General features: G+C 44.2%; 6 protein-coding genes across 10 annotated transcripts in view; 3 read left to right on the top strand and 3 right to left on the bottom strand.

Moving 5' to 3' along the window:
- Positions 1 to 5,676: 5,676 nt before the first annotated feature.
- Positions 5,677 to 66,899, top strand: TAF1 (TATA-box binding protein associated factor 1). Of its 2 annotated transcripts, none has more exons than XM_083159219.1 (40): positions 5,677 to 5,894; positions 17,372 to 17,489; positions 18,534 to 18,650; positions 18,754 to 18,873; positions 19,742 to 19,983; positions 21,920 to 22,135; positions 22,261 to 22,470; positions 26,699 to 26,903; positions 26,991 to 27,107; positions 27,329 to 27,496; positions 28,665 to 28,792; positions 34,030 to 34,137; positions 34,322 to 34,495; positions 35,534 to 35,707; positions 35,792 to 35,896; positions 35,992 to 36,192; positions 36,302 to 36,443; positions 37,284 to 37,414; positions 37,499 to 37,579; positions 37,658 to 37,807; positions 39,301 to 39,423; positions 39,846 to 40,021; positions 41,300 to 41,535; positions 42,283 to 42,496; positions 42,616 to 42,781; positions 42,985 to 43,196; positions 43,354 to 43,462; positions 44,013 to 44,111; positions 45,576 to 45,753; positions 45,848 to 45,915; positions 47,595 to 47,717; positions 48,579 to 48,671; positions 48,778 to 48,862; positions 61,021 to 61,088; positions 61,186 to 61,302; positions 62,392 to 62,514; positions 63,640 to 63,747; positions 63,831 to 63,981; positions 64,215 to 64,383; positions 66,162 to 66,899. In XM_083159219.1, the coding sequence occupies exons 1-40, from the start codon at positions 5,787 to 5,789 to the stop codon at positions 66,376 to 66,378; spliced, it is 5,850 nt and encodes a 1,949-aa protein (XP_083015345.1). In that variant the 5' UTR covers positions 5,677 to 5,786; the 3' UTR covers positions 66,379 to 66,899. The 2 variants fall into 2 exon arrangements, with proteins under 2 accessions (XP_083015345.1, XP_083015346.1); XM_083159220.1 differs by having other exon boundaries at positions 42,289 to 42,496.
- A 10,764-nt stretch (positions 66,900 to 77,663) lies between these two features.
- OGT (O-linked N-acetylglucosamine (GlcNAc) transferase) lies at positions 77,664 to 153,275 on the top strand. Of its 4 annotated transcripts, none has more exons than XM_083159222.1 (22): positions 77,664 to 77,815; positions 91,091 to 91,241; positions 91,983 to 92,226; positions 93,338 to 93,406; positions 95,971 to 96,087; positions 100,387 to 100,466; positions 101,768 to 101,963; positions 109,077 to 109,217; positions 109,300 to 109,400; positions 109,484 to 109,637; positions 109,750 to 109,851; positions 115,146 to 115,325; positions 124,472 to 124,630; positions 124,916 to 125,005; positions 135,304 to 135,429; positions 137,184 to 137,354; positions 140,915 to 141,031; positions 142,539 to 142,706; positions 143,472 to 143,624; positions 147,338 to 147,641; positions 149,814 to 149,937; positions 152,129 to 153,275. In XM_083159222.1, the coding sequence occupies exons 1-22, from the start codon at positions 77,779 to 77,781 to the stop codon at positions 152,301 to 152,303; spliced, it is 3,159 nt and encodes a 1,052-aa protein (XP_083015348.1). In that variant the 5' UTR covers positions 77,664 to 77,778; the 3' UTR covers positions 152,304 to 153,275. The 4 variants fall into 4 exon arrangements, with proteins under 4 accessions (XP_083015348.1, XP_083015349.1, XP_083015347.1 ...); XM_083159223.1 differs by having other exon boundaries at positions 77,668 to 77,815; positions 91,061 to 91,241; positions 147,338 to 147,590; XM_083159221.1 differs by having other exon boundaries at positions 77,669 to 77,815; positions 91,061 to 91,241.
- Positions 153,276 to 165,535: 12,260 nt separating this feature from the next.
- GCNA (germ cell nuclear acidic peptidase) lies at positions 165,536 to 209,411 on the top strand. Its single transcript, XM_083159225.1, has 12 exons — positions 165,536 to 165,736; positions 165,817 to 165,961; positions 167,839 to 167,893; positions 168,554 to 168,600; positions 168,749 to 168,800; positions 169,364 to 169,443; positions 169,532 to 169,936; positions 186,002 to 186,152; positions 188,492 to 188,630; positions 196,445 to 196,583; positions 199,527 to 199,731; positions 208,587 to 209,411. Exons 1-12 carry the CDS (start codon positions 165,674 to 165,676, stop codon positions 208,831 to 208,833), a joined length of 1,728 nt encoding a protein of 575 aa, XP_083015351.1. The 5' UTR covers positions 165,536 to 165,673; the 3' UTR covers positions 208,834 to 209,411.
- A 9,428-nt stretch (positions 209,412 to 218,839) lies between these two features.
- On the bottom strand, positions 218,840 to 223,053 carry LOC146036614 (putative alpha-ketoglutarate-dependent hypophosphite dioxygenase). Its single transcript, XM_083160560.1, has 6 exons — positions 222,901 to 223,053; positions 221,384 to 221,600; positions 221,190 to 221,281; positions 220,878 to 221,017; positions 220,262 to 220,366; positions 218,840 to 219,016 (listed from the first exon to the last, which is right to left on the bottom strand). The coding sequence occupies exons 1-6, from the start codon at positions 223,025 to 223,027 to the stop codon at positions 218,909 to 218,911; spliced, it is 789 nt and encodes a 262-aa protein (XP_083016686.1). The 5' UTR covers positions 223,028 to 223,053; the 3' UTR covers positions 218,840 to 218,908.
- A 28,693-nt stretch (positions 223,054 to 251,746) lies between these two features.
- On the bottom strand, positions 251,747 to 256,429 carry LOC146036615 (putative alpha-ketoglutarate-dependent hypophosphite dioxygenase). The gene is made up of 6 exons (XM_083160561.1): positions 256,313 to 256,429; positions 255,070 to 255,286; positions 254,876 to 254,967; positions 254,564 to 254,703; positions 253,956 to 254,060; positions 251,747 to 252,032 (listed from the first exon to the last, which is right to left on the bottom strand). The coding sequence occupies exons 1-6, from the start codon at positions 256,419 to 256,421 to the stop codon at positions 251,925 to 251,927; spliced, it is 771 nt and encodes a 256-aa protein (XP_083016687.1). The 5' UTR covers positions 256,422 to 256,429; the 3' UTR covers positions 251,747 to 251,924.
- Positions 256,430 to 282,413: 25,984 nt separating this feature from the next.
- Positions 282,414 to 288,358, bottom strand: part of LOC146036616 (putative alpha-ketoglutarate-dependent hypophosphite dioxygenase) — a 7,112-nt gene continuing 1,167 nt past the window's right edge. The window contains exons 2-6 of the mRNA XM_083160562.1: positions 288,299 to 288,358; positions 288,105 to 288,196; positions 286,044 to 286,183; positions 284,416 to 284,520; positions 282,414 to 282,933 (exon numbers count right to left, since the gene is read on the bottom strand). The exon at positions 288,299 to 288,358 is cut by the window's right edge and continues 157 nt beyond it. Of these exons, the coding sequence (XP_083016688.1) occupies positions 282,826 to 282,933; positions 284,416 to 284,520; positions 286,044 to 286,183; positions 288,105 to 288,196; positions 288,299 to 288,358 (505 nt within the window). The 3' untranslated portion in view covers positions 282,414 to 282,825. The remainder of the gene's footprint in view (positions 282,934 to 284,415; positions 284,521 to 286,043; positions 286,184 to 288,104; positions 288,197 to 288,298) is intronic.

A 288,358-nucleotide genomic window follows, 5' to 3' on the forward strand; every position in this document is an offset into this window, starting at 1 on the left:
CTTTGGCTTTTTCATTAGAATTTCTGTCCAGTCCAGTGGATCATCTTCTTCCCAGATTTCCTCTAAAAAAATCTGTCTCCTATTCGTAATTTTCGTTATCAGTTTAAAAAATGTTCTCTTTCCCATTGTTATGTTTTTTTTCAGTTCTATAATCTGTATTAGTTGTTCATTGTTGTGAAGCAAACCAAACCTGCAGTGAAATTTGAAGCAAATCAAACAAAAATAGAATATCCCATAAGAGAACATCTGACGTGTCAATCCGATGGAGTATTATATCTCCTCGAATGCCCATGTGGGCAATACATTGGACCATGGGTCTTCAAACTGTGGCCATCCAGATGTTGTGAAACTACATGTTCCAACATGCATTGCCACATTTTTTCCTATAAAAGCATGCCAAAACTGTCAGGGCATGCTGGGACATGTAGTTCTACAACATCTGGAGGGCCACCGTTTGAAGACCCATGCATTGGACAGACCAAAAGAAAACTGAAAATAAGGATAAGAGAACATATATAAATTATTAAAAATTGACTTATGACACACAGGGGGAAATTTACTAAAGGAAATTTGTAAAAAAAATAGGTGTATTTGTATCCAGAAATACACTTATTTTTTACATTTACTATCCCGAAAATATGGCAATTCGTATTCGTATTGATAGCACATCAATACGAATACGAATTGCCGTATTTTCGGTATAGTAAACGTAAAAAATAAGTGTATTTCTGGATACAAATACACCTATTTTTTTGCAAATTTCCTTTAGTAAATTTCCCCCACAGTGTGTCCAATCATTTTGCTGAATACCACAATAAAGATTTTTCACACCTACAATTCATAGCTATCCAAAAATTTTAAAAACTTTGGAGAGGAGGAGACTTGATAAAGAACCTCTGGTACTTGTTTCCTAGCACGGCGCCAAATATTTTGATCATAGTACATCTTATACAATCGCATTGCATGCCATATAGTGGCATGCAATGCGATTTTTAATTGTACAAGCACCCTGATGGGTGCTTTCAATGTTAAATGCACCCCCATTTGCAATGCCACCCCCACTATCAATGCCAACCCGAAGCGTGGCGAGCACAGCGAGCCCGCGAGGGGCTGCAGTACATGTCCTCCGACCTTTTCATACCCCCACTATCCACGTCGGTGTGGAGTTGATACTAGATAGTGTGGCGAGCCCCTCGAGGGGACATGGATTACTTTACATGTATTCCGCTTCGTGCTCGCCACATTATCTAAAGTCAACTCCACGCCGACGTGGATAGTGGGGGTATGAAAAGGTCAGAGGACGCGTACCGTCACCGCTCGCCACGCTTCGGGTTGGCGTTGATAGTGGGGGTGGCGATGACAATGGGGGTGCATTTAACATTGTATGCACCCATCAGGGTGCTTGTACAATTAGAAATCGCATTGCATCGCATGCCATTTGCTGGAAACAAGTACCGAACCTCTTGCAAAATTAAACAAAATGGAATTATCATATGAAGACACTATGTCCCTCAGGATTAAATAAAGACATAGATTTAAAAGTTTTTTGGTACTTGTGTAGTTTCATGGAGCCCAATATATCGGATATGATATCGGCCGATATATCGATGCGATCCTATGCGATTTTTGACCTGTTCATAACCCCACTATCCACTACGTATGGAGTTGATGTTATATCGCTCGCCACACTTGAACAGGTCAAAAATCGCATAGGATCACATCAATATATCGGCCGATATTGCATCTGATATATCGGGCGCCGTGAAACTACAAAAGTACCAGTTTTTTAATAGTAAATTATTTTAAACCTGTAATTGTAATTTGACATCTTAAAAAAAGAAAAGTACATGCACATACATTTCCCTTTTGTAATTTTTATAATTTTTTTTATTTTATGCAATACCAATCAAAGCACATGGTTGCTGCCAAAAAAGGACCCTATTTCCGGGTAGCTGGTTCCGTTTTTAAAGAAATGTAAATAAAGTTTAATGAAAACTTTTCATAAAAGAAATACCCTGTAACCAGTATCCCACATCCACGATTAACCCCTTCACTGGTACTCCCGAGAATTTTTCAGGTTATGCTCCAGTGCGCAAACTGGCAAACCCGGAAAATTCTCGGCAGTACCACTGCCTGCGCTCCCTCCTGCTGGGCAGCGCCGCTGCCTGGCCAAGTCTCCTTCCCCTGGCTGTGTGCGGCATGACCTTGCTAACGTCACGCCGCACACAGCCGGGTTGCCGGGGACAGGGAGTGCTCCCAAAAAAAAAGCTTGCCCAGTGGGGAGCGCTCCCTAAAATAAAATCCCTCCACTGAAGGAGTTAAGGGCTTAGGCTCGTAATGCGTTGGAGGAAGCAGATGGAGACCGGAAGTAAAGGGTCTGGATTACCAGAAGTCGCAGACGTGCCAAACCGTATTAGGGGAGGGTGTGTGTGACGTTAGCTCCAGGCCGGATATGCCTGTCTTCATTGCAGTGGCCGAGTAATGCTGGCCACACATCAGACCAACTTTCCTCCAACCATCCAACTAGTTGCCTGGATGGAATAAAATATGGTACTGGATGGGAGCAAAGGACAATCAGAAATGTGCTCACAAACCCAGGAAAATGGACAAAAACATTCAGTGTAATTGTTTAAATTAAACAGGTTCAACTACAGTACATTGTGGGTTATTTTGGTTCACTCCTTCTGGCAAATTCCTTCTTAGATGGACAAAACCATGTGCACTGCTGGTGGGGTAGATGTTACTTGTGCAGAAAGAATTAGATTTGGGTGGGGTTTTTCTTCAAAGTGAGATCTATATTGCAGTGTAAAAATAAAGCAGTCAGTATTTACCCTACACAGAAACAAAATAACTCACCCAAATCTAATACTTTCTGCACATTTTACATCTGCCCCCCTGTAGTGCAGATGGTTTTGTCCATCTAAGAAGGAATTTTCCAGAGGGAGTGAACCAAAATAACCCCATTGTCTGAGCAACAGTTTTTGTCCTTTTCCAGATTTTGGGAGCAAATTTCTGAAGTAAATATTACATTTGCTCCCATTCAGTACCATATTTTTATTCCATCCAAGCAACTAGTTGGATGTTTGGAGGAAATTTGGTCTGATGTGTGGCCAGCATAAGTCTCTAAGTACTCTCAATATGCGATGATTGGTGACCAGTGTAAAAATCACTATATGGTGTGCGGCTTATGAATGGTTTTGGACATATTTGCATGGGTGCATATAGATGTGCAACCATGCACATCCATTAGCACAGTGAGCACATTCATTTGAAAGGTAAGATTTCACTTTGATTGGGGGGGGGGGGGGGGGGGGGGTGTTTGTCAGGTCTGAACTACCACCATTTTGTGCAGGCATAACACTTCCGGTTTTGCGAGATAAAGCAGCAGGACAGCACATCAACAAGATGTATTCAAATCTTTTCTGCCAAAGCGGTGAGTGTAAATTTCCCCCTCAAACGATCCTCGCTAGAGTGCACAGCTTAGTGCTGATTCTATTTGACCTTTCCCCTGGCCGGATTCAGCATGCGTGAGATCTCCCTAATATTGCAAGATCTCTTTATGTTCCCTGTGTGATAACTGTACTGTCTCTATTTGTATTGTTGCCTGCCTGGCTGTTGCGGCGACCAATGTCGCCACTGATGGCTGCCTAGGTGCTGTGCAGCTCGGCAAGCATAGGTTCCCTGTGTGATAACTGTACGGTCTCTATTTGCATTGTTGCCTGCCTGGCTGTAGCGGTGGCCAGTGGTGCTGCTGATGGCTACTTAGGTGCTGTGCAGCTTGGCGAGAATATGTTCCCTGTGTGATAACGGTACTGTCTCTATTTCTATTGTTGCCTGCCTGGCTGTTGCGGCGACCAATGTCGCCGCTGATGGCTGCCTAGGTGCTGTGCAGCTCGGCGTGTATATGTTCCCTTGGTGAATAACTGTACTGTCTCTGCTTGTACTGTTGCCTGCCTTGCTGTTGTGGCAACCAGTGGCGCCGCTGATAGCTGCCTAGGCGCTGTGCTGCCAGCAAATAACATGTTCCCTGCAACTACAATCCCCAGGGCACATCTAGCATATACGGGTATGTATATCTGTACTATCACTGTTGAACTGTTACCTAACCGGCTGTTGCACAGCAATCCAAATCCAACTCCTAGTATGCGCAAGTATACATGGCCAATAAAGCTGATTCTGATCTCCCATGCAGCATAAATCTGGCAGCTGCCACAGCCAGGGACAGTGCTGCCCTGCTGCGGTGTATGGGCAACCTACAGCTGTCAAAATTGATAGTATAGTGCTCCTATCACTGAACACACTTATCTTTATCACTTATTCTCCTTCATACATGTAGAAGCGGAATCAGCACACATAATAACAGCCATTTGTACATCAGACATGTTTTATGTGTGTGTCCTCCCAGCGCCAAAGATTCTTCTTGTATTTCAAATTAAATATTTTCCCACTGTCCTCAAAGTTGTGGATTATTAGATAGACCAGGGCTGGGCAACACCGGCCCTCCAGATGTTAATGAACTACACATACAAGGATGCTTTGCATTAGTTTTGCTATGTGGCCATGCTGAAACTGATGCAAGGCATGCTGGAAATGTGTAGTTCATTAACATCTGGAGGGCCGCTGTTGCCCAGCCCTGAGATAGACAGTGTCCAGGTCATCAATAAGTCAACACCAAAAGGTTGACATGAAAAAAGGTTGACACATGAAAAGGTCGATTTTTTTTTTAGATTCAATGGCGAGACCTGTTGACATGGACCCGCAGTTAGTGTAACGCATAGCCTTGCATCGCTCAACATTCTTCAGGCCTAGTGCCAAGCGAACCGTTTCCAATTTACGTGGATGGTAAAGTATGAAAAACTCCTGTCAACCTTTTCAGGTATCAACCTTTTTTCATGTTGACCTATTGACTGCGTATATAGGAACTGTAGATCTATGAACCAGAACCAGTCCCCAAAGCTGAATACACCTTTTCTCAACAAACCATGCATATCAGATATATGTGGGCAGTACGGATGGTGTAATGGTTAGCATTACTGCCTCACAGCGCTGAGGTCATGGGTTTGATACCCACCATGGCCCTAACTTTGCAGAGTTTGTATATTCTCCCCGTGTTTGTGGGGGTTTACTCTGGTTTCCTCCCACAATCCAAAAATATGCTGGTAGTAGGCTAATTGGCTCCCAATAAAATTAACCCTAGAATGTCTGTGTGTGCATGTACATGTGGTAGGGAATATAGATTGTAAACTCCACTGGGGCAGGGACTGATGGGAATGTTCAACTATACTCTGTAAAGTGGAATAGGTGTGCGCTATATAAGAAAATGTTAATAAATATATATTTTCGTAAAGTGTCCGATTAAATCTCATAAACAAACATAATGTATTGGTAAATAATTGTTGCAGTGTGCAATACATGACATACATATTGCCCTAGCTGTGTTCTATTAATACAATAATGGTACCGTAACGTGCTGCTAAAATATCGTTATCTGGTGGAAAGGATCATGTTGGGAGAATTTCAGAAGAGCTACTATGCAATGTATCTTTGATCAATATGACCACAACACTATTAACGAAACAATAGAAAGAAATACTGTATTGGAGTAGTTTGCGGAATGATGCAGTAGCTACAAATGGTTCCCACACAAATAGACGACAACGAGACTCATCACGCCAACCGGATGCAGAAGTTGCTGCGTTCCACTGTGGTTGTGTCGGAGGCCTGTGTACAGTGGGTTACTGTAGATTCCACGTCCGGTTTACCGGGGATTATTTCCGGAATCAACAATGTCGGACTCAGAGAGCGATGAAGAGCGGCCGTTCTCATTAACCGGCTTCCTGTTCGGGAACATTAATGAAGATGGCCAGCTGGAGGATGACTCGGTGCTGGATAAGGTCGGTATGCTGCTGTGCAATGGGAGTGCGGTTCAGGGCTCTGTACGTACCGCTGCAGTGGCTGGACCTGTCTTTGCAATACTCTGCTGAACATTGTTTTGTTTGCAAAGGTTTATTTACTTTGGAATCTTGCAACAATTGTGATTTTCCTGTGCAGGATGTCTGCTGTGTGTGTGTGTGTGTGTGTGTGTGTGTGTGTGTGTGTGTGTGTGTGTGTGTGTGTGTGTGTGTGTGTGTGTGTGTGTGTGTGTGTGTGTGTGTGTGTGTGTGTGTTGTGTGTGTGTGTGGTTTTAAGTGTATAAATGTATTGCATGGTATGTGAGTTTGGGTGAGATGCATCAGAATTAAGGTGCATACACACATATAGATTTGGGCAACGATTCAATGTCTTTAACAATTTCTCCTGAACTCTTTCACAAATTATTTGGTGTCAAATGATGACCGATTGAGCAAACGATTACACACGAATAATTGATCTTTAACGATGGTAGAGGGAGTCATCAGCCTTAGCAAATCTTTCATCGTGCATATGCATGAAACGATTGGTACACATTGCTAATGATTGGTCGCTGATCTTTCTGCATGCAGGAAAGATCAGCAAACTCTACCAACGACCGGCGGGTACGCGCATCGTTCATACACACAGAGCGATTGGTCATTTCATTACGATCTTTTGCCAAATCTTTCTGTGCGTACGCACCATTAGATTGCAACACACCTGCCTGCATATTGGTATGTTTATTACCGGTATGCAGTATCACATAACAGTTGTGACAACTCTTCCTGGCTTATAGAACTGTCCCACTGATGGGATCTTCCTATGAAATGCAAGTTATTGCATGCGACCCTCGCTCCCCAGCTGCGGGGTCGTAGCAATACAGGGGTGCTGAGCCGGGGGTCAGTCGGTCAGCAGGGAGACGTCAAACACCTACGATATGGGCTGATTTATCAGGATCGGGTGAAATCGGCCCAAATCATACTAGTATATGGGCACCTCATAGGTGCCCACACACTAGAAAGATGTATGATCTCAAGATTTCACTTGAACTCCCCATCAGTCCTGGACAAAATATTTCATGCAAACAGTACATTTTGATAAAGATTTAATTTAAGATATCAGAAAAATGTGAACCCCTTTGGTACGGCAGAAACTTTCTGGTCTGAGCTGCGCTGCTGACACTGACATATAGGTATATGCTGCCTTCGCTCACTGCATCGACCGCATGCTGCAAACCCGCCCCCATCGATCGCATAGAAGACCAAATACAGAAGTGCACCAATACTGGAGTGCTGGAGTGTGTCCGAACAGCAGAGTGAGCCTGAACAGCTGAGCGTCCGGACACCAATCGCCCGAATACATAAGCGTATCAAGCACCTAAGCATGCAATTGCAACCAAAAACCCCAGAGCACCCGAACTCCCACATACTCGACTGCGTGAATGTGCCCTAGCAACCAAACTCTACTGCGCATGCAATGCAACAAATTGTGAAGTATGTTCACACAGGGATTTTGATTCACACCCGTGACTATAAAAATTTCCATAAAAATCCAATGTAATCGGCATACAAGATAAAAAAAGAAAAGATAAAACAATAAGGGTATCACTGGACCGCCAAAACAATGGGTGCGGCTGATGGGGGGGAAAAAAGAGGTCTGCAACCTGGAGAGATATCCGGAATGTTCTTTCCAGGGAGTCTGACCAATGCCCATACACTCAGTTGGTAGTTCAGTATGTTCCTCCTCTACTCACAACACATTTCAATCCCCAACTGAGATCTTCACGGTGTAGAGAGGAGTGTTCAACCTGGGTTTTTATACCCTAGGGACAGGAAGTATGTCTACTGTCTACCTGTTTTTGCTCCATTCAATCATATAATGCATATATAAACCTTTAAAAATACACATACAAGCCCATTTTTCTAAAGTGTGGATCAATCTCTATGACATAAGTCCGGGAAGAAATCATCCGGGAGTGCATAACGATGCATCAAAACACAACGCCGGGCCGATCACTGTGACCGGAAGTACGGTGTGCATTTCACCGTGTCAGCTGGCTAACTAGATGGAGCGGTTCCCACGCGTCAATAAAGACGCGCGTCATCGCACAAGGTAATGATGCGACAGCTGGATGGTCCAGGAACTGTTCCTCCCATATAATGGAGGTGCGTTCCACCGGACTTCTTCTATATGCGTGCCAAACCTCGGGACTCAAAAAATTATCCACACTATACATTAAGGATGTGCACATATACAATACAGATATGCATGTGTACAGAATATATGAATCAATACAATGCACAGCTGTGTTGTCCAGGAACTGACCCTTTTATGCAATACAGGTGCGTTTCACCGGACTTCCTGTGTGTGCGTTCCACACATAAAACACAAAATTCATAATCAATTTTTTTAAAATGTATATTGCAAATGGGCCCGTCTATAAATGACGGACATATGTGCAAATCAAATATGATACATAACAGAACAATTTAAAATTCATGACAATATGGTTTAAAAATTCTGTAGACATACTTCCTGTTCCTAGGGTATATAAACCCAGGTTGAACACTCCTCTGTAGATCTTGATGAAGATCCCAGTTGGGGATTAAAATGCATTGTGAGCAGAGGAGGAACATACTGGACTACCAACTGAGTGTTTGAGGCATTGGTCAGACTCCCTGGAAAGGACATTTCGGATATCTCTCCAGGTTGTAGACCTCTTTTTTTTTCCCCATCAGCCTCACCCATTGTTTAGGCGGTCCAGTGATACCCTCATTGTTTTATCTTTTCTATTTTTATCTTGTATGTCGATTAAATTGGATTTTTATGGAAGCCTTTTTAAAGCTGTTTCTGTAATCTTATAACCACATGGTCCTAAAATAAACCTTTTTATGGGAACATCTAAACATAATTTCCAGTGAGTTGGGGTACGCTACTGCACTTTATTGAGGTTTAACCACTTGGGTGGCTCCAAAAGATACCTTTATGTGAAATTACCACACCTGCACACTATGAGTTGGGGTACGGAGTGTTCTCCATTTAATAAAAGATACCTAGATATGCTTCAATAAACCCAATGTTTATGTGAGTTGGGTACGCCATCTTTTTTTGCTGAACATATCTAGTGGGAGGAACCACTTCATATTCTCCATCTAGAGTCACGGGTGTGAATCAAAATCCCTGTGTGAACATACTTCACGATTTGTTGCATTTTGTGTTCTTTTTACATGGACGTTTAAACATGACCTCCTGTCCATGAGAAAATATTGGCATGCTGACTCACAAGTAATCTGAACATTACATGTGATAAGGGAAGTACTGTGTATATTTAAGCGCTGGAATATCTCCACTTGAATTGGGTATTTGTATTCGGTTGTTGGGGGAGTGGTTTCTTTCCATTAAGTGTTGTTTAGATATCGTCAGCAGCTGCGCCCAAGGGTGATCCACTTAAATTTCTTCTACTGAGCATGCGAATGCGCCTGAACACCCGAATCCATGAACACTCAAGCATGTGAACACGTCTGAACAACCGAATCCCTGAGCACCCAAATACGCAACTACGCGATACGTCCAAGTGCCTGAATATTCGAACATCACTTGCCCAAATCTAACCGCCACCTCACGCAGCCTATCCCTTAATGACCCCTCCCCCCCTTAGTTGTGTAACTAGAAATTTTACTGGCCCTGCCCAAAAAAGGTTTGACGCCCCCTTTCATAAATTATTTGTTAGTAACTGTCTCTCCCCTCCCTTTGGACACCTTGCCTTTCCTCTTCCTAACTTTAAACGTGTCGTCCCCCCTCACAGTGCCGAACTCTAACCTTCCCTTTTTCACTGAATCCCATGATAATGTCTATAACTGACATACCCTCAGTGTGCTGAATCTTCCACCTGATGAAGAGGTGGGTCATAATGTTGTGACACTATGGGCCGTATTCAGTGAGAATATTCATGGCGTGCAGCGAGTTTAGGATTCGCTGCTCAGTCGCCACTGCCCACCGTGTTCCGGAGCCTCGCTGTCCCCCCTATTCAACGTCGCAGGGGCTCGCTGCCCCTGCCGGCAAGTGTGAACCCCTGTGACGGACGCCGCAGGGAGCCTGAGGACGGTGGCAGGCAGGGAGATGTAAGTCTCCCTGCCTGCCCCAGAACGTATGTGGGGGGGGGGGAGGTGGGCTCCCTGGGAGCCAGGCAGCACAGGCTGCCCCCCGGGAGAGCCAGCAGGGGACCAGGTACTCACTGCATCCGATCGTGCATATGTAATGATCGGGTGCAGTGAATATATGAATATCTAATGAGCGGTTCTTGGCTCCCGGCCCCGTGCTGGCTGCTCTGTGTAAAAAAAAATTATATATTTTTTAAAATTAAATATATATTCATGTGCTATAAGCACATGAATAAAAATAGCATGCCCCTTCACAGAATAAAATTCCTGATTTTTTTTACACCAAATGTAAAACAACAACAACTTTATTTTAAAAGTTCACTTTCCACTTCACCATGAAAAGATGGCGATTTGCTACACGGCGACACATGGCGAAAATCACTTAGAAAGACGGCGAGAAGTGCACGTTGAATAAGGTGATTCTCTTTCCGACCCCAAAAAATCACCTTCCAACGCGAAAATAGCATAAATTCGCAGTGAAACAGGGAGAATTATCCTCATTGAATACTGCCCTATAAGAGGTCCTTTAGTCCACTTGGCTCTAGCATCTAACCTAGTTGCTTGGCCATAGGCCTGTACAAGCTGCATGGGACGGGTTGAGAGGGTCTGTTGGTTGTGCAGTTTTTATTTTTTTTGTGTGTGTGAAGAAGCCCATAGCCTCTTTATATTCGGTTCAAGTTTTGAAAAGTGATGCTTTTGTGAGCTTACTGCATATAGGCCCATATAATTCCGTGGAATTATAAGGCTCAGCATGCCCTGTTACAGTGTTCCTATTAGGGAATTCTAAAACTGTGTCATGGCATGCTGGGGTGTGTAGTTCCAAAACAGCTGAATGAACCACTAGGTGGTCAGGCCTGCTCTCTGAGCTATCTCCTTGTATGTGTTGATTTGGATGAATTCCACAGGTTCCCCAGTGTATAGGCCCAAGCAGACTTGACAATTCTCTCCATGAGCGATATCCTCAAGTACAGCCAACCCTAGTCCTCGAGAGCTACCAACAGTGCATGTTTTGCAGGTCTCCTCACAGAATCACAAGTGAGCTAATTAGCTCCATCTATGTATCTTTTAAAATGTGTCAGTGATTAATGAGTGCAGCAGCTAGGTTGTCTGGAAAATGTGAACTGTTGGTAGCTCTCGAGGGCTAGGGTTGGCTACCATTGCTCAAGTATATAACCTTGTACTGCCAGCGAGCATTATTGAACGTACACACTAATGCTGGGTACACCCCAAAACGATTTGGGCACAATCCCATCAATCTGGATCCAATTCAGACCGATTGAATGCAGATTGGGTCAAAATCGTTTGGTTGGATCCGATTCCGATCCTACCTGCTGCAGGTAGGATCTGTATGAGATCCATTCATCTGAATACAGATGGGATCAGATTGGGATCGGATCGTATGCAAATTGGATGCAAATCGGATCGTATGATTTGCATCCAATCCAAATTGTTTTGGTGTGTACCCAGCATTAGGCATAAACTATACTGTTCAGTGGCGTCAACGGTCCCTGCTCTGTACATGCAGGCGATTAATATATTCAAAATGGAACTGTATGTACAGATAACTTGATAAGGGGGGGGTGTTTATTGTTAACGACCCTGCAGGAGTGTGCGTCATACATTGCTTACACATTGAGTAATATTATGAATGATGTCGCTCATAATGTGTGATAGCGTTCGATAAATCACCCAGTGTAATGTGTACGAATATTAAGACAATTTCACTCACCACCACTTTGAGGGCCATCGTTTTGTCACTACTGCATATGGAGAACTGACTTTTTCTCAGAAATATGCCATACATATACAGGTGTTGTATTTAATTATAAATCTTTGGCTGAGGTATCTTTTCATATATTTCATGTATTAACCCCCCCAATCTTCCTGACTAAGAAGTGTTAACTTAAAACATTTACATTTTTATGAGTTGATAACTACACTTATAATAATGTAGTTTTAGTAAAATTAGTGTGATTAGATGTAGTAGTATTACTGTAATGTATATTTGGACACTTTTCCATCATAGCCAGCATGAGCTTGTCCACCATCACATAACTGACCCCAATAGGAGAATTCAGTTGGGTGCAAGGTTCAGACTACCAAATAACTCCCTGACCTCACATGCAATTTTGGATTACCTCAGGTAATTGTGCTTCCAATATCTGCTGTATTCAATAGATACATGCTGTGTATTCAGCTCTACAAAAAACCTTCTGGTGGTTACCTTGGCTCAAAGTGGTCTTCCTTCCATCCTTACACTGGAGAGGGGGGCTGCTGCCTGTAGGAGGGGTGCTCTCTCTCTCTCTCTCAACACTTTGTATCAAAGGAATAGGGCGCATCCTTAATTATATGAAAAGTCTGTGCTGCTGTCTCATGTGTAATGAACTAGGTGAGAATGTTCTCAATGCATGCCCTGACTCCACTCCAAGAGTCAGTATTCACAAATGTGGATCCGTTAATTTGACCTTTCCTGTAACTTAGTAGAGGGAGCTGAGTTGTATTCCTTGGGAGTATAAAAGGTCCCCGGCATTTAGCACTGTGCGATGTAATGGGCAGACCTCCGGCTTCCACAAGTGGTGAAGGGGGCTGGCTTGCTTATCCTGGGCGTCACACAGGCAGCGTTCCATGGGTCATAAGGGGGTGCATGTTCGTAAGCTAAAAAGAACATCAGTGTAATGGTGCCCATACTCTTATGCGATCAGATGCAATGCCCATGCCATGTCTTTTGTGGTGCCCAGTGTTTTTTTTCCAGCACCTGATGTCGCATGCCATCTGCAATGAGACATCGGGTGCTGGAAGAGGGGTGGCGGTGGATCGGGCACCTGAGCGTTGGCGGCTGTGAAGCGGGGAGACCGGAGCGGTGGAGCCATAAAGACCTGTGAACGAGCACTTTCAGGGCAGCGCTCCAGTCTCCACTCCGTCCCCGCCCCCCAAACCCACCGCTGATTGCAATCGAGCAATTGCATGTGGTTAAAAACCACATGCGATTGCTCATGCAATTCAATAAATATTATGTGCAGTCTTGATATCTATCGACGTAACATTCAACGTTGTGCCCTTAAAAATGCATACAGTCATTCGATTTATCGGCCAGATGTGGCCGAAATTAAATGATTGCATGCAATATCTAACATGTTTATGGGCAGCATGACCATTAGACCATTTTATTCCTTTTACAATCAAATTGTATACATTTAAAATAATGGTTTGCTTCCTGGTGACTATATTGTCTGTGTGAGAAGTGACAGACAACTTAAATTCTTTTGGGAGATAGTTTTCTGACTTGTTGTATTCTCTCAAGAGGGTTGAGGCTGGACTCCTGCTCTGTGTACCTCAGATATGTAGAGGATTCTACTTCAGTATAGTAGTCCAAGGACCACATTAGAAGATCAAACACATTAAAATAGGTAGAAACTAGTGGAAAAGGCCTCTTGATATTTTTAGGCATGTGCGCAACTGCCAGGGGCATGGCTATCCCATGTAGCAACCACTTCCCATTGTAGCAACACATTTCCTAAGCTCTGCAGCAACACTTCCTCCTACACTGCCATAACACATGTGACTCACACTGCTGTAGGGTCATTAATGGTACCACCCAGTAGATGCAGTCCGGAGATCCTATGCTAATAATTGTACTCCTTGCATCAACCGTTTTGGTTCATGAACTGATTATTATATTTCAGCTTGCAGCCCAACGTCAATGGACCCAATTTCACTGCAAGCCCTACTATCACCCAGATTCTTTTGAACAATAGCCGTATTGGTGACGGTGTCACCTTTTAAAAGCAAGTTAGTTGGCAGGTAAACTTTTTAAATGAGGTTTGACTCTGAAATAATAGTTACCAGGTTCTTAAAAATCTGGGTGATAGAGTAGAACTTGCAGTGAAACTTTGGGCTTGTGATATAAGCATTAAAACCCCCAGGAATATATTTGTGGTTGCTATATTGAGAGCTTTTGGTAATAGCCAGATAAGGGTTCATGGGGTGTGAATGGGAGAGGGACGGAAGGTCTCCATACACAAGACCCATTTGAGGTCATTAGGACTTCAGCCTGAGAGCATTCTACTTTGTGCCGAAGAGGCTGATGAAAGCTGTGTCAGGTCTTGGCTCAGGGTCTCTACATGGGGCAGTAGGCCTGTTATGAGACACTGATTTACTTACTGTAAGTACCGTGCCTATGCCTGTGTTATTATTGCTAATTTTATTGTCTGCAGATGTCTTCCATAATGCAGTGTGCAGCCACCTATGAAGTGGTCCATAGATAGCTGCTCCTATGGGTGGGATTTTTAAATATGTTCTATTCATCATAATGTATTATATTACACAAGTGTCAGTTTTTATAATATCTATCTATGTATTGTACAGCGAAGGTGGCACTCCCAAAATAAAACCAGTAATGCAGGGTGAGGTTTTGGGGGTTTTATTCACACCCCGTCATCAAGAATCGGTATCCTGATGACGGGGTGGGAATAAAACCCGGAAATGATGCAACCTTGTATTGCGTTACTGGTTTTATTTTGGGAGTGCCGCCTTCGCTGTACACTATTGTTGGACTCTGCATAGAGGACCCAGGAAGGCACCAACACCGTTTTACCTCCACTGGGAGTGCTACCCTACACTGGACCCCCTATGGCAGCCATCATGTATTTCCCCCCTGGCAATGAGCAATTACTATCTTATGGCAGCAAGCATGTATTCCCCCCTGGCAATGAGCATTTAATCCCATATGGCAACAGGCATTTATTCCCCCTACCCGCCCCTGGCAACGAGCATGGAACCCCCTATGGAAAAAGCATGTAATCCCCCCCCCCCCTCCCTGGCAACAAGCATGGAACCCTCTATGATAAAAAAAAATATATACACACCCACACCCCCTTGGGTCTTTGTGTTTCTTTTCTCCCAAAGTGTATTCTTTGTAGAGCGCCCAACATGTCTGCCTCAACTGATATGCTTGTGGATCAGATGAAAGATTCATGAATTTGATGGTTATGCGAGTACTCTAATACAAGCCTTTTGCCACGGCAGCCACCCCATTCTATGTCATCTGTTCTAGGCGAGACCTATTCCACCAATGTTAATCCTAGGTAGTTCTTCCAAAATGGCTGCCTCACCTGGTACCCTTTCTGGATGACTCCAGTCACATATTAACAACCGACAGTGGGAATTTCCACACCCCTTTTAGGAATGCTGAAATTAGTCATGGACCCTTGCGGGAAAACTGACTTTCTCCTTATACCATTCCAATAGACAGACTGAAAAAGGAATTTTAGGGCCGGATGTAATAGCGTCCAAGTTCAGTGGCTGTGCGGGTTTTTTTTAATTTATTTTTATTAAATGGGGCAATAAGTTACAAGGCATGACTTTGTCTTCAGCGTTCGGTCGGAAACACACACGGCTGCTGAGCTCTGATGCTATTACTTCCAACCCTAAATCTCTGTTTAGCGGTTTTACTGTCTACAGCAATTGAAGCTTGGTGTAGTGTAATGGGATGCGGTCGTTAGGTGGGCACAAGAAAGGTCAACACTCCTTCGGTCAACACTCCTTCGGTCAACACTGGAAGGTTGACAGGCAGTTCCTTAGGTCGACTGTCGGAAGGTTGGCAATGCAGAAGGTCGACACTACTTTTTTGATTTTGTTTTCCTCACTGTGGTTCCAGAATAGGCGGTAGTTCTTGCCCTACCATGCACTAGGGCATGGTAGGGCATGAACTCACTATGCTTGCATGCATTGCGAGCATTGCTAGCGATGCGTGGGGCTACGGTACACTTATACAGTGTCCAGAACTAGACGCCTAGATCTAGTCGCCTAAAAAAAAATGTGTTGACCTAAGGACCCTGTCAACATTCAGTCCCTGTCGACCTAAGGATTGTCAACCTTTCTTGGGTCGACCGAATGATCCATACCCAGTGTAACTTGCTTTGTAAGAACTAGCTCATTGTTTCAGATATAGCAAAGGAAGTATATTACCATACCTCCCAACGTGACCCATTCCAGGAGGGACACAATGCTCTGTTCCTGGACTTCCCCCTGAATGTATGATTGCCATCACCTGTGTTGAACTTGGTTAATTGATAAGACAGGTGCGTCACCACAGGTGAGGGTAATCATAAATTAAGAGGGAAGTCTTCTGTCTATCCTGGAGATGGTCATGTTGGGAGGTATGTATTACTAAAGGTGCCCATAGATGGTCCGTTCCCAGACCGTCCGTTCTGTACTATGAGATGCGCGCTCCCGCGCATCTCATCGTACGGTACAAAAAGTATGTGCTGCACATACTTTTTGTACTAGCTACACATCGCATCGGATGGCATTGCATGCACAAGGCATGCAATGCGATGCGATGTGTGCTAATTAAGTGCCGAACGGATCCGTTAAACGGACCGTCTATGGGCACCTTTAGTTGTTCATGTTCTACATGCGTTTGTGTGAGTATCTTTCAGGGTACTCTGGTTTCCTCCTCAAATTCCCCCAAAAAGCTGGCTGGTAAATAGGATTAATAAAATATATCAAGTGTATATGGGTTCTGGCAAAAAATAGTTTGTGTATCTAATGCGTGTGTTAGCGAATATAGGGGGTTATTTTGGTTGACTCTTTCTGACAAAATCCTTCTTAGATGGACAAAACTATGTGCACTGCTGGTGGGGCAGATGTAACTTGTGCAGAGAGAATTCGATTTGGGTGGGGTTTTACTTCAAAGTGAGATCTATATTGAAGTGTAAAAATGAAGCAGCCAGTATTTACCCTGCACAGAAATAAAAAAACTCACCCAAATCGAATTCTCTCTGCACATTTTATATCTGCCCCCCTGCAGTGCACATGGTTTTGTCCATCTAAGAAGGATTTTGTCAGAAAGAGTGAACTAGAATAAGGCCAATAGTTTGTAAGTTGCACTGGGGTGGGGACTGATGTATATGACTATTCTCTGTAAAAGTGCTGCAGATTGTTTGTACTGAATAAGTACATATTGGGCCACTGGCCAGATACTGCCGTATATTTTGAACAAAAATAAGAGAGTTGCCTTAATCTCACTGAAAATGTTTGGCTCACTACCATATATCTTGGTGAATGCTGATAATAGATGATTGTCTCTCTGTGTGCGGAAAAGATCATTCTAACTACTGTAATGTCAGAGAAATAGGTTTCCTTGCTGCGTGGCCAGCATTATTGAGGTCTTTTATATGTTTGTCATTTATAATTGTGTCTTATGTAATATTTCTCAAAGGTAATTGTTTGGGGTTTCAAAACACTGATGTCATCCACTAAAATATTGTATTTTAAAGACAAATCTGATAATGTGACTGGTTCTGGTTCTCTTTTAGGAGTCAAAGAAACACCTGGCAGGGCTTGGAGCTCTGGGACTTGGAAATCTTATTACAGAAATCACATCCAGTGTGGATGAGGCACAAGAGACAGATGGAGTCAACCTGGACGAGGATGGTAATGGCATGGATACAATATATACTGTAAAGATAAATGTGTGCCGGGATATTTAAATAAAAAGTTGGCCAAATCTATAATCTAAATGTATAATAATGGAAAAGAGTTGGGGTACACCTTGGGGAGGTGTCACTCCGCGCTCGCGTTTAACTAGAATGTTAGTATCTATATGTGACTACAGTAAAAAAAATGCAGATGTTTGAAAATATAATGCTTTTATTAATCAATGCATATGATATAAATTGATAATTGTCAATAAAATTGGTATAAAAGATATATAAATACAAACACAACTGTTTGTAGGTTGATCTATCTATCAATTAATCAATGATGAATCAATACCATGAATATCAATAAAAGAGGGTTACGAGTAAATCCGCATACTTCTCAAGACTAAATTACTAGTACCGGTACACACAGACAATATGGTGGGTGGGAAACATAAAAACAAACATGATGTGTGTATGTGTTAAACCGGTTTGGTATTTGTTGCTGGAGAATATGGTTCTTTGATACAGACAAATGTCAGTCTGTGACAGCATGCAGATAAATGCTGGTTAGTTATGTGGCTCTTATGAGCAAAGTACCTTGCCTCAAACCTGGAGGTGAAGTGTCTGCTGGCAGACTCCCGTTTGGCGTTGCTGGTGTGCATTGCAGCGCTTAATGGGTCCAGTAACTCCCATCAACTAGTTTCACCATATGCTGGCTTCTTCAGGATGTAGGGTACCCTACATCCTGAAGAAGCCAGCATATGGTGAAACTAGTTGATGGGAGATTTTGATTTGAGATGTGCCAAGAGATTTAAAGTTGAGATAGGGTGAAACTAGCTCTCCTCACTAAATTTCAATTTAAAACCTAAGCTGTATTGTTTGTATGTTAAAAACATACATAAATCATTTCCACCCTTTAACGTTGCAACATGGTTTGTCCTGGGGCAAATGTGTTAATATTTTTACTTTGCTCCCAACTCCTACATAAGCCTTTTTATTTTAGGTCTCTAGATAGATGTTTGTATCTCAGTATGTCTCTCTATGTATTCCTTAGGCTGGGTTAAGAGTACCGATGATGCCATTGATTACTCTGATATCACTGAAGTGGCTGAAGATGAGTCTCGCAGATATAGGCAGGCTATGGGGAGTCTTCATCTCTCTCGAAGAGCAGGTAATATTGTGCTAAATAGAAAAATAATACAATCTGAAGGTTTAAAACCACATGATCTATCCCCTATGAGGTCTTCATGTTAATCACTCATTTCTCTGCTTAGATGACGATGATGATGACTATGATGCCGACTGTGAAGACATTGATTCAAAGCTGATGCCACCTCCTCCACCACCTCCGGTGTCATGCAAAAAGGAGGAAGAGAGGGGCTCGGTGCCAACATGTAAGTAGCTGGGAACATGCATGGTAGAGTGCATTCTTACCTTTTGATCAATCCTTTTTAGTCCTTGACAAAATCATTGCATTTAAACACAAACCTACAAAAGGGTTGGAACTTTGATTATTTGATCATTGTACATACCCATTGTCCGCTCTATACTGACACCAAGCTCAACCCTTCGTTGCATGATTTATTTTTTATTAAAACATTTTAATATATTCATGCTTCTTGTGTAATGTACTGACAAGGAAAAATTAGAAGAATCACAGGCAAAAAAGATTTATGTTTGAATAAACGCTCTAGCAAATTTTGATACATCATGTAATGGTATACCTAATATACCTTATGTATATGGGTATGTAGCAAATTTGCAACCGTATGCAACGAAGGGTTACTATTTTTTGAAGGACATTCCTGCTTCCCTTTACTTTGTATCTTTGGCGGTACTGGTTAACCACACATCCGCATTTTCTGTCCAACCAGGGAGCTCTCTTCTTTTTCTGTAAGACCATTACTATATGTGAATATCACCTGACTATACCGACATTGCTGTTTGGATGTAGTCAATACCAATAATAATAATATTGTTACCACAATGGTAACAGTCATGATATCGACATTGGGGTGGTAGGGTTAGGCACTAGAAGGAGATTTAGGGTTAGGAATAGCGGGAAAGGATTACTGTAACATGCATAAGATGTCTACATTTTGCACCTTACCCATGTAGTACTGGGAAACGGAAGTTTGAACAGATAAAAGGCCACAAACAGACAAATTTAAGATTCACCTTTGGAACCAAATAAATTGAAGCCTTTTCTACCCATCGTTGTGCATATAAGCCCTAAAGGAGAGTTCTGCTTCTTTTATACAGCCTCTGAAGATGGAGATGGAATAATTCTCCCCTCCATTATTGCTCCATCCTCTGCTTCTGCGGAAAAGGTGGATTTCAGCAGTTCCTCTGATTCTGAATCGGAAATAGGCCCTCAGGAGCGAGGACAAAGTGAGGGGAAGGAGCGAAAGTTAACACTACCTCTTGCTGGAATAATGCAGAAAGATGCCACCAAAACACTTCCTAATGTTACCGAGCTTTTTCCAGAATTCAGACCTGGCAAGGTATTCTACATTATCTCTTCTATTATTCTCTTGTGTATTTGCCACATTAACCTTCTGTTATGGTTACCATTGTTTACACACTGTATTCCCAAAGTTGCTGTTTTTTAATCTGTAATTCTATAATGCAGTTTAGTGTATGCGATCCTTAGCAATGCAAATGCAGGAGGAGGTGCATACTATTTCCTGCTTGCATTTACCCAAAAACTGTGATCACGTTGCTTTTCTAGAAGAACATCACATCTATCAGTTCCAATGCTTCTCTGTGACGGCCTGCCTGGGAAAGTCCTGACCTTACTCGGGCTACTTGTCACAGGACAGCTTATGAGGCCAAAGATACTGTGTGGCCACCCCTGTCCATCCCACCAGATGCCTCTATCATACAGGCAGAGGAGTTCGCTATTCTGCACATGCTGCAGGGCAGGGGGGATGGGGAGAAATGGTGGGGATTTAATCTGCGTTCACAGTGATTTGGGGGGCGGGGTATGATTGGTTAATTGTACGCATGACGATAATTTTACAAACTCATGACTTTGTGCAAGTGGAGTTAAATATTGATTTGATTTAGAGGTCTCTTCTGTTCATTCACTTTGCATTATCAATTGATATAAATTAGGGATGCCAATCCCGGGGCATTTTTTCAATCCCGGGATTCGGGATTGAAAAATGCTCAATCCCGGGATTGGCCTCCCTAATAAAAAAAAAAACATGATCCGCCCCCAAATGTCACTAAATGCCACAGCCACCCCCCAATCTTGCCCATCCCCCCTGCCCTGCACTGTCACTTACAGAGGTAGTGGTGACAGGCAGCAGCAGGACCGACCATCCATCTACGGCGGGGCGGGCGATAGCAGCACAGCGGGTATGTGTCTGGGCGTCCGGATCCGACCATCCATCTCCAGCGGCGGTGCGGGCGATGGCAACACAGCGGGCATGTGGCTGGGCGTCCGGATCCCTGGCAGTGTGCTGCACTGACCGGAATGGCGGTGGACGGGCTGCATGGCGTGATGTCAGGGGTCACGCTGCGCAGCCTGGGCGCCGTCATGCCTGTCATCAAAGCACACTGCCAGTGAACACAGAACCAGCCGTCCACCGGGGGTCAGCAGCAGTCAGCCGGGCAGCATCTGAGCCATTAGGTGCTCAGCGCTGCCCGGCTTTAGGCACTGGGGTACTAATCCCGAAATCTCGGGATTGAAAACTTCAATCCCGGGATTGAAATCCCGACGATTTTAGGCCAAAATCCCGGGATCCCGCCGATCCCGGGATTGGCCTCCCTAATATAAATAAACTATTAACACTTCTTTTTTATGAAAACATGGCTGGGTGGAGAGGTGGCACTTCTTGCGGGGGAGGTGACACTGCTGCCTTCTCCATAGGAGTGAATGGGACCAGGGTTTCCCCTTCAGACTGCTTATTGCCGGGTTGCTTGACCCGGGATATACAACAAGATCGCTCTTTTGGACCAATAGCAAATACTTTATTTAATATGCAACTGATCCCATGCTGCCCCATTGGTGTTTATAGAGAATATTAATTTTATTATGTGGTCAATAGCAGACTATAAGTGACTGAACCTAACAAGTGGTAACACCACCAATTAAGATCACTGTATTTACTTTGGCTTAATACTTAAATTCTCTTTACTTTGCAATGTGATGTTGCTGACTTTATTGGCTTCTAGGTCTGCCTGGGATTTGGTTAATATCTCAGCAGTCTGGGTGGCGGCAGTCAGATTACAGATACTGGAATTCTGACTCGCGCCAGAAGACCGGCTTCGGAATCCCAGCGTGGATGGAGATGCCGACACCGGAGTCCCAACTGCTGCCTCCCTGATTCCTTTTAATGTGCATGCACAAATAACATAATGGTACTAACTCTGTAATAAGTGCTGTGGCTTGGGGATTTCTCGTGTATAACAACGGTCATTGTACTTCTACAGGTCTTGAGATTCCTTCGACTTTTTGGCCCTGGTAAGAATGTTCTGTCTGTTTGGCGTAGTGCTCGCCGGAAGCGTAGAAAAAAGCATCGGGAATCTAGTCAGGATGTACAAACAAAAGAGGGGGAAGAAGCAGAGGTAGTAACAGAGAAGAAATCCTGCTGGGAGTATGAATATGCTCCAGCCCCTCCACCTGAACAGTGCCTGTCTGATGATGAGGTGAGGATGTAGTACTACAACGGGTCCTATTTAGTTACCCCTTATATTTAGAATGTATTTTTTTTACATAATACTTTTCAGTTGTATGTCAGTAAAAATAACCACATATACTGTATATACTGCAGATAACCATGATGGCTCCAGTGGAATCCAAATTCTCGCAGTCAACAGGGGATACAGATAAAGTGGCGGATACAAAACCCAGAGTAGCGGAATGGCGGTATGGGCCTGCTCAGCTGTGGTACGATATGCTTGGCGTCCCAGAAGATGGCAGTGGTTTTGACTATGGGTTTAAGCTGAAGGAGCAAAATGACGAAGAGGAAATTAAAGAGAAGGTATGTCGCTAAGTTATGTACTTGTATCTTGACAAAGGATTATGTTACGTTTCTCATGCAGTAAGGAAATAAAGCAGATTGTCCCTTTATATGCAACAACAATAGTGTTCATTCTAGCACCCGCCATCTTTGAAACCCCTTGCAGTTCCTCTTCCCTGCCTGGGGTGTCGCTGTCTGCTGTAGTGTTTCTAGCACAGTGTGGTCTGTATATCAGCACTGATATGCAAACAAGAACTGTGCTAGAAACACCACAGCAGACAGCGACACCCCATGCAGGGAACAGGAACTGTATGCGTTTTCAAAGATGGCGGGTGCTAGAATGAACACTAAACAACAATTGACTCTGCCTCCCTATAGTTGAGTGATTATACTCTATTCTTTTACCTGTGATGTACATAAGAGGTGGTGAGCACAAGACTTTTTTTTTTTTTAACTTTAATAAAAAAGAAAAATAAATTGGTACTTGTTTCCTAGCACGGAGGCCATCACATAACATACATAACATACTTAGTGGTGTGCGATGCGATATGCATGTTAAATTAACACGAGTGCTTGTACAATGAAATATCGCATAGCATTGCATGCCAGCAAATGGCATGCGATGCAATGCGATTTTTTTTTTTAATTGTACAAGCACCCTGATGGGTGCTTACAATGTTAAATGCACCCCCATTGTCAATGCCACCCCCACTATCAACGCCAACCCGAAGCGTGGCGAGCGCAGTGGTACGTGTCCTCCGACCTTTTCATACCCCCCACTATCCACGTTGGCGTGGAGTTGATTTTTAGATGTTTAGTGTGGTGAGCGGACGCGGAATCCGAGCCCAAAGCGTGGCGAGCGGACGCGGAATACATGCAAAGTAATCCATGTCCCCTCGCGGGGCTCGCTGCGCTCGCGACGCTTCGAGCTCGCTGCGCTCGACACACTATCTAAAATCAACTCCACGCCGAAGTGGATAGTGGGGGGTATGAAAAGGTTGGAGGACACGTACCACCGCCCCTTGGTGGCTCGCTATGCTCGCCACGCTATATTGCATGCGATGAGATGCGTCTGTATAAGATGTACTACGATCAAAATTGTGGGTGCCGTGCTAGGAAACAAGTACCAAGAAATTATACAATTACACTGTACTTTTCAAACCTCCATATTGCTTAATACACGCGCGTGCGCACATACCTTGTATATTTGCATCTGCTGGTTCAGTCCAGTTTAGTGTGTAGTGTTCTGCCGTTGGCTATCTACAAGAGTGTTATGTCTACAGATGGCATTTCCATTCAGAAGAGCAGTTTTCTTCAGTGCCTCTCATCTACTGTACATAGAGGGGCCCTTGTGCATGGACTGATGTTGTTGTGCAGGCATTGAAGGTGTGTTCAACAAAGGACCAGGCTATGTCAACTGTTGCGTGCCCCGTTACTCGATGTATGGTCCCCAGTCACCTGCTCCTTGTAACTCCCCTATCCATGTCTTATCCACCCAGGCTATCTACCATGGACTATACTGCATCAGGGTTTTGAGGATCCTAAACCAGTGGTTTCGAAACTGTGTGCCTAGGCTCCCTGGGGTGCCTCAGGACACTTGCAGGGGTGCCTTGGGCTGGTGGACCAGGATCAATTCATATTATTAATGGTCAATTTAACAGGCAAAACCAGTGCTTGTGGCTGCCAATCATAATGTATATGGACAAACAGAAGCAAATCCTGTCCCTCACCACATAACTGTGACCTATACACACAATGCACTTCATTTAATATTTTTTATTCTAAATTTCTCAATAAGAAGCATTTGGCCTAGGGGTGCCTTGAAAACCTTTTGATGCTCTAGGGTGCCATGATTAAAAAAAGTTTGGGAACCACTGTCCTAAACTGTGAAAGGCTTATAAAAATCTTCCTCCTTCCAGTTAGAAGATATGGAGGTGGTGGGGGCTGAACTTGTAGAGAATGTTGTTCCTGAGGGTAAGGGATTAGATTCTTTCTCAAGTCACCGCATGAAAGATCTCATTGCTGCTGTGTGGCACTACCTGGACTGCTTAGATATAGATCCCCAGGTGGAGGTTTTGGGTCTGTCAAAGTGCGGGAATGTCGTTATTTTTCCTGTTTCTTCGGAGTCCTGTGGAAGGCGCCGTTTAAGAAGTTTTCCATTCCGGCGCTCGGCACACTATTATAATCTAACTCTATACCAGAGCTACCAACAGTTCACGTTTTCCAGACATCCTAGCTGCTGCACAGGTGCACTCATTACTCACTAACACATTTTAAAAGATCCACAGGTGGAGCTAATTACTTCTCTTGTGATTCTGTGAGGAGATCTGGAAAACATTAACTGTTGGTAGCTCTCGAGGACTGGAGTTGGCTACCCCAGCTCTATGCCTATGTGGATGGTAAAGTATGAATAGGTCGGTTTACTACAAAAAAAAGATCATGAAAAACTCACGTCGCCCTAGACACTGTAGATCTACTGACTGGATACCCCCTTAAGCATTGTCTGGCTGCAGAATTGGAAAGTTGTCTCAAGCCCATTTGCATATCTTCCGGGACCAGTCTCTGTCCACAAATATCCTTGGCATGGGGTGGCTTGAGCTGTTGAGACTTTGGCCAACAATCTCATTGCAGGGTTTTACAGGAGTAGTCATGGGACTCCCAAAGGCAGGCATGTCCAAACTATGGCCCTCCAGCTGTTGTGAAACTACACATCCCAGCATGCCTTGCCATAGTTTTAGCGTTCCCTAATAGCAAAACTGTGGCAAGGCATGATGGGGCTTGTAGGTTTGCAAAAGCTGGAGTGCTATAGTTTGGACGTGAATGCCCTACGGCACAGGCCTTCAACCTGTGGCCCTCCAGATGTTGTGAAACTACATGTCCCAGCATGCCCTGACAGTTTTGGCATGCTCTTATAGGAAAAAATGTGGCAATGCATGTTGGAACATGTAGTTTCACAACATCTGGAGGGCCACAGGTTGAAGACCCATGCCCTACGGGATTTTGTGGAACATCTTTGCAGTACAGCTGCATCTGTGTGAGGCCTTGCAAGGTTTTTGGCTATGCCTAGTTTAAAGCTTTGTTCTTTGTAAGTACAGATTATAGCTTTATCCATTTTTTTTCCAGCAGCAGTTTGAATTTTTCCCTTTTTTTAATACAGGTGTGTGGCATACTCGACCACTAGTGCCATTTATTCTTTATCTAGTCATATTGGCTCCCCATTCAATCCCTTAGATTTAGCTGATTCATTCTTTGGGAGCTGGTCTTCCTTATGGCTATTGCCTCCATTCAGCATGATGACAAGCCGACTTCCGCCGAGGCTCAGTTTATATGCTTGTTCTTTATGACAGGCCTACATGTTGTTGGCCAGCTACAAAACAGTACATTATAAGGTTGGGTTTGTTTAGTCATATCTCAAGCCTATTGTAAATGGGGGCAACCAGTACCAGACCTGGTGTCTGCATATTCCACTAGGGCAGCGCGACATGAGGCTTTGGTGGAACAAGCCTTTTGTGCTACTACCTGTTTCTTTGTTCTCACATCTGGACTTTTCTATTGTATTAATGTTTTTTTGCCTCCAGTGATGCCCACTTCGGGCGTACAGTTCTCTGGACAAGCAGCCTGAGCATTCTCTCCCATGAAGCAGATTGAATGTCGCATGCTGCGGTCTTCAACCTTTTATTATGAAGAAGCGGCACCAGCTGGCCATTTGGGTGGGAGGGGCAGCTGAGGCTGCTTCCTCATACTAATAGGTTAGAAGTATTTTCTTTTTACCGTTTTAGGATTTAAATCTGCTTCTGGAGGCTTAATTTATGCTTTTTTGTGCCCCATTTCGTTATGTTAATTCAGTTTTCCCATCAGAGAGGTAGTAATTTCTTGTTTTGGCTAGGTTGGTATGTGAACTGGCAACTTTCTCTAAAAGTCTAGGGTCTCCTTAGAGCTTTCACATCAGCCTTTCTTGCAGTGATGGTTCTGATGTACAAGGCGCCGCAGAGTTGCTCTGTTCTGCTAGTGTCATTTTTTTTTTTTTTATTTATTATCTTTATTCTAACAACTTTTTTTTTTTCTGATAATGTTTTCTTGTTGGGCTACTTTGTGATTTGAGGAGAATTAATTATTTATTTTACATTTATACCACTTCTCTGGGTACACATAACTTATCCCCCATTCCCCCTATAGCTTCAGAGAGCCATATTTTAAACCAGATGTACAAAATCCAGTTTTAAATAATGCAGATTTTGCAATTCTCTAGAAAACGGAGGCCACAGAAGAAACCACTGACGGTATGTTTCAAGACGAACACTTCTTGATGGTGACACAACTTCAGTGGGAGGACGATGTGATCTGGAATGGGGAGGACGTGAAGCACAAAGTAACTAAGACACAAAGAGCGAGTTTAGCTGGCTGGCTTCCTTCCAGTATGACCAGAAATGCCACCGCCTACAATGCTCAGCAAGGTATGTAAATAGTCATGGCTGCAATTCTATTATAAGATGAGGGTCACATTTTATGAATATTAACTGATCAAGGAGACTTTCACACAGGACTAACTCGAAGTGGATCACTGTTAAATCTACCAACACCTCTTGTGCAAAAGCCAAGCATGCCAGGTTCACTGATCTCTTCCAAAGGGAAAGAAAAACACCCTCCGGAACAGCAAGGTAAATGCCGGTCAAAGCTTGAGCATAATAATTATAAGCAATGGGGAAACATTTGATCCATTGTTTTGTGAAACGGTGGACACCACCTAAGCAAAATGATAAAGACCTTTTAAGTCCAGATGTTTGTTGCTTCCTGCGTCACTAGTGGTGTTTGTAATCATTTTAATGTATTGTGATGTTAAGGCACTGCTGCCACTTTACTCTTTTCCTTCATTTTGCAGCATCTGTAGAGGATGACCGTCCATGGTTTTCCATTTTTCCAATTGACAATGAAGAACTGGTGTATGGGCGATGGGAAGATAATATCATTTGGGATGATCAAGCCATGGACCGGATACTTGATCCGCCTGTGATGATGTTGGATCCCAATGATGAAAACATTATACTTGGTTGGTAACATTTAATATGCTTTGTATTTATATCTAAGTGTTCAGCTGAAATAAAGTCTAGCTTAAAACTAATTAACCTCTTCTTCTTTTTTTTTTTTTTGTGATCGCTTAATATATGATTATATGGTATGGCATATTATATTTATCGAATTGATTAGCTTCAAATGAGTTCATGAACAATCTCAGCCAAACTTGAACCGCTTATTTAATTAATATGCTTTTTAACGTTGGAACCATTATAGGGCCTACACACATGACGATTTATAAAGGCATTTTCTACGCGACTTTGGCAAAGAAGCTTAGATAACGCGCCTGCGATTGGTGTGTGTGTGTGGGCTATAGCGACAGCAATACCCCACATGTCGCTGGCCAAGATAGATGGGCAGTGTCCATCAATCTCACTGGTTGCCACTGTCAGCTAGCTCAGCACACAGAGCTGACAGCTCACTGTGTGTGTGGGCTGTCAGCACTGTGTGCTGAGCTACAGCGGTGCAGCACTGCCAGACCTAGCATAGCTTGGAAGCCCTTCCCCCCCTCACTATGTGTGTAGGGCCCATTACAGTTCTCTCACTGGATAGTTTCCTATTTTTGTCCTTTTTTTTGTTTGTTTCTTTAGATATCAGATTTAGAAACGCTTAGCAATTATATATTTAAATGTTATTTTAGTAAATATTGACAGACCACACTCATGTTTATACAGTACACTAAAGATATCCTGAGATCAATCTAAAGGTGCCCATACACGTTACAATTGTTGTATACAATATTGTATACAATATCGCATCTCATCGCATCTCGGGTTTGCGATGAGATCTAGTACAAAAAGTATGTGCTCCACATACTTTTTGTACGAGATCTCATCTCATCGCAAAACTGAGATGCGATATTGTATACAATATTGTATACAATAATTGTAACGTGTATGGGCACCTTAGGAGTGTCCCAACAAAAGAGTCGTCTTTTCTACTTCTAAATTCTATCTGTTCTCTGACTCTGGGAGCACCACCAACCACTATACATGTAAAGAAGTGACATTTCACACACCTATTCATTTTTTCCTCGTAAAGTTGGTTTCAAAACTTAATCTTTACCCCCAAAACCTATACTATACTACCATTTAGGGTGATCAACCCTGTGTGGACCAAAACTGTCTTATATTTATCAACAGAAATCCCAGATGAAAAGGAAGAAACTACATCAAATTCTCCCTCTAAGGAAAGCAAAAAGGAGTCGTCTTTAAAGAAAAGTAGAATATTATTAGGAAAAACTGGTGTCATCAAGGAGGAGCCTCAGCAGGTGAGATATATAAGTTATGCTTTAGGTTAGAGTTACACATGTCTTAAAAGCAACATATTTTTGTATAAAAATCTGCTTCATATATACTATTCTGTTTGCAAAGAGCTAATATCAGATAGATCCTAAAATAAAGCATATCTGATTTTTACTGACCCACCATATATAGCTTATGAAATCTAGGAGTGAGACAAGCTTTGTCTATTAGAATCTGTAGAACAGAATCCATGTCGAGTCATATAGCAGGCTGTCTGACAGTATTGGAAATGTACTACAGTTATACAATCATAGGGTATTGCAGCTATCTGCGTGTCTTACTTCAGGAGCGAAGCACTACAGTATTGTCACAGTTTTGTGCAGTAAAATGGCTGCAGTCTGCACATTCGCAGTAGCACATCTGGTCGGTGGTTGCACCTCCCTGCAGGCTCTGTGTCAGACAGAGGCTGTGTAGTGCTCCTGTTCTTCAACATATTTGTTGCAGGTCTGGAAATGACACTTCTGCACAGTGTATGAAGCATATTCCTATCTGTCACAGTTGAATGCTGGGGTGTTTCCCTGGACTGCTCAAACCAGCTTGCATTGCAGCAAAGACTGTTAACATGGATCAGTAAGGCAATTGAGTGGTGGTTAAAGTGACTGCTAGAGGGTTTGCAATTGAGTAGACCTAGGGGCTAATTCAGCATGGCTTGCTAAATAGAGAATTCACAAATCAATTGATTATCAAATAACTGCGCATGCGTACTGTACGCATCAATTGCATAGATGGCAAATACTCTTCGATGGTTTGAAAATTGCATATTAATTAGCGATTAGTGATCCATTCACAATTCTCTTGAAATCCACTGCAAATTCTCATATAAGCAATCCATGCTGAATTAGCCCGCTATATTGGGTTTCCTAACTTTGTAAAAGTCAGTCTAATTCCACCTCCAGTGAGTGGTATGAGAAGAATATTTTTGTATCGAATGATCATTTCAGCTAACGATTCCTAACTCTTCCTCTGATTTGGTACATCTACTGGTTTTCCTGTTGTCTTGTTGTTTTTTTTTTTTTTTTTTTCATTAGGGTTTAGAAACGATATGACTTGGCTCTTGTTTAGGTTCAGGGTTTAACTCGCTTTGTTTTTTATATTTCTCCATAACTAACTTTTTCATAAAGACAGGGCTTTTCATTGGACTAACCATTCTTTCAGCCTAGAGCAATCTCCCTTTTCCACTTAAATAACACATTGTGACATATGACCATGTTAAATCTTTAGAAATGAAATTCCTTTCTGCATGTTGTAAGCGTTTTGGGAACCATTTCTTTGCTTTTTTGGTGCATCATTTGTTGGGACAGCTTGGACATGGATTCTCCAAACAAGGCTGCAGGGCCTTTGAAGAGGAAGAAAAAGAGTGGTTACGTTCTCCTTCTTTAGGTCTTACTGATTTAAATAAGTAGTCCCAGATAAAAATTACTGTACCCCAAAACTTTGCATCTTTTTGCTGCCAGTAGATCACTTGCTGAAGGGGGGTTAGTCTTCTAAGGTTAATTCTCTGGTGACTTGTTTGGCCAAGACTACTGCTGGTTTTGTCCCGTGTCTAATCATGTAGGGCCTCAAAATGAAGAAATGTACATGGTCCATTCGGCCCATGCAGGCTAAAGCATGGGTGGCTAGTTTAAGCAGCTACTTGCCATGGTTGATTGGACCAGCTGCTTGCTGGCATTCTGACTGATCCTTCGAAGGCAGATATGCTGGCTTTAGCAGAATAAATGTTAATTGCTGCTTATTATAAAGTGGCACAGGTGGCTTTCAGGGTCTCGATGACTGATATTTCTGTCCAGTGATTGTACGTGGTAAGAGTACTTTCTCCCCTGGGTCTGTGCCGAAGCCACGATTTAGTTATTTTCATACATCCTTTTGGGGTAGGGCAGCAGCTACAGCTGAACCTTCCTGAGGTAGGCCTTTCTGGAGCTCAGTGTTACGAGAGAGTCCCGTGGTTAAATAGGTGCTCAAAGCTTAAGGTGCCTCAGAAGTCTAATGTATTGCAGATTGGAAGGTCTCTTGCTCCATTTCAAGGACAAGTGGATGAGGTTCCCCATGAACCACTGTTTGTTGGGGGTCATACCATGGGGCTATGTCAGACAGATGAGAGACCCTTGCTTTGCAATATGCCTTTGCTTCTCTCCTGTTAGGTGGTGTGATTGTTACAGTTGCGGGAGATAAGTGAACCAGAATGGAATTCTTGCATTAAGTTTATCTCCTGCATGAAGGCCAACACATTTCTAAATGTTTCCCTCCACATCTCCATTTGGGAGGGGCATCGTGCACTCCACAGATTTACTGTGGGGTATGCAAACTAGCTGTTTTTTGGGCTTTGCCCATGACTCCTCCATAAGGTTTTTCAGTAAAAGCATAGCAATGTTGATATCAAAAACTGAGGACACACCACAGCGCTAGACTTTTTCTGGCTTTCTCTGATAACTATCAAAAAAATCCACACACTAGAATTTTTGGAACACTGTCTTTTCACACATAAGATTCCAGAATAGTCCGTGAAAAAAAAGTACAACATTTTTATTTAATTCACAATAAAAAGCAAGACAAAATCTTTTTAAAAATAATGTGAAAAATTTCCAGACCAAGAAGAAAATTTCCAATAAAAAAACCATACAGTCACAAAAAATACTTCCTTATATCCACAGTTTTGTTCTGAAAAAGGAGAACCACCAGACCTTTTTAAGGCAATTGATTTGCACTGCCGAATAATCGCATATGCTGATGTTATTCCCGGGTAAAGATACTCGACTACTGTGCATTCAAAAGACCATTCAAAGCTTCCGTGGCAGATAAGCGGATAGTCAAAATAAAGAGATCATTACAGTCTCGACCACCCTTTTCGATTTTTCTAACCGCAGGACCGTATATCGGGGTATGGATTAGGAGTTACCGTGCTGCCACCACGGTTTCTCAACTCACACAAATGTGGTATGATCTTCTTTACAGCAGGGCTGTACTGCCACTCCAGCCCTCTGAATCTCTCCTTCCCCCTACTTCTGCTTCAAACTTCCACAGCCGTTGTCAGTGCGGCGTAGTGGACTCCTGCCTTTCAGCGTCCACTATCCCTGCACCTCCACGAGACTGTCCCCCGGGGTCACAGTGATACAATATTCAGGGAGTTCAATTTGGAGCACAGTCCGAGACAAATGGACCGGCTCCCTCCGTCTCACCTGATTGTCTGTGTGGGGCGGCTAGTTGTTCCCGCTGCGCCGAAATATCACAGCTCTTTGCTGTAAGCTGCACCCGCCTTCGCTCCCACTCGCAGTTATGAGGTAGTGTCCACCCAGGTTTCCACTTGGTCAGCCCGGTCAGCTCTCCTCTTTACTATCCCCTTTCTCCTGCTCCTACTGTGGTTAGTTCTGGCGACGTGCTTCAGCTGCTCCTACGCGTTTCAACCTTCTCAGGTCTTTGTCAAGGTACAGCTGTAGCACGTAGCCTTCAATTACTTATACCGCCAAAAGGTCCGGTATTCTCTCTCCAGGGTTCACCTATTATGCATGTTACACGGTTCTATTAAAGGTATATACCCTCTTTCTTTCCACAAGTTTACATAACCTCTAAAATACATATTACTGTTTCACCATAAAATCAAAAAATAATGGCTCATATCTACAATCAAGTTATATACCAATATTTTACAGGAACCACTTCATCTCAAATTCTCTGTTTAAACCATTACGCTGTAATGTGTCTAATTCGTTAATCCAGCGCATTTCTGCTTGTGCCAAATCACCACTTTTATCCATTCTCCTCCAATTACCTTTTGTGGGGTCTATTATTTCAAAACTTTTAATACCATTGGCAGAGCATTGATGTTCTTTTTTGAAATGCGCTGACCTGCAGTGGGTTTCCACCCCCTTTTTTATATTGTTTAAGTGCTCTCCCATCCTTATTTTGAATTGTCGGCTAGTTCTGCCGACATATTGTTTATTACATCCACATTGGATCAAGTATATTACATTTTGGCTCCCACATGTAACAAAATGCTCTATCTTCTATTCCTTATTTGTAACGCTAGATGTGAATGTTTCTATCTTGTGTCCTTCTGTATTTTTACACTGTTTACAACCTGCACACATTCCACAACGGAAAAATCCTTTACTTTTTATCCTCATGAGCGTATTTGGCTTAGGGGCCGCAGCACTTTTTACCACCCAATTTTTTTATATTGGGTGCTCTCTTATAGATTATTTCAGGTTTATTCGGGATATATTCTTTTAAAATAGGATCTGCTTCCAGTAACCCCCGGTGGGTTTTTGTTTTTTTTTAACCCTTTTTCTATTTTCTTATGATAAAATGTTAGTTAGCATGAAGGATGCAGAACATCGCTACTTCTGAGCTTACCCTACAGTAAAAAAGAAAAAATTCTTCAGTGGTGAGATGTTGTGCATGTTCTACTTGTAAAAGCTTTGAAAGCCATTCTAACTAGTGGGAAAACCTTATCATTTGGTTACTGTTCTCTAGGACTAGGGGTGCCAGCATATACCAGCAGGCTGTGGCGGCATGGTAGTGGAGGATTTAGAGGGGTATTCAATCTGAGGGTCACGGCGGTCGAGCTTGCTCGACCGCCATGACCCAGTCCCGTTCTCGGACAGCTCGACCGAGAACATGCAGGTGGGATTCAATGTACTGCCGGGGAGCGAGAAGGGGGCGTGGCCGCGAGTTGCGGCCGGGAAGAGGCGAGCTGCAGCCGGGAACTCATCACTTCTCGGCAGATCAAGCCCGACAGCTTGTGATGTCGGGCTCATTCTGCCGAGATACCCTGCTCAATGCTGTCGGAGAAGACAGCATTGAATAGGGCCCAGCGAGCATCTCCCCTACAGGAGATGCTCGCCAGGGATTGAATATCCCCCTTAAGCTGCCCATACACGCTGCAATCCCGGCGTGCGTTGTGGGCTTAAATAGCATTCCATCGCATAGCACCCCATCGCATAGCATCGCACCGCCGGGATCGCAGCGTGTATGGGCGGCATTAGACTTTGTTCTAAATTTACACTAGCTGAGCCTTTCTAATTCTTAGTTTTTGCAGTGGTTCCAAAATTCTACATAGTAAAAATGTTTTATTGTAATTATAAAAATCCCAATATTTCCTAGTGACATTGATAAAGATGCACATTCACCAATTTATTGCTGAAGGCTAACTTTTCTAAAGATATGATGTTGGAAGGTTTATTTGAAGATCTTAACATTTCCTTCACAGAACATGTCCCAGCCGGAAGTGAAGGATCCATGGAATTTGTCCAATGATGAGTTTTACTATCCCAAACAGCAAGGCTTACGAGGAACATTTGGTGGAAACATTATCCAGGTAATTATTATTGCTATGAGACCATCTATTCCTAGGTGCTCAATTAATTAAATAACAGAAATAAAAAGTGAACATGATTGGCATTTTTTGATAGCCTTGCTGGAAAGTAGCTGTGCTTGACATTGTGGTTTAAGAGTCTGTTATCTCTTTGATTCATGATCTGTTTTCTTCTTCCACTTGGCAGCACTCTATCCCGGCAGTGGAGCTCAGACAGCCGTTCTTTCCCACACACATGGGTCCAATGAAGCTCAGGCAATTTCACCGGCCTCCTTTAAAGAAGTATTCATTTGGGGCTCTGTCCCAGCCAGGAGCTCATTCTGTTCAGCCTCTGCTAAAATGCATCAAGAAGAAGGCAAAGGTAAAATTATTGTAGGCAATAAGATGTCCAGGCGTTTATAAAAAGGCAAAACATTTCAGAAAACTTAAGCGACCATCGAGATAGACAGATATACCTCAAAAAGGTGTGTGTGTGTGTGTGTGTGTATATATATATATATATATATATATATATATATATATATATATATATATATATATATATATATATATATATATATATATATGTATATGTGTGTGTGTGTGTGTACATAGAGATATAGATATATATATATATATATATATATATATATATATATATATATATATATAGATATAGATATGGACACAGAGAACTGTGAAGACAGAGATTGGAGGTAGGCCTTTAACTAATAACTTGATAATAGTAATCAATGTATTCTATTTTTAGTTTATATAGCAAAATATTTATTATGCAGAAAATAGGGAGAGGTTTAAAAAGTTCCTAAATTCAGTTTGAAAATGGTTTCCATAATGAGACCGTTAGAGATGATGTGCTGCTTGTTTTGAATGGGACATAAATTCTACGACTTAACCTGTAGCTCTCTGGTTACAGTGCATCAAGCACACATCCTGCCCCCCTGCATGAAGGCTTTTTAGTTTTCTTAGAAATGTGAAAATGTTCTGTTTGTGCTCAATTAAAGCAAAAAATAGATAAATGCAACCAGCTGGAAGCCCCTGTTGCCTATTTCTGGAACCTCAGACCTGTGAAGGTATCTATTTCATGCAGGAAATACAGATAAGCCTAGGAAATGGCGAGACCTGGACCAGTAGTAAATACTTCAGTTCATCTGTGTCCGAGACTCTACTGCCTTTTACTCTGACCGCTACAGAATTGGGAGTCCCAGACAACTCCTTATTTTAGAGTGTTGTACATTTTTAAACAAAAACCTTGACTTAAACTCCAGAGTCCTATAAATCTCCTGCTCACTGCCCAAAACACACAACATATATTTTATAGTCACTTTAGTTTCTTCTAGTACAGTTTGTATGGGATTTATCTTGTTAACGTCATCTTTACTCTTCTGTATATGTGCATCAGATGAGAGAGCAGGAACGGCAAGCCTCTGGAGGGGGAGAGATGTTTTTTATGCGTACCTCACAAGACCTCACTGGTAAAGATGGTGACCTCATTCTGGCTGAGTACAGTGAAGAAAATCCACCATTATCGATGCAAGTTGGCATGGCCACCAAAATAAAAAATTATTACAAAAGGGTAAAAAATGTTTTTATTATTTTAATGATTAGTGAAATGCAATAGCCAATTCGTGTCCTATAAGCTGATTTATTGTACACCTAGAAACCAGGAAAGGACCCTGGAGCACCGGACTGCAAATATGGAGAGACTGTGTATTGTCACACTTCGCCGTTCCTCGGCTCTCTGCACCCAGGACAGCTGCTACAGGTAAGAGAAGACCACAGTAAAGGTTTCAGGTTCTCTTTTTCCGAGCTTGCAATGGGCAGTTTTATTTTTCCTCTCTTTTTTATGTTTATTCTTAGGCTTTTGAAAATAATTTGTTCAGATCGCCGATCTACCTGCACAAGATGCCAGATACAGATTTCCTGATTATTCGTACTCGTCAAGCATATTACATTCGTGATTTGGTTGATATTTTTGTGGTCGGCCAGCAGTGTCCACTTTTTGAAGTTCCTGGTCCCAACTCTAAACGTGCAAACACCCATATCCGTGACTTCCTGCAGGTGTGTATGGTCTATATCTAAAAAAGCTTTGATTTTACACCGTGTCTGTACTACATTTTATTTGCACAACTAAGCAGAGATTACAGCTTTTCTAATAATCTGACTGCAGGTATTCATATACCGTCTGTTCTGGAAAAGCAAGGACAAGCCGCGTCGAATTCGTATGGAGGACATTAAAAAGGCTTTTCCTTCCCATTCAGAAAGCAGCATCCGAAAAAGATTAAAGCTCTGTGCTGATTTTAAAAGAACAGGTAAATAAAACCTCTTTAAACCTATTTATTACTAACAAGCTTAGTGATGTTGAGTATCAGCTCATGGCAACTAGTCCCAAACGATGCAGATCCACAGGGTTTCTATTGGAATGGGTCCACCAATATAAGGTCAACATATGAAATATGTCAACATGGCTAAGGTAGGCAATAGCTATGTCAACAGTCAAAAGGTCGACATGGTTTTTTTTTTTTTTTTCGCTTCTTTTTCTTTGGGGGGGGGGGCCTGAATGTCAACATGGTATAGGCACCAAATGTATTGCGTCCCCGGGTATGGTTCGCTGCGCTCGCCATGCTTCGGGCACACTATTTTATTCGGGTGTGGTACAGGGTTCCAATAGTTATTAGCCCGACGTCGGGATCCCGACTGGCCGGGCTCAGACAGCGTGGCAAGCACAACAAAGCCCCTTGCGGGCTCGCCACGCTGCGTGCACGGTGGCTCGCTACGTTCGCCACCTATTCTATTCTCCCTCTATGGGGGTCGTGGACCCCCACAAGGGAGAATAGCCGGTGGTCGTCAGGAACCCGTGTGTCGGTATTTTAACAGTCGTGATCCCAACGTCAGGTAAATTACTGTCGGGATCCCGTCTGGCACCCATTTTATTCTCCCTCCACACCCTAGTGGATGGTAGAGCATGATATACCACCTGTCGCCTGAAAAAATAGGTGAAAAACCCCATGTCGATCTTTTGACTGTCGACCTTCCAACCATGTCGACCTTAGCCATGTCAACCTATTTAATTTGTTGACCTCAGCCATGCCGACCTTATATAGGTCGACCTAATTTTATATTGAAAATAAAGAATAATCTCTTCATCCTAGGAATGGACTCTAATTGGTGGGTGTTAAAGCCAGATTTTCGTTTACCGACGGAAGAAGAGATTCGTGCGATGGTGTCTCCCGAGCAGTGCTGTGCATATTACAGTATGATTTCAGCAGAACAACGGCTAAAGGTCAATATTCTATCAAAAGTTTTAAAACTCTGTTTTTGGAGGGTAGTAGCAAAAGGCATTACAATGACCCAACGTTTCTTACAGGATGCTGGCTATGGCGAAAAATCTTTTTTTGCCCCTGATGAAGAGAACGAGGAAGACTTTCAGATGAAGATAGATGATGAGGTAAAACATGGAAGTCAGGAGGTTCTATTTTTGCTTTGATGGAGTCTTGATATGATACGTTATGCTAAATTCACACAGGTGAGGACTGCCCCTTGGAATACTACAAGAGCATTTATTGCAGCAATGAAAGGGAAGTGTCTGCTGGAGGTGACTGGTGTTGCCGACCCCACTGGATGCGGAGAAGGTTTCTCTTATGTCAAGATTCCGAACAAGCCAACACAGCAAAAGGTTAGTGAGTGCCTTTAACAGCCGACTGTATAATAGTCATTTATTAAACACTGAATAGTCCAATGTACATCCTATGTGCCTGTCTGTCCATTCTACCTATACACAGTGTTGTACCTGATGCTGATTTTCAGTGCTGCGGCATGAAATTCTTTAGAGGTTCATTCAGTTATGTGCTAAACACGCTATGGAATGTTTTTCTGTAGTACAGGTTTTCATCTGCCCCTATAGACGTGCACTCACAAGGATTTTACTCCAGTGCTACGGGTACAGTATATAGCAAATCTACCTGCATCACCAGCATCTTGCAATTGCATTTGCATTTGCATTGACCTCTATGTTTGACTTTCTCCAAGATGAAATATCCTCTGCAGCAGGGTTCCTAACTCTGGTCCTTAAGGCACACAGTCCAGGTCTTAAGGAGGCACAGATTTTTATCCGTTATTTTGATTTAAAAATCTGTACTCAAGCATGGGTCATTAAACCTGGACTGTTGTGGGTGTACAATCAAATGTGAAAATTCAAGATATAATTAAATAAACCCCCCTCAGTGTGCATTCAACCAGTGTAACTACCTCTTCGTACAATCTTTTGTGCCACCATCGTTCTGTTGTGGGTGTACACAAGTTTCGATTTTGACACATTTTCTTCTAGAAGCAAAATCGAATCAAATTTGAATCTAAATTGAACAGTGTTCAGCTGAATTCGATACAGATTCAAACCTGATGTGTGGCATCAGAAGCAGAAAGATTGTGCTTTGTCTCTAGATCGAATGCTGCTCAATGCAGCATCCCCCCTCCCTCCCCCCACGCGCCGTCCTTCCCTCCCATCTGTTCGATCCCGTCGATATTGAATCTGTACCAACGGCCACTGCATCAACACGTGTGTACACCCCTTTAGAGGATCAACTTTGGTAAACACTGATCTACAGTGTGATATTGTCACAACAAAGTCTACCCTAATATTACTTCATGAATGTTCTCCTTTCCTTTATTGCTTCTAAAATACTGTTTGTATTGTACTGTACCATATATTTGATTGATTTTTTTTTTTTATTCAGTGGTAGTAGTGTGTCTAGAAAAGACCAATTTTAAGATATATTCCACATTTTTACCGCTTATGATTCATCCTTTTTGTAACATTCACTAAAATATATATGTATAGGTTGATGTAGAAATCTTTTTACATTCATAAAGCCACCAATACAAATCAGTAGCAGATTTTAATTTTGAATCTAGAATTTTTTTTTTACAAATGCTTTTTACTTGTCCAAATACTTTTATAATTCAATACAAACTTTTAATCGATACTGTACCACCTGTATTTTATTTTGCCAGCTAATACATGTATTGGTATTAACCATTTACTTATATTACAGCATAATTAGCGTAGACTTTCCACAAGTTCCAGAAGTGTACAGTGATCTGAAATGAATGCCTAGAGTATTTGCTAATAAGCTGGGCTTTGCTAGTTATGTAATGTTTTTCCCCCTTCAGCAAGATGATAAAGAGCCCCAGCCGGTGAAGAAGACTGTGACTGGAACTGATGCCGATTTGCGCAGACTTTCCTTAAAGAATGCCAAACAGCTTCTGCGAAAATTCGGAGTGCCAGAGGAAGAGGTGAGAATGTACCCTGAAGAGTGTCTGCTCCAAGCATCCTCCTGTAAATATGACTACACTAGAGTTCTGCTAGGAGTTGGGGACCTGTTGGCACACACTAGTATACCGATTTTGATATACCAACCCCCATTTACTAGATGCAAAGGAGTGTATTTAAACTGTAGGCGACCATTTTGTGACCTCTCAGGAATACCTATTCTAACACAAAAATGTCCGCCTCCATTGTGTACAAACCAATTATTCATGAATTGGAAAAAGAACATGTGAAAAAAATTTTTTTTCCCCAAGAGTCTCTCAATGAAGCATTACTTATGTCTCATCCTTTTTGCATAGGACCCTTCCAGTTGCCCTTTACACGTTTAAATGTATCATGTAATAGATAATAATTTGGTCAATAAATCTGACTGTTGTCCTGTTTTTAGATCAAAAAGTTGTCCCGCTGGGAAGTGATTGATGTCGTGAGAACAATGTCTACAGAACAGGCACGCTCTGGTGAGGGACCAATGAGCAAATTTGCAAGAGGTTCCCGCTTCTCAGTGGCAGAACATCAGGAGAGATATAAGGAAGAGTGCCAGCGGATATTTGATCTTCAAAACAAGTATGTGACACTCTGATAAAGCAGCAACGTGCACCCCTAATACATTACCATGTCTTGCAGACACCTTGTGGTGACCTATAAACTAAAGATTATATGGTACTTGTTTCCTATCTGGGCGCCCAGGTTTTCTACGTACGGCACCGTAATGAAATCGCATCGCATCGGATTCGGTACTCGATGGTATACGATGCGATGCGATCCGATTCGATTTCCCATAGGAAACAATGTGAAATGGCTCAATTTAGCCAAATTATCATAGGAACAATAGTAAATGGGCCAAAAACACCCCTGAACATTGAAATGTCCCCCCAAAAGTAGTTGACGCCACCCCGCCATCAACGTGAACCCGAAGCGTGGCGAGCGGCGGCGGTACGCGTCCTCCGACCTTTTGATGCCCTACTATCCACTAGGGCGTGGAGTGAGAATAGAATAGTGTGGCGAGCGGACGCGGATACCTTCACAGGTAAACGCTTTCCTTCGCGGGCTTCCCAGGTGTCCATGGCGACGCGGACACCTGGGAAGCCCGCGAAGGAAAGCGTTTACCTGTGAAGGTATCCGCGTCCCCTCGCGGGGCTCGCCACGCCTCGGGCTCGGTGGCTCGCTGCGCTCGCCACACTATTCTATTCTCACTCCACGCCCTAGTGGATAGTAGGGCATGAAAAGGTCGGAGGACGCGTACCGCGCTCGCCACGCTTCGGGTTCACGTTGATGGCGGGGTGGCGTCAACTACTTTTGGGGGGACATTCCACTGCTCTGTGGGTTTTTTTGGGGTTTCTGGCCCATTTACCATTCTTCCCTATGCTGATTTGGGTAAATTGATCCATTTAACATTGTTTCCTATGGGAAATCGGATCTGATCGCATCGCATCGTTCAATATCGTGTATTTGTGGTATCCGATGCGATGCGATCCGATTTTTTTACAGAGAATAGCATGGTGCGCAATTAACTTAGCGGGCGCCCAGATAGGAAACAAATACCATTATATTTTTATGATACATTTTACATGCTCAGTGGAAACTAGATTCTCACTGGTTTTATTTGTTACTTAGTATTGCACCAGAAACCTCCTTAAAGTTTAATTAAATTTATCTTGGAGGGTGTAAGGATGGAAACGTCTTTACTTGTCTTCCAGGTATATTTGCATACAAAGTAGACTGTAAAGTATAAATGCTAGCTTGCTTCATGCTGCTGCTGATTACCAAACTATTCTTATAATAATATGTTATCATTTATATAATGGGAGTAGATAATAATAATTATTATTATTATTTCTCTAGGGTTTTAGAGTCGGCTGAGGTTTTGTCCACAGACACTGACAGTAGCTCTGCAGAAGACAGTGACTTTGAGGAGATGGGAAAAAATATTGAGAACATGTTGCAGAACAAGAAGACCAGTTCCCAGCTGTCTCGAGAGCGTGAAGAGCAGGAAAGAAAAGAGCTCCAGCGAATGTTAATGGGGGAAGACAGTGGTAATGATAAAGAAAGAAGCAGAAAGGACAAGAGGAAAGGGTTTTGTGAGTATATTTTACCAAATGTTCAATATCTACTGTAACCTTTACAGGACATGAAATAAAAATATATACCAGTACTTTTTTTTTTGTCTGTATTAACCCTTTGAGTGCCAAATTAATTTGTTAAAATAGGTATGGAAATTTCCAAGTAAACATTAATATTCATCATAATGACCTGTAATGTTTACCTTATATATGAAATCTAATCTATTTTTTTTATTTTATTTTTACACATTTTTTATTTTTTATTTATATAACAAATGTGAGTGGCGCTGGCATTTTTAGTGGATATTTTGAACATCTCTCACTGAGATGTTGGCACTCAAAGGGTTAAACAAAAATACCTATATCGTGTTTTCTCGGCATCGGGGAAGATCTGGAAAAATTGATCCTCCCTGGGAAGACAGTGTCTTCAGTCGGTAATCAATATTTACGTAGGTGATCAAATGGTGTGGAAGATGCCTGTTTGTGCTGGAATGTAACCAATATCGTCGTCATACAACAGGTTAAGCTGTCCCGTGCCACTTCCTGCCTCGTGTCCCTTCGTGCCCCCTGTAACTTGAGCCACCTTCTGCGTAGCTTCTTAATCAATTGAGTAATAATACTTTTTGAGTCTATGAAATGGAGCGGTTATTCTAAGCCAGAAAACACAGATTGCCCCATCAATAGCCTTCTGCAATTCATTTAATACATTTCTAGTTTCTATATATTTTTAGTACATTTACTACATTGGAAGAACTTTTTTCTTAGCCACAGGGTCGGCAACTTCAGGTGGTTCTCACAAGGATGACGACACTGCTTCTGTGACCAGTTTAAATTCTGCAGCAAGTGGACGGCGGCTGAAAATCTACCGCACTTTCAGAGATGAGGATGGGAAGGAATATGTGCGGTGTGAGACCGTGCGCAAACCTGCAGTTATTGATGCATACAGTCGTATCCGTACTACCAAAGATGATGAGTTCATGTGAGTACATCATTATGCATGTGATGGGTAGGAGATACGACAGCTTACAGCTGTATCTGTCATATGGTATGGGTGCGACCACAACACTGTTACATTGCTGTATTATCTTTATTTTAAAGCCGGAAATTTGCTTTGTTTGATGAACAACATCGGGAGGAAATGAGGAAAGAGAGGAGAAGAATCCAGGAGCAGCTTCGAAGATTGAAGCGCAATCAAGAAAAGGAGAAGCTCCGTGGACCCCCAGAAAAGAAACCCAAGAAGATGAAAGAGCGCCCAGACCTAAAAGTAAAGTTCCACAATAAGCCCAAATATATTCAGCAATTGGCTAACATTGCTTTGTAATGCAGGCTTTGCAATCTGAGGGTTGCTTAACTAGACAAGCAGAAACGAAATAATAGCTGTGGACCAATGAAAAGTTTGCACCTGAATGCCAAATGCCCTGTTGTCTAATTTGATGTATAACATGGGAGTCTTGTTTGTCCCTGCAGCTAAAATGTGGCGCTTGTGGAGCAATAGGACACATGAGAACCAACAAGTTCTGCCCACTCTACTATCAAACCAATGCTCCTCCATCTAACCCAGTGGCAATGACTGAAGAGCAAGAAGAGGAGCTGGAGAAAACGGTGATACACAACGACAACGAGGAGCTGATTAAAGTGGAGGGAACCAAAATTGTTTTAGGAAAACAGCTTATAGAAAGGTGAGGATGCGCTCACAGGCTGTACTGAAAGGAACCATACCTATCATCTTAATTCTGCTCCTACTGAGCCTAGTCAAAAGGAAAGAACAACATTGTCTAGAGCCTGCACTTTATTTAATGGTAATACAATATTTACATGGAGTGTTTCCTCTGCTAGTGCCGATGAGGTCCGTAGAAAATCCTTGGTTTTGAAGTTCCCTAAACAGCAGTTGCCTCCAAAGAAGAAGCGAAGAGTGGGCAGCACTGTACATTGTGATTATTTAAATGTAAGTTTTCCCTGTTGGGCTTAATGGTCATGAGTCACTGCTACAGGAAAACAGCGTAGCCATGAAATTGTGGCTACAGGAGTACAGCGTAGTTGTGAAAGTGCGGCTACAGGAATATCAATATGTCAATGATAGCCTCTTATAATGAAACAAAATGTAGAAAGCAGTGTAATGGATACTAGGAGTGATTGCTTTTAGTTTGGGGTGTCTTGTGTTTAGAAAATGCAAAAACTTTTTATGCAGCATAAGACATAACGTGGTGAAACTGTATGATGTGTATAATCTGATGCCCACTAAATGTATTACTTCATTATTATTATTATTATATTTTATTTATAAGGCGCCACAAATGTTTTTCAGCTCCTTACTAAGGGCGAACAATAGAACCGTACAGGGAGACAAAACTTAACATTACAGTAAATAAATAAAAAAAGGTTATAAGTAACAAAGAGCACCACAATTCAATACACATTGCAGTTTAGATGTGAGTAGCGATGGAGTAATCTGTGAACAATCTTAACTATGCATGTCAATGTATTTATGTTTTCAGCGCCCCCATAAGTCAGTACATCGTAGGAGAACAGATCCCATGGTCACTTTATCTTCAGTCTTGGAGTCCATAATTAATGACATGAGAGACATGCCTAATGTAAGTTACCTATTTATGTAATCGATTATTTATTAGTATTTTACTTATTACAGAAGTCACACTCAAAGTTGTATCTTGATTAGATATACATAAACATTTTATTAACCTATTCGTAATAAGCAAGAAAAGGAATGTTGTAGTGATTCTAGAATTTCTTTCACAGAAGGTGTCCTGACCACAGTATTTAAGCTAAAGAGGCACGGACACATTGAGATGTGCATGCACCTCCTGAGCGTTCTAGAGAAGATGACTTCGCTTTAATGTCCTGGAGGCTAGATCACCCATTCACACCTAGCTATGGGCGATCTGTACTAACCAGTGTTCTGGTTAGCACAGGCTGGCAATTTGACTACATGTAGTCAAGATATTGTCAGGCAAGGCATGGGACCACACATCACCGTTGCTCAGAGAGATATACACAGATCGATCCGTGCTTAATTTCTAGTCATACCGCTTAGAAAACATTGCCAAGATCGCCCTGTGTGTATGCCCATTAATACTTTACAAGCCAGCAAAAAGTGGCCTGTAGTTATGTGCTTTACAGTTACTGAATTATTTTTCATTCACTTAGGGGGGTATTCAATGTCAGGGGCACGGCAGTCGAGCTAGCGCGACAGCCATGCCCCTGTCCTGTTCTCGTTTTGATCACCTGGAGCTCGGCAGTCGGGATTCAATGTCCCGGCCGCCGAGCGGCGAGAAGGGGGCGTGGCCGCGAGCTGAGGACGGAAATAGACGAGCTCCGGCCGGGAACTCACCTATTTCCGGCTTTTCTCGGCAGCTTGTGATGTCGGGCTCGTTCTGCCGAGAACCCCTGTTCAATGCTGTCGGGGAAGACAGCATTGAATGGGGCTCCGCAGCCATCTCCCCCGTCGGCTGCGGGAGCACGACACCGATTGACTACCCCCTTAATGTGGAAGACATTGCTTCAGGGGAATAAAGGAGCTGGCACTTAATACAAACTGCATCTATAAAGACAGAAGCTCCTTCCATCTGCAACCCCTGGTCTTCAATGTGTTCTATGTTTTCGTAGGAGTTTTCCTGAGACTGATTTTGATTCTGTAGCCAAAAGACTTCAGATCTCAGGCTGGGAACACACTATGTAGTCGACGAATGATAAATCGCATAGTGCATTAATTCTGATTCATGTACATATCGGGTTGGTCCTGCGGCTCAGTCTGACTCCTGGTTTCGGGCATCTTTGCAAGTTGTACTGAAGACCATTAGTTGCATAGGGCAGGAGCTTCTGTATTAAAGTTTATATTTAGTGCCAACTCCTTCTAACCCCTCAAGCAAATCATGGTGAGCAGTGTCCTCAAGATAGATGCAGAGAAAAACATGTAACCGTCTGCAAAAATTCAGGTTTTGTAACTTTCTTTAAACATTATTTGCATTTTTCATGTTTCTACGTTCTGAGTATTTGTTTGCAACTTTACTTTACTTTTATTTTGTACTCTTTATATTTAGACCTATCCGTTCCACAGCCCTGTTAATGCTAAAGTAGTAAAAGATTATTATAAGATTGTGACCAATCCAATGGATCTACAAACCCTAAGGGAGAATGTTCGCAAGCGAATGTACCCATCACGTGAGGAGTTCCGTGAACAAGTGGAACTCATTCTGAAGAACAGCATTCTTTATAACGGTGAGTGCATTCAAGTATGTTCTGGATGAGAGCAGTGTAGCTTGAATATAGAACTGGTAGCAAATATCTTTGTAATCATTGCTTCATGTTTTAGGACCAAAACATGTATTGACCCAGTACTGCCAGTCGATGCTGGACTTATGTGATGAGAAACTTCGAGAGGTGAGCAGATAATATACTGATGATGCATAATGGTGGCAGAGCAGTTACATCCATTGTGTAATGAAGCAGCAGTATAAACTTATGCATACACAGTTCCAAAGCAGAGAAGCACACCAATATTTCTGTACTATGATATTGTATTTTACCTACAGTGCTGCTGTATACTTTTTCCATTTAGCTTGCAGATTAAAATCGGACTATATGATATAATGAAAATGCCCACAGAAACACCGCACCATGAGACATATCACACGATTTAGCCAGGACATGGGGATAGAAATAGGCAGTACACACACGACTAGGAAGGAAATCTAATAAGAAAGTACTTGCCTTTTTAAAGATGCCATGTACAGCTGTGTTTGTTTGTTTGACAGCACATATTAAATATAGATATGTAACTAGAAAGATACTTTGCATTTATATTTTTTTATTGTCTCTAATCTTGGAAAATACCAGCCATGACACTGTAAGGCACCTGATATTTCAGTGCAGATTACTGTAGCAATATTTAACGGAACGTCAATGAATTGACTTCAGATCATCTGCCAGCAATAACTAAAGTTATTCATATTACTCGACTACTGCCCTGGCATTTTAAACAGATATTTTACATCAACAACCCATGTGGGCACGCTGGTAGACAACATATCATCATTGTGCATATGGTTGACATATTGAATATTATGTACACACTATTAGTAAGCTACTGTATATGCAAAGACCAGATTAATGAGAACCGCCTGGTAAATAACTATATTGGAACCACAACATTTGAGAATAATTGGCTGTTAAGCATATTTAATACACAAACAGTGTTAAAATAAAGTCTAAAGAATGCATAAAACTATCATACATAGGGCGGTATTCAATGCGGGGGATAAGTGGCGGCGAGGGGGGGGGTTAGCAAGGAAAAGCCATCCTTGCTGTCCAGCCCCCTCACCGCCCGCTCGCCATATTCTATGTTCTGGGGAAATCCTCACCGCCCTCTGACGGCGAGGATTTCCCTGGTTCGCGCGCAAATACAGGGAGGCGGCTGCATATAGTGGTAAGTCTCACCGTTTTGATGGCCACGCTCACATTTCCACCTCGCCTCAAGGAGCAGGCGATGTGGAAAAGGCGAGTGAGGGAGCCATTGAATACTCTGATGGTGCGCTATCGGCACTGCTCGCCTTATAGCTTGCCATCAGCCGCCCCCCCCCCCCCCCCCCCGCATTGAATATATCCCAAAATATCGGATGCAAGCATGTCCTGTTAGAGAACCTTATGTTCAGCAAATAGTACTAATATATCATTAAAAAGTCTGTTCCATAAACAGCAACAATATTCCAATGGCAATACTTCTGGAACTTGTTAAATGGTAACAATATGTATCTAAGGACTTGTTCATAAAGGATAAAATATTCAATATCAAACAAATGCATGATAGTTCTTGATTGTCTCAAAGAATCCCAATGCTGTAGTAAATGATAGAAATACAGTATATCCAATGCAATTTCCACGATTAATAAGTGCATATAGCATATATGTAATATCTTTGATAACATCTGCATCATGCCCAGCAAACATGCATGCATGTGCTGTACAGGAAGAACTGTAGTCATACTGCTGGACACGCACCCTAAAAGGAATTTGTTTTCTGGCTTAGTGAAAAATCAATGTTTTTCTAATTCTGCTTACAGAAAGAGGACAAGCTGGCACGGCTGGAAAAAGCCATCAACCCGTTACTGGATGATGATGACCAAGTTGCTTTCTCATTTATATTGGATAACATAGTGACTCAAAAAATGATGGCAGTGCCAGATGTGAGTTTTTTTTTTTTTTTTTCGTTTTACTTTTTATGTTTATTTTCTTTGTTTTAAAATGATTGACCTTCATGAGAAGCTGCATGTTCTATTTTTCCTATTCCATTTTCCCCCCTCTAACCAGCATTCATAATTTAAGTAATAATAATAATAATTTTATTTATATAGCGCTCTTTCTCCAATAGGACTCAAGGCGCTTAACAGATAGAATGAATGTAATACAGTACAGAAAAGCTTTTCATAAACAATACTTAAGGGACTGAAGGAAACGCTTGAGTAAATAGGAAGGTCTTGAGTCTGTTTTTGAAGCATTCTAGAGTGGGGGTCTCTCGAACTGTGTGGGGAAGTGAGTTCCATAAAGTCTCAGCTGAATGGCTAAAAGCTCGACCCCCAGATGAATTACGGGAGATCCTAGGTACTGCTTCATCTACAGACCGCAGTAATCGGGTGGGACAGTATGGAACTACATAGTTTTACATACACACTGTGTTGATGTTTGTCTTATTTTATGAAAGGTTTTATGCAGTACTATTTTTCTGGAAAAATAGGTGCAGGAACTCCAGGTCTGGGGTTGGATCAATTAAATAAAAAATTATATATATAATAAAGAGAGGGAGGGAGAGATAGATGTATATATTGTATTTAGAAACAAAGGCACTCACAGGTGACTTTAAAATAAAACTTATCTTATGGAAAGTACATTTGTAGTTCCTGATGATGTCATATTTAATTAGAGGTTCAGGAACTGAGTTCCTGCTGGTTCCTGCTGAAAAATAGCACTGGTTTTATGTATTGTCTCTATGCAGACCCATAGGACGGTTTTCCAGTATACCACTATAATGTCCTATGTTTTGTCCACAGTCATGGCCATTTCACCATCCTGTCAACAAAAAGTTTGTTCCTGACTACTATAAAGTAATAATTAATCCAATGGATCTGGAAACAGTGCAGCAGGTAAGTGCCTTGTATGGTATCCTGGATTAAACCCATTTCATTTTGTTTACATTTACAATATTTTAACCTATTGTAACAATTAACAATCATTTTTTTTCACTTCCAGAATATTTCTAAACATAAATATCAAAATCGGGAAAGCTTCTTGTCTGATGTTACCCTTATTAGTGAAAATAGTGTAAGATATAATGGTAAGTGCATATTTATGGTTTCTAGATACTTGATCATATACTGTAGCCTGTCTTGTTCCATTGATACTTCCTCAATGTCTTCCTCTTTACATAACAAATCATTGACCTTTCTAATTCATCCACTAAGGGACACAGTGATTTACACTGGGGAAAATAACGGGTGGATGAATGAAGCCTGACCCATTTACATTTCTTTAGAAATGAAGCTGGTTACTCCTCTATATCCCATCAGACCCAGATTAGTTTAGTGCCTTGTGAAAGTTGTTTTCTCAAAGGCTGTCTCCAGTCCGTCTACACAGGGTCACCGAGCCCAGAGGACCCACCACAGCTTACTGCTATTAATGTTCATGTCTCTGGGCCCCCTGCACCCCAGAGGTCATTGTGGTGAGTGTAACCCAACAATTTATAGACTGGTCCAATACTATAGAGCTTAGGAAGGAAAGGATTGTTATACCGTCATATAAAAAAATGCAAAGTGGTGCGTTTAATTTTTTATTACAGAGGGTTTAGTATTCCTTTAGTCCCCTATCATGTACTTTAATCTTTCATGCTTTTAGTATCTGCTTGGTCTACATTGACCTCAGCAGGAGCATTACCATCTCATTGGCAGTTTGTACATCATTCGCTGTTTAATAACATAAGCAGTTGGAGACAAAAATATCCAACGCTGTATGCTGCTCTTCATTTTGGCTTGATCAAGCTGCACTATATATCGTTTATTTATCTGCAGCAGGACCTGTGAATATTTTTTATGTTGTGCTGTTTTTTATTTATCTGTTTTATGTGTTGTATATCGATTTGATTTTTAATAAATACAAATGTATTATTACTAATATTGTTATATTGTTGCTAGAAAGTTTTCCAGTAAACTGTATGGGAGTTGCTAGAACCAAGCCTAAAGTTAGTAATTTTGACTAATGCCCCTTTCAGACCGCACTAAAAAAAACGTTTTTCTGCCGATTTTTAACTGTTTTAAAACGGTAATCTGTGCAGTCTGAAAGGTGCAGAGTGATTTTTACCATTTCCAAAAATAAAAACGTTTTTTGGAAACGGTAAAAAAGCAGAGTCCTACCCGTTTCAGACCCGTTTTTTTTTTTTTTTTGCGGTCTGAATGGGTCTGAAACAGTATTTAGGACTCCACACTGGTCGGGGGGGACAAGCTGCCAAGGCACCAGGGGAGGGGGGTCCACTGGCAGCTCGGTCTGGTCCGGGGGTGGAGCTGCGGGTGGCCCCCACTGCTACACAGTGCAGGGTCCCATTGGGGAATGTGAAATGTGCGGCGGGGTCCCTACGGCGGATGGGAACTAGCGCCGCAGGGACCCCACCGCTCATTTCACATTCCCAAAAGGGAACCTGCGCTGTGTGGCAGCAGGAGCCACACGCTGCCCACCCCCTACCCACCCCCTACCTCCTGCGTTGCGGATCCCGGCTGCTGTTTATAAAAAAAAGTGACTTTCAGAAAATGGCTGCCCCATAGGAAAACCTGTTTCAAAAAGTCTTTCGTATGGGGGCAGCCATTTTCCGGAAGTCACTTTTTTTTATAAGCAGCAGGAGCCGGGATCCGCAACACAGAAGGTACCGGCTACAAGGGGGGTTTCTTAAACACATTGGGGGGGAGGGGGGACTTTGACCCTGTATTTGGAATGTTTCCAAAAACGGGTCTTCCAGTGTCAAAAAACGGCACTTAAACGGTAATATACCGTTTAAGAGATGCGGTGTGAAAGGGTTTTTACCTGGCTGTTGGCATATTGACTTTGTCATCAGTTTGGCCTGCTACCCAGTTTACACTTGTTTTATATGCGTGGGCCCGATCACATGGTGACTCCCACTGTCGAAAGGTGTTTTCTTACTTGGGTTGTGTTTGCCTATCTACACTTTGAAACTGCAATTCAAGCTTTGTTGGCTGAATAATTTGCATTGCCTTGTATGATGGTTCAGTGTCTGTGTAAAACATTTGTATACTATTGTATTTGGAGCTAGGTGGGGGTCAGAACTTGTTGTTCTGTCCTTTCGCCCCTTTCTTCCTCATTGGTCAGGCTGGGCTTCAGACGCAGCCTGCTGTTTTGGCCATGTCCAATTGAATAGGGGACACTGGATGCCCACCCAGTGCTGCTTCTTGCTGCAGTGTTTTTGGGAGAGTTTCCAACTACATACTGGTTCTCTGCAGTGCATATCTTCTCCATCTCCACCGCCTCACTGAAATCACTAAGCCTAACGTTGAGGCTATTGACACTGCCTCCCTATCCTTCCTCTTTGAGTTACTTCTCTCTCTCTTATTTTCTCTCCCCCGTGTCCTGAACTAACCACTTTCCTATATAATACATTCCTTTATTTCTGCTCTAGAGTCTGTCGCTCCACCCACCACTATTCACTCTCACAAACTAACACCACAACTCTGGCACATTAAATGCACTACATACCTGCAAAAATGCTGCTGAGCAATAATGGAGGAAATCATGCTCTAATGCAGACTTCCTACATTTCAAACTAATGCTTTCATCATTTAGCGCTACCATTTCCCTTGCTAAACAGTCATACTTCAGAAACCTCATCTCCACCCAATCTAAAATCCCCCAGCACCTCTTTGCCTCTGTCAATTCCCTCATCTGCCCATCTCCTCCTCCCCTCATTACTCTCTGCTCTTTACTTTGCCATTTATTTAACATCCAAAATTGACACCAGGGGCCAAATGTAATAGGGTGAGAGTTTCAGAAAGTGAGAGATTTTGGGAGAGTTTTCCCATGTTTTTTAAAGCAGCAATCAATTACATGGCACAATCAACCTGGTTTTGCAGTTTTTGCAGTGTAATTGATTGCTGCTTTAAAAAAACATGGGAAAACTCTCCCAAAATCTCTCACTTTCTGAAACTCTCACCCTATTACATTTGGCCCCATATGTCTGAACATAACATCCCACCAGACCATCAGCAACCAAACACCACCTATCCCTTACAATCCCTCTTCCTCCTTCTTACCAACTCTGACATCCTTCTCCCATGTATCTGGTGAGCAAGTCATGGTCCTCATTTGTTCCTCCCCTACCTCTCTCTCTGGGTGGTATTCAATGAGGCTGATTCGCCAGGTTTTTATGGCGATTTTGTGCTGTAAGGCGAATTTCTGACTAAAACGGTGAATCACCCTATTCAATGACCAGATGGCGAATACATTTCAAGGTTTTTTTCACCATGATTCACCGAGTAGCAATCGCTATCTTTTTATGGTGAAGTGGAAGGTGAACTTTTAAAATAAAGTGTTTTGTTTTTTACAATTGGTGTAAAAAAATCTGGAATTTTATTCTGAGGAGGGGCATGCTATTTTTATTCATGTGCTGTAAGCACATGAATATATATTTAATTTAAAAATATATATATTTTTTTTTATTTTATTTTTTACACAGACCAACCAGCAGGGGGCCGGAGCCGAGCCGCTCATTAGATATTCATATATTCACTTCACCCGATCATTACATATTCAAGATCGGGTGTAGTGAATATACCCGGTCCCCTGCTGGCACCCCCGGGGGGCAGCCTGTGCTGCCTGGCTCCCGGGGAGCCCACCTCCCCCCCACATACGTTCTGGGGCAGGCAGGGAGACTTCCATCTCCCTGCCTGCCACCGTCCTCAGGCTCCCTGCGGCGTTCGCCGCAGGAGCTCATATTCGCCGGTCAGGGGCAGCGAGCCCCTGACTCGTTGAATACCGGAGCCGGCGAGGCTCCGGAACGCGGCGACCAGTGGCGAATGTGCAGCGAATCCTAAACAGGATTCGCTGCACGTCGCCGGTATTCACATTGAATACCGCCCTCTGCCTGTTCCCATCTAGCCCATCTCCTCAATCTCTCCCTCTCATAAGGCACTGCCCCCTCTGCCTTCAAGCATGCTCTCATCTTCCCTATCCTTAAAAACCTACCCTTGATCAAACACCCTCTCCAACTACCGACCCATCTCTCCTCTCCCTAATGCCTCCAAACTCCTTGAGCGTATTGTATAAAACCAAGTTACTGCCTTTATCTCCTCGTACTCTACATGACTCATTTTAGTCTGGCTTCAGTCCTCTCCATCCCCGTTATGCTGCAAAATCAAAGGGCCACTACTCTTTTTTTTATTCCTCTTGACCCATCTTCTGCTTTTGACACTTCTGCAGATCCTTCACTTCCTTGGGCTGCATGATACTGCCCTCTCCTGGCTCTCCTATTACCTATCTGGTCATTCCTTCTGGTCTCCACCCTTGACCCCACTTCCACTAACAGTAGTGTCCCCCAAGGTTCTTTTCTTGGTCCTCATTTTTTTCTCTCTCTCTCTCTCTCTCTCTCTCTCTCTCTCTCTCTCTCTCTCTCTCTCTCTCTCTCTCTCTCTCTCTCTCTCTCTCTCTCTCTCTCTCTCTCTCTCTCTCTCTCTCTCTCTCTCTCTCTCTCTCTCTCTCAATGTCCTTTTTAGGTGAACTCATTCGCTCTTTTGACTTCCAATATCATCTCTTTGCTGCTGATACTCAAATCTAACTTTTGTCTCGTTGCCCCGGTCCTGCTCTCCTTACTCGTGTCTCCTACTGTCTTTCTCCTTCATCCACTAGGTGTCACTGGAGTTACACTGGGGAATGGGCACTTTAAAATAATTAATCAGTGTGACCAACTCCTCCCCAACTCCTCCCCTTCTACTTCCCCTCCCAGGCAGTCTTAGATCGTGCCCAAAAGGGAGCAGGTCACATTTGGCTCATCTCCTGGGCTTTTTGATAATTAGGGCATAAAGCAGCAAGTTTTGCCTTTGAGGACAGGCAGATAGTTGCTGCTACTATCTGCCTGCGACGTGGGAGCCTGCCGGAGGGAGCCGGCTGCTGCTTCAGGGTTTGCGCCCGGCTCCCTGGCTGACAGAGACCACCGTCTCTGGAGCTGTAACGGGCGCCGCTCTCACGCAGCGTGCACCCGATCCTCCCCCAGCCCCACCGCCGACGGCATGGCCGCAGCACTGTGAGTATTACCCTGCCTTCCTATTAGAGGAAGGTCAGGGACACAAACGGCGGTGCAGCAGAGGGTTTTTTAAACCTGGCGCCATTATGGGTGACGGAGCTGCCAGGCGGGGGGCGGAGTTACCGCGTGGTACTTCCCAGCAGGCCTTGGCATACCCCAGCGTTCCTGCAAGTCGCGGCGGCCATCTTGGACATTTGGCGCCGTTTGAACACGCTGCTGGAGGCTCCACAGTTGCGCTGCAGATCTATCCTGACTGCAGTTGGGCGATTCCTGTCCCCTGGTGACCGTCCTGCTGAACGCTCTATCCGGTCTGTGAGTTACAGTGGGGATTAGAGCTAGGTGGAGACAGTTTGGGCTGTGTCTCAAACTTAGAGCTATAGCGCTCCTAGGTATATGCCATAGCGTTGTACAAAGCTCTGTGACAGCTCTTTTACTTTCACTGTCTCTCCCTTCCAGCATAATATTTTGCTGCCTATCCTATACCTACTATCTGTGATCAGTCTGGTAGTGTGTGGGGATTGCTGGGTGTTCTGTTGAACCATGGCAGGGGGTAGCTCCAAGAGGGTTACTTGCAAGAAGTGTGCTGTTAAATTTACACCTTCTAAGGAGGGAGACTCTGTATGTGATAAATGCGCTGCTTTACCCCCAGCTCCAGAGTCCCCCGTGCATACCCCTGTTTGGGCATCACAATTAGCTGATGTGATGTCTCATTTAGCTTGCGAGCTCTCTGCAGCTCAAAAGGACAGAGAAACCTCCAGAACTCAACAGGCTTCCTTGACTTCTGCTGTGCAGAGCTTAACAAAGGCCTTGACACCAGCAGAGGGCGCCATTGCTTCATCTTCTAGGCAAAATCCCCCTACCTTACTCAGGAAAAGGGTATTACAGCCCTCTGGGGATTCTGGGGAGTATGACGATATGCCTGATCTGGAGGAGGGCGAATTTGCCCTTCCAGATAATTATGATGATGATGAGGTGGAACCTGAGGCTCAGGCGTTAGTTGCGCAAGAGCCGGCCCCAGCCACTCCAGGTCTGGAGGACCTTATACATATGGTAAAGATTGCCTGCAAGGTGTCAGATGACACAGACATTCCTGCTCGTCCTTCTTTCTTTGGAAAGAGACAAAGGCAGTCACCCACCTTCCCCCCAGCGGAGGAGTTGGATGAACATATATTGCAGGCTTGGAATCATCCTGATAAAAAATTCCAGGTACCTCAGAGGTTTCTGGCTGCTTATCCTCTTCCACCAGAGGGTAGAAAGAGGGTCGAGATTCCTCCAGTAGTGGACTCTTCAGTCTCACGACTGTCCAAAAAGACGGTTCTCCCGGTGCCGGGTGCAACCACTCTTAAGGATACTTCTGACCGTAAGTTGGAGGTAACCCTTAAGAACATTTTTTCAGCAGCTGGAATTATTCAGCGTCCGGCCCAGGTCGGGTGCTGGGTAAATAAAGCCATGGGGGTATGGGCTTCGCAGATCCTAACAGAGGTCCGTGAGGGCTCTGACCCTGCTTCTATTGTTCAGTTGGCTGAACAGATCCAGGAGGCATCCAATTATCTAATAGACGCCTCTTCTGACGTCTGCATGGTTGCAGCCAAGGTTTCGGCCTTATCTATATCAGCTCGCAGAGCTCTCTGGTTACGCCAATGGCAGGCTGACGCAGAGTCCAAGCGTGCTGTGGAGGCCCTGGCGTTCAATGGGGAGGTTCTTTTCGGGCCAGAGCTCGACAAGTGGATCTCCCAAGCAACGGGGGGTAAGTCCCACTTCCTTCCCTCAGCGGCTCCTCCAGCTACACGCAGGACCCCTCAAAGGCCCTCCTTTCGGTCCTTTCGGCCTACGACCAGATTCAGAGGTCGTTCCAGAGGCGGAGCTCCATCTAGAGGCTCCAGAGGACGAGGCAGAGGCGCCTCGGCAGCTGTCCAGGAGCCCAAGTCCTCAAAGCCAGCCGCATGACTGTACACGGTCCCATCTGGGGGATCCCAGAGTCGGGGCCCGACTGCTGTCCTTCTGTCACATCTGGCTGCAGTCTTGTCAGGACTCGTGGGTAAGGGATCTCGTGACCCAGGGTTACAAAATCCATTTCAGGTTAGTCCCTCCAAACAGGTTTTTCAAGACCGGTCTCCCAGTCTCAGGAGACAAGGCGCAACTTCTGTTGTCAGCAATCAACAAGCTGCGGACAACGGGAGTTGTGATACCAGTACCCGAGGATCAGCGTACTCAGGGATACTACTCCAGTCTGTTCCTTGTGCCGAAGCCGGATGGCTCGGTAAGGCCTATACTAAATCTAAAGGATTTGAATCCGTTTCTACAAGCGGTCAAATTCAAGATGGAGTCCCTGCAGTCGGTGATTCAGGGACTGGAACAGGGAGAGTTCCTGGTATCCTTGGATATCAGGGACGCATACCTGCACATCCCCATCTGGCCTCCTCACCAGGCCTTCCTCCGGTTCGCTATACAGGAACAACACTGGCAGTTCCAGGCCCTGCCGTTCGGTCTCTCATCGGCCCCCAGGGTCTTCACCAAGGTGATGGCGGTGATGATGGAGGTCCTCAGGGCACAGGGGATTACCATCATCCCCTACTTGGACGATCTTCTTCTGAAGAATCGTTCGAGGGAGGCCCTGTTGTCCAACATACGACTCACCCAGGAGACTCTCATCAGTCATGGGTGGATTCTGAACTTTGCAAAGTCTCAGCTACAGCCGTCCCAACGTCTTCTCTTTTTGGGGATGATTCTGGACACCCAGCAGATGAAGGTTTTTCTACCGCCCGACAAAGTTCAGTCCCTGCAGGTCCTGGTCAGGTCGGTCTTGCGACGGCCACAGGTAACGGTGCACCTTTGCACCAGACTCTTGGGGAAGATGGTGTCCTCCTTCGAGGCGGTACAATATGGCCGCTTCCACTCGCGCCAATTCCAGTTGTCTCTCCTTCACCAGTGGTCAGGGTCCCACCTGCATCTTCAGCAGCGGGTGACCCTGTCTCCTCGAGCCCGTCTGTCTCTGCTGTGGTGGCTCAACTCCGAAAACCTGCAAAGGGGCAGGAGGTTCGGCATATGGGAGTGGACTCTCCTCGCCACAGACGCCAGCCTTCGAGGCTGGGGGGCGGTAACGCTGGAACACCAGTTCCAGGGTTTATGGACGAGGCAGGAGAGCTTACTCTCCATCAATGTGCTGGAACTCAGAGCAGTCTACTATGCTCTTCTGCAGGCGGGACACCTGCTGCGGAGCAGAGCAATCAGAGTTCAGTCCGACAACGCCACAGCCGTCGCCTACATAAACAAACAGGGCGGCACTCGGAGCAAGGCGGCGATGAAGGAAGTAAGCAGGATCATCCTCTGGGCTCAGAATCATGCTCAGGCCTTGTCAGCGGTGTTCATCCCCGGAGTGGACAATTGGGAGGCCGACTTTCTAAGTCGGCAACATGCCCACCAGGGGGAGTGGTGCCTCAACCCTCAGGTATTTCAGTCCCTAGTACATCGTTGGGGGTGTCCGCAGGCGGATCTGATGGCGTCCCGCCACAACTTCCAGCTCCCAACATACTTCGCGCGGACTCGAGATCCTCAGGCCGCAGGGGTGGACGCTCTGGTCGCCCCTTGGCCGTTCCAGTTCATTTACCTCTTTCCTCCCTTTCCGCTGATACCTCGGGTATTACAGCGCATTCGCAGGGAGGGGGTAACAGCGCTTCTGATAGCGCCGGATTGGCCCCGGCGCTCGTGGTACACCAACCTGACGGATCTTCTAATCGACGAGCCGTGTCCGCTACCTCTTCAAGAGGACCTCCTCAGTCAGGGTCCCTTCATCTACCCAGATTTAGGACGTCTACATTTGACGGCGTGGCTGCTGAGAGGTCCATCTTGAGACATGCAGGTATCCCTAGGGCGGTGATACCTACAATGATGAGGGCCAGGAAGGAAGTCACCTCCAGACACTATCATCGTATTTGGAGATCCTATGTGGCGTGGTGCGAAAGACGCAGAGTGTCCTCTACTCTGTTCAAGAAGGCTCGGTTGCTCCTGTTTTTACAGGAGGGGTTAAACTCTGGACTTAGACTGAATACACTTAAGGTGCAGGTTTCAGCACTTTCAGTTTTTTTCCAGAAACGTATAGCTCTCATTCCGGAAGTCCACACGTTTTTCCAGGGGGTGCTGAGGCTTCAGCCCCCTATTCGTCCGCCTACGGCTCCCTGGGACCTAGAGCTAGTCCTCAGGTACTTGAGGTCATCGATTTTTAACCCGTTAGAAGAGGTGGATCTTCGATATCTCACTTGGAAGGTGGTTCTGCTTTTGGCTCTGGCATCGGCCAGACGTGTTTCGGAATTGGGTGCGCTTTCTTGTCGCTCACCGTTCCTCCAGTTTCACCCGGACAGAGCAGAGCTCCGTACCAGTCTCTCCTTCCTTCCAAAGGTGGTCTCAGCGTTCCACGTGAACCAACCCATAGTGGTTCCAGCATTCACAGAGGCTTCACCTGAGGATAGGACTTTGGATGTGGTGAGGGCCCTGCGGATTTATGTCTCTCGCACGGCCTCTCTTCGCAAGACGGATGTCTTGTTTGTTACCTACGACCCAGTGCGTCGTGGATGGCCAGCTTCAAAGCAAACGCTGGCCAGATGGATCCGTCTGACTATTCGTCAGGCATACCTTGCTGAGGCTCAGACGCCTCCTACTAACATAGGTGCGCACTCCACCAGATCGGTGGGTCCTTCATGGGCGGCTGCCCGTGGGGTCTCCTTGCAACAGCTCTGTCGTGCTGCGACATGGTCGGGTCGGCACACCTTTGTGCGCTTTTATAGGTTTGATACCTTTGCGGCACCAGCTTCTCAGTTTGGCCGCTCTGTTTTAAGGGGATCTCAGCGCTCACCCACCCGGGTTGAAAGCTCTGGGACGTCCCCAGTGTAACTCCAGTGACACCTAGTGGATGAAGGAGAAACAGGGATTTTGTACTTACCGTAAATCCTTTTCTCCGAGTCCACAGGTGTCACTGGGCGCCCACCTCAGCGCTGTTCTCCACCTGTTACGTTCAGTGTTAGGTTCCTATTGGGTAACCTCTGGAGTTTTCCCTTGTCAGGGTTATTTAAACATGGTTATTACACACCTGTCTTGTCTGGTTTGACTCTGTGTGTGTTTGTTTTTTCATATATATATATATCTTTTTCTACTATACGTATTGAATGATGTTATGTTGTGATGAACCTCCTCTCGGATGTGTGTTATATCTTTCTGCTCCCTTTCGGGCACGATCTTTATGACTGCCTGGGAGGGGAAGTAGAAGGGGAGGAGTTGGTCACACTGATTAATTATTTTAAAGTGCCCATGCTCCCTGTGGTCGCCTTCTATTCCCCAGTGTAACTCCAGTGACACCTGTGGACTCGGAGAAAAGGATTTACGGTAAGTACAAAATCCCTGTTTCTGCTATCACTTCTTGGATGTCCCAGCTCCTTTTCAAACTTAACATGTCCTATGACTGAGCTGATCATCTTCACACCGTCACTCCCAATTTCACCTCCCACAATATCTGTTGATGCCACTATTTCCTCTAGCCCCCAAGTGCATTGTCTTGGAGTAATCCTTGACTCCTCACTCTCCTTCAAACCACACATTTAGCACATCTCACAAACCTTCCATTTTCATCTCAAAAATATTTCCAGAATCAGACCCTTTGTCACCAAGGATTCTACCTAGACCTTTGTCTACTCACTTGCTATCTCCAGACTGGAATACTTTAATCTTGTATGTGAAATCCCTAACAAATGCCTCTCTGCTCCAATCTATCCTCAATGCTGCAGCCCGGCTCATCTTCTTCACCAAACACAATAGAATCCAATTCAAACTTCTCACACTCATTACAAAGCTCAATATATAACCATCGAACATTATGATTCATTGAATAACCTGCTTTTGGATGATTTGCAAATCATGATGGCTGACACCATCCACAAGCAGGTTATTCAATGAATCATAATGTTCAATGGTTATATATTGATAAAATTTAATAATAAAGGAAAATTTCCCTGCCTGAGAGTCTACAATAAAGCTGGAAAGGGGAGTACCCTACTTTTCCATTCAATATTAAGGGGGATATTCAATCTCCAGTGAGCACCTCCCGTCGGGGAGCATTCCCCGACAGCATTGAGCAGGGTATCTCGGCAGAACAAGCCGGACATCACTAGCTGTCGGGGTCGTTCTGCCAGGAAGTGACGAGCTGCCGGCTGCAGCTCGCCTCTTCTTGGCCGCAACTCGTGGCCACGCCCTCTTCTCGCTACCCAGCAGGCGGGGCATTGAATCCCACCTGCATGTTCTCGGTCGAGCTGACCGAGAATGGGACTGGGTCACGGCGGTCGAGCAGGCTCGACTGCCGTGACCCTCACATTGAATACCCCCCTTAATATATCCCATGATATGCCCGAAGGAGGAGCGCCCATGTTCAGAGTATATTCCATGTATCTTGATACTCCATCTGTGCAGTGTACTCTATCCTGAATATGGTATATCCTATTGTATAGAGTACATGATCAGTGGTGTTAATCATTCTTCTACATAATTTGATAACATTTGGTTAGCGTCTACAAAAAAAATGAAACAAAATAATTATATATATATATATATATATATATATATATATATATATATATATATATATATATATATATATATATATATATATATATATATATATATAGCTTTCAGTTGGCAGGTTTATATGGACGTTTCGTCCACTCGGTCCGCAGGTGTCTCATGGACTGTTCGGGGCTGTTAGCTGCCAACAAAATTAACTCTAGAATGAATGCGTGAGCGTGTACATGTAGTAGGGACTGATGTGAATGTTAAAATATTCTCTGTAGGAATATGTGTGAGCTATATAAATCTTTAATAAAGCTCCTCGCCTTGTGACAAGTTGCAAGCTAAATAAGTTTAACAATGGGTTTAACTGAGACCAGTTCCTCCAGGTTGACCGTTTCGCCCGTGGGTGTGCAAGGCCTGTGACTCAACCTTGCTCTGAATAAAAAAGCTGAATCTATGTGACCGTGTCAGAGAGAGCCCCTAGCTGTGTTGTGGTTTATTTCTCCAACTATTTTTCTCTCTTCACATTTTGTCTCCCCTTTTTTCCTGCCCCTTTACTTTTAGAAAATTACTTGGAGACATCTGATTTTTTTATTACCTACTTTTCCACCAAATCTTCATCATACCCATTAATATGTTTCCATACACAGGGCCGGACAGTCAGTATAGTAAAACCGCACAGGAGATTGTCAACGTTTGTACCCAGACTCTGGCTGAAGTAAGCAGATGTTTTTGATCTCTATTTTTTTTTTTATGTCATTACACACAACACTGTGTAAGCTGTGTTCTGATCATTGTCCCTCCTCTACCACCAGTATGATGAGCACTTGACACAGCTAGAAAAGGACATTGCCACAGCTAAAGAAGCTGCTCTGGATGAGGCTGATCTGGAGAGTCTGGACCCAATGACTCCAGGACCATATACTCCTCAGGTTGGTGACAACATTGTACTGCTGTTTGGAGTACACCAATAGAGATTAGTATTTGCCTTTTTTTTTTATAAATGATGGAGTAACATTTCAATAGTAATACTTGCATTATTGAGTTATTTAAAGGTAAACCTAACCGAGTACTGAGGTAGAGAGATCTATCAGCATTTTATTGTGTCCCAAAAGAAATACCATTTCTGATTTGTATTGTAGTCAGATCATTTTGGAAATAGTTTTTAAATTATTTATTTATTAAGCTGTAAATCCTCGGTGACTCACCATGGGTGTGGTTCAAAAGGTCAACAGTGTCTAGGTCGCCATGCACAAGTTTGACATGTGAAGTTGAGCATGTCGACATGGAAAGGTTGCAATGAGAAGGTCTACATGAAAATGGTTGACCCAAGAAACAGTCTGTACACGTTTAGTTATTTGGGTGTTAAGTTGTCAGTTTGAGCACAAGACACTCCAATTAGAGTGCCGTGTCCCTTCCCAAGGCTTGTTCTACTCCTCACCTTTAAGAGATGGTGTACCGCCATCACTAGAAGCTACTCAACGCACCACATTACTCCTTTGCGTGCTAAAAGATGTCAGAAAGTGAACACAACTTTTGCAGGGACAATGATCTGTTTCAACCATGCTAGATATAAAAAGAGTGATCTGTGAAGGCATTGCTTGGAGGTAGGAGCAGAGAGGGAGGGGTGGAGCGTTTGTGGGTTAAAAACTGTCACAGCTCAAAGTGAAAGTACATTGCAGAAGACATCATTTTGATGGGCGTTTAACTAGTTTCCAACCATAAATTGTGGAACGTAGTCATGTCAACCATTTGATCCTGTCGACCTATCATTGGGTTACCGCTCACCGGGAACTGCAGCCATGATACAACCATATTAAAGGTTTCTGGCATACTGGCTCTTGTTTAAGAAACCGTAATATTTTGATGTAGTCAAACACTTATTGAGTTGGGAGTACTTGCTGGCGCCGTGAAACTACACAAGTACCGAGTTCTGCAACAGAGCGTGTTCTGGATGTTTGTGTCACACACATTACTTGACCATTAATTTATACTAAACAAATCTGTTTGTTAAACTGCAGCCTCCTGACTACTATGACACAAACACATCGCTCAGCATGTCCCGGGAGGTCTCTTATTACCAGGATGAAAGCAACATGTCTGCCACAGAAGCTGCTACTGCCTCCCTGGGGAAGAGAAGCTTGGTAAAAAAAAATTAGTGATTTCTCAACTTCATTAAGGCTCATTACATACTTACAGAACAAAGTCAAGAGTCCTGACTGCGCCCCAGACTGCTGCTCTGTGTCTATTCCAGGATACCAAGCAAAATACAGAAAAAATTAATAGACCCAGAAGCGCGGTCTTAAATGGGGGTAGGAACTGGCTTGTTCACCCAAATCTGTTCTTACTCCGTTGGTAGATCTTTATCTCAAAGTATAATAGAGAAACAAATGGAGGTTTCACATTTATAAGTACAATTGGTTGTCTTACACAAACCAAGCAGAAAGATGTCCAACAGTGAATACCAGTAGTGGTATTGACAAGGCTGATACTGCGCATGCACCATTCCCGGTGCCTGTTATCTGCAGTGCACAGGCGCCGGGACTGGGATTTTGCTTCTATGGCTGGCTGCCAAAGCAGAGGGGGGAGCAGAGGCATCATGGCCAGCACCCCTTTTACGAGGCGGTAGGAGCTGCCACTGGTCAATACATTATGTTCACATCAAGGTTTCTTTGTGGTAAACAGGCTGCACCATTACCCTTAGCCACCAGCCAAACAAATTAGGGATCCTCCTATAACTTTACTCCATTTGTTTCTCTATTATACTTTGAGATAAAGTCTCTATTATACTTTGAGATAAAGGTCTACCAACGGAGTTGGATGAAGAAGCCAGTTCCTTACCGCCATTTTTTGACATTTATTTTCGGTATATCAATACGTACTTCATTTCCTAACATAGGTTAGCATAAAAGGTGAAAAAGAAAGAGAGTACTTGTGTGGCTGTAACTTTTTAGCATGGTGAAGACAAAAATGTTTTAATGTAGTTATTTCCCAGTCATTGTGGCTGGAATTGGTTTATAATCAAACATTGTAGATCTTTTTTTTTTTTATTATATATATTATTAATATTTTTTTTTTTTTAGAAACAATGCCTCAAAACACATTCAATTTATTAATATAATTGCTTATTAATATTTTAACCAATTTTAACATTTTAATGTATGGTCACATTAATTGGGGACAATCCTTAAAGAAATAGGAGAGTTTACGTCCATTCCTGTTAGCGATTTTCCTGATGGCTTCCTGACATGGGCATCTTTTATCTACAGATGAGGCTTGGAAGGGGCCGTCTAGGTGAAGATGACTCTGATATCGATATTGAAGGATATGAAGATGATGATGATGATGATGATGGGAAACCTAAAACTCCAGCCCCTGTATGTCTACCCAGAAAGGGTGGTGAAAAGTTGACATGCAGCTGGTTTTTTACTTTCCTTTTTAACCCATGTTGTATTTTTAGGAAATTGATGATGTTGATGGAGATTTGGCTGAGGAAGATGAGAACACAGTGCAGCAGCCTCACGCCAGTGTCCTATATGAGGACTTATTGATGTCAGATGGTGAAGATGATGACGAAGGAAGTGATGAGGAAGGCGATAATCCCTTTTCTTGTAAGTTTTCATACACAATGAGAATGGCCTGAATGGCGCCGATTTCTGCTAATTGCACTAGGTTCTACCGTTCTTTGAAGAAGTTTTTCTTTAAATTGTCTGTTTCTGTTGTGCTAATGACAAAGTAAACTTAAGTAGATATGGAGATTAAGTGCGCCATTGGTAATATTTAGGATGTTTCTTGTTTGATTAAAATTCTTATTTTTTTTATTTTTTTTCGGTTTTGTGTGTAGCTATCCATCTTAGTGAAAGTGGCAGTGACTCAGATGTTGAGTCAGGAGGAATTCGTCAGCCACACATGATGCAGGAGAACACAAGGATGGGGATGGAGAATGAAGAAAGTATGATGTCATATGGGGAAGGAATGGAAACATCAAATGTGATGGAAGATAGTAACATCAGGTACATTTTGGAATCTTGAGATTATCAATCATTTGTTCGACCCATCCCAATGTGTGTACGCGATTTCATATCTTTGTGTACTTTGCATAAAATCATACTTTCCCTTCAATATAATGTGCAGTGTCCCCAAAAAAAAGGTTTTGAACCATTTCAATTTATCTTCTAATCCAATTCCAGACTTGTCAAATGCCTCATTAATGTCCAGATATGCATGGAATTGCACCTATAGCTACTGAGTGAGTGAGTTCTGCAAAGTCAGCCTTCCTTAAATCCATGGCATGAATTGGACATTGACTTAATACTAAACCACACTGCTTGATGGTCACTGGATCCTTGGTTTTCACCCACATATGTCTGATATACAGATGGAGCCAGCCTTATCATTGCCACTGGCGTGCCAGCCGCTCTGATCTGGCAGGTGGCGTGTAAGTGCATGTGGATGAGCAAGCGTCTCGGACGCTTGCGTGCCAGAATCCCCGGCGCACCGTGGCGAGTGGTGTGCCGGGATGGGAACCATGAGGCTGGCTCCATATGTACTGTCACCATATGTGAGTATTAAATCTAATATTGTTTGTTGCAGGTGGGCTCTTTCACCAATTGCTTGAGGGATGCAGGATGCTCCCTGTAAGGAATTAAGAAATCTGCCACTTGTTGTTGACCTGGCAAAGACAACCAATTGCTGAGTAGCTTACAGTCTCCCATAATTATGGCCACACCTTTTAAAACCATTTTAGTGATATCCTGCAATAAGTTCCTGTTTAGGTCCTGCCCCTGGCCTTGTGGTATATCGACTGTTCAATGCGAATAGTGTGTGTCATCCCATCCCCCTTTCTATGGTCACCCAAAGGATCTGCCATTTTTCGTCAAAATTTGATATTGATCGCATTTATGCTTTTTTTTTTTTCCAGATACATTGCTACTCCTCTGTTTCTTCCCATTATGTCCTTCCTAAATAAGTTGTATTTTGGTTTAGTTATGTCCCAGATATGATTCTCATTGCAGCATGACTTCACAATAGCCACAATATTCAATTATCCCTTGTCATTATTGCAATTAGCTCCTAATCCCCTAGCATTTGCACACATATCTTTAACAATTGTTTGTGTGAATTCAGACAGTACATAACAAAATGTCAATGTTTTTTTTTTTACTGTTCAGAAGTCACACTTTGTCCTTATTCAACATTGCTGCACCTCGCTAAAACAAAAGCTATATTAATTCTGACTATAAGGCATGCTAACCCTGACCCCAAATGGCAAAATGATCAAAGAGATAATTACTGTAATATTGTGTTTGAGTAAACGGGTGCCGGACGGGGTCCCGACAGGCATTCACCCGACGTCGGGATCCCGACTGTCAAAACAGCGACAGCCGGGTTCCCGACGGCCGTCGGCTATTTTCCCTCGTGTAGGTCCATGACCTCCATAGAGGGAGAATAGAATAGGTGGCTCGCAAGAATAGAATAGGTGTCTTATAGAAAAAAAATCTGTAGGATGTGGTAATAGAAGAAGGAGGAACTTGTACAGTTTATAGAGTTTCGAAGTTTCAAACTCCTAATGTATACCAATAATTTTTACCATTGCCATTATTAAAGTAACCTCATTTTTATGTGCTTTTAGTATTCATGACTTCTTTCCACAATATGTCTACCCAGATTATTTTATGTCTAATATATCCAAAGCAACGTGGATCTATTAGCTGCAATAAAAATTTACATTCATGTCCTATTTATTATATGTAACTTTTTTTTTTTTTTTCATTACTTACACATTTTATAGCTATGGAAGTTATGAGGAGCCCGAGCCAAAATCCAACACTAGAGACACCAGTTTCAGTAGCATGGCAGGCTATGAGCTGTCAGAGGAAGAAGAGGATGAAGAAGAAGAACGCCATGGCCCCAATGTGCTCAGCCAAATACAGTTAACTGAAGATGAAGACGATAGTGAAGACTTTACTTCAATCCATGGAGACACTGACATTGACTCCGACAATTAATCATCAAAATGTTTTTTTTTTATCCACTTAAACTATGCATATTGAACCATGTGACAAATCCTGTGTTTTTCATTGGGTAGGTATAACAAATATCCACACCTGCAAATGTAAGGTGACCTATGGTTCAAAGGACAAGTGTGCTTTCAGAAAACTTGTGTGGCAAGTTTTATTTTATGTTTTCTGCCGGAATGGTCAGTGACATGAAGTTCATGCTTTGTATGAAATGACTTTATATATTTTTATGTTGAGGAGCAGCTCTGTATCAGTGGTCTGTTTCTTCTTTAAACATTGTACAGTTGAAGTTTGGTCTTGTAAAATATATATATATGCTTCAGTTTGCAAAAGTAATTGGTAAAAATTGTACAAAGATTATGCAGTAATGTCGGAACCGAGCAACATGTGAGTTTCTCTGTCGGGCGCCATCTAGTAAAACACTTTAACCCTCCCATAGAGGTGAGGAGCAGCATTAGCCTTTTATTATATAAGATATCATTTCATAATAAATATTGACTTTAAAGTTCCATGGGGTTTTTTGCTCTTCTCTTTTTTTGGTATTTTAGCCGGAATTGAGGTAAAACAACATGAAATGAATATGTGAAAGATGGGTAGCAATTATTAGATCAGGTTTTGGAAGTGGACACTAGGACACAATGGTATAGTAAATACCTTGCACAGTGAATATGTACTTTCAAGTTTAAAATGCTGTTAAAACAGCGGCGTAACAATAGCACCGCAGCCCCCGCCACCGCGGGGGGGCGCTGTGCATGTGGGGGCGCCGGGGGCTGCGGTGCTATAGTTACACCCCCCCAATCCCCCGCAGACTTACCGATCTCGCTGGTCCCGGCGGCTCCGTTCTTCTGCTGAGGACCACCACAAAATGCACGCCCCCATATAGCACACAGTTGTCTGAAACTGTCTGCTGTATGGGGGCGGCCATTTTGTGGTGGTCCTCAGCAGAAGAAGAACGGAGCCGCCGGGACCAGCGCTATAGGTAAGGCTGCAGGGGATTAGGGGGGTTTGCATGGGTGGCGGGGGATTGGGGGTGCTTGGCGGGTCGGCGGCGCCCAAAACTTAGTTACGCCACTGTGTTAAAAGTACAGTATAATTTAAATATTCCATATTTTGTCATAACTCAGGATTACTGAAGTACATCCATGTCACATGGAGGTAGCAATTATTCACTATAGCTAGTATTTTGGTTGCATATAAAGTTTTATTTAAAATGTAATATGTCTTTTGCTGTAATCTCCAATCTGAGCAAATGCAATCTAGGAAATGTGAACCAGTGCTAGGGAATGCAGTGCTTGTATGAGGTGTGATTTATTCACTATGTCAATTGCAGCATAAAGATCAATTCTAATTAGATGCAGCTAGTGGCCTTTAGATGTAGTAATACAATTATTTGCCACCTTGAGAGTGATGCCATTCTGAAGGACTATCCAACAGGTTGTGTGAGTACATAGATAATGGTCTTCACAGGACTTGTGTAGATCTGTGCTTAATCTATAAGGTTGGCATGGGTCTTCTTCTTTTAAATATCCAACATCTGTGTTTATATGTGTAGACAACCCTCCAAAGGCTTACAAATGCCTTTGCAAGCCTAATTGTGTTTGTTGTGGTGGTGGTGGTGGTTGTTGTTTTTTGTTGTTATTTTTTTAGTTAATTTGGTTAGTTTAGCAAATATTGCTTGCTGACTAGTAATAGGAAGCTGATCGATTTTGTCTCCGAAAGTGAGCAGTTTTTTGTATTCGGGTTAAAAAGAGCAACATCCTAGCTCACATAAATTGTATTAAATTAGTAGTGCAAATGTAGGTCCACAAAAGAGATCAAAGTATGGGTACTTGTTTCCTAGCACGGCACCCATCGCATCGTATACCATAACGCTAAATAAGGTATACGATGGTATGCGATGCGATGTTGTACAATAAAATATTGTATCGCATCGTATGGCATACGATGCGATCGTATACGATTTTTGATTGTACAAGCACCCTGATGGGTCCTTACAATGTGAAATGGCCCCCCATAGTCAACAAAACCCCTAGGATCAACGCCAACCCGAAGCGTGGCGTGCGCAGCGGTACGCGTCCTCCGATCTTTTCATACCCCCACTATCCTCGTCGGCGTGGAGTTGATTTTAGATTGTGTGGCGAGCGGACGCGGAATACGAGCCCGAAGCGTGGCGAGCGAACGCGCAATACATGTAAAGTAATCTGTGTCCCCTCGCTGCGCTCGCCACGTTTCGGGCTTGGTGGCTCGCTGCGCTCGCCACACTATCTAAAGTCAACTCCGCGCCGACGTGGATAGTGGGGGTATGAATAGGTCGGAGGACGTGTATTGCTGCCCCATCGCGGGCTTGCTGCGCTCGCCACGCTTCGGGTTGCCGTTGATCGTGGGGGTGGCGTTAAGTATGGGGGGCCATTTAACATTGTAAGGACCCATCAGATTGGTTGTACAATAAAAAAAATCGTATACCATAGCATGCATTGAATGCGGCTATATAGCATGCGATGCGATCGCATAAGATGCCATAAGATGAAAATATTGGGCGCCGTGCTAGGAAACAAGTACCAAAGTATGTATCCAATAAATAAATTACTACATTGACACACAAATTTAGGGATATCCTATTAGCCGTGGTAAATGACAGTGGATAATAGATTCTTTGGGGTGCTATCCAACTAGATCTGTCTCTGATACCATGTGTTATAGCCCGAAAATGTGTCCATTTACAGCACCGTAAAAATGGACTATAATTGGACAGCACAATATTACCATCGGATTAAAATCACAATATTAGGCCCATTTTTGTTGTGTAGTAAATTACTGTTGGAAATACGGTAAGTCCTATAGTGTCAGAAATGGAAAGTGGTGGTATATATGAATAGTCCGTAATGTAATGGCCTGGGAAATAAAGGCCTCAGCGCGATATTTGGGTATGACTTTTAAATTATCGCTCTTTTTTTAAAATATTTGACAGGCTTAATGGATTTGCATTGGTGCCTGCACATTACAGACTATTGCATTTCCCCCTTGTTTATTTTATGCCAAAAATCAAAAATCTCCCTTTTAATTGTTATCAAGTTCAAGTAAATAACATAATACTGTCAGCATGGAGTAACAGTTTGTGATTTATCAAAAATAATCTTAAATCCTCAACACATGCCCATCTACATACTGGGGCAGATTTATTAAGCCTGGAGAGATACACAAGGCAACAGACAATCTGCTCCTACTTGTCACGTTACAGATTAGGGGGCATATTTATTAAGCCTAATGAAGTGGCATGGGATAATGCACCAGCCAATTGGCTTCTAATTATCAAGTTACAGGCTGGGTTTGAAAAATTACAGAAAAGGTGTGTACACGCGGTGCGATTTTGGCTTACAATTTAGACCAGGGGTCCTCCAAACTATTTTGCTCTGGGACCCCATCAGACAATAAAAATAATTACAGGACCCCAGCTAGTTACTACAGAAGGCCATCACATCACATGTGTAGTCAGCAGACAGCACACGCATGGCAGCATTGTGGAGGCACCAAATGATGAGGAGTCTAACATAACAGACAATTCAACAGAATTCTCAGACTCCTTGAATCACTGACTGAGATTCGAAAAATCATCAACCTGATGGTCAGCAACATGGAGTTGCGACCCCATACTGAGAAGATCGGGACCCACTTTGGGGTCCAGACCCACAGTTTGAGAACCGCTGATTTAAACTATATAGTCAAAATTGTATAAAAAGTTAGCCAATGCTTGCAATAACGATACGTGGCTCCATAATGTCTTTATTGCATGGATAAATAGACTGTGCAGACAAGACTATTTTGATTATGTCACTTGTAATGTAGTTGGCCATAGGCCAAATAACATACTGTAGTCAAAATCGCTAGTGAAGATAGTAAACCCTTGCCAGCACGGGGAGAATATACAAACTCCGCACAGTTAGGGCCATGGTAGGGATCGAACCCATGACCTCATTGCTGTGAAGCAGTAATGCTAACCATTACACCATCCGTGCTGTTCATTTTGCTTGGAGCCAATTAACCTCCTACTATATTTTGGGATTGTTGGAGGATGGAAGCACAGTTAGGGCCATGCTGGGAATGTTCCGATCTCTAAAGGTGAGTATACACTACACAATTTTCTTTAATGATATGCACGATGATGATATCATTAACAATATTGTTTGTACTCACTATATCATTAATGATGCAAGCTCATATGACCACATGTTAGGCGGGGGAGCATCGGACGGGGTCCCGACAGTCTGGATCCTGACAGTCATTTACCCGACGTCGGGATCCTGACTGTTAAAACACCGACAGACAGGTTCCCGACGGCCACCGGCTATTCTCCCTCGTCGGGTTCATGACCCCATAGAGGGAGAACAGACTAGGTGGCGAGCGTAACGAGCCACCGTGCCTGCAGCTTGGTGAGTGCAGCGAGCCCGCAAGGGGCTTTGTTGCACTCGCCATGCTGTCGGAGTCCGGCCAGTTGGGATCCCGTTCGGCGGGAGTCGCAGTGACATCACTGAATGATATAATTCGGTATGTATCAGCGGGTCATTCGTTTGTGGTACCTTGATATTGTTTCGGATACCGGCAGTGCTGCCTATCGTATAGTATGTACAGGGTATAACTCTTTAATGACATAGTAGTCAATAGCTCCAAGACTTGCTCTAAAGCTGCTTATTTTCTTGAAAAGTTATGAAAAGAGACAAGACTTTTTATGAAACAATTCCTATGTGGTCCAACATGTTACATAGATACAATTTAATTAGCAACAATATTGATGGGGTTTAGGGGGAATTAGAGACATGCCCACATCCTTTAGTAAGACCAGTTTCCAACAAATATGATTTTTCATCGCTAATCCATTCTGCAGGTCCTGTTTATTCTCCAGCATTTAATCCAGAGAGCATCTGAAAGCTGCTTGTGGAGGGGCTGTGAAGTAGTGTCACTGTCTCGGTCCAGGTCTCAAAAAAAAAAACGCATGATGTGGGCTTGTCTGCTTGCTGTATTCTGGAGCATGCTGAATTTGGTCATTGGCACTGGTTATGGCATAGCATTATTAACCGTGAACCTCTATGGCGGTGCACAGTAAGAGGGGTGATGTTACAATGCCGTAATTGCCTGTGCTGCTTTTCAACATCTGATCATTACTGCTGCTGAACTTTCCCAGTACTATTTGGACGGGTTTTGAGTGTACACCAGTATTTCTAGAATTGTTTCCTGCTCAACTCGTCTTGTATATCCAGTGAATTCCTTGCATGCAATACTTGCTTTTGTACAAATCAGAGGAACTTCAGTAATGCTCACTTACTTACAATATCAATCCCAGCATTGGGGTTATACAGACCTGATCGCTTCTTTCCTAATTTGCAGAGCCCTGCGATCTGATAGCCACCGCCAGGGATGCCGGGGGGGGGGGACTAATCACCCCGGGCCCAGGTCTAGTGGATGAGCCCAGTAGGGGTCCTGGTCCTCCCCCCATTATCTGGAAGTAGGATCTGCAGCAGCTCTTCTCCTCAGCCCAGCACAGCTTGGCCAGGAAGGTCCTTAGATACTTTTTTTATTTTTTTTTATTTAAAGGGTGCATGGCCACGCCTCCCATGATTGGGCCATGCCCCCAGAGAAATACCTGGGCCTGGCCAGACTCTCTGCTTCCGGGGCCACTGCCCTGCCGGAGTGAAATTCCGCCCTGTGCAAGGCTGCGAAATGCTTGAGAAAACCTTGCAGGCGATTAGCGTCAAATCCATTCACAACTCACTCGCCACAAAAAAACTAATTTTTCTGGTCTGTGCAGAGCCCAGGACCTACTCGGCCAGTGCAATAGACGTTGGTTTATCGGGACCAATGCTGACATCACACACCCACCCTGAAAATGCTTGGGTACACCTGATATACAGTAAATGGCTGATTGACACCCACAAATGCCAGCTTCCTGTCAATAAACTTGCAAACTGCTTGTGATAAAAGATGCTGGGTTTTATTGCTGCGTGGCCTTGTGCATGCATGCTACGATTAGTACACATGCGCAGTCAACCAATAATCGGCCAGCTTACGAATTTGCAGCCCAGTGATCAGGTATGAATAAACCCTATTGTCTGCTGTTCAGCTCCTTTCCATGGACTTCCAGTGTGTTCCTAAATACAAACCTGTGATCTTACATATCATTTATCAATGTGCTCTTGTGTTTGGTTCTGGTGACTTATGTTCCATTGCTTTTCTAATCTTACTATTACCACTATTGTAAGGTAGCAATACACTACAAACACCAGTAGAACAATAAATAGCAGCAGAAACAATTTCCAGGTTAATCGGCACAACCCCTAGTAGCTAGGTATTCTGCATTCCAATGCCAATCATTCCAGTATGCCCACTGAGAGGCAAGGCTCCCTGGAGTAATGTTCTACAGAAGCATGAGTAAAGCCGAGGACACACTAGAATAAATATATCTACAGACTGATCGGGCAGCGTGTTTTCCATACACACTGCATGATCCGTTGTGATTGACTTTAAAACTGGGTGGGCGCATTTGCAAATACCCACCCAGTGAGCTGTCAATCTTCTGTGTCTCCTGCAGCTGCTGTATGGGTGGTCAGCGGATTACCCATACACACAGAACAATGCACCAATATATCTTTAGATATTTAGGGCATTGGCTGTATTGAACAGCCGGCTCCATCATTGCAGGGGCTGGCGGTGGATTTGGCCAACGGAGCACCCCCCACTGCCTCGCTCCTGGTCCCCATAACGTTCCGCCACCTCCCCGCTCCCCTCCCACCCCAACCCTGCAGTCTCCCTGAAGCAGAGGCGGGCAGGGTTCCCGACTTCCGCTGACCGTAAACTGGGACGCTGGTGCGTCCCAGTCAGATGTAGTGTCTACTCGCCAGCGGGGGCGGTCTGGCGTGCGCCGACGCTGGACGAGCGACGCTACATCTGTATATCTGTAAACGACACCGTTCACAGATATAGTGATGTTACACCCAATGTTTTGTCTGTATATCGGCCGTTCAATCTAAACGCCGATATTTTGATCAGTGTGTATGCACCTTTAGTGATTTAATGCCCTCATACACTACACGATTTGGATCCAATTTCACCTGATTCTGGTCGTTCAGACAAGAAATCGGGTGAAATAAGCCCAAATTGTGTACTGTATGACATCCTATCTGATCCGATGCGCAATGGATTGGACACGGAGGTTGGACAGTCTGCACATAAAATAAATCTTATGTGCAGCCATCAGCGACACATCGTGGGTGCGAAGCAGCCACGATGTATCGTATCCGATGCGGCGGACAGGGAGCCGGGTCTTGGTGCAGCAGGTAAAGCAGCCGGTTAGCAGCAGGAGAATAGAAAAAAACCTATTCAAAAGACCGGGTGGCCTCTAATTGGCTGAGAGCTCTCTCAGCCAGTTAGCGACTGCCCTATATGGAGGTCACTGATTGGCTGACAGAGCTCTCACAGCCAATCAGCGTCCTCACACTCTTTTTTAATAGGATTTTTTCAATTATCCCACCCCACGCCTGCAGCTACCTGGGTTACATGTGATATATTGCATCAGATTTATCACATGTAAAAAAATGGCACATAAAGTGCCAAATCTTATTGAGCTCTCCCGGGGAGCTGCCAGGGGAAGTCGGCGCTGACTTGTCCTTAACACAAGTCAGCCAAATGTATTGGGCCTTTAGTCCAGCAGAAGACTGTATATGACTAATTTAAGTAGATTATTAAGAAATAGTAGTCTTAAATTTTTTTTTTTTACATTTTGCTGGGTATTATAGAGATGAAAGGGAATTATTAGATATCCAAAATACCCAATTTTCCCATTATTTTGCTCATTGATTTGGATGAGGTTATAAACCCCTTCAGATCTAGCTCGTCATCATATATATTATTTCTAGAAGGTGACAATGCCTTTTTCTCCCTTCATACTTAACCAAAATAGATAAATGAGGTAAAGATTAAGTTCTCCGCTTCTGACAAATTATTAATTTAGAATTGCACATTGTTTTGTTTGTTTAAAAATTGACTTTTTTCCCTGGATGCGTCGATACGGCGCAACTAAGAATATCAGTTTTGCTCGGCTACTCAAAATGGCTACAAATGAACTGGTTCTTCTTTCATCCTCCTACAAACCACCAACCTCGCTATAAAATAAATCGTATTCTATTTGCATGTGAAATTTCCGCACAGGCCGCCTAGTATATAACAATTGTCCTGGAAGGAGTGGAGACACTGGTTGGAGCAAGCGTATTATCCCAATAAAAGATTCTCCATAGACCCTATGGGAGTAGATTAAGTTTTCCCAACCTTGGTTCCCAAGGCAAGGCTGTGTGTACACACTAGTAGATCAATCGACCTGCAGATATATATCTATTGACAGATGTTTTCTATACACACTGCCTGATCTGTCATGACTGACGTTACAAAAATGTGCCCGATCAGTCAATTACCTTCGTCTCTGGTACGAGCAATTGGTGAGTCATCCATACACAGCATGATGTGCCTATATATTTTTAGCTATATATCGGCTATTGGGTGTGTTGTACAGCTGACACAATATGTTTGTGAATGACGCTGTTCACAGACCTATTGCTGGAACATACTGGCCGATCACTTAACAATATATCTTCCAGTGTGTACCCAAATGTTTTAGCGATATCCATGTTTGAGCACAGGTGACTAAATTAGTATCTTAGTTATTTTGATTTAGCCATCTGTGCTTAAGCAGGGAAGCCATTAAATTCTGTGCTGTTAGTGTAGCAGGATTTAGCAGTGTTAGCTTGAGTATGGCTTCTCACTAGGGGCCAGAAGTACTAAGCTTAAAAAGTTATAAAATGAAGAGTGATAAACAACCAGCCAATCAGCTCCTACCTGCCATGTCACAGACTGTGTTTATAAAATGTCAGACAGGAGCTGATTGGCTGGCTTTTTATCACTCTCCATTTTATCACTTTTGAAGCTTAGTACATCTGGCCCCTAGCCTGTGGTTTCCAAAACTGTGTGCCATGAAGCCACATCACCATGAACCATGAGCTAGTCCCAAATCTCATGATTTTGTTGTGGATCAGGCCCATTTATACACAATGCACTACTTTGTGCAGCATTTCTAAAACGATATTGCAGGCATGGCACACTAGGATTTAATTATTTAGCGCCAATGGCAGTGATTGATGGTGGGGGACTCACAAAAGAAAACCCACCAGGCCCTGCAGGCCCCAGGATGTTCTCATCAGCCAATCATCAATGCTGTGCTTAACTGCCAATAAAACAAGAGCAGACTCTTTATATATGTTGCTCCTGCCCAGCCCTGTCAAACCTATGGTTCTCTGTATTCAACATCATATTTAAAATAACGGATTCTCCAATTACTCCAAACTCCATTGTTCGCTTTGTTCTGTATCTATCATGGAGACATGCCCGCCAATGATCACTATGTGATGGGCCATATCCTAATAGCCACTATGCTCCTCCCGGCATGACATTGGCACACACCTTTTGTCCCAACTACAGATGGAGCTCCTCTCATTCTTGCTTGGTTCTCGCCAGAATGTCCCCGTTGGCGAGAGCCGGCAGAGAGGGACTCCATCAGACTGGGACGCGCCTGCGGAGACTGGCAGGGTGGGGGTGGGGGGACCATCGGGGGCGGTGATGGGGAGGTGGCGGACGAAGGCGGGGAGATGCATCGCCACGGCAACGTGAGCATCTCATGCGCGCACCCCCTGCCGGGGGATGGCGATGGGATCACCAGCCCCTGCAAAGATGTATAGATCTGTATAGATATGATTGAATCAAATTTGCATTTGCACCGTGAATTTTAAATAGCTGGGATTTCTTATTCTGCATCAGCTTCTAATCCCCCGTTAAAATGGTTTCAACGGACCAAGTACTGGCTATCCGGATGCCTACCTCAGTCCCTGGGCTCCAATCTTCGTTAACACAACCTTTAGACTTGTCCATTTGTTTTGGAAGCTGATTTTTTCAGACTCTCTATATACTATGCTCCAGCGTCCAAGACTCCTCTTGTTCAGTGATCCCTTTGTGAACTCTGTTTTCTATGCAATATACAAGTATATTATATATTTGACAACAGTTGCCTCATTCTACCTACCTAACAATCGATTACTACTGCCTGGAGTATTCCCCTCCCTCTCTTTTCAACCCCTTCCATATAATGTTTGACTTTTCTTTTTTTGTTTTTCTTTTTGTTTTGTTTTGACATATCTACTAATTGTTGTCATTGTGATTACATTGTATTGACATTCCAAATAAAAATGTAATTTTTAAAAAAAAAAAGTCAGCAGAGTTCCCTTTATTACCACCACCTTTGCGCCATGAGATTCCAGGTGGACTCATGGTCACAGTAAGCTTAACAGCTCAGCTCTATAGTCTGCAATTCCACGGTGCATCAGTGCCCTGGCACACTATTTTTTTCTCCCACCACACTGTAGTGGATGGTAGGGTATAAGATACTGCTTGTCAGCTTAAAAAAAAAAATGCAAAAAATCATGTAGACCTTTTCACCGTCGACCTTCCCATTGTTGACCTAATGCTTGTGTCGACCATCTGACCCTGTCGACCTATTTCAGGTGTGTTGACCTTCAGTGTTGACTTTCAGCATGTTGCCCTTCACAGGGTCGACCTAATGTCCGTATCTTGTTTCTATTACCAGGTTGTACAGAAAATCACACAACAAAATGTGTATTTTTATTTTTTTGCAATGCTTATTTTACAGAATTAAAAATGCAGCCATAGTATAAGCATTGGTCATAGCAGCCAATCATATAGTATCTATTGTTTTAGAACATATAAGCAAACATTTGATTGGCTGCTATGAACAAACCACTGTACAACGCTGCATAAACGTCTACAGGAGTCAGCCATACAACAGAATGATTCAGTATTGCTTAATATTTTACAGTTATAAGCCAGAACGTAGTCTCTAATAACACAAAGTTTTCTGATGGTAATGGCAGGTGACCACAAAAAAAATGGTTGAAGGAGACTCTTAGAGGCCATTCTTATCATGCCCGCTGGAGGGCGCATGCGCTCATACAGCTGTTTGTCGCATTGCACTGAGCGGAGGGATACTTTGCGGCTTTTATTTTAAACAGTACTGCTTATCATCACCAGCGTTACACTGCGCACCTAATGATTAACAATGGTGTTTTTTGGAGCATTCTTATAGATCAAGCTACCGCTGAATATCACCCTTGGAATCTATCTCCTACTCAAATACCTACATTCGGGGCTTCGCGCACTGATATTACGAACTCCTTTTCGTGAAAATAGTTCCGGTATCACGTCCAGGCAGGCGCCATTTCACACAGAATCGCTGAGTGAGGCCGGAGCGGGACTGTGAACCGACGGACTCTCACCATCGCTATGGCGTCATCCGTGGGCAATGTTGCTGATAGTACAGGTAGGAGATCACAGCGTGTTACTCTGCAGGGCAGGGTGCTGACAGCGTGCGTCCAATAAAATGGTACGGCCCGCACACAGCGTTGGGTGCGGTGTCCAGAGTAACAAAGCGCCGTGTGCGGCTGTACTACGCCACTGCTGTGGGCGCTACGCTGCATATGGCCGGCATGCAAGGCGCTGTATGCCGGCCATATTTGTATGATATTGCAGCGGCTTCCCTCCATGTAACAAAATATACCTGTGTGGGTGGTGTAAGTGCTAAGCCTCGGAAAGAGATACATTGGACGGAAAAAGTATCAGCTAGCAAGCTCATGTATCATGGCAGTTAGGAGCTGATTGCTGGTACTTTATCTCTCTCCAATGCTTAGTACATAGACCCCACAGTGTACAAGATTAGTCATGCTGAAACATCTTACAAGAGGAACTAGTAACCTATCTATCTATCTTAATTTCCTCCCTACTGTTGGGAGCATACACTTTTGATATGACTGTTTACATAATTCAGCTGCATCATGCAGCCCTGAGCAGAAAGTATTTGTTGTTCAATGACATACTAGTTAGTCCCTGCCAAATGGATCTAATAGTCCCCGTAGGCTTTATCAGCAAGCCATTAGCCCACCAGCGTGTTTTTGATGTGTGGGAGGATACCAAAGCAACTGTGGGAATCCTTGTAGTGTGTCTGATTGATATGTATGTGTATGTGTGTGTGTGTATATATATATATATATATACATATATATTTTGGTTTGATCACATTAGTTGCAATTAAACATATATGATGTAAGGTATACTTGTGGCACTTTTGGGTCGTTATGTATGTGTCCTAGTGTTTGTAGCAAAGTGTCAGCGCACTATTCAGCTAAAGGCACTTTGGTATTCTTGCTCCATTTTCTCTTCAACCTGATGTAATGCGAAACTAATACATGCTGTGTACAGGAATAGACATCCGGTGCTTTGTGCAACTGGACCTCGATCTTCTTGTGATCCACTGAAAATGAACACAAATAATGCTCTTTTGGGTAGGCTCAAAGATAGGTTGAATGTGTATGAAGGGTATAATGGTACCTCTAGGAGTAGTTACTACTGTATGTAAAGGTCAGAAAATGTTGCAATGACTTGCAAGCCTTTAGCTTTGCACACACACTATATATATATATATATATATATATATATATATATATATATATATATATATATATATATATATATATATATATATATATTTCTCCACTTTAGGTAAAAAGGCATAATCTGTGTGAAAATTAGCCAGCTCCAGTGCACCTCCCTGAATTCATGACTGCTTTTTATTTGTGTATTATTAATCTTTGTTCTAAAACAGGAGTTTTATGTTTTATTACCTTTTTTAATTACAAAGTGTATAGTTGTCATACTTTAAACAGTCATTATTTTAATGAAATATTCAGTGTCTGAATATTCTTTAAGCAATGCATTGTTGAGAGTAAACCGTATGCTGTTAATTAGGTGGCAAGTATAGTGTTAGATGAAATGGGCACACATGTTTGTATACTTAACCTATTAGCAATTCTGATCCTGAATGGAGGAGAATGCAGTTGGACAGTGACAGTGTTGAACCATGAGTCATAGGGTGTAGGATTCTAGATACATTAGACAGGACATGAACCCTAAGTCAGCTGGTTTGGCCAGCATCCCCTTTATTAGTAACTTCCCATCATAATGTCAATTCCTGGCCAAGGGAAGCCTGTAGCTGTCTAGGACTCTAGGTGTATAATTCTCACATCGCTGTTTCAGTTTGTTGTCCATGATTTTTTTTAGTCAAACTGTATGGCTTTCCTTTCACATCATGGGAAGCCACATGCAGCCCTGTCCACACTCAAGTGTGGTGTTACTGCTTCCACGTAAGCACAGTTCTCTTCTATGATCGTTCTGAATCCAATAATATATATGCACAGGCCCTAGTCTAATTTATTTAACTAATAAAAAAAATTACACAACAGTCCTGCATACACTAAATTCTGTTGTGCTTCTTAAGTAAATACACACACTCACGTTGTTTTCTCCTAACAATGGTGCACTGATCTTTAATGCTGGCTTTTGGAATTGTAACAGTGCTGATCCACATTACAACCTCGCTGGAAAAGTGGCTATTAAGCAACCAGCATTCCTGAATTTTCTATATAGCTGTACATTGAAGTAAGGATTCTTGTAATTGAAAGATCTGTGTATTGTACTCATGGCTGTCTAATGGCATGCAAAACACAGTTTAGTAATTCCCAGTACAGCATTTGACTACTCTCTTGCTTTTTTAATGTGGCTTTTGTATTAGTAATTCTTATTTACAGTAATAAATAGGGTGGGTGTTCATAACTGCTAAATTGCAGTAAGGGGTTAACCCCCCCCTCCCCCCTCCCCAAAAAAAATTTGTTTGGATACATCTGTGAAATTATAAGGCTTTAATCAATTTGTCTGATTATTTATTAACAGATTCTTATATAGCGCACACATAGTTACATAGTTACATAGTAGGTAAGGCTGAAAAAAGACTTGCGTTCATCTAGTTCAACCTGGTATAGATATCCATTGCTGATTTGGTAGGTTCTGGTATTTTACAGACAAATTATATTTCTTATTTGTACCCATGGATGTTTTTCTCCAGTAAATGTTTGTCCAACTTTGCCTTGAACGCATTTAATGAGCCAGCCATTACCACCTCTCTGGGAAGAGAGTTCCAGAGTTTGACTGTTCTGACCGTAAAGAAATTCTTTCTACTAGCTGAATGAAATCTTTTTTCTTCTAATCTATACTCATGCCCTCGCGTCCTAGATTCCTTTCTAGTAGAAAATAGGGTGTGTGACAGTTCCTTATATTGGCCCTTGATATACTTGTACATGTTGAGCATGTCCCCCCTTAAACGTCTCTTTTCTAATGTAAATAGTCCCAAATTGCTTAATCTCTCCCCGTAGCTTAAATTCTCCATTCCCCTAATAAGCTTTGTTGCTCGCCTTTGGACTTTTTCTAATTCTATGATGTCCTTTTTATAGTGTGGGGCCCAGAACTGCACTCCATACTCTAGGTGAGGTCTCACCAATGCTTTATATAGTGGCATAATTACCCTTGAGTCCCTAGTTTCCATTCCCCTCTTAATACATGCCAGAATTTTGTTGGCCTTTTTTGTAGCTACATTACAATGGGCACTACATCCTAGATTGCTGTCTATTTGGACTCCTAGATCCTTTTCAAGTATGGAATTACCCAGTTCCTCTCCGCTAAGGTTGTAACTTGCACACTGGTTGTGTCTCCCAAGGTGCATAACCTTACATATTCCGCTGCGCTTTACAAAAGTATAGTTGAACATTCACAACAGTCCCTGCCCCAGTGGAGCTTACAATCTATATTCCCTACCACATATACACACACACACAGTCATTCTAGGGTTAATTTTGTTGGTGGCCAATTGACCTATTTTTGGATTGTGGGAGGAAACCAGAGTAAACCCACGCAAGCATGGGGAGAATATACAAACTCCGCACAGTTAGGGCCATGGTGGCTATTGAACCCATGACCTCAGCGCTGTGAGGCAGTAATGCTAACTTTGGTCATTGTCTGATTTCCAGAATTTGGGAGTAAATGGTTGATTGTCCTTTGCCCCCATACACTACTAGATTTTTGTTCCCACCAGACAGATTGGACAGATAAATCTGTGTGTGTATGTGTACCCAGCTTTGGCCGTACAGCATAATAAAACCAAGGGCTCTATCCCAGGTGTGGCGAGTGTATTAACACGCATACCAATCTACTACAGTCATGGTCATATATAAATATTCTCACCTGTCCTGATTGTTTATAATTATAACCAGCATAGCTGCCAGAGGGAACATTAGTCAAGGTGCATACACACGTACAGATTTTCTGTCTGATCTATCTGGTGGGAACAAAAACCTGGAAATGTATGGGAGCAACTGACAATCAAAATATTGTTCCCGAACACTTGAAAACAGACCGTGATCAGTCAGACAAATTGTTTAATCGTTCTGATACAACACATTTATCAAAGCATATCTTTTTTTTTTTTCTGTTTTCCTGCATTTGGGTGGAATTTTTTGATTGTCATATGCTCCCATACATTTCCAGGTTTTTGTTCCCACCAGATAGATCAGACAGAAAATCTGTACGTGTGTACGCACCTTCACTCTGAGCAAGGTTTGATGACTTTCAGTAGGAAGTGATCTGACCAAGCACGTTCAGTCTCTCCCAATACCCGGGGTTGCTGGTATCGTCTCATAATACATTTCCAGCAATGTGAGAGCTCCACGTTAGCAGGTTAGGCTGTTGCAGATAAGTCAAGTACAACACTACATTCTTTAAATTATGTGTCCCTGGTGCCCAAATAATTGTCTGACTGTACATCTGCCATCCAAAGCAAAATGGGTAAGCAACTGCAGATAACTTAACCTATGATAAAAAAGCAGCTGGTTTTATAAATGATCCAATAACAGGTACACGGATCTAAGTGATGGGTTATTACATTTGTGGCCACATTCATGCTAACCACCAGTGGCTTCATCGCGATTGTTTCTATGGGAACCATTCACAGAATTGTATGCAGCATGTTATCCTATGACTAAAGTGCACAGTACGTACACACACACACACACACACACACACACACACACACTCTATTCTTAGCAGACAAGTTGTGTTTGCTGCGAATGGGTGCTAAGATGAAGGGGTATATCTGCATGTAAACCACACCTGACATGCAAGGTGAACAGACAATGGCAGTGCTGGAAGTGAATATGGTCAAAAGACTCATCGTTCGCTGTGTTTGTCATAAATATGGATGAACTGGTGGCGCCAACCTATAGAACTCAGTCCTGATTGCTACCACGGGCTCTAGTGGATCTGTTAGGCCCCTTTCACACAAGCACCGGCTCCTGCTGGGTGGCGAAACCCTGCACGGACAAAAGCCGAGCCGTGCCAGTAGTTAATAATGGGCACGATTGTGGCCATCCAAACCACTGTAAACTCCTGTGTATGGCACCGCTTCTTGGACGTGCAGGGTTTCGCCGCCCAGCAGGAGCCGGAGCGTGTGAAAGGGGCCTTATGTTGTGGGACAAATTTTCCTAGGCTGATTTCAGTCCTTAATTTTGAAGTTCATGCCATTGCTAATTGCAGCTGAGTGATCATCTTCAGTTCAGTTGTAGCCTTTCTATCCAGATGGGTATGGATAATTGGATAAACAGAAACTAGGTTGACGCCCCTAGGTGGACAGTTAGAAGGTCAACACGGAGTCTTTCACTTTGTTTTGTCCCGAATGTGGACAAGGACACTAAAAAAGTGCACCGCATTTGTTCACGTGGCTCACTGCGCTCTCCATGCTTTGTTTGTAGCAAAGTGTCAGCGCACTATTCAGCTAAAGGCACTTTGGTATTCTTGCTCCATTTTCTCTTCAACCTGATGTAATGCGAAACTAATACATGCTGTGTACAGGAATAGACATCCGGTGCTTTGTGCAACTGGACCTCGATCTTCTTGTGATCCACTGAAAATGAACACAAATAATGCTCTTTTGGGTAGGCTCAAAGATAGGTTGAATGTGTATGAAGGGTATAATGGTACCTCTAGGAGTAGTTACTACTGTATGTAAAGGTCAGAAAATGTTGCAATGACTTGCAAGCCTTTAGCTTTGCACACACACTATATATATATATATATATATATATATATATATATATATATATATATATATATATATATATATATATATATATATATTTCTCCACTTTAGGTAAAAAGGCATAATCTGTGTGAAAATTAGCCAGCTCCAGTGCACCTCCCTGAATTCATGACTGCTTTTTATTTGTGTATTATTAATCTTTGTTCTAAAACAGGAGTTTTATGTTTTATTACCTTTTTTTATTACAAAGTGTATAGTTGTCATACTTTAAACAGTCATTATTTTAATGAAATATTCAGTGTCTGAATATTCTTTAAGCAATGCATTGTTGAGAGTAAACCGTATGCTGTTAATTAGGTGGCAAGTATAGTGTTAGATGAAATGGGCACACATGTTTGTATACTTAACCTATTAGCAATTCTGATCCTGAATGGAGGAGAATGCAGTTGGACAGTGACAGTGTTGAACCATGAGTCATAGGGTGTAGGATTCTAGATACATTAGACAGGACATGAACCCTAAGTCAGCTGGTTTGGCCAGCATCCCCTTTATTAGTAACTTCCCATCATAATGTCAATTCCTGGCCAAGGGAAGCCTGTAGCTGTCTAGGACTCTAGGTGTATAATTCTCACATCGCTGTTTCAGTTTGTTGTCCATGATTTTTTTTAGTCAAACTGTATGGCTTTCCTTTCACATCATGGGAAGCCACATGCAGCCCTGTCCACACTCAAGTGTGGTGTTACTGCTTCCACGTAAGCACAGTTCTCTTCTATGATCGTTCTGAATCCAATAATATATATGCACAGGCCCTAGTCTAATTTATTTAACTAATAAAAAAAATTACACAACAGTCCTGCATACACTAAATTCTGTTGTGCTTCTTAAGTAAATACACACACTCACGTTGTTTTCTCCTAACAATGGTGCACTGATCTTTAATGCTGGCTTTTGGAATTGTAACAGTGCTGATCCACATTACAACCTCGCTGGAAAAGTGGCTATTAAGCAACCAGCATTCCTGAATTTTCTATATAGCTGTACATTGAAGTAAGGATTCTTGTAATTGAAAGATCTGTGTATTGTACTCATGGCTGTCTAATGGCATGCAAAACACAGTTTAGTAATTCCCAGTACAGCATTTGACTACTCTCTTGCTTTTTTAATGTGGCTTTTGTATTAGTAATTCTTATTTACAGTAATAAATAGGGTGGGTGTTCATAACTGCTAAATTGCAGTAAGGGGTTAACCCCCCCCTCCCCCCTCCCCAAAAAAAATTTGTTTGGATACATCTGTGAAATTATAAGGCTTTAATCAATTTGTCTGATTATTTATTAACAGATTCTTATATAGCGCACACATAGTTACATAGTTACATAGTAGGTAAGGCTGAAAAAAGACTTGCGTTCATCTAGTTCAACCTGGTATAGATATCCATTGCTGATTTGGTAGGTTCTGGTATTTTACAGACAAATTATATTTCTTATTTGTACCCATGGATGTTTTTCTCCAGTAAATGTTTGTCCAACTTTGCCTTGAACGCATTTAATGAGCCAGCCATTACCACCTCTCTGGGAAGAGAGTTCCAGAGTTTGACTGTTCTGACCGTAAAGAAATTCTTTCTACTAGCTGAATGAAATCTTTTTTCTTCTAATCTATACTCATGCCCTCGCGTCCTAGATTCCTTTCTAGTAGAAAATAGGGTGTGTGACAGTTCCTTATATTGGCCCTTGATATACTTGTACATGTTGAGCATGTCCCCCCTTAAACGTCTCTTTTCTAATGTAAATAGTCCCAAATTGCTTAATCTCTCCCCGTAGCTTAAATTCTCCATTCCCCTAATAAGCTTTGTTGCTCGCCTTTGGACTTTTTCTAATTCTATGATGTCCTTTTTATAGTGTGGGGCCCAGAACTGCACTCCATACTCTAGGTGAGGTCTCACCAATGCTTTATATAGTGGCATAATTACCCTTGAGTCCCTAGTTTCCATTCCCCTCTTAATACATGCCAGAATTTTGTTGGCCTTTTTTGTAGCTACATTACAATGGGCACTACATCCTAGATTGCTGTCTATTTGGACTCCTAGATCCTTTTCAAGTATGGAATTACCCAGTTCCTCTCCGCTAAGGTTGTAACTTGCACACTGGTTGTGTCTCCCAAGGTGCATAACCTTACATATTCCGCTGCGCTTTACAAAAGTATAGTTGAACATTCACAACAGTCCCTGCCCCAGTGGAGCTTACAATCTATATTCCCTACCACATATACACACACACACAGTCATTCTAGGGTTAATTTTGTTGGTGGCCAATTGACCTATTTTTGGATTGTGGGAGGAAACCAGAGTAAACCCACGCAAGCATGGGGAGAATATACAAACTCCGCACAGTTAGGGCCATGGTGGCTATTGAACCCATGACCTCAGCGCTGTGAGGCAGTAATGCTAACTTTGGTCATTGTCTGATTTCCAGAATTTGGGAGTAAATGGTTGATTGTCCTTTGCCCCCATACACTACTAGATTTTTGTTCCCACCAGACAGATTGGACAGATAAATCTGTGTGTGTATGTGTACCCAGCTTTGGCCGTACAGCATAATAAAACCAAGGGCTCTATCCCAGGTGTGGCGAGTGTATTAACACGCATACCAATCTACTACAGTCATGGTCATATATAAATATTCTCACCTGTCCTGATTGTTTATAATTATAACCAGCATAGCTGCCAGAGGGAACATTAGTCAAGGTGCATACACACGTACAGATTTTCTGTCTGATCTATCTGGTGGGAACAAAAACCTGGAAATGTATGGGAGCAACTGACAATCAAAATATTGTTCCCGAACACTTGAAAACAGACCGTGATCAGTCAGACAAATTGTTTAATCGTTCTGATACAACACATTTATCAAAGCATATCTTTTTTTTTTTTTCTGTTTTCCTGCATTTGGGTGGAATTTTTTGATTGTCATATGCTCCCATACATTTCCAGGTTTTTGTTCCCACCAGATAGATCAGACAGAAAATCTGTACGTGTGTACGCACCTTCACTCTGAGCAAGGTTTGATGACTTTCAGTAGGAAGTGATCTGACCAAGCACGTTCAGTCTCTCCCAATACCCGGGGTTGCTGGTATCGTCTCATAATACATTTCCAGCAATGTGAGAGCTCCACGTTAGCAGGTTAGGCTGTTGCAGATAAGTCAAGTACAACACTACATTCTTTAAATTATGTGTCCCTGGTGCCCAAATAATTGTCTGACTGTACATCTGCCATCCAAAGCAAAATGGGTAAGCAACTGCAGATAACTTAACCTATGATAAAAAAGCAGCTGGTTTTATAAATGATCCAATAACAGGTACACGGATCTAAGTGATGGGTTATTACATTTGTGGCCACATTCATGCTAACCACCAGTGGCTTCATCGCGATTGTTTCTATGGGAACCATTCACAGAATTGTATGCAGCATGTTATCCTATGACTAAAGTGCACAGTACGTACACACACACACACACACACACACACACACACACACTCTATTCTTAGCAGACAAGTTGTGTTTGCTGCGAATGGGTGCTAAGATGAAGGGGTATATCTGCATGTAAACCACACCTGACATGCAAGGTGAACAGACAATGGCAGTGCTGGAAGTGAATATGGTCAAAAGACTCATCGTTCGCTGTGTTTGTCATAAATATGGATGAACTGGTGGCGCCAACCTATAGAACTCAGTCCTGATTGCTACCACGGGCTCTAGTGGATCTGTTAGGCCCCTTTCACACAAGCACCGGCTCCTGCTGGGTGGCGAAACCCTGCACGGACAAAAGCCGAGCCGTGCCAGTAGTTAATAATGGGCACGATTGTGGCCATCCAAACCACTGTAAACTCCTGTGTATGGCACCGCTTCTTGGACGTGCAGGGTTTCGCCGCCCAGCAGGAGCCGGAGCGTGTGAAAGGGGCCTTATGTTGTGGGACAAATTTTCCTAGGCTGATTTCAGTCCTTAATTTTGAAGTTCATGCCATTGCTAATTGCAGCTGAGTGATCATCTTCAGTTCAGTTGTAGCCTTTCTATCCAGATGGGTATGGATAATTGGATAAACAGAAACTAGGTTGACGCCCCTAGGTGGACAGTTAGAAGGTCAACACGGAGTCTTTCACTTTGTTTTGTCCCGAATGTGGACAAGGACACTAAAAAAGTGCACCGCATTTGTTCACGTGGCTCACTGCGCTCTCCATGCTTTGGGCACGGTGCCTCGCTATGCTCTGCACACTATTTTGTTCTCCCACCACGCCCTAGTGGATGGTAGGGTGTGAAATACTGTCTGTCGGCTCAAAAAAAATAACAGTCGACCTAGTGACCATGTACCATCCAGATGAAGGGTTTGTTTTTTACTTCGTTGAGTGTCTCCTCCCCCCCCCCCCCCAACCACATGGAATTTATGGCCACACTTTTCTAAGAGTGTAAACTTATCTATATTTTGTGGCCTTCTTGGTCACCAGGTCTGAGATTAATATACAGTGGTATTTATTGCTGTTTCTCACATTTTTATGTGCTGCCTGTAGTTAAACATTAAATACAATTCTTCAATATATTCAATAGCCAATGGTTAGGAAAATAAATGGTATTGCTTGTTATGGCTGTATTGCAGCACATGGCATTAAATAAGCTGTCATTGGTTTTATCTTTAACTTTTGAGAGTTATGCAATATTTGTCAGTCATCAATAAGAAAAGGAAAAAAACTGAACACTGCCTCAACATACATGAGTTTGACATATTGCTAAATATTAAACAAACCTATATGTGATTATGAGAAAAACAAATCTGTGAATAGTCTGTTCTATTTTAACTGGAATGTAAACAGTCTTTCTAAATGTTGGTTGAGGTGTATAAATGCAAATAAGCAGTTCCGGTTAGTTTACAGTCCTGTCCAGGATATCCCATTTACATAGTAACACTTGAGGTTAATGTTATACCAATTAGGTATTCAGTTTATAATCTGGGGCAGCGCAAAATTCAACAATCAGCCGTTTTTTTCCACAAGAGTGTGCTTCTGATTATAGGATTGAGATATTCTGGCATGAATATGTAGCTCTATAGCAGGGATGGGGAACCTTTGGCCCTCCAGATGTTGTTAAACTACACATCCCAGCATGTCCTGCTACAGTTTTGCTATTTGGCCATGCTAAAACTGTTGCAAAGCATGCTGGGGGCTGGAGGTTCCCCATCCCTGCTTTATAGAGATGGCCACAATATAAGAAAAGTGATGTGTGTCCTGGCACTAATGACAAATCCTGTCCCTAACCAGATAACTGTGACATATAAACACAGTGCACTTAATTTAATGTTTTTTTCTTTTCAGAATTTCTCGATAAGAAGCATTTGACCTAGGGGTGCCTTGAAAATATTTTGATGCTCTAGGCTGCCGTGATTCAAAAAAGTTTGGGAACCACTGCACTAGCCCATCAAGTGACTGAGCTACTAGGCTGAGCTCCCATCACACAGCACATAAACTATGTCCTGTGTGTACTTTTTTGAACCAGATTGCATTGCATCTAGTTAAAAACGCTCACTGTTTTAGCACATTGCATGCGTTTTGAACTAGATACAATGCAATCTAGTTTAAAACGCACAGTACTTGTACTTCAGCATGTTTTATTTGTTTGAAGGACACTCGTTTAAACCAATGTATTTTTCATGGGTCTGCCTTTATTAGAAAGTGTCATCTCAGTATTTCTTTGTGTCTTTCTATTCATGAATTTGTTATTTTGAATGAGTTTTGCAATATATACATGTTGCATAGGTAGGGTAATGCAATATTAATATAGATATGTCCTCTGAAATGGACACGATTGTTATAGAAGTGACTTGTGCATATTTCCCCCTCTGCAACTGTTATGCCTTTTTATTTAGCTTTTTTACTTTCCTTTTATTTTATTTTATTGCATTCCAATCATTTTAGTGCTTGTTAACTTCTTAGTACTTCCAGTTCATCACTGATATTTTTGCAGTGAAAACATCTATTGTGGATGATTACATTTTTGCGGCCCCTCTTTCTTGTGCTCACCTTACCGCAGTTATTCAATTGTTTCTGCCAAAGGGTGTGCTAACATGATTTCTGCTTACAGCCTCCTGAGGTCGCAAGCACAAATGTACAGTGTTTCAGTGCCCAAACACCACTTTTCATGGTGTGCCCACTACTTTAGTTGATTTTAGATGTGTTGCATGGCCAAACCCGGTACTTCTGGGCGTGATCAGTGCCCCAAATTTGTATACCCACCCGTCTAAAGGGACAAGTGACTTACAATTATGGGCGCCCATTAAACAATGGAATCTCACACTATATTTAAATCGAATCTACTTGAAATTAGGATTTTGTATCTCGTAGGTTCATAAACGAGGCATGCTTGGGAACAGAAGTATTTTTATTTTTTTATTAGTGTTATGTAATATTTATATATAATAAGATTTCTTGTGGATGGGACACAAATCTAAATGCATTTGTTTCTTATACAGTACACCTTATGCACATAGCCTAAAGGTAATTTTATACAATATTCTCATTTTGTGCATATTATATATTGGGAGGTCTATTCTTTTTTCTGACTTGTTTAGGTTTTTTTTTTTTTTACTTCTCTTTAAATTCTGCTATTCGCGGGAGTTTGTAACTCAGGAGGGACTATTGCTATCGCCCCGGAGATTAATATCCAGTACGCAGTAGTTAAACAGCAGGGTCAGGGCCAGTGTTCTCATGGAGAACCCTGGCCTTGATAGACCAGTCAGCGGCGCAGCGCTGTGTGCTGAGCGATCTGGCATCGCTAAGAACGCTCATTGCTACGTGTGTGGGCCCCTTAACTGTGATGAAATTGAATAGGTTTTGAAAGGATAGGAGAAAAAAAAATTGTCAGAATTTAGCATCACCAACCAAACATCCCCGACAACATCAGGGAATTAGTGGGATTTAATTTTGTTGACAAAAGCTCCCACAAAAACAAACATGTCAGCTAATTGAATTGACCCCATTAAATGTTTGTTATGTAGACATCCTGTAAATTCTGAGGTGGAGGGATTATTTTTTATTCTAATTTAGACACGCAAAGGGCAGTACCTAATAGAAGTGAATACGGTCTTAACCATATGCTACTTTTGGGGAATGGCAATGTTGCGGCACTAGAAAGAAGGTTGTAGCAAACCATCCTTTAAATAGTGACACATACAGGTTGTCATTTCACACGCAGTGAATAGCGCCTGGAAGGAGTTCCCGGAGCTATGTCAGAGTATGCTGTACTCCTGACTTAAATAGGGTGTGTAGTCGCAAGGTTGGGCATTCTCCAACTTAAGTGCCGTTCCACAATGCTGCTTAACAAACTAGTTTTGTTGGGTTTAGCCACTGCGCACTGAGTTGAATCCGTCCCCATAGTGAAGTTTTCATTTACCAGGTTTTAGTGATTTTTAATCAGGCATCATATCATATTTTATTTACTCTTGGTATCCCTTTTTATTTTTATTTTTTTCATCCGTTTTATTTTTTATTTTCTTTTATTTCCGTTTTCTAATTATTGCTTTTCCCCCTGGATGTTTTGATGATTCTCTAGAACCAACGAAACGTATGCTTTCCTTCCAAGGGTTAGCTGAGTTGGCTCATCGGGAATATCAGGCAGGGGACTTTGAAGCCGCTGAAAGACATTGTATGCAGCTTTGGAGACAAGAGCCTGATAATACTGGTGTCCTACTATTACTCTCTTCTATTCATTTCCAGTGTCGGAGACTGGACAGGTCAGTACAAGGTTTTCTGGTGGAAAAAAAAATCTGCTATGAATAATTAAGCACATTATTTATAACTGTTTACGTCACGATCAAAGCTTCAAGCTGTTATGAGATGCATGCTTATAGAAAATTGACCTTTCTTTCTAGTAAGAGTAGTGGTCCCACCATTGGGACCCATGCTATTCCATTCATTTGTGGGACGTTTTTAGGAAGTCTAGGTTTAAGTAATTCCTGGCTGGAAATATGAATATTTTTATGTGGACACTACCAATTCTAAACGTATATGTTTATTTATTGTGATCTTGTTTAAGACAATTACTTTCATTTCAATAGTTGTTTGTTCCTTTGGGTATCCATTGTATTAAAACAATTATCTGAAATTATCTGAGCACTTCCTTACCTTATAAAATCCATTCTTACATTCGATCCCCCTAGGCAAGGGATTATTTGGGGTTAGCTGACACCTAAAGTACACAGTGATGTGTATATATTTACTCTATTAGAGCAGTATCGGTCCAATTTAAAAAAAAAAAAAAATACACCCTTTTAAGATGGATGCCGCTAGTGACATGCGGGAGCGCACACCACTAATGGCCTACCTGGCCTAAGTCTGAAATAAGCCATAGTGTCTGTCTTTATTAAATATCTGAAATATCTTTCTGGTGCTTGATTTAATGACGTTGCATGTATAACATTAAATAGAGCGCCTAATATCTCTAAAAAAAAAAGTACTGTGTCGGTCTTCCTCAGGTCAGCCCATTTTAGCACATTGGCAATCAAGCAAAATCCACTTCTAGCAGAAGCTTATTCGAACCTGGGAAATGTGTACAAAGAACGAGGACAGCTGCAAGAGGCCATTGAGCATTATCGGCATGCACTACGGCTAAAACCAGATTTCATCGATGGATATATCAATCTGGCTGCAGCTTTGGTGGCAGCTGGTGATATGGAAGGCGCAGTACAAGCTTATGTGTCAGCCCTTCAGTACAATCCCGTAAGTCTTATTCTGCATGTAGCAAAGGAAACAATGTTAGTTGTTTTCCAGTTTCTCCACTAAACATTTACAAGTATGCATGCATCCTTGTATATCATTGCTGCTGCAGGCAGCTTTAGTGCAGCCACAGACTCCCCTCTTCTAAGCTATGGTCATCATTTGCTACCATATGCGATGTCACGGCATGCAGCAGCAATGGTGTAATCTGGCACATTTGTACTGTGGCAGATCTGACTGACCTAGGCATGCCGTGCTGTGGTAGCTTATATTCTCTATATATTGGTGGCTATGTATATTGCCGGTCTAAAGGTGCCCATACACCAAGCCGATTTCGGGGGATGACGAATCAGACCAAATTGGCTCGGTTTAATGTCCCCTCGGGACCGAGCAGGTGGTAGGACCTGCTGGCCAGCTGGTGGTGGGGGCGGTCAGCGGGGTGCAGCAGCCTTGTAAGCAGTGTTCGTGGGGCATTAATGCGCTAGGCATTAAGTCAGCGGGTCCGTGCGGTGGATGGGAACTGAGTTCTGCTATTCGCTGGGCGGCGGCGTGGGAAGTGCTGCTGAATTTAAAAACACTGGCCGGACTCTAATTGGCTGAATCACAGCCAATCAGTGTCCGGCCCGTGTTTTTCAAATTCAGCAGTGCTTCCCGTGCCACCACCCGGCAAATAGCGCTACTCAGTTCCGATCCGCCGCACGGACCCGCTGACTTAAGCCCAGCGCCGCAGGGACCCTGCTGCCCGCACCCACGGGTCCCCCTGCCCGCCGTTTCCAGCTCCCCAGGGATATGAGATTTTATTGGATGTATAATTTGGCACATCAAGAGCCAAACCGTAAGCAGCCTCCCGGGGAGCTGCCGGGGTTCTTTCAAGGGCAAACTGGATCAAATTGTCCTTAGGACAAATCAGGGCCAGTGTATGTTTGAGTTTGAGAGAGTGAGCTAAGTTTTGTTGGCTTCTAATTTAATTTGTGGCCCTTACATCTTGCAAAACTTAGCTCACTCTCTATTTTTCTTTTCTTTTTTTTCTTTTGTTCCGTGTTCACTGTAAATTAGATATTGAACCATTTATCGATTTATTAAGTATTAAAGTGTAATATTTTCCTCTTAACAGGACTTGTACTGTGTTCGTAGTGACCTGGGTAATCTACTTAAAGCCCTAGGTCGCTTAGAAGAAGCAAAGGTAAGTTTCTGGTATCCTGACGCTACGTTATTTTTTTATTTTTTATTATTTCTTTCTTTAGTTTTTTTCTGTCTTAAATCCTGACTTCAGCTATGCTCAGTCTAGCTTTATACAGTGTTTACTGTGGTGTGATAATGGAATGAGGCTGTAAATCGAGAAGCATGACCCAAAGAGTGTAGCAGAGTGTGCAGCGCCTCTAGAGTGAGGTGCTGCCAGCTGTATGTTGAACCTTTCTTGGAGGTTTCATTTTGCTAAAGTTATTCTTAATTATCTCCTTTATTTAAATTCGGACATTTGCAATTGGCCTTGATCCCCTAGGTCATCTCATCTGATGGACTTAGAGGCACCAAAATCCCAACCAAAGAGCCCACTTCTTTAACTCCTCTGTTCCCACAGTACATGTTCCTCTATGTGGAAGAAAGGCTGACATACCAAAAACATCTGATTCATAATGTTTTGATATATTAGTATAGATGGCCAATTCAAGCCACTGAAGGACAGATGCTGGTTTGTATTAAGAAAATGGACTGATGGAAAGAAAATAATGATATATTAAGATGGCTTCTAGCAGTTTTCTTTTTTTATACAAAAAAAAACCCCAAACCAAACAAATCTTGACCATTTAAACATGTTTTAATGTCATTTTACAGCTTTGCACTTGTTTGTGAAGTGTAATTGTGGAATCCAGCAGTCTTGTTACAAGCCATCTTGTGTGTCTGCGCTGCTAGGGAATGGAGTTGGGAGGAACGTGAGGGCATGTGTGAAAACCCTATGTTACTCCAAACCCCACGCGCATGCAAAGGCATGGAGTGTAACTGCAGAGTAGCTGTCCATTTGTCATGAGACCTTTTTTATCATTAGTTACGCTTTTTCCCAGGAAAGGTGGAATATCCAGTACACAGACACCTAGAAGGGAATATTTTAGCTTTAGCAATGTAAAAAGGACTTTTTTACGTCTTGTGGTTCTCAGCCTATCATATGGACAGCTAACACTTATTGCACTTCATTGCTGCTTCAGCGTTACTGGCATAGGAGCAAACGGCGCCTGCGTAGGTTGCTGATTTCTTTATTTCAGAGATCTGGAGACACCTAGTTTGAGAGACTACTTTGGCGAGGATTTAAAGAATCACATATAAAAATGACTTTCTTTGTAATCAGTGCATTTACAATATCAAGCCAGCTGTTTCCTTGTAATAAGAACTAAATTGTCCAAGCTTTGAATTTTAGAGCCTTTCTTCCAGCCATGCACTTTGCCGCCACCACCCCAGAACTTCCTGCATGATAAACATGTGAAAACCAGCTTGTCTAAATCATAGAGCATATCCAAAAGCATTTCACTTGCTTTGTTGAGATCTTTTTACTAATGATATTGTTTTATTTTCTCTCTTGTTTTTGGTTTTTACCACTGATATTGTATTTAGAAGGTTTCAGGTGGGTGAAAACTGCTATTCCATGCGTAAGGTGCCTCGCTGAAGGGAGCTCGAGGCCTGGATCTAGGCAGACATGCACCTCCTCCTCTTCCAGCAAGGAACGCACCGAATGAGAAAATATGGTAACGGGTTTGTAACTGCCACAACAAAACCATTTGCTCCATGCCTGAATCCTTCTGTCTTGTGGCTTCAGAAACGGCTTAAAATTTTTTTATTTACAAGCAGTTAAAATACAAAAATTATATACCACTAGCCACAATTCTTTAAAGGACAAATATACTATTTTAGAAAAAAATTGGAGCTAGTTTAGATGTCAGCTTCTAACTTCCAGATGTTCATTATTTTTTATTTTATTCCTTTATTTTTTATTTTTCTTCTTTGTTTGGACTGATTCGTTTTGCTCCTCATCATGCGCTGTGAGCCTGCAGTAGCGCAAAGGCTGCGCTGCGGATTGCGCTTTGCGTGGGGAGAAATAAACGTGAACAGTCAATTTGATGATTAACCTGGTAGCTGTTTGTGGTCTTCAATTTGTTATAATGGAGGGAGGAGATGTGTTTACTTCAATTTTAAATTCTAATTCTGTATAATTCAGGTTGACCATCAGGTTGGCTGTTAACTTTTGCCAGCGCAGCTGCGATTTGCGGCGACCTGCGGCGATAGCGTAGTTTTGCGGTCTAGCATGGGAGCGCTTGCGAATTTGGCGCTTGCATTACAGGGACCCAGACCTATTTGCAATCTTTTCATTTCTGGTTTTTGTGACACCCTTGCATATAACACTTGTTTACCATTCAATTTATTACAACTTGTGAGTAAACACTTAATTTAGAACAATAAATTTCATATTACTTTTTAAAGTTACTTTTTGTTCTGATGATTAAATCTATTATGTATGTTTTGAAAATTGGATAACTTAGAAATGGTTGTTTGCTTTTTAGGTTTGGGTTTTGCGCTGGCGTAGGATTAATCGACTTGCGCAGTATTTGAGGCGCTGGCGAGCCTATGCTGCAGGTTCACTTTTTTTCTGTTTGGAGGAGGAATTCTAACACTTATTTTCCTTTCTTTTTTTTTTCTCCCTCCCCCCTAAATTCTACCCCCCTCCCCCTTTCTTCCTTTCCTTGCTTAAATCCTCTTAAGGCTTGTTACTTGAAAGCAATTGAGACACAACCAAACTTTGCAGTAGCTTGGAGTAATCTTGGTTGTGTGTTTAATGCACAAGGAGAGATCTGGCTTGCTATTCATCACTTTGAGAAGGTATGTATCATTCATTTCTCAACTATTCTAGTTGTCTTAAAGTACATGAATATCATTGTAAACTTCTGCTGTAGTGATGCACCTGTTGGCTGAAGTAACATGTTGCAGTAAATTTCTCATCCGTGGGGGCAGGGGGTTTAAATGGTGGGAATAGCGTGATGAGCGAGGCCAGTCATCAAGCAGTTACAAATGTCAACCCAGGCTCCCTCTCCCACCAGGTAGGTGTTCCAAAGTGGGCATATTTTGAATGGGCTCCTGTACCCCCCCTTTTTTTTTTTTTTAGTGGCCAGTGCACCAAAGGTAGGGTAACCTGGCTCTCTCCTAGCATTGATCTGCACACATATAGCGTGGCTCTGCAGAGAGAGGCCCTTGGCAGCAAGGGACAGGTAATTCCCGCCCCCCCCCCCCACACACAAACACACTAGTCCACCATTGTTACTGTTGATAACAGGGTACTATTTTTTTTGCCCCACCCATTGGCACCTCACCTCATGCATGCTACCCACCCTTGGGTTAACTCCTCCTTTCCTTCCTCGTCAGGATGCCAGTAAGCCATTTTACAACATTGTTTGAATATTGTGTTTTGTGCATTAGGTGCCACCTGATGACACTTTAAAAACCACTGAGGCATTGTCAAACATTTAAACATGGTTGACCAATACAATGTCAATTATATCCATTCAACTTGATTTAAGTAATTAAACTAATGAAGCCAGCAAATCTATTACCTATTATTTGTAATACACCTGGATTTAAAAAAAAAATAAACTACCTTGCTCTCTTTACCCCCCCCCCCTTTTTATACAGAATTGTACTATGTAAAACTTTAATAAAAATCATTCTTTAAAAAAAATTAAAATAAACTACCTTGCTTGCAAATTTTTAATTATGAACCCATTATCTGCTTTAAAATTTTGTCAAACAATTAACATAGTATAGACTGAAATGTTTTTAACTTTTTGTGTTGACTTTTTTTTAATCATGATTAATCTTTTCAGTGGATTTGGAAGTTGTTGTTTTTTTTCTTTCTCACAAAGCCTATTGTATAACATAGAAAAGGGCATATAAATATGCTGGTTGGACATTTTTTACAGATGTGTGTCCATCTACTCCTGTGTACAATGTTCTTCGCCTTTTCTACAGCGTACACTGGTAAATATTCAGTTGGACAATACGGCGACCGTCTTCTATATAAACGAATCAGAGAGGTAGTAGTATACGCACAGATCCTTTGGTGGCCAGAGTGTCCTTTCCGGCCCTGGATTACAGAATTGGGAGGTATACTCTTTCAGCCACAAGGACCTTCGCCTAAACGTTATCAACTTTTGACTCGACACTGGAGACTGCCGGACATCAACATGATGGCATCTTCTCACAACGCCACACTTCTCAGATATTTCTCCCACAACACATATCCCGGAATATTTTTGTTGGTCACCCTGACAGTTCGATGGATCTTCCTACTCGTATAAATCTTTCCTCCAATCTCCTCCATTCTGTGCGTTCTTTGAATTAGACCCCTAAATCCTTGTGGCTCCAGATTGGTCTAGGTAAACTGATCTACTGGGTCTCTCAAACTCTTTTCTGCCTCTTCCTCCAGGATCCAACCTTCTCTTTCAAGGCTCGTGTTTACATCCATAACTGCGCTGCTTAGCTTTAATAGGGTGGTTCTAGGGATATCCATCTTAAAAACTAAACATTTCTCGACATCTGTTATTTGTGCTATGCTTCAGGCTTTGAATCCTTCCTCTGTCAGCATTTATCAGAGGGTTTGGCAGATATATTTTGACTGGTGTTTGGCTTGAATCCTACATCACAATGGGAGGTATGCAATCTGGGATCATGGCTGTCTATCCCCGCCGACAGCCATGATCCTGGCCGTTTGCGGTCAGATCGACTGCATAACGGCAGACTGGATTCAATGTCCCTCCTGCCGAGGGGCGCAAAGGGGGCATGGCCACGAAAAGAGCCATCGATCTGAGGCCTGGATCACGACAATCCATGTCCGTTATCGTCAGAACGGGCCCAACAGCTTCTGAAGTCATCATCAACGCTGTCGTTAATGACAGCGGCGGTTCCCTATTCAATGCTATTTTCCAAGTTGGAAATAGCAGCTGCACATTGCATACCCCCCTATGTCTGAGTGTTCTTCCTTCTGGTCTCCTTATCTTGTTGAAGGTGCAGGTCTCCTAAAGCTGTCCTCTTTTAGTAGCAGACTACTCTGTTGTCAGATGTCCTGATTATGTCCTTTATTTACAGCCTCAATTGGTCTCTCTCCGGTGGTCCCTTGGAAAATGTTATTCTTTTGGGCTTTCCAGTTGGCTGTTTTTGAGCCATTGGATGCTGTAGATGTTCATGGAAGATAGTCTTCCTACTTACAATAGCCTCCGCTGGGCAGGTGTGCATCAACTTGTTGCTCTTAGTTTATTATTTCTCACTCAGGTTGGACTGTTCTCCAAACCGATTTGGATTAACTTTTTTGTAAGGTAGTCTCAAGACTTCACAATAGTCTGGAGATTGTGGTTGCCTCCTTCCAGGTTAAAGATTCTTCCTCCAAGTGGGCCACTTTGCACATAGGGGGTGATTCAGGGTGGTTTGCAAAGCACATTGATTTGCTAATTGACAAATCCATGTGCACCAGGTGAGGCTGATGTAACATGCCGTTTTTAATTTGTCATATATCAGTAGTCTCTATTCTTGAATTTTCATCCAGACTTGGCAGTTTTACGATCTACACACTCCTTCTGAAACTAGTTTAACATTTCATATAAATCATGAGATTTTTTTTGTCCCGTCCAATGCCAGTGGTTCCCAGATATATCTTGAGTACTTGGATGTTCTAAGATCTCTCTACATTTATGTGGATAGATCTAGATAATTTTTCTGTTCAGACTTTGTCTTCTATTTGGTCAAAAGAGGTTAGCCTAGCTCCGAGCAAATTATTATTCTGATCCAGGAAGTCATTTGTCATGCTTACACTGTAGCTTGCCTTCTGGTATCTCCATTAGGTTGCTGCCTACTCCACTTGGTTGGACAGGGCATCCTGGGTGGCTCTGCCTGAAGCATAATTTAGACAGTTATCACACTTTTTTTTTTTTTTTAACGTTTTTTTAAAGCTTTATTTAGTCAAAGCTTCAGGAATGTACAAATGAATGAATACAATGTATGTATTACAATTCCAAGAAGAAAACCTAATAAAGTTATCAGGTCAAAGTAATAAGAATAGATTACAAACAATGTGCTCATACCTAATATAATGTGTATATGTAATATCATTCAAAAGAAATTGGAGGATCACTGAGCAGGATACGTTCCTCATAACAAACAGTTCTCCGAAAGCAATTAAATATGGCTTGTGTTGTAGACAGCGGTAAAATCTCAATATAACTGCACCAGGTTTCAACGTTTTTTGTGCGAGATTCTTTTTGAAGAGAGGCTTCGAGCCAATCCATGTGAAAAATGACTTATCCCTGAAAATTTTCAAAGTGGGAGGGGCCTCTTAAATCCACAACCGCAAGATGGTTTTGCTAGAGGCAGATGAGATTGCCAGCAGTAATTACTGTTTGAGGAACTCTAATTCCCTTCAGGTAGAAGCACCCAGAATGGCCCAATCAGGAGTATATGGGGTGTAATGGACTAGGTGTTCTATAGCAAAGTGTCTAATTTGCAACCAGAATTTTTTAATGACCGGGCAGGACCAGAGACAATTATATAAATTTGCTTGAGAAAATTTACACCTTGGACATGTTGGAGCATCTAGGATGGCTAACGCACATTTGCTTCTACCTGTTTTACTCCTTCACCTTTTCAGAGACTTTTTATTTTTCTAGTCCAAGGGTTCTCCATAAAGTTCAGGCGTATCCCTCTCTTAATGGACAGCTTTGGGACTTTTCCATGGTCTATCTCCATTGTCCCCCGTGGCTCAGAGGAAAAATCTTGCTCTGATGCAAATTGGACAGTGGGCTGTCCTATAGTTTGTTCCTGGTTTTTCTGTGTGCATTCGGGTTTATGCCAGGTTCTTCAAACACTGTTTGCCTAGTTTCTTTCATTCCGTTTCTCTTCCTCTGAGGCTTTGCCAAGTAAAAAGGTAATCCTTTATTGCTTGCTTGCTTCCTCCAGCACTGCTATATCCCGTGGCTCCTATGGCATCTGAGTAATAGAATTAGCAGGTGGGATCAAAAATCTTGTTTTTGGTACTGGCCTCCCTTTCATGTGACGAGTGCAGCTTACCCTTGCATGTTTTTAATTGTTTATTTTTGAACTTTTGTGTTATGTTTACAAAAAATTCTTATTTTTCAGGCTGTAACTCTTGATCCTAATTTTCTGGATGCTTACATTAATTTGGGAAATGTTCTTAAAGAGGCTCGTATCTTTGACAGGTAACTTCTAAATTCTAAAAATTGCAGTTCTTTTTTTTTTTTATGTGGGTTACTTTTTTTGGTACTTGTGTATTATCAGGGCGCCCGCGAAATTGGCCGCATATCGCATGCAAAAATCGGATGGATTTTGCGGCTGATTTTTGGCCGATTTTCGCCCTATTTTTTTTTTTGCATTTTCCAGCCGATTTGCATGCTGTTCCATCATTGCACACCCCTGATTTCCATGGTAGTGCATCGCATGCAATATAGCAGCATGTGATGCGATCCTGATGGGTGCTTACAATGTTAAATGCACCCATATTGTTAACGCCACCCCCACTATCAACGCCAACCCGACCTTTTCATACCCCCCACAATCCACGTCGGATTTTAGATAGCCTGGCGAGCCACCGAGACCGAAGCGTGGCGAGCGGATGCGGAATACATGTAAAGTAATCGGTGTCCCCTCGTGGGGCTCGATGCCTTCGCCACGCTTCGGGCTCGCTGTGCTCGCCACACTATCTAAAATCAACTCCACGCCGACGTGGATAGTGGGGGTATGAAAAGGTCGGAGGACGCGTACCGACGCCGCTCGCTGCGCTCGCCATACTTCGTGTTGGTATTGACAGTGGGGGTGGCCTTGACAATGGGGGTGCATTTAACATTGTGAATCGCATCGCATACTACCTGGGGGTGTGCAAGGATGGAATAGCGTTCAAATCGTCAGGAAATGTCCGAATATCAGCATCGCATCACAGATCGAATCGGCCGATAAATCTGATGCAATATCGGATACGATTTACATTACATCAGGCACCCTGATAATACACAAGTACCCTTTTTTCATATCTGTTTTTTGTCATTTGAAATTTTTCTACTCTGATTAGCTTTTTGGTTTGTCACAGATGAGATCAAAGTAGTTTCTGCATTCTGTAAAATTGAATAAACTATTAATGGGAAAGGCTAGTTTTTTGTTTTACCCATAATGCTTTAAACTATAGAACAACTCATTATCTTTTTTTTTTTTTTTGGTACTTGTTTCCTAGCAGGGCGCCCAATTAGCATACATACGGTAGCGTAGTGAAATCACATCGCATGGCCCTTTTGTGCTGTGCGATGCGATCTCCGTAGTTAATATGGTCACCCGGAAGCGTGGCGAGCGCACGCGTTACGCGTCCTCCTGACCTTTTCGTACCCCACTATCCACGGCGGCGTGGAGTTTATTTTATATAGTGTGGCGAGAGCATGTGGAATACATGTAAAGTACCTTTTTTTTTTTTTTATATATACTGACTTTCGTTTATTTTTTTATTTTTTTTCAGAGCTGTTGCTGCGTATCTACGAGCCCTTAGCCTCAGTCCAAATCATGCGGTGGTCCATGGGAATTTGGCTTGTGTTTACTATGAACAAGGGCTTATTGATCTTGCGATTGACACTTACCGACGGGCCATAGAATTGCAACCACACTTCCCTGATGCATACTGTAATCTTGCTAATGCTCTCAAGGAGAAAGGCAGTGTAAGTACAAGTTAATATCTAGTTTGTATCTTGCTACTTGTTCTGACTAAATCTCTCAAATAAAATAGAATTCATAGTTGGCTTTTCTCCTTTAAATGTGTATTCTGTTTCATTGTTTGTCAGGATTTTATTACTTGTGTTTATTGCATTTTAAGGGAGATATCCAATTAGCTGCAAGGCTTGAATTAAGAAGCCTGTGATGCCTAATTTCTAATTAACGCATGCTCCCAATACATACACCATCCAATTGAGAAAACAAACAATCATTTTTACTGTCAATAGGAACACCGCTTATAAGCTGAAAATAGTCTTTGCTCGAGGGCTGCAAGAAAAAAAGGTTTACATCCTATTGAAAATAACTGCTACTAAAATGATAATTGGATACAAAAAAATTATATTCCTCCCACGGTAATTCGCAAATCAGGTTAACGTGGCTAATTAAATATGCCCCTTAGTGTCTGTATTGGGCAGCATTGTTCTGTTTAGTATTTAAATGCTGAAGAGGAACATTCATTGGACTGGGTATAGATTGCTGGGTTCAGGGCAGGGTATGGGGCAGTATGAGCAGAGCGTCGTCACTTATGTGGGTGGTACGGCACCTCTGGACTTTCCCCAAGCTGTTTGCTTAATATGAATAAATGCATTGTGCATGTGTGTGGTATCTATTCACACCAGGGCGCCTTTTGCTAAAACATCCTAGCGTGAATGCTAGTGACAGGAGCATGGGCAGTTCAAATTTACTTGCAAAATCTCAAGACTTCTAAACTTGAGCATCTTTCCACATGCCGTTTATAGCTGAGCAGAGATAATCCCTCTTTGGGAACCACACAGTGGCTTTGCTTCTGTGGTCTCTGACAGAGTTCATTAATCTTCCATGACACCTGATGACTTGATTTGGTATGCGGGCCTGCCATGCCAACTGTTCTCTTCATAAGAGAGAGTATTATGAGTTTTACCACATTGTCTGGACTACGTAAGCAGCAGCTTTTCTCGGTTTCACAGATCCTTAAGTAGTTTAGCAATAGTTGTCTTGCCAGCAACCTCCTAATTTCTTCTTCTGATCTTCAACATCTACCAATAAGAAGATGGCTGGGTGCCTGCAAGTGTTAAGTCTGCAAGGAAAATGTAATTTAGTACAGGACCATACAAGTGTTTGTGAATGCTTCTCTATGGGGGCCACTGGCGTATCTGCTCCAGTTTTGTCAACTCTTAAGGAGTTGATGCAGGAGCTGGCTTCTCCGCTATCAGCTGCTAGGCTTCCCTAGACCACACCTGAAGCGCTGCAACAGTTTTCTATTCAAAGAGCTTTACACTTCAGAACCAGCCTGGTACAGGGCCTAACCCAGCCACTTCACTGTTTTGGTTCAAGCTTCCACTTCTCTTTAACAGGCCCTAGGTTCTAAAGCCACTCACAAGAACCAGAGAGGAGATTCTTCTGCCCTTGTTCAGATGGATGACTGTTGGAGTACTCTTCTGTGGAGGATTTCTGGTCTTGGACATCAGATGTGAATACATCTTCTGGTCATGGCAAACAAATGACACCAGGCCAGTGTGGAGAATCTGATCAGGGTTTATCATGTGGCTCTATAGTAGGAATGAATGCAGCGTGTTTGAAAATGACTGTTAGTAATGACTACAGCTGCGCTCCAGGTAGAGGATTTGGAAAGCATCAACCTTTGCTAGATCTTAAGGACCGGTTTGCCAGCCCTGAGATGAAGGATCCCTTCACTTTATCTGCCTTCTCTACTTTAAGACCTTTTTAGGGAAACCTAAAAGAAGATTTTGATCTCCTGGCATGTCTCCTCATTCTATACCCTGCCTGATAAAGGCTGTAGTAAGTGTGAGACTCCACCTGTGAATGCTCACTTTGCTAGGCTGGCGTGGTTTCTGTATCCTTTGGCAGTTGGTGGTCCTCTTGCTTTAAATCTGGAACACATTGTTCAGATCTGCTGTCAATCATAGATAGACCTTTTTGGGTGAAGTTCTTTTCAGTTGAAAATTGGACAAGGTTATGGCTGCATCCTAGGATGGTTATCCGGGTGTGGTATAGGGGTCCGACAGTTGGGATCCCGACTTGCCGGACCCAGACAGCATGGACCCCCACGAGAGAAAATAGCCGACGGCCGTCGGGATCCCGACTGACGGGACCCCGCCTGACGGGACCCCGCCCGGCACCCGGTTATCCTACCCTCTGCAGTTTCCATGCAAAAACAGGCTTCATTTTGACCACAAGGTAGTGACAGGACAGGCCTTTTCCTTTCACATTGCATATGCTGGGTCCATCCCGGGAGTGACCTGGCATTTTCGAGGTACAGCAACCCGTTATTAGCTGGAACGTTGATGTCAGGGGTGGGACAGAGCGGCAACATGTCATCAGGGGGCTTTGAGGAGGAGCAGCACTTGCTCTTGATGCTGTCTCCTCCATAGTGTGAATGGGACCTGGGCTCTTTTTTTTTTGGTACTTGATTAGTTTCACGACGGCAGATAAATCGAATACAATTTGCATGCGATATCGCATACGATTTGATGTGCGATGCGATTTAGTACCTGTTCATAACCCCACTATCCACTACGGCATAGAGTTGATTTTATATATTGTGGGGAGCGACCGAGCCCATAGCGAGTGGATGCGGATTACTTTACATGTATTCCGTGGCGAGGGGACGCGGAATACATGTTAAGTAAACCGTAGGGCTTGCCACGCTTCAGGCTCGGTGGCTCACTGCGGTCGCCACACTATAAAATCAACTCTATGCCATAGTGGGGTTATGAACAGGTACTAAATCGCATCGCACATCAAATCGCCTGCTGCAGTGAAACTTAAGTACCGTTTTCTTTTTTTAAGTTAAAAAACAGTTCTATCCCATCCTCAACCTCCAAACACTAAACATGTACAACAGAAACCCTTTCAGTTTGAGCCTTGCCTTTCGGCCTCTACACCGCACCAATTGCTTTGTCTTCAAAGTCTGCGTTCTTCCATACTTGGGTTCTTTCATTCTTATGGCTCAGAAAATCTGGGTAAGATGGTATCTTGTATGCTTTTTCCATTTCAGGCCATTTATGGTTCGGAAGCTCTTCTGGCATTGGAATTGGCATTCCATACACATGAAGTTCAACTTCAAAAACTCTCTTTGGTGCTTATTGAGCATTTCATCTGGAAAGGCTTGATCCTAGAATTGGGTCATTCTAACCATGGATTCCAGGCTCCACAGTTTGGGGCACAGTCTCAGGGAGCCATTCTTTTCAAGGCTGTTGGTCTGTTCACAAAGTTGGTCTCTCCAACAAATCTTTGGTACTTTTGCATGGTGTACCAAGCACTTTGAGTAAGAGGTGCCACTCGACAGACAAATTTATAAGGCTACAATCCGATAATAAGACCGCAGTTGCATATATCAATCACTGGGGCAACCTCAAAAGTCAGACTGCTGTGTAACAGTTGCTCAGATTCTTTTTTTGGTCAGAGCAATTTCTTCCAGCTCTGTTAGTTTCACATCCCAGGAGTACAGAATTAGAGAATTAGAAGGAATACTTAAACAACAGACAGTTCTTGGGAGTGGTCTCTCCATCCCAAGGTCCTCCAGCAGCTAGTTCAATGGGGTTGCCCACACATCAATCTTATGGATTCTTGCCACAATTACAAGCTCCCTTGCTATGGTTCACGGACCAGTGCCTCAACGCGTTTCTACTAGATGCCCAAGTGACTGTCTTTTTCGATTGGTATGTTTTCTCCAATTGCCCTGCTTCTGTAGGACCTTCAATGACTGAAACATGTGCCAAGACTGTCCATATTGCTCCAACTGCCCAAAACAAGCCTTGTACCCAGTACCTACACAGTCTTGTCAAATGTGACTCTGGCACCTCCTTCTCGGTCTATGTTCTGTCCATGGGGGCTGCTTCTGGCTTCACTTATAGTGCAGATCTCTGCTCTTTCGGTGCTGTTTCAATGGCGAGTAGCTCATTCCATAGCAGTCCAAACTTTTCTGCAGGCTCTCCACCTTCAGCCTCATGTCACATGTGCATCCTTGGGACTTGTCTTTGGTACTTTGGATGCTCTAGTGAGCTCCCTTTTAGGGTCCTTTGATCTCCATTGGAAAACTTTCCTCTTACTGGCCATTACTTCAGTGCACTGGGTTTCAAACTTCGGTGTTCTACATTACAGAACCCCATTGTTAATTTTCCACTTGGATCATGCTTGTGTTCAGTCTAAAGACTACCTCCCCAAAATAGTCTATATGTTCCATATTTATCAGAAGATTCTAGATCGGTCTCCAGCCAATGCCACAACAGAGCTTTCGTCTTGGGTATGTTAATGGCTTACATATTTATGTCCACAGAACACTCTCTTTCGCAATTCTGATTCTTTCTGCTGTATGTAAATCCCCTTTAGGGGAGGCTGCGTGATCTTCTGCTGGTACGCTCTTTAAGTTCTTTTTTTTTTTTTTTATAAATTCAGTAGTAATTTTTATTGTTTTTACATAACAGACAAAGCAAACCCCCCCCCCCCCCACATATACAGCATACATAAAATGAAATGAGTAACAGACAGAGTCGCACATCCAATTATACAATATACAGAGTGGTGGTGATCGGAAAGGTAGATCCGAAACAGGATGTTCTATAACGTTACACAGCTTCGTAATAACACAGGATATATATATATATATATATATATATATACACACCCGAGGGCGCCTACTCGGGTAAAATTGAGGTGCCAACTTATACGAAGCAGTCATGTTCACACTGAAATTATACATTTTAAAAAGGAGCAATACCACCCAGCACTGAAGCGGTTTGTAGTATAAAGTAGTTTGCCAGCTATAACTATAGTAATCAAGCAAATCCGTCCATCGCTGTTGTTGGAAATCTAAAGTAAAACACCCCCCCCCCCCCCCAAACGCCCAAAGCAAACCACCCCTATAACCCCCCACCCTGTACTACCCAGCCACAACTAGGGTGCACTTGGATCCCTAAACTAAATCTCCCACTACAACCTACCAACCTTAAGCTATCTATCTAGTCCCTTCCCCCCTCCCATTTTACTAACCCCCCCTCCCCTCCCCTGTTGATTCAGGATGTTATGTTAGATAAACGTGGTGGCTTGGGGGCAGTTCCCCCAGACTCTGAAGACATCAATTCTAAATTTAACTTCCCCACTAAATAGAACAGCCAATTTGTATCCATTTTCCATTCTAAACTAGTATGTATAGTAATAAGCATTTTGTACTAAGGGAAAATGGGAACAATTAAAGCAGGCATCAGAGAAAAGTTTACATACGGATATATCGGTGTAAATCAGAAATAGCACAGTATTAAGAAACATAGGAAATTAGCCTCCAGACACCATGCGGATCTAATCGGGCCAGTTCTTCAGTCCCAAAAAGGATCTATATATAGCATACACGAGCTCCAGAAATGACAAGCAGGAATAAGTAGTCTCAGCCCGTATTATACGGAGGTAGTCAGGATAGCGTCCAGGATGTCCCCTCCAATAAAGTGGCTAACATAAGTCCTGCATGTGAAGCCCATTAGGGGTAGATGAGGGAAGTATATTGCCACTGTAGCAGTCAGGTGAAGCAGTAAAAGGGTCCACAGGTGTAGGCACAATCATAGAACGACATATGTCCACAATCTTAGCTGACAAAGGAGCTACAGGTATTGCACAACCATCGGGTGTGGGCATGACCCCTCAGTTCCAACATCACATTGCCCTGGTGCACTCGGAAAAGAAAGGCTTTTCCTCTGGGAGACATTAGTATTAGAGATCCCATCTGCAGGGGCTACATCAGAATGTGTAGGGAGAGGCATGGCAACCGCTGATATATTAGCGATTCTGTGTAGAGGCATAGATGGCTTGAAGGGTCTGTGTTGCATCCATGCTGTGGGGAGATGTGTAAAATAATAGAAGAAACAAGCTGGCTGCTAAAGGGCACAAAACTGGCGATGGCTAGCACACCGCTCAGGATTTCCCAGCATGCAGGTAAAATACGTGCCCAGTTAAAAGCAATGGTGGAAGTCCACAGATGTACACCTCCGTCTGCCACGTGGAAGCTGCAAATCATAGGTCCACAAAATAACTGCTGTCACACCCGTGCACTTAAGATCACCGTTATAGGATGAAAAAATGGCCAGAGAGGGTCGAGCACCTCAGAATGTAACAGGGTCCAGGAACAGATCCCGCAGGCTTCAATTAGATCAGGGACGCCCGTGGAAACCAGCAGATACAGGGTAATGCGGCACAGGTACCCCAGTCCAGAAGACAGGTGAGCAAGATGACGCCGGCCCTCCGGCCAGCTAAGCAGCGCACCCTGACAGAGATGACTCCCGCTCACTACCGACAATTCACCAGAGGGTCACCAATCACCCCCTCCTGCCGACACACCGGACAGGGGAACAGCACAGCGAGTCCACAGGGCCGCACTCCAGGAGCCTCGCTAGAACTGCCGGAGGACCTAAAATGGCGCCCGGACTCAGAGGAGAGGACACGCAGGGCCAGGCAGCAGTCCAGCTCTGCGCACACCGCCCAGGAGAAACAGATGCAGCAGGGGACACAGCATCAGCTGCGGAGCCTGTGGGGGTAAGGGTACAGCGTCCAGGGGTACTGGGGAAGGATATTTAGAAAGGATCTTGTCGGAGCTCTCACTCCCCGCACCTGCTCACATTGCCAGCCAACACTCTCTTTAAGTTCTGCTGTTTTGACGCCTCAATACATATTGGTAGTATTAAAACCTCCCATAAAGGGACAACTTTGGAATGTCCTATAGTTTCAGGGTCCACCTAGGCTGAAAATCCGTATTTTTTTTTCTGGATACTGGGTGCCCACCCCCATGCTCTTTATCTGCAGAGGGCTCTGTGCCATGGTTATGTATGCCTGACTATTAGTGTGTGTGCGCACGTGCGTGTCTGGTCTTGTCTACTTTCCTGGTTCTTGTTAAGACCATCTGGCAAGTTCGGGTATAGAGAAGGGTTGCCGCACTCTGCAAGAAGTTAACTACTTGGTGCCTGAACAACTCCAACTAATCCAGCACACCCTATAGCTCCAGGTTTTTTTTTTTACAGGGAAGACAAAAATTAACTTTTTTACTAGCTCTAATCAATACATTTGTTCTAAAGGTGGTTGATGCTGAAGAATGTTACAATACAGCTCTTCGACTCTGTCCTACACATGCGGATTCTCTGAATAACCTTGCTAATATCAAACGAGAACAAGGAAATATTGAGGAGGCAGTGCGTCTCTATCGGAAAGCTCTTGAGGTAATTTAGTCTTATGTACTCATATGCCCTATTCTACTTGGGTTTCATGTAGTCCTAAATGATTTCTTTGTGATGTTTTAAGGTCTTTCCAGAGTTTGCTGCTGCTCACTCTAATCTTGCCAGTGTCCTGCAACAACAAGGAAAGCTTCAAGAGGCTTTGATGCATTACAAGGAAGCTATAAGGTAGGCCATAGTAGCATGGTTAAATTCAGTGTTTATCTGTCTTGTTCTCACTTTAAGGTTTTAAAAGTTAATTTGCTTTTTAGAATCAGCCCAACTTTTGCTGATGCTTATTCAAACATGGGCAACACATTGAAGGAGATGCAAGATGTCCAAGGAGCTTTGCAGTGCTACACCAGGGCAATTCAAATAAATCCAGCATTTGCTGATGCTCACAGCAACCTTGCATCCATTCATAAGGTAATTGTATATACACATACATATATTAAGATATTTAAATTGTAAGTGTAGTTATAGAAGTCTATACATCTTTTTGAATGAGTTTTTTTTATTTTTTATTTTTTTTATTTAGGACTCTGGAAATATACCAGAAGCAATTGCTTCATACCGGACTGCTCTTAAACTGAAGCCTGACTTCCCTGATGCATACTGCAACCTGGCACACTGCCTTCAGGTAACTGGATGATTTAGCACATTTAAAAATAAAATTCATAATATAAGCATTTTTTTTTCAAAGAATTCCCCAAAGTCTTTGCAAAGTTGCATGAAGCAAGTCTGTAGCAGTTACAGTTTTAACATTCTGGGTGAAGGCCTCCTGCAACTTCTGGTGACCCACTCATCTTATACTTGATTTGTGGGCACCCAAAGTAATCTCGGTGGGCCAGGTCTTGGCTGTTTGGCCAATGACCAAACTCTCAGAAATGTTCATGGGCGTTGTTGTGATATATAAAGGGACCATGAGCACAAGTTGGTAGAGAGTGCCTGGAAATTGCTGTACTTTTCTGTCTCATACACACAAACTGTTCAAAAGGGCTGGTGTCTCACTTGTTACGGCTATCTGTGAGCACAAATATAGCTTTTTTCTTTCCGCCAGGGCTAGGTTGGGCTGCTAGACAGTAATTTCTTCAAAGGGGTCCAAGGATAAACCCTCAGGGGAGAAGTCTGCTCCTATGCTGCGGGCGTATACTTGCACTAAGTGCACGGAAAATGTTTCAACGCGTGAACAGGTTCACTCTGGTGATCTCCAATGTGTATTTAATTCGAATTCAAATACCGGATCTGAAAATAACTTAAAAAAATAGTGCGATATTGTTTCAATACCATAAGTGTAATTGTTGGTCCCATTTTACACTCACATGAACTGATTTTTAAGATCGCATATCAGTCCACCAGATGTAGATATTTGCAGGGTGTTATCTCCTTCTGTGCAGATACTGTGAAATCTCAAAAACAGACATCCATAGTGCAATACTGTCTTCTAATTTAAAAGAATACTTTATTACACAATTGCACTCACATTTAAGACATAAAAAATTCGCATATCACCATATATATGGTTGTTGCCCCTCTGGAGAGTCCACTGCCAGGATGTCCAAGTGATAGTTTAAGGAAGCAGTCTGGTTACAGTCCCGGTAACTGATAGTCCAAAGTGCGACTCCTTACTTGGAGTCCCAACAGCAACTCCGCTCTTCAGATGGGGATTCAATGACTTCAATGACAGAAGGAGATAACACCCTGCAAATATCCACATCTGGTGGACTGATATGCGATCTTAAAAATCAGTTCATGTGAGTGTAAAATCAGACCAACAATTACACTTATGGTATTGAAACAATATCGCACCATTTTGGTTTTTTGAAGTTATTTTCATAACCGGTATTTGAATTTGAATTAAATACACATTGGAGGTCTTCACGCATTATAAGGAAGAAAGGAAAGTTCTTATAATATTTATTCTGGTGGATGATAACATCTGGTGGCGCTAATTGAGAGCACAAACTTTTTGCATGTATATTTTACCTTATTTGGAGTGATTGGTGGAGGCTCCAGGTGTCTTCTCATAGCAGCCTAAAGAATTCTGATTGTTGCGCAAAGGGAAAAACAGACTTTTTTGCTCTATATCAGGATCACTCTGGTGTATGACGGCTGTCGGTTTCCCTGACTGAACAGGACTGGGCGGTGTCTCTCTCGTCAGCCATGAGAGAGCTTGCCTCGCAATTGGCTGGGGTTAGGGCCTCGGTGCAGCCTCCCCAGCCCACCCCTCCAGCTATGAACATTACACCATTTCCCCAGAGCCAGCCTGGGTCCAGAGCCTGTCTACATCTGTGCAAGGTTTAGTCCAGGTCTCCAATTCTCTCCAGAATTTCATGGGCTCCTCAGCAAGGCGCAAGCGACTCCACTGATTATTCTGTGCTTTAGGTCGATATAGAGTTGGATTCAGACCCAGGGGAGGACCGCTTGACTCAAGCCCGGGTTGATTCCCTTATTAAGGTGGTACGTACATCCTTCAAGATGACCAGCCAGAACCGACAGACGCCCCTTTATTCGAGTGGAAGAAAAAGGATCCAGCTGTTTCCTCCGTCAAGCTGTGTTTCCTCCGTCTACTGAGCTGAACAAGATTTTACAAGAAGCTTGGTCACACCCCAATAAAAAATTGCAGTGTCCAAGTGCCTGACTTCTTTTTTTATCCCTTTGAGCAGTTGGACCACCTCAAATGGGAGTCCTTACCTCAGGTGGATGCTCATGTAGCCCATCTGGTTAAGTCAAATAGCCTACCAATTCTTACCGTGGCGTCACTCAAGGATCCTACTGATAGAAAAATGTAGCATCTCTTGAAGATTATTTTCACAAATGCTGAGGTAGCAGCGCGTCCGCTCTGGCATCTGCCTGGGTGGCGCAAGCTATTTCCAATTGGGCACAGGAGTTACTGGAGCGCGTTAACTCCGGTGCTCTGATCTCATCCAGTATGTCGACTATTCTTGAGGCTTCCATGTATTTGGGCGAGGCAGCGGTGGATTCGGCGGCCCTTTCCTCACAGATCTCCGCTTCCTCTGTGGTGGCATGTCAAGCGCTTTGGCTCCGCACTTGGAATGTGGATTCGGATTCCAAGAGGGCCTTGGAGGCCCGCACTTTCTCAGGGGAGTGCTTTTTGTGGCAGAGCTGGACAAGATCGTCACCACAGTGGCTACCTCCAAGACTGCTTTTTGCCTTCAGCACCTCCAAAAGCCCGTCCTGTCTCCTTTCGGCCGCAAGGTAAGGCCAGGGGCCAGCCTCAGGCCAAGGCAGGCCTCTTGCGGATGCTCATCTTGGTCCGGTCGTCGACAGGCTCCAAAGCAGACTGACAAGCCGGCAGCATGACCGTTCATCCACCAATGCCAAGGTGGGGGGCCCGCCTGCTACGTTTCCACACAGTGTGGCAGGCGACCACCACCGACTCTTGGGTAGCAAGTATCGTTACCCAGGGGTACTCCCTTGCATTTCAAGTGTGTCCTACTTCCCGTTTCTTCACTACTGGCCTGCCTTCAGATCCAGGAAAAGCAGCAGCCCTATCTCAGGCCATCCAGACTCTTCTCGAGTCTGATGTCATAGTCCCAGTCCCCCCTCATTAGAGGGGATCAGGCTTCTATTCAAATCTTTTTCTGGTTCAGAAGCCCAATGGTTAGTTTCGGCTGATCCAGAACCTGAAGGATTTGAACCTTTCTCTCAAGGTTCCAAAATTCAGAATGGAATCCCTTTGTTCCATCCTTCAAGCGCTAGAATGAGGGGACTTAATTGCATCCCTCAACATCAAGGATGCTTACTTGCACGTGCCAACCCGGAGGGACCATCAGAGGTTTCTCAGCTTTGCAGTTAAGGACCTCCACTACCAGTTCCAGGCACTCCCGTTTGGACTTTCCACTGCCCCAAGGATCTTCACCAATATCATGGAAGTGATGGCGGCCTCCCTTCGCATCCAGGGAGTCTGCATATTTCCTTGCCTAGATGACCTCCTGATCTTGGCACAATCTCAGGAGACCCTCAGACATCATCTGCAGCTGACTATACAGCTACTCCAGTCGCACGGCTGGATAATCAATTGGAATAAGTCCTGTCTACTGCCTTCCCAGTCCATGATCCACCTTGGTGCACGCTTCGACACTCAGGTGCAGAGGGTTTTCCTCCCGGAGGAGAAGGTTCTGGCTCTTCGGAGTCTTCTGAGGGATTTCCTCAGGCACTGCAGTGTGTCCATACATCTTTGCATGAGGGTCTTGGGGAAAATGGTTGCTTGCATCGAGATGGTGGAGTTTGCCCAGTTGCATTCTCGACCACTCCAGATGGAAATTCTCCGCAGGTGGAATCTGTCTCCTTTTAACCCTCAGGTCGCAGACCCATTCTCCTTCCTAATAATGTGCGTGCCTCTCTCCTTTGGCTTCATGCTCCCAACCTGCAGAAGGGTCGTCCCTTTACGATCCTCAATTGGACGCTGCTCACTACAGACACCAGCCTTCACGGTTGGGGGGCGGTCCTGGAGGGACACTTTTCAGGGTCGTTGGTCCAGGGCGGAGTCTGCACTCCCGATAAATGTTCTGGAGTTAAGGGCCATTTACTGCACCCTTCGCTGGGCTCTTACGTTTGTTCAGGGTCGCCCAGTAAAGGTTTAGACCAACAATGCCACGGTGTGTTGGCAGATATCAACCACCAGGGTGGAACCCGAAGCAGCGGGGCACTGAGAGAGGCAACTCTGATTCTTTCATGGGCGGAACGCCACTCGCTCTCTGTGGTGTTCATCCCGGGGATCGAGAACGTTGCTGTTGGTGCTGTAGGCACTTCAAGGACCTCCATTTGAGCCTCTAGATAGTATGGATCTAAGATGGCTCTCTTGGAAGACTTTCATGACTTCCATGTGGCTTCAGCCCGTTGGGTATCTGATTTGTCAGCCTTGTCGGAGGCCTCCCCCTTTTTGGTCTTCCATCCAGATAGGGCGGTTCTCCATACACGGTTGGGCCACCTACCGAAGGTCGTCTCGTTTTTCACCTGAACCCGGAGATGATTGTCCCGGCCTTTTCCCCGTCAGAGCATTCTCCGGAGCTCTGTTCTTTAGATGTTGTCTGGGCATTGCGCATTTACGTTGACCAGACTAAATCCTTGTAAATCTTGACTTGTTTATTTTATAAGATGCTGCTAAGCGTGGTTGGCCAGCATCAAAACTAACGTTGGCCCGTTGGTTGCGTTTTACCATCAAGCACGCTTATTTGTTGGCTAATCGACCGCCTCCCTTGTCTATTAGGGCCCATTCGGTTCGTTTGGTGAGACCTTGGGCGGCGGGGTCGGGGAGCCTCGGCGGAGCAGTTGTCGTGCTGCCACCTGGTCCTCCGTTCATTCGTTATTAACGTTTTGACACTTTTGCCTCGTCGGACTCTTCCTTCGGGCATAGTGTTCTTGTCTGGCCTGTAAAATCCTTTTTTCTTAATCCATGGTGGTCACTAGACGCCCACCCTTAAGCACCTGGCTGTCTGGAAGGTTGGACATTTTCTGTGGTCATGTTCCTTTTCTTTCTCCTTCTTCCTTTCCCGTTGTCCCAGAGGCTATCTTGATACAAACTGGGGGGCTGGGTATGGGAGGAGGAGCCTGAGCTGCACACAAAGATTTCTATTCTCCTTGGTGCCCTGTCGTCTGAGCTCCACCCAGTGTTCCAGTGACCACCGTGGATTAAGAAAAAAGGATTTTACAGGTAAAACAAAAATCCAGTTATTGAGGAATTTAAATAAATGATCTTTCTTCTTTTCGTCTTTCTTCCTACATAAACAAAACTGCAAAATGGGAAACCCACTTACAGCACATGTCAATAATGGTCATTACATTATTCTATGAGTTTAAGGAGTCAATGTTTGGTTATTTAATGGGCAAAGGTACTAATGAAGGGGAATATCTGACTGATTTTTAATGTCCGTATTCTTAATAGACTTAAAAAAAATTTCTCTCTAACAGATTGTTTGCGATTGGACAGATTATGATGAGCGGATGAAGAAATTAGTCAGCATTGTTGCAGATCAGCTGGATAAGAACAGACTTCCCTCTGTACATCCACACCATAGTATGCTGTACCCGCTTTCTCATGCCTTCAGGAAAGCCATTGCTGAAAGACATGGAAACCTGTGTTTAGACAAGGTGAGAGAGCATATATCAACAATGAAATTGACAGCTCTTTGTAATAGACCAGTCACTAAAAATGGTTCTATTTCTACGATAACCTATTTTGCCATTAATCATATTTACTGCTGTATGCTCCTTCCATCTCATAGTGCTATGTGTTACGCTTTTGAATTCTTTTTTTTTTTTTTATCTCTTTATTTGATTTTAAGTATACAAAATACATATACACAGTACAATACAATTACACATACATAGATAACAAAAAATACTTACACAAAAAAAATAATAAAAAAAAAATTAACCGGTTGTTACGCAGGTCAATCTAAGCATGTATAAAATACATACACAACATGCATACAACAGTTGGTGAGTTGTTATTCTACCCCTCTAAGTCATTGCCCTCCTATATCACTTGGACAAGCCTACTCCTTTTAGTCTCACTGATTCCCATAGATACCCATAGATCCTCCATCACCCTACCTCTCAACCCTGGACCCCTATGGTTTATGTCACTCCTCTATTTGGGTGGGTATGTCCCGACAATTGGGTCCTATAAATTATTTGTTAAGATATTAAGTCTATCGTGCAATCGTGACTTTAATTTAATTTTCTTTGTGTTACTAAAAGTTGCTTTAAATATCGAACGATATTTTAAACGTAGTGTGTACTTAACGTGAATTTATCAGTTATTTATCTTTCTATTTAAACCTATCGAACATTCGTGACTTTATTATATACTTCATATATGTTACTAGAACTTATTTTAAATATTAGTCCATATTTTAAACATAGTGTAAATTCATCAATTATTTTTAACAATTAGTGTCTGAAATTCTTTTAGAGTATGGGGAGTAATACCATTTCTCCCAAACTAAGTGAAATCTGCCAATATTATTTCTAGAGAGGAAAACGTCTCTCTCGTGCTCAAAAGTGTGATTAACCATATTAACCCATTCCTTAATGTCAGGTGCCTTTTCTGCCATCCAAAGTCTGGCAATGCAGGTCTTGGCAAGTGAGCCAAGATTAATGGCCAACTGCCTTAAGTCAGGCGACAGCCCCGACCCAGACCATACTCCCAGTATTAACGCCTTGGGACCTATTTCCGTTCGAGGGATACCAATATTAATCAAAATGTCCGAAAATTCCTTCCAGAATTTTTGCAGAAATGTGCACTGCCAAATTAAATGCCAAAAGTCACATCCTACAGCCCTACATTTAGGACAAGAGTCGACTTTATCCCCTGCAAACTTTTTGATTTTAGTCGGCGTTAAATATGTACGGTGCAGAATATTAAATTGGATCTGCTGGATCGTTCGTGAAGTAGTTGCTAAGTTGGGTATAGCGAGTGCCCTGTCCCAGTCTTCTGGTGTTAGATCAGGGATTTCCCTGGTCCATTTTGTCATAAGATCACACAGGCCAGTAGTTAGCACTGAAGATGAAATATACTTGTAGCATTTAGATATTCCTTTAGATGGTCCCATAGTCCTAAGGAATATTTTTACTGGGTGATCTTTTATGTTAGAGGAGGATGCCTGCAAATGATCCTCAATAGCGCTTCTAAGCTGCAGGAAGTGAAAAAACATACTGTTCGGTATTTCGAATTCCGTTTGCAACTGGGCAAATTATTTAACCCCTCTTTGCGCAACTACATGGCCTACGGCTCTTATTCCAAACTGCGACCAGGCTGCCATTCCCTGATGTTTTTTAAGATTTTTAAAGGCGTTTAAGGAGGAGAGATTTGTTTCAGGGTCGGTATCAATGTATCCAATTACCTTGGAAATCCATTTCCAGATTTTAATTGCTTGGTTGAGAATCGGGGGTACTTCTTACAGCATCTATTCGTCAAGATAGCTTGTATTGGGGAATGGCCTGGAATGGTCTTTTTCATTAGGTTTGTTAATTCTGTCGATTGACACTGGTCTACAACCCAATCTCGGAGATGTACCAACTGCGTTGCAAGGTAGTACAATTTGAAGTTTGGGAGGGCGAGCCCTCCGAGATCTCTTGGTCTCATCAGTGTGGTTAATTTAACTCTCGGGCTTTTGTTTCTCCATATAAAGGAGGTTATTATCCCATTAATTTTCCTAAATATCGTGTCAGGGATATATACGGGGGAATGTTGAAGTAGATAAAGTAATTTTGGTAAAACCATCATTTTAATGAGGTTTACCCTACCTATCGGCGTTAATGGTAGTTTAAGCCAGTTCTTGCATTTAGATCTAATTGAGTCAATTACTGGATCGATGTTATATTTTACGAAATCAAATGTATCTTTAGAGATTACCACCCCCAAATAATCAAATCTTTCTGCCCTGGGTATATCTATTGCCTCATTGGATTCCACCATCGACCCAGTAGCCATTTCATCAATTAATATATGAGATTTACTGCTATTTATTGTTAACCCTGAATATAGCCCAAATTCATGGAGAGTTTGCAACACTAAAGGGAGGTCCTGCTTGTAATTTGCCATTCCCACCAGTAAATCATCCGCGTATAGCGAGACAAGGCTATCCGCCCCTCCACCCAACCCACTCCGACCTAGTATATTTCTCAGTTTGCACGCGACTGGCTCTATGGCCAGAGTGAATAGCATGGGGGAGAGCGGGCAGCCCTGTCTCGTCCCGCGGTATATAGGAAATGGATCCGAAACTAATCCATTAATAGTAATTTGTGCGCATGGGTTATGATAAATCAACATGATCCTTTTAATGAAGCATGCTCCAAAGCCAAATGCCTCCAGAGTGGTCCTCAAATATGGCCACTCAAGGGAGTCAAAGGCCTTGTTTGTGTCGAAATAGGCCAAGGCAGTCTCCAGGCCCATAATTTTTCCTGTCTGTAGATAAGAAAACACTCAACGGACATTTATAGCAGTTGATTTCCCTTTCCTAAAACCCGTCTGGTCAACATGAACGATTTTATCGATTACCTCTCTGAGTCTATTAGCCAAAATTGTTGCATATACTTTGGCATCGACCGTAAGCAGCGAGATAGGTCTGTAAGAATCTGCCTGTAATGGGTCTTTTCCCTTTTTAAGAATGACTGTAATAACTGCCTCGGTCATGGGTTGTGAAAGTTGGTACTCTGTTTCCATTTCTTGGAAAAAGTAAAGGAGCCTACTAGATAGATTGTCACTAAACATCTTATATATTTCTGCTGGTAAGCCATCAATACCAGGGGCTTTACCCGATGCTATGTTTCTTATTGCCCCTTCCACCTCTCCCAGCGTGATTGGTAGTTCCAGAGTTTCCCTGTCTTGACAAGACAGTGCGGGCAAATCGATGGCCCCCAGGTAGCTCAAGCTGCTGCTATACTCAGGTGTTAATTTAGAGTGGTAAATTTCCCTATAGTGATCAACAAACACCTCAGTGATTTTTGAAGTTTCGCTAATTATTTCCCCACTGGGAGAACAAATTTTGGAAATTTATATTAGAGGGTTCATCAGTTTTTTCCATGTAGGCCATCAATTTGCCAGCCCTGTCTGCCATTAGGTATCTTCTGTGCGAGTCTTTTAGTAACCGAAACTTGGCCATTTCTTGTAAATGAGTGACCCAGGCACGTTGTGCCATCAGCCACTCCTGTTTAGCGGGGTCTGTCTGATTTGTAATAAATATTTGTTGTAATGCTGCCATTGTACTCTCTAATGTTATGGCTTTTCTTTGTAACAGGCTTCTAGCATGCGTTATTTTTTTGATCATAGTGCCCCGCAGGAACGCTTTAAACGATTCCCAGACACTGCCCGATTTAGCCGAGTCGATGTTAAAACCAAAAAAGCCCTCCAGTTCTATCTTTAGGTCATTGATATTATCTAATTGAGTTAGCCAAATTGGTTGAAGCTTCCAATATCGAAAACCCCGGCATGAATCTGTATCAAGAACCATTACCAATGGGGAATGATCCGAAATACCCCTTGAATTATATTCAATGTTCGATATTTTGTTTGCAAGGGCCCTAGAAGTGAAAATCATATCAGTTCGTGAGAAATTATTATGGGAAGAGGAATAACATGAGTATTGACGCTGATTAGGAAATTTCTCTCGCCATACCTCATACCATCCCAAATCAGCAGTAAACCTGGCGAGAGAACTCTCACCTAAAGGGGTGCTCTTTTTAGGGCACCAAATGTCGAGACCATAATTCATCACCATATTGAAATCCCCTAAGCAGATAAAGGGATTATCAGGTCTTGCCGCAACAAACTCCAAAGCTGCTCTAAGAATATCAAATCCAAATGGAGGGGGAATATAGACAGATAGTAACGAGATTCTAGCAGTGCCCAAGATACCATCTAGAAAAACATAACGCCCATTGGATCAATCTGAGCAGCAATATGTTCGTAAACAACTGATCTCTTTATCAAGATTGATACTCCTTGGGAGGCTGACGAGAAGGGTGCATGAAACATTTGAGCAATCCAGGGTCGTTTCAAAGAACACAACTTCTCCCTAGATAAATGCGTATCCTGTAAACAAATCACGTCAGCCTCCAGAGTTTTACAATACTTGAGTACAAGGGCCCATTTCACCTTATCATTAAGGCCTCGGACATTCCATGTCACAATTTAAATTACTTTGCGGTAGTATAGCAAGTGTATAAGAATCACAACAAAAAGAAATAACAATTCCACCATTGCACATAAAGTAAAAACGAACAACATTTAACATATACCTCCCCCCTCCCTGTATAACCTCTCCTGTAAGGCATACCTATGGCCGTACCCCCCATTTACTACTACACACTTATTCTTACACTTGGGGGCTTTTACTTGATAACCACCTCAAGCACGGCAGGAAGCCCCGGCACATAATTACAGACTGTTGGACCAAATATTTTCACCACAATCCCCACCCCAAACGCAGATACTTAAGTATAACAATTACTTTACAGGCAAAAAAACTGGCTTTCTAATGCATGCTAGTCTTGCCTGGATAATACTTATCCAGCCAAGTAGCTGCATCAGCTGCTGCTGAGAAATATTGTCTCTCCATTAGCCACAACTCGAAGTTTGGAGGGGTATTGCATCGAATATTTTAATTCTAGCTCTCTCAACTGAGCTTTCACATTGCGGAATTTTGCCCTGTCTCTTTGGACATCCTGAGGAAGGTCAGGGTAGATAGAGACCTTGGACCCTTTGTGGCCAAAATTCATTTTTGACCGAGTGAGTCTTAAAACTTGGTCCCGGTCCCTAAAATGTAAAAATTTGGCGATCAGAGTATGTGGTGGCCCTCCTGGAATCGAAGGGCGGGCAGGGATTCGATGTGCCCTCTCGATGGTAAATTGAGCTGAGAAGTTCTCCTTGCCAAATTCTTGCAGCAGCCATGTTTCCACAAATTTTTCGGGTTCACGGCCCTCAACACGCTCTTCAAGTCCCACAATGCGGACATTATTTCGCCGAGATCGGCCCTCCAAATCTGTGATCTTAAAGCTAGATACGCTATTTGCCCAGACATGGCCTTGACTTGGGCCTGTAAAGGAGCCACTGTATCCTCTGTATCTGAAACACGCTTCTCCAGTTCCACTACCCTATCTTTAGTTTTCTGGGCGTCGTCTCTGATCAACATTATATCAGATGGCACTTTATTCATCTGTTCTAAGAGTCGTACTTCACACTTACTAACAGCGTCCAAGACTTGTTGCAGAGTGACCTCAGGAACAGGCGGCTGCGACGATGTTTTAGAAGGGGTAGTTTGTGGCGTGGAAGGTTGGGAGGGATTTGAGCGAGCGTATTTTTCTAGCCTAGTGGCTGCTGAATTATTCCCAGATTTAGGCATAATGCCTTCCCTGTTGGCTATACCGGGTATAGTTTGAGCATTGATATCTCGTATTCCTTGCAAAAGTCAATCTCGGTAGTTAAACCAACACACCACTGGCGTATCTGTCCAATTTTGAAGGTACATAGAATGATACAGGCCAACCAATTCTCAGAGGGTTATAGAGCTTGTATGGCCCATGAGAAGTTAAGCGCCTGTACAGGAGGGGGACTCAGTCCTTCACCAGTCGCTTGCCACAATCTGCGCACTTCCCCAAGTGCACCAAATTGGCCTTTTTCACTAGGCGATCACCCAGTCCTCAGCACTAGGCACACTGCAAGTTTATATGCGGCCTTAGGGAGACAGTATCTACTGGGCCCGCACTCTCAAGCCAGTTGTCGGGGGTCCGCCCTGGTATAATGCTGTGTTTAAGAGGGGGAACTTGGTGTTACTTCCTTCACTGCCCTTTCAACAATCCCCAGCAATAGTCCACGTCTCACACCCGGGACCTTACTGGACACCGTTCGAACGTCTCACAGGTTATACAGGCGATCAAGGGGCTGTGAGGGCAAAGTACCTTTAGTCTGTAAACCGCTTGGGCTTGCAGGTTCCACTGTCCGTCTGGGTCTTTGCTGCGAGTGATCTGGCTCTCTCACTGCCTAGACTCACTCTACCGTCGCTAGCCCCCTCTCGTCCGGTGCTCTCACCGCCGCCACGTGACATGCCAGTGGAGTCTCCTGCCGATGACGACAAGCGGATCCCGGCGGTGCAACTCAGAACAGAGGTCCCGGCAACCGGTCTCTCTGTGCGGCAGTTCCCTCAATGGCTCAGGGTAGTCCCGCTCTCTTATCCTCCGACTAGCACTGGATATACAACCCGCTCAGAGCACAGGCACACTGGGGGACCGTCAAGCATCCATACCGGCCAGGGTGAGGGATTCGCGTGGTTAACTCGGAGCCATGCCGGAGCTCCGACTCACGTGACGTCGCTGCCGTGGTTACGCCCCCCACGCTTTTGAATTCTTACCGTGCTCTAATCTTAGCTTTGTAATAGAACTACCGTATATACTTGAGTATAAATTGACCCGAATATAAGCCGAGGTACCTAAGTTTACCACAAAAAACTTGTAAAACGTATTGACTCGAGTATAAGCTTAGGGTGGGAAATGCAGCAGTAACTGGTAAACCTCATACACATAATGCTAACGCAACACTTGCTGTAACTGTGCGTACACGCAGCATGCATATTAAGAGCCCTAACACAGGCTGCTCTATGCATCCTCTGCATGTTACATGATTTATTTAACCCCTTCACGACATTGCCTTTTAAGGTAATTTTTTTTTTTTTTTTCCTCCTTGCGTTCAAATAAGCGTAACTTTTTTAATTTTCCGGCTATATAGACACATGAGGGCTTTTTTTTTGCGGGACAAGTTGTACTTTGTAATGGTATCATTTACTATACCGTATAATATTCTGGGGAATCAGGAAATAATTCAATGTGGGGTAAAAAAAAAAAAAAACGCCATTGCACAATTTTGCGCTGGTTACGGTTTTTTTGGAGTTCATAGTTCGTTTAAAATGATGGGTTATCTTTATTCTATGGGTCGTTACGATTCTGGTGATACCAAACTTATATAGTTTTCGTTATGTTTTACCACTAAAAAAAAAAATCGCAACTTTTACGGTTTTTCTAATTTGCGTTGCGTCGCCATGTTTTGCGGCTTATAACTTTTTTATTTTTCCACCTACGGACCTGGGTGAGGGCTCATTTTTTGCGGGCTGAAGTGTACTTTTTAATTAATACCATTATGGGATATGGGCGACTTTCTGATCTCTTTTAGTTATTTTTTTTTGGGTACGTGATGCGACCAAAAAACGTAGTTTTGGCGTTGGGGATTATTTTCCGTTTACGCCTTTAACCGTGCGGGATAACTAATGTTATATTTTAATAGATCGGACTTTTAGGAACGCGGCGATACCAAATATGTTTATTTTTTTTATTTTTTATTTATTTTTAATGGGGAAAGGGGGGTGATTTGAACTTTTAATATTTTTTTATTTTTTTTTTTTTTTTTAAACTTTTTTTTTTTTTTTTGTACTTTTACTACAAGGCCCCCTAGTGTACTTGACCACTAGGGGGCGCGATCGCCTGTACTAGGTTCAGCCATAGAGCTCTATGGCTGAACGTAGTGATTTTATGCACTTCCTATTACATCCTGCCTGAGGCAGGATGTAATAGGTATGCATACACGGCCAGCACAGGGGTCTACATTAGACCCCTGGCTACCATGGCAACCGATCGGCACCCTCCGATCTCGCTGCGGGGGGCCCCGATCGGCGCCGGAGGGGGGCGCCCCCCCGATCAGCTATTTAAGCACTGCGGGCGCTTTGCCCGCGGTGCTTAAAGGGTTAAACGGCCACGATCGGCGAACTCGCCGCTCGTGGCCGTGAGAGCAGGGACCTGGCTGTAATATACAGCCATTACCTGCTCTCTTTCAAGCCAGCTCACTCTGTGAGCTGGCTTGATTCCCCCGCAACCGACATATGACGTATATATACGTCATATGTCGTGAAGGGGTTAATTAATGTGCTCATAACCAGACAGACCTTTTTTTATGTGAAAAAATACCTCTGTACTCTGCTGCTGTATGTTAGCAGGCACGTGTCTCTTCCCCCCCTTACACTGAGCTGCTGCTGTGGTGTGCCACCTACTAGAAGCTAATATTGTCCCCCCTTCTCCCAGCTAATATTGTCCCTAGTCCTCCCCTGGTGAGCTGGCTTCCCCAGCGCTTTGTCTGCCCCCTCCTCAGACATGCTGGCTGCCTGTCACTCTCTGGGCAGGCTAGATATTACAGACAGCCGCAAGAGATCCAATGGGAGCCAGGGGAGGGGAGGCGGCAGCCAAGTGACCTGAGCCGCACAAGATCCAATGGGAGCCAGGGGAGGGGAGATGCCAGTCTAGTGACCTGAGCCGCGCTAGGTAACAGACAGCCGCCAGACCCAATGGGAGGCTCAGCACCTCCCTCCCCTGGAGCCGGGTCTCGCGGCTGTCTGTTACCTAGTGCGGCTCAGTAACATGGAGACAGCAAGCCAACCAACTGCAGGGGATGTTAACTCTTCCGGCACTGAGCTTCCGGCAGCCAGGGAAGCGACGGTCATCACACGCTGGGCAGTGTCAGGTCTTAGATTTCATATACGCTGAGCCTCCTGCTGGACACAGGGGATTGCCGCTGTGCAGCGCTGGGGTGATAACAGGTAACACACTACTGCCCCAGACCCAAACTCGAGAATAAGCCGAGTAGGGCTTTTCAGACAAAAAAAAAGGGCTGAAAAACTTGGCTTATACTCTAGTATATACAGTACCTTGGTTATTGGGTAACTGATAACTTGTTCATGTATCTTGTCCTTCAGATTAATGTTCTTCACAAGCCACCTTATGACCATCCAAAGGATTTGAAGGCCAGTGATGGAAGACTAAGGGTGGGATATGTGAGCTCAGATTTTGGAAATCATCCTACCTCTCACCTGATGCAGTCAATACCAGGCATGCATAATCCTGATAAATTTGAGGTAAGAAATAGTGTGTATATATATATATATATATATATATATATATATATATATATATATATATATATATATATATATATATATATATATATATATATATATATATATATATATATATATATATATATATATATATATATATATATATATGTTGTGTTTGGATGTTGCAGTTGTGTAGACTCTGTAACAGTAGTGGCTTCTTTACTTTTAATTAAGTAAACGACTAGCACAAGAAATATCTCCTAAGCAATTCCAGTACAGACCGTGTTTTGCATTTTTCCATAGGTTTTCTGTTATGCTCTTAGTCCCGATGATGGTACAAACTTCCGTGTGAAAGTGATGGCTGAAGCAAACCACTTTGTTGATTTGTCCCAGGTGAGAACTTTTTTTTTTTTTCCACAGTCCTAAAATTTTCATATATGGGGACACTGGAAACATTGAGGTATGAAGTGATGTTATAGGACATGGAGAGCTCACAAAATTAGTTTGCACCTGTAAGCCTGCCAGAAACTTTAGGGTTTAAATCCAGCTGGAGTTTTTTTTACTTTTGTGTCTGTAGAGTTTATTATTTTGGCAGCATCTCTCAGGAAGGCATTGGGGCAGGAACCACAGTGGTAATGGAGAGGGGTTGTGCAGTCTCTTCACTTCATCCTACCTCCCAGGTTGCCTCTGCAGCCAACACTAAACCACCAGGGAAGCTTTTCTGAACTGGTCGCTGTTTAATTATGGTGGCTATTCCCTGAGGTCCGCCAGAAGGTTGGAGGTTAGACTTCCCTGATAGCACTCCCATGTTTCTTGTATGGAATCCTCAGTGTTGCGTGACAAGTTGATATTTTAGTCAAGGCTGTCAAATTTGCTTTACTTATTAGGGCTTTTGATGCTGCTGCATCCACAACTATGCCACTTTTGAAACTTTTTAGATCTCTTATCCGAAGTTTACTCCATTCCCATCGATACTTTTTTTTTTTTTTTTTGTCTCCGAGCACATAGACTTTTTACCCACTGCTATGTGAGGACAGGTTTAAGTCTGTGTCCTCCACTGGTGGCCTAACAGTTTGTAAATCCACTACTCTTCCTAATCTGTGTATGACTTTCCCTAAGGGTCCCACTGATGGAAAATTGGAGATTCTCGTCAAATCCATTTACACCAATGTGGGTGCAGCCATACATACCATCCCAGCATCTGCTTGACTTGTTAAAGTAATGAATCGCTGAGCCAACTCCCTAGAGGAAGGTCTCCGCTCTAGCACCCTCCATTTGTATTTCTCAACTGTGGATCTCATTTTGAGGCTGGGGCCTATCTTCACAAAGCCGCTAGTGATTCCAGTCTCCTTTCTTACAAGATACCTACATCGGTGGTGAATTCTCAGTGAGACCTTTGACTCCTAAATGAAGGGAGGATTTCAAATCCAACAAGGCCCTGGAGGCTCTTCCTTTCTTAAGCTGTGTACACACGGTGCGATTTGGTCGCTGAGCGATTTTGGCTTAAAATTGCTCAGCAATATATTGCTCAGTGTACTGGCAATATGTCTCAGCAATATATCGTGCAGCAATATATTGCTCAGTATACTGTTTTCATCAGCGACCAGCGATTTTTGGCTGAAAATTGCAAGCTATTCTGTCTACCTTAATTTGGTTAGAAATCGCTGGTGCACAATGCACTAGCAATTTTAAGACCTAATTGGAGGTGCATGCTCCTGCGACCAGCAACCATGAAGGGCTGGCTATGGGAGCGTGCTCCCAGCGATTTATTTCCCACAGCAAATGAAGTCACTGACCATATGGTCGCTCAGCGACCATATTGCCAGCGATATGTGCTGAAATCAACCCTGTGTGTACACAGCTTTAGGGACATACCTTTTTCAGGCCCAAGCTGGGCATGATTATTGCTTAAGTGACAGCATCAAAGAGTAGGTTCCTGCATTTTGTGGCTCCTAATTCACTGAATGCCTGAACAAAAAGCTAAAGGACACACCACATTTGAATGGGGGTGGGTTTTTTGCATTTCCGGCTTTCCTTCCAGGAGGGCATTGTGTGTTTGGAATGCGTGCTGTTCTCTCTCCTCCTTCTCCCAGTCCTTAGGCATTGTGGTTTTATGGTTGGTCCTGCGCACTGGTCTGGTGACCGGCCCCGGATTGCTTGACAAATGGTTTTTCTGATGGTAGTGCTGCGCTTTGCTCCTTAGTGTGTGGTGTGTGTGTGTGATAATGAATGGTGTTTACTGGATGGTTAAAAAGATTTTACAATTCATATATCATGTGCAGATGTTGAAAACACATGCAGAATATTGAGATGCTGTACAGTACTGTGGGTGAGCAGTGATAGCTGTTAGGTCCAGAGTTCCTTGGGAAGCGTGGTGGCGACCAATGTTGGTCAGGCTCACCCGCGGGTGGGTCAGGTAGCGGCATCCCACTGGCCTGTGCCCTGGGTGTCCTAGATATCCCTGGTTCGGTGGTGGGTAGTGGTAAGTTGCCTTGCAGTGCATGGGCTTGCTTTGCAGTCAGAGAAGGGGATGGTGTTGTTCCTCTAAACCTGGGGTAGCCAACTCCAGTCCTCGAGAGCTACAGACAGTTAATATTTACCAGATCTCCTCACAGAATCACAAGTGAAGTAATTAGCTCCACCTGTGGATCTTTGAAAATGTTTCAGCTAGTAATGAGTACACCTTTGCAGCAGCTAGGTTGTCTGGAAAATGTGAACTGCTGGTACCTCTCGAGGACCGTAGTTGGCTATCACTGCTCTAAACGCTGTTGTGGTGAGCGGCCGTCTTTGTGGGTTCACACACAGTGCACCCACAGATCAGCAGTAACCAGAAGGGACATCCCCGGCATCCACGCAACCCCACTGTGAAAACCACCGACACAGCAGAAGAACAGCGCCGCAAGGAAGACTGAGAAAGCTGCGTGCACGCGCCCAGACATGCTAGAAGCAGAGAAGCCTCCGGAAGGATCGAGGGTAGGTGAGTATTGACAGGTCCATACGTGGGAAACTACGGGCGGCTGATCGCAATCAAAAGCATCACCCACCCGCGACCCCCGCCAGACACGCCACGCTAACGGTACCTGTGGCGGACAATTACGGAGGGGGCAGGACACCATCCTCCGACGAGATAAAACCCACCCGCGGGGAGGCAGCATATGGCGAGCCCAGACCAGCCATACACACCACCCTGTCCAACCACAGCAACCCAGTGCGGGTATTGACTGAAGGACACCCCAGATGGCCGCTCACAACAACAGCGTTTGGAGGAACAACACCATCCCCTTCTCTGACTGCAGCCCTACCTGCGAAGCAAGCCCGGGCACTGCAAGGCAACTTAAGAACTTTGCCACTACCCACCACTGAACCAGGGATATCTAGGACACCCAGGGCACAGGCCAGCGGGATGCCGCTACCTAACCCACCCGCGGGTGAGCCTGACCAACATTGGTCGCCACCACGCTCCCCAAGGAACTCTGGACATAACAGCTATCACTGCTCACCCACAGTATTGTACAGTCCTTAGGCATGTTCATATAACTAGCTGCTTGTACTGGGGTTAGGGGTGGTATAGAGCAGTGGTTAGGGAACTCGGCCCTCATTACCCCACACAGTGCATGTTTTGCTGGTAACCCAGCAGGTGCACAGGTGTACTAATTACTCAGTCACATTATAAGGTCTGCAGGTGGAGTTAATTATTTCACTTGTGATTCTGTGAGGAGACCTGCAAAACATGCACTGCGTGGGGTAATGAAGACAGAGTTCCCTGACCACTGGTATAGAGGATGAGGAGCCTGTGCAGTTTGGTGCCTAGGACTACTGCTTCAACTATACCCAATGTTATTAGTGTCCCCCATGGACTTCAAGAAACAGGTAAGACACACAAATCCCCTGTTCTGCACATTTATTTAGATACTGCTCTTGAAACCAACCCCTTTTTTTTTTTCAGTCCATGGTTATTCCATTTAAATTGGGACATTTTGGTTCTGACTTTAAGGGGAACGGGTATTGTGCTGATGAACAGTCTGCAATAATTATTATAAACTTTATCTAATATTGAGCAATATTGAGGTTTTTGGTATATTTATGGGTCCAAGAAATAATAGCCCACCAAACCGCATCTAGGGGACTTTGTCTCTGGTGGGAACAAAAAAAAAGCCCTGGGGCAGCACACTAATGAAGTGTTAGTGAGTTATGAAGCAAAAGTGAGGGGTTAAAAGGTGTTCACATGTGAAGTGTTAAAAATGTCAGTGTAATATTGGTAGAAAAATTATTTAATAGTGTTAAATTGCAAAATATATATTAGTATGCCACCGCAAGGCAGCCCAGCCATACCTACCTAAAGGTGCGACGAACCCCAGAATCCTCACTAAAACTGATGCATTGTACCAATTTTTTGGTCTTTCTTTTTTTGTATATTTTTGTAATGCCTTAAACACTACCACTCCTGGCGCTTTGAGTAGCTAATGTAGGCCATAAATATGGGACTTTAAAAAGCCAATATGCTTCCTGTTGCAAGTAATTAATGGGTTTTGGCTGGGCAAACCCCACAAAGAAAAGAAAAAGGAAAGAATGGGTAATGATTACTGCGCCTGGGAAGGTGAATTAAAATGAATAACAGTAGTAAAAAATATACTGTATATGTCCGTATTAATGATATATTCATATTAAAGGAATTGTATATTCTCACAAAATTAAACCAGTATGTGATCCTTCAATGTATAATTTATTGTTTTAATGGTATCGGAATTGGTCATACATTTCCATAAAATATGCAAGCACTTAATCCATATTCACTAATTTAAAATAATATCAAAGATCTAACAAATATAAAATACGAATTTTTTTTTTTTTTTTAAACATTAGATTTTTATTGTGAAATTTTTCATGAGAAAAACATAACAAAGGGGGTACAGAAAGGAAAGCATAACAAAGGGGGGTACAGAAAGGAAAGAAGGAGGGGGGGGGGGACGAAAGAAAATACTAAATTTACATTTCGATATTGTCTCAAGACAGATCAGAAGGTTACTCTATAATTACAGTCTGCATCTTCACAACTGTAAAACATTGTATAGCAAACAATTATCTACTGGGAACATAGTATAGGTAAATCCGGAGGGCTGCTATGAATAGTCGAGCGGCATATCTTTTCATTATAAAGAGACCGAGCCATTTCATAACTATTGAGTTTGGGGAAGAAGAATGCTTGGCATCGGCAGTCTTATACGTAATGGCTGTATACCTTATTTCGGATAGTCTCTATGGACGGTATGTCCTAAAATATATCTGTCTGCCACTGATAATAGCATTGGCAAAATATGGAGTAGCGCGAAGACCGGGTCAGGGGGAGTGAGCTGGCCTAATATTGAACTCCTTAACTGAAACACTTTTCCCCAGAGATGCCACACCCAAAATATGTGGAAGATATGTGGAAATGTTACCACATTTCCTCCAACAAGAATTAGAGGACGATGGCCAAATTCTATGCAGCCTGGCTGGGGTGAAGTAAGCCCTATGAATAAGCTGGAAATACATTTCAGAACAGTTTATACACCGAGATATCTTGAAGCATGACTTACAATTTGTAGAGAGTATATAGGAGTACCACCACAAAAGGCCACCTTTATGTGAAGGAGAGCTCGCCCTAGTTTGGAGAAATACTGGGAAGGCTGGATTTTTAGTAGATGTGGTTAGGTGTGATTGTAGCCAACTCCGAATCTGGAGATATATGAAGTAGTCACGCTTGGGAATGTTAAACTTGTTCTGTAGATAATTAAAGGGTACAAGATTATCGCCGACATACAAATCCCCCACTATATTTATCCCCTGATTAATCCACCTATCTAATGGTACATTAGGGATTAAAGATCTTAAGGTTTGAAGCGATAAAAAGGGAGCCGGTAGGGCTACATTTTTTTAAGGGTGCCGTCATTTTATACCGGGCATCTAGTGTCGCTTTAACGGATTTGCAGAGGGCTGAGGTTTCCTTCCTTACAGCAGGTGAAAGCCATAACAGGTCTGCGATAGGTATAGGATGGGAATAAATACTTTCCAAAATTACCCACATTTTTGGGTCCCTAAGATCAAACCTCTAGCCTGGTTCAGTACACAAGAGGTGTAGTAAGATTCAATATCCGGGAAGGCAAATCCCCCCTCAACTTTAGACCGAATTAATGTCTTCTTTGCAATTCTGGGTTTAGGCCCTTTCCAGATATACTTGGTCAGAAGGTGGTTACATTTGTTAAACAGGGTTTTGGGAGGAGATCTTAGGATAGAGCGAAATAGGTACATCAACCATTTTGGCTGCAATCACTCTACCAAGCCACGATACATTGGCATCATCCATTCTCCAGTCAGCTCCGCAAAGGCCCTCAAAAAGGGGTTATAATTGCACTCAAAAGGATATTTTTCTGGTGACAAGTTAATTCCTAAGTATCTCAAAGAGCGGGTTTTCCATTAGAATTTCTTTAAGCTCAGTCCATGAGAGTAACTAAATACTCAGCTAATTGATGGGGAAAATGTATGCGTGCTTCCAATGTGGTTGCACAAGGATTTTAAGTTTGATAGTGTGCTGGCTAACAGAAAGGTATCATTGGTGGAAATAAGTAGGCAATAAACAGTTCCTTCTGTGTGGAAAGTATAATACCCATTTTTCTATCATACCAATGGTGGTCACTGGGACAGTAGGGTGTGGGTGGAGCTTCAGCTACAGGCACCAAGGAGATTGACAATCTTTGAGTACAGCCCAGGCTCCTCCTCCACGCCCTTACAGGCTTCAGTTTTTTTTCTTGGTGCCTCAAGGCACAGGTATCCAGAGACCGGGGTCTGTGCCCTGTCAGTTATTTTTCGTGTTTTATTTTTAACTAGGAGACAGATTGCATATTGCAGCGCTGCTCCCCTGTGGTTGGCAGCGGCACGCTGACTTTTACAGCCAGACCCGCCGCTCTCCTCACGACACACACAGGACGCCGTGCTCCGGCCACAAGTAAACTGGTCCTCCCTCGGCCTCTTGATGGAATGGGGGTTCGCTGTTCGCGGCGCAGGACAGACTGCTAGTGGTAAAGTCACTGGGCCCTGGTGGAGGCCGGGTAACCCTGGCAATGGCACCCAGTTGTTTCTACGTACCCACTAGAACACCAGGGTGCTGTACTGTGGAGCACCATTTTGGTGCAGGGCACTGTTGGTTCCAGGAGAGGTGGGGCTTGATCCACAGCTCCTTGCCTCCACTCTCAGAGCAGGTCCCGTCACAGTTTCCCACCTGAGCTATACTTCTCCCTGCCCCTGCAGTGCCCAGAAGCGCCATTTGCATGGGACATCACTGATGGGAGAAGCCAGGATTCCTGCTCCTTTACACCTTTTTATAGGACCAGATTTTTCAACAGTCCTCTGCACCATACTAAATTAGTGTTGGTCATAGAGTAGTGTGTTTGTTTTCTCTCCTCTCTACCTGCTTCTTTTCTGTATTAAAGGGTTGTAGTATTATACAGTTTCACTGTATACTAAGTCCTGTACTGTAATTGACAATTACAGGCTCCTTATCACATTAGTTTGTGTTTGGGTGTTCTGTGAGGTAAAATGTCACAGAAAAATCCCAAAGTTAAACATTCTAGGGAAGCTCCTAGGCTGCATGCTTACACATGCACTAAATGTAAAGAGAATTATTCCTCTGAACAGGGCAATGCTGATCTGTGACTGCTGCTCTGTACAGGACTCCCCTGAGAACAGACCCTCTGGTCCAGTTACAGTGGAGCCAAGTTGGGCATCTTCTCTTTCATCTGCTATAAAGGAGTTAGCCTCACAGTTGTCTGCAGCCAGGGGGTCTGCACAGCCTGTACAGACACAGCCTGAAGTTAGTACAGAGCCTGTCTGGGTGCAGGGGTTATCCACCTCAGTACAGGGTTTAGTTTAAGTGTCTACTTCGTTACAGTCCATGTTGAAGGCTCCACTGCCTAAACGTAGGGCACATGCTCCTTTTAGTGACTCATCAGTCGGATTCTGATGACACGCAGGATGAGGTTGACGCAGACGAACCTGATAAGGAGGAGAGGATGACCCAGACCAGGGTAGACTCTAAGGCTGTTAGGATGTCTCTTAAAATACAGGACACCCAGTCCTCATTACCTGACACTCTCCTTTTTAAAAAGAAGAAAAAGGAGTTGGCCATTTTCCCTTCCAATACAGACTTGGAGAATGTATTGTCAGAAGCGTGGCAAAACCCAAACAAAAAGTTTCTGGTATCGAAACGTCTCTTTTCCTTCTTTCCATTTGCTCAGGCAGAAATGGGAGACGCCGCCACAAGTAGACGCTCAAGTAGCTCGCTTAGTTAAAGCAACCACTCTGCCTATTCCCACAGTGGCTTCTCTTAAAGACCCCACTAATAGAAAATTGTACACGGTCTTAAAGCAGTGTTCACCAATGCAGGAGTCTCAGGCAGACCAGCAATGGCCTCTGCATGGGTGGCCAAGGCAATTGGCTCATGGGCAGACGATTTACAGGAACAGATTACATCTGGTACTCGTCGCTCAGAGTTGCTGTCGGCAGTGGATTTAATAAGGGAAGCCGCCACATATTTAGAGGCTGCGTTAGATGCTACAGCTCTATCATCTAAGATATCAGACCTTGGAGGCTTTGCCATTTACTAGTAATGTCCTCTTTGGCCCAGAGTTGGATAAAATTGTGGCTACAGTAGCCACTTCCAAAACAGCTTTCTTGCCTTCCACTCCCCAAAGGCTCGGTCTCAGTCCTTTCGAAGAGCTTGGGGACAGCCCTCAGCAAGGGTTCAACCTTTCTCTAAGCGAGTTTCAGCCTCCAAGACTAAGCAGTCCTGGGCAGGCCGCTGTCAGGCCCCTAAACAGGCTGATAAGCCCTCCGCATGAAAAAGGGGTGGTCCACCAGATCTCTCAGGTGGGCAGTTGCCTGTTGTTTGCCGAGGTATGGTGTGCCACAACCACCGACAGGTGGGTGAACACCATAATATCTCAGGGATACTCCGTTTCCTTTGAGGGCCACCCTCCAGCTCGGTTCTTCACAACAAGCACCCCTCGAGAGCCGGACAAGGCCACAGCACTTGCCAGCTCCATACACGCCCTGCTATTTTACAGACCTTCTTGAGATGTCACTGTAGCCTCCTTGGCGACTACCAGCTCGTCCGGAGTTGTTGTCACACGGACCGTGTCTACACCCGGATCTACACAAACTAGCATTGACGACGTGGCTCTTGAGACGGAGATTCTGAGCAAAAGGGTTCTCTTTGCCAGTTATCAAAATAATGATGGCAGCAAGGAAACTGCCTCCTCCCGAGTGTATTACGGAGTTTGTAGTGCTTTTTTCAATTTATTTGCTGAACGAAATCTGACGCCTCCAGAGTTTCACTTATCCAGGATCTTGGCCTTTTTACAGACAGGCCTGGACTTAGGCCTAAAATTATCTTCACTCAAAGTTCAAGTTTCGGCCCGTTCAATTATTTTTCAAAGACGGCTTGCGAAACAGATGGCTATCCAAGCATTCATGCAGGGTGTTCTACACATCCAGCCTCCTTTTTACACCACCAATTCAACTTTCAGATCTGACCTTGGTTTTATCAGCGCTCCAGCACCCACCCTTTGAACCACTAGAGTCAGTGGATCTCAGATGGCTAACGTGGAAGACTGTCTTTTTATTAGCTATTGCCTCAGGTCGGATACTCGCCGACCTATCATCCTTGTCCCATGTTTCACCATATTTGGTCTTTTACCCAGACAGAGCAGTTTTGCGGACTTGAAGGGAGTTCCTACCAAAAGTTGTTTCCAGGTTTCATATAAATCAGGACATTGTTGTTCCTGTGTTTTCTCTGTTAGAAAATTCCCATAAAAGGGACAGCTTTGGGACGTCCCAGTGACCACCATTGGTATGATGGAAAAAAAATAGATTTTGGTCCTACCTGTAAAATCCTTTTTTCTGAATCCATGGAGAACACTGGGCGCCCACCCTCAACTTTTATCCTTCCTTCTGGTTGCATGGTTTCCTTTCCTTTTCTCTTCCTGCTCCTTTTCGGCTAGCTGTTGAACAAACTGAAGCCTGTAGGGGCGTGGAGGAGGAGGAGTCTGGGCTTCACATTTAAAAATTGTCAATCTCCTTGGTGCCTGTAGCTGAAGCTCCACCCACACCCCACTGTCCCAGTGTCCACCATGGATTCAGAAAAAGGTAGGACCAAAATCCAGTTATTATACTCACAGCGCTTTCTGTAAGTGTCAGTCTCCCAAAAAGGGGCCGTATGAGCTGGCAGGTGGTATTGTTAGGCAAATTTCCGTACAACAAGTGTGGCTGTACCTCTCAGAGTGGGGGTATCAGCGTTCTGGCCACGTGGGAGATTCCAGTGATAGGCTGGTCTGTGGCGCAAGGAGGTGTGGGTGTCAACGCATGTCGTCCTATCTAACAGGGGACTTTTGAAAGACCAAGAAGCTACTGCGCATGCACCGGTCCCACGGCTGGGAGCAACAGGGATCATATTTGACTAAGTAGTAACTCGACCATTGCAATATATTGTTTAACTTATCATATGTTTGCACTGAAACAAAATGGTCAATCCCTACAGCTTTGGCTTTTTTATGTAGAAGAGGGCAATGCTAGCGCAATAACAAAGCATAGCTGTATATTGCATTGCATTGTATTCCATTTAAGTGTGTAATTTGCTGAACATGGGTCTGCTTTTCTAGATTCCTTGTAATGGGAAAGCAGCAGATCGCATACATCAGGATGGAGTCCACATTTTGGTTAATATGAATGGCTACACCAAAGGAGCACGAAATGAACTGTTTGCACTTAAAGCAGCTCCCATCCAGGTATGTGAACGTATTTCTTGTATGTTTTAACGCTAAAAGGGTGATTTTTGCTATTTTTTTTTTTTTTTGGCACTGCAGCTGACCTAGTCTAAAATACTAGTTCGAGTGCCCAAACTTTCATTTTAATGACTGAACTATGGCATTTGAAAACCTTTCTTTTTGTACCTCCGGAGACTGCGAGAAGGAATGTCACCGCAGTGGCTAACAAGTGTCTAAATCAGTGGTAGCCAACTCCAGTCCTCGAGAGCTACCAACAGTTCACATTCTCCAGACCACCTAACTGCTGCACAGGTGCACTCATTACTAGCTGACACATTTTCAAAGATCCACAGGTGGAGCTAATTACTTCACTCGTGATTCTGTGAGGAGATCTGGAAAACATGCACTGTTGGTAGCTCTCGAGGACAGGACTTGGCTACCCCAGGTCTAAATGGATTAACAATTTAATTACTTCATTTTGTACAACCTAATGTTAGCCACAGTGGGAAATTGTCCGCTAAGTGTAAAAAAAAATATTACCATACATTATTGATTTTAGTACTAAATAATGTTTGTTATAACTGTACACTGAGGGGGGGTATGCAATCCTCTGCTGCTATTTCCGATGGGGAAATAGCCGCGTGGCCCTATTCAATTCTGTCTTTACCGACAGCATTGAAGAGGCAATCGTGGCAGACTGAGCCCGACTTTAAAAGCTGTAGGGCTCGTTCCGATTGTCAGGATCCCGGCTGTATATCAAAAATCCGCACCTGTTTATGCGAACACACCCCCTTTTTCACTGATCGACAGGCAGGACATTGAATCCCGCCTGCCGATTTTGCTTTCGGGCAAACCGCAAACGGGCCAGGATCACGGCTGTTGGGAGGGACCCACAGCTGGACATGCATACCCCCCTGAATGTTTTCTGAAACCATTTATTTTTCACAATAAACTTGTTTGTATTAAGACATGAAGTGGAAACATACAGTATGCTCCTTGCAACACTGCTGTGCTCATATTCTCTGTACAGTTGTTACCTGAGCACTTCCTGATGTCCCTATAATCAACACTTTTCCCTACCCCGATCTAGTTACATTACATAGTTGTATGAAGGCTGGCAATAGTCGGGGAGAAATATGCTAATAACCATGCTATTATAACCATTACAGTAACAACAAACAAGTCTTTGAAACTTTCCATCACATTTAATGTAATTGTACTGATAACAACTACAGGCTCTTTTCTTCTTGCTCTGCTATCTGTACACTTTTCCAATATTTTAAGCACTACTTAATGCTCCTTCAACCAAGGCATCCTGTATGGGAAAACTGGAATCTACAGAGTTTAATTTCTTCTTCTACTAAGGGGGTCTCTAGTCACAGATCTCCACAGGTTGACAAACCAGAGCTCTCTGATGCCCACAGGAGAGTTTAGTCTCTGTCTGAGATGATTGTCCTGGTCGCTTTCTTTTCTTCTTTTCTGTGGTGTTTGCTCAGTACGACATTTGGATTCCCAGCAGTAGAGAGACCTAGAAAGGTGCTCTTCTGATTTTAGAGGTAAATTTACTAAAATGGGAGTACTGTTGAAGATGGGATGTTGCCTATAGCAACCAATCAGCTTCCGTCCTATTATCTGTATTATATCAAGATATATGAGCTTGGCAGTTCAGCACATTACACAAAGGGAATCTTGAAATCTAAAAGTCCGGTTGCAGTTCTATTGTTAATGTGATTTATTGTGTTTAACAAGTTGCTGCATGCCCTATCTTCTTGTAGGCTATGTGGCTGGGGTACCCTGGAACAAGTGGTGCTCCATTTATGGATTATATCATCACTGACAAAGAGACATCGCCAATTGAGGTTGCTGAGCAGTACTCTGAGAAAATGGCATATATGCCCAACACATTCTTCATTGGTGATCATGCCAACATGTTTCCTCATCTAAAGGTACTAGGATTAAGATGATCCTAAAATGTTAAATTACTTGTGTTAGTGATGCTATTGCTTCTGCTGTATTTGTCTTTAGAAAAGAAAAATGCTGCCTTACACCTGAGTTTTGTATGTAATTGATTAACCATCATACATTTATTGTAAGGCTGTTCATAGTATAGAACAGATATCAGCAAAAAAGGTCTCATTATTCATTAGGCAGTGGGTCAATCCCTTAATTTAAATCACTTTCCTAATTTAATGCAAGTCTAAAAACAAAGCTACAGATGAGTTCTTGTACATCATTGCTGCAGTGGTGCCAAGCCGCCACTTTCGGCAGGAAAGGTCCCACGAAATTATGTAGTGGCCGGTGTATTTTTATTTTTTATATTTTTCCTTTGCAACTCTGTATACAAAGTGGTACAATGCTGCAGCTTTTTACCCATGTTCAGTTGTGCTGTGATATGCCTACACAGTCACATGATGTTTGGGACTTTGTAGTGGTCACTGAGTAATTTAAATTAGATTCTAAAAGATGGGGTAATTATGGGTGGTGTTCAGTGTTTGCTGATATTTCCTGACGGGAAATATTGGCACTCAACTAGTCAATGCTGCTATTAACAACAGCATTGAAGGAGGTCAGATCTGACTCTCTTTAAAGTCTGATCTGTTTTGACGGAAATGGCCACGGAATGTCCATTTCACAGACTTTCCGACACTCAACGGCTGGAAGATTGAATCTGGCTGTCGAGTTACTGATGGATCAAACTTAAAAAATGGCCCAGGATTCTGACGGTCAGGACATTACAACAGTCGGAATCCCATATTGAATACCCCCTTATATTAGAATTGAGCACTATTGTATTGGGGTGTTTTTTTTTTGTGACTTTGGGAGATAAAACAAAATATGGAGATAAGTAAATAGCTCTGTTTTTTTGTCTTTTAGCTGTAGATAGAGGTGAGGACATGATATATATACAGTACTTGCACACACATAAATAGCCCACCACACGCACACACAGCTCACCAGTAAGACATACATGCATACATACATACATACATACAATATCACACATACTGCACACCACACACACACACATTGTTTGGTTGTACTGCGCTCAGCTCCTAAGTGTACTATATGGTGTTGTAAATATATTTGTAGGTATAATGTTCGGTGTCACTTGGTGTTAAAGAATCAATGAGATGCGTGTAAGTGAAAAGATGGACTATATTTAATGAAAACACACTAAATATCCTGGTTCTCAGACAAAAACCTATGTGTTTTAAGTAAAATTCTTGTCCAAAACCACAAATGTTGCTGGTGATGGGGGAAAGAATAGGTTCCTGGGGAATTGGGACATGGTGTGGTGTTCCCAACTTGGGGTATTGGGTGTAGGGAAGAAAGTCAATGGGTGAAAGCGGTAGGGCACTGGGGTCTGTTAACCGCAGGCAGTCACATATGGGCCCACACACAGGGTGGTGGTGCAGGGGGCTGGTATCCTCTCCCCCCACAGTGCACCTCTGACCTGTGTAATGTCCGGGTATGTGGGTCCTTGTACGTCCCGCAATGTCCTGGTCTTTTTGCTCCATCCGCAGCTTGGTCAGCGTGAGAGCTGCACAACGAGCTCTGCTCTACAGTGTGGTGTGACGCAGCTTCCGGGTATCGGCACCGTGACCTGGCGTCACGATCAGCTGATGAACTATAGGCTCAACTCCCGGCCGGGAGGAGACTGATGTTGGCGCTGGTGTGTTGGATGTTCAAATACTGAATTGTCTCCCTTAATTTTTACTTAATACACACATGTTTTTGGCTGAGAACCAGGATATTTAGTGTGTTTTTGTTAAATATAGTCCATCTTTTCACTTACACCCATCTCATTGATTCTTTAACACCCAAGTGACACCGAACAATATACCTACAAATATATTTACAACACCATATAGTACGCTTAGGAGCTGAGCGCAGTACAACCAAACCCATTGAACTTGTTTATACCAGGCCGGTCACCTGTTTATTACTGCAGCTAGCCCCAACCAACAGTATCCCAGTGCGCTGCTCCCCATACCTCCCCCTGACACACACACACACACACACACACACACAAATAACCTACCACACACAGACCTCTTTCCTAATAAAATGAATGAAAATCAATCAACAGCTACAGCCCCAAACATCCCCTCCCTGCCAGGACCCCGGAGACACACTGACATATGCATTGCGGCAGTTGTTCCTGAAGGCTCCGGTGCGATGCGCTGCAGCTCCCTTTACACTCAGACAGCGTTCAGCTCTGTCTGCCCCTGCGTAGGAGCTCTGAGGCCGGCCTGTCTCTGCTGCCACCTCTGATCTGTTGCCGGGGTCATGTGACCCCTTAGTTACAGCCCTGTTGAAACTCATCTTTGAAAGCTGGCCGGGAACTCAAAGCAGTGGCTGCAATGTTACTATCATGCTGGGTATTTCCACCCCCACCCCTCCCCAGTAGTATACATACATACATACATACATACATACCCAGCATGATGACAACATTGCAGTCACTGCTGTGAGGTCCCAGCCAGTGATCAAACAATCTAGAGCAGCAGGGAGGGGGCAGCACTGCAGCGCGCAGTACTCACTTTCCTCACGAGACCAGTATCCATTCCTCGTGTGCTTGTCTGCCTGGCACCCTGCAAGATCCCTCCCTGGAACATAAAGTGCGCGCACTGATTGGGGCGGTACGTGTATCAGGGGGACGCAAGCATGTTTTAGAAATGAGTCCCTGGTGTTCAATAATGGGTAAAATACACACTACAGCGCGTATTTGCGCGAACCCTGTTTATGATCAATGTAGCAGGCAGAACCAGTACTTCCAATCATAACATATGTGGACAAACAGAAGTGAATCCTGACTCTCACCAAATACCAGAACCTAAGGATGACATACTGTATATATACAATTTATTTAAAAAAAAAAAATCTAAATTTCTCAATAAGAAACTTTCGGCTTGGGGGCACCATGAAGAAGATTCTGATACTCTAGGGTGCCGTGATTCAAAAAAGTTAGGGAACCACTGTGTAGAGTGATAGTTGCTTAAGATATTCGAGAAAGTCAACAAGGGGATGGGAGCATGTGACGGGTGTGGAGGCTGATTGAGCTGCTGTACAAGTAGGAAATGAACAACAACAAAAATGAAAGTCATTGGATTGATTGGCGTGCAGGAGATGCACAGATGTGTTTAAAGCAATAGAGAGCTCCAGGAGACGCATGGAGAAGTAACACTTGGATGTAAGTGGATTGACTTTCTTTTTGTGAAGATGAATCTTAAGTCTAGATTGAAGATGAAGGGAGGTAATAAAGGATTTTACACCAGCTTATTAGGGTAGCATTAACTGTTGCAGAGTTAAAATGGTATGATGAACATATTTAAGGATCTATATCTTGCATGTTGCTTAGATCTAAGAAATAGCGTTTGTATATGTCCAGTCCTTATGCTCATTTTGCTTTATTCTGGGTAGATGGTCAAATAAAAGTATACGTATTCTCTACAGATCTAAGTATGTGTTTTTATTGCTATTAAATTAATTCTGTTTTCTGCAGAAAAAAGCAGTGATTGATTTCAAGTCCAACGGCCATATCTATGACAACAGAATAGTCCTTAATGGGATAGAGCTGAAAGCCTTTTTAGAGACTCTTCCGGATGTAAAAATTGTAAAGGTAAGAATGTTATGAAAACACATCTTGATTTATGTATGTTGTTACATATAGTATTAAGCATGACCTATGCTTGTAACAAATGTTCTTCGTTATGTGTGGATGCTCCCTTCTTTTGTTTTCTCCACCCTTTGGGTTTCTTTAGTGTAGTTATTATACATAGATTTGGGGAACTCTAGAAAACCTGTATGGAGGCTCAGCCATGCATGTACAAATGCCTAAACTAGGCAACTAATGCAAAGTAAGGCACAAAATAGTGCCCTTTGGTGTTGGGCATGATTTTTTTTCCAAGCTGTTCTACAGCAAATCCTTTATTTCATTTTATTATATTTTTTTAGTAATTATTTTGCTTGCTTGGTGTACTGCAGAAGTTGAAATTAGTACCCCAGATTGGGTACTTGAATGCCATATGCCATTCTCGTGCGTTTGGTATTAGTGGCCCCTTGGATATTTCCATTGAGGCCAGACCATTTTTCCCTTAGGCCTTGCCTCCACCTTGTTCCTTACGGGCAGATTTATTAAGCTCGGTGAAGTGATAAAGTGTCTGGTTTTTATCACCGGCCAATCCGCTCCTAACTGAAGTTATAGGCTTGGTTTGAAAAATGACAGGTAGGAGCTGATTGGCCGGTGATAAAAAAACTGACACTTTATCACTTAACCAAGCTTAATAAATCTACCCCTCAGTGTCTGGCCTTGACTGGTTGGCTGTTGTCAGCCCTCCTGAAGGCATTGGTTTAATCAGATTTGGTTAACCATACGAATGAGTGTTTATAATCCAGTTTAGACTAGGAGTTATCACGCGGAATGCAGAGCCTACTTTGCCTGGTGTACTCGCCAGCTCCTGAAGCAAAACATTTTTCGGGTTTCAAATAACTATCCTAGCACTACTGGCTGTCCAGCTTTTGTGTCTTTGGAATCTGCATATCAATTGACTTACATGAAAGACTATTTCTTTTGTCCATTTATTCAGATTGTTGGTTCTCAGAGTTGAGTGCAGTGAGAAATTGCTTTGATTTACTCAAAGGTATAGAGGAGGAGTTACAGAATAGTAATATAATTGCCTGCACTTGTTTTGTGTCCACACTGTGCAATTTGCACTATCGATTTAGACTATACAGGCAAAATCGTATAGTGCAAATCGCACTGGACTATGCAGCACCGTATCCCAATTCAATCCCTACGTGTGACCCCATGGCATGAGAATCAAATGTAGAAATACTATGCAACACAATCCATTTGTACTGTCTCTGAAAAAGGGACACGCTGTTCAGTGCAGTATTCCCTCCCTGCTAGCCGAAGCCGGGTCCCAACGGATGCTGATATCTAATCAATATTAGCGCCCACCACATTGGGCCGCTTGGACACACTTTTATTGATTATTCTCAATACTCCTTGGGGCTTCTAGTAAGGTGCAGATGTCATATTTTCCAAGTCAATGGAAAGATAGATTTATACATTTGATTTTCTCTTTGAAACTATAACTATGAAAAAAACCCTTTTTCTCTTGCAGATGAAAGGTCCGGAGAGCGCAGATAGCGCTGATAGTAACTCTGCTCTGAACATGCCAGTTATTCCAATGAATACCATTGCTGAAGCCATCATTGAAATGATTAATCGAGGACAAATCCAGATAACAATTAATGGGTTTAATATCAGCAATGGGCTAGCAACAACACAGGTGTGTTTATAAACTTGTATTCCTGGTATATAAATGTAGCACACTTATTAAGAAAAAATCCCTTTTTGTGTGTGTATTGCTAAGGTCCCAATCCACTAGTGCTATTTAACCACTTTACAACAGATTCCAAGCTCCTAGAATGAGTTACTGGATGTAAAATGCCCATGTCGCATTCATTTTCCTCTGTCTCCGATCCGAGGTGCGTTCTGTAGCAGCACAGGTCTTACAGGCTTCCATGAATATTTATTGCAACCCGTAGCCATGTATAGGATCGTATACTATACATTCTAGGCGAAAAAGACTGTATATGATGTATCAAATTAAATATTGCCGCCCAGCAGCTGCCAGGTGAGTTAGCAAGGGTGCCGGACGGGGTCCCGACAGTCTGGATCCCGACAGGCATTTATCCGACGTCGGTATCCCGACTGTCAAAACACTGACAGCCGGGTTCTCAGCGGCCGGGTTCTCAGCGGCCGTGTGCTATTTTCCCTCGTGGGGCTCCACGACCCCCATAGAGGGAGAATAGAATAGGTGGCTCGCGTAGCAAGCGCAGAGAGCCTGCAAGGGGCTTTGTTGTGCTCGCCATGCTGTCTGGGTCCGGCCAGTCGGGATCCCGACGTCGTGCTAATGACTGTCGGGATACCGACTGTTGGAGCCCTGTACCACACCCGTTGGCGAGGTGCATGTGGATGGGGGCTTTACAGTATCATTATTTCTTTTCAAACTTAGCACAACTGGTATACCTATTTTTATTTTTCCCTCCAGATAAATAATAAAGCTGCCACAGGTGAAGAGGTTCCTCGTACGATCATTGTAACCACAAGATCACAGTATGGCTTACCAGAAGATGCTGTAGTGTACTGCAACTTCAACCAATTGTACAAAATTGACCCTCCAACTTTGCAGATGTGGGCAAATGTAAGTACTAACATTTTGCCTTAAATTTGTTCATATTTGGCCTAGATTATTTGACTCTCTATAGACTAGGTAACCAGACACTGTCCTAGTGTCTGGTTACATGTCCCCTACCTCACCTCATGATGTTTGGTGGCTGGGATCCGAGTGCCAGTTCTTTCTGTTTCTGATCACGGTTTCTGGGGATACTGCATTTAGTGTGTGTTTTTTAAATGCTTTTCACATTTCCTGCATTACTGTGTATGTAATTCTTGGGGTGTATGCTGTATTTTCATACATTGTATTACAAGTAACTGTTTACCTGAACAGTAGCTACTGTGGTGGGCTAACAGTGCGGTACCTTAAGTACTTATTTCTTATAGATAGTTCAATAGTTTGTGTCCTTTGCCGCTGCAGAGGATTCTGGTTCTGCTAAGCCAGAATGTGTTACCTCCCTTTCCATGGCCATGCATGAACTGGCTTCCAAATTAGCTGCATCTAGACTGCCCCCTGTTGCGTCATATCCAAACCCTCCGCCTTCACCAAAAGAACCTGCTTGGGATCGGTTTATCCAGATCAAGATTTAGTGCAGGTCTCTACCTTCCTGTAACAATCCCTCCACTACAGAAAGTGTATGTCCTTAGTTTCTGCATCCATGCCAGTTTTGCATTCTAAAGACTTGCAATCTGATGTTATTTCTGAAGCAGAACAGGACCTTTCAGAGTCCGACTCTGAAGTGCCCCAACTGGCTGATCACATGTCACTGGCCAGAGTGCAGGCTGTAAGTAATGTGCTTCATGTTACTGAAGCAGACCCTCAACCCAATCACCGGTCCCTCTCTTTAACAGTAAGAAAAAGGACCTGTCTTGTATTTCCACCTTCCCCACAACTGGAGACGCTGTTTAGGAAAACCTGGACACATCCCTATAAAAAGTTGGTCTCGAAGCCAGACAGGAAGTTCTGGCCTATTCTGAACCTTTACACGCTAAATTATTATTTATTTATAAACCGTTTCTTCTATAGCGCACACATATTCTGCAGTGCTTTACAGAGAATATTCAAACATTCACATCAGTCCTGCAATCTATATTCCCTACCACATGTACACGCACACAGACATTCTAGGGTTAATTTTGTTAGAAGCCAATTAACATACCAGTATATATTTGGATTGTGGGAGGAATCCAGAGCACCAACCAGGCAAGTATGGGGAAAATATACAAACTCCCCACAGTTAGGGGCCATGGTGGGAATCTATCCCATGACCTCAGTGCTGTGAGGCAGTAATGCTAACCATTACACCATCTGTACTGCTAAACAAAGTTCCTGCAAGTACCGAGGTCCGGATGGAGTCTCTTTGGTCCATTCTGTAGGCCCTCAAGAGAGGCGACTATATGGCCTCTTTGGGTGTGCAGGATGCATAACCTGTGGATTGCCATTCAGGAGGACCATCAGAAATTCCTCAGGTTTGCTGTTCAGATAGATCATTTGCAGTTCTGAGCATTGCCCTTCGGCCTCTCCACCACACCTCGCATGTTCGCGAAGTGATGGCTACAAGGAATTAGCATCCTACATATCTAGACGATCTTCTCTTGATGGCGGATACTCAGGCCAGCCTACAGTAACCTGTCTGTCTTGCAGGAACATGGCTGTTGATCAACTGGCACAAGTCCAGTATGGTCCCCTCCCAGCATATGATTGACCTAGGTGTTCTGCTGGATACCACGTCATAACTGGTTTACATGCCCGGAACAAGAGAAGGTCCATTCAGGACTTAGTTCAGGAGTTCCTGTCGCACCGGACAGTCTCCATCCACTTTTGTATGCGCCTCCTCAGGAAGCTAGTGTCTTGCTTCCAGATGGTGGAATATGTGGGACGCTCCAGTTGGAACTCCTCCAGGCTTGGAATCGTTCTCCGTTGAGGTTAAAACGGGGGGCACCGGCTATTGGGTGGCCATGCTCGAGGTGAGAAACATTCTTCGGTGGGCAAAGAAACACCAACCGGCTCTCAGCTTTGTACATACCAGGTCTGTTGAATTGGGAAGCAGACTTCCTCAGCCAGCAGGACATACACTCAGAAGAGTGGGCACTCCATCCAGAGGTGTTTCGTCTCTTGGTTCGTAGCCCAAATCGATCTGTTTGCATCGCATCACAACTGAAAGTTTCCGTGCTATGGGGCTCACACCAGAGATCCTAGGTAGTTTCTCATAGACGCCCTATTTGTCTTCTGGAACTTTTCAATGGTGTACCTGCGACTAGCTTTGACGGCCTGGCTGTTGAACAGCCAGTCCTAAAGACTCAGGGATTTTCGGACTCTGTTATATAGACTATGGTTTCGGCGAGAAAATCTTCCACCCTGTGGATATACAGTCATTTGTGACACACATTTTAGTTGACCTTATACAGTTCGGTTTGGAGGCCGGCCTTTGTCTTGCCTCATTAACAGTTCGGTTTCGTCCCTCTCTGTGTTCTTCCAAATACTAATGGCCTGGTCTTCCGCAGTTCACACTTTTTTTTTTTTTTTTTTTTCTTCAAGAGGCTCTGCCCACTTTGTTCTCAAGGTGCTGTCTAAGGCTCTGTTTGAGCCTTTGTATGACGTTGCTGTTTGTTGGCTGACGTGGAAAAATGTTTTTCGGTTCACTATTGCTTCCTCACACTGCCTCACTGATTTGGGAGCATTGTCCCCCAAATTTGTTATTTGTTTTTTATCCCGACCGTGCTGTTCTGCGCCCTCGTCTAGACTACCTTCCTACAGTTGTCTCCGTGTTTCATGTGAATCAGGAGATGGTGGTGCCATCCTTTCGGCCAGAGGTTACTTCTAGAGAAGGTGGTGCTTTTTACACCTTGGATATTGTTTGGGCCTTGAGTAGCTACGTGAACCACACAACACCGTTTCGGAAAACAGACTGTTATGTTCGTTGTAAAAGGACAAAGAGAGGTTAGCCAGCTTCAATGCAGATAATTGCTGCTGGCTTAAGATGCTATCACCCAAGTTTATCTTTTCTCTGGGAAGCTGGTTTCCCTGTCCATCAAGGCTCACTCTACCAAATCCATTGAACCTTCATGGGCTCCCCGTCAGGGAGCTTCTGCAGAGCAGGTGTGTTGCGTAGCTACCTGATCCTCTGCAAATACTTTCATTAAATTCTACAATTGACACCTTTGCCTCAGCCGATGTGGCTTATGGGCGTCATGTCCCGCCCATAACAACAGTACTCTTTTTGGGCATCCCAATGTCCCCAGTGTTACACCATTGGCTGACTGAATAAAATTGTGATTTTTGTCTTGCCTATAAAATCCATTTTTCTGAAGCCATAGTGGAACATTGGGAGCCCACCCTATACTCCTTTTGGCTGAGAGTTCAGAGGAAGGGCCTCTCCCCAGCAAACAAAAAGTTAACTCCTTGGTGCCTGTTCTGAGGATTAGAGCATGGGTCTTCAACCTGCGGCCCTCCAGATGTTGTGAAACTACATGTTCCCACATGCATTGCCACATTTTTTCCTATAAGAGCATGGCAAAATACCTCAGGGCATGCTGGGACATGTAGTTCCACAACATTTGGAGGGCCACAGGTTGAATACCTGTGGATTTGATACCCAATGTTCCCAGTGTTCCACTGATTTTACAGGTAAGACAAAAATCCTGTTACTTCTAGCGCTGATTACACATTACTTTTCCAGTATATTTGTATGCTTTCACTGATTTTGCTCTAGTTACCTCTTGACTTCTTTCCTATTTCAGATTCTTAAACGTGTTCCAAACAGTGTTCTGTGGCTTTTAAGATTCCCAGCAGTAGGCGAACCTAATATTCAACAGTATGCCCAGAATATGGGGCTACCTCAATCCAGAATAATCTTCTCTCCAGTTGCCCCTAAAGAAGAACATGTTCGAAGAGGCCAATTAGCTGATGTTTGTTTAGATACTCCTTTGTGTAATGGGCACACCACTGGCATGGATGTGCTCTGGGCAGGGACGCCCATGGTCACTATGCCAGGTAAGGAACTTGCGGAGAGCTTAGTAGTCCTCAACAAAGGTGGTTCCTCAGGTAATTAAACAGACTTACTTTTTATGTGAAATGCTAATTTTATATCTGTTTTTAATAATTAGCGGTTTTCTTTTCTTTCTTTAAGCTAATCTTTTACCATGTAGCAACCGGTATGCAAGAAAAGGAAGAGAGTTCTCTCATCCTAGGCTTTCAAATTTCTCGGGCAAGAGGTGTTATTTGAAAAAGGCACTTGGTTGTATAGCCACAACTCGTGTCCAGTCTAGTACTGTATTAAATCCAAACTTCCGGTTTTCAGAATTTTAAAGTTATAATGGTTATAACTAACCAGTACACAATCTAGAGATCTTTATATTAAGCTTCAGGGCAAGATAATGGATGGAGGTAAATTTTCAACCAGCTCCTAACTGTCCTTGTTCAATCACAGCTTTTAGCATGGCAGTTAGGAGATGACTGGTTGGTACTTTCCCAAGATATATATATATATATATCACCATGGGATAAAAAGAAACACCTTTATTTAATTGAAAACTCACTTTAGAATTTTTCAGCTGATCTCATACACTCACTATTGGTAGATGGAAAGGCGAATGCCCAGGAGAGGCTGGTCTGTAGCAAACTCTGGCAAACCTAACCCGTTTCGGCAGCTCAACTGGCTTTATCAAAGGTAAAAAGGTGATAAAGCCAGTTGAAGTGGCGAAACGCATTAGATTTGCCAAAGTTTGCTACAGACCAGCCTCTCCTGGGCATTGGATCCATCTACAGCGAATTTCCAGTCCCGGACCAGACCTGTTCCATCCATTTCAGGATTCACAGAGCCCCAATCCTGGGTTTTAAGTTCTTCCTTGTGCGGCAACGACTTCTCCACTGCAGGATACTCCTTGCATAGAACAAGCACTCAGCGAGTAAGGATCTACTAATAGTGAGTGTATGAGATCAGCTTTGGAAAAATGTCCTGCTTTTAATTGGAGGTCATCACAACATAGGTGTTATTGTATTTGCTTGTTTGGAGTGGGATTGACTACCCCACCCCACACAGCAGCTGGGATCTCAACCCCTATCAGTGTCTGTTTGTCCATAGAGGACACTCTTTTCTGCTTACCTGTGTTAGACTCAAGTGCCCCTCTTCTGTAAATGTCATTCATGATTGAACACTGGTTAAATTAAATTTCATACTAGGGCTTAAAGCTCTGTATTGTGTGTAATACACAGAATTTTAGCTTTATAGAATTTTTTACAGCTTTGTGGTAATAGTACAAAGCAACAATCACATTGCAGCCTGCAGTGTTGCCTGTTACCAGTACCCCATAGTGGAGCTAAGACTCTATCCATCTCTTGGTGTGAGAATAGTAGCATCCATCAGTGTGCAGACTAGTAGTTTTGGTTCGCTGCTCCAAAATATTTTCTGTTTTTAATCCATCCAAGCAAGGTTTATTTATCACTCATTATTACACTATATGCAGTTCCTAAAGTAAAATATCCAAATGCAGCATGTAGAAAACTATAAACATTAAATAATAACATTTGAAGAGTTCTGATGTAATCACTTTTTTTTATACTATATTTTTTTTCTAGAATACTATTCTTTTATATAATCCCTGCGGCTTTGTGCTTTTATATAGTCCCGTAATAATGCTAATTTAGTACTTAAAGTTAAAACAAACTTGGGTTGATTCTGAGGTTGACATGCACCTGTGGCACATTGTTCTCTGGTACATTTGTGTTGGACTCGGTTATATAAGTATGAAGCCAAATAGCTCTTGTTCCTGATTTATTATAGTCATGTCTCCTTTTACACCGTCGAGGACGCAGGTTTTGTATTGTTCTGTCAGGTAAAATATTAACCATGACTTTAGTAGTACAGTATCCATCACAATAATGTTGTGTACACACTGAGATTCCTTTGCTATTTGACTTGCTATACACTCTTTGCTATCTCTGTGCTTTTTACATACAACCCATACAATCCGCTTTAGATTTGCACTATATAGTCATTGCTGCCCTGCCTAACTGGGTTTCGATTTGTGCTGTCATGGGAGCGTGCATCGAGATCGCAAGGTAAAAAACCTGTGCGATCTGCATGCGGTTTTGACTATATAGTCAAAATCTTATGTCAAATCTCACCGTGTGTACACAACATAACTCTGTTCTCCAAAATATATAAGTATTTGAATGTTTTTTCGTTAGAGTTTAACTTTTGCTTTGTGTGTTTAGGTGATACTCTTGCATCCAGAGTTGCTGCATCACAGCTCACCTGTCTTGGTTGTCCAGAATTAATTGCTAAAAGCCGACAAGAATATGAAGATATTGCTGTAAAACTGGGCACTGACCTAGAATAGTAAGTAGTATGAACTGGATTTGTGATGTGCCATTTAAAAATGTTTGCAGATTGGCTGGTTTTACATTTAGGGAGGGTGGTGGAATATTATCAATGGAATTCCTAAAAAGAAATGTCAGTATCAAATCTGAATGTAATCTCAGAGTATAGAGCATGGGTCCTCAAACTGCGGCCCTCCAGATGTTGTGAAAATCCCAGCATGCCTTGCCACAGTTTTGCTATAAGGGAGTGTTAAAACTGTGGCAAGGCATGCTGGGATTTGTAGTTTCACAACATCTGGAGGGCCGCCGTTTAAGGACCCATGGTATAGAGCAGGCATTCCCAACCACGGTCCTCAAGGCACACCAACAGTGCAGGTTTTAGTGATATCCAGGCTTCAGCACAGATGGATTAATCAGAATCACTCAGATACTAATTAAGTCACCTGTGCTCAAGCCTGGATATCACTAAAACCTGTAATGTTGGTGTGCCTTGAGGACCGTGGTTGGGAATGCCTGGTATAGAGGTTTGGGATATTTTACCAGGAATCTTTATACATCATGTAGACAGAGGTGATTGTGCACTGACTGAAAATAGATGAACACAATTTTTTTTGGTGTCGGTACTTTGTAGGTCCACCGCATGCAGTGATTACTGCTGACGGCGGTATGTTTTGTCATTGTGCCTTAAGTACAGTGGACAACTGACACTGAAGAAGGTAGTCAGCCTAGAATGCAGCTGTCACTCCAATTCATCCCAGAGGTTTTCAGTGCGTTAAGATCTGGACTCTGAGCTGGTTAGTCCATCCAGGTTATTGGATTTTCAGTATACCAGTGCAGCGACACCCTGGCAACATGACAAGTGGCATTGTCTTTCTTCCACTCTGTAGGCAGCACAGAGTTATCTAGAGTATCTCTATACTTGTCAGAGTTAATGTAACCATACATTAGTGGATCCACACCAAACCAGCTAAAATATCCCAACAGCATAACACCGCCTCCTCCATGCTTTACTGTAGGTACTGTACACTTCTGGCTATTTCCAAACCTGCCCATCTGATCTGAAAAGTGTAAATAGTTAAGAAATTGTGTAGATCTTGTGTTTAATTACAGATCGCTTAGAAAATAGGCAAACATCACCCAGTGTGTATGCCTCATAAGTGCTAGGCTTTGTGGTTCTAAGTTTGTGAGCAGCTGCTCACTGATAATATCCAAGTACATGCTCCTTCCTACAAAGTGTTTTTGTTGGAAAGGACACATTAGTGGTCAGTTGGAAAATGTGTGCAGTGATATGCATGGGACATCCCCTTACCTTCCGCAGCTCTCTGGTTATCACTCTCTCTGGTCTCTGGGTTGAAGTTTCTGGAGTGGGGTGGTCTTCGAGGGAAAGGTGTATTGGTGTATTCCTGAAATTACTTTTCTTCCACACATTAATGACCTAAGAGATAGTCGATTTAGGGACCTCCATAACAATGCTTCTGAAGCCCCGTACACTCGGGACGACCCGGTCTCTCTTGCTGAGCAGTGTGCTTAAGCGCGATCGCTAAGCACACATCGCAGCACTGTTTATCTCTGTGGATGAAAGTGACGCACGGGACCGCGCATAGCCATCGTCCGCCATTATTCACAAGGCATGATCTATGCTTCATTTCTAAGTGATCTAGTCAGATCGTGTAGAAATGGGGTGAAAAATCTGACCATGTATATGCCCCTTTACACTCCTACCTCTGATCAAGCAACCTACGATGATGCCCCTTCTTATTCTCTGTTCCTTCCAGCAAGCCATTTCATTAGTAAGTGCTCTAATCCTATTTTTATACCTTCATGAACACGTATCTGCTACAGGAGCACAATATTTCACTCAGAAAAATAACCATTGAGCTCTTCACCCCTCTGACCTGCACTGCTGGTGTTATTGTAGGGAAAGTAGCTTATTTTAGGGGTAATTTGCTCTAAATTAAAGGGGGGGGGGACTCTTATCCATAATCAAGACTAAATTTTATTCCTCAAACTTTATCTGTAAAGGAGAGCAGTTTGTATGACATGCACTAAACAATGAAGCAATCACTCTTTACCTAGTGGGTCATATAGGTGATGTCATAATGTATATATTGGATTGTTACTATTGTATGCCTATGTAGATGAAGAAAGTATAGTCTAATAAAATTGTCATTTATTTATTTATTTTAATAATTTTTTTTTTTTTTTACTAGTCTGAAAAAGATCCGTGCTAAAGTTTGGAAACAAAGAATATCAAGTCCCCTCTTCAATACCAAGCAGTACACCATTGATTTGGAGAGATTGTATTTACAAATGTGGGAGCATTATGTAGCTGGAAACAAACTTGATCATCTCCTCAAACCTGTGGAAAGCACTGATTCTGCTTAACTCACAGCCATTCAATACAGCAACGTCTGCTGTCCCTGGCTATCTGATTTTCACAGTTGGGCCTACTTACTGTGTGGAGACGCAAGGAAATTATATCTGTTAATCTTTAGTTGTTTTGTTTACTTTTTTGTTTCTTTTGCTAAATTTACAGGGAATCTCGCAAATTGCCATCCAATTATTACACCATGGGCAGATATTTGCTCATGCGAAAACTATATATATTTGAAGTTTGGCCTTAACAAAAGTTCAGGTGTGGGTGTGTGTGCGCTAGCTCCATAACCTAAACCTTCTCCTGATTCTATTAGCTAACTGTGCAGGTTGAAAGAGTAAAACAAAATAAATCACAGAGCATCATTAATGGTGTTAGTCCTTTTTTATAGGTTTTATAAACCACTTGTAGCCTTTTAATGTCTGGCATCTGTTTACAAGCAAGCCTGTATGTGTGCGCTTTGGTATAAATGAAGCCTCTTCACGATTGTCTTTTCAAAAAAAAATGTTTTAAGTTGCTTAGCCTGTCCTATAATACTTCATATCCTGTTTCCTTAAATGACAATTGTATGGATAGTGGGGTCAGCAGCAGAATTAACTCTGCTGATGTGCTGTGGGGCTGTATAGAATACAGATACTGGAAACTCTTGTATGGTGTCCCATGTATTAAATGGACTAAATCGGATTTATTCAGTGTACGTACTTGTACTTTGCACGCAGTGAACTCCTTGATATGTTTTGCTTATGGAATGTTGTTTGGATTTTTTGTTTTATTATCTCATATTGATGTTACATGCACTGTTTGTGTGGAAAATAAGCATGTGCTGCAACCGATTAGATAAGTTAATATTCCTCTGCACATTGCCTATATGATTTAATAAACTCAGTTGGCTTTTTTTCAGCTGTTCATAATTTTTTCTTTTTTTCTTTCAAATGTATGACTTGGATTTTTATTCTGTTCAGTAAACTTAAAGTGGAATTTTATTAGGTGTTTGAGTTCATTTTTAAGGTCTTTTCCACATGCTTCATACCACCATTCTTCATTGATTTCCTATTTTCTCCTGAAGAATCAAGAAAAATAAGAAAGGGCTTTATGTCCCTAATTGTGTATTCTAATATAGCCCCTCGCCTCCCTGTCTTAACTACTCTTCACATGACACGCTGATTTCAGCTAAGAAAAATAACTGATTTTTTTTAAAGGGGCATCACTACTTTATAAATTTATAAGCATCCCTTTTTATTTCTTCCCAGATAAAGGTACTTGTGTAGTTTCACGGCGACAGACTGTTGCCCGACGGCCACCGGCTATTCTCCCTCGTGGGGGTCCACGACCCCCATAGAGGGAGAATAGAATAGGTGGCAAGAGTAGAGAGCCACCGTGCCTGCAGCGTGGTGAGCACAGCGAGCCCGCAAGGGGCTTTGTTGTGCTCACCATGCTGTCTGAGTCCGGACAGTCAGGATACCAACTGTCGGTACCCTATACCACACCCAATCAAAATACCTAGCCTGAAATAGGATTATAAATTTGTATATGCTTCAATCTTAAATTTTAGATGCTATCTGGACTGTTTGGCGAGGGCTGAAAGAACAAATGTCACTTTTGCTCCTCTCCATTTGGAGAAAGTGAACCTATTTTACATGCAATTTTTCGAAAGAAGAGTATTCTATTCTCGGGGGTATTCAATTATGTCCATTTTTTTCAGTCAGCCGAAAAGCAAACTGACATATTTAATTGCGGTTGTTTCAGGACTGTTCTTTTTATCTGCAGTTTTCACAATAGACGAAAAATTGTCAAACAGCCTTCGTTTCAATGAAAACACTTGGATCGTGGGTAATTTTCACGTGTTTTCTGGCTGTGGCGATTTTTTGACAATTTAAAAATCTGCACTTTAATTGAACAGGTCAAATGTAAAATTCACCCGAAAATCTGTGAAAAGTGACGATTTTTCTGATAGTCGAAAAATGTGCACTCTTTGACTACCTCCCTATGCCTTTTGGAAGCGTTTAATAAATTAAATCTTCCATTTCTGTAATTCTCCTCTACTGATAAAGCCCCCAGCACTTATCCCCTTCTGGGTTTTTTTTTCTTTTCAATAAATGTTTATTCAGATTTTCACATAATAAACATTATAAACAAGCAAGCAGGTAATACAAGAGGTAACAGATCTAGTGAAGTACAAATATATACCTAAATATATAGGATTTAGGATCTGAAGTAACAACCCAGGAAATCCAGTCCGTCAATCTGCTGAACACATATCAATCCTGCTTAAACAGTAAAATCGTAACCTATAAATAACAGAAAAATAAAGCCAGATAGAAAGTATAAAAAGATAAAGAATAGAGAGAGAGGGGAGGTGGTTTTGTGTGGCAATTTATTCAAAACCCACAAAGAAGATTTTCCTCGATCCGTCATTATTATTATTTTTATTTATAAGGCACCACAAGTGTTTCACAGCGCCGTACAAAGTAACAGTACAAAACTTAGCATTACAGTAAATAAATGACAGAAATAGTTTACAGGTAAAATGAATGCCACTGTTCAATACACAATACAGCTTAAATATAAGTAGTAAGGACTTGATCAATGTACTACTAGAGGCTGGTGGTCAAAGATGGACACTGACTATGGGAGAGCTGTGAGTAAAATGTGAAGAGAAGAGCGCTTAGATGACAGGAGCAAAGAGGGCCCTGCTCTGAAAAGCTTACAATCTAGTAGGAAGGGGCAACAAACAGATTACATGAGGTGCAAGCAAGTGGGAGGTGTCTTAATGGCAGAATGTAAGCAGGCAGAGACTGTCAAGGTGTGTGGCAGTAGTCCGAAGACAAGCCTCAGTACTAAGTTATGCAGCAGAAGGGTACACTTTGATTAGGTGAGTTTCAGTTCGAAGCTTTGCAAAGTCAGGGAGAGTTTAATGGAATAAAGGAATGCGTTCCACTGAAGGGGAGCAGCACGGGTCTGAACTTTAGAGGAGGAAGCAGTGATCAGGGTGGTGGAGAGTCGACTGAAGAGGTCGGGAGGGAGTATGGGATTTTAATTACCTACTGGTAAATCCTTTTTTCTTTCATACTCATGGTGGACACTGGGACAGTGGGGTGTGGGTGGAGCTACAGCGACAGGCACCAAGGAGATTAAATTTCTTTGGGTGCAGCCCAGGCTCCTCCTCCTCCACGCCCCCCCTAGGCTTCAGTTGTTCCTTGGTGCCGGTAGGCACAGGTACTTAAGGAGAGGGCTCCGTGCCCTTGTTTTTAATTTTTATTATTTTTACCTACAGGAGACAGCGCCACTTAGCAGCTGCTCCTGCCTGACTGAGTCCGGCACACCAGTCTTATGACGTGATACCGGACGCCTCACAGCACACGGAGGGCGCCGCGTACAGTCAGAAGGTAAGCGGGTCCTGTCTCAGCTGAGCGGGACGCCGTGCGGCGATACCGCCGGGGGAAGGGTGCATCCCCCGGCTGGTCCTGGCAGCAGGCACCCGGTCGTTTCCGTGGGCCGCTAGACCACCAGTGTTTGTTTTATGGGGAACGCCATTTTTTAAGGCGCATAGCACTGGGGTTCCAGGGGGAGGCGGTTACGTCCCCAGCGTCCGCCTCCGATATACAGAGCTGTCAATCACGCTTCCCGCGCTCAGCTCTGCTTCTCCCCGCCTTCGCAGCGTCTGCGCGCCATTACAGGCACAGCGCTGAGACGGAGAAGTGCACCCAGACTCCTGCTCCGCGACACTGGGATCAGGTTTTCTTCTTTATCTTTCCCCTAACGCTGATATCAAGCTTTTCTTAGCACTGATACAGCGGTTATATTGTGTGCTTGTATTTTTTCACTTAACCCTAGCTTATTGGTTAGGGCTTGAGTGTTTTTTTCAGTGTGTCTGTGAATAGACAGCCTGTCATTGTCAGATTGTGTTGGGGCTGGTGACTTATAATAATGTCACAAAAGGGGAAGCCCACAGCAAAACCCTCTAAGGGTACTGCTCCTGTTTTGCATGCTTACACATGTGGCAATTGCAAGGAGAATTTCTCCTCAGAGAGGCAGACAGACCCGGGCTTGTGTGACCGTTGCTCTGTAAATGCACCCTCGCCTCCCAGGCATCCTGTACAGGAAGCTACTGAGCCAGCTTGGGCATTAACTCTGTCCACAGCAATGAGGGACTTAGCCACGCAGTTAGCTGCAGTCAGGCCGCACAAGTCTGTTTCTGAAGTGACCACACCACAGGCTGGGTCCTCAGTACCTGCCCCAGAACCTACCTGGGTTCAGGGTTTATCTTCTTCTGTACAAGGTTTAGTACAGGTGTCTAACTCTCTTCAGTCTATTCTGAAGGCACCGGGTAGGCGCAGGACTCTGCCTGTTTCTCATGATACTGACGATGGAGATACAGATGAGGAAGGTGCGGCTGGCACCGATGACAATGATGTGGATGATGATGATGAAGATGAGCCAGATTCCTCTAAGGAGGACCGTATGACTCAGTCAAGGGTTGATGCCCTTATAAAAGCTGTTCGCTCCTCTCTTAAAATACAGGAGGATCAGCCTGCATCATCGGATGCTCCTGTCTTCAAAAAGAAGAAAAAGGAGATAGCATCTTTTCCTCCCAGTTCTGATTTGGATGGGGTTTTGTCAGAGGCCTGGGCTCATCCAAACAAAAAGTTTTTAGTCTCCAAGCGCCTTCTGTCTTTTTTCCCCTTTAATGCGGCTGACCGCAGTAAGTGGGAATTGGCTCCCCAGGTGGATGCCCATGTGGCTAGGTTGGTAAAAACCACCACGTTACCTATCCCCACAGTGGCCTCTTTGAAGGACCCCACGGATAGAAAAATAGAAAATTGCTTAAAGGGCATTTTCATAAATGCAGGGGTCTCTGCACGCCCGGCAATGGCTTCAGCTTGGGTATCGAGGGCCATAGCCTCCTGGGCTGATGAGTTACAGGAGGCCATAATTTCTGGTACACGCCGCTCTGAACTTCTGTCCTCAGTGGACCTGATTAGAGAGGCGGCTACTTATCTAGAGGAGTCAGCAGTGGACGCTGTCTCACTCTCTTCTAGAATCTCGGCCTCCTCAGTGGCGGCTCGCAGGGCCCTCTGGCTGCGTACATGGAATGCCGATGCAGACTCTAAAAGAGCCTTAGAGGCTTTACCATTTTCAGGGAGCGTGTTGTTCGGTCCAGAGCTGGACAAGATAGTGACCACAGTGGCCACTTCAAAAACAGCGTTCCTCCCATCTGCACCTCCAAAAGGCAGGGCAGTAAATTTTCGCTCCTTTCGACCCCAGGGGAGGGTTAGAGGTCAGCCTTCGGCCAGACCGTCCCAGCAGAAGAGAGCCCCCAGTACAAGGGGAAGGCAATCCTGGACAGGACGCCGGCAGACTCCCAAGCAGGCTGAAAAGCCCGCGGCATGAGGGTGGGGCGGCCCACCAGGATCTCCGAGTGGGCGGTCGCCTCCTGCATTTCTCCAACATATGGCAGAAGACCTCATCAGACAGATGGGTCAATACCATAATTCTGCAGGGGTATTCACTACCCTTCCAGGGGCGACCCCCAGCTCGCTTTTTCAAAACAGGCCTGCCACAGGACCAGGACAGAGCACAAGCTCTCTCCGAGTCCATTCGGTCCCTCCTGGACAGGAATGTCATAGTGCCGGTACCCACCAGTCAGCAGGGAAAAGGGTTTTACTCGAATCTTTTCCTGGTAGGGAAACCGGATGGTTCCTACAGGCCCATCCTCAATCTGAAAAGCCTCAACAAGTCCATAAAGGTACCCAGGTTCAGGATGGAGTCCCTGAGGTCAATTCTCCAGGCCCTAGAACCGGGAGACTTTATGACATCCCTGGACATCAGGGATGCATATCTGCATGTCCCGATAAGGGAGGAATCCCAGTCTTTCCTAAGATTTGCAATCCAGAACTGCCATTATCAGTTCACGGCGTTGCCGTTTGGCCTTTCCACGGCACCACGGGTCTTTACAAAGATCATGGCCGTGATGGCGGGGGCCCTGAGGTCCCAGGGGATTCGAATCCTCCCTTATCTCGACGACCTACTCATCATTGCACAGTCTCAAGAAGTTCTCCTGATTCACCTCCAGATCACAGTGAACTTCCTGGAGTCACACGGGTGGCTCATCAATTGGAAAAAGTCCAGTGTGACCCCGGTCCAGGACATGATCCACCTGGGAGCGCGGATAGACACAGTAGCAGAAAGAGTCTATCTACCAGAAGAAAAGATCACTTCCCTTCATGTAATGTTGAAAGCATTCTTGAAGCTTCACAGGGTATCAGTGCACCACAGTATGAAGATTCTGGGGAAGCTGGTATCCTGTTTCGAGATGGTAGAGTTCGGCCAGCTGCACTCAAGGCAGCTACAACTGGAACTGCTTCGGAGATGGAACCGCTCACAGCAGACTCTCAAGACTCAGACTTTTCCCTTGTCCACTCGGACAAGGCTCTCTCTTACTTGGTGGCTACGCCCAGAAAACCTGCGAAGGGGTCGCCAGTTCTCAGCCCACAAGTGGGAAATTCTGACCACAGATGCAAGCCTCAGGGGCTGGGGAGCGGTCCTGGGTCCACACTCTTTTCAGGGTCGGTGGTCAAAGGGAGAAGCAAAGCTTCCCATAAACATCTTGGAGATAAGGGCCATCTCCCGAGCCCTCGAGGAGGCAGAGCACTTAGTCCAGTCCAAAGCGGTGAAGGTCCAGTCGGACAACGCCACGGCGGTGGCATATATAAATCACCAAGGCGGGACCAGGAGTGCAGCAGCAATACGGGAGGTACTCCCTCTACTTCAGTGGGCAGAGGATCATCTTCTGGCATTAGCAGCAGTTCACATTCCAGGAATAGAAAACTGGGAGGCCGATTTCCTAAGCAGGCAGGACATACATTCAGGAGAGTGGAGCCTTCACGAGGAGGTATTCAATCAGATAGTGGGTCGCTGGGGCCTTCCCCAGATAGACCTCATGGCGTCCAGGTACAACCACAAGGTACCTCGGTACGGGGCTCGCTCAAGGGATCCAGGAGCAGCATTAACGCCCTGTCAGCCCCTTGGCCTTTCTCCCTGATATATGTTTTTCCACCAGTGGCTCTCCTGCCGCGGCTCATCCGGAGAATCAAACAAGAACCAGCAACGTTTATACTTCTGGCACCATACTGGCCGAGGAGAGGCTGGTTCACGGATCTGCTGGCACTATCCCTGGAACCTCCATGGCCTCTTCCTCAGAGGTCGGACTTGCTGTCTCAAGGCCCGTGCGTACATCCAGACTTACAGACGTTGGCTTTGACGGCGTGGCTATTGAAAAGCAGATCCTAAGGAAGAAAGGGTTTGCTCCAGGAGTAGTTCAGACCATGTTGGCTGCACGCAAGCCTTCATCCTCACGGGTTTACCATAGAGTGTGGAGGGCTTTTTACTCCTGGTGCAACCAGAAAAATTGGTCGCCTCAGGAGTTTCGGCTCTCCAGGGTCTTAGCTTTTCTACAATCGGGCCTGGAATTGGGATTGCGTCTGGCATCCCTAAAGGTGCAGGTGTCGGCGCTTTCGGTACTCTTCCAAAGACGCCTCGCCAAACGAATGGCTGTTCAAACGTTCTTACAGGGGGTCTTACATGTTCAGCCCCCAGTTTCTGCCCCCACACAACCGTGGGATTTACCGTTAGTACTGTCAGCTCTTCAGGGTTCACCGTTCGAACCCTTAGATGCAGTAGACATAAGGTGGTTATCCTGGAAAACTTTGTTTTTGCTGGCAATTGCTTCTGCTCGACGTGTGTCGGAGTTGTCCGCACTGTCACATGTTTCACCCTACCTGATTTTTCACAGGGATAGGGCTGTTCTAAGGACTCGGAAGGATTTTCTCCCTAAAGTAGTTACACGATTCCATTTAAACCAGGATATTGTTGTTCCTGCCTTTTCTCCATCGGAGGACTCCTCGGAGTTATGCTCGCTTGATGTAGTTCGAGCTCTTCGGATTTATGTCAGTCGTACCAGAGAGTTACGCAAATCAGAAGCTCTGTTCGTGCTGTATGACCCGGCAAAGCGTGGTTGGCCGGCTTCGAAGCAGACTCTGGCCCGCTGGCTGCGCCTAACTATTAAGCAGGCTTATTTGAGTGCAAACAAGCCTGTTCCGGTTGCGATTAGGGCCCACTCTACTCGTTCAGTGGGATCCTCCTGGGCGGCCAGTCAGGGGGCATCAGCAGAGCAATTGTGTCGAGCGGCTACGTGGTCTTCGCCTCACACATTCCTAAAGTTCTATCAATTCGACACGTTTGCCACAGCAGATTCTGCTTTTGGCCGTCGTGTCCTCAGTGCAGCTCAGGTGCGTCCCACCCTTTGAGGGGACAGCTTTGGGACGTCCCACTGTCCCAGTGTCCACCATGAGTATGAAAGAAAAAAGTGGATTTTGGTCTTACCTGGAAAATCCTTTTTTCTGAATCCATGGTGGACACTGGGCACCCACCTCACGCACAAGGCTGACAATGAGAGGGGTTTTTTTCTGTCCTTTTTTCTTGATCGCAAGAATTCTCTTCAGTATGTATGGTTTCTACTCTTTCTCTTCCTGTCCCTACCGGGCTAGCTTTATAACAACTGAAGCCTAGGGGGGGCGTGGAGGAGGAGGAGCCTGGGCTGCACCCAAAGAAATTTAATCTCCTTGGTGCCTGTCGCTGTAGCTCCACCCACACCCCACTGTCCCAGTGTCCACCATGGATTCAGAAAAAAGGATTTTCCAGGTAAGACCAAAATCCACTTTTCTCTTAGTATAAAATCCCATTTTTATCACCAGACATTGCAATAATACGCTCATTGCACTTTAGATGACTTGCCCTGCCGAGCAATGAGCTAACATCCACGGCCCCACTTAGCCGCCTACAGTTTTCATAATCACATATGTACAGATGAAGCTGCAAGTTTTAGTGCATTCTGCCTACAGTACACTACACCTAAAGCTGGGTGTACACTAGAAAGGCAAAGTTGCCGTCTGGCCTCTGTACCAATGAAGCTACGGATTAGGTAATCTGTACACAATTATCAGCCACTCAATATGTTGGGCCAGACATCACAACTAGATAGGAGTTTAAATTAGCCTGCCCAGGCAGTTGGAGGGTCGCCTATACACACATGTAGATGCACTGACATCACAATAGTTGGGCTGTAGAGCTGATGCAATATGTCCTTGACGAGACGTATCAAGTGTACTAATCCAGCCGATTAGCTAATCATTTATCACTAATAGTCTTTCCATGCACTAAACCAGTGGTTCCCAAAGTTTTTTGAATCACGGCACCCTAGAGCATCAAAATATTTTCAAGGCACCCCTAGGTCAAATGCTTCTTATCGAGAAATTCAGAAAAAATAATCCTAAATGAAGTGCATTGTGTTTATATGTCAGTTATGTGGTGAGGGACAGGATTTGCTTCTGTTTGTCCACATATATTATGATTGGCAGCCACCAGCACTGGTTTTGCCTGGTACATTGACCATAAATAATATAAATTGATCCTGGTCCACCAACCCAGGGTACCTAGGCACACAGTTTGGGAACCACTGCACTAAACACTTAAGGGGTGTACACATGGAGAGAATTTTACTAGGGAGTGATTTTGACAGCGATTTTACTAGATACAACAGCGATTTTGACTAAATGCACCAGCGTTTTTTTTACTATACTAGAATTAACATACTTGGTTGGTATTCATTGCAGATCGCCTAGTGCAGGGGCTCTCAAACTATTTTGCTCTGGGACCCCATCAGACAGTAAACATAATTACAGGACCCCAGCAAGTGACTGCAGAAGGCCATCACATCACATGTGTATTGAGCAGACAGCACATACATGGCAGCATTGTGGAGGCACCAAATGATGTGAGGAGTCTGAAGTAACAGACAATTCAACAGATGTATCAGACTCCTTGAATCACTGACTGAGCTTAGAAAAGTCATCAGCCTGATGGTCAGCAACATGGAGTCGTGACCCCATGCAGATAAGGTTGGGACCCACAGTTTGAGAACTGCTGGCCTAGTAAATATCTCCCTCAGCAGTGAACACCTGCGATTTTGTCTAGACAGCCAGCGATCTAGTCAAAATATTCTTGCCTGACAACTTGCCTGATAACTAGGCGATATTATAGGGAGATTAACAGCAATCTTTACGATCCTTCTAAGCAATTTTGACTATAGTTAAAATCGCTTAGAAGGATCGCTCTGTGTGTACACCCCTTTATACTGTCAAAGACAGCTTTATTTCTGGCTGTGGCAACTGAATGATATTGTCTCAGTTTTGAAGAAAGAATACATCATGCTTGATGACTTGTTTTAGCCAATGCGGCTAATCATCAGTAGCGTACTTGGGCAGATGCAGAGGGTGTGATAAGCATGTGATTGGAAGACTGATAGGGCCAGATGTATCAAGCTACACAAAGTGATAAAATGGAGTGATATCCATCCAGCCAATCAGCTCCTACATGTCATGCTACAGGCTGAGTTTGAAAAATGACAGGTAGAATCTGATTGGCTGGATATAACTCCATTTTATCACTTTGTGAAACTTGCTACATCTGGCCCTTTATCTCTTCTTGAATCTGTAAAAGTGAGTACTATTTGCCTATTTTTTATAACATATCTTTCTATATAATTTCTAAATATAATAAATAGGCTTCTGAAAGTATTATAGAAGAATGTTCCACATGGTCTTTACCATTTGCACAAGGCTGTGTTCCCTTTAAATTCCCTGAACTTGCCACCCTCTAGCTGCAGAACATGACCTCTTACTGGAAACATGGCAGCTCAGCTGATCCAAAGAAAATACATTTTGTCTACATGCCATTTCTACTTCTCTTGTTACATATTTCACAGATAAATCCCAATGGTGTGTAGTCTAAAGGCCCATACACACTTGAAGATTTTCATTTCAAAAGACTTTGCCAAAGTAGTGCGTACACACTGAGCTATTTTCCCCAAAGAGCAAGAGATTTTCAGGAGGTGAAAATCTTTCTTTAGAAATGGGCTGGGCTTGAATTTCAAGTGTTCCATATATACAGTACATTGGTGGCAGTGGGCATATAAATATATAAACATTGGTGGGCAGTGTTGGCACTAATTTATGCATTGCTGGCACAGACCAGCAATGTATACGTTACCGCCAACACTGCCCACCAATGTTTATATATTTATATGCCAACTGCCACAAATGTATATTTATTTAAATGCAAACTGCCCACGTATGTATGTGTGTATTTATTTAAATGGCATGCGCGTACTAGAATGGGTGTGCAACTCCCCTGTGTGCCCGTGGAGCGACTCGGCGGCCGGCGGTGCGTCTCCCGCCAGCCCCTTCCCTCCCTCGGAGAGATGAGGCTGCATAATTCCCCCGTAGAGCAACACGGCGGCCGCAAAATTTATAGTTATGCCACTGCATTCAAGGTCCCACTGCCAATCCCTCCCTCCTTGGCGTCGCTGCCCCCTGGCTACCTGAGATTCTAAATTTCTTCTCAGTGATCCCGGAGGACCGGACTATGGTCCGCCCGGCGACACGGCCGGGAGGTGCATGCATGCTTAGAAGAACGTGAAATTTTATATAATCTAGTTTAAGTTTCTACTGTGCATGCACACACCTGGTGGGGCTGCCTGCCCCATTACTTTGCACACATGTGCGGCTAAGCAATGACGGGATCTATCGATGGCTGGCGATTGTTCTTGTTTTAAAAGCCATCGATGGCCATCCCTAGATTCCTCTGTCCATTCCCACATCCCATCCCCCACGATCACTAAGGGGGAGGTGGTGCGCACTCGCAGAGGACATATACACATATGTCATACTTGCCTACTTTTGAAAACTAGTTTCAGGGAGATTATAGTTGGTAGTAGAATTTTGCACAGGGCCCCATTGAGGGGCATGTCATGCTCCACTTAAAAGTCATGTCTAGTTCCTTATATGGAGAGATTGCGAAAAGAGATTGTGAACGTGGCACCTAGAAGCGTGGGTTTTTTACTGCTACATCTGAGAGAAATCTTTTAAAATTACTTACATCAAAATGTAGATGAGCCCCAGAGCAGTTAGTAAAGGCCCCCATACACTAGGGCGACTTGTCCTTAGTCACCCCTGACCTTCCCCGGCTGCTCCCCGGGGGAGCTTGATTAGATTGGCACTTGATGTGCCATTTTTTACATGTGATAAATCGTCTCGATTTATCACATGTAAAAAACCCGGGGAGCAGGGGGGGGGGGCTACAGAGCAGGGCTGCTGGTGGGAGCAGGGGGGGCTAGGGACGCTGCGGGGGACACAGGCGGCATAGAGCCAGGCAGAGGGAGCCGGGAGCTGTCAGTGCTAGAAAAAAAAGCCTATACAATGAATGGGCAGATTGGCTGAGCGCTCTCTCAGCCAATTGCTGACTGGCTGAGAGAGCGCTCAGCCAATCACAGGCCGCCCATTCATTGTATGGGCTTTTTTTTTATTTATTCAGTACTGACAGCTCCCGGCTCTATGCCGCCTGTGTCCCCCGCAGCGTCCCCAGCCCCCCTGCTCCCTCCACCGCCGCGCCGCCCCACTAGGTCCCAAGTCGGGTGGTCGGACGTGCAGCAGGTCCGACCACCCGACGCAGATCCGATGCGCACGGGACCACGCATCGGATCTGAGGGGACATCAAAACTAGCCGATTTTGGTCCGATTTCGGCCAGATCCGACTGATCTGGCCGAAATCTGACCAAAATCGGCTAGTGTATGGGGGCCTTAAGAGCTACTATACTTGGTAAAGTGCTGGGAAATGGCGCTGATGATTCAATGTAAACATATCTATCTCTCATTCCTTTTTACCCCAAAAATGTAACAGTATAATGTGGGCTAGTGAAATGAGGGAGATTGCTAGACTAGTGAGGGAGAGAGGGAACTTGCTGCTATTTCAGGGAGTCTCCTGCAGAATGCAGGAGGGTAGGCAACTATGATATATGTGCTGGATCGTTCTCATTAGAATCGCCAGCGCTGATTGCATCGGGCGACTTGCGGCGCCCGGGAATCGACATAAACCAGTGCAGTATTAAACCGGACCCCTGGACTCCTATTAGTGGGGGCAGGGTTAACACTAATGGCTTACTCTGATACACGGGCATTCCACCCAGTACGTACATTATTACATGCATGTATATAGGTGCTCTGTGATCCCCCTGCTCTCCTTGGTCGGCGGCGGCGGCGCCTCTGAGTGTCTGGACCTACCCTTTCACACTACACACTACATGACTACACAGTGCATTACAGTGTGCCAATCCCCTTATGCAGATAGAGCCAGCCCTAATGCATGACCCCACGACCCGGAAATAGTTCCGCTTCCGCCGCTACTTTCTCTCCCCCGGAAGGTGAGCTTCTGTCAATTGTTCCGCGGGAAGTTTGAACTTATTGCTTCTGTGCCGAGCGGCGCGGTGATGGCTGTGGAGTCCCTGAGCCTACTGGAACGGATCTCTGCTCGGCTGGGCGGGTCTAGGCCGGTGAGTAGCCGCCCTCTGTGCCTGCGGGTCACTCGCACCTCTATAGCCTGTTAATGCGGTATTGTCATTTGTCATTACAGGCTCCGTCATCCCAGAAGCAGCCTCCCAGGGTCCGGGAGCCGCTGAGCCCTGACTGCGATGGTCCGCTGCCGCCGTGTGTGCAGGAGCTAGTCCTGACCGACTCCGAGGAAGATGCGTGTCCAGGACATGGAGCTGGGGGACCAGGTATCAGTAGTCTGTGCAGACGTTTCTGCTGGCGTCTCTCCCTGGGCTGGGAGCAGATGTATTATTAATCCTTCAAAACGATAAACGTGAGGGTGATAAACATCCAGCCAATCAGCTCCCAACTGTCATCTTTAAAACACAGCCTATAACATGACAGCTGATTGACTGCTCATTTTATCACCCTCGCGTTTTCTTAATAGGGCCCTCTTTACCGGGTGTGGTATAGGGGTCCGACAGTCGGGATCCCGACAGTCGGGATCCCGACTGGCCAGACCCAGACAGCATGGCGAGTGCCGCGAGCCACCTATTCTATTCTCCCTCTATGGGGGTCGTGGACCCCCACGAGGGAAAATAGCCGACTGCCGTCTTTGTTTTGACAGTCGGGATCCTGTCCGGCACCCTTTTTTACCATAGGATCGCATTTGCAATGCGATCTGGGAAGGATCTATTGCCCAGTATTGCATTGCATTGCATTATGTGATTTTTATCAGCTGAAAGTATGTAAAAAAGGAGCCCGTCTCTGTGATTTGCACCGCAGTGGTCTTCTCATATGTGCATACCTCCCAACAGTTCTGTTTTTTTGGGATGGTCCCGTCCCCCCGTCTGGGGCCGGCAGTGTCCCGTGGTGGAGGGGGGCAGTTTAGAGTCCCCCTAACATGAAGGAATAGACAGTGTGCATGTGCACAGCATCTATTAAGCTACGCAGAAAGCGAAAAGGGGGTGTGACATAATTTGCATATGTCTCATCCCCATTTACATACAACATGCCCCTTTTGCCAGGGGCACAGCTACGTGAGGGTTCAGCTTCGGGCAATGAAAAAGTTGGGAGGTATTTATGTGTTCAGCACTGCCCCACCAGCAATGCTGTCTGTAGCCCATAGTCTACAATGGGCTACCGCCATCTAAGAATGGTGGTAGCCCTAGGACCCTATGCAATGCTGGCCAGAAATCTATGGGGGATGTAAGCGGCACAGGAGGGATTGCAGCAGGAATTCCTGCTGCAGTTTATTTATTTATTAACCGTTTCTTATATAGCGCATACATATTCCACAGCACTTTACAGAGAATATTTGAACATTCACATTAGTCCCTGCCCCAGTAGAGCTTATAATCTATATTCCCTACCACATGTACACACACAGACATTATAGGGTTCATTTTGTTGGAAGCTAATTAACCTACCTGTATATTTCTGGATTGTGAGAGGAAACCGGAGTACCCGGAAGAAACCCACGGAAGCACAATACAAACTCCACACAGATAGAGCCATGGTGGGAATCGAACCCATGACCTCAGCACTGTGAGGTAGTAATGCTAACCATTACACCATCCGTGCTGCCAATCCAGTTTATCCTTCATGCATGCATACATACATACATACATACATACATACATACATACATACATACATACATACATACATACATGGGATACTTAATATTTGCTGCTAATCCCTGAAAACAATTTTTTTTTTTTGGGGGGGGGGGGGGGGGTTGAATTAACTGCAATATTCAATAGTAAATGGTCCCCCTCAAGGCTTAATCAGATGTACCAATGCCACGGACTACTACATTGGCCGTTGCACGGCTCTCCCCGGCTGTGTATGGTGTGATGTTAGTAAGGTAGCGCTGCACACAGCTGGGGGGGAGGAGGCGGGGCCAGGCAGCGGCTGAGCTCAGCGGCGCTGCCAGGCACTAAGCAGCGCAGACAGTGGCAATCCCGAGAATTTTCCGGGTTTACCAGTGTGGGTACTGGAGCACAGGCCGGAAAAGTCTCGGGAGTACCACTGAAGGGATTAATACATGTGCTCCCATGTGCCTGATACTTTGCATCTCCATAACACTGATGCTAACACTTTGTCTTTTTTTTTCTTCAAGATCCCATTGGTGCACTGTCAAATAAGCCTTTCAGCTTCATACAGAATACCCCAAGGTAGCCTGTCTTTGTATAAAATTGTTTGTGCATGTAAAATAAAATATGTATGTCATTGAAAACAGGTACAAGGTAAAATGACCAGGGAACCAAACAGGGCTTTTAGTCAGTAAAACCAATGTAATGAGCTAACGAAATGGCTCGTACCTCGGATTTGGGCAGGGGAGGCAGGCCATTGCATAGCTGGTTGCCCACCCGCAGGCTGACAATTCCCTGCAGATGCCCACCAATGCCTGCTGGTCCCTGCCCACTGCCCTGTTTTTCCTTCAGTAGAAACTGTCTACTGTCCCTGGGGAAAAACCCAGGAACACAGTGCAGTGAAAACCCGAAAAAATCCTGGTTCAAACTTCTCGGGTTTGACCTGGGATTTCAGGAGGAAAGTTTTCATCCCAGAAAACTGTCCAAGACCAGTTGAACCGCTGTAGGAAACAGCTGCTGCTCCCTGTATTGCACTTGTACTTCTATGGAATAAAAAAAGTTTTCTTCATCTGAGAGCTGGTCCGTATTCTTCCATGTCGTGGGGGCAAGTGTGCATTGGGTTTGCCTTATGGACCTGGAGTATTACAATCTTGAATGGAGTACCACCCTGTTATCTATCTAGCTATATATATTTTTTTTTTATTTGGATCCTTGATTTTCTTTTTTTTTTTTTTCTTTTAGATCCAATATGATAGTTTCTGACTCCAGCGATGAAGAGTTTGAAAAGTGTATGTGAAAGATTTTTTTTCTTGCTGACAAAACACAAATGTAAATAATAGATGAAATCTACAGTTATACTGTATGCCGTATCCACTGCTTATGCAGATAGGGCTGTAGTCCTTAGTAATGTGTTTTTGTTTTTACTTTTTAATACAGATTTGACACAACTAAAAACCCCTAAACCAGCGATAAACAAACAAAGCAACAGGTAATGGAATTGGGTGTACATTATTTATGATTCTGCGTTTGTTAAATTCTATGTATATATGTATGTGTAACACTTATACCCCTTTCAGACAGAAAAGTCTGAAAATCCCGACATATAACACGTAATTTCAAATGCCGTGTCATTTTACCGGCAGCTGCCCACCCCTCTTCACACAGAAGAACAAATTACCGGGTTGAAAATTTCTATAAATTTCGGTAATTTGCTGAATAACACGGGTATTTCTTCTGTGTGAAAGGGTCAACCCGAGTCATAAATCCCGTGTCCTCGACCCTGGTCAATTCCATGGATTTACGACACGGGTGTGCCCTTTCACACAGAAAAAGGACCTGTGTTATTCACAAAATTACCAGGTGGAACTGCTTCACCCGTCAATTTTGTTTTCTGTCTGAAAGGGGTATTAATCACTTATTCTATCTAGTTATTTTAGTGTAGTCTGTGTTCTACTAAAAACCAAGGCAAATATTGTAATGAAAGTATATTTTATTTAGGGCACAATGCTTTGATTCTGAATCGCTGATACATATTTTATGGTCTGGTTTCAGGGGATTCATTGTTGATTCGGATGATGATGACTTTGTTTCAGAATTATCTAAAAGTGGGAGAGGCACCAAAAGTAAAAATCGTAAGTGAGGTTTAATTAGTACTTTTTTCTGAATGCAGTCTAGGTCTGATTGGGTTTAATATTTAATATGATCATTCATTACTTCTAGGATTGAAGATTTCTGATACAGGGTCTGCAAGCCCACCAAAAATCCATGCCATGGTTCAGTGGGATTCCCCAGTATTCGTAAGTGACAGTGATGATGAGTCTATAGTCGTAAAAAGTACGTGGCGGGAAAGACAAAAAACAAGTAAAAATCTGAAGAAGGATAATGGCCAGATTCCAAAGTCTAGGAGTAAAAATGACAAGGAAAATACTCAAGAGCCGTTAAGTTCCAAGTGTTCAGGTGGACGGGAATCGGTGGAGAGACCACCTACAAATAACCAGAAGTTATGCATTCCTGGCAGCTCTGATGAGGAATTTCAATCTGTAATGGATCGCATTAAAAACCGGATAAAGCTTCAAACGCCAGGTTCAGTCGCAAATAAAGTCAGGCCGAAGACTGCAGTAACAGGTCAGCTTGTTAAAAGCCCCAAAAATATTGATGTTGTAGTAAAGGAAATCTATGTGCATTTCTTAGACTGGCACAGTACTGGCACGTTCCTGTGACTGAAATCTGCTGCTTGCATAGTCTTTTATTCCTATTTTTTTTTTTTTTTTGTGTGTATGCAAATAGATGGTTATAGATAAAAACATTTTAAGATGATGTTTTGAGAGGTTTGAGATAAAATGAGCAGTAATAAGTTCCAGTAACATCCCGCTCATGCTAAATCCCATCTGCCTCTATTTGTTGTACATAAGTCTACACATACAGTACTGGCAATAGATTTTTGATGACTTATATTATCGTGTTTGATTTCAGTCACAATTTTTGGGAAGCTGACAACCCTATGTAGACTGGTTTTCATGTATGCATGTTCTGATATTACAACATTAAACATTTATTATTATTACTATTTTAATACATTTTTTTACGTAGTATTCCATAATTCTCCCTCATCTAGGCAGACAGATGCACTATTCCCTTACTCTAGTTAGCTTGAGATCTAGATAGATAGATATATACTGTAATCATTCCGGCACTCACTCCTGCTGTGGGCAACTGCTCCCAGTGTCCTTCTGGGCTAATTAATAGAATACGGCTGGAATCATAGTGTTCATTCTAGCACCTACTATCTTTAAAACTCCATGCAGTTATTCTTCCCTGCCTGGGGTGTCACTGTTTGCTGTTGTGCTTCTAGCACAGAGTGGTTTGTATATCAGCACTGATCTGTAACCAGACCTGTGCTAGAAACACCACAGCAGACAGCGACACCCCAGACAGGGAAGAGGAACTGCATGGATTTTCAAAGACAGCAAATGCTAGAATTAACACTAAATCAAACAAAGGCAGTCGGTGGTCTTGAGGGGGGGAGGGAACAATTTAGTGAAAACTGGTGTTTGACGTTTGTCAAGGTACACCTTGTAAGGTGTCAAGGTACAAAGGGGTCTACGAAACGTCGGACTCCAGTTTTCACGAAATTTAAGTTTGTTGAAGTGCAATATATTTCTCCATTAAAATAAGGGTGGGTGGATGAGGAGGTGTTTTTTTTTTTTTTTTAAATATGTTTATTCAAAGCCATTGCACATAAAATTTAAACAGTGTACAGTGAACAACTTCTTGAACGTATCAGACACAATGAGAGCAGGTACATGTTATACAGTTTTGAAGACTTATTATCTGTGGTATTATTATATACCAAGCCTCTCTAGGCCGTTTGGTCCGCTGGGCCGGGATTTTATAGACCGGTATTATAGATGCCGGTTAAGAGTTGTTGACCACTGGTATCGGTAAGAATGCTGTGTCTGCATATACATTCATGGGTAGCTAGGCTCATCATTTTTCATATAATATCAGGGGGGGGGGGGTGAAGATATTTTTATGGTGTTATATATAGGGATCAAAGGGTTAGGGAGGGTGAGGGGGGGGGGGGTACTGCCTTGTAGAACAATATGAAAACTTTAAACATTCATTCAAACAGCAATGTCTTTACGAGTCTCAAGTATCTTATATATATTGTCTTAGTTCTGGGTCACGACTGTCTATGAATGGTGCCCAGACAGTGTAGAAGCGTGAAGAGGATGAGTTCGCTTTTCGAAGGGTGTCATATCAATCGTAGTACATGTATTTTAAGAGGAGAGTCTCAACCTCGGTTACAGTGGGTGCATGAGGGGTGATCCAGGCATTTAAGATAACTTTTTTAGCTACCGTCACTATAAGTGTCAGGATGGGGATTAGGTATAGCTGAGAAGGGGGGAGCGACCATGGATCAAAATTTGCAAAAAGAAGTGGGATCGGGTGGAGTGAAACTTTTGTTTGGAAGTTCCGGTTTATGAAATATATTAGTTTAAACCAAAATTTCTTGTTATACCTACAGTTCCAGAAGTTATGGAGGTAATTTGCCAACTGGTGTTTGCATTTGGGGCATTTTTCCGATTCCTCTGGGACATAGTGGCTGCGTTGTTGTTGGGTGATATAAGCTCTGTGAAGCGTTTTGATATGTACCTCCTGAAGAATTGAGGCTTTCAGCATACGTATGGTGGAGTGATAATATTTATAGAGGAGTGTTTTGTCGTATGATAATTGAATATCTTGCGACCATTTATGCGATACCTTTTCCCATATGACCTCAGCCGGCAGTTCCGCCAAGGCTTGATATAAAAATTTGGTTTTGTATTTGCCGTTTTGAAGTTTCGTGATTAAAACATTTAGCCACGTTGGTGTTTGGCTTTGGGTGATCATATTGGGAAGAGATTTGGCATAGTGTAGTAGTTGGTAGATAGCGAAGTAGCTGTTTGCGGGGAGACCGAACCCATCTTGAAGCTCCGAGGCCGCCAACATTCTGCCTCCGGGGTCGAATACCTGTGAAATAGCTTTGAGGCCCTTGTTTCGTAGACGGTGGAAGATCGAGCTGTCCACACCAGGTGAGAACATTGGATTTCCCCAAATGGGAAGCCAGCAGGATATGCGGGGGTCGTGGCCCAGAGCAGTGGAGATCGTGCACCAGGCTGTGTGGATGTCTTTGAAGAGAGGGTTTTTGTAAATGTGTGTTGGTATGTGAGTCTTAGGTGTATGTAGGAGAGCGGCTGGGGAGTAAGGGGAGAACATAGCGCTGTCCACGTGGAAGTCCGAGTAGTCGCTTTTCTCTAGTAGCCAGCCCAGAGCAAATCTACACAGGAGTGACCTCGAGTATTGCTTTAGGTTTGGGATATTGAGGCCTCCCAGGTTCTTGGGAGGTGTAGTTTTTGTAGTGCGATTTTTGTTTTTTTGCCATTCCAAAGGAACTGTGAGAGTAGGGAGTTAATTTTGAGAATGTCTTTATTCTTTAGTGGGACAGGAAGCATTTGAAAACATCAGTTTGGGTAGAATCATGGATTTTATGACTTCTGTCCTGCGACAGAGGCAAGTCTTTCCACGTGGACAGCGATTTGGTTATGTTTTGAAGAATGGGGTCATAGTTGCTGGAGTATAGATGGTCATTTGTTACTGGTATGTATATGCCTAGATATTTTATCTGGGTTTTTTTGAATCTTTATGCAGCTGAGATTTTGATCATCTGGGAAAGAGGGGGGTGATCCTCTCAATGTCATCAGCTCTGATTTGTGAATATTGATTTTATAGCCTGAGAAAGTGCCAAATTGTTGGATAATATGGTAGGCTTCGGGAAGTGAGTGTTGTGGGGCAGTGAGAAATAAAAACATATCATCTGCGAACAGGGATACTCTCAGGTCCACAGATCCAATTTGAATTCCCTGAAACCTCGGGGACTGTCTGAGGGCAATTGCCAAGGGCTCTAGGGCCAGGGCAAATAGGAGTGGTGACAAAGGGCACCCCTGCCTGGTGCCTCTTAATATAGGGAACGGATCCGAGAGCATCCCATTACAGTGTATTCTAGATGCAGAGTTGCTATACAGTGTGTTTAGTATGGAGATACATTTTTCGGGGAAAGAGAATTTACGCAAGGTATTATATAGGTGATCCCAGTGGACCATGTCAAAAGCCTTTTCCGCATCCAGCTAAAGTATCGCCAGCGCGGGGCCCGACACGGCCCACTGGGACTGCTGCAGTACCGACAGCACCCTCCTGATGTTCGTTACCGGGTTGTGTCCCGCAACAAAACCAGTTTGGTCTTTGTGCACAAGAGCAGGTAGCATTGGTTTTAATCTATCGGCCAAGATCTTGGTTAGGATTTTGTAATCCAGGTCTAGCAAGGATATAGGCCTGTAGGAGCCTGGGTCCGATAAATCACGGCCTGGTTTGGGGAGTACTTTGATTGTGGCTGTGTTAAAGTAAAGAGGGGCTTGGTCTGAGTGGAGAATAGAGTTGTACACGTCCATTAATATGGGGGCGATTTGTGGTGCAAGGAGCTTGAAATTATCTGACGTCAAGCCGTCTGGGCCTGGGGCTTTTCCCGGCTTGAGCCCGGCTATAGTGTTCAGTATTTCGTCTAGTGAGAAATCTTTACAAAGAGAATCGGACATGGGTGCCGTCAAGTGTGGCGTCGGAAGGTGTTCCCAGAATTGTGTGGCTGCACACTCATCGGAGATGGGGGCTGAGTATAATGATTTAGAATAGGCATTTAAAGTATTGGCAATTTGCACGTTAGTGGAGGTTATGGTGCCATATTGACATTTCAGAGGATGGATTGGGGGGAGGGGGGGGGGGTATTAAAGTTGAAGATTAGACTTCCAAACATAAAAATAATAAAACATTTCGTCATCGATATTTTGCTCATCGATGAGGTGTGGCGCTCCTAAACCTCGGAGCCCATATTTGAACATAACAGTAGAGGTACCTAGACCTCTAATTAACCGTCTGTCACCCGCCAGGCGAAACTAGAAAAGGGGGTAGATGTGATAACAGAGGGGGGAATAGAGTATGGTAGAAGTGAAGAGAGATGGGTAAACACAAAATATTGCAAACCGCAAGAACATATAGTTAGATAGTTAGTTTAGTTCAAGTAGGGGGGGGTTAAGTATTAAAGTAGCATCAGTGGAAGGGGCGTTCACACCTTCTTCTGTGTGTAATAGAAATATGGAATAAGATGACAGATAAGGTAAATGTTTGGGGGGGGGGGGGGAGGGAGGTTAGATTCTTTTTTTTTTTTTTTTTTTTTTTTAATATTTTTATTCACAATTGAACAGAAATAAATAACAAACATTGCATTGTAGTTATTCATACAGTTTCATCGGCATAGGCACATTGTACAGCAGCATATCATGAGTGAACATCGATATAGGATTCACCAGAGTGCATCTTCTTGAGTGTGTTGTGGGCGTACTTGTTTAGCCAAAACCTATCCTAGAAGGGTGGTTTACCCGCCGCTAAAGCAGCCATGTTGTACCAAGTGGATAAGTGAACAATTTTCCTTATGGTATCCCTTTCGCTTGCTGGTAGTGTTACCACATAAGGTAGCCATATATCAAAAAATTTCTCCGATCTGGTCTCTACATCTCCCATACATTCAACCCAGTCCATCTGGTACATATAAATCAATCTAGGCATACATAACGATAATGGTATGTCTTCTGGATGTATCCACTTGGAGAGTATGGTTTTTTTTGCCGCTGTCGCTATTCTAGCTAGCAACAGTTTTGTGCCCTGTGCAAGTTTTGGGTTAAGTGAGGGAGGGTAGTAATTCCATAGCGCCCAGTTCATACTTATCGTGAATGTGATGTGTAGTGTGTCAGTAATGTATGCCTGTATCTTGGCCCAAAAGGTCTGTACTACTGTGCAGGACCAAAGGCAGTGTGTGATTTCTGCATCCGGTGAGGAGCATTTAAAGCAATTTGAATTATCCGCTATTCCCGTTATGTGTCTGAGCTTTGGGGTGAAATAAGCCCTGTGTAGGATTTTGTATTGCATTTCTGCGTACGATGCTGACACCATTTGCTTGTTTAGTTTGACCGTGAGTCTTATTACATCTAGGGTGTTCAGTCCTGCCGATGTGTCCTGCCATTTGGAGAGGCCCGTAGTATTAGTGGTTAGGTCTTTTTTCTTCCTGATGAATTCATATAGTACTGATGTCGAAATTGACCTTCCCTCGCTTGTAATTATTAAGTTGTTGAGGGTGTTAGTAAATTCGGCCTTCGGTAGGGTGGGTAGTAATTTGGTGATATAACTTCTGACTTGGAAGTATGCGAATATTGGGATGTGTATATTTGGGAACTTTTCTTTTAAATTTGATAGCGTAAGTATGGTGGTATGATCTGAGCTGAGAAATTGGTATATCATTTGAAGGCCCTGATTGCTCCATCTCTCATATATCTGATCTGGGATGCCCTCTTGAAAATCTTTATTACCAGTTAGGGTTGAGAACAAAGTCCGAGTGGCGCACAGTTTGGATCTTTGTCTCCATGATCGCCAAGCTATGTATGGCGTATATAGTAAAGGGTTCGATTTTGTGGTCGTTTCTATAGTTCCTATTGGGGAGTGTAGGTGCGCCACTAGTGTGGAGTTGGGTAGGAATGCCTGGTCTATCGCCCGATCCACAAAGTGGTTGGTCCCCTGTATCCAGTCCAGAGCATATCTCACGTTGGATGCTAGTGCGTAGTCCTGAATATTAGGGAGGTTAATACCTCCAAGAGACAGGGGTTGCTGTAGCTTGAATAGCGCAATTCTCGGGCGTTTGCCTGCCCATATAAATTTAGTGAGTGCTCTGTTGATTTGCATGATATCATGTTTATTTATAAGGTAAGGCAGCATCTGGACCGGATACAGGAGGCGAGGAAACGAAACCATTCTGTATAGTTGGCATCGTCCCAGGTACGAGAGGGGTAGGTGTTGCCACCTTGCAAGATCTGTTTTTAATTGGGTGATGGAATGTGAGTAGTTGGTGGAGTATATGTCAGATACCTGTCTGGGAAATTTCAGACCTAAGTATGTCAGGTATTCCTGCGCCCATCGAAATGGGAATTCGTATGTCCACCCCTGCATAGCTTCAGGACACAATGCTAGGGCCTCTGTTTTGTCAAAATTGACTAGGAATCCGGACACCCTGTGGAAGTCTGTCATGATCTGTTGTAAGTTCGGTATGGCCTCTTTTGGATTACTTATGTATAGTAGCAAGTCATCAGCAAATGCTGACACCTTAATGTCCAGTCCCCCGATTTGAATCCCCTTCCAGGTCTCATCTTTCATGAAGACCCTAATTAATGGGTCTAGGGCTAAGTTGAAAAGTAGCGGCGAGAGCGGGCAGCCTTGGCGTGTTCCCCTTGATAATGTAAAATTTATAGAATTGAGGCCATTTACCATTATGTGTGCTGTGGGGCCTGAGTAAAGCATACGGAATACGTTCATGAATCCCTCCCCAACTGTTGAGCTTGTAGAACTCTTAGAATATGTGGCCAGGAAACCCTATCGAACGCCTTGTCTGCATCACAGCTGACTATAATAGTGTCTTTAGAGGAGAGTTGGCTCGATTTATGCATGGCGGCAATTAGTGTTCTTACATTATGTACGGAGGTTCGCCCTCTCACGAACCCGTTTTGGGCCGGGTGGAGAATCCTTGACAGTATGGGTTGTAATCTCTGAGCTAGTAGCTTAGTGAAAAGTTTGAGGTCTTGATTAAGCAGGGATATGGGTCTGTATGATTGCACCTTTAGGGGGTCTTTCCCCGGTTTGGGGAATACTACAATCCTGGCTTCTGTGAATCTGTCTGGTGGGGGGTTCCCTAATAGCATGGAGTTAAAAAGAGAGGTGATATGTGTTAGTATTTGATCGTGGGCCATTTGGTAGAACTCCGCCCCTAATCCATCAGGACCTGGGGATTTGCCTTTTGTCAAGGATTTGATAAGGGGTGACATTTCTAATTCTGTGACAGGGGACATCAAAGATTCCCTTTCCTCCGGGGTAAGTGTAGGTGATTCGGCCAATCTAAGGAAGTCTAGTCCTTCTGTATGGTTGTCAGGTGGTGCTGAGTACAGCTGTTTATAAAAGTCCTGGAAGGTGTCTAGTATTTCCTGTGGGTTGTCTATGAGGGGTCCCCTGGGGGACTGTATTTGTAGAATCTGAGATGGGGTTGTATGTGTGTGGATTAGGTTTGCCAATAGTTTCCCTGCCTTATTGCAACCTCGAAAATATCTATTTCGTTGTGCATTATGTGTAAACTGTGCTCTTTCTGTACATAGGGCATCGTAAGCTTGTTTGGCCGTTCGATATGAGACCTGATTCTCTTCTGTGTCATGTAATAGCATAGCATTATAGGCTTCCGACAGCTTGGTACTACATACCTCTATGGCTCTTCTCAAATTTTTGCGCTTCCTGGCCACATATTCTATAATTTGACCCCTGATCACCGGCTTAGCCGCTGCCCAAAACAAGTTGATATCTTTTTCATGCTCCGTATTGTCTTTCTGATACATGGTGATTGCATGTTTCAGGTGTGTGTGGAAATCAGAGGAATTAACTAGGTAGGAGGGGAACCTCCAGTTATATGTGGTTGTTATCGGATCTGTGAGGGACAATGTGAACCACACTGGGGCATGGTCTGATAACGTTATGAGATTGATCCCAGCATCAACAACCTTATGTAGTAATGGTTTAGACAATAGCCAGTAGTCTATTCTGGATGACGAGTGATGTGGGTGTGAGTAGAATGAATATTCTCTAGACACCGGATATCGACATCTCCACGGGTCACATAGGTTGAGATTATTGGTTAGTATATTGGTATGGGCGGCATCGTCTCTCACCCCATCCCCTCCCGTTCCCGTGGACCTATCTAGGCCCAGGGACTGTACACAATTAAAATCTCCTCCCATAATCAGTTCCCCCTCAGCCCACTGTACTATCTTGGAATAGATCGATGTGTAGAATAATTTGTGTTGACTGACAGGGGCATATACATTAATTAGAGTGTATATCAAGCCAAACATTGTTATCTTAATGAAGATAAAGTGCCCTTCTGGATCTGTCCACACATCTTTTATGGTATAGGGGAGGTGTTTACGGAACAATGTAACCACCCCTCTACGCTTCGAGGTGTAGGATGCGGCTTTGAATTCCCCCACCCAAGTATCTCTGAGAACATTAGCATCTTCTATGTTCCAGTGGGTCTCTTGAAGAAATACTATGTCTGGCTTAAGTCTCTTCAAGTGGGTCATAATCTTACGCCTTTTAATTGGGGTGTTAAGCCCTTCTACGTTCCACGATACAAACTTTAGTGATCGCTGCACTCTAGTGATACTATCTGTTATAGCGTTTGTTTCTATCCTATACCTGCTTTAGGTTTAACCATTCTGTAGCTATTTCTATTTTTGGCCGTCCCATCCGTCCCAGCGAGCGGACTGGGGGACCTGGTGGTAATTGTACAATGACCTATTGTGCCTATGGGATTATAATATTTCTCATATACAATACAATGAAATAGTGAACAAACTTTTTTAGGTATTTTTCGGAACCTATACTGCGACCATATATGTCGCCGCTTATAGTAACGTAACTCTGAACTCTGCAATCGCGTGCCCGCACATGGTTGTGCCGGGCCTATCGCGTTTAACATATTACTACACAACAAAAAACTGTAATTTAAAAGTAATTGAAATATATGGTAAATTATTCTAGACAATAACCTGAACATGCGTATCACATAAAAGGATATGGTGACGACAGTCCTTTTCTATCTTAGAGGGTCAGTCTGCGTCTGACATGTGGGAGGTAGATTCATCTTTGAGAGAGTCTATGAAGTTTTTCGCTGCCTGTGGGGTGTCTAGAAAGTAGGAGCGACCCTCATGTATTACTCGAAGCCTTGCCGGGTAGAGTAGCGCGAATTTGCGGCCCATTTCGAATAGCTGCTTGCAAGCCGGTGCAAATTCTCTTCTTTGTGCGGCAACTAAAAAAGAGAAGTCCTGGAACAACAGCAATTTGGCTCCTTGGTATTGCAAACCCTTGCATTTCCTGTATGCGTCTAAGAGTCGGACTTTGTCTGCATAATTAAGTATGCGCATTATGACCGGTCTTGGTCTTTCTCTATTGGTTTGTCTGTCTGGTCCTATACGATGAACTCTCTCTACCATTAGGGGGACTCCCTGTGGGGTGAGGCCCAGTTCACTGGGTAGCCAATCTGTCACCAGTTGCATAAGTTCTGAATTCTTTACCGATTCTGGCAGACCTATGATGCGCACGTTGTTTCTTCTGTTTCTGTTCTCCAGATCTTCGAGTTTGTCATGTATGGTGGTTACCAGCTTCTCCTGTTGGGTTATCGTTGCTTTCGATTTCTCTAGCTCATCCTCTAGGTCAGAGATTCTCTGCTCTGCTTCTGACAATCTCTGGGTATGTTGTGTCAGCTGGGTTAGGGTAGAGTCAATCGATTCTTTGATTGGGGCAAGTTTTTGGTCTAAGAGTGTTGCCAGAATGGTTGTGATCTCTTGAGTCGACATTTGCGTCGGCAAGGCTGGGTTTTGGTCTGTATCTGGGTCTTCCTCTTGTGCTGACATAGGGGAGTTTGGGGTGGATCTAGGGGCTGCCACTTTTCCTCGTCCCTTACTCTGTTGGCTGCTCTTTTGCGCCCTTTGCGGCTTGGCCACAAATTTATCCATGGTGGTGAGCATCAGCAATGCGTGTGTGCTGGCTATATCTTGGTGCTAGGTATTAGGATTCCCTGCAGCTCCTCCGGCCAGCGGCAGTAAGCAATATGGGTGATCCTTTACACTGCACTATAGAAGCAGAGTTTTGTATTGTGTCCTCACTAGTTCAGATCTGAGTTCTAAGTTCGAGATTTGGAGTTCAGAGTTTAAGATTCAGAGTTTAGAGTTCAGAGTTTAGAGTTTAGAGTTCAGAAGTCGAGTTGGAGTGGGATGGGTCCAACTGGTATGCTTTTGGATAAGATGAGATGAGGTAGGATGAAATGAAGTGAAGTGGGGTGGAGGGGGGCAAAGAGAGGGAGTAATACAGCTGCTGCAGATGGTCTTATAGCCTTATACTGTGATGAGCTGAATCAGGCCCCTCTGTCTGTGTTTCAGCAGGAGGGTTTTGTCACTTCTTTGTATATTTAACCCCCAATGTGCACTTTCCAGACCTTTTCCCCGTGTATTGTGCAGGCTTCTTCTGGGCTGGAGCACAGTCCCTGCCCTCTTCCCCGTGCCCTGGCTGCTGCCGGGTCTCTGGCCCTAGGGTTGGTTTCTACAGCCTCTCCTCCCTGGCTGCTCACCTCGTTAGGGGGGGTGTTGTGGCGGTATCGGGGTGCCTTGGTTCTTTTTATGCCGTGCAGTGTGCGGACGGTGACGCTTCCGGCGTCCCCTGCCGTCGCCAAACTTGAGGCCGCGGTCTCGGCCTGTGTGGAGGCCGCGGCTCAGCGCTTTCTTATCGGGGCTCCGGCGCGGCTGTGTCTGGGTCTCCCCTCCTGTCCGCTCACCTCTCGTGGGGCTGGGGAGGTGCCTGGATGTCCCCCTCCTGTCCGGGGCGCACGTCGTGACAGGCGGCGTCTCCGGTGTCTCCATACTCGAGGCCGCGGCTCCATCTTCTGTGTAGGCCGCGGTCCTGCGCTCGCGCCTCGGAGCTCCGGCGCGGCTGTGGTGGGTGACGAACTGCTTCTCCGTCTCTCCTCTGCCGGACTGGCCACAGGTGCTCCTTTGGTGGGGCTTTCCCAGCTGTTTATCGGGCTTTTTCTTGGCTTTTTCCCCGGAGCTCTGTGCAATGGCGTCTGCTCAGTCTAGTCGCTGGCCACGCCCCTCGGAGGTTAGATTCTTGACAATTTAGAATTAAGTGTGTTATTTCAGGAAAACATTTTCTATCTGCAATTATTGAATTGGACCTGTCAACATTCAGCAAAAGAGATAGGATTTGGTGGATAGTTTTCCATATTATCTCGTAGTAACAGTAGGGAGGAGAGCTTATAGACCAGTGTCTCGCTGCTTAAGTAGGTGGTGCCCAGTCCGTTTGTTGGTCTGTGGGTGATGCGGCTTCATCTAGGTAGGTTTCGGCGTCCAGGTGGGAGAGAGAGTCTTTAAATGAGTTCCCCTCATAGATGCGCAGTCGCACCGGATACAGCATGGCGAACTTTATCCCGTCACGGATGAGTCTGGAGCAGGTGGGGGCGAAGTCTTTCCTAGCTTTGGAAAACGAGGATCTTATGGCCTTGCCATGTAATGTCCCTGGTTTTGCGAGAGACTGTCCATATGAGTTCCTTATGTAGGAAGTTTAAAGTCTTGAATATTACGGCACGTGGCCTGGCACCCTCTTGTGGGCGTAGAGAGCCCAGTCTGTGTGCGCGCTCTATGATTAGATCATTACACCTGTCTGCAATATGTAGAAGTTCTGGCAAGGTGATTCTAATAAAGTCAAAAAGATCCTGTCCTTTCACAGATTCAGGGATGCCTATCAGGCATAAGTTACATCTCCTGGACCTATTTTCAAGGTCCTGAACTTTATTATGGAGGAAGTTTATTTCCTTATTTGCAGATTTAAGAGAGGATTTCAAGTCAGTAATGTCAGCAAAGTTTGCACCCACTATTTGCTCTGTGGAAATAACTGTTGGAGCTGGTCTATCCTTCTGCCAAGATCATCAGTGCGTGCCTTTAGCAGGGGACCCATAGCTGTCCTGATGGCCTGAATCATGTCCCCATATGTGACTGGGGATTCGGATGAAGGCAGGGTCTGGAGCAGCTGTGGGTATTCACTGTGTGAAGCGCTCTGGTCGTCTTGGTGAGAGAGGTGCAGGGGGGGAGTGGGACGTCTGGAGTCTGGGGCCGGCGAGGCTGGTGCTGCGAGGCGGGAGACAGCGTCCTGCGTCATCTTGGGACCTGGTGTCTGACGGTCCCTGTCTCTCTTGCGGGCTTGGTTGCTCGGCATAGCGTTGTAATAGCGCTTCATACAACGGGGTGCAGTTAGGGGGAATGGAGGTTGTGGCAGGCGGCGGTTATGGAGGCAAAAGCCGCTTATATTAGGTTTTTGGGCTGCCGTGTACTGGAGCTGGAGTCCCCTGTTACTGCTGCATCAGGGGGTGGGACCGGGAGTCCTCACTCATAGAGAATTTATAGGATTGCTGAGTCAGATGTCAAGTCAAATTAGAGGCAAGATAAAATATAGTACTGGATAGAATGAAAACATCATTGAGATCTGGTGGAGGGTGGTATTTTCCACCTGTGGCTGCAGATCTGGGAGAGGAGCAGGAGAGAATTGTGTCCAGTGTACAGCACCTGAGCCACTGCTGCCTGATCTCTTGGTTCAGTGTGAAAAGTCAGGTTAATGCTGTGTGTACAGTAAGGGAGAGCACAGTCTCTTCAGAGTGCAGCAGCCTGATGGTTAAGGCTTATTAGTAGCTGAGACATAGAGACCAGGGTCTGTTCTGTGCTGGTGAAGTGTTTTAAAATGGCGGCCGGGCTGTGGGACCAGGGAGGCTTAAAAGCCTGGAATTGCACTCACTGTCTCTCCTGCAGGGAGAGTTTTTCTCTTGGGGCAGCCTCCGGAGGTGGTGTGAGATGTGTGGAGAGGAGGTGGGTACTTGTAGCGGGCGCAAGAGCCCGCGATCGTGGTCGCGGCGTCCGAGTCCCGGCCTGCTTCAAAATCGAGGCCCCGGCTTCACCGGCCGCTCCGTCGGAGTAGCCCGCAAAGACGCTCAGTAGCGTCTCCCGGCTCCGCTGCTCTACCCGGCGGGCATCCCCGGTGTCCGGGCGCTGAGGAGGATGGGTTGAGGGCAGGTCGGGGGGGCCCAGGCACCTGCAATTAGTGTTTTTTTATTTTTGTGAGAGACGGAGCTCACAGGATCAGCGTCCGCTCCAGGTCCCGGTCAGGCCACGCCCCCCGGGTGGATGAGGAATTAATAGTAAACAAGTAGACCAACAAGGAAACAGTGGGAGGAGACCATGTTTTTACCTATTGGATGGAACAGACATTGCTGAAATTACCTGATGGTTGTGTCGAACTGCCTGTGATCTGGACCCTGCCTCAAAAAAAAATTCTAATGGTGTGTTTAGATGTAATTGGCCCTGTATTTGCAAATATTGTTCAAGCCTCTTTGCAGTCAGGCAATTGTTAGACCACTTCTTAAAAACCCCAATTTAGATCCAGACTACATTACAAACTAAAATCCACTTTCAAATTATTATTTACTAGGAAAGGATATTGAGAAAGTGGTTGCAACGTGAATAGAAACCAACTTGTCTACCCATGATCTTTTATGATCCTTTTCAATCAGGATTCAGGAGAAGGCATAGCACCAAAACCGCCCTGATGTGTGCTAAATCTTCTAATGGCAAGAGACTTTTTAATCCTACGGGGTGTACACGCGGTGCAATATGGTCGCTGAGTGATTTTTGGCTTATTGTTCCATGATATAGAACTCGGGAACCATATCGCACAGTGTACAATATTTTTTTTTTTTTTTTTTGACAGGCCAGTCAGCACTGAATGGTCTAAATTGCAGGAGTATGCTCCAGCGACCAATAAGGCTGCGGTACTGATTTATCACCCTGTACACAACAAAAACCTAGGCAGTATGGTTGCTCCGTGACCATTTAGCCAACGATAATGGCTAAAATTGTCCCGTGTGTACATCTCCCTGCAGCATTTGACACTGTGGACCAAAGGTTCTATTTGAGTGCCTAAAGATTTTTGTACACTGCATGAGAGTCCTTAGCTAGTTCATATAATTTTTCAAGAGCAGGTCAGAGTATTTTTCTGGAGTGTATTTTTCACCCGTGCCACTGCCTTGTGAAGCCCCAGAAGGTTCTATACCATCTACCATGCTTTTTTCAGAATACATGTTACCAATGACCAAATTAATCAGCTGTCTTTTCCTGGGGTGCCACTGCTACGCAGATGATGCACAACTGTACCTGCCTTTTTGCTTCAGGTATTAACCCTCTGAGTGCCAACATCTCTGGGAAATGCGCAAAATGTCCACTAAAAATGCCAGCGTCCCTCGTGTTATATAAATTAAAAAAAAAGTGTTTAAAAAGATTATATTTCACATTTCAGGACATGAATAAAAATGTTTGCTTGGCAATTGTCATACATGTCATATGTTCTTGGTTTTATTTTATTAATTATAAGGCAGCACCAATGTTTTGCAGTGTCATACAAAGGGCATAAAATGAAAAAGTACAGGGAGACCAAACTTAACATTACAGTAAATAACAAAATAGAATACAGGTAAAAAGAGCACCACAATTCAATACACACTACAGCTTAGATCAGGGCTGGGCAACACCGGCCTCCAGATGTTAGTGAACTACACATCCCAGGATGCTTTGCATTCGTTTCAGCATGGCCACATAGCAAAACTAATGCAAAGCATCCTGGGATGTGTAGTTCACTAACATCTGGAGGGCCGCTGTTGCCCAGCCCTGGCTTAGATGTAGGTAGTGAGGTCATGGTCAATGTACTACTAGGGGCTGGTGGCCAAAGGTGGAGATGAGAATGTAGAAGAAGATGGCCGCTAAGTGTTTGAGTATGGCAGAGCTGTAAGTGAAATGGGAAGAGAAGAAGCTTTGACAAGGGTGGAGGACCCTGCTCTGAGGAACTTACAATCTAGTTGACTCTTATTGGGATATTCAATCTCCAGCTGCCACTACAGATGGGGAAATGGCGGCGGGACCCTGATCAGTACGGTCTTCCCCGACAGCATTGAACAGGGATCTCAGCAAAACGTGCCAGACTTCACAAGCAGTCGGACACGTTCTGCTGGGAATTCACTAGCTCCCGGCTGCAGCTCGCTATCCATTTCTTCAACAGTTATTGGAAAATAAGTATTGACCCCCTCAAACAATAGTGGTGGCCTTCATAAATCAGAGCATGCTGCAGTAGGATGCAGTGTCCCTGGGTATAATGAAACCTAGTCATCTTAGCGAGAGGTTCCTGTGTTCTTATACAAATGGGCATTATGCCAATGGGTCAAAAACAAAACAGATTCTCCCTTATCCAGAAGTAGTAATGGCTGCATTGTACTCCTTCCTGTTGTTGTTGTTGTTGAATCTAGTATAATTTGTAGTTCTGCCTCCACCACTAGAATATAACAATTCCACTTGACTCATGCTTAATTGAATCTGCGCCTCAATGAACATGGCATTACAAAATAATTAAGTGGAAATTTTTGGGTACTTGTTAACTAGCACGGCGCCCACAATAATTAGTTGCCCGATTTTTGATCGCATGCCATACACCCTATGGCATGCAATTCGATTTTTACCCCATATACGATGTTAAATTGTATAAGTACCAAAGCGAGGGGATGCGTATAACTGAAGTTCTGCGCGTCCGCTCTCTGCGCTCGCCACACTATAAAATCAACTCCACGCCGACGTGGATAGTGGGGGTATGAAAAGGTCCTAGGACGCGTACCGCCACCCCTCGCGGGCTCGCTGCGCTCGCCACGCTTCGGGTTCACGTTTATACTGGGGGTGGCGTGGGGGTGCATTGTAAGCACCCATTAGGGTGCTTATACAAGTTATAATCGCATTGTATGCCATATACAATGCCATCCAATTTTAAAATTGTATGACATTGTGGAACATCGAGCGATATCGCATGCGATATGGTCTGCGATGGGCGCCGTGATAGTACACAAGTACCAATTTTTGTTTTTATTCATTTCCTTGCCAGAACCAACAAAAGTGCCATGTATTGATCTCACAAACACAAAGGAGCGACAGAAAACCAAGTCCCAGACAAACTATTCCAGTCCATATTTCTCTTCAGACAGAGGTGTGAAGGATTCACCCGATTACATTGAGAAACCACCTCCAGAGAGCATGTGAGTTATGCCTTCCCTTCTTCAAGTAAATCATTTATATAGCTCTATAATATGTATTTGAAAGGTTCCAGAACCATTACCAGGGTAAAAAACATAGGCCCTTATTCTGATCGGTGCGGCCGGATCCGATTATGCGGCCAGGACCGTGCGTGCGAAACCCCGCCTTCCATACAGATCGCCAACTCCGTCCGTACGCGGTAAGAAGCTGGCCGAACGGACCGCACGTGTATTTTACACGGAATACGCCTCCTCCATCTAAGGGAACCTCCCCCATCATTCGATGGTCGCAGACCATCGAATGCAGGACCGAGTGCTCCACCAGCTCCCGCAACCTCAGACCACACGGACATTTTTCCGTGCAAAAGCAGGGATCTGGGCGGGCAGCTGGCATCCGGCAAAGTCATATGTCCGCCCCCTACACGTGCGTCACGGCCGCATTACCATACGTACGCCCAGCGTTTGCATGGGAACGCCCATGAAACGTGGGGCGTATGCATATGGTAATGAGCCCAAATAGCCCTTCACGCCCCTCTCCACCCCCTGTTCGGAGTGTTCACATATCATGCGGGATTTGGCCGTACGCCCCGCTCGCACATGCGCAGAGACGCCTCTGCACATGCGCAGACACAAAACATCGGCGGGTCGAACGCACGCGGATATATCCGCACCGACCAGAATAAGGGCCATAGAGAGGAATGAACAGTATTAACAATATCTAGGTACTTCGAACATGAAAATCAAACATGACTTTTTGAACATCTAAAATCTATTACAACAACAACTATAAAAACCTGTTAAGTGATGTAGTATGGTGGGAGAGACCGTATATATGGTGTCAAGAGCAAATAAGTAAGAGGTGGATTCGGGTGGGGCGTACTACCCAAGCTTCCAAGGGGGGAGATCCTGTGAGCAGTACTAACAGGTTCTACCAAGACTTTTAACCGAACAATGGCCCCTAGGATAACCTTGGTCTAAGTAGGTAGAATCCATACAATAGCTAGCCAAATAATAACAAAAATGTGAGCTCTGTTGTCTCTATCTCTGGGCATTTTAGTCCAGTTCATGGTAGAATGATGAGAGCCCATAGTAACATGTACTAAGTGAAACTAGGGATATCCGTATCCACTGGAATAGAATACTTTCCTTTAGCTGCAGTGACAACTCTCTATGAGCAGCTTCTACCCACAGGTCAGCCAAGCATGGGGATCATAAGCGTATATTCCATAGTACCCATCTAGCAGTTACAACAAAGTAATACCCAAGTCTCCCCGAAGGGATACGGTCTCTGGGTTGAAATAATGAAGATTGACCACTAAAGATCGACCCATGAAATATGTTGACATGGATGAAGTAGAAAGGTTGACACAAGCATTGTCAACAATGGGAAGGTTGATAGTTAAAGGTCGACATGAGCTTTTCACTTTTTTGTTTTTATTTTATTTTTAGACAAAATTTCATACCCTACCATCCACTATGGCGTGCAGGGAGAACATAATAGTGTGCCGGGCTGTGATGCCCCATGCCTGAAGCAAAGTGAGCTTTGGTACACTGGGCTCGGTACACTGATGCTAAAAACCTTTGAAAAAAAGGGTTGCACTCTATAGGGAGGTGTGAACCACAAGAGGCCAAAAGGTGGCATCAGGAGCAATTTAAATGTCTGTCAGTGAAAGTGAAGCAGTGAAGGTTTAAAGTGTTTTAATAATATAGTAAAATATTATTTAGAAAATATATCTAGGGGGTGCACCCCCCCCCCCCCCCCCTCCCCAATGACCATAGGCTCCCATTATTAAAGCACTTCCCTCTCCAATTGGTAATTGATCCTCCATTGCTCTTATATCCTAATGGTAACCCTACAACCCCCTTAGCATAGCAAATAAAATAAAAAAATTGATGATTTAGAAAACCCCCTGGGGCAGATGTATTAATCCTTAAAAAGAGAGAGACTAAAGGGTGATAAACATCCAGACAATCAGCTAATGACTGCCATTTTTGACTGCCTATAACATGATTGTTAGGAGCTGATTGGTTAGACATTTATCACTCTAACACCCTCGTGTTTAAGGCTTAATACATCTACAATTGTAAATCACAACTGATTCTGCTGCGCTATATAAGAAACGGTAATGAAATCTTTCCCCAGCATAATTTTTATTGATATTACTTGATGTTATCCCGGAACAAAGAAGGGCAACTAAAATGCTGAATAATCTAAACAAACTTGCCTAAAGGAATAAAATCAGTGGTGTATAGCCAACTTTATATAATTATTATTATTTTTTGGTTAAACTGATAAAAAAAATTGAGTTTAAGACCTCAAATGGACTCACTGTTCTTCCCAGGAGATGTAAAGTACCGGACTGCTTTCTTCAAGATCTGTCTTGCCTGGCATCCCAATATGTGAAGAATTTCAAGCAGAAAAAACATGAGCTGACGACAAGGCTGTACAGACTCTACAACAGTACCATCTTTGAGCAAAAGGTATCTTCTATAAAACAGTTATGCTTCACAATCGGCTAGAGATGTACAGTTTTATTTAGGTTCATCAGACTTTACCACTGTGGTTCTTGGTAATTAATTTACCCCATGCAAACAACATAGACATGCTTTATAACCTTCCCGTGTGTCTTTGGGTTGTGTGTGGAAATGTAGTACCTAGGGATAAGTGATAGTTGTAATCCAGCCAAAGTAACAAGCAGCACTTGCTATTCATTACTGTTGTAGTGTCGTAGAAATATTTATCTGGTCCAACTGAGTGTTGAGTAGAATGTTGTAATTCTCAATGCATTCCACTATTCACAAACGGATATTTCTCTGACATGCAGCAGGGACCACTGGAATCACATCGGGTATTAGAGCTGGGAATGCTGGGAGCTAGGCACTTCTTAATAATAATTAGGGGATACTGGCTCCTCCCCTCTAAGACCCACAATCCCCCAGTGAGAAAATTGTGCCAGGGAGTTAGGTCACAGTTTTTTCTGCTCCTGCACATTTTTCTAGCTTTGGCTTTTCAATAGAATTTTTTCATCTTTACTTGATAGAATCCCTTCCCCACCTACTGAAAGGTGTGGGTCCGGGCATTCAGCGCCCCTGGAGTTCCAGGTCGTCAGTCAGGACCTCACTAAAGGTGCCTGCCTGCACGGGTTCCGTGCTCCTGCCGCCCCTCCAGCAAAGGGGACGCCAGTCACGAAGGAAGCCTCCGGTGGTGAGTAGAGCGCTGAGCGCACTTGCCACACGCCGTCCCCCGCTTCCCCGTCAGCCGCGCTGTGCGCGGGTCTCTGCAGCGAGTGAGGCGCCGCCATCTTGCAAGGCGCGTATCGCTGTACTATACCACGCGGCTGTAATAAGTGCCGGAGGTATTGCAGGGGTGAGCGCTAGCAAGCGGGTGTCTCTGGACGTTGTCAGACGCCACAGGTTGGCTAAGCAGAGGGAGAGGGGACACGCTGTAAAACGGAGGCCGGCATGGCGCGGCCATTACACAGATACACAGTAAGCTGACTCTTTCCTGTTCACAGGTTACTGCAGCTTGGAAGGCTCTAAAAGTTTTATTGCTGACACAGTGTTTGGCGCTGTATTGTCACTAATAGGGCTCATTCTCCTCCAGGTCTCACAGAACCCTGAGGTTTTTGGCTTGTGAGAGGTGTATCTGTACTCAGTGTGTGTGTGTGTTTGCACCTGTATCGCGCGCTGGTGTTGGACCGGGCGAGCGGGGATCATGACGGGCAAATCCAAAGCCTCTCAGAAGGTTTTTGCTTGTACTGTCTGTTCAGCTAAGTTTTCTCAATACACAGCTGAGGGTAATGCCACTGTTTGTCAGTCATGTTCAGGTGCTGAATCTGCATCACTGGCGGGGTCTCAGGCGCCCCAGTGGGCCTCTACCTTAGTGGGTACTATGTCAAAGCTCACTTCTGAATTGGCGCTGGCTCGCAGAGCGGAGCCATCTTGGGCTACAGCCCTAGCAAGGTCGGTGGAGGGGTTAGCTAACTCCATGTCCAGACCAGAGAGGCCTTCTACATCTAGCAATAAGCGACCTTATCAGGCTATTATTGTGGAAGATGATTTGGAGGAGGAACAAGATCCATTTCACGAAATGGAGGATGGTGAATGGGAAGAGGTTCAGGATGTCATTCCTGAGGGAGAGCCGACTCCTTTAGGGATAGAGGCTCTCATTATGGCGGTAAAGGAGGTTCTTCGTTTACCGGAGGATCCCAGACCAGAGCCACAGGAGTTTGATCTGTTTGGAGGGGTTCAGAAGACATCAGTGGTCTTTCCTTGTCCAAATCAGGATCAGCTTCTGGCTGCATGGAAGAATCCGGACAAACGTTTTCAGATTCCCAGACGCTTCCCTTCTCTGTATCCTTTTGAGCCTGCGGCCCTAAGCAAGTGGGAGACGCCACCTCCGGTGGACACCTCAGTTTCCCGTCTATCCAAGAAAACAACTCTGCCAGTCCCAGGGGCTTCAGCCTTGAAAGATCCCTCAGATAGAAAATTGGAGGCTACTCTCAAGGCCATTTATGTAGCGGCAGGGACTCAACTCAGACCGGCAATAGTCTCGGCCTGGGTAAATAGGGCAAATGTTAAATGGGCAGAGCTAATCATTGAAGGATTGGAATCAGGTATGCCTATAGACGAGATTCGTTGCTTGGCTGAACATGTCAAGGAGTCTGCTATGTTCTTAGGAGAGGCGGCTAAGAATGTATCCTTAATCTCTTCCAGAATATCCGCTAGCGCCATTTCTGCTCGGCGGGCCCTCTGGCTTCGCTCTTGGCAGGCGGACGCGGAGTCTAAAAGGGCTGTGGAGGGTCTTCCCTTTTCCGGGGACATCCTTTTCGGGCCTGAATTAGACAAATGGATCTCACAGGCGACGGGAGGGAAGTCGGCATTTTTACCGTCGGCTGCTCCTCCTCCTCCCAGAAGACAGTTCGCAGGTCCGTCTTTTCAGTCCTTTCGGACTCAGCGCACCTTTCGGGGTAGAGGAAGAGGTTTCCAGTCCTCTAGAGGGTCCAGAGCCAGAGCCCGCCCTCAGGCTGCTCCAAGAGCCCAGGAACCTAAGCCCCAGCAGAAGCCGGTGGCATGACGGTTTACCAGCTTCAGTCAACAGTTTACCAGTAGGTGCCCGTCTGTTGGCCTTCGGAACCCAATGGTTCTCCCTTTCGGAGGATCCTTGGGTTCGCAGAGTGGTATCAGAAGGGTACCGGATTCAGTTCGACTCCACTCCTCCGGTTTGATTCTTCACAACGGCTCTGCCAACATCTCAGGAAAAGAGAACGAGCCTGCTAGAAGCCATTCGGATCTTGCTGGAGGCTCAGGTCATCATGCCGGTCCCAGCATCTCAAAGGAACACAGGGTTCTACTCAACCCTCTTTGTAGTCCCCAAGCCGGATGGGTCAGTCAGGCCCATTCTCAACCTGAAGCCTTTGAATCTGTTAGTCTCGTATCAACCATTCAAGATGGAATCAATCCACTCAGTGATTGCTTCTTTGGAGCCAGGAGAGTACATGATATCACTGGATATCAAGGATGCTTACCTACACATCCCGATTTGCATCCCTCACCAGGCCTTTCTTCGTTTTGCCATCGGTCGGGATCATTTTCAGTTCAGGGCTCTGCCCTTCGGATTATCTTCAGCGCCCAGAGTATTCACCAAGACTCTATCAGTAGCAGTCGCATACCTCAGATGTCAAGGGGTGACAATAATTCCCTATCTCGACGATCTCCTAATCAAGGCCCCATCGAGGGAGTTACTGGAGAGTCATGCGAGGTTAACCACTCAGACGCTCACCAGCCTGGGGTGGATAATGAATTTCAAGAAATCCTCTTTAGTTCCATCCAGGAGGATCTTGTTCCTAGGCCTTTGGCTAGACACGGAGTCTCTGCGAATCTTCCTGCCGGAAGACAAGATCCAGGCTATCTTGCACCTAGTGCAGAGGATCCTACTTCCACAGAGGATCAGCCTCCATCTGTGCACTCAGCTGCTAGGAAAGATGGTGTCAGCCTTCCCAGCTCTGACGTGGGGACGTTTCCACTCAAGACCGTTTCAGTTGGATATTCTCAGAAAGGGTGCGGGCTCGCACCTGAATCTGCACAAAAGAATCCTCTTGTCGGCCGAGGCAAGACATTCACTACTGTGGTGGAGACACAGAAGGAATCTAATAGAGGGTCGTCGGTTTGCAGTCCAGGACTGGATTGTATTGACAACGGACGCAAGTCTACGCGGCTGGGGTGCCGTGGTACTTCATCTCTGCCTCCAGGGCAGGTGGGACCTGCAGGAGAGGCGCTTGTCCATCAATGTGTTGGAGATCAGAGCCATCTACAATGCTCTGTTGGAGGCTCAGGAGTTCCTTCAGGGTCAACACATAAAGATAAGGTCGGACAATGCCACGGCAGTCGCCTATGTGAACAGGCAGGGCGGCACGAGGAGCAGCATGGCCATGAAGGAGGTAAAGAAGGTTCTTCAGTGGGCAGAACGATCAGGAGTAGTTCTGCTAGCAGTGTTCCTTCCAGGTCGGGAAAATCTAGAGGCCGACTTCCTCAGCAGGGAGGACCTTCACCCAGGCGAGTGGTCTCTCAACCCCGAGGTGTTTCGGGAACTCACCGACAGGTGGGGAGTTCCCGAGGTGGACCTGATGGCGTCTCGAAAGAACCACCAGCTACCAACGTACGTGGCTCGTACAAGAGACCCTCAGGCCATAGCGGCGGACGCTCTGTCGACCCCGTGGGAGTTCAGCTTTGTCTACCTGTTCCCGCCGCTTCCACTTCTGGGCCAAGTGCTGAAGAGACTCAAGAGGGAGCCAGTGCAGGCTATTCTCATAGCACCCTGGTGGCCTCGCAGGACATGGTTCTCAGACATCCAGATGTTACTGGCAGACGAGCCAGTTCGGTTGCCCCTCAGACCGGACCTGCTCCTTCAAGGACCCTTCTTTCATCAGAATCTGCCACAGCTACATTTGACGGCGTGGCTGTTGAGACCGAGGTCTTGCGGGAGAAGGGAATTCCAAGAGCTGTAATCCCTGCGATGTTAAGGGCCCGGAAGCCCGCCTCAGCAGCGCATTATCACAGAATATGGCGCTCATATGCGGGTTGGTGCGAGGGTAAGGGCTGGCCATTCCGGATATTCAAATTGTCCCGCCTTCTGTTGTTCTTACAGAAGGGGTTGGATGGGGGTCTGAGACTGGGTTCTCTCAAGGTCCAGGTCTCGGCCTTGTCTATTCTCTTTCAGAGGAGATTGGCCCTCATTCCTGAGGTACAAACATTTTTTCAAGGGGTTCTCCGAGTTCAGCCTCCCTTCGTGCCTCCCACAGCTCCTTGGGATCTGGACTTGGTACTAGCCTTCTTGAGGTCTGAGACATTTGAGCCACTGAACAGGGTGGAACTGAAGTTCTTGTGCTGGAAAACAGTTCTTTTACTGGCCCTGGCCTCAGCTCGCAGAGTTTCAGAGTTGGGTGCTCTGTCATGCAAGTCCCCTTATCTAATTTTCCACGAGGACAGAGCAGAGCTGCGTACCCAGGCAGGGTTCCTTCCGAAGGTGGTATCCTCATACCACATAAACCAGCCTATCGTGGTTCCAGCTTTTCAAGGAGAATCACCGGAGCAGTCCTCCTTGGACGTGGTCAGGGCCCTTCGGATTTACGTCAAGAGAACCAGGTCTATACGCAAATCGGATTCTTTATTTGTTCTCTATGACGCATTACGCAGGGGGTGGCCTGCGTCAAAACAGACAATTGCACGATGGATCAAGTGGACGATCCGTAGTGCTTATCTTCATGCGGGACAGGTGCCTCCTGTCTCCGTAACAGCTCACTCTACCAGATCGGTGAGTACGTCGTGGGCTGCTGAGAGAGGGGCTACCATCTCTCAGTTGTGCAGAGCGGCCACTTGGTCGTCTCAGAACACGTTTGTTAAGTTTTACCAGTTCGATACTTTTGCAACTTCAGCTTCAGCTTTTGGTCGTCTGGTCTTACAGAATCCCCAGCACTCTCCCTCCCGGGGCTTGGTCTTTGGAACCTCCCCGATGTGATTCCAGTGGTCCCTGCTGCATGTCAGAGAAAAGAGGATTTTGGTACTTACCGGTAAATCCATTTCTCTGAGATCAGCAGGGACCACTGGACACCCGCCCGGCTGTTGGATTCTGCCTGTTGTGGTTGCTGTTGCAGCCCGGTCCGATATCTGCGTGTTGTATGTATGGTTGTGTTATGGTTTTGTTCTGTAACCCTTTCCTCTGGTGGGCCAATTTCCTCACTGGGGGATTGTGGGTCTTAGAGGGGAGGAGCCAGTATCCCCTAATTATTATTAAGAAGTGCCTAGCTCCCAGCATTCCCAGCTCTAATACCCGATGTGATTCCAGTGGTCCCTGCTGATCTCAGAGAAATGGATTTACCGGTAAGTACCAAAATCCTCTTTTTTACCATTCTGACTGTGGAAGGGCACTAGAAAGCCTCTCCCTGCTATCAGAGCTGCAACAGGAGGTGTGTGTGTGTGTGGTGTGTTTTTTTTTTTAATGAATGGAACACAGATAATGTGCTAATTATGTATGATAATTATGTATGATAGATGGATCACTATAAGAACAGTGCTTTTGGAATGTTTTTCAAATTGCTAAGACCAGTCCTTACATCTGAAGCAAAGCAATGGGTGCACGCTGCCAAGTACAGTTCTCAGGTGAAACAGGGCAGTGTCCCAGTATTAACTTCAATCGTCCCATTGAATATGTTCTAATTCATTCCTGTAAGGTTAGTCCAAGCTTCAGTTGCTTTAGGTTTTTCTCTCATTCATTAGGGAATCATGAGACTGCTGTACTCTGTCCTCTCTGTGTGTACCCCTCGCTGCTGATTGTGTCCCATTGTATACAGCCTTGTTGGGAGACTTGGATGAGCCCATTTATACCCCTTTTACAGAGGACCGCAGTCTCATGATGACCTTATGAATAAGAGCACAGGTTCTCAGTCAGTCATCAGGACCCCACACAGTGCATGTTTTGCAGGTCTCCTCAAAGAATCAAGTGAAATTATTTGCCCCAAAAGAATAAGGATATACAGCGCTGGACTTCTATCTGATAAAGAAATACAATAATATATCAAACACAATATATACAATTTATTACATGAATAAGTTTAACGCGTACATGAGAGTTTACTATGTTTACATGACAATGGTGGGATCAGTAAAAATTGAGACTTCTAATAAGACTGGGTTTTATCCTCCAGTATTGGTATAGCAGCAGAGTTAAGGTGCCCATACACGGTACAATTATTGTATGCAATTTGGACTAGATCGCATCGCATGCGTTTTGCAGTGCAATGAGATGCAATATATTACAAAAAAGTGTTTGCAGCACATACTGTTTAAGCTGTGCGATGAGATGTGTGCGGGAGCGCGCATCTCATCGCACACAGCAATTGTATCATGTATGGGCAAGTTCATTTAAAGCAGCAATCCTTTTACACTGCAAAATCAAAATGGTTTTAAAAAACGCTTTACAAAAACTGGAGATTTCTTACCAAATTTCTCACTTATTTATTAAGTTTCTTATATAGCGCACACATTATTCAGCGCTTTACAGAGCATAGTTATGAGCAGGGCTATTTTTCAGTAGGCTCCAGCAGGAACTGAGGCCCTTATTCTAGTTCACTCTTTCTGACAAAATATTTCTTCAATGGATAAAACCATGTGCACTGCAGGTGAGGCAGGTGTTACTTGTGCAGAGATAATTAGATTTGGGTGGGGTTTTACACCTGCCTCACCTGCAGTGCACATGGTTTTGTCCATCTAAGAAATGTTTTGTCAGAGAGTGAACTAGAAGAAGGGCCTCAGTTCCTGCTGGAGCCTGCTGAAAAATAGCCCTGGTTATGAGCAAAACCTTTCTGATTCTCTCACCCTATTACATTTCACCCATGATGTCTGTTTACGTTGTTGGCATTTGCAGAATATCAACACATTCTCAATGTCGTCATGTAAAATGACATTCTGCAAAAACGGGCAGCAGACAGGCTTAGGCTGCGGGAGGGTGGGTTGGGCATACTAGCCACCAGAATAATCACTTGACTAGTGGAGACGCCAGACCAGGTAAGCTGCTAAAATAATTGGGATGCTTTGGCAATTTATCAGTTTCAACGTGATTAATGTTGGGCCGTTTACTGTCAACATTGCAAGAGAGAGTGTGTGTGTGTTATATTCTATTATATACAGTTTACCTGTTCTGAAAAACCTCTGTACAGGTGCTGCAAGTCCTCCGTGCATACTTTGTAACACTACGTATATTATATAATTTTTTTATTTTTTCATTTTTTTTTTTTTAGCTTCCTGACGATTTGGAAATAATCTGGAATAAAAAGATGAGAAAGACAGCAGGTTACTGTGTAACTGGTCAGAAAAAGCTCCCAACTTTGCAACGATATGCTAGGATAGAGTTGTCAGAGAAAGTCTGTGATTCCGCAGGTATGTGGCATATTAAAAATACATCTACCTGTTTATGTGCAGAAACACAATTCCTTTTGCTTATTAGTACTATGTTAAGTCCATTGGGGATCCCAGACCATGCAAGTATAGAGCTGCCTACAATATATTGAGCACTTGAGACCCACTTGGTGAACTGTTTGCTTTTCCTATCAAGATCTGAGTCAGTAGGTATTCTGTTCTATTATAACTGCCCCAGCATGGGAGAGAATGTGAGGGGTAAAGAGGGAGGGCGCCTGAGAAGAAGAGTACATTGTCCTTCCATAGTCCTCTCCCAGGGGATGTTAGTACAAAATTCCCTTTTTCTTGTACATCCTTAATGGAAGAAGTTACAATTCCCAAATGGTAGCTCTTAGCTGAAGACTAGCTTTTTGCATGGTTCCCACCACTGTCAGAGAAACTGTTCCACTTTCAAAGCATACATGTTGGTAGGTAGCTGGCAATATGGTCAGTGCAGTACAGAAACTGTGGAGCACCCACTGACCGTTCAAATTCTCTGTTCCACAATAAAAAAAGAAAGCCTTTAGTCTAGAAACTTTGTGGGGAGCAGAGCAAGCTCTGCCTCTTCACTCTACGGCCCGTATTCTATGAGGCCGGCGAGGGGGTTAAATGGCTGGGATCACCGAAAACCAGCATGTAGCCCCTGCACCAGCCGCTTGCCCTATTCTACATTCTGCAGGAATCCTGGCTGTCAGAGGACAGCAAAGATTCAACAAACAGCGATGTTCGCAGCTAATGCAGGGAGCCCACTGCATTTAGCCATGATCCTCTCTGTTTTAGCAGCCGCACATGCAGTTTCCCCATCGCTGCAAAAACCTAGCAACGCAGAAATGGCATGTGCAGGGGGTCATTTGAATACTCACCATGCGAGCCGTGACAGCGACCAGTCAGCACTGCTTGCTGTCACAGCTGATATAATTGAATATACCGCTATATGTTGTTTCACCACAGGAAATTACATTATTTGGGGACAGAGCTGTTCACCACCTGTCCTTTTGAATACCACCAAGGCTCAAATACTAACAAATGCTTATTTATATAAACCTCAACCATGTGTATAATTTTCTTCAGAACTAACTACAGTAGATTACAAACCTTGTTATATAAAAAAAAAAAGACAAATACAGAATTCTGATCAAATGTATATTTGAACAGAAGTTCTTATTACTGCTCACATTGGCCCAGATGTATCAAGCTTCAAAAAGTGATAAAATGGAGAGTAATAAACAGCCAGCCAATCAGCTTATACCTCTCATGTTACAGGTTGGGTTTGAAAAATAACAGGTAGGAGCTGATTGGCTGGTTGTTTATCACTCTCCATTTTATCACTTTTGAAGCTTGATACATCTGGCCGATTGTTACTTAACTTCTAACCATACGGAAGTATAATATCAACTCCTGGTTTGTATTGCAGCATTAAGCGATAACTTCTATTTATGCAATCAGTATAGTAACAAAGGTCTCAGTTCAACAATCTATGCCATTATATTTTTACCTGTGGTCTAACCAGAGTCTTTACTAATTTAAAATACTATATTAATGTTCGTGTAGGTATATTTAAATGGTTTATATTATACTAACAAGGTGCAGCAATTGTAAATAATACACACCGTGTATGTCAAAATAGCACCTTCTACAGTATATATATATATATATATATATGAAAGTGTTAGTCCTAGAAAGTAGGATCTATTCGTTTAAGCTGAAAAAAGTGAAGTGAAAATTAATATCCTGTAGTCTTTCTGTATTACCAAAAAGAAAATAAAGCTGTGCTGGGAATCAGGAATCTAGGTGTTATGTTTTTAATAAGCCATTAAATCTGGTTAATTTTATAAGCAGATATCATGCACCTAAACATAAGCAGTAGTTTCACATAATCTAAAACAAAGCTACTAAAAGCAACATAAAATATATAATAAGAAAACTGTTAAAAAGCCGGCCCATTAGTTATTATTTTGTTAGTTGTGGTATAGTGTCCAGTAGGATTAGTATGGCAAATAAGGAAGGTTGTTTGGTTTGCTCTTTTAAGATCTATTGGCTGGTTTTTGGTTGTATATGCTGCAGTCCAAATAAACAGGACTTGCTCCACAGACAGATGATGGTAGGTTAGGTGTTTTTATTGAAAAATCAAAATCATGGGTCTGGCCAGACAATTGCACGTACCTGCTTAAAATCACACAGAGCTTTCGGCAAGTCAACTGTCCGTGTTCTCCCAGCTGCTGTGCCTGCGACCAGTGTAGCAGCTATCTCAAAAGTCCACGGGTCCCAATGGAAATAGTAGCTGAGTTGATGCTCTGAGAAAGTACAGTTCTACTCCTAGGTATAAGTGGTATCGCCTCTAATGCATTTCCCAGCCTGCGGTCAGCGGCTTCCTCAGAGTGAGATATGCGAGTGTATGTTTATATGTAATATGTGCAGAGCCAATGACCCATAATCTTTAAATGGTGTGCGGATATTCTGGAGGAAATATGGGCTGTTTTAATGTTATCTATATTGGCAGTGAACCCTTTCATACTGAAAGTTTATTATTAACTTTTTTTAAAGTCTGATCTATTTTGTCAGAAATGGCCACGGATTGTCTAATTCTTGGCTATTTCAGTCGGATCAAACAGTAACTCGACAGTCAGAATTCACTGTTCCGGCTGCCGAGTGTCATAGTCCATGGATCAGTGGAAACTGCCATGAATTCGACAATCTGCGCCGTTTCTGACAAAATAGATGAGACTGTCAGATCTGACACATGCTGTCAATGGCAGCTTTGTATAGGTGAGTGCAGATATTTCCCCTGTTGGAAAATATCAGCACATATTGAATACCTCCCCAAGTGTGCCATCTATGTAAAAAAGCCTCTGCTGACTTACATCTGTGACTGTACAAAAAACAAGTTAATATTGATCTTAAAGAATTATTTTTTTTTCCTTTTAGATAGGCTTCGAGATACCTTAATCCATGAAATTTGTCACGCCGCCACATGGCTAATTAATGGCGTAAGAGATGGACATGGTCAGTACTGGAGACTTTATGCACGAAAGGCAACACTACTCCACCCGGAGTTACCAATGGTTACCCGATGCCACACTTACGAGATCAATTACAAGTTCACCTACGAATGCTCCCGCTGCAAAAACACGTAAATGGCACCTTTCACTATATTTCCAAGTCTTTACATCTTTGAGCATTTACCCAATGTGTGTGGAGCGCATAACCAGTTCACTGTACCTGCAAAAATCTATCTTTAGCATGTCACTGAGGTCTATGCAATATTCCGGTTGTGTTTATATACATGCTCCATGTCTACTGGTTATGGTATGTATGATAGGTTGACTCTAGGTCGACAGTTATTAGGTGGACCACTAATAGTCGACAGTGGATAGCGCGACACCTTTTAAATGGTTGGTCAAGGTAGACAGTGGCACCTTATGTGTACCGCGTCCCCTCGCCATGCTTTGGGCAGGGTGCCTCGCCTAAACACAAAAAATTAGATTGTGTCAACCTTTTGCCTGCGTCAACCATTTAACGGTGTTGACTTAATGACTGTCGACCTAGAGTCAATCTATCATGAGTCCGTATACCCTAGTAACTATGAATTTAAAAATTGTGACTAATAGGGATCTGATTCTATTTAATGCCCCTTTCAGACCGCACTTTAAAAACGGTATATTGCCGTTTTTTTACCGTTTTAAAACGGTAATGTGTGCGGTCTGAAAGGTGCAGGACCACTTAACCGGTTAGAAAAAAACGTTTTTTCTAACCGGTTAAAATGCAGGGTCCTACCCGTTTCAGAACCGGTATTTTAGGCTCAAAATCGGTTCTGAAACGGTATTTAGGACCCAGCCAATGAGCTGGGTCCTAAATTCAGCACAGTGAATACTTAATGAGCGCTCATTAAGTATTCACAGCACTGGAGCCCCCCCCCCCGCGCGTGTCGACACCCCCCGCGCACGTGTCGACGCCCCCCTTCCCCCGCGTGTCGGCGCCCCCCCCCCCCCCGTGTCGACTTACCCCGTGCCGGTATCTCCGTTGTGGTTCCCGGCACTGCAGCTTAGTATGCTCGGAAAGCACTTATGAAAAAAGTGTCTTTCAGAAAATGGCTGCCCCCATACGAAAGACAGTTTTTTTAAACAGGGTTTCCTATGGGGCAGCCATTTTCTGGAAGACACTTTTTTCATAAGTGCTTTCCGAGCATACTGAGCTGCAGTGCCGGGATCCACAACGGAGGTACCGGCACGGGGTCAGTCGACACGGGGGGGGGGGGGGGGCGCCGACACGCGGGGGGGTGGGTGGGGGCGTCGACATGCGCGGGGGGGGGCGTCGACATGCTCTCGGTCGACACGCGCGAGGGGGGGGGAGCTGCACGGAGGGGAGGGCTGAAGGCTGCACTGGCTTTGACCCTGTATTTGGAAAGTTTCCAAAAACGGGTCTGCCAGTGTCAAAAAATCGGCACTTAAACGGTAATATACCGTTTAAGTGCTGCGGTGTGAAAGGGGTTTTATCTGGCAGACCCGTTTTTGGAAACGTTTCCAAATACAGGGTCAAAGCCAGTTATGCGGTCTGAAAGCAGCATTATTTTCAGTTAATGTACTTATATACTGAAAAGTAACAAATAAGAGCGTACTGGTTGTGTAAACCAATGGGAGCCGATGTATCAGGTGACACTATGCAGGGGATGATGATGATGCTGCTACGTAATTAACATTACAACAGAGCAGCATACTATAGTCAGGTGGGATTAGCTGAGTAATAGTGACTTCTTGTCTGGTATGTGACCACTCCTAGCTGTGCCACATTTTTGCCTATTTCACTATTACGTTTCAGATTTCCTCCATTGTATAAAGACCTAAAGGTGATCATGATGCCTCTGTCTGCCAGTATTGTGAAATATTACTTAACTTACATATTGTATCATACCCAGTGCAGCTTTTTCCTATACCACATCGGGAAGACCTGTTTAACCTAGATTTGTGTCCCATATACCAGTCCTCTAATCACAACAGATTTATTGTTCCACAGTTTTACTCCATAGCCACACCAAAACAGTAATCACAAGCACCTACCACATCGGGAAGACCTGTTTAACCTAGATTTGTGTCCCATATACCAGTCCTCTAATCACAACAGATTTATTGTTCCACAGTTTTACTCCATAGCCACACCAAAACAGTAATCACAAGCACCTAGGGTTTGATTTAGAGCAGTGGTCAGGGAACAGGGGTAAATTACCCCAAATGGGGTCAAAATTTATTTCCTGGGGGTAATTAATGGTCGCACTGCCAGGACATATGAATCTATATGCATGCCCGGCTGTGTCTCAGCAGAGTGACCGTCCATTACCCCCAGGAATTAAATTTAACCCCTTCCCGCCGCAGCCTGTTTTTGCCTTCCTGACAGAGCCCTTTTTTTCAAATCTGACATGTATCACTTAAGTGGGGATAACTTTTTTTTTGCTTTTACTTATCCCAGTGATTTTGAGATTGTTTTCTCGTGACACATTGTACTTCAAGTTAGTGGTAAATTTGGGTCGATACAGTCTGTGTTTTTTTGTGAAAAATACCAAAATGTTGTAAAAAAATGGAAAATTTAGCAATTTTCAAAATGTTAAATTTTCTGCTTGTGAGACAAATAATCATACCACTCAAAATAGTTAATAACTAACATAGACCATATGTCTACTTTATGTTTCCATCATTATTTCAACCTCCTTTTAATTTTTTTGGACACTAGGAGGCTTAAAATATGATTAGCAAATTCTCAAATTTTCAAGAAAATTTCAAACACTGATTTTTTTAGGGACCATTTTTCTAAGGAACACAGTAGATTTTACTAGAGAAATGTGACTAAAAATTGATTCCCCCAATTCTTTTGTTTTCATAAATATCCTATATGTGGCCCTAGTGTGCACGTTGACCAAACCACAGGCTTCATAATAGAAGGAGCACCTACTTGATTTTGGAGCCTCCTTTTTATGAGAATATTTTCTAGGCACCGTAAGATGCTAAAAGTTAGGAACCCCCCCCAAAAGTGACCCCATTTTGCAAACTACACCCCTCAGGGAATTCATCTAGGGGTATAGTGTACATTTCAAACCCCCAGGGGTTTCACCAATTGTTGTACAACTGGGCTGTGAAAATGAAAAATTACATTTTTTACACAAAAATGCAGTTCTGGCTCAATTTTTCATTTTCACAAGGAATTAAGGAGACCAAGCACCCCAAAATCTGTGCCCCAATTTCTCCCGAGGTACGGCAATGCCTCGCATGTGACCAAAAAATACCATTTGGGTGCATGGCAGGACTCAGAAGGGAAGGAGTGATATTTGGATTTTGCAGCACAGATTCTGGTGGAATGTTGGTGGGTGCTATGTCGCATTAGCAAGACCCCCGAAGCACCAATACAGTGGAACCCCCCCACAAGTGACCCCATTTTGCAAACTACACCCCTCAGGGAATTCAACTAGGGGTATAGTGTACATTTTAAACCCCCAGGGGTTTCACCAATTGTGGTACAACTGGGCAGTGAAAATGAAAAATTACATTTTTTACACAAAAATGCAGTTCTGGCTCAAAATTTTTCATTTTCACAAGGAATGAAGGAGACAAAGCACCCCAAAATCTGTGCCCCAATTTCTCCCGAGTACGGCAATGCCTCATGTGTGACCAAAAAATGGCAGGACTCAGAAGGGAAGGAGTGATTTTTGGATTTTGCAGCACAGATTCTGGTGGAATGAATGGTGGGTGCTATGTGGCATTAGCAAGACCCCCGAAGCACGGTGAAATGATGAACCTAATAATCCATAGATGTGTGGTATATTTTAAAACACTCCTTTATACATAGGCCGGGTTTGTCGGGGCAAGTTTCACAGTGGAAAATAGTATCCTTTCTTATTTCTTTTTTATAGCAAACTTTGCACCTTTTTTGTGTCCTGCCCTTTTTTGCAGTGGAGGGGATTTCATTAGGAAAATGCTGCCCTGGTACAATACGGGGGCCAGTACTAAAAGTACTGGGGCCCTCTGCCTGCTGGTTCCCAAATATTAGGCCCTTTATGACTTCCTCTTAAAAGTGCATAAATGTCCCCCTCTGGCTGGTAGAACGGAATAGCACGTAAGCGTTATACAGTGCCATCTGGATGATCTACACGGCCAGCTTCTTGTACCAGATTTTTGTTTTCCGCAGGGCACTGTACGGCTTCAGTACCTGATCTGAAAGATCCACTCCGCCCATGTACTTATTGTAATCTAGGATACAATTCGGTTTTGAGGTGTGGGTACTGGTACCTCGTACAGGGACGGAGGTGGTACTGTCTCCGTGAATTGTTGTCAGTATAAGGACATCCCTCTTGTCCTTATATTTGACCAACAACATATTTTCGGTGCATATTCCCCTGCTTTCACCCCTTCTCAGTACTTGGGCAATGTGCGTTTTTGGGAGGCCTCTTTGGTTCTTGCGCACAGTACCGCAAGCTGCTGTGCCTCTTGAACCAAGGGCCTTAAACAGGGGGATGCTAGTGTAAAAGTTATCCACATAGAGGTGATAACCTTTATCCAGGAAGGGGTGCACTAAATCCCAGACAATTTTTCCACTAACACCTGCGAGGGAGGGGGGGCATTCTGGCGGTTCAATTCTTGAATCCTTCCCTTCATATACCCTAAACCTGTGGGTGTACCATGAGGTGCTTTCACACAGTTTATACATTTTTATGCCATACCTTGCCCTCTTACTGGGAAGGTACTGGCGGAATTTAACCCTTCCTTTAAAATGTATAAGGGACTCGTCGATACAAATAAATTTTTCAGGGATGTACAACTCTGCAAATTTGGCACTGAAATGATCAATGACCGGCCGGACTTTGAATAGCCGGTCAAAGGTGGGATCATCTCTGGGTGGTCACTGTGCATTATCGGTGTAATGTAAAAATTTAAGGATTATCTCAAAACGAGTCCGAGTCATGGCCATACGGTAAAGTGGGGTGCTGTACAGAACATCTGTACTCCAATATTGCCTAATTTCTGGCTTTTTTACTATGCCCATATGTAACACCAGACCCCAAAACGTCATCATCTCTACTGCATCTACAGGGGTCCACCTAGCAAATGATGACGTGGGGTTTTGAGCAATAAACTGCTGGGCATATAAATTACTTTGGTCCACCATTAAATTTATAAAATCATCAGAGAAAAATAATTTGAAAAAGTCAATTTCTCTGAGACCTGTTGAATCAAATTGGATTCCTGGAATGGCCAAAAACTCAGGAACCTGGGGCTCAAAATTGTCTGGTGGTGGGGTCCATACAGGATCAATCATTTGGGGGGGGTCTCAGCTGCTCTACGGGGGCGTCTTTGAGGGGGTCCCTCATCACTAGAGGAGGAAGATGAGGTTAAGACGAATCCTTCAAATTCCCCGCTTGCATCACTGGCTGTGTCAGAGTCAGAGGCAAGCATGGCATATGCCTCCTCCGCTGAATACATTCTTCTGGATGACATTTGGGATGCCATTTTTATTTTTGTGTTTCTGTAAGTGTAATGTTTCAACACGTGTATAGTGTAGGGGGGGTACAAACTTTATTTCAACACAGGGGGTGTGTAGTGTGTATGTAGTGCAGAAAAAAAAATACTTTATACAGGAATTTGATCCCAATAAAAAAAAAAAAATATCAACCCTGTGCCAAAAATGCTGTTCAGTGATGTACGTCACTGATCAGCGGCCACAGGACACCCACAAAAGCAACGTGGGTGTAAAAACAATTTAAAAAAAATAAACCACAGTACTCTCCAAAAAAAAAAACAATTTAAAAAACTGCAGAAAAAAATTATATCAACCCTGTGCCAAAAATGCTGTTCAGTGATGTATGTCACTGATCAGCGCTCAGCGGCCACAGGACACCCACAAAAGCAACGTGGGTGTAAAAAAAAACCCCACTGCACTCTCCAAAAAAAAATAACTGCAGATCAGTGATGCAACACTGATTAGCAGTGAGGGGCAGCAGGCACACAACTGTGGGTGCAACCTGACAGGGTATATATATAAAAAAAAAAACCTGGACCCCAAAAAAGGTGCTGATCACTTAGTTTATACTGATCAGCACAAAAGGGGGGGCAGCAGTCAGTTGCACAGGCAGCACAACCTTTGGTGCAACTGACAGGTGTATATATATAAAAAAAATAACCCCTGCACCCCCAAAAAGTTGCTGATCAGCACAGATATACTGATCAGCACAAAAGGGGGGCAGCAGACACAAAATATAGCACTCTCTGTCACTATCTCTCACTATCTGTGACTCTATGACACTGCAGCAGCAGCACACAGGAAGTCACAAGATCCAGGAAGCATCCAGCTGCTGGCAGCACGCTACCAGCGGTGATCAGGTAAGTATCAGGCAAGGATCAGGTCAGTATATCACGACAGATTGGCACGGTGACCGCTCTGCACGCAATTCCAGACCGGAATGGCGTCTGCAGCGCAGTCACCGTTAGTTTAAATCACGCGCCATGGCTGTGATTGGTCCGACGGACCAATCACAGCCTTGGGGGCAGGTGGGGTGAGGTGTGGTCATCACCGGTGACCCCCTCACGCCCCCTCCCACCCGGCGGTGATTGATCCCTGTGTTACCGAGCGTCTGATTCGCCGGTAACACAGGAAAACGCTGCGACTGGCTGTTCACATTGAACAGCCAATCACAGCGATCGCCGACGGGGGGGGGGGGTGGCATCGCCGCCCCCCCTGGGCATGCAGGGACATGTCTGCTGTCAGGGACAGCAGACATGTTTAAACTGTCACCGCGTCTATAGACGCGGTGACAGTTTAAAGTCATGACGTATATATACGTCATGTGTCGGGAAGTACATCCCGGCCATGACGTGTATATATACGTCAAATGTCGGGAAGGGGTTAATTACATATAGAATCTAGATAGATCTAGAGAGAGAGATTCTATATGCATTCCCGGCTGTGTGTTACAGAACTTGACACAAAAAAAAGATTTGAAACCGTGCTGTGCAAAGTATGAGTTACAAATTAAAAATATATTTGTTTAAAACAATTAATGCCAGCAACAACAAACACTTTGAATATGCATATAATAAACAGTTTTAAAATAACTTTTCCCCCTTTAGCTACTATTGAGATAGTTAGTGCATGCATGCAATTTTTATCCAAGCATCCTTGCTTCAACCGGTTAGTGGGTTAGTAGAAAACGTTATTAAAGCTCCTTCCCACCTATGTGCACATGGTGTAATATATATTATACTTGGATAAATATCTGCAGGCGGTGGGAGTCCTGGCTTCCAGTCTCTGGTGACGCACTCCGGCCACTGGTGCAGTCCGTATTGTATGTGGCCTTGTCTGAGGGTCACCAACCAGTTTTGGATCTGTGTGCTGCCGATGCTGTCCCCGTTCACTTCTACGCCTAAAAACAATCTCAGCGGCTTCCTCAGTCTAGTGTAGAATGAAAATGGAGAGATAGTGTCAGATACCTAAGTATCTGGCACTTTAAGAAGCGCAATCCTGCTCAGAAAAAATTAAATGTCCTTACAGTTTTATGAATATATGAATCAATTTATTAAAAAAGCATATAAAGTGGAATCAATCCACACAAAAATTCATATGACAATACAATTGTGCACAATTTAACAGACAAACAGGATAGACAACATATAACATATATTTGCAATAAAAAAGCTGAAGTTTGCTGGGATTGCCGTTTTTCTTGTATATATTACAGTCACTTGAGTTAGGAATGAAATATGAGGCTTAATAAAGGCAGTGATAAATTCTCATAGTTACCAGTCCTGCATGAACTTTCTGTGGTGGATATCAAGGTCAGTCTTTCCAACTGGTATATTACCAGAGATGTACTCCGGAAGAAGCTTTGTCGGTACCTTCTCCTGCTGGACCAGCCAGCTGGGTGATATTTGTAATCCACAGGTAAAAAGTGCGCTTGCAGAATAAATACAGGACCGGCAAAGATAGGGCTCAAAAACGCGTTTCTCCGCCTGCTCGTGAAGTCGGCGGCTTCCTCAGTCTGAATGTAGAATGAAATTGCCCAGACTCACTATATATAATCTTGAAATACTGACACTAATAGTTTCCTGGACATCACATTATCAATGCCACACACAGCCTGACAGCCATTAATGATGATGATGATTACCATGTATGGCTGTGTTTGGTACAATTTTTGTACCACATACATCTATACATGGTAATCATCATCAATGGCTGCCAGGCTGTGTACCGTACTAGCAGGATATATCATCAATTTCTGGGGTTCGGTGTGTATTACGATTATATGATTTCCTTCCTTTCAGATCAAGGGGGTAAAGTCAGTGTATCTAAATATATTTTCGGGTAAAAGTTAAAGTCCCCTGATTTAGAAAGATGTGCAATGCTGGTATTTATTGTGTTGACCGCACATGTCACGGTTGCACTATGCACTTGCCAAGTTACCTTAGGGGTGAAGATTTCATTGCAAAGTGATTGACAGTCAGGGAGTAGCATCAAAAATACCGGGGTGTCTTCCCCAATTTTGCATCTTTGTTTGCTTATAGTGTTACTAGTGGCCGCAACACCCCAAATATGGTCAAAAGTATCACAATAAAGAAAACAATATAGGGTATAAGACTGCGAAAGACAGATCTGATACGGGTGACCTGTGCCTAAAACCATTCCTTTGTGACAATTGACTAACGTTATGTACCTAGTAAATGATTGATGAATTGTCATGTGCAATGAGGGAAGAATGTGCAAAATTGAGCATGGTACACAACCATGGCATATGGCGTGAAAGCGAGAAGTGCTTGAGAACACATCTGAGTTTGGGAAATATTTACACAGGTACAAGAAATATTTTGTGATTGTGATGGCGCTACCTCAATTAAACATGGCTTCGGGGAAAATATTTGTTTATCGGTATGTATTAGATGAAGCTTGCAGATTATTGCTTACCTACAATATTACTTGTTAGACATAATGCATATTTCTCCTGCCCCTTAGAATTGGACGACACTCGAAGTCTTTAGATACAGAGCGATTTGTCTGTGCCTTATGTAAGGGAAAACTGGCTCTGCTGACACCGACTGGAAAAGATGGCTCTCCCTCCTGCAATCGGATCAATCCTTTCGCCATGTTTGTCAAAGACAATTACGGGTCTACAAAGAAGGAAATGGTTGGAATGAGTCACGCAGAAGTAATGCGGAAACTTAGCGCTGACTTTTCTACCAAGACAAAAATTTCAAGTTAATTTTGGTATGAAAATTTATACTGATGGCAATTACCAGATTCATCTTCGTAACTATCCAGTTGTATTTTTAAACTCAATGTATTGTACTACAGAAGAATCAATGGTTGCAGCAGGAAGGCCTGAAGATATATAGGCATTAGATTACTAGTCAAGGTTTAACCTGGTTTCTTTATTTGATCCCCTTGTGATAATTGGCCTGAATAATGGAAAATAAAAATGCAAACTAATGCCGCCAATGTCTGACAGCCATTACTGTACATATAGTCTCAGCGTAGTAATTGGTGTAGTTAGATTATTAGCCTACAATAGGTACTATGGAGCAGTGTAACTGATGCACGCTGTTGTAATGTGATACTAGTATATCAATGTGAAAGTACTTACTGGCATGTTTGCATCTTTGTGACTGTGAAAATGTTAGAGGAATGTAATTTATCATTATTAATCCTTGGCAGCTGAGAGATGTGAATCTATTGAACAGCAAGACCTGAATAGGCATTACTTTGTGTGTGCATGTCTGTGTGTTTCTATTTCTGTGTCTGGTTTTTACTTTTTCTAATAAAACATTTCTATATATTGAAGAGCTTGGTGTATGTACTTTGTATATGGAAGAGCTATGCTTCAAGCTTGGGGAATTTGATCTTTATACATCTCGCACACAGCTGCACATGTGTTTCATAGACCTTTATTGTATCTTTCTGAGCGTTTTGTCAGATCCGCAGGAAACTTAAGAAAGTGGGCGATTGTCTGAAAATGTGGCCAGTGGTTGTAAAAATGCAGGCTTGTCCTGGGCATTATCCAATGTCTATTGCAAGCTCTAATGTACAGAATACATGGTGCCTGCTGGGTACAGTCTGTAGTCATGGGCCTACCCTTAAGCCCGATGTTCCTTGTTTTTGCGTATAAGCTGCATATTGTATCACATTGTGAATGAGTTGTGGTAGACCATGATAGTCTGCTATGCTAAATTGATTGAGGTTGTGACCTGCAGTTTTTTACTTTAGGGCAGTTATTGAAGCAGAGCAATGGAGATCTTGAGGTCTCTGGTTAATAATATGATTTAAATGTTCAAAGACAATTTTTCATAGTCTCTTGGTATGGATTAAAATGCGAACCAGTATTTATTTATTTTTTATTTTTTTGTATTCATCTCCTTAAGTTCTATGCCTCTGACTGTAAAACTAGGTATACACTTTACAGATTAGAGAAACAATCCATAGTTCTAGTTTTTGTTGTTAGTATTTAATAATTTTATTTGTCATCATAGATTAACCCAGCTAGCTTTGTTTGGAGACTAATAGAGGGTACAAACAGTGACACATACACTATTTTTCTCAGAAGCAAAATCGATTTGAAAATCCAAAGGGCTTTGAATGGTTTTTCTACATTCGATGCAGATTCGATCCTAATGCGCGCTCCCGTGTAGTGCAAATCAAATAGAAAAAAAGTCTTGTCAGGCAAGACTATATAGTACAGATCTGGGTAGTTGGGCGCCTACTATAGTTACTACGCCTATACCCCCACTATCCATTGTCGGCATGGAGTAGATTTTAAATAGTGTGGCAAGCCACCGTGCCTGAAGCGTGGCAAGCTGATGCGGAAAACTAAGCAAATAGCTTAGTGGGCGCCCAATTAACATATAAGTACTCAGATCTGTACTATATAGTCAAATCAAATGTATTTTGCATACAATTCAATGCGATCCCAATCAAATTGCAAGAAAAATCGCACTGTGTACTCGACCCTGTGACCTCTCTGCCTACTCTCATGGCTGAATTCCTGAATTTGCACATGTCTGATGTTAAAATTAATTGCTCAAAATATTTGGCATTGACCATCTTGACACCTGGCTTTGTAGTGGGGGAGCTTAAAGCTTTAATTCTCATTTCATTGGCACCTGTCTCAAGTAAAATACCTCTTTGGTCATTTTAATGAATGATAATTCTAACCTCCTTTCAGCTTAACTTCTCCCTCTTGCTTGTGAAGTTTAAAACTGACTTTCCAAAATGGACCACATTGGCTCAATAGAATAAATACAGTAAAAAATATTTGGCCAAAGGTTCTTTCCAATTGCAAAGCAATGGCCTCTTATTGCAGGTCACTTCATCTCATAATGTCGGTTCTTGGCTTCAGAAAATCCCTTGTTTTTTTTCAATAATCCTACTTTAGCTCCTACACACACATGCTGGCATAAATTCATACACCTCTTCTGTTTTAACCTGGACTCTCATTGCTGACACCTGACTCACAACCCAGAATTTCCGCTGACTTAGTACAAAGTATTGTCTCCCTGATAAAGATGCCCTGTACATCTTCACCAGATATTTTCAGGCCTCTCTGACCTCTGATGGAGGTGTGGCCTGGCACCCCACTCAATATCTGATGGTTGTACCCGGTGCTGAAACTTTTGGCAACAGGTCTGAGAGATGTTGGGGAAAAAAATACTGGTCATCAGCTCCCAGACACACCTGCATTCTGGCTCCCCAATTTAATGGATATGTTGATCTACCAATTAAAGAAATGCTTTCTTTGCCATCTTAAGAACACAGTAAGGGCAGTTATCCCTCGCCTCTGGAGGACCCATACCTTTTAAATCGACCATGTTCTGGTCAACCACCCTTTGTGTCTAATTTAAGCCAGGTGAACTAGGTCCCTCTTTACCATGACAATGAACTTGATCCCAAAAACCTTTCCAGCACATTTCAACCTTGCCCCAAAAGAACCAGCTGATAGGTCAGTAATTTTCTCGTTCACCCAAATTAGTGTTGACAAGAACAAGGTTAGAGAACACTCAGTCAAGCTTAGTGAGCTAGAATAACATAGAAGCTTTAAAGGGAGGATGGTGCTTGAAATCATTGTTCCTCCTCTGGTTGCCTACAAGGAAACGTGCTTTCATGTTTGCTTTGCACAAAAAAAGGGCCTAACAGGCAAGGGTATTGCTGCTAGTAATATTGTACCTAAATTAACAATTTTATTGGATCATCAAGAACTTCAGGGAGAGGGAGGTTGAATAATTGTGAAGAAGGCTTCAGGGTGCAAAACATCAGGGCCGCCTCCTAAAGTTGATTTCAGCTGCAGGATTGGGGCACCACTAGTACATTGCTCGCTCTGGAATGGCAACAGTCAGGTGTGAGTGCATTTGCATGTACAATGTGTCAAGATAGGCAGCAATCAAGCCACTAAAGGAAAAGTTATATTCTGCAAAAGGTACAGGGATTTGGCTACTGAGGAATTCCCTATTTTCTTTGTTTGGTGCATCTGGAGAAGAAAAGGTGAGTACTACAATCTGTCCTGTGTCATGCCAACAGTAAAGCATCCTGAGACCATTCTTGTGTAGGGGTTGCTTTTCAGCCAAGGGAGTGGGCTCACTCACAATTTTGCCTAAGAACATAGCTATGACTAAAGAATAGTACCAAAATATCTTTAAAGACCAACTTCTACAAACCATCCAAGAACAGTTTGACTAACAATGCCTGTTGTTGGAGCACTTTGCCACGAGGCAAAAGTCATAACTGCGTGGCTCGGGGAACAAAACATCCACATTTTGAGTCCATGACCAGAAAACTGCCCAAATCTTAATCTCATTGAGAACTTGTGGTAAATCCTCAAGAGACAGGTGCACAAACTCTGACAAACAATGGGCGGCAATAACTCAGTGTGTGTGGTCCTGTAGTTGATTAACAGCATGCCAGGGCAAATTGCAGAGGTCTTGAAAAAGAAGGGTCAACACTGCAAATACATTTTATGTAATTGGCTTGCTTGTTTGTTCAGATAATTGACAATGTTGTTATGCTGTGCCCATGGGATTCAGTCAACATCCGGCCATCAGAATCGCAATGGTACTTACAGGGGTTAAGCTTCAGGGGTGCGGTAGGTTAAGTTTAGGCTGTGGGGGAGGGAGATGGTTAGCAAGGCCAGTAGCTGTCAAACTTGCTCCTCAAGGCATCCAAACTGTTCAGGTTTTAACGCTATCCATGACCATGCACAGATGGTTAAATTAAATAGAATGAGCTACTAATTGTCACCTGTGCCCAAGCATGTTTAGCGTGAAATCCTGGACTAATAAGGTGTTTTAACCCTTTATGGGCCAACTGAATTTGAAAAATGTTTGCTTGGCAATTTTCACACCTATTTTGACAAAGTTCTGACCAGCCAGGGTGCTCATGCTTTGGCCGGGGGACCATATATAAAAAAAATGGCCCCTGGCTGTGGTATGACACTGCTGACTGTTTGAGCCTGGTGCTGGTTTCCAAAATACAGGGGACCTCTAATCCTTTTGTCCCCCTGTATTTTGGGAACTAGGACCGAGCCAAAAGCCTGGTGCTGATTATACAAATACAGGGGGAACCCAGCTTCTCTTCCACCCCCCCCCCCCCCCCCCACCCACTTTTATTTCTGTGACAAGGACTGGCATGTAACCGGGGCTGGTTATAGCCGGGTAGGGGACCCAACGCTGTTTTTTTATTTGTTTGTTTATTCTATTTTACTACACAGAGAAACTTGCACAGGTCTGACTGATTTTGACTGATCTTATTGATCCATGCAGGCTTCAGCCAAATATGACTGGACAATGAGGAATATTTTCCAGTCGTATTTCTTGCTGAATTAGTGGCCGAATTCAGCAGCCCTCCCTCCCAAAACCCGGGCAATGCCTGTGTGGTTTTGCTGGGTTTGTGTGCACCGACAGAACATGTGCGGCTGACCGATAATCTGTTGGACTGAGTTTTCAAACCGACCAAACTGGTCTGAATTGGACCCATAAGAAGGGTAAGCTACTAGCCTCTTCTACATAGCTTTCAATAGCATTATTTAGGCCAGCCCCACTAACACGCTGTAGAACAGCCCATCAGTTAAATTGTATGGTACAAGTGTAGCCGTAAGATAAATTAGATGTGATTTGGTCACAGATTGATAAATTGCATGCAATATATTTTATCTATATATCTGCCTGTCTCCGAAACACTGCCATCTGTTGGCAATGAGTGAAACTATATCTTTCTCTCTCACACATGCACAAACACAGAAGGCAGCAGACTAGCTTTCAAAGCTTCTGCTTTGAGTGGGCTTACTAGTGTGAAATAAGCACTCAAGTACAAAATCTGACATGCAGGACTACCAAGGGAAATCTGATGTCATGTCAAGCATCAGATAAATTGGCTTAGTGTATGGCCACCTTTTTAAAAACAGAATAAACACGATTAAGAAGCTCCTGATGAGTTGGAGTGGAAGGTCATTTCCAAGATCTAGCAATCTGATATTTGGCTGCACAAGAAATATGTAGAACCAGTTTAATATCCGGTTTGGAAGGCTGGCATACCCGGACATACATAAACAACAAGGAAGGTGAGAGTGGGGGACATGAGGATTTCGGAAGTTATCATAGATTGAACCATTGACCAAAATGGCAATAATTGGACATGTCCACCAAGTATGAAAAAATTGATCTCACATGGCTAGTTTTGCCAGCAGAGATTACAGTTGGTCGGCTACATTTGTAGAAGTTCCGGAACAAGATACCAACAAGAGTAAACTTTATAAGAGTTCCCCTTAATGGAGACACTAAGGGAACATTTCCATATATTAAGACGAATTGCCTCCAAACTCTCTCCCAGAGACCTATCCAAGTTACATTCTAAGGAAAGTTCATAGTCATCCAGAGCTGGGCGATCCTGGAACAGGACAGAATGATAGATGTGGCAGATAAGGCTCCTGTCAGTCAGATGATGAATAGAAAGGCGTTCCATTGCAGTGGAATGTAGTTAGGGGATGTAAGAGATGAGGTTACAAAGTTCTGGACTTGGAGATATTGGTAAAAACAGGACTGAGGGATGGAGTGTCTCTCACAGAGTTCAGAGAAGGATTGAGGAGCAGTCCCACCAAGGAAGTGACTAAAGCATGTAATGCCAGCTTTCAGACAGATAAAAGCCATGTCAGGTGAATTGCCATGTAGAAAAGAGGGATAATGCCATAAAGGGTTTTTATGGTGAGGGTTAAGTAGACAGCGCAAACCTGGAGGAGAGAAGATTCCAGATAGACAAAGTCCAGGCAAATGAAGGAACCAATATGGCTGAGCAGGGCCTGTGTTGGCGAAGAAGCCAAGGCAGATCAGAAACCGAAGCAACCTTGCCCAGATCAGATCCAAGTTAACCCAATGATTGGTTGCTATAGGAAGGCTATGGTATAAGTGGTTAAAAATGTCTAGGTCGACCACTAATGTTGGACAGTGACTAGGTCGACACCTGAAAAGAGGTCAATATACTATAGGTCAACAATGACAGAAGGTCGACACAAGCTTAAGGTTGACTTGGACATGGCTACCTCTGAAAAAGTTGTCAACCTTTTCGGTGTCAGAGTCGGAAAAAGGTAAAGTAATTTGGGGAGTACATTCATTTTGTTTGCATTTATGCGGCCTATCCAAAAAATTAAACAGTCTGTCCAGAGACATCCTGTTCAATGGCCCACATTCTGAGGAAGCCGCTGACATTTTCAATGTGTCAAAGGGCAGTATTCAATATAAAATATCGCCGTGTGCAGCGAATCCTGTTTAGGATTCGCTGCACACTCGCTGTGTTCCGGAGGGCTGGCTGCCACTCGCTCTCCCTGTATTCAATGTCGGAGGGGCGAGTTGCCCCTCACGGCGAATCTTAACCCGTGCCGTGGGATGGTGGTAGGCAGGGAGATGGAAGTCTCCCTGCCTGCCCCAGAACGTATGTGGGGGGGAGGTGGGCTCCCCGGGAGCCAGGCAGCACAGGCTGCCCCCCGGGAGAGCCAACAGGGGACCGGGTATTCACTGTACCCGATCGTGCATATGTAATGATCGGGTGCAGTGAATATATGAATATCTAATGAGCGGCTCGGCTCCCGGCCCCCTGCTGGCTGCTCTGTGTAAAAAATAAAAAGTTGTTTTTTTTATTAAAATAAATATTCATGTGCTATAAGCACATGAATGAAAATAGCATGCCCCTTCACAGAATAAAATTCCTGATTTTTTGACACCAAAATTAAAACAAAAAAAAACTTTTATTTTAATAGTTCACATTCCACTTCTCCATGAAAAGATGGAGAATTGCTACACGGAGAGACACGGCGAAAATCAGTCAGAAAGACGGCGAGAAGTGCACATTGAATAGGGTTGCTCGCTTTTTGAGAGCAAAAGTCTCCGTCCAATGCGAGAAAAGCACAAACTCGCCATAAAACACGGCAAATTTTTCTCATTGAATATTGCCCATAGAGTGTATTAGGAGCCGCCCATGTTAAACCTCCGACTGACCAACTCCAGATAAGGCTCAAGGAAACACCAACGCCAGCGATAGTTGGGAGAAGATAGCAAGGAGACGGAGACCATTAGCCCTACCAATCACTGAGAAGCAGGAGAAGAACACCCAGTGGCAAAGTATACATGTTTTTAACACCATCTAACAAACTGTGAATGCCTAAATCTGGTTCATAAACCGTGCCTCTCAAGCAGAGTTACAATATGCATTGGCTACATGTAAATGAAGCTTATTATCCTGCCCTGAGTATAGCAGGATACTAAGCCGCTGAGAACTGTGGTTACTAAACGGCTGTAAATGTGATGGAGAAATACTGCTGGAAAGTTTGTGCTTTGACAGAACTGCATGCACACGAACATCCAGCCTTTAACAGTGTTTTGGCAGCATTGCTTGTGTTGGTGTACTGTTACAATTAGAACTGCATCTTGAATGTGGCTTTTCCTGATCACCACTAATTGAAGTAGAAGTGTTCATCATACTTTGATAGATAGTGCTATAAGTTAATAATAGATTGGTTTGTAATTTCAGTGTGATACCGGCTGGTGTTAATTGATATTTTTTTCTATATGTGTTATTTTATTAAATTGTCTCAATTCCACAAGTGCTGTTTTCAGTTTTGATTATTGGTATAAAAATACCTGTGGTTGGAAACCAGAATTCTTAAGCCCAGAAAACTGTAACCATCCCCTCCCGCAGCCTAATCCTCAAACTAATATTACCCTCAGTACTCCCTTTGCTTTTCTGTCCGCATTGTAAGGTTCGGGATTCCAGTATCCCTTCAGAAAACCTGCACAGCAATGGCCGCCGCACATGTGTGGTCAACATACCACACAAGTGCAGGAGTCCTGCTACCATTCAAAGCACATCGCAGGGACAAAACACAATTCAGTCTTGTACTTGAAAAATGAAAAATCTATAAAGCCAGAAGTTTAAAGAGCAAATACAGTATTATACAGTACAGTGTGATTTCCTGAATAAGCGCTGTTGTTGAAGATGTTCAATAGTACAGCTCACCAAAAAAAATACACTCGCACACATATATATATATACATATATTATATATATATATTACCACAAAATGTTGATGCACTGAATTTTATTCACTAAAGACATTTTTCCAGTCTCCTGAGTGCTATCTTTATTTGTTAGGTATTGGATGTGGAGGATTGAACCCCCTCACAGAGGAGGGCACCGATGCAAGTGGAGTGAGTGCTGGAGTTATAAGTTTATATAACACTACAAACACCAGGTGGTGCAGGAGCCATTGTCCCAGTGATATGGGGAAGCAGTTGCCAAAACTCCTAAATGAAATACTCCAATATGGTGTGTGTGTGTGTGTGTGTGTGTGTGTGTGTGTGTGTGTATGTATGTATGTGTATATATATATATATATGTATGTATGTATATATATATATATATATATGAAAATAATATACAGTACTGTGCAAAAGTTTTAGATCGGTGTGGAAAAATGGGTACTTATATGTTAGTTGGGTGCCCACTAAGCTATTTGCTTAGATTTCCGCGTCTCCTCACGGGGCTGGCTATGCTTGCCACGCTTCGGGCTCGGTGGCTCTTAATCCATCACCAAAATGCAAAGTGAATGAACAGAAGTGAAATCTAAATCAAATCAATATTTGATGTGGCTGCCCATTGCTTTCAAAACAGTATTGTGTCCTGGATGTATTGGGACCCTATCCAGGACACAATACTAAGAAATGACAACTGTCAAATACCAGTGCAAGAACAGGAACTGACAATTCTGCTATTATGTCATACAAGCCATCACTATGTTGTGTCCAATGTGTTGCAATGGGTTCACTTAAATAAGATATTATTCTCGTTGGTACATATAAATAAACATTTTTTTCCCTCTAAAACATCAAGACTGTAAAATAATATAAAGGCACATATATATTTAGTAAATTCTTTAATTTAAACCAGTTATGGCAACATCAATATAAAACAATATAATATAATAATTTAAGGACTTTACAATGGTACAAAAACTTAGGTCACACAACAGTCTTTGAAAATCAGAATTGACAATAATATAAAATAATAATGGAATGAAGGGATGTAAGTATTTGAACTTATAAAGTGCAGATGTGTTCTACTACTATATGCAGCCTGAAGGCAGGGTACTGTAGTATGATGGCTACAAAGTGAACTAAGGAAGTGACCACTACACAATGTTGGGTGTATAAATGTCTGACACCTTTTCAGTGCACATAGGAAAATCATGCAGATCATATGAATTAGTGTTTTCATTGTGCTTTTTAATATTGAACATTGTCATTTTGTTTTATTTTGTACATTTTAAGTTAAACAGCTATATATTAATATATTGCTATCTTATATTTGTGAATTCCAATCTACAAATTGGGTGAAATTTATTAGGATGAGAGGTTCAGAAAGTTAATGTACAGTATAGGAATGTTCTTATTGGCCCTTATTCAGATCTGATTGCAGTACAAATGTGTTTGGAAAATGGAAAAACCATGTGCACTGCAGGTGGGGCAGATGTAACGGACAGAGAGAGTTAAATTTGGGTGGGGTGTGTTGAAAATGTGTTGAAATCTAAATTGCAGTGTAAAAATAATGCAGAGAAACAAAATAACTCACCCAAATCTAACTCTCTCTGCACATGTTACATCTGCCCCACCTGCAGTGCACATGTTTTTGACCATTTTCCAAACATATTTGTACTGTGATCAGATCTGAATATAGGCCATTGTGTGAGGAGGATTGTCAAAAAGGTGACATAGGAAAAAAACTTGCTAATATGAAAAAAAAAAAAAAGGTTAAAATGTTTTGGTGAAGAAATGAGGGGCGTGGTCTTGGAAATTGTTATATTCATCGGTCCCGGCCACCAGTACCGTTGCAGGAAAAGTTCGGGGACGCTCTGGATCCTGTAATAAAAAAAGTAAATGATCAGTTCAATATGCTGCTCTCCCAGGGCCATTTATTACAGGTTGTACATACAAATATGTCCCATTCTGTGAGCTCCTATGTACAGATGTGTCTTTCTTACTGTTGCCTTATGTGTGCCAAATAACTCTTATTGGTGCACCAGGTCCCGTGCAACTTGCTGGTGCAGAGCATTTTTTTTGCTCAAACTGTGCATCTTATTTATAGGAATAAACAACTGGGAACGACAACGCTACATTGTACTGATCAATTTGATGTGTGACATTCGTACATCTGGATGTGAGTGCGTCTGTATCTGTGTAAGAAGGGATCTTCTGTGAGTCGCTGTTGCTTTTTAGCACACTGAGTTCAGCTGTGCTTCATCTGCGATATTACACGTGTGTAAAACCAATTCTGGTGTATCTCAGGTGTCCCAGGTATCTTGCACTACATGGCGTACAGACAACCAGTAATGAGGACACATCTATAACCACATAGCCCAGTGGTTCCCATTCTACTTTAGCTCATGGAATCCTATCAAAAATACAGAATTTAATGAGCGACTCCATGTCATTCCGCATGCCAAAGCTAGTCCGCTAGATTCTCAAACCCTAACTAAAGCAGATACAGGCTTGTTACATCTGTCTGGAACCTCATCAGTTTCTGCATTAAGATTGTGCACATCCTCTTCTTATTTCCTCTTCACACTGCCACTAAGCCAAGAAAAGACACTTATGACAAGAAAGGTTCATATAAACAAGTCTGCAAACACTCCTTTCTGTTGCGGTCTGGGATGTGGAGAGGCATAGAACTTTCCAGAACACGTTTGATGATGAGTCACCATTTCTGGAGTGAGGCATTAGTGGACAGTCTCTGCGCTCAGTGGCAGCATGGATATAAGTCATCATTGCCTCACTCATTACAATACATACATACATATTTAAGACCGACAAAATGTTGTCTTCATGCCATAATGAACTTTTGTCTTGTAGATCCTTAATATACAATGATAGAACCTTTGTGAATTGCAAAACCCAGTTCGAGAGCATGCAAAGAAATATGAACTAAATTGCCCACATTGTATGGACGCTTACACCACAGAACTAGGATACTAATGTTCATCCCTTTGCCATCAAATTAAGTAATAACATGATATATGGAAAAAGAGAACCAATGGAGCAGTTGCAGCTGCTGTATAATATAGAGAAAACCAAGACAAAAGCTGATGGTGATGAATGATTACTGACCTCAACTGGATAAGCTTCAGTGGGAACGTAGCGGATCACAAATCCACATCTTCTCCTGTTGGACATGTTGGGTTCGCTGGCGTGGACAGTCAGTCCATCATGTACCTGACAGCATTAATAAGAATAAACATATACTGTTCACTACACAGGGCTCCCACAGTGCGCTCACATCTATCACTGACCAGAGCTGGAATCTAAACATCTATATCATACATCTGACAGGCATATACTGCTGGACCTGATTTATAACAGGTGATTATCAATGCTCTTGGCTATGTATGACATCATATTGATATTCATGCATTAGCGTAAAGGCTATTTCAACCCCAATGTAGATTTTTTTTTAAACATTTTCCTCAACTCCATTTTCCCATCTAATCCCACCCCATAACTGTATTAGGTGGATCCCTTCCTGGAATCCCCTCTGAACACAAGGTAGCGGCCAAGGTAGAGTATTATTAAGACATTGCAGGTAACATATAGAATTGTAACTACACAACTGCAGTCCCTTTGGTAAAGCATCAGAGTAAGCAACTTTTATACATTTCCGCTATAAAGGAAGGTTTAACTGATCATATACAGAAAAAGTAACTCTTTTAGGATATGTTTTACTTACAGACATTTGTCCGGCTTTGAGTGGACACTCAACTAAATCTTCTACATTGACCAGGTGTTTTGGGATCTCCTGGTTTGATGTCAGCATGTTCCCTGCTATGTCTGCAGTCCTGTGCTCTAGAACCCCCTGTTTGTGACTCCCTGGAAGAAGACATATCACAGTCACTGCATAAATATCCCATTCCTAATCCTTATCTATAGCCTGGAATGGGCTACATTTAATCATAATAGTACAGCTAAATCATCTTCATGATATATGTATAACACAGATAACATTGGGATTACAATGTACATACATGTTAACAGATTATACCTGGAATGATTTGCAGGACTCCGTTCTCTGTGTCCACATCATCCAGTGCCAGCCACACAGAAGCCACTGGTCCTCCCTCAAATCCCCAGTATCTGCAATGCAGAAAGGAGCCATTTGTGATTTGTCCACAACTAACAAATAGACCATGTGACTGGCCACACACATTCCATCTACAAGGCACCTTTCCTACTTACTTGATGTCCTGATGCCAGGCAACATAGGGGGCTGTGTTGTCTTTGTGCGGGACGTCGGTGGAAGGATATTTACAGATGAAGCGTGAGTCCAGGAGAATGACATTGGGACCCAGCACAGCGGTGATTGCTCTCAGGAGATTGGGGTGGACGGCCAGGTTCATCACCCACTCATACTGCATATGGATGTTGTGCAGATTGTACTGAGTGTACTCCTTGCCTGAAAATATAGGTTTCTATCATTATATAAATATTCAGCATGTGCATGTATACAAAATGTAACAGTGTGAGGATTATGGGGCAGGTATAGTGGGTTATCGTAGGGTTTGTCTTTTATATACTCCAAGTAGAGCTAAAGACAACAATAAAATATGCTGGAATAAGAAAGTAAATCTAAAGTTGGCCATGCACACACAGATTTATCTTCAGATCTGGCTGGTTGGAACCAAAACATGGTTATGGATGAGAGCAAATGACAGTTGACCATTTGCTTGGAAATGCTGGAAAACTGACAAACTGTCACTCATCCATAACCATGTTTTTGTTCCAACCATCCAGATCTGAAGATAAATCTTACTAGTGTATGGGCACCTTTAGACAAATAAATATATGTGGCCTCCTGCGCTGACAGTGGTAGTGAGAGGGAAGGGACATGAGAGGTTCTGTCTGATACATCCTGCCTTGAATCTAGATTTCACAGGCAGATAAGATAAAACCATTTCAATACATATTTCTTTTCATGTATGGGAGGACATTAAATAGCAATAATTTCTAAATTGCAAATAAAATTGTCTTCCCAATAATGTGCTCAAAATATGTTATGGTCACTGGCTAGAGCTATACCCATATATAATATACCCGATTGCTGATATTTCATGCTGTCATGTCACAGAGATACAGTAGCATATCGGGTGCGTGTAGGCCTTGTGCATGCCTTGTGAATGTTATACTGGGCGGGATGTACTAACCAGTGGTGGTACATCCCGCCGCCCATCATGCTGATGCTCTTTGCATATGTACTGACATATGTGATGAGCAGCGCAAAGGGTCGCTCTCCCGATATGAGCTGCCCTTTGCGATCCCCGCTGCTGCCTGACCTGGTAGTCCCTCTGCGCATGCAAAGAGATGCTTGCAGCAGCAGGGCATGCTGGGAGGGATCTGTGTCGGATCATTACACAGCAGCACTGTGGAGGAAAGCCATAGGCTTTCGTACATAGAAAAATGTGGTAAAACCCCAGGAATTATTTTTTTACCGCATTTTTGCCTTAGTACATCCCACCCACTGAGAGATAGGCAGTATAGGACTAGGTGGAGGAGACAGGTGTAAGTATATACAGTCAAAAAATTAAAACACATCTCCACATAATATGCAGAAGGATAACACAGAGGCAATGCCAGGTGCAGCAGCTAAATGACTATAAATATATACAACATTCTGGACACTGATTCACCACCGATACCATACTGTGATGTTCTAGGTAACACAAGTTTTTAAATCTGTAAATTATTTGTATACTCACCAAACTTTTCCTCCAGTTTCTCATAGTCGCTGTTGGCTTGGCGCAGTTCTCTCCTATCCAGCACGTCTATTGCTGTGAGGAAGCCATTGGCATCATAGAGAGTCTTCATGTGATTAGCATCAGCCATTGTGCTGTTATTAGAGGATAGGCAGCTGCTGGTATAATGCAGAGATAACTGAATTCTTCTAACTCTGACTTATATACAAGCCTCAGAGGGAAGCCCAGCCCATACACCTATTATAGGGAACAGGTTATTTTGCCTAGTCAAAGTTTCCTTGATGACAGAGTGAACATCTTAGCCCCGGTTGGGTAGTTGCTGTTTTACACGTTATTAAATATAAGATAAGACAATTTCCTGTTTCAGTCACCAGCCTCATACAATGTGACATAAGTGTGACAAGTGTCCAGCACTGGGAATTCCAAGCTATTCAGGAAACAAACTGAGTAAATATATAGTAAATATAGTAAATTAAGAATAAGAATACAAATTTTCTTATTCGTATTCTGAATACGAATGCATACGACTAGTATAGCGGTCAGAGGTGTAACTATAGCACCGCAGCCCCCGCCATCGCGGGGGGGCGCTGTGCATGTGGGGGCGCCGGGGGCTGCGGTGCTATAGTTTAACCCCCCCCCCCTTAATCCCCCGCAGACTTACCTATCGCGCTGGTCCCGGCGGCTCCGTTCTTCTGCTGAGGACCACCACAAAATGGCTGCCCCCATATAGCACACAGTTCTCTGAAACTGTCTGCTGTATGGGGGCGGCCATTTTCTGGTTGTCCTCAGCAGAAGAACGGAGCCGCCGGGACCAGCACGATAGGTAAGGCTGTGGGGGATTGAGGGGGGGTTTGCATGGGCGGCGGGGGCGGCGGGGTAGGGGTGCTCGGCGGGGCGGCGACGGGGGGTGGGCGTCCCCCCCTAATGGTGGGGGGGGGGCGCCCAAAACGTAGCTACGCCACTGATAGCGGTATACAAATTCATATTCCGGAGGGGAATTTACAAAGCAGTCATATTGGACTGATATGTATTTTCCAATGTCGTATGGATTCGTATTTTTGACGATACAAATTCCTTATTTTAAATACAAATTTGTATCGGCAGCCTGCATGGATCAGTAAGATCCACGCAGGCTTCAATGTAAAAAGAAAGGATAAATAAATCAATACTTTAAAAAAACGGTGTGGCGTCCCCCCTTACGACCGTAACCAGCCCCGGTCCTGGTTTTAACAAATCAGGGAGCAAACCGTGTAGGGGTTCCCTCTATTTTTTAAAAGCAGCACCAGGACCAAGGGCCGGTCTTAATTCTCAAAATATGGGATACAAAACCAGTAGGGGTCCCCCGTATTTTAATAACCAGCACCAAGCCCAACCAGCCAGCAGGGTAATGCCACAGCCGGGAGACACTTATTATATAAGGTCCCATGGCCAAAGCATTAACCCTCTGACTGGTCAGCCTGGGCAGGGGTCCAATGAAGGGGTCCCCCCTCCAGAACTTACCTGCCTGAGCTGAAACCTGGTTCTCCAAGTCCCAGTATGTGGTCCAGGCTTGCTGGGACTCTTAGTTTTTTTTCTATTTTTTACAACAACATCCGCCCGGTACCCACAGCCCAGGGGTACCGGGGACAGCACCAGGCTTCAGCCTTGGCAGGTAAGTTCTGGAGGGGGGACACAATTATTGGGGGGGGTCCCCACTTCCCCAGGACCCCTGCCCAGGCTGACTGGTCAGTAGGGATTAATGATTTGGACGGGAGGACTTGTATAAAAAGTCTCCCCCCGGCTGTGGCATTACCCTGCTGGCTTGTTGGGCCTGGTGCTGGTTCTTAAAATACAGGGGACCCCTGTTCATTTTGTCCCCCATATTTTGGGAACCAGGACCGGCCCTGGGGCCTGGTGTTGGTTTTAAAAACACAGGAATCCCCTATTTGGCTTGGGGGGGGGGATAAAATTATTTATTCAATTATGGTTTGGTTTTTTTACAATGAAGCTTGCACGGATCTGACTAATCCATGCAGGCTAAAGCCAACTACGCCTGGAAATTTAAGTGTATTTTCCAGGCATATTTGGCCAGCAATTAGTGGCCGTTTACCGCTATTTAGTGGCCGCTTAGTAAATTAGGAATCACCATTTTTTTGGAATGGTGATTCCTATTCTTATTCTGTCAATGACATATGCATTCATATTTGTAAATACAAATACGAATGTGCCACAAATACAAATACAAATTGATGTATTTTCGGGATAGTACATCACGAAAATACGAATACGTATAAAATAGGCGTATTTTTCTATGCAAATATGCCAATTTTATGTGTTTTGTCGTAAGTAAATTACCCCCTGTGTATTTATTTGTGGTTTATAAAAGACCAAAAAAAGTAATAACAACATATATTTTTGTGTTAAAAAAATGTATGCGTTAGAATGAGCAAAAAGACTAATGCTATTTTCATAAAATACAATATAGTTTTCAGAAATAAAAAATAACAACAAGGAATAAGTTTTATGGGGAAATGTAAAACATAATTGATATTGATGTTGAAATTAGGGCAAAGTTGAAAGTATGACTCAGGTGAGACAATCCGCAGCAGCTAAGTGTTCAGGTGAGATTACTGGGAATAAACATGAAGCTATTTATAAAATCTCGAGATGTGAATCATAATTACAATAGCATAATTTGAGGTAACTAGAAATGTTTCAAATGATTATATACTGTTTGGGAAAATCCATTTTTGGTAATCATTGTGCCTTTCTCAGTGGCGTAGGATACTGCCAGGATACATGTGAACATCCACTCACTTGCTAGTGGGGACCTCCCCCATCCTTCGATGGTCGCCGACCATCGAAGGATGGGGCAAGCGCTCAACCATGCACGAAAATTTTAAAGTGGGTGTATGGAAAAGTGAAGGACTGCGCTATGGCGCGCATGCTCCATAAAAGGGTGTGTGACCATTTTAAAAGGGGTGTTGCTGTTTAAATGGGGGCATGTCCGTGAGATGAGTGTGCCACGCCATATACCTCTTATATACATTATTCAACACAATAGTAAACCCCGCCCCCCGCCCTTATAATTGCCCCTTAAACATTATGCCACATGGAATCAGCCAATATTCACCTTATTTGACACACAATGAGCCAAAATTCTAATTAAATGAGCCAAAAATCACATTATACCACCCGGAGGGACCAAAAAGTCACATTAAGTTGCCCATACATGGAGCAATGCATTGCATCTAGTTAAAAACATATGTGATATGCTTAAGCAGCGTGCGTTTTGAAATAGATGCAATGCGATCTAGTTCAAAAAGTACATGCAGCACATACTTTTTGGGGGGACCGCCCATCACCTTGAAAAACAGGATCCCTCTGTGTATGGCCATCTTTGTGCCAAAATGAAAGTGCCAAAATTCCCATCCTGGTTCCCGGACTGAGCCAAAATTCCTATCCTGGTACCCGGACTGAGCCAAAATTCACATGCTGATACCCAGACTGAGCTAAAATTCACATCATGCCACACGGATTAAGCCAAAATTCATGTCATGCCACCCAAATTGAGAAAAAAAATTCACGTCATGCCACCCAGATTGAGAAAAAATTCACGTCATGCTCCCCAGATTGAGCCAAACTTTACATAATGTCAGATTGCGCCAAAATTTGTGGACGCAGGGACTGCGGGGAGGCAGGGACACAGGCATGCATAGGTACAGAGAGTAAGGGACAGAGGCACAGGGACAAGGGCACACATGGGCAGGGACAGTGGCACATATGGGCAGGGGTACACACGGGCAGGGACAGAGAAACACATGGGCAGGGGCACACATGGCAGGGACAGAGGCACACATGGGTATGGGATCAGATGGGCAAGAACAGAGGAACCTACGGGCAGGGACAGATGCACAAATGGGCAAAGGCACACATGGTCAGGGATAGAGGAACACATGGGTAGGGGAACACATGGCAGGGACAGAGGAACACATGGGTTGGGGCACACATGGCAGGGACAGAGGCACGCAGGGGCACACATGGTCAGGGACAAAGGAAAACATTGGCGGGTGCACACATGCCAGGAACAGAGGAACACATGGGTAGGGGCACACATGGTCAGGAACAGAGAAACACATAGGCAGGTGCACACATGGCAGGGACAGAGGAACACATGGGCAGGGGCATACCCTATCAGGAACAGATGAACAAGTGGGTAGGGGCACAAATGGCAGGGACAGAGGCACACATGGGCAGGGGCATAACCTATCAGGAACACTTGGGTAGGGACACACATGGCTGGGACACTGGCACACATGGGCAAGGGCACACATGGTTGAGCAGAGGTACACACAGGCAGGCTTAATTTGCTGTAGGACTGCCTAGTTTACCTCCAGGTGCATGGCTCAAAGCAGGACAATCTCTTGTCATTGCAGGCAGCACTTTCTGCCCGGCTGTCTGTCCTCCATGCCGAACCTTTAGACTGTCAGCTGCCATGAGGAGCCTCATTGAGGTGATGTGTATGCAGCCGTCGCTGGATAATACTGCTGGGTTGTGGCAGGCTGGCGGGGATGGGGCAACTCAGAGTCCCGGCTTACAGAAGTCCTCTGGAGCCGCTCATGCTGGTGCCAGCTCTTGCTTATGCCGTTCCTGGCGTGTGTACCCGGCCAGGTGGGCTGACAGGCTGGCGGGGATGTCAGAATGTTGCACGCTGGGAGGAGAGACAGGCGCCGCTGTGCTGGAAAGAAAAGGGTTTCGCTTCCTCCTGTTCACTGCTGGCCACAGTGATCGGAACTAAGGAGGGAAAAAAATTTTGTGCTTGAAGTAGCGGTATGCCATACCGGCGTATACCAGCCCACTTCAAGCACTGTATGATTGAAGAAAAGCAGGGATATGGGCGTGCAGCTGACATTTACTATGTCAGCTGTCCGCCCCCAGGCACATACGTCGCGACCGCATTTCCATACGCACGCCCAGCATTTTCATGGGAACGCCCATGAAATGCAGGCCGTACGCATATGGTAATGAGACTGATCAGCCCTCCATGCCCCTCTCCACCAATTGCTCGGATGGCCAGGGAACGTGCACTGGGCGAGCAGAATTCTCGCCGAGTTCAGAAGTTCTCTGCATACAGACATGCGCAGAAAAGACTCTGCGCATGCATATATGCAAAACAGTGATCTGAATAAAGGCCATTGTTCAGTTGATGGACAGCTGTGTGGAAAAAGCTTTATTGGTTCTGGTTGACTTTGCATGGATGTAGATATAGCATCTTCCTGATGGAAGCACTTCAAACAGGTTGTGGCCAGGGTGTAGCTTAACCACCACAATTTTCCCAGCACGTTTCTTGACCCTAGACAGGTATAGTTCCTAAACAGACGGGAGGTCATCCCCAACAATCTTTTCCGTTGACTCTCTTTGGTGGCTCCATACCAGACTGTGATCGTGGAGCATAAGACTGACTCTACGATGGCGGTGTAGAAGATAAGTAGCAGCTCCTGAGTTGCCTCAGGAAGAACATCCGCTGCTGAGCCTTCTTGACAACAGAGCTTATGTTGGGTCCCCTTTGACTTCTCTGGAGATTTTTGACCTTAGAAATTGAAGGAGTTAACCCAGGACACCATGCTGTCTCTAACAAGTGGGAGCATGGCTTTTAATTTTCTTCTAAAGTCCACCACCATCCCGAAGCCATCTCCTGTGTGTATATGAAACATAAATGAAATCTGTGTTCAGTTCTGGGTCCCACCCCCAATATATGTAATTATTGTATGCAAAAAAACGGAAACATCTGATATCCAAAATGTATTGTGAAGGGACTGCAGCAGATATTGTGTCTGACAGCAGCTGCAGCCCCTATAAGATTCTATTCTATTCTAGCTCCAGAATGTGAAGTATTTTATACACATTAGTGATGCCAACAACAAGCATAGTTAAAGAAAAAGGTGCTTAGTGCAGCTCAGTTGCTAAGTCTGTGGTGCAGGAATCGGGGCTGCCTGGTGCAGTTTGCCTGGTCAGCCTGGTGCGTGAACATACACATTTCCAATCCATAAGCCCTTTGCACCCCCTCACCATCAACGTTTATTCCAGTGGCGTAACTAGTCATTTTGCTCCCCCAAGCCAAAAACATTTCTGGCGCCCCCATAGCACCTTGCTAAAATGAACAGGCTGTTTTATGCCGCACACAGTAATGCCCTAATGCCCAACATTTCTGCCTTTTACCTGCATGTAACTTCAGCCCAACAGCAGGCGGAGGATGCTGTGGGTGACAGGCAGCAGATGCCCAGTGGGGTGGGCAGAGGAGGTAAAGTGCCGTGCAAGCAGCTGCGGCTGGGACTGTGAGTCTGTGACCCTCTCATGTCCATTGCAGCCTGCATGCCAGCCACTCTTGGCGCAGGCTGCTGTGTCGGCTGCCACTGGAGGAGCAGCAAGTGCCTCGGCTGATAGAATGGGACCTCTCGCGATCCCATGTGTAGCGGCTAGCATGGAGGGGCTTTGCCTCCCCAATGGTTAATTAGGTGAAGCGGCAGCTTCCTTCCACTCCCCGCACTTCTGCTCCCGTGAGTCCCATTGTCTCTCTGCATCTCTCTGGTGCTTAAGCAGGCAGCAGCTTGCTCTGCTCTGAGGAACTGTGCCTCCCCCGATACCTGGTGGCGGCATGTAAAGAATAATGCTGTGGAGAGGGGTCGCTTGCTGGACTCGCACTTGCAGGTCCCTGAGACGGCCGGGCCAATAGCAAGCGCACTCCCTGTCTAGTTAGTTAGTTTGTTTCAGAGCGCCCCGCAGTCCTCGTCGGCACTGGCTCCTCCAAGCTGCTGCGGGGACTGCGGCATGATAGCTACACCACTGGTTTATTCCCACTCCACCAGCCCTTTGCGCACAGATCTCTACTCACACCCTTTTCTTTTACCATTGAAATTTTTGCCTATTTCTTTGAGGTATAGCCCGAGAAGAGTAGTGCAGCATTGGTTGGTTTGTACACATTTGCAGTGGCGTAACAATAGCCCCGCAGACCCCATGGTCGCAGGGAGGCGCTGATTAAGTGTGGGCGCCAGGGGTCTGCGGGGCTATCATGCGCTGCACTGCTGACCATCCTTGCCCCGCTCTGTTCGCCGCCGCGGGACACACGGCTGACTTCGCCGCCGCCACTGGGACCGTAGAACTACTTGTCTGCGGTCCCGGCTCTCCTCCTGTCAGGTTTGTTAATGAAAAGGGACCTCCCAAAATGGCCGCCCCCTATCAGCAGACCGTTTTTGAGGATGCTAGAGGAGGCAGCTGCACTTGCTAAGTGCGAATTCCGCACCTGTCCCACTTATCATGGAATTTATTTTGTGTGGTACTTGAATAAAACATATATCTTTCGTGTTTCATCACGTCATTAACCAATGCTCTCCATTTTGCTATTGTTGGGCGTTTAGGTGAGAACCATACGCGGGCTATCACCACTTTAGCCAGAGTGATCAAACTAACAACATACGGGTAGAGCATTGGTGAGTGATCCCCCCCCTATTTCCACACCAAGCAAGCAAGCAAGCTCTAGGACCCATTTGTGCTATTGAAGGAGTTGTCGTTTTAAGATCATTCCACACTTGTACCCAGAATGAATACACTTTAAGGCAGTCCCACAACATATGCTAGAAACCTGCCTTTGTTGCGGCACATCTTGGGCATCTATCATTTTCTCTTAGACCTGCTCTATGCATCCCCACTGGGGTGCGATATATCCTGTGGAGTATAAAGAAGTGAATTTGTTGATATCTAACTGAAGATGTTGCATGCTTAATAGATCCTAATATATGTTCCCAATCCTCTGTTGATAATGGGCCCACATCTATCTCCCAATTAATTCTTAATCGCTCCATTAGGGGCTGGTGCTGACCTAGATTTATGGTATTATATAGTCTAGATACCCGACCACTACTACCCAACCTTTGAAGCAATAATTTAATCGGTGATGAAGAGGTTTCTAATGGTGAGCCCACCAAATTGGATTTGGATTGCATGTCTTAGTTGTAAATACCTAAACAAATGTTCATTTGGTATATTATATTCATTTTGTAGCTGTCCAAAGGTCTTAGGGCCGCATTTATCAAGGGGGTAATTAAAAAAAAAAATGAGAAAACCGGCCTTTAACGTGTAATTTAAGTATCTCACAAATGTTTTAAAGTACTATCGCCTTTATTATCAAAAGATGAAGGGCACAGATATCACATTTTTACTCTTTTCGCAGTTCCTATCTTTATAATAGGAACTGCTGTTTTTTAAAATGTATCAAGTTCCAAAAGCATTTTTCTTTAGGAACTTGATCCCCGATAGGTTTGCATTCCTGAAGTGGCGTTATGCCTCCCCAGTGTCCCCTCCTCCCTCCCTTACCTGTCCCTCTGCCATTGCCACTCAGTAGTAGCATCAGAGTGGTCCCAACAGTGTGTCCCCGTACAGAAGCGCTGATCCGGCTGACCACCCACAGAGCGGGTCCTGGCAGGCTGGTCCCCGCCCCCCACTTCAGCGGCGATGACCTCCGACCACCCCTCCGGGGTTCTGTATGGTGGGAGGTCAGCGCTGCTGCAGTGGGGGATGGGGACCAGCTGCCTTCAGGGTCCTGTATGGTGAGAGGCCAGCGCTGCTGCAGGGGGGGACGGGGACTCCTGCCGTATAGCATGCTTTGCCCTGAGGGTTTATAATACTAGCTATTATGTTACTACTATTTTCATTTTTTACCAGGAATGCTAATTGGATAACCCCTATATCTGTCTGATAATAGTGTCTGTGTTAGGATCCGCCTCCAGCGGATCTGTGTTATGCGCAGATTCACATATTCTGTGTGTAGTTTCATGTTCTCCCTGGATTCTGCTCCCTGGGTTTATCCCAGCCTGTGTGTGTGTGTTTACTCGCTGGTGGCATCCAGTGGTCAGCCTGGGCCATTGCAGCTCACTTCCAGTACTGTGTGTTCTGGACTCAGGTGTCTTGATTAGGCTCCTAGCCTGCAGTGCACACCTTTAGGCAATGTGTAATCAGCACCACATTGTGCTCACTATAAAGACTCTCTGCTCACACACTCCGGGGCCAGTTATAGTATTCAGTTGCAGTGTTCAGTTCGTTGTAGTCCACTCTGTCCAGCTTCAGTCAGTGTTTTGTCAGTCTATGTCAGAGTGTGTTCCTGGTCCTGGTTCCTGTCGGGAGCCTTCCTGTTGTTCCACGCCTGTCCTGCCCTGCCTGGTTTGGTCCTGCCGTGCCTGGGATTCAGCTTGTTTGCCCCGCTGTACACTCATCTGCCAAAGAGATCTGCAGTGCTTGTCTGGGACTCCGTCATCTTCCCAGATAAGTCAGGGGTTACCCTGTGTTTCTCCTTACGCAGTTTTGGCACACTGTGTCACTGGGTATTATTGCCATTTCATTATATAACATCTCATTAGCATTGTTGCCATTTCATTATATAACATCTCATTAGCATTGTTGCCATTTCATTGTGTATCATCTCACTTGCATTGTTACCAGTCAGTGTCACCTGCTCAGCCTTATTACTTCTTTGGGCTTCTGGGAGTTCCCCGGTATAGGGATTTAGTTAGCTTTTTCCCCTTGCTCTCTCCTGGCCTCGGCGGACGTGTTGTCATTTCCTAAGACCTGCCTGTAGCGGAGTGGGGCGGACCTAATTCGCCCTTCAGCCGAGACGGGCCCAGGTGAAGCCTAGCACCGCACACGTCCGTCGATTCCAGTCAGAGGCAACGGAGTTAGGGTACCGGGGATACTCCCAGAATCCTTACAGTCTGTGCTTAGAGAACTGAAGCTTCCGTTTAGACTTGTTATATGTTTTGCATCTATTAATTGTATTCTAGCACTAACTGTGCCAGAGCTAATGTATTCAGCCTCAAGATGATGATATTTAAAAAAAAAAAAAAAAAAAAAAGGGGGGTATAATGTTGTTTGCGAATAAGCATATAGAGAAATTAAAGTTAGATGCACAGGGTGAGTATAAATACCCAGCCAGATTTATAAGCAGGGTCACAATAGGTTGAATGTTCTAATACCAGGCCAAAGCCAGCAAAAAAGTACTAAAACCTATTTGAAGTGGGCGCAGGAGGAAAGGTAGACATCGGAATCCATCTAGCTAAGCGAGGTCTTAACAAAAGGAGGGGGAGGCAGGGTACAGGGGTACATGGGGAGGAGACAGACAGCTGAGTAGGGCATGGGAACGGAAGAAGGGGAGGGTTGGGAGCGGGCAAGTTTGTGTATTGTCAGTAAGTGAGTTTGTCATATTAATGTTATATGTATATGTAATGTGGAATGTCTATGTATTGTTATTTTTTAATGCATAAGAAATTGAATAAAAAGGAAATAAAAAAAAAAAAAGATGATGATATTTGTTCTCCAAGTCGCTTTCCTCTTTCCTGCCCTTTCGCTTTATCTTTGTGATCTCTTTAATAAATGTCCCGCGCATCACTGCTTTTAAAGCATCATGTCTAATGTCGATATTTTGGTATATACTATTATCCGTGACATAACCCTCCCATTCGAGTATCAGACCCCTGTCTGTTCCCATCAGCTCCAGCCAAAAGAGGTTTAGCTTCCAGGCCACTTCTCCATAATCCAAGTTTAAATCAATATTCAATAAAATAGGGGAATGGTCTGAAATTCCCTGTGCCAAATATTTTACATTAATAATTGCGGGAGCTCATATAGGGGATATCAAGGCAAGATCTATTCTTGCAAAGGTATTATGTGTGGGTGAATAACATGAGAACTGTAATACCTCTTAATTCCTTACCCACCATATATCCATCAGACCCAATTCTCCCACCAGTTTCGAGAAGACAGTAGGGAAAGTTTTGTCCGGTATAGACATTTTTGCTCCACTCTCCTTCCATCTATCATAGGTTTTACACATAACGTTTTTAAAATCTCCCATGCATATTACAGGGTGCTCTGATATAAATTTCAAAAGCTCAAAAGCTCGCAAAGAACCTCATTATTATACGGAGGTGGAGTGTATACTGCTAATATATATAAAGAGTTATAATTTACAATAGCTTTAGGGAACACATATCTTCCTATCAAGCTTTCATCTATTCTAAAAATTCCCCGTTTTCTTTACTAGGACTGCCACCCCTCTAGCATTTTGAGTAAAGGTTGAGTGGAACATAGGCCCTATCCAGAGCTTTTTTAGTGCCTTAACCTTATCGCCATACAGGTGCGTCTCTGATAGGCAAATTATATCTGCAGCATATTTACGTAGTTTGGACATAACAAGTGATCTTTTAACCTTGTTATTAAGACCCCTAACATTCCAACTCATAAAGCTCAATCCTTCTGGTCGTTTAGGCATATTACCGTAATTCTATTGTGGTAACAAGCATCGGTAAACTAAAAAAAAAAAAGCTTCTGTTCTACACGATACAGTATAACATTACAATACATAGGAGCATATATTTTAAGGTTTTCCTTGATGACCTTAGTGACCTCAAACATCCAGAGGGGCAACCTAGATTCCACCACATCCCATAGGACATGCTTACTTCCAGTAGATGTATAGATGTATTATATAGAGCTTATCATAGCAGGGGACACCAATATACCTAAGCATAGCAATTGTACACAATACAACATAATATTCCCATGCCTCCCAGTATAGAGATTTTTCCTATTGATATCGAACATTAAAGAAAAAGACAACAACAGACTCGGACCGCTGACATTATGGTACCAGGCATCAATATGAGGTTTATCATTTTCATCATTAGATTAAAACGCCTCTACTCTACACTATGTAATGTAATATTACAATGCGTATAAATATGTATTTTTTCATTTTCTTTGACAGCCTTAAACATCCAAAGAGACACCATCAGATCCACATCATTCCATAAGACATGCTTACTTCTGGCAGTTGTATAATCATATTGTATAGAGCTTATCTTAGAGACACCCATAAGCCAGAGCAAAGTGATTCTGCACAGTAGGATTCAGTATTCCCATATATCCCCATATGTAGGTTTTTCTTGATGACCTCAACAATATAAATACAAAATATAAAGATCATACAATAGCCGACAGTATTATAATATAATAATAAAGCATCAGTATGACGTTTAACATTTCCAGTGATAACCTTAAAACATACAGCAAAGATATACAAATTCTACAGAAAAAAATCCCACAAAGAGAAGAAGTGCCATCATACCCTGCCTCTGCCAGCCTAACCCACCATGTATAACCTCCAGATCAGAGGAATACCTAACTCCCTACTTGTAGTAAATACACTCACTAACCCTTTGGGGGCTCAGGGAGCAATCTCTAACCTCTATTAACATGCGAGTACTCCACCCTTAACATAGGATTTAGGATTTCGAACGTATGATTTCCTTCCACAGCTCAACATGGATTTCTTTGGACCCGGACACCACCATGGACCTGGAGGCCGACACGGACTGCCGACATGGACCTGGAGGACGACACAGGACACCGGACACCAGGACAGAGGGCTACCTACGGGCTCAAGATAGGTAAGTATCAGTATGTGTGTAATGGATGCATTAAACTTTTATTTTCATTGTGTCAGTGTGTGTTTATTGTACTATTTTTATTACTGGGGAACTACAAGTGCCAGCGGGCCCTTTAATGCCCCGCAGGCTGGGACTTGTGGTTCTCCAAGTCCCAGCTTGCGGGGGAGGCTTGCTGGGACTCAAACAAACTTTAAACAATAGGTTTTCATCTATTCTTTTACACAGAATCAGCCCGGTGGCCACCGCACAGGGCCACCGGGGACAGCACCAGGCTTCAGCCTGGTCAGGTAAGTCCTGGAGGGGGGGACCCCTTTATTGGGGGGTCCCCACTCCCCCAGGGCCCCTGGCCAGGCTGACCGGTCAGGGGATTAATGTTTTGGCCACGGGACCTTATATAATAAGTGTCCCCCGGCTGTGACATTACCCTGCTGGCTGGTTTGGCCTGGGGCTGGTTCTTAAAATACGGGGGACCCCTACTCATTTGGTCCCCCGTATTTTGGGAACCAGCCCCAGACCTGGAGCCTGGGGCTGGCTGTTAAAAATCAGGGAACCCCTATTTGTCGGGTTCCCTGATTTTTAATTACCGGCCCCGGCTCTTTCAGCCTAGTGCTGGTTACAGCTGTGGGGGGGACCCCACGCTGTTTTTTTTTTTATAATTTATTTTTCTATTTTTTTTACACCTTGCAGCCTGCACGGATCTGACTGATCCGTGCAGACTGCCTGAAAAATTTGTATTAGCGGCCGTATATACAGCCAGCTAATACGAATGAATACACCATCGGAGGGTTACAAAGCAGTCGTATATGACTGTTTTGTAAATTCCCCTCCGGAACACAACTGTGCATACGACTGAAACAGTCGTATGCAGTCGTAGGGGAAATACTAATACGAAAAACTAGGTTTTTCATATTAGTAAATTTCCCCCAACGTGGCAGTTAGCTGTGTGAATTATCCGTCTGCTAAATTTACATTCTGTTAAACTCAAATGATCATAGTAAAAACTGAAGGAGAAAACACGAGGGGAAGAGAAAATTGTGGGAAGGCAAAGGAAATCACGGAGGGGGGGGGGGGGGGTGTCCACCAGAAGTTCAGTGTTTCCGTATGTCTAAGGGAACAGAATCTGGGAAGTTCTTGAATCTCATCAGGGTTATGGGTTGATGGTTAGGCAGTGGCGTAGCTTGGTTTGGGGCGCCCCCCTCCCTGCCAGCCTCCCCACCCTGGCCGCCGGTGCCCCCCCCCCCCATCGCTGCAGGCTTACCTGTCTGTGCGTCCCGGCTCCCCTCCTGGCTTCAATTAATAATTCTATGCAGACGGACCACGATAAAATGGACGCCCCCATACCGCAGACAGTTTCAGAGAACTGTCTGCTTTATGGGGCGGCCATTTTATCGTGGTCCGTCTCCATTATTTATTTATTTATTTGCAGTTTCTTATATAGCGCAGCAGATTCCGTTGCGCTTTACAATAGTAGACAGTGATAAAACAAACTGGGTAACAGACAGACTTGGAGGTTAGAGGGCCCTGCTGCAAGCTTACAATCTATTAGAATTGATTGAAGCCAGGAGGGGAGCCGGGACGCGCAGACAGGTAAGCCTGCGGGGCGGGGGCATTACTGTAGCACCGTAGCCCCCCGGCGCCCCCACATGCACAGCTGCTATAGTTACGCCACTGTGGTTAGGTCTCTGTATGTGGGAGTAAGTTTAAATTCCAACCAGCTAAACCACCGGGCAGTGAAATCCGGTTGTTTTTCTTGAGAGGATAGAAAGATATCGTCCATATTCATATAGAAGTCAAGTTTCTGGCACCAGTCTCGTATCGACGGTGGAGTAGTGGAGCGCCACCTGACCGGGATTACCGCTCTAGCTGCATTATTCATGTGACGAAGGAGAGATTTCTTATATTTGGACAATGGAATGTTTGAGAGTGTGCGGAGCCAAAAACTAGGGTCTTTTGGGACCTGAAAGCCTAAGATCTCAGAAGATCTCTCTATTACACCATCCCAGAAGGGTCTAAGTAATGGGCAGTCCCACCAGATATGGAGCAGTGTCCCCCTCTCCCCATTACATCTCCAGCATGTGGAGGGAACACTAGGAAAATATTTGTGTATAATGTCTGGACAGCGGTACCACCTTGTCATTAGTTTATACTGTGTTTCTATGACCTCTAAGCTAGATGACCAAGCGTTTGTAGATAGAAAAACTTTTTTCCACTTCAGCTGGATTCCCTTACCCACCATGTCTCTGTCCCAATCGTTGTGGAACTTTGACCTGGCTGGTAGGTGGCTAGACAAAAGGACCTGGTATAAGTTGGATATGGTGTGCTGGGGTGGGTAGTCAGTTTTACACATTGATTACATAAGCGTTAGTGGTCTGTTTAGGTTTTTCGAGTCATTAAGGGAAGAGGCAAAGTGGCGAGTTTGCAAGTAAAACCAATGTTCTTTTTTGTCTAACCCGAAGTCATTCATCTGAGTGTTGAATGGTTTAATAATCCCATCCGAGTGCCATTTGCCCAGTCTATCAAGTCCCAGGGCTGTCCATTTGGATGACATTTTTTCGTTGTTACCGGGTTCAAAAAGTGGGTTCCTTATGGTTGGTGTTAGTGGTGAAATTTTCGAGGATATATTAGGTTTGGACCTCAGTTTGTTCCACATCATGAGAGTGGGGCCAACTGTTGGGTGTGTGGAGAGTGGAATTTTTTGGCACCATGGAGTTGTGGTTAAATGTATTTTAGAGGAAATGGATTCAATTTGGACCCATTGTTTCTCTGGGGAGTTCCTGTACCAGTCAACAATTCTATAGAGAATTGCGGCTTGGTAGTAGGTCAAGATCATCGGAAGCTGCCTTCCTCCCTGTGCTTTCCGTCCAAATAGTGGTGTTTAAATCTGGATCTTTTACCATTCCAGACAAAATCTCAGATCACCTTATGGGCTGTCAGAAGATATTTGGACGGTAATCGTATTGGGAGTGTTTGGAATAGTCAGAGCAATCTGGGTATTATATTCATTTTTATAACGTTTAACCTTCCCATCAAAGATAATTTTTTTAGTGACCATAGGTTAAGGTCTGATTTAATTTTTCCCAGAAGAAAGAGGTAATTTAATGCATTTAGTTTAGTTAATTGATTTGGAATCTCTAAACCCAGGTACTTCAAATGGGAAGGGTGCCAACGTAAGGGGAGAGAGGTTTTAAGTGCCGCTATCGTGTGTTCGGGGGCGGTGATATTGAGCGCTATGGATTTAGTATAGTTAATTTTAAAGTTTGATAACCTGCAAAATCTGTCAAATTCCTCCATAAGGTTAGGGAGGGAGTTTACTGGGTCTGTGACGATGGCTAGTAGGTTGTCTGCAAATAGTGAAAGACAATGATTTTGGTCGCCCACTGCTAGGCCCGAAATGTTAGGGTTAGCTCTAATTGCTCTTGCCAATGCTTCCATACACAACACGAAAATCAGGGGGGACAGAGGGCACCCCTGGCGTGTGCAATTCGATATGTGAACAACCTCCAATAGAACCCCGTTGACCCGAACCCGAGCAGAAGGGGACCTGTATAACGCCAGAATCTTGTTTAGAAAGCTTTCTTTCAGGCCAATTCTCTCAAGCACCGCAGATATGAAATCCCAGTCCACCCGGTCAAAAGCTTTTTCTGCATCTGTTGAGACGAGTACCAAGTGATCCTTAGTGGTGTATGCATGTACAATTAAATCTAATACTTTGGTGGTGTTGTCTCTGGCTTCTCTCCCCGGAACAAAACCGACCTGATCCGGGTGGACTAAGGATGGCAGTATCCATTTAAGACAGTTGGCCATTAGTTTTGCATATAATTTAACGTCTAGGTTCAAGAGGGAAACCGGCCTGTAACTTTCAGGAAGGCTAGGGTCTTTGCCCTCTTTAGGTATTACTGTGATGTGTGCTTCCAACGACTGGGTAGAGAACTGTGTTGTCTCTGACACAGCATTGCATGCATTAAGCAACAGAGGGGTCAGTTTACCTATGAATGCTTTACAATACGTGATGGGGAACCCATCTGGGCCAGGGTTTTTGCCGTTGTGAGAGCTTTTAATAGCCTCAGTGAGTTCTTGTACAGTAAACGGGGATTCTAGTGCTTCAATAGCTTCTTCCTTTATTGAAGGGAATTTAATTTCATTGACGTAAGAGCGGATATCAGCCTGTCTTCTAGTCCCTACTGAAGCTGCCCTGTTCTCTGCGAGGTGGTATAGTTTTGAGTCATAGTCTTGGAATATACCCGCAATCTCTGTGTCAGAGTTTTTGGTGGCACCTGAGTGATCTTCAAGTTTCTGTATATAGGTCTGTGCCCTCTGAGTTCTTAGAGCTTTCACGAGCATCTTTCCAGGCTTATTGCCACATTGATAATATTTATGTCTGCAACGGCTAAACATCTTTTTTGTCCCTTCTGATAGCAAAGCTTTTAGGGATTCTCTTGCCTTTTGAAGCTCTATGTATGTGTCCGGATTCAACGTGTCTTTATGGGAGCGTTCAAGAGTGCTAATCTTGGCTAGTAGGGAGTCCCTGCACTCAGCTCACTGTCTCTTAAGGATTGTACCAAGTTGGATATACTTGCCTCTAATGACGCATTTGTGGGCTTCCCAAATAGAGACAGCTGATAACCCGTCTGTGTTATTCGTCTCTATATATTGGTCAATCGCTTCCTCTAGTTTAGTGCGGCTATTAGTGTCTTTAAAAAATTGTACATTAAGTGACCACCTCCAGCTGCGGTGATGGTTGGGATTCCTCTTGATTACCAAGGTTATGGGGGCATGATATGAGGTAGTGATCTGTCCCAAGGAGGCGTCTAGTAGGGATTCAAGGCTAGAATGTTTAATTAGGAAATAATAATCACTTTGTAAAAAGTATAATCTTTTTAGCTGGGTGGAGGATCCTCCAAGGGTCAACCAGCTGAAACTCCTGGAGAAGGGACCTGAAACTGTGAGCTTCCCTAAAAGATGAGAGTGTGGCACATGAGGAGGAGTCCATGAGAGGATCTAGTGCCCAGTTCAAATCTCCTCCCACTATAAGTGTTCCCTCTTTGTGTGAATCAACGATATCTAAGGATTTTCTCACAAATCTTAACTGACGTGTGTTAGGGACATATAGGTTCACAAATGTGTACCTCTGCCCAGACAGTGTTGCCTTTACTATAATGCCTCTACCATCTCCAATTAGGACCTCTTGAACCTCGGAGAGCTGTAGGTCTTTAGAAAAGAGGATTGCTACCCCTCTAGCCTTAGCACTGGAGTAATGATTGAAGTATCCCATGGGGAAATGTCTAGAAGAAAGCTTGGGTGCGGCATCCTTCCTGAAATGTGTCTCTTGGATGAAGGCTATATCAACTCTATCTCTATGTAGCAGGTGCAAGAGCTGGGAACGTTTCTCCGGTGTGTTAAGGCCCTTTACATTGTTGGAACATATTGTTAACCTATCCATTGTGTGGTGTTAATATCAATCTTAACTACAGAATACCCTTTAGCTGAATCCCAACAGTTCCCGGGGTGGCTTAGGTTCTGGCTGTGTGGGGAGGGATGCGGGTAGGTGTGCAGGAGGAAAGAGGAGTTGAGGAAAGTGAAACTACCTAAAGTACATACATGGGGATACATACGGACATATAGGCTGAAATGTAATACAAGGCTCCTAATGAGGGGCCTGAAACTTGCTATTTAGTTAGTTTTGGCAGAGCCAAACATGAAAGGACAGAACCCTGCGTAGATGACCTGGTGAAACTATTTAAGGTCCATGGTCAGCTTGTTTACAACAGGGTGAGAGGGGTATGAGGGTACTAGTGTCAGTGACAATTAAACCGGGTTCCCAGATCTATCTGGGCAACCCTGAACCAGTAAAACTTAGAATAATGAAGTAAGATCAGTTCCAATGTGTGGTTGCTAGACCAACGCGGTTAATGGAGCAATCTGACTAATAAACAATAAAATGAATTTTAGGTCGTAAACATGGTACTAAACATTTTCCACATCGTCTAAACTGTAAACCAAAGAGAACAGAAGGTAGAAATGTGTAGAGCAAATGCCAGCATCTTACGGCCTTATCTACCAGCACTTCACAACTTTACAGTTAAGACATGGATACTTAACGGAAGCTTGTCAATCAGGTTACGTTTGGAGCATCTGGAGAGTTGGAAGGGCATGGTTTACGTCTTGTACTCTTGACTTTTTGCCAAGTCTCCCTTTGTTTGTTTGTTAAGGTGGGCATTGCTTCCATGGGGTTCAACCAATTCGGGACAGTTATATCTGGGAGCCCTAAAGCAGAGCAGAATTTAGGTAGGTCTTCAAAGTCTTTTAGAACCAGAAGGGAGTCTTCGTGCATTACGTTGATGCTTAGAGGGAAACCCCATCTTAATCTGATGCTTTTATTCCTCAGTTCTTCCAAGAGGGGTCTGAGAAGCCTTATTTGTTGCAAGGTGTTCCAGGAAAGATCCTGGAAGATCTGTATGGAGTGGCCATTGAAGTCTATCTCTGCAGCTATTCTTGCCTTTTTTAGTATTTCTTCTTTTACTGTGAAGTGGTGTAAGCGACAAATAATGTCTCGTGGGCGGTCTGTGGGTAAATCCCTGGGGCGCAGCGCTCTGTGAGCCCTGTCAAATTGTATTAGAGAGTCAGGGTTGTTATTAAGCAGTTCATTGAATATATTTGTCAACGCATCAATCAGGCCGTCCTGTGAGACCTCTTCAGGCATGCCTCGTATTCTAAGGTTATTTCTACGACCTCTGTTGTTGTCGACGTCATCTAAGCGACGCTGCAGATCAATTAATAGTTTGGCTTGGCTTTGAAGTGTGGTCGTGATGACTGCAAGTTTAACGCCAGTCTCTGCTTCGTGGTTCTCTAGTTGCTCGACCCTGTCTGCAACATGTCCGAGATCTACTTGAATTGTGGATATATGGCTATTGGTAGATTCTTGGAGGCGCTGTTCTGTAAGTTGTAGGTCTTGCTGAATTTCTTGTCCAGTCGGTAATGAACGCAGATGGGGTAGTATTTCTCCAATCTCCGCATTAGGCCCCTGGGTTAATGGTGACATACAAGGTGAGCGTGGCTCGGAGGTCTCCGAGCCTTATGAACCTCCCGTTGCCATCTGGCTGGGTTTGGGGTCGATTTTCTCAGCGTTGGAGGCAGTATTTGTATTGAACAGAGAATTGAAAGCCGATGCCTGTGATTTTTAACACCAACTTTTTTAAGAGAACTGCGTCTCCCCATAGGGTAATGTAGGGATTCATCCCAGGTTGGATGATATATGGAGGTAGGTAGTTTGGAACTTATGTGTCACATGACAGTTTTCCCTCAGCACATCTTGCTCATGGTCAGGCAGGCATATCGTCTCCGGCTCTCAGGTCACTTTTTGAGGAAGTGTAAACCTCCCCATGTAGGCAAAGCAGCGGGATAGCAAGTCGCTTCACAATCAATTGGTTGTTCGGGAGGTCTATACTATTGTCTTATCTGGGGCGGGATGGGGGGGGGAGGCTTGTAAGACAGAGGTTTGGATGGTGGTCTGTTCCTGAAGCACCCCTCCTCCTCTTGTAGCGTGTGAGTTAGATGGCGGACTAGTAGTGGGAATCCCCCATTCAGTCTCCTCGGGATCCCTGGACTGGGGATGGTGTTTTGTGTTACAGCCCCGGTTCCTGACGGGTAGGGCGGTTAACGGCTACAGCCCTCCGCCGCCCACGTCACACTCCAGGCATTCTCCCGCGAGGCAACAGGCCGCAACCCGCAGGAAGGCAGGAGGCCCTCCCCGGCTCTGCGGACAGTGCCCGGATGTTCTTAGAGTGTTATGGGGTATCAGGTAATGGGGATAGGTGGGCTAGGGTGCGGGTTAAGGAGGCTTAAGTGTGCCGTTCGTCGGAGCTCTTCTTCAGCACGTCTGCTCACAATGGTTGCCTGGCCACGCCCCCTATTTTTCTAAATTATTTTATTTATTTATTTTTATAATTATTATTATTATTATCTTTTTAATTATTATTATTATTTATATATATATATATATATATATATATATATATATATATATACAATTGCCCTCAATATATTATGTAGCAGTGCTGTGGGGATTCAACACCCCTGGAACAGTCAAGTTGGAGGGCAGGGGTGAGGTACAGTTATTCTTGCTGCCTTAAGTGCAGGCAGGGAGGGCTGGGGATAGAGTACACTGGGGAATGCCACATCCAAGATGGCCACCGCGGCTGGAGCCAGAGGAGGACACTCGGATCTCCCCTCCTAATTCCAGTCCCCAGGGCAGTCCGGGCAGGTGAGAGGCACTGTGAGAGGTAGGGGCATCCACTGCTTACCTCCAGGAGGAAGGGCTGCGTTATATGCCGCCTCCGGGTCCCGTTTTTCGGCGTGATGCGGCCGTGGAGCTCAGCTGCTGGGCACAGGAGGCAAATTGACTTCAAGCCAGGTGAGGGCCGCAACCTGCGGGGCTGGATTTCTCCTATCCCCGGCTCCGCAGCACACCCAGCCTTGGTCCGGAGGGTGAATGTGAGGCAGCTGTGCTGCTACTGATGTTGTTTTGGTGGCCCTGGTGCAGCGTAAATACACTTTATATAGGTAACAGCAGGAGCTCTCATAAAGTGTGTCCTGCTTCTTGCTCTGCTAGGCCACGCCCCATAATTTGCAGTTTTAACCTACATACTAATAAAAGTTATGTTTTATACATTCTAGGTGTACCGTGTATATGAAAGCTTTTTCTTTCTGTATTTTTGTCTGATAGATTTGCCTAGTAGTAGCACTAGGCACTAATGTGTCAAACCACAAAAGTGAATAGTAAATATTTTCCTACAATATTGTGGGGTTTATTCTGCTTGGTACGGTGGGACCGTATACGGGTGGATCGGGGTTTTTTTCATCTGCGCATGCGTAGCTTTCCCAATGCACATGTGCGGCGACCGCACACCGCTCACGGACGGGTCTCTCAGTGCGCGGCATGGGGGCATATTTAGGGGAGCGGCCAGAATAATGAGGAAAACTGGGCATAAACATGGGCGTACACGGGGGTGTGCACACAAAATGTACGGTGCTACAACCACCTCGGTCAGCGAACGCACAGTGCATTTTGGCCCAAAAACAGGCGGACGCCAAAGATCGCTCCAGACCACCCCTAGAGATACCATATGAGAGCGGACGCCTGGGTCTCGCCTTTTTCAATGGAAAACTCAGCGTGTCACCGATCGTGAGAAGAAGCGCACGTCCGTGCACGGTGGCATACCCTTCAACTATATGGGCCTGCAAAGAATTCCTTTCAAGTTTAATTATGTCAATTGCTCTTAGATGTGGTTTATGTGTCTTTTTCATAATAAAAAACTGGTATGGGTACTTGTGTATTATCTGCGTGCCCGATTTTTTCATTGCATGCCACTCGCTGCGCTCACCACGCTTCGGGCTTGGTGGCTCACTGCGCTCGCACCACTATAAAAAATCAACTCCATGCGTAGTTGGATAGTGGGGTTATGAAATCACCCACGGGTGACTATACAATTAAAAATCTGGTCTTTACAATGAAAAATCACATTGCATTGCATTGCATGCCTTAAGTAGTGCGATGCGATGGGATGCGATGCAATACAATGAAAAAATCGGGCGCCCAGATATTACACAAGTACCCTGGTATGTTTGTGCTACAGTGAAAAAGTTGACACATGTCGACTTTTGTGAATTGAGTGTCCTGCTTTTTAAAGTAAACAAAAACACTTTCTGAATGGGTGTAGATGGTTATAAAATAATTTACTTGACATATATAAGCAGCAGGTCTTAGAATGAATCTTACCTAAAATTAAACCAACCTTTACATGTTGAAGTGTAGAAAGATAAGGTTCCAATGTGCTTGAGGGCTGTGTGTGGCTTGCAGGTAGTGAAATAATGGTTTTCACTTAATAGCCTGCAGCATTGTTTACATTCAGGTGTAGTAATCAGCATTAATTAGCAGACCCAGGCGTCCGCTCTCATACGGTATCTCTAGGGGTGGTCTGGAGCTATCTTTGGGCCAAAATGCACGGTGCGTTCGCCGATCGAGGTGGTTGCAGCACCGTACATTTTGTGTGCACACCCCCGTGTGCGCCCATGTTTACGCCCAGTTCTCCTCATTATTCTGGCCGCTCCCCTAAATACGCCCCCATGCCGCCCACAATGACTGTGTTCTTGCGGACAGGTTTTTTTGCACAGAGAGACCCGTCCTTGAGCGGTGTAGGGATTACGTGATTGCTTGCCACGCCTCTCCTTTTCATAATTATGAGGGCATGCTCAGTGTTCTGTGAGATGCTGACATGTCCCCAGACCCCATTCAAGGGTGCTCAGACAGGGGGTTTCCCAACTGTCCCCCCTACCACCACCACCATCACCACCACGGGACACTACTGTCCACGGGTTGGACAGTGCCAATAAATGGGACTGTCCCACAAAAATCGGAACAGTTGGGAGGTATAAGATGAAGGTAGCCTGTTGTAGTCTATAGGCTTTAGCTTGCAGAGTAGGCCAGCAGAGAGGAAGGGTTGTTATCAACATACCGGTGGTTAGAAACTAGACTACCAGAATTCTGAAGCCCAGAAAACTGTAACCATCCCCTACCGCAGCCTAATCCTGAAACTAACACTAACCTCAGTACTCACCTTGCTTTTCTGCCAGCATTTTGAGCTTGGGAATTCCAGTATCCCTTCAGAAAACCTCCACAGCAATGGCCGCCGCACATGTGTGGTCAACATACCACACAAGTGCAGGAGTCCCGCTACCATTCCAAGCACATCACAGGGACATGCTCCTTATGGACCCCTTACCCTGCATGTGATCTGTAATACATGACCGGGCAATATTTGCATACTGAAATGCTATGTTGGGTGGTAATATTGATATGTGATTATTGAAAAAGACCCTTTAACCTCTTATGTAGTCAGGGCAGTGATTGGGGGAGGGGGGCGATGGGACAAGAGAGCAGCTGCCCTATTGGACTGGATGTTACTGCAACAGCTGAATCTTTGTGGTCATTTTTTAAATCTCACTGACCATGTCTGTTCTCCCTCCCTCATTTCTCCATGCTGCAGTCACATAGGGGGTTATTCTGGTTCACTCCTTCTGGCAAATTCTTTCTTAGATGGACAAAACCATGTGCACTGCAGGGGGGCAGATGTAAAATGTGCAGAGAGAATTAGATTTGGGTGAGTTATTTTGTTTCTGTGCAGGAGAAATACTGACTGCTTTATTTTTACACTGCAATATAGATCTCACTTTGAAGTAAATCCCAACCCAAATCTAACTCTCTCTGCACATTTTACATCTGCCCCCCTGCAGTGCACATGGTTTTGTCCACCTAAGAAGGAATTTGCCAGAAGGAGTGAACCAAAATAGCCCCCCTAGTGCAGTTTTAAGTGCAGGAGTCCCACTACCATTCCAAGCACATCACAGGGACATGCTCCTTATGGACCTCTAACCCTGCATGTGATCTGTCATACATGACCGGGCAATATTTGCATGCTGGAGGTCCGTGTGCAGCCTAATTGGCTGGCCCCCCTCCTCTCTGCCAGAAGTGGAGCTGGGAGCAGTAGGGTCTGAGCACTCTAGTGCTCAGACCCTACTGCCTGATGCGTGAACCTCTGCTGCGCTATGGAGTCTGAGCACAAATTGTGTAATTTATGAAATGACCACAAGAGGGTGTGTAACTCCACAAAATTTAAATGCCCACAAGTCTCCTACTTGAAAAATGATAAAGCTATAATGCCAGAGGTTTAAAGAGCAAATACAATTTTATACAGTACAGTGTGATTTCCTGAATAAGCTTTCTTGTTAAATAGTATAGCTCACAAAAAAAAAAAAAAAAAAAAAATGTAATGAAATATATTTAATTACAAACTAAAAACACTAGGAGATGCAGGAGCCCTTGTCCCAGTGATATGGGAAGCAGTTGCCAAAAACTTTCCTTCTAAACGAAATACTCCAATATGGTCAGGGCCGGTGCTAGGGTGTTCGACGCCCTCCTGCAAACTATAAATTTGCGCCCTCCCATACTTTATAAAGCGACAGTGTGAAAAAAGGTTGTATAATGCCCGTAGTAGTAGTGTCTCATACACATATGAGGTGATTCTAATTGACTTGGTAAGCTGCCCTGGCGAATACCTCCCAGTGGTGTAGCTAGGTGCCATGGTGCCCGGAGCATGGGCATGTTTCGCGCCCCCCTGATTTGTAGTAGGTGGGGCTCTTGTGCAGCAAAAAGGGGGCGCAGCCTAACATTATACCTCACACCGTAATGCCCATTGCACATTTTAGCGAACTTTGTAATACCCAATACACATAAAGCCACATGCCGTAATGCCAATTACACATAAGGCCTCACATGATGCCCATTGCACTATATAACAAACTGTAATGCCCATTACACATTTGACACATATGTGCCACTTACCTACATGCTCATTGCTAGGAACTTTATGCTCTATGCCAGGGGCTTCATGCTCGATGCCAAGGGGCTTCATGCTTGTTGCCAAGGGGGACTGAAATGGCTCGTTGTCAAGGGAGTCTGATTTTGCTCGTTGCCAAGGGGGACTGACCTTGCTCATTGCCAAGGGGACTGACCTTGCTCGTTGCCAGGGCCGGTGCCAGGTTTGTCAGCACCCTAGGCGAACTGAATGCCCCCCCCAGTCCCCACATTCATACACATAAATACTTGGCAACAGCATGAAGCTATTCGCTGGGCGGTAGCAGAAGGCATATAGCAGTGGGCGGGCGACAGCAGGACTCAGGAGGCTAGTAGCATTGTAGCAGGAAGAAGCTAATGGGTGGGCGGATGGCAGAAGGAAGCTAGAGGGTGGGTGGGCGGATGGCAGAAGGAAGCTAGCTTACGGCAGCAGGAGGCTAGCGGGTGGGCCGACGGTGCACTCTGTCTCTGATGCCAGGCACAGTAGGAAGCAGGCGAACAGGGCGGGAGAAACGGCAGCAGAGAGCACAGCTCCAGCGCCCGGTGACATTCCGGCGCCCGGAGCTTGTGCTCCACCAGCTCCGCCCTAGCTACACCTCTGATACCTCTTCCCCCCCCCCCCCTCCCGCGCAGCCATTTCTCCTCGCAACCAAAGGAGGGGATGTGTTACGAATCCAGCAGGAGAAATCAGTTGATGGTTGCTGACCATCTAATAATTTCTCCTGCCTTCGCAAATATAAGTCAGTGGAGCCTGACCTATATTTGAGAGCACCAGGACAAAGACAGGGCAGGCGGCTGACGTCATGTGACTTCATTCCGCTTGCATTATTTTTCTATTTTCTGACAGCATCATATATATATATATATATATATATATATATATATATATTTTTTTTTTTTTAATGTATGTGTTATATGTTGTATGTCATGTATTGTCTATGAATTATATGAAGTGCACTTCGAATATTATGAAATAAATATATATATATATTTTTTTTATTAAAATAATTTACTTCATATAAATTGCTGTAATCATTGGACTTGGTATAGCTGCGCCTCTTAAATGTAGCGATTTATCATCGCTATCACTCCTGAGTGCAGCTTGTTACAGAGGCTCACAAAACCTCTGATAAGGGGCTGCATGTATTACCCGGAATAGTGAAAGGGTTGCCACCAATTTTAGAACTAGCGCTACTGTGTGACTGTAGTGTCACCCCTTTCTTCCTTTTTGTAACTAGACAAAGACTCTAAGCCCATGAGTTGTCGCCCACCCTGCTCATCCTGGCTCCTGTGTTTATTTTATTTTTAAATGGTGGGTGTCATGGTTCCAGCGGGAGATAGCAGGCCGAAGGGGAGCGCTGCAGTGTTTAACCCACTTACCGGGTCCTGCCGGCTCTGCCCATCCCTCCTGTGCCCCCCATCACCCAAATCTCCCCTGTGCCCCCCTCCTACATTCCTCCTGTGACCCCCATCACAAACATCCCTCCTGTGCCCCCATCACACGTCCCTTCTGTGCCCCATCACACACATCCTTCCTATGCCCCATCACACACATACCTACTGTACCACCTTATCACAAATAGTCCTCTAGTGCCCCCATCACACATCCCTTCTGTGCCCCCATCACACGTCCCTTCTGTGCCCCATCACACACATCCTTCCTATGCCCCATCACACACATACCTACTGTACCACCTTATCACAAATAATCCTCTAGTGCCCCCATCACACATCCCTCCTGTGCCTCATCACACACATCCGTCCTATGCCCCATCACACACATACCTACTGTACCACCTTATCACAAATAATCCTCTAGTGCCCCCATCACACATCCCTCCTGTGCCTCATCACACACATCCGTCCTATGCCCCATCACACACATACCTACTGTACCACCTTATCACAGATAATCCTCTAGTGCCCCCATCACACATCCCTCCTGTGCCCCCATCACACACATCCGTCCTATGCCCCATCACACATACCTACTGTACCACCTTATCACAAATAATCCTCTAGTGCCCCCATCACACATCCCTCCTGTGCCCCCATCACACACATCCGTCCTATGCCCCATCACACACATACCTACTGTACCACCTTATCACAAATAATCCTCCTGTGCCCCCATCACACGTCCCTTCTGTGCCCCATCACACACATCCTTCCTATGCCCCATCACACACATACCTACTGTACCACCTTATCACAAATAATCCTCTAGTGCCCCCATCACACATCCCTCCTGTGCCCCCCCCCCCCATCACTCCCATACCTCCTGTGTCTGTGCCCCAACAAAACACAACCTGGTGTACTAGTATCTCACCTGACACAGGAGGACAGAAAGAAATGGAGTGACAGAGCCTCCAGATGTCGATAGGGACACCCCTCTGCCCCTCCAGATGTACATCAGCTAGCCTGGGGTCCCTGCAGAAGTTCTCTATCACTCCTCCTGTGCTTAACTCAACACTCAACTAATTCAGTCTGTGGCAGACTAGATAATCAATCTAAAAGCCTCTCGGCAATGCAAGCTGTGCTATGCTGTAGGATTTTAGATTGATTACACAGCCTGACACAGATACGTTGAGAGGACTCAGGACGGAGAGGCACTGCACTGGCAGTGCTCAGGGATGTAGAAGAGGACAGAGCAGGCGCTGCCTGCTCTTCATGCTGCCGATGCCGCTGCCTGTCATAGTCAGACAGGCGCAGGCTGTGGCAGCCGACAGCAGCAGCAGTCCAGCATTGTAGCAGAGCAGGGAGAGCGGAGCGCCTATCCAGCACTGCGCCTCCCTGCTTTGCAGGACTTGCTGAGTGGGTAGCGCCGACCCTGAATATGGTGTACACATAGTAAAAGAAAAATAATATACAGTATTGTGCAAAAGTTTTAGGTAGGTGTGGAAAAATGCCGCACAGTAAGAATCCTTTCAAAAGTAGAAATGGCCATAATTTATTTTAATCCATCACCAAAAATGCAAAGTGAATGAAAAGAAGTGAAATTTAAATCGAATCAATATTTGATGTGGCTGCCCATTGCTTTCAAAACAGTATTGTGTCCTGGATGTATTGTGACCCTATCCAGGACACAATACTAAGAAATGACAACTGTCAAATACCAGTGCAAGAACAGGAACTGACAATTCTGCTATTATGTCATACAAGCCATCACTATGTTGTGTCCAATGTGTTGCAATGGGTTCACTTAAATAAGATATTATTCTCGTAGGTACATATAAATGAAACATTTTTTCCCTCTTAAACATCAAGACAAATCCCTGTAAAATAATCTGAGGGCACATATTTTTTTTTTTTATATAAATTCTTTAATTTAAACCAGTTATGGCAACATCAATATAATATAATATAATAATTTAATGACTTTACAACGGTACAAAATCTTAGGTCATACAACAGTCTTTGAAAATCAGAATTTACAATAATATAAAATAATAATGGAATGAAGGGATGTAAGTATTTGAACTTATAAAGTGCAGATGTGTTCTACTACTATATGCAGCCTGAAGGCAGGGTACTGTAGTATGATGGCTACAAGGTGAACTAAGGAAGTGATCACTACACAATGTTGGGTGTATGAAATTTCCTTGAGCTCTTTACAGTGCACATAGGAAAAACATGCAGATCATATGATTATGAATTAGTGTTTTCATTGTGCTTTTTTCATATTGAAAATTGTCATTTTGTGTTTTATTATGTACGTTTTAAGTTAAACAGCTATATATTAATATATTACTATCTTATATTTGTGAATTCCAATCAACAATTTGAGTGAACTTTAATAGGATGAGAGATTCAGAAAGTGAGAGATTTGGTAAGAAATCTCCAGATTTTTTAAAGCGGCAATCATTTGCACTGCAAAACCAGTTAGATTTTTACGTGTAAATGATTGCCGCTTTAAAAAAACTGGAGATTTCTTACCAAATCTCTCACTTTCTGAATCTCTCATCATATAAAATGTCATCCATTGTCTAGTTTAATGCTCAAATAATCCAACTCTTAACATCGATAAAGTGGTGATTGTGTCTCTCACACAAGCAGGAATGTGCAGTATAGGAATGTTCTTATTGTGTGAGGAGGATTGTCATAACCGTGACACAGGAGAAATCTCGCTAATATTTAAAAAAAGGTTAAAATGTTTTGGTGAAGAAATGAGGAGCGTGGTCTTGGAAATTGTTATATTCATCGGTTCCGGCCACCAGTACCGTTGCAGGAAAAGTTCGGGGACGTTCTGGATCCTGTAATAAAGAAAGTAAATGATCAGTTCAATATGCTGCTCTCCCAGGGCCATTTATTACAGGTTGTACATACAAATATGTCCCATTCTGTGAGCTCCTATGTACAGATGTTTCTTTCTTACTGTTGCCTTATGTGTGCCAAATAACTCTTATTGGTGCACCAGGTCCCGTGCAACTTGCTGGCGCAGAGCATTTTTTTTGCTCAAACTGTGCATCTTATTCATAGGAATAAACAACTGGGAGCGACAACGCTACATTGTGCTGATCAATTTGACGTGTAGGATTTGTACATCTGTGTGTGTGTGTGTGTGAGTCTGTATCTGTGTAAGAAGGGATCTTATGTGACTTGCAGCTGCTTTTTCTCACACTGAGTTCCATTGTGCTTCATCTGGGATATTACTCGTGTGTAAAACCAATTCTGGTGCCCAGCATGTTTAGTACACTGTTTCAAGGGTGTAACTACCATAGGTGCAAGGGGTGCAAATGCTGTGGGGCCCAGAGGTGAAGGGGGCCAACTTTACTGTCTAAGTAATACGTTTTACATACATTTATCACCATCAGTTGCTAAATAGGGGGCCCTTACAACTTTTGCTATTGGGTCTACGAATATCTAGTTACGCCCCTGCACTGTTTGTAACTATTCACTGCATCTGCTATGCAACTAAAATGTAAAAAAAATACGGTATGCTCCTCCTCTCGGAGCATTACAGGTGTCCCAGGTGTCTTGCACCACATGGCGTACGGACAACCAGTAATGAGGACACACCTGGGACAACATAGCCCAGTGGTTCCCATTCTACTTAAGCTCATGGAATCCTATCAAAAATACAGAATTTACTGTGTGACCCCATATTGTTCTGCATGCCAAAGCTAGTCCGCTAGTTTCTTATACACTAATTAGGCAGTTACAGGCTTGTTTTTTTCTGTCTGGAACCTCATCAATATCTTCATTAAGATTGTGCACATCCTCTTCTTATTTCCTCTTCACACTGCCACTAAGCCAAGAAAAGCCGCTTATGACAAGAAAGGTTCATATAAACAAGTCTGCAAAAATTCCTTTGTGTTGCGGTCTGGGATGTGGAGAGGCATAGAACTTTCCAGAACACGTTTGATGATGAGTCACCATTTCTGGAGTGAGGCATTAGTGGACAGTCTCTGCGCTCAGTGGCAGCATGGATATACAGATGGGTCAGGTCCCATCCTTGCTGGCGGGTCGACAGAACGTCCGCGCTGGCGACCCGCCAGCAGCCACGCCAGCGAATACACTGAGACGCGAGTGCGTCTCACACACACGCGCGTCTCAGTCTCCGTCGCCAGCGCGACGGAAACCCTGTCCGTCTCCGCCTCAGGGAGACGGACAGGGTTAGGGGGGGGGGTGCGGGCAGGTGGCGGGGACCCCGGGTTACCGCCGGCAAGCCGGCGGGGACCCGGGGGAACGGATGGAAGCGCCGTCGGAAGGGGACGCGCGCGCCTCTCGTGCGCGCGCGTCCCCTTCTCACCATCGCCATGGCGCTGGCGGGGGATGGCGGCTGGCGACGCCAGCGCCATCCCCTGCCAAGATGGGACCAGACCCATCTGTAAGTCATAATTGCCTCACTCACTATAATACTGTACATACATATTTATTTAACTTTTGTCTTGCAGATCCTTATTATGCAATGATAGAACCTTAGCGTTTCACAAAACGTTTGAGAACATGCAAAGAAATTGTATGACCTGAATTGCCTACATTGTATGGACGCTTACACCACAGAACTAGGATACTAATGTTCATCCCTTTGCCATCAAATTAAGTAATAACAAGATATATGGAAAAAGAGAACCAACGGAGCAATTACAGCTGCTGTATAGGGGAGGGTGTAAAACTCCCAATATAGAGAAAACCAAGTAAGTAGGTGTTGATGGGTATGAATGATTACTGACCTCAACTGGATAAGCTTCAGTGGGAACGTAGCGGATCACAAATCCACATCTTCTCCTGTTGGACATGTTGGGTTCGCTGGCGTGGACAGTCAGTCCATCATGTACCTGACAGCATTAATAAGAATAAACATATACTGTTCACTACACAGGGCTCCCACAGTGCGCTCACATCTATCACTGACCAGAGCTGGAATCTAAACATCTATATCATACATCTGACAGGCATATACTGCTGGACCTGATTTACAACAGGTGATTATCAATGCTCTTGGCTATGTATGACATCATGTATACTCATGCATAAGCGTAAAGGCTATTTCAACCCCAATGTATATTTTTTAAAACCTTTTCCTCAACTCCGTTTTCCCATCTAATCCCACCCCATAACTGTATTAGGTGGATCCCTTCCTGGAATCCCCTCTGAACACAAGGTAGCGGCCAAGGTAGAGTATTATTGCAGGTAACATATAGAATTGTAGCTACCCAACTGCAGTCCCTTTGGTAAAGCATCAGAGTAAAGAAGCAACTTTTATACATTTCCGTTATAAAGGAAGGTTTAACTGATCATATACAGATAAAGTAACTCTTTTAAGAGATGTTTTACTTACAGACATTTGTCCGGCTTTGAGTGGACACTCAACTAAATCTTCTACATTGATCAGGTGTTTTGGGATCTCCTGGTTTGATGTCAGCATGTTCCCCGCAATGTCTGCAGTCCTGTGCTCTAGAACCCCCTGTTTGTGACTCCCTGGAAGAAGACATATCACAGTCACTGCATAAATGTCCCATTCCTAATCCTTATCTATAGCCTGGAATGGGCTACATTTAATCATAATAGTACAGCTAAATCATCTTCATGATATATGTATAACACAGATAACATTGGGATTACAATGTACATACATGATAACAGATTATACCTGGAATGATTTGCAGGACTCCGTTCTCTGTGTCCACATCATCCAGTGCCAGCCACACAGAAGCCACTGGTCCTCCCTCAAATCCCCAGTATCTGCAATGCAGAAAGGAGCCATTTGTGATTTGTCCACAACTAACAAATAGACCATGTAACTGACCACACACATTCCATCTACAAGGCACCTTTCCTACTTACTTGATGTCCTGATGCCAGGCAACATAGGGGGCTGTGTTGTCTTTGTGCGGGACGTCGGTGGAAGGATATTTACAGATGAAGCGTGAGTCCAGGAGAATGACATTGGGACCCAGCACAGCGGTGATTGCTCTCAGGAGATTGGGGTGGACGGCCAGGTTCATCACCCACTCATACTGCATATGGATGTTGTGCAGATTGTACTGAGTGTACTCCTTGCCTGAAAATATAGGTTTCTATTATTATATAAATATTCAGCATGTGCATGTATACAAAATGTAACAGTGTGAGGATTATGGGGCAGGTATAGTGGGTTATCAGTACAGCAATGTACTCAAAATATGTTATGGTCACCGGCTAGAGCTATGACCATATATAATATACCCAAATGCTTTGCTGATATTTCATGCTGTCATGTCACAGATATACAGTAGCATATAGGTTGCACGTCTGGGTACTTATGTAATATCTGGACTCCCGTTTTTCTTATGAGACCGCGTCCCCTCGCGGGGCTCGCTGCGCTCACCACGCTTCGGGCACGGTGGCTCGCTGCGCTCGCCACACTATATAAAATCAACTCCATGCGTAGTTGGATAGTAGGGGTATGAAAAAATGGGGTGCATTTAACATGGGAGTCCAGATAATATATAAGTACCCACGTCTGCCTTATGCACCCCAAGAATAACTCAGGAAGTACGTGTTATACTGGGCGGGATGTACTAACCATTGGTGGTTCATCCTGCCGCCCATCGCACTAATGCTCATTGCATATGTACTGACATATGTGATGAGCAGCGCAAAGGGTCTCTCTCCCGATATGAGCTGCCCTTTGCGATCCCCGCTGCTGCCTGACCTGGTAGTCCCTCTGTGCATGCAAAGAGATGCTTGCAGCAGGGCATGCTGGGAGGGATCCATGTCGGATCCATTACACAGCAGCACTGTGGAGAGAAGCCATAGGCTTTCGTACATAGATGTAATGTGGTAAAACCCCAGAAATTAGTTTTTTTACTGCATTTTTGCTTTAGTACATCCCACCCACTGAGAGATAGGCAGTTAGGTGGAGGAGACAGGTGTAAGTAAATACATTAAAACACATCTCCACATATAATATAAGGCAATGCCATGTGCAGCAGCTAAATGACTATAAATATATACAACATTCTGGACACTGATTCACCACCGATACCATACTGTGATGTTCTAGGTAACACAAGTTTTTAAATCTGGAAATTATTTGTATACTCACCAAACTTTTCCTCCAGTTTCTCATAGTCGCTGTTGGCTTGGCGCAGTTCTCTCCTATCCAGCACGTCTATTGCTGTGAGGAAGCCATTGGCCTCATAGAGAGTCTTCATGTGATTTGCATCAGCCATTGTGCTGTTATTAGAGGATATGCAGCTGCTGGTATAATGCAGAGATAACTGAATTCTTCTAACTCTGACTTATATACAAGCCTCAGAGAGAAGCCCAGCCCATACACCTATTATAGGGAACAGATTATTTTGCCTAGTCAAAGTTTCCTTGATGACAAAGTGAACATCATAGCCCGGGTGGGTATTTGCTGTTTTACACATCATTAAGTATAAGACAAGACAATTTCCTGTTTCAGTCTTTGTCACCAGCCTCATACAATGTGACATAAGTGTGACAAGTGTCCAGCACTGGAAATTCCAAGCTATTCAGGAAACAAACTGATATTGACTTTTAAGTATTTAAATCCCAAGAAATATAAGTAGCTCCTTACTTTGTAAAGTTACTACTTTTATTAAACGCAGTAGTTGAACCATAGCAAACACTACAAAATAACAAAACACTCTCATCAATGGGGTTTAATGTGTTTCTTTCATGTGTATTAAACAGTTTGTTTAAGAAATGAACCTTGTTGTGCACATGGTTCATACTTCTTGAGAGGGAAACTGACAAATCTGCTGCAGAAAATGAAGGTGCCACCTGTACAATAGTCATTTCTAACATCTTGTCATTTGACATCTTTGTAAATGTTGGTAGGGGATGCAGTTGAAATCCTTGCAGTCGGAATCCCAGCGGTAGAAATCCCAACGCCGAAATCCCAACTGCCAAAATCCCGACCGGCGAAATCCTGACCGGCGAAAACCCAGCACGTTGTCCCTCGAGTGCAGCGAGCCCGCAAGGGGGGGCGAACCACGTACCCCCTTTGTCGGGATTTCAGTAGTCGGGATTCCGGCGTCTGGATTTTGACCGCCGGGATTCCGACCGCCGAGATTTCAAACCAATCCAGTTGGCAGAATGTTAATTGCTGCCAATAGAACTAGAAAGATACTTACTGCACATTTTACAGCCAGTTACATAAAACAGTCTCCAGATATCGGATGAATGGAGTGCCAATGGAGGAATCTTAGTTGATAAACGGCTTATATACAGTGGTGTAGCTAGGTGCCACGGTGCCCAGAGCAAGGGCATGTTTTGCGCCCCCCCCACCCCAATTTGTACTAGGCGGGGCCCCTGTGCGGCAAAAATGGGGCGCAGCCTAACATTATACCACACACCGTAATGTCCATTGCACATTTTAGCAAACTTTGTATTACCCATTACACATAAAGCCACATGCCGTAATGCCACTTACCCATAAGGCCACACATGATGCCCATTACATACTATATAACAATCATAATGCCCATTACATACTATATAACAAACCGTAATGCCCATCACACATTTGACACATAAGTGCTACTTATCTACATGCTCATCGCTAGGAACTTCATGCTCAATGCCAGGGCCTTCATGCTCGATGCCAAGGGGCTTCATGCTCATGACTGAAATAACTTATTGCCAAGGGGGACTGAAAAAGCTTGTTGCCAAGGGGTACTGAAATTGCTCATTGCCAAGGAGGACTAAAATAGCTTGTTGCCAAGGGGAACTAAAATAGCTCATTGCCAAGGGGGACTAAATAGCTCGTTGCCAAGGGGAGACTAAATAGCTCGTTGCCAAGGGGAGACTAAATACCTCGTTGCCAAAGGGAGGCTAAATAGCTCGTTGCCAAGGGGGACTGCAACCTGCCCGCTCCCTGCTGTGCCTGGCTGAGATGCCCTGTCCACTGCTATTTTTAATTAAGTCTCCTGCTGGACCGCTAGCCAATAGGCGCTCGCAGGCCAGCAGCTACCAATGCTGCTTCTGATTGGCTGCTGGACCACAAGCACCTATTGGCTAGTGGTCCAGCGGGAGACTTAATTAAAAATAGCGGCGGACAGGGCAGCTTAGCCAGGCACAGCGCGGAGCGGGTGGGGGAGCGAGCGAATGGGCGGGGGAGCAGGGGAGCATGTGAGCAGGGCGGGGGAGCCAGCGGCACAGTTTGAGGTGCACGGCTCCGGCACCCTGTGATCTTTCGGCACGTGCTCCATGGGCTCCGCCTTTCCTACACCCCTGTATAACTCTCCTGCTAGGGATGGGAAAAAAGGTGGCTTCTTGATGCCGGCTTCCCATCAGTCAGATTGTGAGGGGATTGTGATTAGATTATTTTTAGTTATTTTACTGTAGTATTCGCTCAAGGGAAGGCCAGATTTGTCACTAGGCCCATGAGGCATTGGCCTAGGGGCGGCACCTGTCAAGGGCGGCAGCCGCCAGGCACCTGCTGGCACACAGTTTGTCAGTCTGACACTGACATTTACAGAGCAGCAGAGTGGCCGCTCGCTGCCATTCCTAAGTGCAGGGAGGAGCTCTCTAGCCTCTCTGCCTCCCCTCAGCATTGCTGTCAGCTGCCGCTGTCCCTGTCCCTCTCTGGGCAGCAGCGCTGGCAGCCTGAAGCCACAGACCCAGTCCCGTCCCTCCCTCCTTCCGTGCAGAGCATACAGGCATACAGTATGCCTGCACTGCTCACACACTGACAGCCTGTAACTCCAGAGCCCATCCACACAAACTTGCCTACCCTAGTGTTACTTTCTGTTCCTTGCAAGCATCAAGGAACTATTCTCCCTGCTGTGCAGGTTACGGATCCTCCCTCCTGTCATCATGCTGCTGTCTGCCACACACAGAGCAAACGGAATGTGTCTGGAGCACTTTAACTGTTTGTCTCCCTTCTTTTAAACAGTAAGTGCTAATAAATTGTCATGTCAAAAGTGGGTGCCTCCAAGTGTGTACCAAAGCTACACCAGTATTGTGAGTACTGGTGTTATTATTTATGTGTGTGTGTGTGTGTGTGTGGGGGGGGGGGGGGGGGCATCAAAAATTGTGCCTAGGGACGGCCTGACCCCTAAATTAGCCCCTGCTCAAGGGTAATTATTGTGGATGGGTGATGATTCACCTCTATATTCCAATCTGCCCCTCTTGCGACTAGTAATTACAGTATTAGAAGGGTGAGCAGGTTAATTACGTGTGATAGTGATATCTGCAGACACTACCTGCTGCTGTGCAGTGTAATGTTGGTATTTCTATAATGGCACACGCTGCTGGCACCCTAACAAACTGAACCTAGATAATAAGTAACATTGAAGGCAAGGTTGCCTTGAAAAAGCGGGAAGCGAAGCGCGTGCCGGCAGTGAGAGCCGAGCGAGTGTGCTCCCGTGCGCTACGTCTTCAATACTCTGACTGCCCATTGTCTCCTATATCTAGCCCTTTTCAGGGCTCTAATTTCAAATGTTACTTATTATCTAGGTTCTGTTTGTTAGGGTGCCAGCAGCGTGTGCCATTATAGAAATACCGACATTACACTGCACAGCAGCAGGTAGTGTCTGCAGATTTCACTATCACACATAATTAACCTGCTCACCCTTCTAATACTGTAATTACTAGTCGCAAGAGGGGCAGATTGGAGTATAGAGGTGAATCATCACCCATCCACAATAATTACCCTTGAGCAAATATTACAGTACTTTAGCTAACTATATGCCACATCCAGGCTCAATTTAGGGCCATGCATGGTAAAATAGCGGTTAGCATATATTGAGTACCAGTTAATTATCATAATCGTCTGGTGTGCCTTACCTCCATATAAATAAGAAGAATAAGCACTTATATATCAATTAAGGGTTGACACCAAGACGGGATGTATTTACACACATGATAATGATGACACGTCACCAGAATAAGGCACATAGCCCTGGTAGAGTGTCACTTTAAACTGGTAACCAAGAGTTCCATTGATCTCTGCAGGAATTGTAACACGGTTCAGTGCTTATACACACTGTGTTTTGTACCCATATACATTGTTGCCAATCAATAGTACTAAGAGATTCAATCCTGGGAAACTTGTTGTAAAACAGAGCCTCTTTGAGACAAACACAAGCAGCTAAAATCCAAGACGTTCTAATCACACACGGGAGCCCCGTTTGTACTGTTTTTTAACACACACTAATCTCACCGTGTATGTCTATGTGTATTTTTTTTTACTATTTTGCTATTTTAGTTTAATTAAAATAAAGGTTACATTTCATTGGCTGTAATAAAATTAATGAGGTGCACCACGCCAAGACACTCTTTTTCTCTCCTCTAATAAATTCTCTACAAATAATGTGTCAGTGGTAGCACACCCCTGGGAGACAAATTCACATTATTGACAATACCTCCACAAACGGGGGGCCACCCATTATACTAGAAATTACCAACATACCTCTATCCTGTGCGATTGACTCTCCTACCCTGTTTTAACCCCAGTGTAGTGTGGCCATCCAAGGGGTGGTCACAGGGTAGGTTAGACTCTGAAGTTTCCGCGCTAGCGGGGGAAGCCAGCAGTGTCACTCAAGGAGTGTATAATCAGAAAGAGGATTCTTTATGGTCTAATCAATTCTAATGGCAATTCAATTAATCACAGATATCACTTTGCAGGAATGTAAGATCTGCACTATATAGTCAAGATTGGATGCAAATTGGATGTGCCTTAAGATCCTATCCACGAACCTATCTGATCGGATCATGGATATGATCTTAAGGCACATCTGACCGTGTGTACACATCATTACTCCTCCATGGCGCCCACCCAGGCTCTCTCTGTGTGCCGTAGGATAGCTCCACCTTCTCCTCTTCGTGCCCTTCAGCCACTAATCATCAGGGCACCCTTTCCTGTCCGTCTCCCAGCACCTTTGGTAATTGCTCAGTCCTTGTGCCCTCCTCCTATTAAGTATAGTGTCGAGTGATGTTGCAGGGCGGTAGCAACCCCTGTGGCTCCGTGTAATTAGGGCTACGCTGGCCACCAATGTAAGTGCTGGGTAGGGGAAAGGGATACCCCCAATTCTGGGCTGTCACATTTTCACACTGCACATGGGAAATATCCTGAGCTGATACAAGTATAGATGATGAAAAAGTTATGCATATTCCAGCTGCATCTACACATTTTGCTGACTTGAGAGTGCCTCTGCTCCCTGGTTTCCAAACTGGGACATCAGATGCCTGGCAGTAGGAGCAAAAGGACTGCCTCAGAGAAGCGGCACAGGGGAGAAGCCAGGTATGCGATGAGGGGAGGGGAAAGCATCCTCCTCCCTCCTTGTTAATGTCCATGTCATGGTCACCATTGTACTATGAATATTATGTAGTCTATTAGGGGTGTGGTATAACACACCGACAGTCAGGATTCCGACAGTCATTACTCCGACTTCGGAATCCCGACTGCACAGCGGGGGGAGTGCAATGAAGCCCCTTGAGGGCTCGCTGTGGGGGTCGTGAACCCCCACGAGGGAGCAGTCGGGATTCCGACGTCGGAGTAATGACTGTCGGAATCCCGGCTGTCGGTGATACGTCCGGCACCCATTTATTAGGACATACTGATAGTGCTGTCAGCACTGGGCTGAGTGGCGTAAGTACCATTAGTGCAGGGGATGTGGCTGCTATGGGTCCCAGTGATTGCCTGACTCCAGGGCCCGCCAATCCCTCTGCACTTTGGTAATAAAATGTGTTACTATGAATAAATAACTTGCTATAAATAAGTTCACGTTTTCCCTGTTACCTCACCAGAATTACTAAGAATTTATTGCCTGTTATCTCAGCCAACAATCATCTTCTATTACAACATGAGCACACATTGGGGAGGATCACCAGATACACCACCTGTGATGTCATATTATTATGCTATGTGATGATACCAATGTCACCATTATTACTCCTTCCATGGACTTTTTATTTATTTATAAATCAGTGTTACATTGTTATGGAACCTAACAGTGTGAGCTGCGCAAACATGTGTCATATATTTATTATTATTATTTATATAGAGCAAAATATTCCTCAACACTTTTACAGAGAATATTTGAACATTTACATTAGTCCCTGCCTCAGTGGAGCTTACAATCTATATTTCCTACCACATATATACACGCACACATTCATTCTAGGGTTACATATGTTGGGAGCCAATTAACTTACCAGTATATGTTTGGATCATGGGAGGAAACCCATGCAAGTATGGGGAGAATATACAAACTCGGCACAGTTAGGTTCATGATGGGAATCGAACCCATGACCTCAGAGCCCTGAGGCAGTAATGCTAACCATTACACCAATGTATGAAATAAGGGAACGGTATGAAGGGAAATGATGACAAATTTGGTAAAGTGTACTCTTCTTTAAGTAAGACTTTATGATCATTGTGACATATACGGTGTACACAATATTCACGTGGTACATTCTGTAATACAATAACACAATCAGAGAACAGAGTAGTGGGTATAACATTGTTCTGATGCCATTACCGATACATTACATACTGACTGGTAGTGACAACCATAACTCACACACCTATAATTACATCTAGAAATACGGGGTCACCCACATAATGTATAAACAGGGGAGTCCTGTCTTTCACATTATGTGGCCCCATAGCAGCTATTATCTGGCAATTATCTATAATAAATAATATCGCCCAGTGCTACACCAAAACATTTTTTACATAGTGAGGAGCACGTTGTGCCCTATTTGCTCTCATACAGATCCACCCACATGAGGGGGCACCTTGTTTGGAAAAAAGGGAGACTCCACTTTCAAATTAATTAGCAGTAATTGGGGGGATGCTCTAATATCCGCGCCCCCTTACTGCCCCCTATCGTCGGCTACCGCATACATAATTATCGCATATGCCGTAACATTTCCAATAATTATGTCAAAGGACAGCTCTTGCATTAAGAGCTATCCTTTGCGGTGAGTCAGGGGGACCCATCGGGACCCGGCGGCTCCCCCCTCCCTCCCTTATCCGGCACTGTGCTGCTGCGGTGGTGGGGGGGCTGGCTATCCACCTCCCTGCACCTGGAAGAGGATCATAGTGTAGGGAGGAGGAGGAGGTCACAGGTCTGGGCAGCACAGCTCTGTGCGGGGTGGCAGGGGGTCGTGTTAGAAGCCCATAGGCTTCTATGGGGCATCGCCAGATTTTTCTGGCGATGCCCTCCGCCGCGGTAACCCGGCGGGGGATGCTTAGAGCATCCCAAAATGCGGTAAAAACCTTTTAATTTAGATAATCTCCCCCATTGTCTGTAATCACCATACAACGGCTATAATGGTACACAGAAAACAGTTTTTCACAGAAGGGAGTTCTGAAGCCCATATGTCCCCATCTTGTATCAAATAAAAAGGTGATAAAGATGGGGAGGAAGCATTGACTTTGATATAGGAAATTTGAAAAGAAAATGTAATTTTAAATTCAAATGCAGAAAGGGTGGTAGCCTCATGATTTAATGCCCAGGGCTATTCAATTACACCCTCTTTCTCCAATCATTGTAAGCTCTAACGAAAATATAGTTTTCTGAAATAAAATATAACAACAAGGAACAAGGAATAATTTGTATGGGGAAATGTAAAACAAAATTTATATTGATGTTGAAATTATATGAGGGCAAAGCTGAAAGTATGACTCAGGTGAGACAATCCGCAGCAGCTAAGAGTTCAGGTGAGGTTACTGGGAATAAACATGAAGCTATTTATAGTAAGTTATATATAGTAACCACAGTCACCACAGTACATAATCATTTTATTTGCATACAATCCTCAATACTTAATAAAGTTTATATACAGTTTTTTAAGTACATAAGTTTAATAGATGCCTAAACTAAATTCCATTTTTTATATAGTAAACCTCTGGAAAGAATTACTATGTAATTCAATACTTACTAAATTCAGTCAATAAAAAGTATTTACTGTTAACTTGTTTTTTTTTTGCATGTTGTAATCGATGCAAGGATAATAAAATCATGCGATGTGAATCATAATTACAATAGCATAATTTGAGGTAACTAGAAAAGTTTCAAATTAGTATAATTATACTGTTTGGGAAATTCCAGTTTGATAATCATTGTACCTTTCTGTTTACTCAGGTTATCTTTATCAGAATCAGATTTATTTGCCAGGTATACGTATACTAGTAATTTTTTGCGGTAACATTGCATCGCCAAGAAAAATGTCAGGGAAAATACATAACACACATTGTAAGCATTATATTTGCAGGATCAAAGTGGACACTTCATCTATCTATGAGTGCGCATAGGGCACAACATATTAGACATATTAAATGTTCTTTTAAGCATTAGACAATGTTCAGTTGAGGAACAGCTGTGTGAGAAGAAGCTTTTAGTGGTTCTGGTTGACTTCGCATGGATGGACCTGTAGCGTCTCCCTGATGGAAGTGTGGCCAGGGTGCAGCTTAATATCCACCTTAATATCCACCATACACGCTTCTTGACCCTGGACAGGTATAGTTCCAGGACAGGCAGGAGGTCGTCCCCAACAATCTTTTCCGCTAACTTTATTTCCCTTTGCAGCCTCTGTCTGTCACTCTCTTTGGTGGCTCCATACCAGACTGTGATCGAGGAGCATAAGACTCTACGATGGCGGTGTAGAAGATAAGTAGCAGCTCCTGGGGAACGTTGAATTTTCTTGAATTGCCTCAGGAAGAACATCCGCTGCTGAGCCTTCTTGACAACAGCACTACTCCAGCGGATCGGTGTAAATGTGCAGTTTATATATTCTGTTTGCAGTTTGTATGTTTTCCCCTGGATCAGTACTCCGGGTTTTTCTGATCCAGTTCCCTGAGTTTCATGCCAACCCTGCTTCTTGGGTGTGGCAGCATGCAAGGTTATATACAGTAGTTAGGTTCTCAGCATGCAGACGCGGACGGTTATAGTTCCTAGTCCTCAGTGCAAATTTGTTTTGTCTAGGTTCCTGCTCCAGAGTGTTCCCAGTCTCAGCCCTTGTATCCAGTATCCTTCCAGAGTTCTAGTGCTGCAGTCTTGTTTGCCTGTCTGTCAGCCCTTCAGTCTGCCTGTGTGCTACAGAACCCCTGGGCTTGTCTACCTTCATCTTCTCGGATAAATAAGGGGTTATCCCTGCAGCTCTCCTTTTATTTATATTTGTACATCTCTGCATTGTTGCAGCAGCTCGCACTGGGGTTCAGGTTTGTCCAGTTAGGGGGTCATTCCTTCCCTGTGCGAGTAGTCTAGGTGTGTTTTATTTACCACCTTAGTGCATTGTTGCACCCGCATTTGTGTAGACTCCTGTGTGTCTCTTTAGTCAGCTTTCCTCTTGCACTCTCCTTGCCTTGGTGGACATGTTGTCTCACGTAAGGCCTGGCGACATCGGGGTTGGAGCTGGCATAACCAGCTCCTTCGAACACGGTTGCTATAGGTGAACATCAACCGCACGTGTCCATTAACCACGAGGAGAGGCAACAGAATTAGGGGTCAGGTTTAGTGGTACCCTCCAGATTCCTAACATTGTGCCCTCATTTGAGTTCTCGGGAGATTTTTGACCCTAGAAATTTTAAGGAGTTGACCCAGGACACCATGCTGTCTATAATGAGCATGAGCATGGCTTTTGGTTTCCTTCTACAGTCCACCACCATCTCAAAACCATCTCCTGTGTGTATAAGGTGCATATGAAACATAAATGCAATCTGTGTTTAGTTCTGGGTTCTACCCCCAATTAATCTAATTATTGTATAAAAAAAGGAAAAATCTGATATCCAAAATGTATTATAAAAGGGACAGATATTGTGTCTCCATTTCTGACAGCAGCTGCAGCCTGTGCATGTGTCTGCCTCTGTGCCCGTATCCGCCTCCCTTAACTGTACCAGCGTTTTGAGATGCAAATCTCTGCTCGGCGATGTCCCCGGTCAGTCTCCATGGCATGATGTACATGGCGATTCCCTGTGGGACTAGCCGGTGTCCCACGCTGATCCCAAGCCGGTTCCACACTGCATGGGTGCCGCCATGACACTTGCAGTCACATGACAAGATTTCTCCAATGATTTCCCTGTAACTTTGATACTCTGACCTGTGCACTTGATCATGTGATCAAGGTGTGCACAGGTACTTACTGGGGTAATTGATGCTGTGACTGGCAGTGAATCACAGACAGGCCATGGGGATATTCTGTATGTCAGGCCTCTGGCCTTCCACCTTGCCTTGAACAACTTGTCTGATCCCTAAGTAGTCCCCAAAAGTCAGAGTTCTATGCTCCTGGTACTTGTTCCAGAGTAACCTGTGAAGTATACCTGCAATCTGCTGCTGCTATTACAGCTCCCTGGTTATCTCTCCACCTGCCAGGTTACCAGCTAATAACATCTATAGCTTCCAGGAGAAGAGGTCTGAGCTTCCCATCTTCCACCAGCAGAGATCACTATCGGCTCCCAAGTAGGGTTACCACCTCAACCCTTTAATTCCGGACACATATTAATTACACAGGTTCTGTAGTTGGCTGACTTCAAGAGTCCATTTCACCTGGTTTTATACTGCCACAGAACCTGTGTAATTAATATGTGTCCGGAATTAAAGGGGTGAGGTGGTAACCCTACTCCCAAGCCATTTACCATCATCGACTCCCTAGTTAAGGCAACAAAAGAGGGTTTGCCAGTCGCACTGGAAGGTAGATTTTATTGTACTTATAGGACCCCTTTATTCAGTAATAAGAAATATCTGGTATGGGGTGTGCTGCCATTGGACAATGGGTATATCACATTTAGGAAAAGAGAGAGAGATTGTCACATGGAAGGCGCACCTGGAGAAAGAGGATTTATAAAATATAACTTTTATTCTTTATTTTTAAGAACTGCGACATATAAAAACACATATAAGGGTAAGACAAGGTAAATCTTAAAAAGGGGAATTATCCCCAGCATAGTGGATCCCCCGTATCCCCAATCTGTGGTGATTTACTGTGTACTCTTTTGTCAGATTGGATCAGCGCGTTTTTATCAGTAAGTATTCTTTTAATTAAAGGGAAAGTGGGTGACTTTTATACTGTATTATAATATTTCTGGCTCTATTGCACAGTAGGGCAGATTGGTGATTATCGTGGTATGTACCCCTCGAGTGATCGGCTATATATTATGCCGGGGGTGTCCACTAACATTCACTTCTGCTTCACACAATATAGACAATATTGGTTGATCTGTGCCACTGTATATAGGTGTAGCACAGGGGGCAGGTTAATGATTGGTGTGGTATGCGCCCCTCAAGTGATTGGCTGTCTGTTACGCCGGGGTGTCCACTAACAATCACTTGTGCTCACGTATAGATAATGTTAGATAGTCTGTGCCGCAGTGTGTAGGGGTAGCACAGGGGGATTCCCTGTCAGTGCTGACTCCGATAGACCCCTGGACTGCTGGAGAGAGCCGTGCCGGACGCTGACTACACGTGCGCTTGTGCAATCTTCAAGTGTCGGGTCACTGTGTTATCGCTAGCAGTGAGTGCTACCGCGATCCACACCCGGTCACCTATCTCACCCCTATGTCTGGTACAGCGCTAACAATCTAGTGTTACTGAAGTCCTGCACATGCGCATAAGTGTATATATGTGCGTGCGCATGGTTTCACTATGAGGGCCTTAATTTAATATTTTTCTTCCAAAGTTTCTCAATTGGAAACTTAAGGCTTGTGCCACCCATACATGGAGTGATAAACTCAATGCATTTTGAAGCAAGTTTTTCTGGGGAGTTTGAATAAAGTATGGCGCTCCTATAATCCTGCTGCCTTTATTCCAAAAACTCTCAGATTAATCCCTATTGATCCAATGTGAATATGCAAAGAAAGGGGGTTGGGTTTTTGAATTTTTTATTTATAACACACTAGGCAGGAGGAGAGTGTCTTTCTATCTGAAGGTGTCTTTGAGCTGATGGTTGGAGAGAAGATAGGATCCTACTTTTAACATCTTGGCGCACACCGGTTCCACACCGTGGATCGAGACTCTATCTCCTTACCTCCGTGACTACACAACAGATGTGAAAGTCACACATTTTAGATAAAGCTTTTATTTGTAGTGTGTTTGAAATAAAAAAAAAATTTTTTTATAAGAGAATTGTACACACTTTTATATACAACATTCACCTAAGGAGGATACCCGAAAGATACCTTTTGAGGAGTGTTATCATCACAGGGGTGTCAAACTCAAATTCATCGGGGGCCGCATCAGCAGTTTGGTCACCCTCAAAGGGCCGGTTGTATCTGTAGGACTATGTGTCCACTCTTTATTATCATAAATTATTGTCACTGCATTCAATTATTGTATACTCAGCAGTAGCATTTCCCTCCTGCTATTGCTGTGAACTGCAGTGCATTAGGGCACACGCTGCCTGCACAGGGGGCAGCACTCAGTCTTAGGGCATATGTCCTGCTTATTATCATGGGACACAGCAATTAATGATGGGCTGCAATGTGCCAGTGCACACACACACACACACACATAGGCAGAGAGTTTAACACTTACCCGCTCTAATGCGTCCACTCCAGTCTGAGCTGCTCCACCACCAAGGACACAGCTGCGCTCTCACACAGGCGCATTTCCCCCTCCCTCCTGTGAGTAGCGCTCCTCGCATTATCTATCCAGGAGTGGGGGGCAGCGTGCTCCCGGTCACTGTGCAGTGCACACTCAGCAGTAAGTGACCTGGAGCGCACAGCAGCAGCAGCACCATTCCCCACGACAGACCTGCTCTTTCCTCTCTCTGGCTCCTATACAGCAGGTGGGAGCGGAGGAGGGGTTGACGACCGGCGGCACTGCGCTAGAGGGCAGACGTTGTCTGGCTTGTAGGCTGCCGCGCATGCGCTGAAGAGGCGGCTTTCTTGTTTAAAAAAAAAAAAATAGAGAATAAAAGGTGAAGGCTGGCGGCGGCTGCGTGGCCACATGAAGAGGTCTGCCGGGCCGGATTTGGCCCACGGGCCTTGTGTTTGACACCCCTGATCTAATACATCGTGAGTACGGATATGCACCACCTTTGAAAGATACCATTATATGTGTCTCATACGACATTCTAGTGTAAGTTAGATACGCCCCCTTACTGACACTGGGGGTGAGATTTAATAGGATGAGAGATTCAGAAAGTGAGAGATTTGGTAAGAAATCTCCAGGTTTTTTAAAGCGGCAATCATTTACACTGCAAAACCAGTTTGATATTGAAGTGTAAATGATTGCCGCTTTAAAAAAACTGGAGATTTCTTACCAAATATCTTTTCTGAATCTCTCATCCTATTAAATCTCACCCTGGATGTTTTCATAACCTGGCTTTGGAGTAACATACCATTACATCGTTCTATTCTCATATCTTATCTTTACATGTATTCTCCATCAATGAGATGAACAAACAAGCAAGGAGTGCTACTAACTATGAGAAATTTATGAAAAGATAAGTATATATCTGCCACCTATTCAGCGCCATTTTTTGCAAAAACCCAACCGCCTTTCAATGCATTTTGAACAAGATTGTCTCGCATCTAGTTCAAAACGCATGAGATGGGCTGAAGCACCATGCATTTTGAACTAGATGCGATACAATCTAGTTAAAAAAGTCCAGGCAGCACATACTTTATGTGCTGTCCGAAGGGATGTGCGCGGGAGCGCGCATCACATCGCACGTGTCCGTCACACCATGTATGGGTGCAGGGGTATAACTATATATTCATAGGCCCCATAGCAAAAAGTTTTTAAGGGCCTCCTAGTTAGCAACTGATGGTGATACATGTATGTAAAAACATATTACTTTGACCGTAAAGATGGGGCCCATTCAGCTCTGGGACCCATAGCAGCTGCACCCCATGCCCCTATGGTAGTTACTCCCTTGTATGGGCGGCATTAGGGGTGCTGTGAAACAAATTCTGATACTCAAGGGCATAGTAATTTTAAAAAGTTTAGGAACCCCTACCAAAGAAACTTAGGGGTTCTCTTGCAGTCGAAAATGGAGGACCACATATCCCCAGTATTTGTTGCAGTACAAATTAGATACACCCCAGATATTGGGATACTTAATATTTGGCAGGTACCCCTGTACCTGGAATATCCTAAGATTGCAATCTCATGGCGTTCTCATGGTAATGAGGCTGTGACGCGGGTGGAGGGCAACTGACATCACCAGATGTCAGCTGCCCGCCGTTTCCTCCTGAGGGTGCACGCATACTGTATGTAAGGTTGTTCAGAGCAAACTGACATATACGTGCACGTTCCACATCATTCGATAGTCGACGAACATCTAACTCTCTCTGTATGTTACATTTGCCCCACCTGCAGTGCACTTGGTTTTGTCTGTTAGCAAACGGAATGGGCTTTGCAATCCAACTTTAATCACCCTTTGTATCCAACACATACCCACTACTCCCTATGAAAAACACCCTTACTCCTATGGGAATATTTATTGACAGTGAACCGGTCCCCTTTTTTTTGTAACAATTCAAAACAGACGCATAGGGTGACATTCTATGGGATGCGATTATCGTTTTTTTGCGGTAATTAGACCACAAAATGGCGATATCGCATTTTCCCATTAAATCGTTTATTTAATGGGATGCGCTAAGGGACTGAAATCGCATATTATGTGCGTTAAGGTATGCTGAATAAAAATGCGAGATTAATTCGCATTTTTATCGCATCCAGATGTTTTTCAATACAAAAGTATACAAGTCGCTTATTTAATGCTATGCGCATTTGCACATCGCATTTTTTAGGTGGCTAATTATTGCACTAATTTCAGACCAGGGTCTGTTAGGCGAATTAGCCAGAACCCTGCACAGTTCGCAATGTTCTGTGCAGGGTTCTGCAGTAAAAAATAAAAGAAAGGGTTAAAAAAAAAAAAAAACGAGCGCGGGGTCCCCCGCCCGAGTATAACCAGCCCCGGGCTCACTGAGCCGGTGCTGGTGACATAAAATCAGGGTCCCCGACAAATAGGGGTCCCCTTGATTTCATGAAACCAGCACCAGACTCAAGGTCCGGCGCTGGTTCCCAAAATACGGGGGACAAAGTGACTAGGGGTCCCCCGTATTTTAAGAACCAGCACCGGACACAACCAGCCAGCAGGGTAATGCCACAGCCGGGGAAAAACTTATTATATAAGCTCCCGCGGCCAAAGCATTAACCCCCTGGCTGGTCAGCATGGGCAGGGGTCCTGGGGAAGTGGGGACCCCCCCAATGAAGGGGTCCCCCCCCTCCAGGACTTACCAGCCCATGCTGATAGTCCGGGGCTGTCCCCGATGCCCCTGGGCGGTGGGCATCGGGCTGATGATTTGTGTAAAAAAAAAGAATTAAAACTATTGTTTTATACTGGCGAACTATGAGTCCCAGCAAGCCTACCCCGCATGCTGGGACTTGGGGAACCACAAGTCCCAGCATGCGGGGCATTAAAGGGCCCGCTGGCACTTGTAGTTCTGCAGTGCAAAAAATAGTGCACAAAATCACACTGACACACTGTGAAATAAAACTTTAATACACACAAAACACACACACACTGATACTTACCTACCTTGAGCCCGTAGGTCGGTCCCTGGATCCTGGGTCCGTCCTCCGGGGCTCCAGGGCAGAAGAGTCCGGTTCCGGGGCCTTGGTCCTGGTTCTGGGGCTGGTCCTGGGGTTCCGGGGCTCCTGGGCTGCAGAATCCGGGGTCCGGGATCCGAGGTAGTCCCCAGGGGTACCTAAGGAAGCAAATCCAACTCACCTGGTCCCCGGCGGCGACCTCGGACTCCTCACCGGTGACTGCGCTGCTCCCATCTGGTACCCGGCTTGCAGGACTTTGACCGGCGCTGAGATGTTTCCTCCTCGGCGTCTCTGCACAGAATGATTTCTTGGCCAATCAGGAGCCGAGAAAGTCGGCTCCTGATTGGCCAGAAATCATTCTAACTAGAGACGCCGAGGAGGAAACATCTCAGCGCATCTAGAGCAGAGATGTTTCCTCCTCGGCGTCTCTAGTTAGAATGATTTCTGGCCAATCAGGAGCCGACTTTCTCGGCTCCTGATTGGCCAAGAAATCATTCTGTGCAGAGACGCCGAGGAGGAAACATCTCAGCGCCGGTCAAAGTCCTGCAAGCCGGGTACCAGATGGGAGCAGCGCAGTCACCGGTGAGGAGTCCGAGGTCGCCGCCGGGGACCAGGTGAGTTGGATTTGCTTCCTTAGGTACCCCTGGGGACTACCTCGGATCCCGGACCCCGGATTCTGCAGCCCAGGAGCCCCGGAACCCCAGGACCAGCCCCGGAACCAGGACCAAGGCCCCGGAACCGGACTCTTCTGCCCTGGAGCCCCAGAGGACGGACCCAGGATCCAGGGACCGACCTACGGGCTCAAGGTAGGTAAGTATCAGTGTGTGTGTGTTTTGTGTGTATTAAAGTTTTATTTCACAGTGTGTCAGTGTGATTTTGTGCACTATTTTTTGCACTGCAGAACTACAAGTGCCAGTGGGCCCTTTAATGCCCCGCATGCTGGGACTCGTGGTTCCCCAAGTCCCAGCATGCGGGGTAGGCTTGCTGGGACTCATAGTTCGCCAGTATAAAACAATAGTTTTAATTCTTTTTTTTTACACAAATCATCAGCCCGATGCCCACCGCCCAGGGGCATCGGGGACAGCCCCGGACTATCAGCATGGGCTGGTAAGTCCTGGAGGGGGGGACCCCTTCATTGGGGGGGTCCCCACTTCCCCAGGACCCCTGCCCATGCTGACCAGCCAGGGGGTTAATGCTTTGGCCGCGGGAGCTTATATAATAAGTTTCCCCCGGCTGTGGCATTACCCTGCTGGCTGGTTGTGTCCGGTGCTGGTTCTTAAAATACGGGGGGACCCCTAGTCACTTTGTCCCCCGTATTTTGGGAACCAGCGCTGGACCTTGAGTCTGGTGCTGGTTTCATGAAATCAAGGGGACCCCTATTTGTCGGGGACCCTGATTTTATGTCACCAGCACCGGCTCAGTGAGCCCGGGGCTGGTTATGCTCGGGCGGGGGACCCCGCGCTCGTTTTTTTTTTTTACACTTTGCGCTGTCCTGCAAATGTGCGATTTTCAGACATGAAAATCGCACATTTTCAGGACTAAATACAGCGCACCACTTCGCTGCAAATCGCCCCTCTTCGCACTTTTCAGCCTCCAATGCGCATCACATTAAATATGCGAATTTTGACTTAAAAAATGCGATTTCTAAAAGTGCGATTTGCGGCGATGTGGTGCGCAAATAAAACATGCGCATTTAGCGCATAGCATAGAATGTCACCCATAGGCACTTTTTAGTCTGGAAGTAATTTTTCACCTTGCCAAAATCATGATGTACAGCAGATGGGGTAGATGTAAAATGTGTCAGCAAGATTTAGTAAGGCTTTGTCTGAACTCATATCTATGTTTCTATATAAAAATAAGAATACAATTTACAGTGTCTGATATGTTAACTATAAAAAAGGCTACATTTTATGCTATTTTGTTCGCAACAATAGTTGACTATATTTTGTGAACTTGTGATGTATTTAATGAAAACATTGAAAAAAATTTGGTACTCTTTACCTAGAACGGCGCCCATCGCGGGCATCGCATGCCATTATAATGGCATGCGATGCGACCGATGCGATGCCCGCAATTTTACATAGAAATGCATGTTAAAATGTAAATCGCGTCGGTCGCATCGCATGCGGCCAAAAAATCGCATGCAATGCGACCGACGCGATTACCGCGATTTTACATAGGGAACAATGTTAAATGGCCCAATTGACCTGATTTTACATAGGGAACAATGTTAAATGGCCCACAGACCCCAAATAGCCACCCTGAAGTGTGAAATGCCCCCCCCAATTGTTAACACCACCCCACGATCAACGTCAACCCGAAGCATGGCGAGGGGCGGCGGTACGCGTCCTCCGACCTTTTCATACCCCCACTATCCACGTCGGCATGGAGTTGAGAATAGAAAGTGTGGTGAGGGGACGCCGATACCTGAAGCCCGAGAGGGGACGCGGATACCTGTGAAGGTATCCGCGTCCCCTCGACCACGCTTCGGGCTCGGTGGCTCGCTGCGCTCGCCACACTTTCTATTCTCAACTCCACACCGAAGTGGATAGTGGGGGTATGAAAAGGTCGGAGGACGCGTACCGCCGCCCCTCGGGAGCTCGCTGCGCTCGCCTCTCTACGGGTTGACGTTGATCGTGGGGTGGCGTTAACAATTGGGGGGGACATTTCACACTTCAGGGTGGCTATTTGGGGTCTGTGGGCCATTTAACAATGTTCCCTATGTAAAATCACGGTAATCGCGTCGGTCGCATCGCATGCGATTTTTTGCCCGCATGCGATGCGACCGACGTGATTTTTTACCTTGCGATGCCTAAGATCAAAATCGTGGGCGCCGTTCTAGGTAAAGAGTACCAAAATTTTTTTTACAGCAAATTCCCTGACATTTTTGGGGTATAGCCCAAACTATTAAGTATCACCTTAATGTATGACAGAGGGACCACAGCAGATATCTCCAATGTCCATCCGTTCCCACAAGCAGCCCCTATAGGTTTCTATCTGCAGATGCATAGTTCCCAATCCGGGTCTTCTAACTTGAGACTCCCATGCAGTGAAGCCACGAGCGAACCAAAAAGGGGTGTGTGAGACTTCATAGGGATGCCGTGATTGCTTGCCATGCCTCCCATTTTCATAATTATGAGGACATGCTCAATGCTCTGAGAAATGCTGACATGTCCCGGACCCCAGTCCCTCTGCCTTCCGTGAATAGACACCATGTGCATGTGCACAGCTGCCATTCAAGGGTGCTCTGACAGGCAGTCTCACAAATGCCCCCCCACCACAGGACACTGCTGTCCTTTGGTGTGACAGTCCCCCAAAAATGGGGATGATTGGGAGGCAGTGGTGGATTCAGGGGGTAGGCACCTGTTACGTGCCCCCCTGACATTTGTAGCTGAGGACAGGAGCTTTCCACTGAGCCCAGCCTTGCATTCCTAGCCCCTAGGGAACCAGAGATACCGCCTGGCAAACATGGAACATTTCCCCATAGGATAACATGGGACCTGTTAATTCCGACCTCCTCTACCTGGTTCTGGTGGCTGCCCCCCCCCCCCCCCCAGCATCACAGAAGCCAAAATACTGTGGTGTGGGCCCCCTGGGATTGAGGGGCCCATGTTTACCGTGCACACTGCACCCATTATATATACCCCATTGCTTGCCCTGGGTGACAGAAATTCTTATTTTGGCCTCGGCGTACCTAATAACACATTGTGCAATTTAAAAATGACCACAAGAGGGTGTGTAATATAAAGTCAGAGGTTTAAAGAGCAAGTACAGTAAAACAATGTGGGGTAGATTTATTAAGCTCAGTGAAGTGATAAACTGTCTGGTTTTTATCACCGGCCAATCAGCTCCAACCTGTCTTTTTTCAAACCAAGCCTGTAACTTCACAGGTAGGAGCTGATTGGCCGGTTATAAAAACCAAACAGTTTATCACTTCACCGAGCTTAATAAATCTGCCCCTGTATGATTTCCTGAATAGCACAGCTCACAAAAAAAAAAAAAAAAAAATATATATATATATATATATATATATATATATATATATATATATACAGTAATGCAATATATTTTATGAGTTATTTACCACCATGTGTTATACAAACACTAGATGTGCAGGAGTCTTTGTCCCAGCGATATGGGGAAGCAGTTGCGAAAAACCTCTTTTTACCCTATGGCGGGTTCAACTATGCATATCATACTCATCTGGAAAATACTCCAATATGGTGTACACATATATAGGCCGATATGTAATAGGGTGTGATTTTTAGACTTTTGCGATTTTTGGTCAAAATTGAACAAAATCGAATTTTTTCTAAAAATCGCACATGTAATAGGATGCGAGTCGTGGTAAAAATCGCATTTTTTACCGCGAAATCGCACATTTTAAAGATGCGATTTTCAGGCACGCTGAAAATCGCATCCAGATGTTTTCCCATAGTAAACTATAGAACTCGCATATGTAATAGGATGCGAGTTCTAAAGTCGCATATGGGAGCTTCAAAAAAATCGCAAAAAAAATAGACCAGCTTCTGACTGGCGATTTAGGCAGAAACATGCACAGATCATTGAGATCTGTGCATGCTTCTGCTGTAAAGAAATAGTTAAAAAAGAAATTTAAATAAAAAACTGGCGTGCGGTCCCCCTCCTAAGCATTACCAGCCCCGGGCTCAAAAAGCTGGTGCTGGTATCATAAAATCAGAGGGACAAACAAATAGGGGTCCCCTTGATTTAATGAAACCAGCACCAGGCTCAAGGTCCGGCGCTGGTTCCCAAAATACGGGGGACAAAATGACTAGGGGTCCCCCGTATTTAAAGAACCAGCACCAGACCCAAACAGCCAGCAGGGTAATGCCACAGCCGGGGGGAGACTTTTTATACAAGTCCCCCCGGCCAAAGCATTCAGCCCTGTGGCTGGTCAGCATGGGCAGGGGTCCTGGGGAAGTGGGGACCCCCCCAAAGAAGGGGTCCCCCCCCTCCAGAACTTACCTGCCCATGCTGAAGCCCGGGGCTGTCCTCCATGCCCCTGGGCTGTGGGCATGGAGCTGATTTTGTGTAAAATCAAGTTAAATCTATTGTTTTTAACAGTGGTACTACAAGTGCCAGCAAGCCTCCCCTGCAAGCTGGGACTTGGAGAACCACAAGTCCCAGCCTGCAGGGCATTAAAGGGCCCGCTGTAACTTGTAGTTCTACTGTTAAAAAAATAGTACACAAAACACACACTGACACACATTTTAAATAAAAGTTTAATACACACATCACACACACACTCATACTTACCTATCTTTATCCCGTCCGTAGGTCGCTGGCTCTGGTGTCGGCGGCTCCGTGTCGGCGGCTCCGGGCTCGGCGTCCTGTCCGACGATAATCCATGTTGGACCTGTGGAAGTAAATCCTACTCACCAGGTCCACCATGGATGGTCTTCTGTCTTCTCTTCTCTCTTCTCTCTTCTTCTTTATCTTCAAGCTCTTGCGGCTCCGGCAGCTCCATTCGGCAATATGATTAAAGGCGCTGGAGATGTTTGATCTTCAGCGCCTAACATCAGAATGATTCTATTGGCTGCTCAGCAGCCAATGAGAAGCGCCGCTGGGAGCAGCCAATAGAATCATTCTAAGCACCGGCGTTGAAGAGGCAACATGTCTCCGCAGAGATGTTGCCTCTTCAACGCCGGTGCTTAGAATGATTCTATTGGCTGCTCCCAGCGGCGCTTCTCATTGGCTGCTGAGCAGTCAATAGAATCATTCTGATGTTAGGCGCTGAAGATCAAACATCTCCAGCGCCTTTAATCATATTGCCGAATGGAGCTGCCGGAGCCGCAAGAGCTTGAAGATAAAGAAGAAGAGAGAAGAGAGAAGAGAGAAGAGAAGACAGAAGACCATCCATGGTGGACCTGGTGAGTAGGATTTACTTCCACAGGTCCAACATGGATTATCGTCGGACAGGACGCCGAGCCCGGAGCCGCCGACACGGAGCCGCCGACACCAGAGCCAGCGACCTACCGACGGGATAAAGATAGGTAAGTATGAGTGTGTGTGTGATGTGTGTATTAAACTTTTATTTAAAATGTGTGTCAGTGTGTGTTTTGTGTACTATTTTTTTAACAGTAGAACTACAAGTTACAGCGGGCCCTTTAATGCCCTGCAGGCTGGGACTTGTGGTTCTCCAAGTCCCAGCTTGCAGGGGAGGCTTGCTGGCACTTGTAGTACCACTGTTAAAAACAATAGATTTAACTTGATTTTACACAAAATCAGCTCCATGCCCACAGCCCAGGGGCATGGAGGACAGCCCCTGGGCTTCAGCATGGGCAGGTAAGTTCTGGAGGGGGGGGACCCCTTCTTTGGGGGGGTCCCCACTTCCCTAGGACCCCTGCCCATGCTGACCAGCCACAGGGCTGAATGCTTTGGCCGGGGGGACTTGTATAAAAAGTCTCCCCCCGGCTGTGGCATTACCCTGCTGGCTGTTTGGGTCTGGTGCTGGTTCTTTAAATACGGGGGACCCCTAGTCATTTTGTCCCCGGTATTTTGGGAACCAGCGCCGGACCTTGAGCCTGGTGCTGGTTTCATTAAATCAAGGGGACCCCTATTTGTTTGTCCCTCTGATTTTATGATACCAGCACCGGCTTTTTGAGCCCGGGGTTGGTTATGATCGGGAGGGGGACCGCACGCCGTTTTTTTATGACTGAAAATGCGCACATTTTCATTACTAAAACTCGCCCGAAATCGCACCACATCGCACTTTTTTACCGTGAATTCGCATCTCATTACATATGCGAATTTGCGGCAAAAAATGCGATTTGGAAAGGTGCGATTTTGTGCGATATGGAGCGATTTTTGGACTAGTCCAAAAATCGCACCCTATTACATATCGGCCATAGTAACAGAAAAATAATATGGATGGGTTGAGGAGGCCGCACAGATCAATCTTAGTCCATATCGTTTTGTTAGTCCATTCCTAACGTTTCTATCTTATGATGAATTCTATTTGTCATTCTTATTGGAGGTGGTCCCTGGAACAAGAAATATACAATCTCGGGGCACTCACTGGACTAACTTGTAATTATAAACTATTAAATGGAAGAATCCTTCCAGACAAACAATTACTATAAAATGTAACTTTAATGTTACCTCCGTGGTTTACAAAGTCAGGTACAGGGGTTGGTATTACTATTATTTACCATGCCACACTCCTGCTGTTATTAATTATTTCTGCTCCAGAATGTACCATAAGGTTTCTATTCAATTTAGATTGATAAATATGAGGACTTCAGTCCAAGTGTCTGGTGCAGTGTCTGCACTGATAAATAGCTACATTTCTATGTAGCTGTGTCTCTGATACAATGTTGCCACTTATTGCAAGAACTCAATGCTCACGCACTTGTATTATACAGACACAGTATTTGATGCCTCTCTCATATTGTTATTGTAACTGACAGAAGTAGGACTTGTCTATATTATAATAGTGTAGGTGTAATGACACCGTGCGTCAATTGAGTGCTGGGAATTCTGGGACAGTGGACCACTCAGTTCATCTATCAGTGCCTAATGCTGGCCACACATCAGACCAACTTTCCTCCGACCATCCAACTTGTTGGTTGGAATAAAAACCTGGTACTGGATAGGTGCAAATGTAATTTGTAATTAAATCATGTGTTTCCCAAATCGGAAAATGGTCAACAACTGTCACTCAGACAATGTACTGTAGTTGGACCTATTTAATTTCACTGAATGTTTTTGTCCATTCTCCTGAGTTAGTGAGCAAATTTCAAATAACTTGGGGATACACCACAGCGCTGAACCTTCAGCTTAGAGAATGTTTTTTTTCCGGATCACTCCAACTGATGCACTCCTTATAAGCTCCAGGTGATGAAGGAGCCAGAAATACACACAAAAGTCCTTTTCTTTTTCTTAAAAAGTTCAAAAATAAATGTAAAAAAGTCACTTTTTCAGATATGCAGTCAAAGGAGACTGTTTCAGCTGTATGCAAAGTCGTATTCCGGAGGGGAATTTACAAAGCAGTCAAATACGAATGCTTTGTAACCCTCCGATGGCGTAATGATTCGTATTAGCTGGCCGTATATACAGCTGCTAATACGAATTTGTGCAGGCAGTCTGCATGGATCAGTCAGATCCGTGAAGGCTGCAGAGTGTAAAAAAAAATGGTAAAATAAATAAATAATTTAAAAATCGTCGTGGGGTCCCCCCCACAGCTGTAACCAGCACCAGGCTGAAAGAGCCGGGGCCGGTAATAAAAAATCAGGAAACCCGGCAAATAGGGCTTCGCTGATTTTTTAAAACCAGCCCCAGTCTCCAGGTCCAGGGCTGGCTCCCAAAATACGGGGGACAAAATGACTAGGGGTCCCCCGTATTTTAAGAACCAGCCCCAGGCCAAACCAGCCAGCAGGGTAATGTCACAGCCAGAGAAAACTTATTATATAAGGTCAAACATTAACCCTACTGACCAGTCAGCCTGGCCAGGGGCCCTGGGGGAGTGGGAACCCCCCAATAAAGGGGTCCCCCCCTCCAGGACTTACCTGACCAGGCTGAAGCCTGGTGCTGTCCCCGGTGACCCTGTGCGGTGGTCACCGGGCTGATTCAGTGTAAAAAAATAGAATAACTATTGTTTAATACTGTGGAACTATGAGTCCCAGCAAGCCTCTCCCGCAAGCTGGGACTTGGAGAACCACAAGTCCCAGCATGCGGGGCATTAAAGGGCCCGCTGGTACTTGTAGTTCCACAGTAGTAAAAATAGTCAAATAATTACACACTGACACACAAGAAAAATAAAACTTTAATACATCCAAAGCTCACACATACTGATACTTACCAATCTTGAGCACGTAGGTAGGTCCCTGGGTCTTGGTCCGGTGTCCGGTCCTGGTCCGGGTCCATGTCGGCGGCATCCGGGTCCGGGGTCCGAAGTAATCCATAGGGACCTGTGGAAGGAGATTATACTTACAAGCATCCTATGGCGAAGATCTGGTCCTCTTCTCTCCTGAAGTAGTCCAGGTCTTCGCAAAATAACAACACGCGAGTGTCCCGGCGGTCAGCTGTCCGAGAAAGTCGGCTCCTGATTGTCCCCTAGGCGGCCAATAGAATCATTCGGAGGAGAGGCACGGAAGATGAAACATCTCTGCTCCTCTCCTCTGTGACAGCTGACCGCCGGGAAGCTTCATCTGGGCAAAACTTGTTTAATTAAATACCAGTACAAGCACAGGAATTGACAATTCTGCTATTTATGTCGTACAAGTCAGTGGCGTAACTATAGAGGGTGCAAGGGATGCAGCTGCTATGGGGCCCGGTGGCTTGGGGGGCCCGAGGCCTGGATTTACGTCGGGCACAGCCGCACTTACACGGAGGGAGAGGGGAGGAGGGAACGGTCTTCTTCTGCTGCAGATTCTGTCAGTGTGTGTAGCTGAGCCTGGAGTAGCAGAGCCGGGTCTGCTACTGTATCAGTCAGTGTCCATCATCCAAGCAGCCGCTACACTGACAGAATCTGCAGAAGACGCGGCTCCCTCCTCCCTCCCCGTACACTGCCGTGTAGCCAGCCCTGTGCAGCAGTGCAGACAGCTGTCTGTATCCCCATTAAACAAAGCAGACGTTCTTGATGCGGCTTCCTCCTTTTATCTACCTCCATGTAAGTAGAATGCGGCTGTGTGTGATGTAAATCCGGTGATTGTTACAAATAAAAAGTGAGTAAAACATTTTATTAGAGGGTGCAGGGGATAGCCTGCTGGGGCCTCAGCCCCCCAAGTCGCACCATCTATTATGATGCCACTGCCCATCACTGCCACTTTCACTGCCCCATCACTAGCCCTGTCACTGCCACTATTACTATCCCCCATCACTGCCACTATTACTACCCCCATCATTGCCACTATTACTACCCCCATCACTGCCCCTATTACTACCCCTGTTACTACAACCATCAATGCCCCTATTACTATCCCCCATCACAGTCACTATCACTGCCACTATCACTAACCCTTTCACAGCCGCTATCACTGCTGCCATCACTAACCCTGTCACTGCCCCATCACTGCCGCTATTACTACCCCCATAACTGTCACAACCCCTGTCACAACACCATCACTTCCACAATCACTTCCGCTATCACTGCCACAATCACTGCTGCTATCATTGCTACCATCACTACCTCTGTCACTGCCCCTATTACTACTGATATTATTGCCCCTATGTAGCCATGTAGTGTATATATATATATATATATATATATATATATATACAAATATAAATATTAGTACTGTATAACTGACACCTCCATGCTCACCCTCCCCTGTCACGCCTCACCCCCTATATGCTATTCTGACACCCATCACCTCAATCCCCACTCCTCCCCACTATCGCGAAGCACAGGGGGGCCTCATTCAGAATTTTGCTATGGGGCCCACAAAGGTCTAGTTACGCCCCTGGTACAAGTCACCACTATTTTGTGTCCAACACTTTTCTTTCTTCTAAAACATCAACACAAATCCCTGTAAAATAATATAAAGGCACATATTTATTTAGTAAATTCTTTAATTTAAACCAGATATGGCAACATCAATATAAAACAATATAATATAATAATTTAATGACTTTACAATGGTATCTTAGGTCATACAACAGTCTTTGAAAATCAGAATTGACAATAATATAAAATAATAATGGAATGAAGGGATGTAAGTGTTTGAACTTATAAAGTGCAGATGTGTTCTACTACTATATGCAGCCTGAAGGCAGGGTGTGGGGGATTGGCCCATGCGAGGGGTAAGGGGGCTGGCACTGCGGGCGGCGTGAGGGGTTTGGTCCACACACAACGCTGCAAAATTTGCAACATTGCATGTAGACCAGAATAAGGTCCTTTAAGTTTTAAGAAACAATCAACCAAATGTCTATTTTAATAATCCAACACTTAACATCTATAAAGTAGTGTACGATGTCCTATGTTCAATAACACGCTAAGGTGATTGTGTCTCTCACACAAGCAGGAATGTGCAGTATAGGAATGTATAGGAATGTTCTTATTGTGTGAGGAGGATGTCATAACCGTGACACAGGAGAAATCTCGCTAATATTTTAAAAAAGGTTAAAATGTTTTGGTGAAGAAATGAGGGGCGTGGTCTTGGAAATTGTTATATTCATCGGTTCCGGCCACCAGTACCGTTGCAGGAAAAGTTCGGGGACGTTCTGGATCCTGTAATAAAGAAAGTAAATGATCAGTTCAATATGCTGCTCTCCCAGGGCCATTTATTACAGGTTGTACATACAAATATGTCCCATTCTGTGAGCTCCTATGTACAGATGTTTCTTTCTTACTGTTGCCTTATGTGTGCCAAATAACTCTTATTGGTGCACCAGGTCCCGTGCAACTTTCTGGCGCAGAGCATTTTTTTTGCTCAAACTGTGCATCTTATTCATAGGAATAAACAACTGGGAGCGACAACGCTACATTGTGCTGATCAATTTGAGTGACATTTGTACATCTGGATGGATTCAGTACTGAATCCCGGCGGTCGGGATCCCGGCGTTCAGAATCCTGACGCCGGAATCTCGACAGCCAAAATCCCGACAAGGGGGGGACGTGGATCGCCCCCCCTTGCGGGCTCGCTGCGCTCGCCATGCAGCGGGCCCGGTGCCTCGCTACGCTCAGCACACTAATTTATTCTCCCTCCAGGGGTGTCGTGGACACTCACGGAGGGAGAATGTGTCGGGATTTCGGCGGTCGGGATTCCGGCGTCGGGATTCTGAACGCCGGGATCCCAACCGCCGGGATTTTAACTGCATCCCATCTGGATGTGAGTGAGTCTGTATCTGTGTAAGAAGGGATCTTATGTGAGTCGCTGCTGCTTTTTATCACACTGAGTTCAGCTGTGCTTCATCTGCGATATTACACGTGTGTAAAACCAATTCTGGTGTATCTCAGGTGCCCCAGGTATCTTGCACTACATGGCGTACAGACAACCAGTAATGAGGACATATCTATAACCACATAGCCCAGTGGTTCCCATTCTACTTTAGCTCATGGAATCCTATCAAAAATACAGAATTTAATGAGCGACTCCATGTCATTCCGCATGCCAAAGCTAGTCCGCTAGTTTCTCAAACCCTAACTAAAGCAGTTACAGGCTTGTTACGTCTGTCTGGAACCTCATCAGTTTCTGCATTAAGATTGTGCACATCCTCTTCTTATTTCCTCTTCACACTGCCACTAAGCCAAGAAAAGCAACTTCTGACAAGAAAGGTTCATACTGTATAAACAAGTCTGCAAACACTCCTTTCTGTGGTGGTCTGGGATGTGGAGAGGCATAGAACTTTCCAGAACACGTTTGATGATGAGTCACCATTTCTGGAGAGAGGCATTAGTGGACAGTCTCTGCACTCAGCGGCAGCATGGTTATTAGTCATCGTTACCACACTCATTATAATACATACATACATATTTAGGACCTCCAAAATGTTGTCTCATGCTATAATGAACTTTTATCTTGCAGATCCTTATTATACAATGATATAACCTTAGTGATTCGCAAAACCCAGTGTGAGAACATGCAAAGAAATTGTATGACCTGAATTGGCCACATTGTATCGATGTTTACACCACAGAACTTGGATACTATTGTTCATCCCTTTGACATCAAATTAACAAGTAATAACATAATATATGCTGATTACTGACCTCAACTGGATAAGCTTTAGTGGGAATGTAGCGGATCACAAATCCACATCTTCTCCTGTTGGACATGTTGGGTTCGCTGGCGTGGACAGTCAGTCCATCATGTACCTGACAGCATTAATAAGAATAAACATATAATGTTCACTACACAGGGCTCCCACAGTGCGCTCACATCTATCACTGACCAGAGCTGGAAATCTAAACATCTTTATCATACATCTGACAGACATGTAATGCTGGGACTCATGCACAAAAAGTATACTGTACTTCTATTTCCTGACATTGTACAGAGAGGGGGCAGCACTGTTCTCCTGGGGTTAGGGATTATGACATGTTTAACACATTTTGAACACTCTGAGCATAAGCAGGGCCTGCGCCCCATGTATTCCTACATAAACATGGAAATAACTGATTTATAACAGGTGATTTTAAAAGATTTGGGCTATGTATAAGAATTACATCATATTCATTCATTAGCTTAAAGGCTATTTCAACCCCAATGTAGATTTTCTTTAAACATTTTCCTCAACTTTCCTCAATTCCCATCTAATCCCACCCCATAACTGTATTAGGTGGATCACTTCCTGGAATCCCCTCTGAACACAAGGTAGCGGCCAAGGTAGGGTAATAAGACATTGTTGGTAACATAAAGAATTGCAGAGTCCCTTTGTTAAAGCATTAAAGTAAAAAAAGCAACTTTTATACATTTCAACTATAAAGGAAGGTTTAACTGATCATATACAGATAAAGCAACGGTACTTGTTTCCTAGCAGGGCGCCCAGTACGCATTTAGCGTACTTGGCTATTCACCATAGTGAAATCGCATTGCATCGCATGTCGCGTTATAGTAGCATGCGATGCCCATATAAAGTGCACAGGAGTGCTTATACAATGAAATATCGAATGCAATCTCAGTGCACCAAATGCGATGCAATATTTCATCGCCACGATATGTGATGGTATGAGATGTGATGTGTGCATAGTATGTGATGTGATGGGTGCTTACAATTGTAAGCACCTTCACCTATGCCATTGTTTAGTGTCAACCCCAGTATCAATGCCACCCCGAAGCGTGGCGAGCGGCGGCGGAACGCGTCCTCCAACCTTTTTATACCCCCACTATCCACATCGGCGTGGAGTTGATTTTATATATTGTGGCGAGTGCAGCGAGCCACCAAGCCCGAAGCGTGTCGAGCGGACGCGGAATACATGTAAAGTAATCCGCGTCCCCTCACGGGGCTCGCTGCGCTTCGGGCTCGTGGCTCACTGCGCTTGCCACACTATATAAAATCATCTCTGTGCTGACGTGGATAGTGGGTAAATGAAAAGGTCGGAGGACGTGTTCCGCTGCCCCTCGCCACGCTTCGGGGTGGCGTGGATAGTACTGGTGTTTTAGGAACACATTCACACCTGCACATTCATACAGCTGACACAGTAATGACGACATGTGTTAACTAATAACTAATTTACTTAAATAGGAGCGGGAACAGGAAAATCGCATCGCATTGCATGCTACTACTATACGTGATGCGATGCAATGCGATTTCTCTACATTTGCGTACGTAAAAAATCTGGGCGCCCTGCTAGGAAACAAGTACCAAAGCAACTCTTTTAGGAGATGTTTTACTTACAGACATTTGTCCGGCTTTGAGTGGACACTCAACTAAATCTTCTACATTGACCAGGTGTTTTGGGATCTCCTGGTTTGATGTCAGCATGTTCCCCGCAATGTCTGCAGTCCTGTGCTCTAGAACCCCCTGTTTGTGACTCCCTGGAAGAAAACATATCACAGTCACTGCATATAGGTCCCATTCCTAATTCCTATCTACAGTATAGCCAGGAATGGGCTACATTTCACCCTATCACCCTATCTACATCATCTTCATGATATATGTATAACACAGATAACCAGGGCCGGTGCAAGGCACCGGAGCGCCCCAGGCGGAGAGAAGTGCTGCCCGCTTCCGTCCATCATCATCTGCAGGGCGGCGGCGTGAGAAGCGCTTCTGATTTTGAAAACACTGCCCGCACGCTGATTGGCTGAATCTCAGCCAATCAGTGTGCGGCCAGTGTTTTAAAACCCAGAAGCGCTTCCTGCGCCGCCACCCGGCGGATGATGATGGACAGAAGCAGGCAACACTCCAGCTGGGCGGTACAACTGGCGGCTCCCTCTCTCCTGGCTCTCCTCTCCGGGTGGCTCCCTCTCTCCTGGTCCTGGACGATGACACCCGACGGACCCCCCTGCTGCATATACAGTAGCGGGGGAGGGGGGACGACTTCCGCCTTCCAGTGGCCCTCCAGTGGCCGGCGCCCTAGGCAAATGCCTAAAGCTGCCTAGTGGTGGCGCCGGCCCTGCAGATAACATTATAAGAATAATAATTGTATTTATATAGCACTCTTTCCCCAATAGGACTCAAGGTGCTTAACAGATAGAATACATTTAATACAGTACAGGAACATTGAAGTACATAATAGCTCTTCATAAACTAGGGGCCAGAGAACTGTTCTACCTTTTACCCCAAAATATATTTAGATACGTCGATGTCACCCCCTTGATTTAAAAGGAAGGAAATCATAAAAGTGCAATACACACTGTACCCCAGAAATTGATTACATATCCTGTAATCCTGGCAGCAGTTAAGCATGATGATGATTACTATGTATGGCTGTGTGTGGTACAAAATTTGTACCACGCACAACCATACAAGGTAATGATCATCATCAATGGCTGCCAGGCTGTGTGTGGTATAGCCATTGATAATGTGACGTCCAGGCAACTATTAGTGTCAGTATTTCAAGATGATCTAGTGACAGTCTGGGCATTTGTTCCCCCTAGACTAGAGATGGGTATACCTAGACAGAAGCCTATAACCAGGCAAAGAAACTCTGCACCACAGCGGCAGTACAGACTGCGCGCTGCCGAGGTGGCACAGCAACTAGTCGACTCTACTGAAGAAGCGGGCGACTTGGAGGCAGGGCCTTGGGCATCACGCAGGGAAGTGTGTTATACGCAAGGGCCAGAAGGACTGCACTCAGTTCCTTGTACACTACAGTACTGTAAAGGTGTGTACACACTTGTACAATTTAGACTATATTACAATTTAGACTATCTGCATACAATATATAGAATTTAGACTATATAGTGCAGATCTGCACTATATAGTCAATGCAGCCAAGACTTTCTGGCTGCGATATGGGAGCGCGCATCGGGATTGCAAGGGTTAAAACCTGTGCGATCTGCGTGAGATCCAGATGAGATTTTGACTATATAGTCATAATCTCATGCACATTGTACAAGTGTGCACACCATAACAAACACAGCCAGGCATACATATAAAATCTATAGATTCTATATGCAATGAAATTAAATATCTGGGGGTAATGGACAGTCGCACTGCTAAGACACAGCCGGGCATGCATATAGATTCCTATGCATACCTGCTGTAACTCGGCAGCGCGACCGTCCATTACCCCCAGTAATTTCATTTTTTACCCCATTTGGGGAATGTTACCCCTGTTCCCTTACCACTGTCATAAACAATACAAAAAGAAATGACTGAAATGCTTGAGTAAACAGGAAAGTCTTCATGCTGTTTTTGAGTATTCTAGAATGCGGGTCTCTTGAACTGTGTGAGCAAGTGAGTCGGAGCTGCTTTGTGATTACAATGTACATAAATGATAACAGATAATACCTGGAATAATTTGCAGGACTCCGTTCTCTGTGTCCACATCATCCAGTGCCAGCCATACAGAAGCCACTGGTCCTCCCTCAAATCCCCAGTATCTGCAATGCAGAGAGGAGCCATTTGTGATTGGTCCACAGCTGACAAATAGACCATGTAACTGGCCACACACATTCCATCTACAAGGCACCTTTCCTACTTACTTGATGTCCTGATGCCAGGCAACGTAGGGGGCTGTGTTGTCTTTGTGCGGGACGTCGGTG

This window comes from Crinia signifera, chromosome 9 (assembly GCF_055691185.1).
Source record: "Crinia signifera chromosome 9, ASM5569118v1, whole genome shotgun sequence".
Lineage (NCBI taxonomy): Eukaryota > Metazoa > Chordata > Amphibia > Anura > Myobatrachidae > Crinia > Crinia signifera.

Coding starts and splice junctions, on each gene's coding strand:
- LOC146036614 (XM_083160560.1), bottom strand. CDS start 223,027: ATGGCTGATGCTAATCACATGAAGACTCTCTATGATGCCAATGGCTTC. Junction 221,601..222,900: donor GAAACTGGAGGAAAAGTTTG/GTGAGTATACAA, acceptor CTATATTTTCAG/GCAAGGAGTACACTCAGTAC. Junction 220,367..220,877: donor TCAAAGCCGGACAAATGTCT/GTAAGTAAAACA, acceptor TAATGCTGTCAG/GTACATGATGGACTGACTGT.
- LOC146036615 (XM_083160561.1), bottom strand. CDS start 256,421: ATGAAGACTCTCTATGAGGCCAATGGCTTCCTCACAGCAATAGACGTG. Junction 254,968..255,069: donor GCCTGGCATCAGGACATCAA/GTAAGTAGGAAA, acceptor TCTGCATTGCAG/ATACTGGGGATTTGAGGGAG. Junction 254,704..254,875: donor AGTCCTGCAAATCATTCCAG/GTATAATCTGTT, acceptor GTCTTCTTCCAG/GGAGTCACAAACAGGGGGTT.
- GCNA (XM_083159225.1), top strand. CDS start 165,674: ATGGCTGTGGAGTCCCTGAGCCTACTGGAACGGATCTCTGCTCGGCTG. Junction 165,737..165,816: donor GGCTGGGCGGGTCTAGGCCG/GTGAGTAGCCGC, acceptor TTGTCATTACAG/GCTCCGTCATCCCAGAAGCA. Junction 165,962..167,838: donor ACATGGAGCTGGGGGACCAG/GTATCAGTAGTC, acceptor TTTTTCTTCAAG/ATCCCATTGGTGCACTGTCA.
- OGT (XM_083159221.1), top strand. CDS start 77,779: ATGGCGTCATCCGTGGGCAATGTTGCTGATAGTACAG. Junction 101,964..109,076: donor CTCTCAAGGAGAAAGGCAGT/GTAAGTACAAGT, acceptor TTTGTTCTAAAG/GTGGTTGATGCTGAAGAATG. Junction 142,707..143,471: donor ATGGGCTAGCAACAACACAG/GTGTGTTTATAA, acceptor TTTTCCCTCCAG/ATAAATAATAAAGCTGCCAC.
- TAF1 (XM_083159219.1), top strand. CDS start 5,787: ATGTCGGACTCAGAGAGCGATGAAGAGCGGCCGTTCTCATTAACCGGC. Junction 35,708..35,791: donor TAAAAAATTATTACAAAAGG/GTAAAAAATGTT, acceptor TTGTACACCTAG/AAACCAGGAAAGGACCCTGG. Junction 36,444..37,283: donor TGCTGATTTTAAAAGAACAG/GTAAATAAAACC, acceptor TCTTCATCCTAG/GAATGGACTCTAATTGGTGG.